Source organism: Rattus norvegicus, chromosome 6, assembly GCF_036323735.1.
Source record: "Rattus norvegicus strain BN/NHsdMcwi chromosome 6, GRCr8, whole genome shotgun sequence".
Lineage (NCBI taxonomy): Eukaryota > Metazoa > Chordata > Mammalia > Rodentia > Muridae > Rattus > Rattus norvegicus.
In genome coordinates, this window is record NC_086024.1 from 11,500,817 (window position 1) to 11,749,938 (window position 249,122).

General features: G+C 44.6%; 3 protein-coding genes, 2 long non-coding RNA genes and 2 pseudogenes across 21 annotated transcripts; 4 read left to right on the forward strand and 3 right to left on the reverse strand.

Annotated features, from left to right (window-relative positions):
• Positions 1-5,545: 5,545 nt before the first annotated feature.
• Positions 5,546-90,806, reverse strand: Gtf2a1l (general transcription factor 2A subunit 1 like). Of its 10 annotated transcripts, XM_039112432.2 has the most exons (15): positions 87,337-89,158; positions 84,589-84,706; positions 72,429-72,483; positions 72,089-72,195; positions 64,860-65,046; positions 62,667-62,813; positions 61,221-61,353; positions 58,704-58,805; positions 58,394-58,514; positions 26,674-26,729; positions 24,297-24,378; positions 21,767-22,332; positions 9,196-9,456; positions 8,487-8,576; positions 5,546-5,808 (listed from the first exon to the last, which is right to left on the reverse strand). In XM_039112432.2, exons 6-15 carry the CDS (start codon positions 62,699-62,701, stop codon positions 5,701-5,703), a joined length of 1,554 nt encoding a protein of 517 aa, XP_038968360.1. In that variant the 5' UTR covers positions 62,702-62,813; positions 64,860-65,046; positions 72,089-72,195; positions 72,429-72,483; positions 84,589-84,706; positions 87,337-89,158; the 3' UTR covers positions 5,546-5,700. The 10 variants fall into 10 exon arrangements, 9 of the variants coding, with proteins under 9 accessions (XP_038968360.1, XP_063118103.1, XP_063118101.1 ...); XM_063262033.1 differs by lacking the exons at positions 84,589-84,706; positions 87,337-89,158 and adding an exon at positions 90,738-90,806; XM_063262031.1 differs by lacking the exons at positions 84,589-84,706; positions 87,337-89,158 and adding an exon at positions 90,677-90,788.
• On the forward strand, positions 26,921-38,907 carry LOC134479303 (pyruvate kinase PKM-like; annotated as a pseudogene).
• On the forward strand, positions 61,295-122,515 carry LOC120103455 (uncharacterized). Its single transcript, XR_005505627.2, has 3 exons — positions 61,295-61,379; positions 63,365-63,565; positions 122,362-122,515. It is a non-coding gene; the product is annotated as an uncharacterized LOC120103455 (long non-coding RNA).
• Ston1 (stonin 1) lies at positions 95,910-145,282 on the reverse strand. 6 transcript variants are annotated; one of them, XM_006239743.4, is made up of 4 exons: positions 145,143-145,282; positions 103,064-105,028; positions 99,383-99,585; positions 95,910-98,563 (listed from the first exon to the last, which is right to left on the reverse strand). In XM_006239743.4, exons 2-4 carry the CDS (start codon positions 104,979-104,981, stop codon positions 98,489-98,491), a joined length of 2,196 nt encoding a protein of 731 aa, XP_006239805.1. In that variant the 5' UTR covers positions 104,982-105,028; positions 145,143-145,282; the 3' UTR covers positions 95,910-98,488. The 6 variants fall into 6 exon arrangements, with proteins under 6 accessions (XP_006239805.1, XP_038968364.1, XP_063118106.1 ...); XM_039112436.1 differs by lacking the exon at positions 145,143-145,282 and adding an exon at positions 114,537-114,853 and having other exon boundaries at positions 103,064-104,924; XM_063262036.1 differs by lacking the exon at positions 145,143-145,282 and adding an exon at positions 114,527-114,853.
• Positions 135,710-137,009, forward strand: Ube2s-ps2 (ubiquitin-conjugating enzyme E2S, pseudogene 2; annotated as a pseudogene).
• On the forward strand, positions 137,462-151,009 carry LOC134479304 (uncharacterized). Of its 2 annotated transcripts, XR_010052439.1 has the most exons (3): positions 137,462-137,560; positions 145,844-145,974; positions 150,789-151,009. It is a non-coding gene; the product is annotated as an uncharacterized LOC134479304 (long non-coding RNA). The 2 variants fall into 2 exon arrangements; XR_010052438.1 differs by lacking the exon at positions 137,462-137,560 and having other exon boundaries at positions 145,287-145,974.
• Positions 151,010-154,242: 3,233 nt separating this feature from the next.
• Positions 154,243-223,403, reverse strand: Ppp1r21 (protein phosphatase 1, regulatory subunit 21). 2 transcript variants are annotated; one of them, NM_001271305.1, is made up of 22 exons: positions 223,224-223,403; positions 210,406-210,474; positions 207,680-207,826; positions 205,466-205,567; positions 203,288-203,452; positions 203,104-203,162; positions 202,232-202,326; positions 197,720-197,772; positions 196,887-197,036; positions 193,839-193,940; positions 193,660-193,748; positions 189,823-189,959; positions 186,668-186,760; positions 183,469-183,596; positions 180,309-180,461; positions 178,054-178,146; positions 169,998-170,240; positions 165,160-165,192; positions 162,725-162,841; positions 160,678-160,776; positions 159,253-159,381; positions 154,243-154,922 (listed from the first exon to the last, which is right to left on the reverse strand). In NM_001271305.1, exons 1-22 carry the CDS (start codon positions 223,278-223,280, stop codon positions 154,893-154,895), a joined length of 2,343 nt encoding a protein of 780 aa, NP_001258234.1. In that variant the 5' UTR covers positions 223,281-223,403; the 3' UTR covers positions 154,243-154,892. The 2 variants fall into 2 exon arrangements, with proteins under 2 accessions (NP_001258234.1, XP_008762704.1); XM_008764482.4 differs by having other exon boundaries at positions 207,680-207,919; positions 223,224-223,275.
• Between the last annotated feature and the right edge of the window lie 25,719 nt (positions 223,404-249,122).

The window sequence follows — 249,122 nt, forward strand, 5'->3', positions numbered from 1 at the left end:
GGCTCCTAGGAGCCAATAGGATGACTTTAGCAGAAATATTCAACAAAGGGAAGATACAACCCATAGAGACCACCTCCAGTAGATAGCCACCGCCCCCCAGTTGTGGGATGGGGGTCATCCACATGTCTCAAAATCTTTAACTCAAAAATGTCCCTGTCCAAAGTAAAGACAGGGACAAAAAATGGAACAGAGACTGAAGGAAAGACCGTCTAGAGACTGTCCCACCTAGGGATCCATCCCATCTGTAGATACCAAATGCCCACTAATGCTAAGAAGTGCTTGCTGACAGGAGCCTGGTATGGCTGTTCCCTTGTTCCCTGAGAGGTTCTACCAGCACCTGACCCATACAGATACAGATATAGCCAACCATTGGACTGAGCCCCGAGGCCCCAGTGGAAGAGGCAGAGGAAGGACTGAAGGAGCTGAAGGGGATTGCAGCCCCATAGGAAGAATCTATCAACTCACTGGACAACTCAGAACTCCCAGGGACTAAACCACCAACCAAAGAGAATACACGGAGGGCGCCAGGACTCCAGACACATATAGTAGAAGACGATGGCCTTATCTGACATCAATGGGAGGGGACAGAGGCTTGATGTCCCAGCATAGGGAGATGCTGGAGGGTTGAGGCATGTGTGGGTGAATGGGTGGAGCACCCTCATAGAGGCAAAGGGGAGGAGAAACGGGGGATGGGATGAGAGATTTGTGGAGGGGTAACTGGAAAGGGGATATCATTTGATATATAAACGAATAAAATGAATAATTAAAAATATACAGCCAGTGGACTCTTACCCATTTACCATTATAAGACTACAAAAGGACGTACATGTTGTATTATTTTTTCTGGAACGTTTTCAGAATACCATCCTAGAGAACTTGTCTCACTTATGTCATGGTTCTCCAATTTATTTACCATAAAATACAGTATTATTTAAAAAGTTAGCATCAATAAACAGAATCTAGATTCTTAACTCAATACCGTATCTCTAACCTCAAACTTCTCCCTAAGCACTTGGTTTTACCAATTTTAAGTTTAACACTTACCATTCAGCTGCCTGGGGCTTTTATTTTGTACTTTGTGTTGTTGTTAGCCCAGCCTAGCTGTTCAGATAGCTCAGGGCTCCTGGGCTCCAGCCGATGCAGGGCCTGGCCAGGATTTCCACCCTCTCACTTCTGTGCCGCTTCAGGCTGAGCCCTCTGTAGCTCCCTAAACTGTGCTGAGCTTGGGAGACGTCGCAGCTCCTATGCCCTCAGCCCTTGGTGTCCTCAGGCGCCTCAATCTTCCTGCACAAATCTCTCACCTAGCTTTCTCCCGAAGTCTGCCTCCCAGATGCCCCACCACCATTTCCTGGCTAGGCCATAGGCCATCAGATTTATTTTTGGCAGGTACCACATCCATGCAGATATCAGATACAGGTGACAGATCTAGGAAAGAACCTCCTTTACTATTTTGCTAAGTGGACATAGTATTAAGTCAACTTATTATGCTCATAGAATAACCCTTCTCTGAACCCTCATCTGAGCAGCTTTTGTCTTACGGGAGGTGGTAGTTAACACAGAGACCCACGTGAGTCAAAGTTCAGAGAATAAGAGACGACAGAATGTTCAACCCCGAATGGGACACATACAAGACACCCGTCCTCCCAAGGCTTAGGGATCATTGTGGATGAGGGTGCAGGCAGACTGTAAGAACCAGGGGTAATGGAAACGGTCTGTCCCTGGCACAGCAGAGCAGTTGCGAGTGTGAACTCATGGCAGATGTCACAGCATGCACGAGGCCCATGCAAGCCAGACAAATCCCCACCGCAGTCAGGGGACCACTGGCAACTGACAGCTTCTGAGATAGAAGAGTTGGTTTTCTTAGAGTTTGACCCCTAGTTAGGTCCAGTGTGTATACACATCCAAGAATATCCAAGACGCACCGATTGGATCAGTGGTCCTAAAAGAAAAGGAGGCTACGGAGCTGAGTAGGTAGGGGAGGGAGGTAGAGTTGGAAGGAAAAGGGGAAGCTGCATGAATAAGATCCAAACTCACTCAAAGGATTAAAAATAGGAAGTAAACAGCAAGCAGTGAGATCGCACAGCCAAATCTGCTCAGCTCCTTCAGCTTACAGGGCTCTATTGACAGCGGTCTCTAAAACTGGATGAAGAGTTGACCCATATCTTAAACACAGACATTAAGAACATCTCCCATACAGAGAAAAGTTTTATAAACAGTTGAGTTTCACTTTGTGATGATTTTGTATGCAACTCCCTTGCAATAAAACTTTCTAACTTTATTTTTAGAATTTCATGCTGTATATTTTTATCATTTTCTTTCCCGTCTACCAACACTTTCCAGAACCTCCTCTTGCCCTACTCACCTTTCTCTCTTAAAAAACAAAAACAAAAGAAAAAAATAACCACAAAAAGCCATGAGCATCCCTTTGTTTTACTCAACTACTCCTGAGCACGGAGCCTGCCCTGCAATGTAGTTGATATACTTAGTGTCTTCCGTTGAAGAAAACTGGTTTCCCTTTCCCAGCAGGGATCAATTGCAAACGGCTTCTTGGTAAGGGTGGGACTTTGTATCCCCTTCCCGGGTTCAGTGCTGAGATTTGTGTCTAGAGTGAGCCTGGGTAAATCTTGTGTGTGTGTGTGTGTGTGTGTGTGTGTGTGTGTGTGTGTGAGAGAGAGAGAGAGAGAGAGAGAGAGAGAGAGAGAGAGAGAGAGAGAGAGAGAGTTTTCTTGGAGTCCTGTATCTCTTTTATACCTGTTTGTGTTTGGTTTTGGAGACAGGGTTTCTCTGTGAAACAGCTCTGCTGGCAATTCTGGAATTCACTTTGAAAACCAAGCTGGTGTCAAACTCACAAAGATGCTCCTCACACACACACATACACACACACACACACACACACACACACACACACACACACACACCCTGCACCCCCCTGCCTCCACCTCCCAAGTGCTGGGATTAAAGTCATGTACAGCCACACCTAGCTTCCACTTCTTACAATCTTTTCTCCCTCCCTATGGTATTCGGATTCCTGAACCTGGAGTAGAAGGGTGTGATAAAGACATCCCATTCAGACGCGAGCCTCTGTGCATTTTCAGTTGTGGGGCAGTGTTAATTCCCATCTGCGGCAAGAAGCAGCATCTCTGGTGAGAGCTGAGGGACGGATATACCGACCCATGAGTATGGTGGTGGTCATCACCAGGGTTTGTATTGTTGGATTTGTTTCCCCTTGGCCCATGGCCTATCTAGGCTGAGATTCTTGGCCTCGTTAATAATACCAGGTATGCATTCCATCTCATGGACTGGGCCTGAAATCCAATTTAAAAACTGGTTTGTTACTCTCATCGCATCTATGCCACTACAGCGGCTGTGACCCTACAGACAGGTCATTGCTACAGCAGCAGTGGGCACACCCTACAGACAGGTCATTGCTACAGCAGCAGTGGGCACACCCTACAGACAGGTCATTGCTACAGCAGCAGTGGGCACACCCTACAGACAGGTCATTGCTACAGCAGCCATGTACACACCCTACAGACAGGTCATTGCTACAGCAGCAGTAGACACACACCCTACAGACAGGTCATTGTTACACAGCAGTATACATATCCTACAGACAGGTCATTGCTACAGCTATAGGTTTTGTGGCTAGGGAGATTGATGAGAACTCTTCTCCCACAGGATACAGCTATCCCACCCTGTGGGGTGTACCCAAAAGACTCTACATCTTATAACAAAAGACACTTGCTCACCTGTGTTCATTGTTGCTCTATTTATAATAGCTAGAAACTGGAAATGATGATGTTCATCAACTGATGAATGAATAATGAAAATGTACTTTTACTTGATGGAATATTATTGAGCTTTCAAGAAATATGAAATTATATGTGTAAAACCCTTTTTAATTTAATATCCACATATAGGATAAAACATGCAGTGCTTGTCTTTCTTGATCTGGATTACCTCATTCATGATAATTATTTCTAGTTCTACTCATTTAGCTGCAAATTTCATAATTTTGTCCTTACAGTAAAGTTTTAATAATTTATGAAAAAGAAAGTTGATTTGAATATAGATTGGTGTTAACTGAAGGTGGGTAGAGTAGAGTGGAGTGGTAAAAGGAAGGCTGCATTTGATTGATGCATGCTGTAAATGTGAAGGAAAATATCCTACCAAACCATGGTAGCATTATTAATGAATGGAATGTTAATCAAAAATAATAAAGAAAAGAAAAAATATGAATACACTTGCTGAGAAATGGATCCTATAAATAAAATATCAAGCCCACATTAAATTAAACAATAAAGCTATGGACATTAGCATGACAGCTGGTTTTATGTCAGCTTGATACATGGTAAGAGTCATCTGAGGGGAAGCAACCTCGATTGAGAAACTGCTCCACAAGATCCGGCTGCTGGCAGGAAAGTCTATAGGACAGTTTTCAATTAATGATTGATAGGGGAGGGCCCAGCCCACTGTGGGTAAAGTCAGCAGGCTGAGCAAACCATAAGGAACCAGCCAATAGGCAGCACTTGTCCATAGCCTCTGCATCAGACCCTGCCTCCAGTCTCCTGTCCTGACTGTCTTCAGTGAGAGCTGTAATACGAAAATATAAGCAAAGTAAACCCTTTCGTCTCCAAGCTGTTCTTGATTGTGGTGTTTTAACAGAGCAGTAAAAACCCTAAGACATTCAGCATGTTTTAAAAAAAGAATAGACCTTAACCCATTAACCCAAACTGGAGAAAGATAGCCGAGCAGTTAAATACACTGCCTGCTCTTCTTGCGGGCCCAGAATCAATTCCCAGCACCCCCATGACAGCTAAATGCTGTACATACCTCCAGATAAAGGGGATAAAGTGGTGTCTTCTGGGCTTTGTGGGCACCGCAGAAATTTACGCACATACATTCAAAATATCTATATGCATAAAATTTAAAAATAAATCTTATCTTTAAAAAAGTGTAAACTATCACACAGTGAAATAAACTTTGTGACCCAAAATTATATAACTTTTAATTAGACAGCACAGTCTAATAGAGAATGCAGAAGGCCACCATGCTGACGGTAAGTGATTTCTGACGTACTCTGCAAAACTTGTGTTATGTGTGTTCATATACATTCAAATAGAGACTTCATTTCCAAAGTATGTTCTGTAGTGTGGATCCTGGCCAAAAAACCTTGAAAACCACCAACTCCAGTAATATCCCAAGAGCTGGGGTTCTTAGGCCCATCTGGGACAGGTGCGAGAGCACCAAATTCAAGATAATTTAGTGAGCACTTACTTCTGTCTGTAGTCACCGCCATCCTACCAACAGATCGGGACACGCGGAGAAAAGTATTGCACTTCACTTTGCTTAAATTTACATAGATTTCGTTTGCACTTTTTAAAAATGAGGGGTGTGAGGGTGTGTGGGTGGGGCTGTGGTGACAAGTGGGACACAGCTGAGTGCCGTCACACCCAGTGCAATTATGCTTTGCAAAAACAGGATAATGGTGGTGGTGCCAGCTAAAATGGAAAGCAAAATAAACATAACATTGTAAATGTGTGTCTGCATTTGAACTATACTTTATTTAATTCCATATAGTGAACAAAAAAGTAAAATCGATTCTTCGATGGACCACATATAAAATAAGAATGTGGGTCACACATACAATATAGTAGTCCCACGTGGGTTCACAGAGCTGATGGACCGAGCCTCTGGTGCTCACCACTCGGCTTCACCAATGGCCTTTGCAAACACATAGTCTCTCCCTCCAAAGCACATGACTCCATCTTTCAAGTAGAATTTCCATCTGTTCTTACTCCGGTGAATCTGGAAAGAGAAAGATGCTCTGAGTCCATAAGCTAAATGATCGCTTATATCCTTTGAAGCAGCAAACTGGACTATGCTGGCCTTGTATGTAAGACCTTCGCAAGATAGCCCATCATCCTTCAGCAAACATTTGTGTGGGACGGTGTCTCTATGCGGGTGAGGGCAGGCACAAGATAAGGCAAGGCCTGTGATTGGACAGGGAATACGTAAGGCGGGCACAGAGTTTGGGAGAAGAAGGAGGAAGAAGAGCCAAGATGGAGGCAGAGAAGGACGACCCAGATCTGTGTGGCCTTAAAGGGCCACCGGCAGTTATGAGTATTTTATAAGGGATGGAATTTTATAGGACAATTTGTCTTATGTAGGTGGACAATTTATATCAATATTAATTTATTGTTTATTATGTAGATGTTTTGTGGAATAATAATTACTGATCCAAATCTGATAAGTTACAGGCTACTGAGTTTTGATGTTAATGGGTTACTGGGAGTTGTGACTATAACCACAGGTAGCGTATGCTGGGAACGTGAGCAGAGTCTGCGGCAAGAGAGCCTCGAGATAGGCAGACGCTATATAGAACTAGCGTGACAGCGACCCGCCTTGGGAATTAGATGGATGGTGAGATCAGGGCACAGAGAGTAGCCAGCAGCAACACGGGATGGAAATTGGGAACTCAGCGAGTTGGGTTGAGATGTTTTTTGCTGATTGAGATAAAAGGACGCAGTGAATGCCATGTGGCAATAACATGGGATGGTGACCTCAGTTTTTAATATTTACCACTACACATTTAAGTCCCCATAAGTCAAATACTAACACAAGGACTAGAGAACGGTCAGTCATCCGTACACTCACTGTGAGGACTGTCTCTCCTTGGCAAAGTGTCAGTGATCAGCCCCACTTAGACCCAGGTCTGGGGACTGCTCAAATCCCTTATACACAGGGTTTTGTGTGTTACATAAACCTATTCCATCCTCCTGGAAGATTTATATAATGTCTAGGTTTTCATAACAGCCAATGCAATGCAAATGCTTTGAAGTAATGGTAATACTTAATTGTTGAAAAATAGTGACCCAAACTAAGTCTGCATATGCTCAGCAGACATGTAATTTTTCAAATGTTTTCAATCCACTTGGTAGAATCCACAGAGAAAATTGCAGAGATGACTGTAGACTTTAATGTATTATGAAAGTAAAAACAATTCCTGCTTTGAAGAGCTGATATTTTAATAAAGAAGGAAACCAAAGCCTGATAATTTTTTTTCTATCTATATAACATGTTAGAAAGAATAAGGTGATTTTGTAAAGAAATGGTATATATATATATATATATATATATATATATATATATATATATCAATTAAAAACACTATTTTCTGTTTCCTTCATGTATATCAAATTATGATTAAAAACACCAAAGATATTAATATTCACTTCATGAATGTTAGGCTGCCACGGATCTGAATGTCATGTGACAGGAAGTAGCAGAGATGTGGGCATCCCAGACAATGCTCGTGAGAATGTCCCATGCACAGGCATCATCCCTTTATTTCTCTGCTCAGTGCCAGGCTGCACTCTGAATGCCTGCCTCCTGTCCCTATCCCTGCAGTACAAATCATAAAGCCCCATGTCAAAGGCCAGCATCACCCACGACAGGTCATGAAAAGTCCCAACAGCAAATAACTCCTTGTATTTCCTTGCTGCTGTAGGCCTTTCTGTCTGCCACATAGCTTACAGTTTGATTCCTGTGTTATCAGCATTTGCTTTATCTGTCACACTATTCTCATACCTGGTTAGCCTGCCATCTTACCATGTGTGATTTTTTTTTTTATTCTGTAAGAAATGCTGTGTTTGAATAAGACTGCTACCTTCTTAGGACGAAGATTATCACTTAGGGGCTGATAGGCACAGCCAAATGGGGCTTGGGGTGTGACAAAGCACTTGCCTACATGTGTGACAGTCCCCAGAACCACTGAGAAGGGGATAGGGACAGATGATCACTTTCAAGAGTCACGATCCCATACATGCACAACGGAAGATCCAAAATACACCCTCAAAACTTTACAGAACGGGGCTGTAGATAAAAGCGCTTGCCGTACAAACATGAGGACCTGAGTTTGAGACCCAGATCCACATTAAAAGAAGCTGGGCAGAGTGGTGCACACTTGTAATCCCAGTGCAGGGGAAGGCAAACACAGGCAGGAAGACTGGGAGCTGGTGGCCAGCCAGCCTAGACCACTTGCTTAGCTCCAGGCCAACAAAAACACCCTGTCTGTAAAATTAAAATATACATTTCCGGGGTTGGGGATTTAGCTCAGTGGTAGAGCGCTTGCCTAGGAAGCGCAAGGCCCTGGGTTCGGTCCCCAGCTCCAAAAAAAAGAACCAAAAAAAAAAAAAAAATATATATATATATATATATATATACATTTCCTAAGAAATAACAGCAGAGGTTACCCTCTGACCTCCATGCACATGGACATGCGCACTGATACACACATGTGCACCCACACAAATGTGCACACGATGTACACATACACAAAGAAATCCTTTACAGAATTAAACAGCTGTTTCATGAGTCACTTGACTTTGAACCAGAGAATTCTCCATCATATTTCACACTATTTTATAAACCTCCCAGTATAAGTTCAATTAATAAACTCACAGTCCAAGATGTGAGCACAGTACCTTATCATACTGACAGACAATTACATTATCTGTGTCAAACAGGTCTGGCGCGTCCTGCTCACTGACATCATCTCCAGAATTTAGGGGATCCTAAAGATGAAAGATGATCACATTAAGGGATTTCATGATGCCTCAAATTTTTGTAAAGATAGAAAGACTTAGAAGTAGAGGGACCTGAAGAGACAGAATAGTATTTCTGCTTTAAGGTCAAACAACCTCACTTTGACTTCCAGCTTGACCACTTGATAATTCATGCTGACCTTGGGCAAATTCCCCATGTCTCAGTTTTCTCATCTCTGGTACCAATCTAGTAAAGAGGGTAACTCGGATAGGACATGAGTTACCACAGGCAGATATGTCATGTGCAACCCCAAGTGCACATCAACAGCCCTCACAAATGCAATACCACATTCTACCCAAACATCATCACACTTATTAGATAGAGGACAAAGATTGCCTCTCCCAAGCCTTCTACCAAGACAACTTAAAAAGCAACAAACATAAATCCAATACCTAACCACTTAATACCCATTTGAATTACAGTTTAAAGTTGAAAGGTTACGAGTCCTGCATATGAATCACTCTGATTTTACAAGAGCAAAGACAAGGTTAATCTTAATCAGAAATGTATCCGGCTGTGCGGTACAGGGAAGCACAAATCCTCTCAGTTAATAAGCCAAGACTCAGCTCAGAGGAGCGCCCGCCTCACCTCTTCTAGGGCGTCTATTTGATGGTCCTCGTTGTCACTGCTGTTTGCAGTTGAATCTTCATTTGATACGCTGTCCACTTCTTCCTCAAGTACCTTAAGGTCGCCGGCTTCAATGATCCCTGGAAATTCATTCTCATCTGCATCCCTTATGCTTCCCCCCTCTTCAGCAGAAGAGTTATCGCCGGTTCCATCTATTTGAATTATTTCATTAATATCATCATCGGTTACCTGAATATTCAGATCCCTCTCAGAAGTACAACTCTGCAAACAGAAGAGACATGGTCAAGTTCTTCAAGCTAAATGAGGCATTAAAACACTGAATCTGGATTGTGAATGATTGGCCAAATACCACACAAGGGGCCATTTAAACTTATCTCTTTGCCTTCTGAGATTTGTCCCTTAACATGGGATTCTGGGATATCTTTAGCATTTCTAACAAAAAAAGATTGTTTGGTTTTAAGTAAACATACTACCAGACACCAGCAACAAGCGAGCTCACAGCTCTCACTTTTGCCAGCCTTCACGGATATGCCTTTAGACACATGTCCTGCTGAATCCTAACTACTGTGCTTGATTACAGTGGCAACCAAATGATGTAGAAAGGACAGTGGAGTGCTCAAGAAATGAATGCAGACTTTAAGGGACTATGTGGTCAAAGGGACCAATAGAGAACTGCTTCGTTACTTCACTTAACCTGAGGTGCCTATTTTAGAACTGTTCATAAAGACAAAAGTAAAACAAAGACCGCCAAGGCCTAGGAAGGAGAGAGGGGTGGGAGTGTAGTTCTTAGTTAGGGTTTCTATTGCTCTGAAGAAACAGTCTGGATACAGCAAAAGCTATAAAAGACAACATTTAATTGGGACTGGCTTACAGTTTAGAGGTTCAGTCTGTCATGGTCATGGTGGGAAGCATGGCGGCGTGCACGCAGACATGATACTAGAAAGGTAGCTGAGAGTTCTACATCTGGATCAGCAGGCGGCAAGAAAATCACTGGACCAGCTTGAGCATCTGAGACCTCAAAGCCTACCCCCAATGACACACTTCTTCCAACAAAACCACACCTCTTCCAACAAGGTCACACCTCATAATAGTGTCACTCCCTATGGCCTCTGGGAGCCATTTTCATTCAAACCATAGGTATGATCTAATGTCTCTCCTTCAGAGGATGGAAACATTCTAGAAATGGATAGTGATGACAGATGTACCCTGGCTACACAGGTGACTTTTACTTCTATTATTCTCTTCCAAACGGAGCTAACAAGCATCTGGTAAGTGTTTTATGGGCATTTTCTAATTTAAATCTAATTGCAACACACTGAGATAAGACACTATGGTTTACAGGACCACAAAGGCAGCAAAGAATGAGATGGAATTAAAGCCCAAGTTTGATTACAGAGGCTTCGCCTCGCGTGCAGCATATGTCTTCCCATTCGCCTGTCACAGGTGGGCGAGAGCTCCCCAGAGCTTCAAGTGTCTTAATGAGAAGAGCTATTTTATGTACCCATAAATACCACAGAATTTACAGCACAATTCTCATCCTTTTTGACAAAATCAGGCCCTTAAACTAATCAAAATGTATGCACATAAATAAGGAATCTTCATTACAGACATGGCTTAAAAGGTATTTTAACCTATATGAGGATGGGGGAAATTAGGTTAAATGCATTCGGCCAAGGCCACGAGATGTGTAATATGTTTAAAAGGGCCTCATGCCCAACATGAGCAGAGTTCTGAATGAGAAGTGATTTTTCAAAACTCATTTCTTTAGTGGAGATGATTAACATATACTTCCATTATTTTTTCTCATGATAAAATGATTTTATGTGGATTTAATTTATTTTATGACTAAAAATAAATGAAAATAATCTTAAAACTAATGGAAGTCCATACCTCAAATATTAGCACTCTGGAGGCTGAGGCAGAAGGACCTTGTGAGCTCAAAGCCGATGTCGCAAAAATGAAACCTTGATAATGAACACCAGGTGCTGTAAGGTAGCACATGGACATGCTGGCTCTTTGGGAAGCACACGGACAGCCATTATCTAACAATAGACCACTTCAGCTCTCCGGGTTAGGTGCACAGGTACAAATTAAGGGCTCAGAAAGGATAGCCTTCACCTATCGACCTAAGGAATTTGGGGAATCTTCAAGGTCCCTGAAAAAAGGAAGACTTCTAATAGGGCCTAAGACACTTTATTATGACTTGAACAAATACACTTTCTCTGAGATGTACAGTCAAACACAATTTTACGTCTTAAGGTATCAATTTATGACAGGACTTCAACACAGATCAGTTAAAAGTATCTAAGGAGAGGGCTGGTGAGAAGCTCAGTGGAAAAGGGGGCCTGCCGCCAAGCCTGGCAAACTGAGTTTGATCCTGGGACCACATGGTAGAAGGAAGGAGCCTACTCCTGTGTCCTCTGATCTCTCACATACACTGGGACACTCATATCACACATAACAAAATAACTTAAATATAAAAATATCTTAGTAAGAAGAGACAACCAGTACCATGCAAACACTAATCAAAGTAAAGCTAAAATGACGGCATTTGTGTCAGAACACAGCATGTTACAAAAGATACACAAGATTATCTAAAAACGAAACAGTCAGTCTGAGAAGAGAGCAGCGATCCCAGTCCTGTGCGTCCGCCATCACTATTACTACTGTCTCAAAAATATGTAAATCTAAAGCAGGTCTCGGGTGTGTCTCAGCAGCAGCGCCTATGTTTATAACGCACTAAAGCTCCCTAAATTCACAGCTGCAGCTCTTCCTAGCAAGCAACAGGAACATTTACAGTAATACCAGGAACCATGCAGAGGGCCTGACCAATGCATGCAGTCTATACGGCCTAATTGACATGTATAGAATATTATAGATATACATATATATATCAATAATTATAAAAATCTTAAGTCAGTGGCTCAATAATTCAACTTAAACTAAAGCAAAAAGTCAAATTAAGCCCAAAGCAAAATGAAGGAAACAATAAAAAAGAAACAAACAAAATAGCAACAACAACAAAAAGAAAGAAAGAAAAGAAAATCAAGACCAATAACCATTCATTTAAAGAAAAATGGTAAAATTGAACATAAAAGATACCAGAGTTTTGGACTGCTAAAAGGATTAAAAGGATGTCACTGCAGGTCCTAAAAACATTTAAAAGATAAAAAAAAAAAGTACTGCTAACTTTGTCACAATAAACCTTACAAGTAGATAAAATGAATGAATTCCTATCATAACAACAAATAAAACTATCAAAGTTTACACAAGAAACACCAGATGACCTAAGAGAAACACTAAAGTAAAATAATCTACAGTTAAAATCTGCCCCACAACTTTCCCCTTCGAGAGGGGGGATAGGGGAGGAGGGGCTGTGTGAGGTGGGACTGGGAGGAGGGGCTGTGTGAGGTGGGACTGGGAGGAGGGGCTGTGTGAGGTGGGACTGGGAGGAGGGGCTGTGTGAGGTGGGACTGGGAGGAGGGGCTGTGTGAGGTGGGACTGGGAGGAGGGGCTGTGTGAGGGGGGAATGTATGAGGGGGGACTAAGAGAGGGGAAGCTGCAATAGAGATGTAAAATGAATTAATAAATAAATTAGTGGGAAAATATTACAAACACATACATACATACAATCTGCCTCCACAAAGAAAAAGTCTGGATCTAGGAGGTCACATTCTTTTCTCAGAAAAGAAATGATGTATAGATAAGTTTCAACTTATTTTACAAAACTCCTACTACCTTAAAATCCACTACAAGGAAGGAAAAAAAATGGAGAGATAGCAGTATTCTTCTTGAAAACAAGGCAAAATGTCTCAGTGAAATTTTAGCAAACTGAACCAAGCATTTAAAAGGAAGACCACACAGCGTGGCTCAAGAAGTTTCATCGAGAGGATGCCTTTAAAAGGGAGGGAGCAGTGGAAGGTGAATCAATCACTTCAGCCAGCAGGGGAGAGAGAAGGAAGAAAGGAATGAGGGAGAGAAGGATAAAGGAGGGAGGGAGGAATGAGGGGAGATGTGATTTCAGTGCATGAGGAAAGTTCAACAATTCCAAAGTATCTCCTAAAGTCTCTTGATGACCTTGGCTTTTTGAGGCAGGCTCTCACTCTGCAGCACTGACTATGTAGACAGGGCTGGCCCCAGTCAGACTGCCCTGCCTCTGCCTCCTCCTCACAACCTCTGCGCAAGCACAGACAACTCTCTGCACCCTCTCACTGAAAGAAACTTCGTCCCCCTGTAAGAGGCACCTAACAGAAGCCACAGTCAGCGCAGCACTTGCTAAGAAGACTGAATGGCTTTCCCTGAGGACCAAGAGCAAACTACTGGCTCTCTCTAGTCCATTTCTGTACTAGAAGTCAGGAGCATAATGTAAAATAAAAACAAAAAACAAGACGTTGACAGGAATCAATTAAGCTGTTTCTTTTCACTTTAACTGTATAAAACAAGTTCAAAGACTATACAAAATTACCTGGTTTTAACAGGTGACAGGATATAAGATCATTTAAAAAAAATCAATTGTATGCCTACTCAGTAGCATAAATAATTAGAAACTGGAATTGTTAGCCAGTACCATTTGAAGTGGTAAGAAGAGCATCTTTCTACATTCAATAACACTTTTTCCACTTTTCTAGCAAAATACCAAAAGGCAGAATGCATTGGGATGATGTATTTAAAGTACTTAAAATAGGGAAGGATTTGTCCAATCTCTGTCCCAGTGACAATCAATGATTTATATAGAGGCTGCCACACCTCCCCCTCACCTTGCATTAAGTTCACCTGCCATCCTAGACAAGAGGGAAAGGGAAAACATTCCCAGGTCAAAGGTGAAGGGGTTCTCCCAGAAACCCTTTGGGTTAGCTAGTAAGAGAAACAAGGTTAAGACTGTTTTCCAGGAAAGGGAAGCTGACAGCAGCAGATCAGAAGCCTGCACTACCATAGTGAAAAGCTCTCAGGGAGAACTTTCCCTCGGGATGGAGACCCTCCAACTCTAATGACCAGACCGAGACACCACAGGATGCAATCAGCAAGAGGATTTGGTTTATTGTCGGGATACACAGGCACCTGTGGGCGCTTCAGTCACTCGGGGGACTGGCGCGCCCCACGGAACCAAGGATGGGCTTTTTATAGGATTCTGGGGAGCAGAAGCAAGCATACAGAAGCAGATGCATGGTTACAGGGATATAATTGGTGGATTCTAATGTGGCAAGGGTTCAGCCCGGGGGCAAGTTTCCTAGCTACCTTCCTGGAACATAAGGACTGACTCGGCCCCCCAAGGGTTCAGCCTGGGGGCAAGTTTCTTAGCTACCTTCTTGGAACATAACGGCTGACTCGGCCCCCCACCAGGGTGTGGGACCTCTCCCGGGGCTTTTCTCATTGTCAGGTGCTCAACCGCAGTCGTCCTGTTGCCAGGCCTTCAACCAAACATATCCTGCTTGGCAGCCGCTGTGTACTCAGTGTTCTAACCTTTCCCTGAACCATGGCGTTACTGCTGCTAAGCTGGGGTCTTTCATTAGTTTTAGCTCAATGCGTTTTTTGCCTTCTCTAGGACTTAGGAGGCAAATGCATACATCTGCATTAATGTGTCTGTGCAAATACAACCTCTGACAGAAAGGAAAAGTAGAGAATGGCCAAACTGTGAAGGAGAAGCCTGTTGTGTGGCTGCATCTGTTCCAGTCAGACTCAAAGGGCTTGGTGTTGTGTGAAGATGGTATATTTAATCCCCATAATAACCAGGAGGAAAGCGGCTATAGAATATCACACAGTGGGGATGATAAGGAAATCAAATGCATCAATACAAGAATGCCAATTAAACAGAAAAGGCGGCAGCAAAGACAGAATCAGAGGGAAAAACGTAAGATACACAGAAAGCAAGTAACAAAACGGAGAATTACCATTTAAGTAATTATCCCCATCAATAATTACCTAAAGCACAGATGGATTAAATTATCTCGATCAACCCATTTTGTATTGTTCTAACAAAATGACTAAGCATGAGAAATCTATAAAGAAAAGGTTTATTTAGTTCATGACTCTGGGACTTCAAAAGGAGCTAGCACCCTGCGTGGCTTTGATAAGGATGTCACAGGCGCAGGGAGCCACAATACAGGGACCATGTGGAAAAGAGACAGACCAGAGCCTAGGGCCGAGCCAAGTCATTTTTTTTTTTTCACAACAGAATTTGATGTGGACTCTCAGGACCATCTCTGCTCGGCGCTCAGCAGGAACCTATCCTGAGGTGGACTCTAGAACCTTACTGGTTTCATCTTCCCTTTTCAAAAGCTCCTACGGCCAGCTCTGTCCAAATCATAGCATTTCCCAAACAACGCATACAGAATGCAAAATGATTGCAGAGGGAAAAGGCAGCCGTCTGCTATGGACATGACCCTAACTGAAGATCTAAGGATATAATAGGTTGAAAATCAAAGAGCAGAGATTAATGCCACGTAAATATTAGCCCAAAGAGCTACAGGGCTCTGTCCAAAAACAACAAGAACAAAAAACAAAACACCAGGCATTATAATTATAAATGCTACCAATTGTCAGAACTGCTAAATAACATACAGCAAAAAGAAAGGAAGTCAGAGACAGCACAGGACAGGAAGGGACTGTCACACCTCAGAGACAGGAAGGAACTGTCATCCCTTAGAGACAGCACAGGGCAGAAAGGGACTGTCACCCCTTAGAGACAGCACAGGACAGGAAGGGACTATCCACCTCAAAGACAGCATGGGATAGGAAGGGACTGTCCACCTCAGAGACAGCACAGGACAGGAAGGGACTGTCCACCTCAGAGACAGCACAGGGCAGGAAGGGACTGTCACACCTCAGAGACAGGAAAGAACTGCCACTCCTCAGAGACAGCACAGGACAGGAAGGGACTATCAGTGGTGTGTGACAAAATCAATGACAAATACTGACCTTAACACTATGATTACAGGACATAGAGACATAGAGACTCGTCTTCTAGTTTATTTTGTTAGTGTTATCAACATCAGGACCAAAAGCAGCTTGTGGGAGAGAAAGGTTTATTTGGCTTACACTTCAGGGCAACAGCATAAATAAGAGCAGAGCAGAAATCACGGAGGAATGCTGCTTACTGGTTCTCCTCCCCTGGCTTGCTCAGCTACCTTCTCTATACAGCCCAGGCCTACATGCCTAGGGATGGTACCGCCCACAGTGGGCCAGGCCTACCTATGTCAACTAGGAGTAAGAAACTGCCCCAGATACAACCCTACAGGTCAATGGAGGCAGTTCCTCAGTTGTGGCTCCCTCTTTCAAGACAACTCTAGTTTGTGTCAAGAGGACAGTAACAACATGGAGATACAAAGGAATTCTCCAAACAACAAAAGCACAACACATCTTTCTCAGGTCACAATAACAATCAAGTATTTGAGGATGCAGAACAAATTCAGAAAGAAAAGAATACCACAGTAAGCATCTTTTATGATCATGATACTAGAAATAACAGTGAATAAAGTTACAAAAATAGATAATTTAGAATAAATTATAGAAATCCATAAAGAGAAAATCTAAAACATGTGACAATTAAATATCATATTTTCAAAGCCAGTGAGTTAAAAGTGAAATTATAAGATCTTAAGATTTTTTAAAAAAAGGTCAGCTCGGTATGGAACACGTTCCTGTAAGTCCTGCACTCAGGAAGGAGGCTGAGGCAAGAAGATTATCAGTTCAAGGCCAGCCTGAGCTCTCAACAAACAAACAAAGTCTGAAAAGGAATGAAAGGCATGTAACACACTTCCCAAAATTTACAGGACCTAGAAGGTAAATTTACAGTTGTAAATGCTTACATTTAAAAGACTAATCTCATATTAACAGCCTAATCTAATGCATTATAGCACCAGGGGGAAGGGGGGGAAAATCCAAGGTTATCGGAAAGAAGTAAAAGTGAACAGAGATAAAATAGAAAATAGGGAAATAGTGAAGGAAATCAATAAAACCAAAAGTTGGTTTTTCAGAAAGATGGATAAATAGGAGACTCTTTATCCAGACTGAAGAAGGAAAGAGGAAGACATCTGCCTGCAATCACAAGTAAAACGGGGGACATCACCACTGACTTTAGGGGCACAAGCAGCTGTCACTCAATGCTATCAACACCTATCCACCAACACAGTGCAAAGCCGTGCGGGACTGGAGAGAAGGCTCTGCAGTTAAAAAAGCATGCACTGCTCTTTTCAGTTCCCAGTGCCCACACTGGGCAGCTCAGACACTCAGAACTCCAACTCCAAGGGACCTGACGCCCTCTTCTGGCCTCCACGGGTACCTGCAGTCATGTGCACAGACACACACAAACAGGGAATATTGCAAATAAACCTTTAAAGAGAGTGGGAAAGTAGATGAAGTAGACAAGTCCCTGGACACCCAGACCCTGCCCAGAAAGAATCACGAGGAAACAGTCACTCTAAGCAGATTGTGGTTATCAGTTCTTTACTTGCGTATCACACAATCAACACAGCTCAAAAGAAATCCCAGAAGCTGGGTTTCCATTTTGTTGTTGTTCATTTGTTTTTGGGTTAACAATCTCATTATCACACTTATACGGAAATACAGAGGAATTAGAAGATTCAAAATAGTTTTGAAAAAGAACAGATGTGAAGGACTCCTCTGATATCCAGCTTACCTTCAACTCACTACCATAAAGACAATGAGGTACTGGCGAAAAACAAGCAGACACGGATTAAGTAGGGAAGAGAGTGCCCAGAACACAGGACAATTATCACTGGAAATGAACTGCTCTGGAGAACCAGCTTTAGACAGGGCGTTTTAGATGCGTCCACTCATGACAGAGCAACGTTTATTCAACCTCTACTACTCAGATTCCAAAACCAGGAAGATTCCGAGTGCCCAAGTGGTAATTGAGGCTACACTCACACAGTGGATCTGCTGCTGCACACCACAGCACAGGGTGCTCCCGAGCAGGCTAATAAACCTACGGTGGCGGTTTCTATGTGCTCGGCCCAGGGAGTAGCACTATTAGAAGGAGTAGCCCTGTAGGAGTAGGTGTGTCACCCTGGGTGTGGGCTTTCAGACCCTCATCCTAGCTGCCTGGAAGTGAGTCTCCTAGCAGCCTTCAGATGAAGATGTAGAACTCTCAGCTCCTCCTGCACCATGCCTGCCTGGATGCTGCCATGTTCCCACCTTGATGATAATGGACTGAGCCTCTGAACCTGTAAGCCAGCCCCAACTAAATGTTGTCCTTCATAAGACTTGCCTTGGTCATGAGTTCACTGGTTAGCACATTAACTGAAAAACAGTAAGCTCGCAGTTCAGTGAGCCCTTGTTTCAAGGGACAAGTGATGGAACAGGACTCAGATGTCCTCCCCTTCTGGCCTTCCCATGGGTGTCTGCACCATCCACACCACCCTCCTCCCCCCACTGCCCTTCTCACTCCTCCCTTCCTCTCTCCCTTTCCCTCCCTCTCTGTCCTCTCTCCTGGACAGTTCCAATTAAATTAAAATAAGATTCTGTTTATGTTAAACTAGGGAAGCTCTTTTTACTCTGAGAGAAAAGGAATATTACAAACTCAAATTTATTACTTGTTTTTTTCCATTTCTAACTTCTGTCTTTAGAAACAAACATTGGAAAGTGCAGACAGCCGCTGGCTCTCATGTCCTGGCTAGACAACCAAAGTAGCCAATAGTGTTTGACTGCATTTATAATGGATGCTGGAGGGCAATGCATGGGAAGACTCAAGCATTCACGTAGCCACACACCCACCAATAAACCCTTCGAATGAAATGTTATGAAGGGCTTTCCTTCCCTCCCAAAAAGAGCAAACATCTACCCAGAGATTAAGCATTGGCTTCAGTACTGTTCTTTAGAAAGCTGGAAAAATCCAGAATTTAATACTTTGTCCACATTTTTTGATACATGTGTTAGAGAAAATAACTCAAAACCTTGGTTTGAAAGTCTTTGAGCTTTATGTCAGTGACAGGACTTCTGGAATTACTGCCTTCATCCTAGCAGCAGTGCTGGCCACATGCTGAAACCGGCTCTCCACTCAGAGAAACCCACACTGTGGAGGGAGCACCTCAGAGGCTCCATTGGCACGCAGGGTCTCAAACTCCACCAAGTGCCAGCCCTCCAATGTTACAACGTCAGTTTCTAGCTTGAAAATAAAAAGGCTCACAGCACAGGAATTGTTTAATGATGTCAGTGTGTGAATGGAAATTAAAATCACATGCCAGCTGCCCTCCAAAGCAACTGGTATTTTCATCCTGTTGAACGTTAAAGGAATGTCAGTGTCCGTTCTTCCACAAATCCTGTGTGAATGTGGAAAATGTCAGCAGTTCTGCTGCAGACGATGTAATGAAGCTGCTTCAGCCTTCCTTCTCTAGAGCAAAACAGAGCACAATGGGCAAGATCTTCCACTCCACTGAGGGGTCTAAAGTGTGTGTGTGTGTGTGTGTGTGTGTGTGTGTGTGTGTGTGTGTGTGTGTGTGTGTGTGTGTGTTTAGGGGTGGGGTGTTGTGGCTAGGTAATACAATAAGCAAATAAAACAGGATTCCTTAAAATAAAGCTTTGCCAAATCCAGCTTCCAACCATTACAAAGTAAGAAATCACTGTTATTCCAGTGACTGTTAAAACAGACCTTCAAATTACAGGGTAATAACAGAAAGCACAAGAAACCAAATTATAACTCAATACCCACCCTTCAATCTACAACTAAATCATGTACAATAAATACAGTTGTTCGGTGACAGGATGAAATCTCTCTTTGTCACAATATGGCTGCACTGGCTACATAGTAACAGGCTACGACAGTAACGCCCCCGGCCCAGACGTGCTGCTCCCGTCAGTCACGTGTGCTGCTCCCGTCAGTCACGTGTGCTGCTCAGACTTCCTGTCACAGTGACAACTACCAGGAAGACTTACTTGACCTCATGGTTTCAGAGCTTTGAGTTCACTGGCTTGGGCCTCGGATGAACCAGACCATCATGATAACGGGAGTACGGGAGTACGCTGTGGATGAGGCCGCTCGCCTTGGCTGCCAGGAAGCTGAGAACACAGCTCGTGTCACTGGGCCTCCTCCTTCCCCCTCATTCCATCTGGGACTCTGGACTCTAGGTATTTCTGGCCCCATGCAGGGTACATCTTGTTCCCTGGAGGCATTCTCACAGGAAGATGTTACTGCTCATCTTCCGAGGTCACAGGCAAATGGTGTGGTAAGTGAGGGACAGATCTCTGGAAGCCGGGAGGTGAGGGAGCAAGAGATAACACACTGTGCACTCGCCACGCCCCAGGCAGGAGCTGCTGAGCATTTCCGGTCCTGCTGACTAAACCCGCCGCTGCCACAACTCTACATAGTACAGCGCAAGCACAAAGCATACCAAAACCGCAGGCTTGCTACTGGTCCCAAAGCTGTGTCCTCTCTCCCTGCCTCCTCTGTTCATTCTCTAAGTGTGGACTCCACCAGGGTTACCTGAATTTCAGAGAGAAACGTTCTGTTGCTTGCTCATAAATAGTCAAGCTGGAATTTTAACCTACTATGCTTCAAATTGACCCCTGAACTGTCCTTGATTAACATCCCATAACTAAACTACTTCCTCCTCTCAGAAAAAAAAAATCAATAAAATACATGACGACTAATAGAGAAGACTTCATCCCTGACCACTGAACCTTAAACATACACAGGTTGTTTAAGATCCAGGGGGAAAGGCCTCCATGTTTCCAAAGGAAGAAAACAGAGCTCAGTCACTTATCTCTCAAAACCAAATGTCACGTCGCTTCTTAGTTTTGTTTGTATTTAGTTCCTAAGTTGTATGTATTATGTGGAAAATGTGAGAAAAATACCAAGAACCCAGATTTTAATCTTAATTCTTTATACCAAATCTCAATGCCTGGAACAAGGGTCATGAACATCTGAAATAGTCACAAACGTAACATGCCGTTTCTCAAGGCCATCGGACGCTTAAACTCTCAGCACACACTGCGTCCAGTATTAGCAGACAGAGATGCAGCTCAGAGCCTGCCTAGCATCTACAAGGCCTGGGTGTGACCTAAACAACACGAAAGACAAAGAGAGGAGAGAGAAAGGGGACGGGAAGGAGAAAGGAAGGAGAGGTGGAAAAAAGAGGAAAGAAAGGAAAGGGGATGGGGGAGAAGAGGAGAAGGCAGGAAAGGGGAAGGAAGGGAGAAAAATCTTCATCTCTCTGAAGATGAACACTCAGGTAGTCCTTAGTCGTCCCCTGCTGTAGAATAGGCGCTGTGCTGGAGAACGACAATCTATTAGCTGGCATGGATTTACACGAGACTAAACTGGACAAGTAGAATTAGCCCTGAGTTTATGTTTGCAGAGGTGATAGAAAAAAATTGACTTTTAATATATGATTTTATTAATTCGTTCAGGATTTCATATCATGTGTCTTTATTACACTCACCTCCTACTTCTTCCCCTAACTCAAACTGACATTTGGAATTAGCCAGGACACCACAATAAAGAAACAATTTTCTACAGGAAAAACGTAACATACATAATTCTAACTAATCTTACACCTCAAAAGAGAAACCTAGAAACTCTAACCACAGGCCACCACCTATGAACACGAAGCCCTACCTTCTCTGACACACGGAGGCTGCTGGGCTCCTCTATTTTCCTCAGTTGCTTTACAGAATCACATCCATATATCCTGTCTCTAAGGCTATGAAGCTGTGTGTCAAGCACGTGGTGGCGGAGAGTGCCCGGAGGGCCCTGTGTGAAAGGACCACCATGTAGATTCTGAGTCAGGTTTGCTGAGGCACCGAGCACTGGCTCCAGGCTAGACTCTGTTAGAGCGACCTGAGGAGGAAACCCCACACCTGGAAGGCTGATGTACTGAGTGCTTTCCTGCGGCCGAAGCTCATTCCCAGGGAGAACACGCCTCTCGCTGGTAGCATTTTCTGTGTGTTTCCTGTCCACTGGAGTGGAATGCAGAACGGTAGGCTGTTGCAGCGCAGTCTCCATTCTGTGTGATTTCTCAGTTTCGGCTTGAAGAGAGCATGGGTGCAATGTTGGAACCGTGGTCTGTATTATTGAAGGCTGCCCAAGCTGCTGAAGGACTTGCTGAAACGGATGCTGGAGAATCTCTGCTCTCCCTGAAGTCTGTGTCACCACGACTGGTACATTGACTTTGTAAAGGTGACCTTAAAAAGGGGAAAATGAGACAGTAAGTACAATTCTCTTTCAATATGTGTATGTATGGGTATAGTATAACTGTGAGTGTATGCATGTGAGCAAGTATGTGTGTTTGTGTGTATACACGTATGTATATGTGTGAATGTGTGTACATGTATGTATACATGTGAGTGTATGTGTATGTGAGCATGTGTGTTTATATGTGGTGTATTGAGTGTGTGTGTGCATGTACATGAATGTGTGAGCATATGTGTATGTGTTGTGTGTGTGTTTATGCATCTGTGTGTATGAGTGTGTAAGTGTGTGTGGTGTGAGATGTGTGCATGTCTCTGTGTGGTGTGAGTATATGTGTGCGCGATGTGTGTAAGTGTGTGTAGTGTCACAGGTATGCTCACAGACACAAGAGAAGGACATCAGTGTCCAGTGCTACTGCTCTTAGCGTTATTTCCTTGAGGCAGGAGCTAGGCTGGTGGCTAGACACTCACAATAAGCCTCTGTCTCTGCCCCGCACAGCACTAGCTTTCTTCATGAGCGACAGAGATTTAAACTTGGGTCCTCAGGTCCTGTGCAATCGCTCTTACCCACTGCCATCTCCCTAGCCCAGTACAAGAGAATTCACATTTCCTTGGGAAGAAACAAAGAGCAAAATAAAATCTAACCGACAGTAGATGCCTGTAAGTTAATAGTGGTTGTCACTAGGAATTATTCAATTATCTTAAGATTTGTATTTTCTGCAATGAATATCCATTACTTTAAAAAATATATTTGCTTTTACTTTAACTCTAGCCTTTCCTCCCTATTTTTTAACTGACATATTTTGGTCATACAGGCCAGCATGAGCCTCAGGGAGCTCCATGAGCTTCCTCTATTTGAAAAATGATGTTACTGGCATACAATGGAGTTTTAACAAGCAGTCATGGGAAATGTATTCCAGTTACTTCAGATTTGGATCACACAAAGCTATCCAAAAGGAAGAGTTTGATCTTTTAAGCCTCTTTTCCTTTTCCTTTAAAACAACTCAAAAGGAACCTGGTTTTATCATTGTATTAGATACTTAAACTTCTGGCAACCCAAGTAAGACCAGCACATGTTTCAAACCAAGAGAAGGTTCCACAAGTCATTCCTATCCACTAGGCCATGAACTCCAGAGTAAGAAAGGAGGCAGGGGTTGGTCAGAGATGCACTCTTTCACTGTGTGTTGCTTAAGTTGAGGCGAATGGGGCAGCAAACTGTCTCAGGTTGGTCCCCAGGACTCACACAGTGAAGGGAAAGAACCAACTGACACAAATTGTCTCCCGACATCCGTATGTGCTGGGTCACATGCATATCCCAACCCCCACAGACACGTGAATACATACACAATTTTAATGCTGTGTTAATATTTTAAGATTGATTTTATGTGTGTGAGTGCGTGCATCGATGGAATGTGCACCACATGCATGCACTACTAATAGAGGTCAGAAGAGGGCGTCAGATCCCCTGGAGTAAGGGTGGCTGTGAGCTAGCAGGTAGAGGCTGGGAATTAGACCCAGGCCGTTTAGAAGAACAGGTGCTCTTCCACTGAGCTATCTCTCCAGCCCCTAATTTAAGTTTTTAAATTAAAAACAATACAATTAAACTAGCTAATTTGAATTGTAGACAATATATACTAGGTCTCCAATGAGTAGGAGAGAGAATGAGAAGGGACCCAGGCCAGGCTCAGTGTCTTCTATGGTGCACTGCTTCCCTAACAAGGGCAGCTGCTGTTTTTATTTTTACTTTAAAAGTGTTATTAGAGGTTCCTATCACCTCTAGTGAAACATTCATTACAAATCATGAAACTTTTCAAAAAGTGGGGGGTGGTGAGGGGTTGATGCAATCAATATACATTAAATATGTATATGACATTCTCAAAGAACAAAAATTCTTTTTTAAAAAAATCACATAACTTAATGTCCATGCTAAAACCAAAGACCCCTAGGAAAACTCTCACCGGACGCCGTCTGGAGGGCCATGCCTGCTGGGACGTGAATCGGATAGCCAGGAAAGGCGAAGTTTGCTGCACAGCTGGCATTCTAGGCGTAAGGAGTGGATATTACAATTTATAAAGGGCCAGGATTCTGTCTTTCCCCGCACAATCACAGGGAGTCAAAGCCATGATCCTCAAGAGGACCACGATTTGACTACACTTAAGTGAAGGCTAAGCTCTCTGACTAAACAGCGCATTAACAATTGGTTCAGATCATTCTGTCCAGGGAAACTGCACTGCAGCAGTCGGCTGAGGCCGGTGGTGGCTATGAGGCCAGTGGTGGCTATGAGGCCGGTGGGCCGTAATGACCAGGGTGGGCACAGTCCTATGACAGGGACTCAATGCGCAGCCACACCTGCACCAATGTAAGAGCCAAGGCTGTTTACAAAAATCTTCCAGACTATGAATTTATCTTTAGCTGTTTTTAAGTAGATAGCATATTAGAGTAGATAGAATAATGCGTCTACAATGGACAATTTTACATAATTAAACCTAGAGTTTTAAAAACCAACTATATCAAGATAAAGAAACATTTCTGTCTATTAGATCTCAAAAGTTCCTGAAAAGGCCAGATAGCTGTCAAGGATTCTGTAAAATGAAGGGCTAGTTAGAATCTCATCGTTGTGGAGAGCTGGAATGTTGCAGATTGAGAGCCAAAATTCTCTTGCACTTTTCTTATTCCACATAATAGCCCTATATCACCCACCCACTTGCCTATGACCATACCACCTATGGTTCTAACATTTCCTGACTGACAGGTGGAACTTTTGAAACCTGTAATGAGGCAACTAGCTTCCCCCTAACCAAGAAACTAAGAGTGTCTTCAAATAGCACCCCCAAATCTACAACAGTCTCCCTCTCCCTCTCCCCCCCCTCTCTCTCCCTAACCTGCCGGCCTGATGTACTTGTCATGTATTTACAAAATACATTGATTTGTATCTTTTGTTCTGTGACTATCAAAGGTCACATAAACATTACTATGGTAAACGTCTCACTCGTGGCAGGCTGAACCCATGTTCTTAGCCTATGGTCAAACATTTGGCTCAAAATAAATTCTCTCCCATTTGAAACAAGAGCCATACTCTACTCTGCCACCAACCACATGCAGTGCTGTTGAGGCTGTGATAGAAATTGCTTTTCTGGGACAATTTGTACAAGAGTGCATGTCAACGGGGACGACTCTTTGGGAGTACAATTTTGCAAACGCCACAATTTAAAATATGCATGACCACTGTGTCTCAGAAATTCGACCTCTAGGAACTGACTTGATTTTCTCACAAACAAGTGAGACATGTGAAATTAAAACTAGCAATAATTCTACAAGAGAAAATGGAAATAATGTAAATATTCCATCAACAAAATAATGCTTAACTAAATTGTGGCAATCTACTCTGGCAGATCTTCCTTTACTAGCAGAGAGAGTTCTTCATTATTAGTTAAGGAGGCAGACAGACCATGGAAAGAAGGAAGGAAACAGGGAGAAGGAAGTGAAGGAGGAGGGAGGAGAATGATGGCAGAAACAGTATCAAAAGCAATTCTACTGTGTACCCTGAAAGGTAATACAGCATTCAAGAAATAAGTGAATACATTTCAAAGAATTACAATGGTTATCTTTGAAGAGTAGGTTCTTTCACAGTTTGCTTCTGAATTTGTTTTTATTTTTTATAACATAGTATTTCTGTAATCAAGGAAAGTGATGTCTCCATAAATCCCAGACATAGATGTCCCATTGATCTCTTGTCAAAGCAGCGCTATTGTCAAGCAGACCCTCACAGGAGTGCCATCTTAATAGAGGCCATCAGCCGACCCGCCAAAATTCACATCCCAGAAAGGCAGTCCATGGGCTAAAACACAGTGTGAAATAGATCAAGGATTATGACCATCAATGCCACAGTATGGGAAGGAAATGTGAAAAGGAATTGTTCCTCTCTATCTGAAAACTACTCAATTTCTATAAACACATAAAATTTTATTATCTGCCTCCAAGTCATAGAGAGAGAAAAATAATTTTCCTTCACCAAAGTAAAAACAAAAATTGAGCAAATATTCCACTTAATGAAAAACCATCATTCTACTCTTGAAGAAAAGAAAATTAGGAGGAAAAATACATCAAAACTATCTAGCTAAGGGGCACGAAGTATGTCCTACTGTGTGGCACATGAATCCCCGCACACTCTCATTTCAGGACGGTCCTAACTTGGATGCTTGGCTTCACAGACGCTAACAACCAGAAGACTCTGAAGACTCTGGTTCCCCACATCTCCTCCCACTCCAGCCGAGGGCCATACACTACATCTGTGCTCAACCTCCTGCACCCCTCAATAAAGGGACAGCTACATACCAGGTCTTCTGGCGTAAAACTCTGGAGGGTTCTACCAGCCGGGATCAGCAACGATGCTGCACAGAGAATAAGGTGGGACACAGCCGTTAGAACTTGCCTCTTTACATTGCCATACATAGGTAATTTTATTTTTAAAGATTTATTTATTTATTTTACATATGTGAGTACACTGTAGCTGTCTTCAGACACACCAGAAGAGGGCATCAGACCTTATTACAGATGTTTGTGAGCCACCATGTGGTTGCTGGGATTTGAACTCAGGACCTCTGGAAGAGCAGTCAGTTCTCTTAACCATTGAGTGCCCAGTAATTTTATTTTTAAATGTATTTTATTGAAATTAATTTTTATATAATATATTCTGATCATAGTCAATTATATTTTTTAATATATTCTCAATAGGTCATGTTAGACCAAGTTGAATTCTAAACCTACTGGTGCCATCTGAAGAGAAAAGTATTGAAGTTTCCTGGCAACTTTAAAGACTTCACAACTAAATGACTTTCAATGCCAACTCTCTCATTAAAGTCAAGCAGACTATACTTCAGAAATCCATAATGAAACATGTAAACTGTCTCTGATCAGTCAAGGAAGTTCTAACAACTTTTCACCTGGGAAAGAACATTTTCAGAACATATTAGAGATGGTACTATTGATAAAAAGCACATAAGCCCAGACACACCAGCCATGAGGGGGGGAAACACAGTAAGTGGGTAGAGACACGGTAAGAGGACTACTACCCTTTCATAAGACCTGACTTCTTATGCCTATGTCAAGTAGCTTGCCTATAACTCTGACTCCAGGGGGAGTTGGTATCTCTGGCCTCTGCAGGTATCTGCACTCATATAAATATGCATAGCCACATACAGACATAGAAACATAATTAAAAATAAAATTTTAAAAAGAAAATGTGGTGCATGTACACAATGGAACTTTAGAAAGAAAAATGGAATTCTGACATTTGCAAGGAAACACTTAGAACTCAAAAGTCCTTACATGACATACAAAGACACTCACACTAACAGATGATTCATGATTTCTCTCAGGGGATACCAGGATTTAAAATCTGTGTGTGCACACACGCATGTCTGTGACATGTATGTGTGTGGTGACACCGGAAGGGGACCATGAGTGAGGAGGAAGATCTTCATAGGGAAGAGTATTGACTATTGACAGGACAACAGAAGGCAGGACTGCAGTGAGGGACTCAAATGGAGACAGCAGAGGGGAGGGCTGAATTTCAGCAAAGGACAATGACATACATGAATGAAAATGCCATAATAAATTAAAAGTAATTTTTAAAAGCAATGTCATTTTGCCTTTAATAAAGGCAGGATATTTTTAGCATACTTATGCAGCCGTGTATGTATTGAGTGTGATGTTAATTATGGCTCTATTTTCACATACTACACCAAGGAAAACTGTCCCAAGGTCTGTTTTTGATGCTAGAATGGCTCCACCACATACAACAAATAGCTCAAAGATAACCCTCCTCCCCACGTGAATGAAGTGAGGCTATGGCCTATGGTTAACAAAGCTCACAATTATTTTTATCCTCTCTCATCTATGGCTTGGCTCATTAGCAGGCATTCTGTTAGAAAAGCCAAGTGACAAACAACTGGAGTGGCAGGAACTCAGAGGTACTAATGTCATAATTAGCTGGAGTGAGCAAAGCTGGCACTGCTCCAGCTTAAGCCTGTGAGGATACAGACTGTTCCTTGGCATTTGAATCCTTAGGAAAACCAGCAACAAACCTTCTCTCCTAAGTCCCTTGTAAAAACTCCTAAAGTACAATTCTCTGTGTTTAAGGGATTCAAACAAAGCTATAAGAGAACACACTTCTTTATAGACTTCAGAATAAAAGCCAGAACTGACAGAACTGTAAAGCTCTATGCAGGCCCCACTTAATTTTAATATGAGGTTCACAAGCTCTATGTCATTAAACTTGCCTGAAAATTTAAAATATTCAATTTTGTTTCATAACCAAGTAACTTTTCATTAAATATGTATTTTGACTCAAATGAAGTATTACGATTTTAGATTCCATAGATGTATTCTAGGAACATTAAATTCAAAACAATAAATTTTATAATTACAGCAAGAATTCAATTCTACAAGCATAATGTAAAAATATTCAACATAATAATCTGGTTCAACTATATTAAAATCTGTAAGTACAAAATCTGTAAGTACCTTTTTCTATTCCACAACCAAAGTCCTGATCTCATTTTGAGTTTATACAAATCTTACTACATGAACCACATGTTGGAGAGTTACTAGTGATGTGGAAACACCATAACCAAGGCAATTTTTGGAGGAAATGGTTTATTTGACTTTACATTTCCACATCAAAGTCCATCACTGAAGGAAGTCAGGACAGGAACTCAAGCAGTGCAGGAAACTAGAGGCAGGAACTGATGCAGGGGCCATGGAGGGGTACAGCTACAGGATTGCTCCCCATGGCTTGTTCAGCCTGCTTTCTTATAGAACCCAGGAACACCAACCCAGGGATGGCACTACCTACAGTGTGCTGGGTCCTCCTCCACCAATCACTAAGAGAATTTTCTATATAGGCTTGCCTGGTCTTACAGAGGCATTTTCTCAATTAAGGTTCCCTGTGACCCTACCCCCAAATTAATTCTGATTGGTGAATAAAGATGCTGATAGCTAATATCTGGGAAGAATAGACATAGGTAGAGTTGAGGTTTCATGGGCTTGGGGGGCAGAAGGACCATGAGGAAGAAGAATGAAGAGAGGAAGGAGGAGCAGCGGCCATAGGTTAAGAGTCAAGAGAGTATGGTTTGGTGGGCTTGAGAAAGAAGGTGCAGGAGGGAAGAGAAGCTACCATGAGTTAGTTGAGCCATTAAAAAAAAAATGTGGCCCTGTGGGCTGGCCAACTGCAGTTAAGAGCAGCCCAGATGAATCATAGTAAGTAGTAAGTAGTAATTCAGGGTTATCAATAGGAAAGTAGATTCTAATAGCAAGGAGCTAGGCATATGCCCAGCTCTTGTGCTGATGAAGGTTTACTGTAAATATAAAGGCTGTGAGTGTGTCTTTCATCCAGGAACTCAATAGAACAAAGGCTGGGTAGGAACTTCAGGCTGGGATTCAAGTAATTCATACAACACAACTTGACCTGCTAGGCCATCTGGTCGACCCTTTCTTGACTAAAGTAAACAGTAGAAGTTAGCCAGATTTCTCAGCAGGAACAGTACTTGCCACATAACCCTGACTATATGAGCTTGATCTACAGAACCCATCCACATAAAAAGCCAGATGTGTTAGCATGAATCTGCAATTCTATCCTTCTTGAAGTTAGCCTGAATATATAGCATGTCAGAAATAACAAAGTCCCTAACTCAACAGGGTGGAAGAAGAAAACCAACCTGAAACTTGTCCTCTGGCCTACACACATGGATACATTAATAAGTGAATTTTTAAAATGCAACAGTTTACAAATAAAGGATATTCTCTTAAGACAATAAAGACAACGGGGGCTTGAGAAATGGTTCAACACTAAGAGTACAGTCCTTGAGCTCAGTTCTGTTACTCAGCTCCCTCTTCTGGCCTCTGCAGGAACCTGCACACACATGCATAGACCCACACAAAGACATACATATATACACAATAAAAAATAAACAAAAAATTGTTTAAGGACTGTGAAAACTTATAGCTGACATCATAAGAGGGGGATCTACAAGCTTTTCCTCCATGATCTTCTATAGGGTAAGGGCCCATCTCTCACCATGCCTGTTCAATATCAAACCAGGCCTTCTAGCAAAATCATCTAAGAAAAAGAAACAAAAACATACAAACCAGAAATGAGAAAGCAAAGTTATCTCTCTCTGCAAATGATATGAACTGACAAACAGAAAACAGCAGAGGCCACAAAAAATGAGTAAGTGAGTTCTATAAAGTTTTAGATTCAAATCAATTTTTTAAAGTTAATTGTGATCCAGGTGGTGGTATCGCATGCCTTTGTTCCCGGCCTCAGGAGAGAGAGGCAAGAGGACCTCTGAGTTAGAGACCAGCTAATCTACTAAGAAAGTTACAGGACAGCCAAGGTACACAGAGAAACTCTGTCTTGAAAAACCAAAAACCAAAATCAACAACAACACAGAAGTCAGTTGTGTTTCTGAATAAAAACAACCTACCTGAAAAAAATCAAAATATGACAACATTTTAACAAGCAAATACTTGGGGCTGGAGGGCTAGCTCTGTGGTTAAGACTACCTGTTGCTCTTGCTGAAGACCCCAGTTCAATTCCCAGCAACCACATACCAGCTCACAGCAATCCATAACTCCAATTCCAGGGGTCTAGTGCCCTTTTCTGACCTCCTTGGGCACCATCACACATGCGGCATACAGCCATACACATATAAAACAGACATACAAATAAAAAAATTTTTTTAAAGTATGCAAAACTTCAGTCAAGGAGATTAAAAAATCTGTACCTCAAATCAAAAGGGGGTTTTAAGTGAAATTGAAAAAGGCATGTGATGCAGAAGCAGCGCGCCCTGACCCAACAGACACCTGCTTTAGGTATCTCAACGGGACCTGAAGTATGCCCGAGGACATCAGGAACCATGCCCAAGCCACACAGCAAATCATTCAGACCCAGCAGCTCCATGCAGCCATGGCTGACATCTTCCTGGAACACATGTGCCGCCTGGACGTGGACTCCCCGCCTATCACGGCCTGCAACACTGGCATTATTTGTACCATTGGCCCTGCTTCCCAATATGGAGATGCTGAAGGAGATGATTAAGTCTGGGATGAATGTGGCTCGGCTGAATTTCTCTCATGGAACCCATGAATACCATGCAGAGACCATCAAGAATGTCCGTGCAGCCACAGAAAGCTTTGCATTCTCTACCGTCCGGTTGCGGTGGCTCTGGACACAAAGGGACCTGAGATCCGAACTGAACTCATCAAGGGCAGTGGCACTGCAGAGGTGGAGCTGAAGAAGGGAGCCACGCTGAAGATCACCCTGGGCAATGCCTACATGGAGAAGTGCGGCTAGAACACCCTGTGGCTGGACTGTAAGAACATCTGCAAGGTCTACGTGGACGATGGGCTCATCTCTCTGCAGGTGAAGGAGAAAGGTGCCGACTACCTGGTGACAGAGGTGGAGAATGGTGACTCCTTGGGCAGCAAGAAAGGCGTGAACCTGCCCGGTGCTGCTGTGAACTTCCCCGGCGTGTCAGAAAAGGACATCCAGAACCTGAAGTTTGGGGTGGAGCAGGATGTGGACATTCTGTTTGCTTCTTTCATCCACAAGGCAGAGTAAGTACATGAAGTTAGGAAGGTCCTGGGAGAGAAGGGCAAGAACATCAAGATCAGCAAAATCGAGAACCATGAAGGTGTCCGCAGGTTTCATGAGATTTTGGAGGCCAGTGATGGGATCATGGTGGCTCGTGGTGACCTGGGCATTGAGATTCCTGCAGAGAAGGTCTTCCTGGCTCAGAAGATGATTGGACGATGCAACCATGCTGGAAAGCCTGTCATCTGTGCCACACAGCTGCTGGAGAGCATGATCAAGAAGCCCCGCCCCCCCCGAGCTGAAGGCAGTGATGATGCAGACTCTATCATGCTGTCCAGAGAAACAGCCAAAGGGGACTATCCTCTGGAGGTTGTTCGCCTACAGCACCTGATTGCCCGAGAGGCAGACGCTGCTATCAATCACTTGCAGTTATTCGAGGAACTCCGCAGCCGCCTGGTGCCCATTACCAATGATCCCACAGAAGCTGCCACCGTGGGTGCATGGAGGCCTCCTTCAAGTGCTGCAGTGGGGCTATTATCGCGCTCACCAAGTCTCGCAGGAGTGCTCACCAAGTGGCCCAGTACCACCTGAGGGCTCCTATCATTGCTGAGACGCGCAATCCCCAGACGGCTCGCCAGGCCCATCTGGACCGTGCCATCTTTCCTGTGCTATGTAAGGATGGCGTACAGGATGCCTGAGCTGAGGATGTTGGCCTTCGTGTAAACTTGGCCATGAATGTTGGCAAGGCCCGAGGCTTCTTCAAGAAGGGAGATGTGGTCATTGTGCTGACCGGATGGCGCCCTGGCTCTGGCTTCACCAATACCATGTGTGTAGTACCTGTACCTTGATGACCCTCTAGAGCCCTGTCCCTTCCTTCCCCTATTCTATCCATGAGGCCAGCAACGCTTGCAGTGCTCACTCTGGGCCAAAGTATGGCGCTGGTGGGCTGGGATACCATGGAAAATTAATGCCTCTGAAACATGCAATAGAGCCCAGCTACTTTTCATGGCCCTGTTTGAGCCAGGGGTGAAGGAGGAATACAGGATTGGAAACCCTCTGACTTTATCACAGAAGGGTAGCATCATCTCTGTGTTCTTTACTCCTATAGAAAGTTGTCCAGAGAATTCCCGGCCCTGGCCAGGAATCAGGAGACAAGAGCAGGAGCTGAGGGCGTGGGGGCCCAGGGTTCCAGTGTAGATAATTTTTGGCGCTGGCCCTGACTTGCTTTCCCAACAGCTTTGGCTTCCCGCCTCCTCCTTGTGCACTCCATTGCTGTCACCGCTCCATTCTCCACCTTGTATTCTGCAGCATCTCCAGGCCTATTGCTACAGTGCCCACCTGAATGCCAATAAACAGCAGCTGAGGCAAAAAGAAAAAAGAGAAAAAGAAAAAAAAAAAAGAAAGGGGTATGATGAGAATGGCACATACCTAAGATTCTCCTGCATACTGAGGTAGGAGAACCACAAGTTTGAGGCCAATCCAGGACACAGTGTGTGGTTTGAAAGAGTATGGCCCCAGACGTTCATACATTTGAATACTTGGTCCTTGAGGTTTCAAAAACACTCATGCCATCCCCAGTGTGCCTCTTTCTCTGCCTGGTGGTTGTGGATCAAGATGCAAGGTCTCAGTTGTTTCTTCCTTTCACCATCATGGACTCCAACCCTCTGAAACTGTAAGCCAACCTACATGCTTCTTGGTCGTAATGCTTTATCACGGCAATAGAAAGTAACTAAAACCCGCAGTGAGAGTCTGTCAAGGGAAGAAGGAAGAAGAGAAGGAAGGTAGAAGAGAAGGAGATGGAGGGAGAGGACTGATTGATTTAAGCCAATGGCTCTCAATCTTCCTTTAACACAGTACTTCATGTTGTAGTGACCCCCAACCATAAAATTATTTTCATTGATACTTCAAAATTACAATTTTGCTACTGTCATGAATCATAATATAAATATCTGATATGCAACACCTATGAAAGAGCTGTTTAACCCCATAGGGGTCACAACCCACAGGTTGAGAATCACTGATTTTAACAGACACAAACAAAAGATACTTCTACTCATAAACTTTTTGAAGTAATTGATATTGCTAAAATTGACACACTACCCAAAATAACATACAAATGCTATGCAATCTCCACCAAAATTCTAATGGTACCCTAACAGAAATAGGGGTACCTAAAATCCTCAACCAGACCATAAGTAAATTTCAATAACCAAGGCAATCCAGAGAAAACTAAATCAAGACTGGGTTGGTGGTTCAGCAGGTAAAATGTCTGCTGTATAAGCATGAGGACTTGGACTTGGCCTTAGCACTCACCTGAAAGACAATGCAAATATTCACAAGAAATCCTAGAGTCCACATGGTGAAACAGCAGGCAGAGGCACGAGGTTAACCCCCTTAAAGTCATGGGCCGGCTAGCCAGGCATACACAGTGGCAAGAATTCCTCTACCAAACTAGGTTAAAGGCAAACACCAGCACCTGAGCTTCCTCTGACCTTCATACCTGCATGATGATCTGTTCATGAAGGTATGTGCACCCACACACACACACACACATACACGGACTAAAAGAAAAGGAAAGTCAAGGGTACCACATTTCCAATTATAAGACTATACCACAAAGCCAGGCACAGTATACCTAGGAACCCATATTTGGGAGATCGAGATGCAAAATTGTTTAAAAGCAGGAACTTTTTAAAAATGGAGTTCAAGAACAGCCTTAGTTCCGGTTTAGAAATATTTTTTAAATATATATTACAACCCTACTAGAACTGAAACATATGCTACTGACATAAAAACATATAGACCAAGGACTCCAAGCCCGGTGCTCCAGGCTTTTAATGTCAGCACTGATAGTACTGAGAAGGGGGATCTCTGGGGTTTGTTGGCTAGTTACCACAGACCAGTTAGGTATGCTCTAGAACAGGGAGAGTCCCCACCTCAAAATAGTAGAGGTTATCCTCTGGTCTCTTCATGTACATATATGCACACCCACATAAACACACACACACACAGGGTGGGGGGGGATATCATAAACTCTTATATGTATGATCAGTTAATTCCCAACAAGACACTAAAAGGGACAATGGAAAAGAATTATCTTCTCAAAAATGGTGTTGGAATTTTCAAAATCTTGATTTACTAACCTGCATTTTAAAAAAATATATTTCTTTTTCATTCATCTACACTTGGAGCAGCATACTATCCCACCCTCTACCCTACAGCCCTGCCTGAGTCCCAGGAAACCTGCTCTAACCAGGACTCTTGCCCTGTCGAAGCTCCATCTTCGTTCTGATCTGCACCATGTTCACTCTAACCCAGGACACACAGCTTCACCTGCCTCCTGGGAGGCCTGCTCCAAACCGGGACACACGTAGGCCAGTCAACACCAGAGACAACCAGACGGTAAAAGACAAGCACAAAAACATAACATAAAAACAGAAGCCAATCAAACATGGTACCTTCAGAACACAGCTCTCCTTCTACAGCAAGTCCTGGATATCCTGACTCATCTGAAGAGTAAGATGACTTTAAATCTCATGAATATAATAGAGGCACTTAAAGAGGATATAAACAATTCCCTTAAACAAATACAGGAAAATTCATGCAAACAGGTAGGAGCCCTTAAAGAGGAAGGAAATAAACCCCTCAAAGAAATATAGGACAATATAATCAAACAGGAGAAGAAAATTAATGGATCAACCCAAGACCTAAAAATAAAAAAATGCAATTAAAAACACAAATGGAGGCAACCCTGAAGGTAGAAAACATAGGAACAAGAACAGGAACTACAGACGCAAGCATCACTGACAGATTACAAGAGGTGGTAGAGAAACTCTCAAGCATAGAAGATACCATAGAAGAAATTGATACAACAGTCAAAGAAAACGCCAAATTTATAAACTTCCTAACTCAAAACATCCAGGAAATTTGGGACACAATTAAAAACCATATCTAAGAATAATAACAATTACCAGTTAAAAAAGCCAGAGAACATCTTCAACAAAATCAGAGAAAACTTTTCCAACCTAAAGAAAGAAAGGCTGTAAAAGTAAAAGATGACTAAAAACCATCAATTAAGTTAGACCAGAAAAGAAAATCCTCCCATCATATAATAATCAAAACATTAAATGTACAGAGCAAAGGAAGAATATTAAAAGCTGCAAGAGAAAAAAAAGGCCAAGAAACATAAAGGCAGACCTATCAAAATTACATCTGACTTCTCAACAGAGACTCTGGGATCCAGAAGACCCTGGATAGTTGTCTTGCAGACCCTAAGAGACCACAAATAACTCTCAATCATCATAGATGGATAAACCAAGATGTTCTATGATAAAACAAAGTTTAAACAATATCTTTCTACTAATCCATCCCTTCAAAGGATACTAGAAGGAAAACTCAAACACAAGGAGAGCAACAATCAAGAAAACACAAGAAATTAATCATCCCATGGGAAACCCAAAAGAAGAGAATCATATACACACAGTACCACCCCCAACAACAAAATAAAAGGAACTAACAACCACTGGTCATTAATATCTTTCAACATCAATGGGCTTGATTCACCAATAAAAAAAAAACAGGCTAATAGACTGCATATGTAAACATCCTTGCATTCTACTGCACACAAAAAACACACCTCAGCAACAAAAACAGATACTACCTCAGAGTCAAGAACTGGAAAAGGGGTTTTCCATACAAATGGATACAAGAAAAAACCTAGAGTAGTCATTCAAACATCTAATAAAATATACTTTTGACCAAAAGAAATCAAAAGAGAAAAATTCACCAAGATGAAGTCTCAATTCTGAACATCTGTGCCTCAAATTCAAGGGCACCCATATTCATAAAAGAATCTTTACTATAGCTCAAAATACACACTGAACCCCACATAATAATAGTGGGAAACTTTAACACCCTACTTTCACCAACGGGCAGGTCATCAAAAAAGAAACTAAACAGAGACACAGTGAAACTAATAGAAGTTATGAACCAAATGAATATAACAGATATATACAGAACCGTCCACCCCAAAACAAAATAATATACCTTCTCAGCACTGTATAAACCTTCTCCAAAATTGATCATATAATCAAACACAAAGCAGGCCTCAACAGATACACGAAGATTGAAATAACCCTTTGCTTTCAATCAGAGCACCATGGATTAAGGCTGGACTTTGACAACAACAGAAAGCCCACATGCTCATGGAAACTGAACCCCTCTTTACTCAATGACCACTTAGTCAGAGAAGACTGAAGAAGGAATTAAAGACTTTTTAGAATTCAATGAAAATGAAGGCACAACATACCCAAACTTGTGGGACACAATGAAAGCAGTACTAAGGGAAAATTTATAGCACTAAGTACCTTCATAAAGAAATTGGAGGCAGCAGCTCTCTGCTCCCAGACCCGGTGAGAGAGAGACCCAACCGCCTGGTCAGGTGGGCACTCCTGAGGCTGCAGAGCGGAAGAGACCACCAACACTGCTCACCCCTGCCCACATCCCTGGCCCAAGAGGAAACTGTATAAGGCCTCTGGGCTCCCGTGGGGGAGGGCCCAGGAGCGGCAGGACCCCTGCCACAGACACCGCCGGACCCTGAAGGAAACAGACCGGATAAACAGTTCTCTGCACCCAAATCCCGTGGGAGGGAAAGCTAAACCTTCAGAGAGGCAGACAGGCCTGGGAAACCAGAAGAGACTGCTCCCTGCACACACATCTCGGACGCCAGAGGAAAAAGCCAAAGACCATCTGGAACCCTGGTGCACTGAAGCTCCCGGAAGGGGCGGCACAGGTCTTCCTGGTTGCTGCCGCTGCAGAGAGCCCCTGGGCAGCACCCCACGAGCGAACTTGAGCCTCGGGACCACAGGTAAGACCAAATTTTCTGCTGCAAGAAAGCTGCCTGGTGAGCTTGGGACACACGGAAGCAGAATTTCTCTAGAACCGGGCACGTTCTGTGTTTACCGGAAGTCCCACACCCGCGGATCCCGGCCCGCAGCAGCTCTCTGCTCCCAGACCCGGTGAGAGAGAGACCCAACCGCCTGGTCAGGTGGGCACTCCTGAGGCTGCAGAGCGGAAGAGACCACCAACACTGCTCACCCCTGCCCACATCCCTGGCCCAAGAGGAAACTGTATAAGGCCTCTGGGCTCCCGTGGGGGAGGGCCCAGGAGCGGCAGGACCCCTGCCACAGACACCGCCGGACCCTGAAGGAAACAGACCGGATAAACAGTTCTCTGCACCCAAATCCCGTGGGAGGGAAAGCTAAACCTTCAGAGAGGCAGACAGGCCTGGGAAACCAGAAGAGACTGCTCCCTGCACACACATCTCGGACGCCAGAGGAAAAAGCCAAAGACCATCTGGAACCCTGGTGCACTGAAGCTCCCGGAAGGGGCGGCACAGGTCTTCCTGGTTGCTGCCGCTGCAGAGAGCCCCTGGGCAGCACCCCACGAGCGAACTTGAGCCTCGGGACCACAGGTAAGACCAAATTTTCTGCTGCAAGAAAGCTGCCTGGTGAACTCAAGACACAGGCCCACAGGAACAGCTGAAGACCTGTAGAGAGGAAAAACTACACGCCCGAAAGCAGAACACTCTGTACCCATAACTGACTGAAAGAGAGGAAAACAGGTCTACAGCACTCCTGACACACAGGCTTATAGGACAGTCTAGCCACTGTCAGAAATAGCAGAACAAAGTAACACTAGAGATAATCTGATGGCGAGAGGCAAGCACAGGAACCCAAGCAACAGAAACCAAGACTACATGCCATCATCGGAGCCCAATTCTCCCACCAAAACAAACATGGAATATCCAAACACACCAGAAAAGCAAGATCTAGTTTCAAAATCATATTTGATCATGATGCTGGAGGACTTCAGGAAAGACCTGAACACACTTAGGGAAGCACAGGAAAACATTAATAAACAAGTAGAAGCCTACAGAGAGGAATCGCAAAAATCCCTGAAAGAATTCCAGGAAAACACAATCAAACAGTTGAAGGAATTAAAAATGGAAATAGAAGCAATCAAGAAAGAACACATGGAAACAACCCTGGATATAGAAAACCAAAAGAAGAGACAAGGAGCTGTAGATACAAGCTTCACCAACAGAATACAAGAGATGGAAGAGAGAATCTCAGGAGCAGAAGATTCCATAGAAATCATTGACTCAACTGTCAAAGATAATGTAAAGGGGAAAAAGCTACTGGTGCAAAACATACAGGAAATCCAGGACTCAATGAGAAGATCAAACCTAAGGATAATAGGTATAGAAGAGAGTGAAGACTCCCAGCTCAAAGGACCAGTAAATATCTTCAACAAAATCATAGAAGAAAACTTCCCTAACCTAAAAAAAGAGATACCCATAGACATACAGGAAGCCTACAGAACTCCAAATAGATTGGACCAGAAAAGAAACACCTCCCGTCACATAACTGTCAAAACACCAAACGCACAAAATAAAGAAAGAATATTAAAAGCAGTAAGGGAAAAAGGTCAAGTAACATATAAAGGGAAACCTATCAGAATCACACCAGACTTCTCGCCAGAAACTATGAAGGCCAGAAGATCCTGGACTGATGTTATACAGACCCTAAGAGAACACAAATGCCAGCCCAGATTACTGTATCCAGCAAAACTCTCAATTAACATTGATGGAGAAACCAAGATTTTCCATGACAAAACCAAATTTACACAATATCTTTCTACAAATCCAGCACTACAAAGGATAATAAATGGTAAAGCCCAACATAAGGAGGCAAGCTATACCCTAGAAGAAGCAAGAAACTAATCGTCTTGGCAACAAAACAAAGAGAATGAAAGCACACAAACATAACCTCACATCAAATATGAATATAACGGGAAGCAATAATCACTATTCCTTAATATCTCTCAATATCAATGGCCTCAACTCCCCAATAAAAAGACATAGATTAACAAACTGGATACGCAACGAGGACCCTGCATTCTGCTGCCTACAGGAAACACACCTCAGAGACAAAGACAGACACTACCTCAGAGTGAAAGGCTGGAAAACAACTTTCCAAGCAAATGGTCAGAAGAAGCAAGCTGGAGTAGCCATTCTAATATCAAATAAAATCAATTTCCAACTAAAAGTCATCAAAAAAGATAAGGAAGGACACTTCATATTCATCAAAGGAAAAATCAACCAAGATGAACTCTCAATCCTAAATATCTATGCCCCAAATACAAGGGCACCTACATATGTAAAAGAAACCTTACTAAAGCTCAAAACACACATTGCACCTCACACAATAATAGTGGGAGATTTCAACACCCCACTCTCATCAATGGACAGATCATGGAAACAGAAATTAAACAGTGATGTAGACAGACTAAGAGAAGTCATGAGCCAAATGGACTTAACGGATATTTATAGAACATTCTATCCTAAAGCAAAAGGATATACCTTCTTCTCAGCTCCTCATGGTACTTTCTCCAAAATTGACCATATAATTGGTCAAAAAACGGGCCTCAACAGGTACAGAAAGATAGAAATAATCCCATGCGTGCTATCGGACCACCACGGCCTAAAACTGGTCTTCAATAACAATAAGGGAAGAATGCCCACATATACGTGGAAATTGAACAATGCTCTACTCAATGATAACCTGGTCAAGGAAGAAATAAAGAAAGAAATTAAAAACTTTTTAGAATTTAATGAAAATGAAGATACAACATACTCAAACTTATGGGACACAATGAAAGCTGTGCTAAGAGGAAAACTCATAGCGCTGAGTGCCTGCAGAAAGAAACAGGAAAGAGCATATGTCAGCAGCTTGACAGCACACCTAAAAGCTCTAGAACAAAAAGAAGCAAATACACCCAGGAGGAGTAGAAGGCAGGAAATAATCAAACTCAGAGCTGAAATCAACCAAGTAGAAACAAAAAGGACCATAGAAAGAATCAACAGAACCAAAAGTTGGTTCTTTGAGAAAATCAACAAGATAGATAAACCCTTAGCCAGACTAACGAGAGGACACAGAGAGTGTGTCCAAATTAACAAAATCAGAAATGAAAAGGGAGACATAACTACAGATTCGGAGGAAATTCAGAAAATCATCAGATCTTACTATAAAAACCTATATTCAACAAAATTTGAAAATCTTCAGGAAATGGACAATTTCCTAGACAGATACCAGGTATCGAAGTTAAATCAGGAACAGATAAACCAGTTAAACAACCCCATATCTCCTAAGGAAATAGAAGCAGTCATTAAAGGTCTCCCAACCAAAAAGAGCCCAGGTCCAGACGGGTTTAGTGCAGAATTCTATCAAACCTTCATAGAAGACCTCATACCAATATTATCCAAACTATTCCACAAAATTGAAACAGATGGAGCCCTACCGAATTCCTTCTATGAAGCCACAATTACTCTTATACCTAAACCACACAAAGACACAACAAAGAAAGAGAACTTCAGACCAATTTCCCTTATGAATATCAACGCAAAAATACTCAATAAAATTCTGGCAAACCGAATTCAAGAGCACATCAAAACAATCATCCACCATGATCAAGTAGGCTTCATCCCAGGCATGCAGGGATGGTTTAATATACGGAAAACCATCAACGTGATCCATTATATAAACAAACTGAAAGAACAGAACCACATGATCATTTCATTAGATGCTGAGAAAGCATTTGACAAAATTCAACACCCCTTCATGATAAAAGTCCTGGAAAGAATAGGAATTCAAGGCCCATACCTAAACATAGTAAAAGCCATATACAGCAAACCAGTTGCTAACATTAAACTAAATGGAGAGAAACTTGAAGCAATCCCACTAAAATCAGGGACTAGACAAGGCTGCCCACTCTCTCCCTACTTATTCAATATAGTTCTTGAAGTTCTAGCCAGAGCAATCAGACAACAAAAGGAGATCAAAGGGATACAGATCGGAAAAGAAGAGGTCAAAATATCACTATTTGCAGATGACATGATAGTATATTTAAGTGATCCCAAAAGTTCCACCAGAGAACTACTAAAGCTGATAAACAACTTCAGCAAAGTGGCTGGGTATAAAATTAACTCAAATAAATCAGTTGCCTTCCTCTATACAAAAGAGAAACAAGCCGAGAAAGAAATTAGGGAAACGACACCCTTCATAATAGACCCAAATAATATAAAGTACCTCGGTGTGACTTTAACCAAGCAAGTAAAAGATCTGTACAATAAGAACTTCAAGACACTGAGGAAAGAAATTGAAGAAGACCTCAGAAGATGGAAAGATCTCCCATGCTCATGGATTGGCAGGATTAATATGGTAAAAATGGCCATTTTACCAAAAGCAATCTACAGATTCAATGCAATCCCCATCAAAATACCAATCCAATTCTTCAAAGAGTTAGACAGAACAATTTGCAAATTCATCTGGAATAACAAAAAACCCAGGATAGCTAAAGCTATCCTCAACAATAAAAGGACTTCAGGGGGAATCACTATCCCTGAACTCAAGCAGTATTACAGAGCAATAGTGATAAAAACTGCATGGTATTGGTACAGAGACAGACAGATAGACCAATGGAATAGAATTGAAGACCCAGAAATGAACCCACACACCTATGGTCACTTGATTTTTGACAAAGGAGCCAAAACCATCCAATGGAAAAAAAATAGTATTTTCAGCAAATGGTGCTGGTTCAACTGGAGGGCAACATGTAGAAGAATGCAGATCGATCCATCCTTATCACCCTGTACAAAGCTTAAGTCCAAGTGGATCAAGGACCTCCACATCAAACCAGACACACTCAAACTAATAGAAGAAAAACTAGGGAAGCATCTGGAACACATGGGCACTGGAAAAAATTTCCTGAACAAAACACCAATGGCTTATGCTCTAAGATCAAGAATCGACAAATGGGATCTCATAAAACTGCAAAGCTTCTGTAAGGCAAAGGACACTGTGGTTAGGACAAAACGGCAACCAACAGATTGGGAAAAGATCTTTACCAATCCTACAACAGATAGAGGCCTTATTTCCAAAATATACAAAGAACTCAAGAAGTTAGACCGCAGGGAAACAAATAACCCTATTAAAAAATGGGGTTCAGAGCTAAACAAAGAATTCACAGCTGAGGAATGCCGAATGGCTGAGAAACACCTAAAGAAATGTTCAACATCTTTAGTCATAAGGGAAATGCAAATCAAAACAACCCTGAGATTTCACCTCACACCAGTGGGATTGGCTAAGATCAAAAACTCAGGTGACAGCAGATGCTGGCGAGGATGTGGAGAAAGAGGAACACTCCTCCATTGTTGGTGGGATTGCAGACTGGTAAAACCATTCTGGAAATCAGTCTGGAGGTTCCTCAGAAAATTGGACATTGAACTGCCTGATGATCCAGCTATACCTCTCTTGGGCATATACCCAAAAGATGCCTCAACATATAAAAGAGACACGTGCTCCACTATGTTCATCGCAGCCTTATTTATAATAGCCAGAAGCTGGAAAGAACCCAGATGCCCTTCAACAGAGGAATGGATACAGAAAATGTGGTACATCTACACAATGGAATATTACTCAGCTATCAAAAACAACGAGTTTATGAAATTCGTAGGCAAATGGTTGGAACTGGAAAATATCATCCTGAGTGAGCTAACCCAATCACAGAAAGACATACATGGTATGCACTCATTGATAAGTGACTATTAGCCCAAATGCTTGAATTACCCTAGATGCCTAGAACAAATGAAACTCAAGACGGATGATCAAAATGTGAATGCTTCACTCCTTCTTTAAATGAGGAAAAAGAATACCCTTGGCAGGGAAGGGAGAGGCAAAGATTAAAACAGAGACTGAAGGAACACCCATTCAGAGCCTGCCCCACATGTGGCCCATACATATACAGCCACCCAATTAGACAAGATGGATGAAGCAAAGAAGTGCAGACCGACAGGAGCCGGATGTAGATCGCTCCTGAGAGACACAGCCAGAATACAGCAAACATAGAGGCGAATGCCAGCAGCAAACCACTGAACTGAGAATAGGTCCCCTATTGAAGGAATCAGAGAAAGAACTGGAAGAGCTTGAAGGGGCTCGAGACCCCAAAAGTACAACAATGCCAAGCAACCAGAGCTTCCAGGGACTAAGCCACTACCTAAAGACTATACATGGACTGACCCTGGACTCTGACCCCATAGGTAGCAATGAATATCCTAGTAAGAGCACCAGTGGAAGGGGAAGCCCTGGGTCCTGCTAAGACTGAACCCACAGTGAACTAGTCTATGGGGGGAGGGCGGCAATGGGGGGAGGGTTGGGAGGGGAACACCCATAAGGAAGGGGAGGGGGGAGTGGGATGTTAAAAAAAAAAGAAAAAAATAAAAAGAATAAATAAAAAAAAAAAAAAAGAAATTGGAGACACAACCAGAATACAGCAAATGCATAGGCTAATGCCAGCAGCAAACCACTGAACTGAGAACAGGACCCCCGTTGAAGGAATCAGAGAAAGGACTGGAAGAGCTTGAAGGGGCTCGAGACCCCATATGAACGGCAATGCCAACCAACCAGAGCTTCCAGGGACTAAGCCACTACCCAAAGACTATACATGGACTGACCCTGGACTCTGACCTCATAGGTAGCAATGAATAGCCTAGTAAGAGCACCAGTGGAAGGGGAAGCCCTGGGTCCTGCTAAGACTGAACCCCCAGTGAATGTGATTATTGGGGGAAGGGTGGGGGGAACATGAATGGGGGGAGGATGGGGAGGGGAAGCACATATAGAAGGGGAAGGAGAGGGGTTGGGGGATGTTGGCCTGGAAACCGGGAAGGGGAATAACAATTGAAATGTAAATAAGAAATATTCAAGTTAATAAAGATGGAAAAAAAAAAGAAATTGGAGAGATCCTAGCAAATCAACAGCAACCTGAATGCTCTAGAAGAAAAAGAAGCAAGCACACCCAAGAGGAGGAGACAGAGGGAAAGAGTCAAACTCAGGGCCCAAACCAACCAATGAAAACAAAGAGAACAATACAAAGAATCAGAAAAACCAACAGTTGGTTCTTTGAAAAAGTCAACGAGATAGACAAACCCTTAGCCAAACTTACTAAAAGATACAGAGACAGTATCCAAATTAATAAAATCAGAAATGAACAGGGAAACATAACAGAAACTGAGGAAATTCAAAAAATCATTAGGCCTTACTTCTAAAACCTATACTCAACAAAACTGAAAAATCTAAATGAAATCGGTAATTTTCTAGACAGATGCCATGTGCCAAAGTTAAGCTAAAATCAGGTAAATCATTTAAACAGACCCCAAGCCCCTAAGGAAATATAAGCTGTCATTAAAAATCTCCCACCTCACATCCCAAAAAAGCCCAAGGCCAGATGATTTTAGTGCAAAATTCTACCAGATTTTCAAAGAAGAGCTTAGACCACTACTCCTCTAACTATTCCACAAAGTAGAAACAGAAGGAACACTACCTAATTCATTCTATGAAGCCACAATTACCTTGATACCTAAACGTCACAAAGACCCAACAAAGAATTTCAGACCAACATCCCTTATGAATATCGACACAAAAATACTCAATAAAACTCTTACAAACTGAATCTAAGAACACGTCAAAAGCACCATTTACCACAGTCAAGTAGGTTTTAGCCCAGGATGCAGGGATGGCCAATTATACAAAAATCCATCAATACAATCCACAATATAAACAAATGGTAAAGGTCACATGACCATCTCATTAGATGCTGAAAAGGGCTTTGACAAAATCCAAAATCCTTTCATGTTAAAAGTCTTGGGAGATCTCTGCTCCCAGACCCAGTGAGAGAGAGACCCAACCGCCTGGTCAGGTGGGCACTCCTGAGGCTGCAGAGCGGAAGAGACCACCAACACTGCTCACCCCTGCCCACATCCCTGGCCCAAGAGGAAACTGTATAAGGCCTCTGGGCTCCCGTGGGGGAGGGCCCAGGAGCGGCAGGACCCCTGCCAGAGACACCCCGGACCCTGAAGGAAACAGACCGGATAAACAGTTCTCTGCACCCAAATCCCGTGGGAGGGAGAGCTAAACCTTCAGAGAGGCAGACAGGCCTGGGAAACCAGAAGAGACTGCTCCCTGCACACACATCTCGGACGCCAGAGGAAAAAGCCAAAGACCATCTGGAACCCTGGTGCACTGAAGCTCCCGGAAGGGGCGGCACAGGTCTTCCTGGTTGCTGCCGCTGCAGAGAGCCCCTGGGCAGCACCCCACCAGCGAACCTGAGCCTCGGGACCACAGGTAAGACCAAATTTTCTGCTGCAAGAAAGCTGCCTGGTGAACTCAAGACACAGGCCCACAGGAACAGCTGAAGACCTGTAGAGAGGAAAAACTACACGCCCGAAAGCAGAACACTCTGTACCCATAACTGACTTAAAGAGAGGAAAACAGGTCTACAGCACTCCTGACACACAGGCTTATAGGACAGTCTAGCCACTGTCAGAAATAGCAGAACAAAGAAACACTAGAGATAATCTGATGGCGAGAGGCAAGCGCAGGAACCCAAGCAACAGAAACCAAGACTACATGCCATCATCGGAGCCCAATTCTCCCACCAAAACAAACATGGAATATCCAAACACACCAGAAAAGCAAGATCTAGTTTCAAAATCATATTTGATCATGATGCTGGAGGACTTCAAGAAAGACATGAACACACTTAGGGAAACACAGGAAAACATTAATAAACAAGTAGAAGCCTACAGAGAGGAATCGCAAAAATCCCTGAAAGAATTCCAGGAAAACACAATCAAACAGTTGAAGGAATTAAAAATGGAAATAGAAGCAATCAAGAAAGAACACATGGAAACAACCCTGGATATAGAAAACCAAAAGAAGAGACAAGGAGCTGTAGATACAAGCTTCACCAACAGAATACAAGAGATGGAAGAGAGAATCTCAGGAGCAGAAGATTCCATAGAAATCATTGACTCAACTGTCAAAGATAATGTAAAGCGGAAAAAGCTACTGGTCCAAAACATACAGGAAATCCAGGACTCAATGAGAAGATCAAACCTAAGGATAATAGGTATAGAAGAGAGTGAAGACTCCCAGCTCAAAGGACCAGTAAATATCTTCAACAAAATCATAGAAGAAAACTTCCCTAACCTAAAAAAAGAGATACCCATAGACATACAGGAAGCCTACAGAACTCCAAATAGATTGGACCAGAAAGAAACACCTCCCGTCACATAATTGTCAAAACACCAAACGCACAAAATAAAGAAAGAATATTAAAAGCAGTAAGGGAAAAAGGTCAAGTAACATATAAAGGGAGACCTATCAGAATCACACCAGACTTCTCGCCAGAAACTATGAAGGCCAGAAGATCCTGGACTGATGTTATACAGACCCTAAGAGAACACAAATGCCAGCCCAGATTACTGTATCCAGCAAAACTCTCAATTAACATTGATGGAGAAACCAAGATATTCCATGACAAAACCAAATTTACACAATATCTTTCTACAAATCCAGCACTACAAAGGATAATAAATGGTAAAGCCCAACATAAGGAGGCAAGCTATACCCTAGAAGAAGCAAGAAACTAATCGTCTTGGCAACAAAACAAAGAGAATGAAAGCACACAAACATAACCTCACATCCAAATATGAATATAACGGGAAGCAATAATCACTATTCCTGAATATCTCTCAATATCAATGGCCTCAACTCCCCAATAAAAAGACATAGATTAACAAACTGGATACGCAACGAGGACCCTGCATTCTGCTGCCTACAGGAAACACACCTCAGAGACAAAGACAGACACTACCTCAGAGTGAAAGGCTGGAAAACAACTTTCCAAGCAAATGGTCAGAAGAAGCAAGCTGGAGTAGCCATTCTAATATCAAATAAAATCAATTTTCAATTAAAAGTCATCAAAAAAGATAAGGAAGGACACTTCATATTCATCAAAGGAAAAATCAACCAAGATGAACTCTCAATCCTAAATATCTATGCCCCAAATACAAGGGCACCTACATACGTAAAAGAAACCTTACTAAAGCTCAAAACACACATTGCACCTCACACAATAATAGTAGGAGATTTCAACACCCCACTCTCATCAATGGACAGATCATGGAAACAGAAATTAAACAGTGATGTCGACAGACTAAGAGAAGTCATGAGCCAAATGGACTTAACGGATATTTATAGAACATTCTATCCTAAAGCAAAAGGATATACCTTCTTCTCAGCTCCTCATGGTACTTTCTCCAAAATTGACCATATAATTGGTCAAAAAACGGGCCTCAACAGGTACAGAAAGATAGAAATAATTCCATGCGTGCTATCGGACCACCACGGCCTAAAACTGGTCTTCAATAACAATAAAGGAAGAATGCCCACATATACGTGGAAATTGAACAATGCTCTACTCAATGATAACCTGGTCAAGGAAGAAATAAAGAAATTAAAAACTTTTTAGAATTTAATGAAAATGAAGATACAACATACTCAAACTTATGGGACACAATGAAAGCTGTGCTAAGAGGAAAACTCATAGCGCTGAGTGCCTGCAGAAAGAAACAGGAAAGAGCATATGTCAGCAGCTTGACAGCACACCTAAAAGCTCTAGAACAAAAAGAAGCAAATACACCCAGGAGGAGTAGAAGGCAGGAAATAATCAAACTCAGAGCTGAAATCAACCAAGTAGAAACAAAAAGGACCATAGAAAGAATCAACAGAACCAAAAGTTGGTTCTTTGAGAAAATCAACAAGATAGATAAACCCTTAGCCAGACTAACGAGAGGACACAGAGAGTGCGTCCAAATTAACAAAATCAGAAATGAAAAGGGAGACATAACTACAGATTCGGAGGAAATTCAAAAAATCATCAGATCTTACTATAAAAACCTATATTCAACAAAATTTGAAAATCTTCAGGAAATGGACAATTTCCTAGACAGATACCAGGTATCGAAGTTAAATCAGGAACAGATAAACCAGTTAAACAACCCCATAACTCCTAAGGAAATAGAAGCAGTCATTAAAGGTCTCCCAACCAAAAAGAGCCCAGGTCCAGACGGGTTTAGTGCAGAATTCTATCAAACCTTCATAGAAGACCTCATACCAATATTATCCAAACTATTCCACAAAATTGAAACAGATGGAGCCCTACCGAATTCCTTCTATGAAGCCACAATTACTCTTATACCTAAACCACACAAAGACACAACAAAGAAAGAGAACTTCAGACCAATTTCCCTTATGAATATCAACGCAAAAATACTCAATAAAATTCTGGCAAACCGAATTCAAGAGCACATCAAAACAATCATCCACCATGATCAAGTAGGCTTCATCCCAGGCATGCAGGGATGGTTTAATATACGGAAAACCATCAACGTGATCCATTATATAAACAAACTGAAAGAACAGAACCACATGATCATTTCATTAGATGCTGAGAAAGCATTTGACAAAATTCAACACCCCTTCATGATAAAAGTCCTGGAAAGAATAGGAATTCAAGGCCCATACCTAAACATAGTAAAAGCCATATACAGCAAACCAGTTGCTAACATTAAACTAAATGGAGAGAAACTTGAAGCAATCCCACTAAAATCAGGGACTAGACAAGGCTGCCCACTCTCTCCCTACTTATTCAATATAGTTCTTGAAGTTCTAGCCAGAGCAATCAGACAACAAAAGGAGATCAAAGGGATACAGATCGGAAAAGAAGAGGTCAAAATATCACTATTTGCAGATGACATGATAGTATATTTAAGTGATCCCAAAAGTTCCACCAGAGAACTACTAAAGCTGATAAACAACTTCAGCAAAGTGGCTGGGTATAAAATTAACTCAAATAAATCAGTTGCCTTCCTCTATACAAAAGAGAAACAAGCCGAGAAAGAAATTAGGGAAACGACACCCTTCATAATAGACCCAAATAATATAAAGTACCTCGGTGTGACTTTAACCAAGCAAGTAAAAGATCTGTACAATAAGAACTTCAAGACACTGAGGAAAGAAATTGAAGAAGACCTCAGAAGATGGAAAGATCTCCCATGCTCATGGATTGGCAGGATTAATATAGTAAAAATGGCCATTTTACCAAAAGCAATCTACAGATTCAATGCAATCCCCATCAAAATACCAATCCAATTCTTCAAAGAGTTAGACAGAACAATTTGCAAATTCATCTGGAATAACAAAAAACCCAGGATAGCTAAAGCTATCCTCAACAATAAAAGGACTTCAGGGGGAATCACTATCCCTGAACTCAAGCAGTATTACAGAGCAATAGTGATAAAAACTGCATGGTATTGGTACAGAGACAGACAGATAGACCAATGGAATAGAATTGAAGACCCAGAAATGAACCCACACACCTATGGTCACTTGATTTTTGACAAAGGAGCCAAAACCATCCAATGGAAAAAAGATAGCATTTTCAGCAAATGGTGCTGGTTCAACTGGAGGGCAACATGTAGAAGAATGCAGATCGATCCATGCTTATCACCCTGTACAAAGCTTAAGTCCAAGTGGATCAAGGACCTCCACATCAAACCAGACACACTCAAACTAATAGAAGAAAAACTAGGGAAGCATCTGGAACACATGGGCACTGGAAAAAATTTCCTGAACAAAACACCAATGGCTTATGCTCTAAGATCAAGAATCGACAAATGGGATCTCATAAAACTGCAAAGCTTCTGTAAGGCAAAGGACACTGTGGTTAGGACAAAACGGCAACCAACAGATTGGGAAAAGATCTTTACCAATCCTACAACAGATAGAGGCCTTATATCCAAAATATACAAAGAACTCAAGAAGTTAGACCGCAGGGAGACAAATAACCCTATTAAAAAATGGGGTTCAGAGCTAAACAAAGAATTCACAGCTGAGGAATGCCGAATGGCTGAGAAACACCTAAAGAAATGTTCAACATCTTTAGTCATAAGGGAAATGCAAATCAAAACAACCCTGAGATTTCACCTCACACCAGTGCGATTGGCTAAGATCAAAAACTCAGGTGACAGCAGATGCTGGCGAGGATGTGGAGAAAGAGGAACACTCCTCCATTGTTGGTGGGGTTGCAGACTGGTAAAACCATTCTGGAAATCAGTCTGGAGGTTCCTCAGAAAATTGGACATTGAACTGCCTGAGGATCCAGCTATACCTCTCTTGGGCATATACCCAAAAGATGCCTCAACATATAAAAGAGACACGTGCTCCACTATGTTCATCGCAGCCTTATTTATAATAGCCAGAAACTGGAAAGAACCCAGATGCCCTTCAACAGAGGAATGGATACAGAAAATGTGGTACATCTACACAATGGAATATTACTCAGCTATCAAAAACAACGAGTTTATGAAATTCGTAGGCAAATGGTTGGAACTGGAAAATATCATCCTGAGTGAGCTAACCCAATCCCAGAAAGACATACATGGTATGCACTCATTGATAAGTGGCTATTAGCCCAAATGCTTGAATTACCCTAGATCCCTAGAACAAACGAAACTCAAGACGGATGATCAAAATGTGAATGCTTCACTCCTTCTTTAAATGAGGAAAAAGAATACCCTTGGCAGGGAAGGGAGAGGCAAAGATTAAAACAGAGACTGAAGGAACACCCATTCAGAGCCTGCCCCACATGTGGCCCATACATATACAGCCACCCAATTAGACAAGATGGATGAAGCAAAGAAGTGCAGACCAACAGGAGCCGGATGTAGATCGCTCCTGAGAGACACAGCCAGAATACAGCAAATACAGAGGCGAATGCCAGCAGCAAACCACTGAACTGAGAATAGGTCCCCTATTGAAGGAATCAGAGAAAGAACTGGAAAAGCTTGAAGGGGCTCGAGACCCCAAAAGTACAACAATGCCAAGCAACCAGAGCTTCCAGAGACTAAGCCACTACCTAAAGACTATACATGGACTGACCCTGGACTCTGACCCCATAGGTAGCAATGAATATCCTAGTAAGAGCACCAGTGGAAGGAGAAGCCCTGGGTCCTCCTAAGACTGAACCCCCAGTGAACTAGTCTATGGGGGGAGGGCGGCAATGGGGGGAGGGTTGGGAGGGGAACACCCATAAGGAAGGGGAGGGGGGAGGGGGATGTTTGCCCGGAAACCGGGAAAGGGAATAACACTCGAAATGTATATAAGAAATACTCAAGTTAATAAAAAAAAAAAAAAAGTCTTGGGAGACTATTTATGGCATATACCTAAACATAATAAAAATAATATACAGCAAACCAATAGCTGACATCAAATTAAATGGAGAGAAACTTGAAGCAATTCCACTAAAATCAGGGACAAGACTGCCCCCTATCTCCCTGTCTATTCAATATAGTACTTAAAGTTCTAGGTAAAACAGTAAGACAACAAAAGTATATCAAGGAGATACAAATTGGAAAGGAAGAAGTCAAGGTATCACTATTCACAGATGATATGATAGTATACATAAATAACCCCCAAAAAATCTACTAGAGAACTCCTACAGCTGATAAACAACTTCGGCAAAGTGGTCGAATATAAAATTGACTCAAAGAAATCAGTAGCCTTCCTTTATAAAAATGATAAACGGGCTGAGAAAGAAATTAGAGAAACAATGCCCTTCACAATAATAGCCACAGATAATATAAAATATCTTGGTGTGATTCTAGCTAAGCAAATGGAAGATCTATATGACAAGAACTCCAAGTCCCTGAAGAAAGAAATTGAAAAGGATATCAGAAGATACAAAGATCTCCCATGCTCATGGATCAGTAGGATTAACATAGTGAAAATGGCCATCTTACCAAAAGCAATCTACAGTTTTAATGCAATCCCCACCAGAATTACCACACAATTTTTTACAGATATTTAAAGAACAATTCTCAACTTCATATGGAAAAACAAAACAACAAAATAAATAAAGACAAGGATAGCCAAAACAATCCTGAACAATAAAAGAACCTCTGGATGAATCACCATCCTGGACCTGAAGCTGAACTACGGAGCAATAGTGCCAGTCTAAGTAAATGTCTGCATGTAGAAGAATACAAATAGATTCATATTTATCTTCCTGCACAAAGTTCAAATCCAAGTGGATCAAGGATGTCAGCATAAAACCAGATACACTGACTCTAATAGAAGAGAAAAATGGGAAATATCCTTGAACACATTAGCACAAGAGAAAATTCCTGGACAGAACACCAAAGGCTCAGGCTCTAAGATCAACAATTGAAAAAATGGGACCTCATGAAACTAAAAAGCTTCTGTAAGACAAAGGACACTGTTAAATAGGACAAACTGACAGCCTACAGGTTGGGAAAATATTTTCACCAACCCTATATCCAACAAAGAGCTAATATACAAAATATACAAAGAACTCAAGCTAGACATCAAAACACCAAATAACACAACTAAAAAATGGGATACAGAGCTAAACAAAGAATTCTCAATAAAGAAATATTGAATGGCTGAGAAGCACTTAAAGAAATGCTCAACATCTTTCATCATCAAGGAAATGTAAATCAAAACAACCTTGAGATTCTACCTTACACCAATCAGAATGGCAGAGATCAAAAACTCAAAGGACAGGACATGCTGCCCAATGTGTTGAGAAATGGAACATTCCTCCACTGCTGGTGGGACTGCAAACTCTGGAAATCAATCTGGAGGTTTCCCCAAAAATGGAAATAGTTCTACCTAAAGATTGAGCTATACCACTCCTGGCCATATACCCAAAAGATGTCCCACCATACCACAAGGACACATGCTCAACTATGTTCATAGCAGCCTTATTTGTAATAGCCAGAAACTGGACACAACCCAGATGTCCATCAACTGAGAAATGGATACAAAAAATGTGGTTCATTTACACAATGAAATAATATTCAGCTATTAAAAACAAGGACATCATGAATGTCGCAGGCAAATGGATAGAACTAGAAAATATCACCCTGAGTGAGGTAACCCAGACCCAAAAGGTAACCCGTGGCCTATTCCCACTGAGAAGGGGGTATTAGTCAAACAGTACAGAATACTATACCCCACAGACCCAAAGGAGGTAAATAAAAAGGAAGAGCCAAGTGAGGATTGCTTCAATACCACTTAGAAGGGGGAGTAAAATAGTCATGGGAGGCAGAAGGAAGGACGGACGTGAGTGGAAGAATGGAGGGGCACATGGGGGAACAGGATGAGGTGTGGGGAGAGACAGGAGAAAGGCCCCTAGGGCCAGGAGAATGAATGGAAATATGCAGCTGTCAGGGGTGGGTAGGGGAATCTCTAAGAATTCCTGGGAATCAATGCAGCTGACCTTAGCCAAAATGCCCAAAGATGGGGATATGGAACCGCAGAGACCACCTCTAGTAGCCAGTCGGAGCTCCAGTGGAAGGAGGGGAACACCAACCCATCCTACAAAACTCTCAACCCAAAGTTGGCCCTGGGAGAGGGGGGAACTGGGAAAGGGGATAATATTTGAAATATAAATACATAAAATATCCAATTTAAAAAAAGAAAAAAATGTATGGGGGCTAGAGAGGTGGCCTAGCAGACAATAGTGCTTATTGTGCAGGTCTGGCAACCAGAACCCATATGAGGGCAGATAAGAATAGACTGCACAGGTTGGGGATTTAGCTCAGTGGTAGAGCGCTTGCCTAGCAAGAGCAAGGCCCTGGGTTCGGTCCTCAGCTCCAGAAAAAAAAAAAAAGAATAAACTGCACAAAGTTGTCCTCAAACCTCCATGCATGAGCAAGTGTACCCATGCACACACACACATGCACACACACACACATGCACACACACATGCACACACACACACACACACACACACACACACGCACACACACACACACAGCAAGGAAATAATAAATCTGTAAGTAGCTGTCACCCCTGCCAGGTTCTATGTGAATTCTGGGGGTCTGCACACCAGTCCTCACCTGTGCAGCGGGCACTCATCGCACTGAGCCACCGCCCAGCCCCAAATCCAGATTTAAAAAATAAAAAACAAGTGTTGAAAACTGGTAGCACAAGAAGTGAATAATATGGCCAAAAACTATAACAAAGCAAACAAGCTTTAAAAACAGAACTGATGGGTGTAAATGACTTATTCAATTGTAGATTTGGTTTCAGCTCGGTATCAGACGAAATAAAAAGATTGTAGCAGTTTAAGTTATTTTAATCAGGCTTTTTAAAGCATACCATGAGAAGACACAATTAAGAAGTACTTCAATTTTATGAGGCTATTTATTTTGAGCCGCGTATTGAAGGGTACCCAGGATGAAGACAGATAAGAACAGGGTCTGTAATGCACTTCTCTCCCTGAGTCTCTTCACTGTAAACCTCAAGGCAGAGAATAAGAAAAACTGTCTTATTTTAAATGTTAATTATTTCTATTATTCTAACTTCCAAGACAGAATCAAAAATAGGGTGCTGAGTGAAATCTAGCTCAATCTGGCCTTTCTTTGCCAGGTTGTTTTGTGATTTAAACCACTGGTAACATTACCATCTTCCGGGCAAAATGGAGTAGTACAATTTTGAATGACAAGAAAAATGAGATTTTAACTGTGTTTTTGATTAAAAGACATTCAAATGCATTCCTCCTCCTCATGCCTCACACCTTCCCACCAACCCCAACTACAGAACCAGAGGCTAAGAACGGTAGCCATGCACTGCAGCTCACTCCTGCAACGCCAGCTCTCAGAAGCCGAGGTAGAGGGTAACCGAGTTCCAGGCCAGCCTGGATGATGATAGTGAGTTCTAGGGTAAGTTCCTGCCTCAAAGGAAGGAAAATTACTGAGATGTACAAAGTGCTAAACAGGGTGGTGGTGAAGGGGATCTCCTGACAAAACTGAAGGATGAGAAATAAAAACACAAAGAGATAATCACTGATTAAAAAATGGTCAGCCTGTCAGCTTCACAATAAAACTCCCATGACTCTGTGTGTGTGTGTGTGTGTGTGATGCTCATGTTCATGTAACAAGTATGCAGTAACAAGTATGCAGTATGCACACATGTGTGTATAGTATATGTATGTGTATAAGGTATATACATATGTATGACAGAAAAAGGTGTATGTGTGTGCACATATGATGCACATCTGTGGTATGTGCATGTGTGGTTGGTGTTTGTTTGTGGTATATGCACATATATGTATGTAGTATTGTGCTGTATATGTGTGTACACAGGCTACAGGAGAACATCCTGTGTCCTACTCTATCACTCTCTGCCTTTTGCCTTTGGAGACAGTCTCTCACTGAACCTGTAGCTAGGCTGGAGGTTAGCAAGCCCCAACAATCCTTCTCTCCCCATCCCTCACAGTCACTGGAGAGAGATTGCCCAGAGCTTAAAGGTTCAGAGAGCCCAGGTTCCATTCCCAGCACCCACACGGTAGCTCACAACCACCTGTAACTCCACTTCCAGGAGACCTGTTGCTCTCTTCTGACTCCTACTGGTATCACGCATGTAATACACATGGCACACAGACATGTATGCAGGCAAAACACCCATGCACATGAAATAAAATAATAATTTTGTAAAATTCTAGAAAAATGAACACTTCCTGTGAAGGTCGCCAACCCAGGCATAATAGTTTTTACAGCAACGTATTTTTGTTAAAATACCAACAGCCCAGGGTTACAGCCTTAATATGTGTGACCTCAGGTAGACCTTGCTCCTTTTCCCAGACCTTTCTGGAAACCTCAAACCAGACCATTGGCTCTGTTTACAAAGAGACCTCCGACCTTCCGCATCCCTGTCTGAAGGGTCACCATAATCCTGCTGGGGACCCTTAGGAACCACCTGTGACCTCATCTAGGTACTTAGCAATGCTTTGAAGATAAAAAGCCTCAAACCCACCAAAACTTTGTATATGCCTGCTACAGAGAAGCCCACCCACACCTTCTCTCAGCCCTTATCTTAACATCTATTAAGAATATTATGGCACTGGACCAGGGTCTGCAGAACGGGCTTCACGCACCACACAAGGCCAAGACAGTAGTAACCAGAAGCCCCTGAAACAGCCCAAGAAGTAGGCCAAGGTGGAGGAAGGAGGAGGAAAAGAAAGAAAGGAACACCTTCAGGAGGAGGAAAAGAAAGAAAGAAAGGAAAGAAAAGAGGAACGGAACGGAAGGAAGGGAAAGCAGCAGCAAAGGCAGCAGGAAAGGCTCTCCCGGAAGATGCATTCAGAAGGCTGGTGAAGCTTCAGCCACACCTGGAATGACAAAGGTGACCTCCCCCACTCCCTGCCTGGGATAAGGAAGGTGACCTCTTCCACTCCCTGTGCCCAGCTAGCACATCTCTTGCTACCTATCAGTCTTGGAGCCTACTGAACATTGTAATACATTTTGGTGAAATAAATGAATGAATAAATTATAAATAAATATCACAAAATAAATCCAGTCTCAGATCCTGACAGAACCTACTGTTTCATCTTTGTTCTGAATTGGGTCACCTTGAATTAAACTCGTTTAAAAGGATATGTATACACACACGTGTGTGTGTGCGTACACTGTGTTTTAATAAACCCAAGCTCTGCCTTCCTCGGAGACTCTTTTCTGCACTGAAGCCCAGGATCCCATTTCACCTGAGCTGAGGCCTCTAACAGGTCCTCAGTGGGTAATCATGCAGAGCTGTGTCTGTGACTGTCCCACTGACAGACACATCCTTTTCACTGTGGCTGACATGATTTTCATAAAAGTCTTCCCAAACATACAAAGAATAATCTAATTACTGACAATGTAATCCAAACACTACCCTCCCTTGTTACAAACACTATTCTCACACACTTCAACAAAACCAATAGAATCTATTCGTGTGTGCATGCCCAGACGTGCACTCAGGAATCAGAAACAAACAGATAAGAAAGGCCAGATAGATTAGTATTTCTTTGATCTTTTATTAGTCTTTACCAGTCTAAATTGGCACACTTAAATCTGGGCAATTTTTTTCCTTAAAAGTGAAGCTCTAGATTTAGTAAATCCAATAATAAAATAAAACGCATATAGTTAATCCCCTGCTATTACTTTATACAGCCCAAACTACAAGGGGGCCTCAATTATTTCCATATTCCTTTTCCTGTTTTACTTCCAATACAATAATGGGTTTGTAATATGCACAGAGAGCAAGTACAAAGGGAAAGGAGGGGAGGGGAGGGAAGAGGAGGAGAGGGGAGGGGAGGAACACAAACATTCCAGCACCTACCTTTCCCACTGGAAGACTCCCTCTAAACAGCCAGTCAACTTCATAGAAATAAGAGCAGACACTCTAAACTTACAAACTATATCCCCTTTGTTTCTCTAGAGTAACGGCCGTTGGTTTTACCAAATTAATTTTTAAACACTAGTTTTAACAACCTGATCTTGCTTTTTTTTAATCAACACATACACTGCATTCCTCTAATTGGATCATAGAAAGGTGAGGCACTCTCTACCTTAAGAACATTAATTATCCTGACTAAAAAACAGTGTCACAAATGAATTTGTTCTGAATGCATAGTCTTTGACTAACTCTCTCCAACCTGTTGATTGCAGTGCTGGCGGTAAGCCATGTGGCAGCTGGAGGGTGAAAAGGGGCGCCTGCACACTATTTCTGAAGAAGTCCTCTGTCGCTTTAGATTGTAAAACTTTGGTTTCCCAGAGCTGCAAGGGAGAAAAAAAAAAAACATTTTTGTTTGTTTAAAAAGAATCACTAAGATTACAGGTTTTTTTTTCCTTAAGTGTTTATACTTTCAGTGGATAGCACAAGGCACACATCCTAACACAGTTGAAGGCAGAAGTGTAACTTCTCAGGCTGCAAAGAGGAAATGGGACTGTCCCGTGAGCACAAACCTTCTTCAGGTCTTTCAACACCTGCTCCTCGATGCCTTCCTCAGCAAAGAGGTCCCGCACACCCTCGATTACGTCTTCAATTACAGATCGGTAGAGTTTGGGCTACACGAAAGCAATTGTTAGAGGTTTTAATTCTCAAGTCGAATGCTTTTGCCTTAAAAGATATGCAGATGAGACTCTAATCCTCAGTTTAAAGAAAACCTGCCACAGGGTTATTAAGCATATCCTGCTCCCAGTGCAGTGTGCCTCCTTATAAATTGCATTAGCTGCCTGTAATCCCTTTGAGGTCCCTATACACAAGGCTGAACACAGGACTACAAGGAACCTGGGGGTGATCGTGAGATGCATGGGTGTGCTGTGCTCATAGATCTTGGCTTTTGTGTACTTAACCTTCCTGCTTCTCTTTGAACGGGGAATTGAAAGCAGCTGGAAATAAGGTCCTGTTTTCACTCTACCACTTTCTCAAAGTAGCCACTATTAGTGAACTATCACAGATATAAATAAGCCTCAGACCTTAAAAGTGGGACAGTCAAAGCCTGCCCTGCTTCCAAAGTACGATTGGAGAGAAGGCAGTTGAGATCGAGGCCAAGCAAAAGCACCACCACATCCCTGCGTCCAGATGAGTTTGCATGAACAAAGCCAAGGTGTTCAAACCAAGCCATGACACAAAACTGGCCAAAATCTACCCAGAGTCACTTACTATACCAACAGCACAAGAAGAATATGAAACATACTCAGCCTTTCGTGGGGGGGTGCACACATGTGTGTGTGTCTGTGTGTGTGTGAGAGAGAGAGAGCAAAAGAGAGAGAGGGAGAGCAAGAGAGAGAGAGAGAGAGCGTGCAAGAGAGAGATACAGATAACATTCAGTAAAACAGGATTCCAGTTGCTTTTACAATTGCTTAATCCAGCCCAAATGAAAACTGAGGCTTTCTTGGACTGCTTTTTTCATGCTTCCCACAAAAATACTCTCTCTCTCCAGGAACAGCACATTTTAAACTAATCCTTCTAAACATCGGGGTAAGTCTATGAATAGACCAATCAGTGACATTTAAATGTTGTTCACAAACATACCCATTAAGACTAAGTACCCCCAGATGAGCTGCTTCTTCTCAAACAGTCTACCCTGATCAAGGCTTCCAAACTGAGGCTTCTGTTTTAATTCCAGCTAAGATCACACTTAAGAGCTGCAGGGGAAAAGCCCTAGGGCTAAAAACATCTTTTAAGATCTGCCCTTGGAGTCTAACAGCAGGCCAAAAGAAGCCAATAAAATACAATTTTTCAAAGGCAAAAGAAGTATTAAATATAGTCTCGCTTGTAGGACTGCCATTAAACTTTATATTGCTTTCTCTGCGTTATCTTTATTAAAACTATATATAGTCATTCTGAACCTCCATCTTGCCTATATCTCAAAAAAAAACAAAAAAAAAAACAAAACAAAACATTTGCTCATTGGCAGTAACAATCAGGCAAACTGGCATTTGTGTAAAGGTTATATTCGGACATCCATACTTTACACTTATAAAAACATAAACAAACATACATGAGTATCTCTCTAAAAATGGAACCTTTCACACTGGGCAGATACACATGGGACTTTTACAGACACAAACCTATCTGGGCTGCCCATTGTCTTTCTGAAGATGTGCATCTGTTGATACTGGTTTTGCCTTCAACACGGGATTTTTAATTGGATGGAGAATCTAACAAGTGCCGTTTTGCCTGTAAATTCTCACTGTGAGGTTTAACTGCCCTTACGGCAGTGTATTTTAGCACTAAGGCAGTGTTTGTGGGTTTCCTATTTTAGCATTAAAATGTTAAAGGACAAGGAAAGGCAAGATCATGAGGCAACAATCCAAATCACATCACCTTCATTCCCTGTCAGGAAGTAATAGAGCATGAACCAGCTATGCCCCAATGAAGAACGAGTATTAGGGCTGGAGGCTGCTGTAGGACGATCCTGAGTCCGAAACCAGACCTAGGGTTACTTTTACAGGACCTTGTCAAAAAAGAAAGAAAAAGAAAGAAAGAAAGAAAGAAAGAAAGAAAGAAAGAAAGAAAGAAAGAGAGAGAGAGAGAGAGAGAGAGAGAGAGAGAGAGAGAGGAAGGAAGGAAGGAAGGAAGGAAGGAAGGAAAAGAAAAGAAAAAGAAAGAAAGAAAGGAAAAAAAGAAGACAGGAAGGAGGGAGGGAGGGAAGGAGGAGGAGGAAGAGGAGGAAGAGAAGGGGAGAGAGAGAGAGAGAGAGAGAGAGAGAGAGAGAGAGAGAGAGAGAGAGAACGAACGAACCTGGGAATTTCCTAAACACGGAGGAAATCATCCTGATTGAGGGTACCCTGCCTCTACATGATTTCTAGGCGCCCTAACCTAGGTGACCTCATTTGGAGTGGGGCGCACACTTTTTCAAATGGGATCAGAGCCCCAGATGGGCTCTGTTTCCTGTAACCCATGGTGGAAAGGGGGTGCCTATTAAAGTCTGCAACTCCATGGAGGGTGTCGGCAAAGCCTTCCCGCCTCCTTACCACCAGGTTGACGAAGGCCATGCTGGCCGCTCTGCGCCCAACCGTTTGCGCCTGCGTGGCAGAGAGCCGCCAGGCTCGCTTTTGAACCGCGGGTGCTCGTTGCTGCGCAACCGCGAGGCCGCTGGGGGCGGAGCTGAGTAGGGCGGGACAAGAAAGGAGGTTAGTGGTTGGAGGGATGAAGTTTGGGCGTGGCAGCACGGATGTAGTAAGGCTTGTAACCAGCTTTAGCAGACTAATTGGGGTTGTGCGGTGTCAGGTGGATGAGGCAACTTCATCCTTGAAGGATGCAGGGAAAAGAAAGAGAGCAGATGAGTTATTCCCGCTTTTACCACGCCTCGCTAAACACTACTCACAGCTGCACTCCATGCTGCAGTATAAGAATGTGACAAGAGCCAAATTCTTCTGTAACTAGTGGTTGAAGTGTGAGCAAAAGCAGCAGCAACTTCACTTGGGAAAGTGTTAAAAATACAAATGAAAGCTGTAAAGACTCTTGCCGCCAAGTCTGACCCATGTGCTAGAAAGGGCGCTGGAAGCTTGTCCTCTGATCTTCATAGGTACACCTGTGCGAGTGGGTACACAGACAATCTATGCATCATTAATGCGTGTAAAAGATTAATACAAACAACTAAGGATTCATAAACGTAAACATCTCTACCGAGTCAGGGACTAACAACAAGGGGCACAGCATCCGGTGACTTCAAAACGGTCTCCAGATAGTTTTGCTGGGCATTAAAATGAGATCCACTTGGCCTAAGACACATTAGCCGGGCCATATTAAAATTACTTGAAGCGTTTTTCCTTTTAAAGGTTTGGTGCCTGAGTCTCCCCCAGAGCATATGATTAAAAATGCAGGCTGGAGAGAGAGAACTACCGCTTAAACCAGGCACCCTGGCTCCTTTGGTCCTCAGGCAGAAGGTGCCATCTTTCATCTTTGTCTTATATTGTATCTCTCTCTCTCCCTCTCCCCCTCTCCCTCCCTGTCGTCCCCCTCTCTCTCCTCTCTTGGGCTTGGAGGGACTTAACTAGCTAAAACTGAGCCTGATTTAAGCACACACGGCCCCACTAGTTAGTTCAAAGGGGGAAAAGCCATCTACTTCCACCACTCCGCCTTCACACGGCCTTTCTAATCTGAAGATAGATCTCGGCCTAACAGATGGCTGTGTGATGATTTAAAATCCCATTAGGGTTTAGAGTTGACTGCTTGCTTATTTGTGTGTGTAAGAGCAATAAAGCTGTGTGTGATTGCCCACTCTGAATGGGCCTGCCTGGGCCAGGTGTAAGCTTCTAGCCGCTGATTCATTTGGTGTCATTTAGAAGACTTTTCCTAAATTGAAAACTACTGGGAATTTCTTTAACAAAAAGCCATTAAGTATGTGTGGTGATTTTTTTAATGGTTACGTCTCTCTACGTGACAATTTACTACCTCGAATATTCAAAGTGACTTACCTTTCACCCAAAATAGAAAAGCTAAAAGCAAGCATTGATTCCTTCTGATATTATAAAATCCAATTAAATTCTTCAAGCTGGAAATAAGAGGGCTGAGAGGGCTCTTGTTTTCAATCTTCCTCCTTGCAAGGTTTTAAAATTGGAATCCTAAATGCACAGAATGGGTAACAATCTAACAATCGTGACAGCATACCGTTCGTTGTATTTCATTATACATTATACATTTTATTATACATTATGCCTTCCTCAAAGCTATAGAGTAGACCATGTGTGTTTTTAAATTTAAATTTGGACCTTGGTACCCATAAAAAGTGTGACTAACAATTGAATTGTTACTGCCTAGAGCACACGATACACTTTTTATATAAAAGCTATACAACACTGGTTGAGCAATCTCAGTGACTTCTGGTTGCCCTCCTGTGTATCTGAATGGCCACTGGTAGATGCTGCTTTGGTTTCTTCCCAATAATCAACAGTGGCCTTTAAAGGAAGCAGGCTTGAATCCAAGGTCTAGGCTGTTCTACCTTAGATAGGAAGTGTCTCAAGGGGACAGGTGTTAAGGCTTGATACCCAGTGCAGCAGTGCGCACAGGTATGGCTTCCAGAGGCTGATTGGATCACTAGGCTTTTTCATCATCATTCAGACCAAAATATGTAACAGAAACAACTAATGTTGAAGAAGACTTATTTTATTTGCAGGTTCAAACATTTGGTTCACCCGAGGAAAGTGGTTCAGTTTGTTTCTGGAGTTGTTGGATTTGTTGGGATCAAAGCCCCTCTGGCATCCCCAACAAGCCAGGCTCTGCCGCCAGCTCTCAGTCAGCTTGTTAAACAGAGAAAATGGTGACAGGTACAGAAAGGAGACATGTTCAACGTAATCACAGGGAAGCACGGAAGCAGGTAAGACTTTCATGTCCACCTTATCTGCCTGATGTACGTTGATTTCAAACAGAACAAGAGCCATCTGTAGTTAAGCAGTCTTGGCCAACCCCAGTCCCACTCATGACTGACCAGCTTTGTCTCGGCTCCAATCTCCCCTACAAAGTGATCTGACAAACTGTTACCACCATGTAAAATCTCTTTTCCAGAGATAAGTTCCCTTCCGGCACCAAAGTCCCAACCTTTCCCTTCCCAGATGTGAGCCTCCAGGGGAAGATCTAACTGGAATCCGTTGTCTCAACAATCTGGTAGCTGAAGAGAGGAGCATCTGTCTCTCCTCAGATGATGTTAGCAGACCAGACAGCAGAGAAACGGGGTATCCCCTTCTTATAGCTTCCCCTTTATCCTCTTCTGTTCTGGTCAACTCCCAGGCATAGCATGGTCTCACCCATGTTCAGAATGGCTCTTCTGCCTCAGTGAATCCTCTCTAAACATCCTCAGGAAGACACATCGTGGGTATATTTCATATATCTTCTAGATTGAGTGGAAAAGCTAAAATTAAAGAGGAAGGACATGACTTCCCCTAAGTATCGTGGAGGAGAAGGTTTATTGTAGATATAAGGAAGATCATAGCCAGAGGCAGGGACATCTGGAAGAGTCCATAGTGGACAGTACCTGGAGGAAAGGGGAGAGGCGGGGACAGTCAAGAGAGTAAACAGTAGGCAAAAAAGGCCAGGTAACCAGAATAGCCAGATTATACAGGGAAGGACAGCCCAGTCTCTGGGCTAGAGAACTTTGGGGGGGAGTGAGGGGTATGCCCATTAGAAGAAGCCTGTAACAGTTAGGAACTGAGGGATGCTGGGAGAACCTGACAGTCAATGTTTGCTCTGATGTATTAAACAGGCACCTCCATTAGCCATTTGTCCCAGGTTTGAGACCTAACATGGGTAATTCTGAATGCAGTCAGGTTGACTGGCCATTAGCCAGCATGTAGGGCTCTAACTGGCCACTGGATTGTTCTGTTGGTTAATGAGAAGCATACTGGACTATGGTCCCTAGCTGGAAGGTGTAACCCATGAAGGAAACATGTGGATCCGGACCCTTTCCCCTTTGGTGTTCTTTCTTTGTTTTCAGCTTTGCCCTGTCATACCCTGTTCATCATAGTGTCCTCCCTTGCCACAGGCCCACGATAGTGGGACCAAAAGCCCTGGGCTAAAACCCATGAAACATGAACCACAACAAGCCATCAGTCCCCAGATGTCCTGCCCCGAGTCTCATACTCCCAACCCCCCAACCCTGCCTCCCGGCTACTCACAAGCTGGTGCTGTCCTTCCCACACTGCATCGAAGAATCTCTATGTTACATGTGAACAAAGCAGATGCAGTGGTTTCTCACTTCCAAGACTGTTAGAAATGGTGGCGAGACGTCTCAGCTGACAGTCATTTGGAGGAAGTCAGCTGTTTCACGAGAACCAACCATCAAAGGCAGAAGGTGTGGAGAAACTGGAGAAAGAAGCAAACACATACAGAATTCCACAGACGCAATGATGAAGGGTGGCTGGACAGAATCAAGGTCTAGGTGGCTGTCGTGTTTTATAAAACTAAAGAGAGAAGGAATATGTTTGGTGGAGGCTCAGTAAGGTGTGGGGGTAGGAGGTGTCTCCGTGGGCCCATGCTGAGGTATCCCTCCCCCCTGAGGACCAGCCACAGATGGTATACTATAGAATAGAGTTTATTCAGGGCATGGGGAGGGGAGTTGAGAGGGTAGTAGAGACAGAGGGAGGTAAAAAGAGAGAGAGACTAGCTGGGGCCTGAACCTCGATGATCCCAGCCCACAGCTCCCTGCTCCCAAACCCCATGGGAGAGAGAGCTCAGCGTCCAGACAGGTGGGCACTCCTGAGACTGCAGGGCAGGAGAGACCTCCAGTACTGCCCACCCCAGCCCACATCCCTGACCCAAGAGGAAACTGTATAGGGCCTCTGGGAACCAGAAGATAGAGGTATTCAACTCTGCAGTCCAGACACCACCAGATCTGAAGGGACTCAGTCAAAGAGCTCCCTGCACCCAAATCCAGTGGGACAGAGAGCTAGACCTTCAGTGGGGCAGACATGCCTGGAAAGTCAGAGTAGACTACTCTCTGCCCACATTTCTGACCATAGAGGAAAACGCCTAGCACCACCTTTCGGAACCCTGTGCACAGGGTCCCAAGCAAAGGCAGGGCAGGCCCTTGTAGTTGCTGTCTCATGGAGAGCTGAAACCTGGCTCTGAGGAGCGACTCCAGGCCCGAGACCAGAAGTAAGACCAACTGTTCTGTTCCAAGTGACCTTGGACTCAGGACACATGCCCACAGGAACACCTGAAGACCAATAGACAGGAACAACTAAACACCTGAAAGCAGAACACTCTGTTCCCATAACTGGCTGAAAGAGAACAGGAAAACAGGTCTACAGCACTCCTGACACACAGGCTTATAGGAGGGTCTAGCCACTGTCAGAAATAGCAGAACAAGGTAATGCCAGAGACAATGTGATGGCAAGAAGCAAGCTCAGGAACCCAAGCAACAGAAACCAAGAATACATGGCATCATCAGAGCCCAATTCTCCCACCAAAGCAAACACTGAATATCCAAACACACCAAAAAAGCAAGATCTAGATTTAAAATCACATTTGATCATGATGATGGAGGACTTCAAGAAAGACATAAAGAACTCCCTTAGAGAAATTCAGGAAAACACAGATAAACAAGCAGAAGCCTATAGAGAGGAAATGCAAAAAATCCCTGAAAGAACTACAGGAAAACACAAACAGGTAAAGGAATTAAAAATGGAAATAGAAGCAATAAAGAAAGCACAAAGGGAGACAACCCTGGAGATAGAAAACCAAAGGAAGAGACAAGGAACCATAGATACAAGCATCACAAACAGAATACAAGAGATAGAAGAGAGAATCTCAGGAGCAGAAGATTCCATAGAAATCATCAACACAATTGTCAAAGATAATGTAAATCAGAAAAAGCTACTGGTCCAAAACATACAGGAAATCCAGGACACAATGAGATCAAACCTAAGGATAATAGGTATAGAAGAGAGTGAAAACTCCCAACTCAAAGGACAAGTAAATATCTTCAACAAAGTCATAGAAGAAAACTTCCCTAACCTAAAGAAAGAGATGCCCATAAACATACAAGAAGCCTACAGAACTCCAAATATATTGGACCAGAAAAGAAACTCCTCCCATCACATAGTAGTCAAAACACCAAATGCACAAAACAAAGAAAGAATATTAAAAGCAGTAAGGGAAAAAGGTCAAGTAGCATATAAAGGCAGACCTATCAGAATTACACCAGACTTCTCACTGGACACTATGAAAGCCAGAAGATCCTAGACAGACGTCATACAGACCCTAAGAGAACACAAATGCCATCCCAGGTTACTATATCCAGTAAAACTCTCAATTAACATAGATGGAGAAACCAAGATATTCCATGACAAAACCAAATTTACACAATATCTTTTTACAAATCCAGCCCTTCAAAGGATAATAAATGGTAAAGTCCAACATAAGGCGGCAAGCTACACCCTAAAAAAAGCAAGAAACTAATTGTCTTGCAACAAAACAAAGAGAAGACAAGCACAAAAACATAATCTCACATCCAAATACGAACATAACAGGAAGCAACAATCACTGTTCCTTAATATCTCTCAACATCAATGGACTCAATTCCCCAATAAAAAGACACAGATTAACAAACTGGATAAGCAATGAGGACCCTGCATTCTGCTGCCTACAGGAAACACACCTCAGAGACAAAGACAGACACTACCTCAGAGTGAAAGGCTGGAAAATAAGTTTCCAAGCAAATGGTCTGAAGAAGCAAGCTGGAGTAGCCATTCTAATATCTAATAAAATCAATTTTCAACCAAAAGTCATCAAAAAAGATAAGGAAGGACACTTCATATTCATCAAAGCAAAAATCCACAAGATGAACTCTCAATCCTAAATACAAGGGCACCTACATACATAAAAGAAACCTTACTAAAGCTCAAAACACATATTGCACCTCACACAATAATAGTAGGAGATTTCAACACACCACTCTCATCAATGGACAGATCATGGAAACAGAAAATAAGCAGAGACATAGACAGACTAAGAGAAGTCATGAACCAAATGGACTTAACAGATATTTATAGAACATTCTGTCCTAAAACAAAAGGATATACCTTCTCCTCACCACCTCATGATACTTTCTCCAAAATTGACCATATAATCAGTAATACAACAGGCCTCAACAGATAGAGAAAGATAGAAATAATCCCATGCGCCTATCAGACCACCACGGGCTAAAGCTCTTCTTCAATAACAATAAGGGAAGAACGCCCACATATACATGGAAGTTGAACAATGCTCTACTCAATGATAACCTGGTCAAGGAAGAAAGAAAGGAAGAAATTAAAGACTTCTTAGAATTTAACGAAAATGAAGGTACAACATACCCAAACTCATGGGACACAATGAAAGCTGTGCTAAGAGGAAAACTCATAGCTCTGAGTGCCTGCAGAAAGAAACAGGAGAGAGCATATGTCAGCAGCTTGACAGAACACCTAAAATCTCTAGAACAAAAAGAAGCAAATACACCCAGGAGGAGTAGAAGGCAGGAAATAATCAAACTCAGACCTGAAATCAAACAAGTAGAAATAAAAAGGACCATAGAAAGAATCAACAGAACCAAAAGTTGGTTCTTTGAGAAAATCAACAAGATAGATAAACCCTTAGCCAGACTAACGAGAGGACACAGAGAGTGTGTACAAATTAACAAAATCAGAAATGAAAAGGGAGACATAACTACAGAATCAGAGGAAATTCAAAAAATCATCAGATCCTACTACAAAAGCCTATATTCAACAAAACTTGAAAATCTGCAGGAAATGGACAACTTCCTAGACAGGTCCCAGGTACTGAAGTTAAATCAGGAACAGATTTAAATCAGGAACCATTTAAACAACGCCATAACTCCTAATGAAATAGAAGCAGTCATTAAAGGTCTCCCAACCAAAAAGAGCCCAGGTCCAGACGGGTTTAGTGCAGAATTCTATCAGACCTTCATAGAAGACCTCATACCAATACTATCCAAACTATTCCACAAAATTGAAACAGATGGAGCTCTACCAAATTCATTCTATGAAGCCAAAATTACTCTTATACCTAAACCACACAAAGACCCAACAAAGAAAGAGAACTTCAGATCAATTTCCCTTATGAATATCGACGCAAAAATACTCAATAAAATTCTGGCAAACCAAATCCTAGAGCACATCAAAACAATCATCCACCATGATCAATTAGGCTTCATCCCAGGCATGCGGGATGGTTTAATATATGGAAAACCATCAACGTGATCCATTATATAAACAAACTGAAAGAACAAAACCACATGATCATTTCATTAGATGCTGAGAAAGCATTTGACAAAATTCAACACCCCTTCATGATAAAAGTCCTGGAAAGAATAGGAATTCAAGGCCCATACCTAAACATAGTAAAAGCCATATACAGCAAACCAGCTGCTAACATTAAACTAAATGGAGAGAAACTTGAAGCAATCCCACTAAAATCAGGGACTAGACAAGGCTGCCCACTCTCTCCCTACTTATTCAATATAGTTCTTGAAGTTCTAGCCAGAGCAATCAGACAACAAAAGGAGGTCAAGGGGATACAGATCGGAAAAGAAGAAGTCAAAATATCACTATTTGCAGATGATATGATAGTTTAAGTGATCCCAAAAGTTCCACCAGAGAACTACTAAAGCTGATAAACAACTGCAGCAAAGTGGCTGGGTATAAAATTAACTCAAATAAATCAGCAGCCTTCCTCTACACAAAAGAGAAAGAAGCCGAGAAAGAAATTAGGGAAACGACACTCTTCATAATAGACCCAAATAATATAAAGTACCTCGGTGTGACTTTAACCAAGCAAGTAAAAGATCTGTACAATAAGAACTTCAAGACTCTGAAGAAAGAAATTGAAGAAGACCTCAGAAGATGGAAAGATCTCTCATGCTCATGGATTGGCAGGATTAATATAGTAAAAATGGCCATTCTACCAAAAGCGATCTACAGATTCAATGCAATCCCCATCAAAATACCAATCCAATTCTTCAAAGAGTTAGACAGAACAATTTGAAAATTCATCTGGAATAACAAAAAACTCAGGATAGCTAAAACTATCCTCAACAATAAAAGGACTTCAGGGGGAATCACTATCCCAGAACTCAAGCAGTATTACAGAGCAATAGTGATAAAAAAAACTGCATGGTATTGGTACAGAGACAGACAGATAGACCAATGGAACAGAATTGAAGACCCAGAAATGAACCCACACACCTATGGGCACTTGATTTTTGACAAAGGAGCCAAAACCATTCAATGGAAAAAAGATAGCATTTTCAGCAAATGGTGCTGGTTCAACTAGTGGTCAACATGTAGAAGAATGCAGATCGATCCATGCTTATCACCCTGTACAAAGCTTAAGTCCAAGTGGATCAAGGACCTCCACATCAAACCTGATACACTCAAACTAATAGAAGAAAAACGGGGGAAGCATCTCGAACACATGGACACTGGAAAAAATTTCCTGAACAAAACCCCAATGGCTTATGCTCTGAGATCAAGAATTGACAAATGGGATCTCATAAAACTGCAAAGCTTCTGTAAGGCAAAGGACACTGTGGTTAGGACAAAACGGCAACCAACAGATTGGGAAAAGATCTTTACCTACCCTACAACAGATAGAGGCCTTATATCCAAAATATACAAAGAACTCAAGAAGTTAGACCGCAGGGAAACAAATAACCCTATTTAAAAATGGGGTTCAGAGCTAAACAAAGAATTCACAGCTGAGGAATGCCAAATGGCTGAGAAACACCTAAAGAAATGTTCAACATCTTTAGTCATAAGGGAAATGCAAATCAAAACAACCCTGAGATTTCACCTCACACCAGTGAGAATGGCTAAGATCAAAAACTCAGGTGAAGGCAGATGCTGGCGAGGATGCGGAGAAAGAGGAACACTCCTCCATTGTTGGTGGGATTGCAGACTGGTACAACCATTCTGGAAATCAGTCTGGAGGTTCCTCAGAAAATTGGACATTGAACTGCCTGAGGATCCAGCTATACCTCTCTTGGGCATATACCCAAAAGATGCCCCAACATATAAAAAAGACATGTGCTCCACTATGTTCATTGCAGCCTTATTTATAATAGCCAGAAGCTGGAAAGAACCCAGATGCCCTTCAACAGAGGAATGGATACAGAAAATGTGGTACATCTACACAATGGAATATTACTCAGCTATCAAAAACAACGACTTTATGAAATTCGTAGGCAAATGGTTGGAACTGGAAAATATCATCCTGAGTGAGCTAACCCAATCACAGAAAGACATACATGGTATGCACTCATTGATAAGTGGCTATTAGCCCAAATGCTTGAATTACCCTAGATGCCTAGAACAAATGAAACTCAAAACGGATGATCAAAATGTGAATGCTTCACTCCTTCTTTAAAAGGGGAACAAGAATACCCTTGGCAGGGAAGAGAGAGGCAAAGATTAAAACAGAGACTGAAGGAACACCCATTCAGAGCCTGCCCCACATGTGGCCCATACATATACAGCCACCCAATTAGACAAGATGGATGAAGCAAAGAAGTTCAGGCCGACAGGAGCCGGATGTAGATCTCTCCTGAGAGACATAGCCAGAATATGGAAAATACAGAGGCGAATGCCAGCAGCAAACCACTGAACTGAGAACGGGACCCCGGTTGAAGGAATCAGAGAAAGGACTGAAAGAGCTTGAAGGGGCTCGAGACCCCATATGAACAACAATGCCAAGCAACCAGAGCTTCCAGGGACTAAGCCACTACCTAAAGACTATACATGGACTGACCCTGGACTCTGACCCCATAGGTAGCAATGAATATCCTAGTAAGAGCACCAGTGGAAGGGGAAGCCCTGGGTCCTGCCAAGACTGAACCCCCAGTGAACGTGATTGTTGGGGGGAGGGCGGTAATGGGGGGAGGATGGGGAACGGAACACCCATATAGAAGGGGAAGGGGAGGGCTTAGGGGGATGTTGGCCTGGAAACCCGGAAAAGGAATAACAATTTAAATGTAAATAAGAAATACTCACGTTAATAAAGATGGAGGGGGGAAAAAAGAGAGAGAGAGAGAGAGAGAGAGAGAGAGAGAGAGAGAGAGAGAGAGAGAGAGAGAGAGGAGTAGAGGCTGGCCATGAGCACATGGAGAGGGGGGAGGGGAATGGGGTAAGACAACAGAGTGAGAGCTAGAAAGCAAGAGAGAGAGGAGGGGCCAAGCATTCCCTTTTATAGTGAGTCAGGCATACCTGGCTGTTGCCAGGTAACTGTGGGATGGAGCTTAGACGAAATGCTAACATTCCGCCATTTGGGTTTAATTTTTAAAAAATTTTAGAAAGAGGGGGTGGTGGAGCAGGAATAGGGTCGTTGTGATCTTTAGCTATCTCCTTCTGACCTTGGGACCACGTGTCTCTAGGCAACCTAGGAAAATGCTGATGGGGATGTTGGTTCAGTCTTAGGAGAGCTGGCTGATTCCTTGATGTCCAGGGTCTGTGGAACCATCTGTGAATAGATCAGAAGGAACAAATCCAGTGTGTATACACACACACACACACACACACACACACACACACACACACATTATGGTAAAGAATGAGGTTAAGTATGTTTGGGAGAAAAATTTTTTTCAAACGTGTACATTTGAAACCCTTAGGTCTTGGTGGTTGGGGATGAGTCCCAATTTCAGGGCACAGGAGAGGAATCCCACCCGCTGTTAAGTTGTCATGACTACTTACCTGGGTGGAGTCTATTTGGCCCATGAGAGGTAGATCTGAGTGGGTTTCCCATAGCCTATAAGTTTACAAAAGAGATAAATTTGTTAACAACACAAACAGTAAGATGAGCTTAGGGAAGACAAAAGCCTTTCCCAGGGAGTCAGGCACACCTGGCTGTTGCCAGGTAACTCTGGGGCGGAGCCTAGACAAAATGCTGACAGTGGCATCCAGTCAGAAGGATCCTCACAGCAAAAGGCACCAATGACACAGAGGCTGAGGCGACTGCAGGAGCCCTCACCCACCGTCCCAGCAATAAAATCAGCAGAACAGTAGGGCTAGGCCTATGGCAACAAGAGCAAAGCTGCTAACATTCACTTGACAAAGGAAGAAGACTCTAGCCGTCACTCTCCTGAACCAACCAGCTGCGTATTTCGGGCATTGCTAAAGTGGGCAGCGGGGAAGGGATTGGCCGGAGTTTGGTCCTCTTCAGTGGTGCTGTGTTTTGTTAAGTTGTCATGCTATGCCTAGGGTGAAACTATTTCCTTTTCTTCCCCTCTCTTTCTTTCAGGCCCTAAATGTGCTTTTTCTAGTGCTTTGGGCTTCCTTACTCTTTCTCTAAAGATGAGCCTTGACACCACCATGTGGTTGACCTCCATGCTAGCCCAACTCCAAAGACTTCCTTCCCCTTATCTTCTTCATTCTCCTCCTCTGGGGAAGCTCCTGGGATTTTCGGTCACCTCACATGATGTTTTTCTTTTCTTTATTTATCTCTGTGTATCAGCATTTTGATACATATATTTTACATGTATGTGTAAACTACCTGCATGCGTGTCTGTGCGCCAAGTGCACGAGTGGCACCTGCAGACATCAGAGAAGGATTACTAGAGTTGCAGACGACATGAACCTCCCAGTGCATGCTGGGAATGACACCCTGGTCCTTCGAAGAGCAGTCGGTGCTCTCAATTGCTGAGCCAGCTCTCTAGCCCTGGGTTTTTCTTTTAAATGCTAATAAAATAAAAGTCCCTAGAGTCTTAAGTCATTTTCTTAATGAGACTAAGAGCCACAAGAGGGGACCCTAATTTCCCCAGTACCAGTTGTTGGCTCAAATGAGACTCACCCAAATCTCCATTAAGAAAACCAGTTAAAAGCAGCCTGACATAGACCATGGTCTTAATGATCACCAGGATCACCTGGCAGCCAAAGACAGTTACAAACAGAGATGTGTACAGTCAGGTCAAGCTGAATCTCACAACATGCCACGAGGACACTCACGTCACCTATGGAGAGGTCCATGTGGTGAGGCGCTCAGGCCCTGAGTATCCACAACTGGCAGTAGACAAGTAGACTTGGATTTGGATCCTCCCCAGACGACCTGCCATGTGATCCTGGCCCTAAGGACAGCATGAATGCCTCCTCATGAAGAGGCAGCAGAAACCCTCTAAGGACCTCCTGGGTCTCTAATCCTCAGAACCTGGAAATGGCTTTTGTCATGTTAAGTATTTTAAGAGCCAAAGTCCTGGAACAAGAGTGATGCAGAGCCCTTTGTCAAATTGTACTGTGCCTATGGGAAGCGCCTTCCCCTCACTGTAACCTCTGCGTTCAAAACTTCATCAGTCACAAGAGCACTTCCAAAGAATGTAATACAAAATAATCTGTAGAGACCAATGCTTGATGGTGTTAGCCCAGGATTATCGTGAAACAAGCAGACGGCTGTAGTCACATGGTAGCCACATTTATCTAAACGTGGCACGGCAGAGTGCTGTGTACACCAAGCACTTGGGATAGACAGACTGGAATCTCGAGATCCCCAAGCCTTAGCCAAGCAATCTTACTGGGACGATGGTTGTGTTAGTAAATGGAGAACACCAAGGGAATGCTGATCCCTGATCCTTCTTTGGGTTCTTAGTTCTTTGAAATTAAACCTGTCCAAACAGGAAGTTCTCCCCAGCCCCCATCACAGACAGAGAGTCTGGCTTTCATTTCCTCCTGCTCCATTTAGAAACCATAATTCATATTTCTATATCATTGGCAATCAACACCAGCACCTGCACCTCTTAAGAAACTCTCAATAATCAGATTACTTTCTTTGTCGTCTGTGTTTTCTGATTAGTTTTGCCTGGAGGGTCTACGATACTGTTTCAGACAGTAAAGAAAGCATTTCAATGTGTTTATCGTGTAAAAAGGATGTATCATTGAGGTTCCCTCCTTAAATAAGAATGTTAAAAATGTAGATATTTTAGAGACAGCCCATTTCTTTTATATATTATACTTTACAGTCAAATGTGGTTTTCTTTTTTAGTAATGGTACAGGTTCTAATAACATATTTATCGGCAATGAAAAGTGTGACTTATTTAGTCTTTGGGCATATGGCTTCAGGCAGCAAATGCTCAAAATTAGCTTCCAAACACTTTGCCACAAAGGCATTAAACCCAGCAATACTATTTGCCTGCCCCTGTTTCAACCTTCACATTTTATAGGAAATGAAAATCCAGGTAATCTGTTCTCCTGTCCTATAACTCTGAAATGCTTCCAGGGTTGGCAGTGCTGATTTATTCTGACTCTGCACTTCTGTTCCGTTTTCCATTTTCTAATACAACTTCAAAATCAAGTTACATTATTTGAACATCAGATACTGTTCCACAGTAATGAATCCCTTCCCACACCCCAACATGAATTCAGTTAAAGCGACCATAGGGCAGGGCATGAAGGCCAGCTGAAGTCCCCCTTATCACACAGCAGAAGGCAAGTAGTCAGCTCTTTAATATTCGAGAGAGATGGCCTAGTACACATTTGTAAGTTTCCTGATAACTCAGAGAGCATTCAGGACAGCCTCAGACTCAATTTTCCCTGTCACTACTTACCCAATGCTCTCACTGCCGTCTTGATTGGAATGTTGTAACTTCCTAGTTAACAAATGTCCTATTTCCATTTCTTTGTCATAATGTGTATAATTATACATGAACATGAAATATTAGCTAGGAGAATGTTCACAGTCTCCATTAATTCTCCAATGTAAGTCTGCATTTAAAGAAGGGCACGGACAATGATCTCAGTGAAAGATCTGTCCGAGAGCCATCCAGCTTCGTCCTCACAGCAAGTGTAATCTCCCTCTTGACTAATGTGTCTCATTTTATGAAATGTAAAAACAGCCTAAATATTCTGTTAACTTAGTTGCTTCAAATATCAGTTGAGGCAGAGACACCACATAATGGACATATTTTTTCCTGTTCCAGTAACAACAGATAAGTATTCTGCATATTAAATATAAAACATAGGAAGGAAGCACTAAAAAAAAAAAAAAAAAAAAAAAACATTGTGAGGGACCTTACAACCCCAGGCACAAGTACAAGTTCCCTGGTCTTCTCTTTGCCACAAACAACCTGGGCCAGGAGATGTGGGGGGGAGGTGACAACCTGGAAATTATGCTACAAACAAGAAGAAAAGTGCCTTGGGCCGGAGGACTAAGAAAGAGGCACTGAGATGGGAAAGAGAACACGGTGCAGCTGGGCACACCTGCAGTCCCAGCTATGGATTCTGGGACAAGAAGAGCATCAGGAGTATCCTGTCAGTCAGGGTTACAAGACTGACTTCCAGGACAGCGAGAGCTACAGAGCATTGCCTCAAAATAAACCCAGAACATCAATTTTAAACAAAAGGGGGGGGATTGGAGGGAGGGGGACGTGTGTGGTTGGTTGCTCGTGCATTTAACTCCAGCACTCGGAATGCAGAAAGGCAGGTGGCTCTGTGAGTTTGAGGCCAGCCTGGTATACATAGAAAGTTTCAGGACAGCCTGAACTAGTAGAGATAGCTGGCTCAGAAACAAAACAACAGGGGAAAGCAAGAAAGAATGAAGAGCTTCCGATGATAACCACGCCCCTCTCCGCAGAGCCATACCGTCCCTCCTCACTGCTGCAGGGTCCTCTCCTCATCCCTGCCTCCTGCTTCCCTCCCCACCCCTCCTGGCTTCCCTCCCCACCCCTGCTGGCTGAGGCCTTCTTTTGACTTTCTAGACTTCATTTGTTCCCATTGGCCGAGCAACATTAAGAGATTTCTAACGACCTGTCTGCTTGTGTGCATTTACTCAGGCTGAAGTACAAATCCTTCCCCAGATGTTTTTCATTTGAGGTTATGGTTTTTTTTTTCTTTAAGTGAAGGAAATTAAGTGACTAGTAATGTTTCGAGACCAAGAAATGCTGACATGCTAAGTGCCCATAGCTGCATTGTACTTCCCAGGCCTTCTCCAAAGGAAACCAATACAAGTGACTGTTCAGTGTCCTATACTAAATAAGATGGCATAGCCCATAGTACGCAGCATGTACTTCCTCTCAACCTTTAGCAGTCTTCAAAAACAAGGTTAAATCAAATTTCAGACGAGCATTTTAATCTTTTCCTTACTCTATGTGCATATCTAATTCTGAGATCATGTGGTGACTATAACTGTGATGGATTTTAAATCCTTTCAGGATTGAGGCTGTGCATCACGGAACCTCACGCACCCCCTGAATTCCTGTCACAGGACCTCACGTGTGGAAATTATTCACTGAGTACTAGTGGACTGAATTTATTTAAACAGTTACAATATGGAACCACTAGCCTAAAAGTCCAGAACATTAGATCTAGACAGCAGATATTCCTCTAGAGAAAAGATGAGCATCTAAATCCATCCTGTTGTTCACGTGACATTTTTATAGGTCGTGGGTCCAGCCAAGAGGTGTGCCTGACCCTGCTGTCTCAGTTCTTCCCACCCGTCACTGCCCCTGTGTAGTTGTGGGCTGTCTACGGGGACGACTGCTCAGACACGAGTGGAAACCAACACAACGCTTTCACTAGCCAGACAGCAACTATCCTGGCTAGTTGCCCCAGGCCTTTCCTGGGTGAGCTTCTAAGCACAAAAACCATAGCCTGGCTTAACATGCTTCAGTCAACAAGAACAGTTGACCAGATGCAGAACCACTGAAGCCAGAAAGCAAGGCTTTCCCAGAACTGTGGACTCGGATGGATTAGACCTTGGTTTTCACTTTGGCAGGTGGTGCTGTCTGTGGGCTGCGTTTTACAGTTATGCTAAGGTCTGGGTCGTACTAAGGTCTGAGGGCCTGTTACAGTGAGCATTCTCACAAAAATAGAAAATCATGGTGGGTTGAACTTCTCCAATCAAATTCCAGGCAGAATGAGGTAAGAAAAAATAAGCAAATAATTATAACATTATGTGGTATGACGGATTGTACATGCTTGACCCAGGGAGTGGCACTATTAGAAGGTATGGCCCTATTAGAGTAGGTGTGGCCTTGTTGGAATGGGTGTGTCACTGTGGGTGTGAACTTAAGACCCTCATCCTAGCTACCTGGATGTCAGTATTCTGCTAGCAGCCTTCAGATAAAGATGTAGAACTCTCAGCTCCTCCTGCACCATACCTGCCTGGATGCTGCCATGTTCCTGCCTTGATGACACTGGACTGAACCTCTGAACCTGTAAGCCAGCCCCAATTAAATGCTGTCCTTATAAGAGTTGTCTTGGTAATGTTTAGGCAGTAAAACCTTGACTAAGACATGTGGCTAGTGTTAAAACTCTCTTATGAGGACCACCTAACCTGAATAGGAAATTCCAGCATTGTTTCCTAGGGCAGGACCCTGTCCTGGCTGGTTTTGTGCATCAACTTGGCACAAGCTGCAGTTATCACAGAGAAAGGAGCCCCTTTTGAGGAAATGCCTCCATGAGATTCAGCTGTAAGTCATTTTCTCAATTAGTGATCAAGGATAGGAGAGCCCATTGTGGGTGGTGACATCCCTGGGCTGGGGTCCTGTGTTCTGTAAAAAGCAGGCTGAGCAAGCCAGGAGAAGCAAGCCAGTAAGCAGCACCCCTCCATGGCCTCTGTATCAGCTCTTGACTTCCTTTGGTGATGAGCAGCGGTGTGGGAGTGTAAGCTGAATAAACCCTTTCCTCCACAACTTGCTTCTTTTTTTTTTTTTTTTTTTTTTTTTTTTTTAGTTCTTTTTTTCGGAGCTGGGGACCGAACCCAGGGCCTTGTGCTTCCTAGGCAAGCGCTCTACCGCTGAGCTAAATCCCCAACCCCCACAACTTGCTTCTTGGTCATGTTTTGTGCAGGAATACAAATCCTGACTAGGACAAATTGGTACCAGGAATGGGGTATTGCTGTATAGGCATGATCATGGTTTTGTTTGGAAGAATGTGAATTTGGTTCTTTAGATTTGGAAAGTAGTGGAATGCTTTAAATGGGGCTTAATGGGCTATTCTAGTACAAATATGGGAGACATTGTGATTTGAATTGTGGGGACCTGGTCCAAAAAGTTTTATTGGAAAATTTCAGTAAGTGGCCCTGTTGGAGTAGGTGTGTCACTGCGGGTGTGGGCTTTAAGACCCTCATCCCAGCTGCCTGGAAGCAAATATTTTACTGGCAGCCCTCAAATGAAGGCATGGAACTCTTAGCTCTGCCTGCACCATGCCTGCCTAGATGCTGCCATGCTCCCACCTGGTGATAATGGACTGAACCTCTAAACCTGAAATCTAGACAAAACTAAATGTTGTCTTTTATAAGAGTTACTTTGGTCGTGGTGTCTGCTCACAGCAGTAAAACCCTAACTAAGACAGAAATCGGTACCAGAAGTTGGGTATTCCTGTGACAACCTGACCATGTTTTGGGGAGGACTGTGGAAGGACTTTGGAACTTTGAGCTAGAAGAGCCATTGGATGTTAAGAACTCTGTGGGATGTTCTGTAGGAGCTTAGAAGATAATGTTGAGAACAGTGCAGAAGATGGTGGCCTACCAAGATTAAAGACTCTTCTTAGAGCCATTGCTGTTTTGATTGTGAAGATTCTGTGGTTTTGGTTAGTTGGGGCTGAAGAATCAGCTGTGATTAACAAGATACCAGAAGTACTAAAACAAAACCTTTGCATTACTGGGTCTATTGATTCTGGTTAGCTGGAACCAACTAAGAAATGAGTGGTGATTAAGAAGAGACCAGCATCACTGAGATGAAATCTTCTGGGAAGTGTTTTCTGAGAGCACAAAGAGGCTGTGTTCCAGAGATAGCCAAGGTTGTGCCTCGTGCTGTGGCTATACTTGGTAATATGTAAAAGCCAGCCAGGTTTTGAAGACATGAAGGGGTCATGAAGAGCAGCTGAGGCTGGGCACTGTGAGAGGCCATGGAAGGACATTGGTGAAGGTGCAGCCTCAGCTGAAGTTGACAGCCCAGGACTGGAGGAGTCATGCAAAGAAGTTGAGGTTAAGCACCATGAAGAGAGCCCATGGCGTGAAGCCTAGTTGTAGCAGAAGACAGCAGTGATTTGGAAATGCCAGAACCATGAGATGACCACCAAGAACAGCAGCAGAAATGGAGTACAGGCAGCTGGAACCTAGAAGACAAGCTGTGTGCTACAAAGGGCAGAGCTGGAAAAATGACCCAAGCCCTTGGAGGGGCCCAGAAGATCGTGTGTGGATCCCAGACATTAGACATTGGAGTTTGATTTTGATTGTGACTGTGCCCTGATATTTTTCCCTCTTCAAGGAAGGAAGTATTTTAGTGGATCCCACAGTTAAGAGATTTTGAATTGTAAAGAGATTTTGAATTTTAGAAGAGACTGGATATTTGAAAGGGATTGAAATTTTAATATGTAAGAATTTGTAAAGGCTGTGGGACTTTTCAATTTTTTTAGATCTTGGGGATGAATAGGAAAGTAAGTTAAGGCTTAAGAGTGAAGTGTTTGTGTGTCAAGTTGACAAGGGATGAATTGGCCTGGCTGGTTTTGTGCGCCAACTTCACACAAGCTGATGTCATCACAGAGAAGGGAGCCTCGCTTAAGGAAATAACTGCATGAGATCCAGCTGTAAGGCACTTTCTCAATTAGTGATCAAGGTGGGAGAACCCATTGTAGGTGGTGCCATCCCTGGTAGTCCTGGGTTCTATAAGAGAGCAAACTGAGTTCTATAAAAGCCAGGGGAAGCAAGCCAGGAAGTAACATCCCTCCATGGCCTCTGTATCAGCTCCTGCTTCCTGCCCTGTGTGAGTTCCAGTCCTGACTTCCTTTGGTGATGAACAGCAATGTGGAAGTGTAAGCTGAATAAACCCTTTCCTCCCCAGCTTGCCTCTTGGTCATGGTGTTTGTGCAGGAATAGAAACCCTGACTAGGACAGATCCCAGGACTGGAATGTAATGTAAGAGACAAAGGAAGGTTCAAGGAAGAATGGTCCTGCAGCACTCTATCAGCCAAAGTCTGAGGATTGGGGTTGGAGAGCAGTTTGTAGAGGACAGACAAGAACAGGGCAATCTGCTGCTGCAGCTGAGGCTTGCCTGTGCTCTCCACCCACTACATCAGATAGCATGGGGTGCAGGATACCCCTCCCACTACAGCAGACAGCATGGGGTGCAGGGTAACCTTCCCACTACAGCAGACAGCATGGGGTGCAGGGTACCCCTCCCACTACAGCAGACAGCACAGAGTACAGGGTACCCTTCCCACTACAGCAGGAACCACAGGGTGCAGGGTACCCCACCCCTACAACAGACAGCATGGGGTGCAGGGTACCCTTCCCACTACAGCAGACAGCATGGGGTGCAGGGTACCCCTCCCACTATAACAGACAGCATGGGGTGCAGGGTACCCCTCCCACTATAACAGACAGCATGGAGATGCAGGGTACCCCTCCCGCTATAACAGACAGCATGGAGATGCAGGGTATCCCTCCCGCTACAGCAGACAGCACGGGGTGGGGTGCAGAGTGTATTCCAGGACAACTGTAGCATAGAGCAAAGGGTGGGGTACAGTTGTACCTCCACCACTGCTGCATAGATCTCAGGGTGGGGTGCAGGGTGTGCTCCCACCTACTACAGGCTAGAACACAGGTTGACAACACTGGAATCTGGAACACTACTTGAGGGCTGTTGACTGTGGAAACATGAGCAACTCCATTTGAAAAGCCACAGAAGCAGCATCTAAGGGATGAGATCTGAGTGGCTGGTGTCAGTCACCTGAAGTAGAAAGGAAAAGAAGACCCCGAGAGCCTCAAGGATATGCACCATGACAGGACTGGCTACTCACCAAAGGAAGGAGAGATTAAAAAGGCAGCTACAAGCATCATCTAGTTAGCAACTCCAGCACAGCTGTCTCTGCTCCCAGCGCAAGTTTAATACAGAGTGTGTCCTTTTCCACAATGAGTACTTAGCAAAGCCTTTGAAAAGTGTTCAGAATATCTCAGTGGAGCGGCCGGCTCTTGGCATTTAACCACGCCACTCGTGGGGATGCTCTTCCCTTGTCTCTTTCTCGGCACTTCAGACCTCTCAGTGGAACTCACCCAGAACAGTGTCAAAATATCAAAATAAAGCACTGACAATTACCACAGCTGGGTGCCACCTTCCACTCCTCCCAAGCCTGCAGCATCATCTCCCACAAAGGACAGACTGAAACCTAGAACATTCACCAATCAGACAGCTTGCCCATTATTTATCCTCCCTAGAGGGAATGGTTAATTTCAGACCTAAGGTCAGAAGAATGCTCCCGTCTCGGCCAGCGTAGTTGGTAAGTCAACTTTTCTCACTGATACTTGTCAGAAGCAACTGAAGAGAGAATTACACGACTTAAGCTTTGAGGAGCCTAGCCTGTCACAGCATAGCTGTCTTCTGAGCAAGGTGAGCATGTGGCAACTGGGGCTCACGTCGGAGAGCAGAGTCAGTCAAAAGCAGGGTGGCCTAATCCTCATGGTACAGCCCATAATGACCCACTTCCTCCAGCTGGGGCCTTTCCTTCTGAAGGTTCCACAACGTCCCCAGGCAGCACCATCAGCTGTGTGCCAATTATTCAAACACAGGAGTCTGTGGGGGACATTCACACTAACTATAAGAGTGTTCAAACTTCGATGCCACAAAAGAACTCATATTGGAAGAGATGACCAACATCTCCAAGAGAGTAAAGCTGGGGCCAGACGGTTAGAAGGGCTGCTTATAAGCCTTATTCATAATAGCCAGGAACTGGAAGCAACCCAGATGGCCATCAACCAAAGAACGGACACACAAAATGTGGTTCGGTTACACAATGGTGTAATCAGCTATTAGAAAACAAGGATTCATGAATTTTGCAGGCAGATGGATGGAACTAGAAAGTATCAAGTGGGACAGTAAAACCATGTGGGGGCGGGGGTACATCTTCTCAGAGGAGTAGGGGGGGGATAGGGGAAAGAACTCTTGGAGGGGGGACCAGGAGGGAGCAACATTTGGGGTGTAATCAATAAAATAATTAATGATAATAAAAAAGAAAGGCTGCTTATGGAACTCACATCGCCGTCCATGAACTCAGATCCACTACTGAAAAAGGAACTAAGACATAGCACCCTATGCACCCTATGCACCCGGCTGGCACTCGTTCCTCTGTACTGACGGAAGAGCCATTGTAAACACGATATGGTGGGACTTAGGGTTTATCCGTTCTGCCATTCTCTGTGGCTTCGTGGAGTGCTTATTTGAAGTTTTTAAATTTAGAAGTAAAATAGATTGCGAACTGCAAGATATATTTTTGTTTGTTAAGTTTTGTTTGGTCATTTTATACATTATTATAGTGATAATATTTTTGCATGTGTGTGTGATGTAGTGTGTATGTGTGTGTGTGACATGTGTGTGACATGTGTGTGCATTCCACATATTCCACACCGAGGATGAAGATTGGTGTCATGTATGTTCTGAGGCTCTGGGGAGCCTTTGTTTGCCTCCTGTGTGCTGAGATTGCTGGTGTGTGATAGGACTGAGGCGTATGTTGGCATTTCAGGTGTACGCTGGGATTGCAGGTGTATGCTGAGATTATAGATGTGTGCTGGGACTACAGGTATGTGCTTTGTGGTCTAGGGTTGCAGGTATGTGCTGGGATTTCAGCTATGTGCTTTGTGGTCTAGGGTTGCAGGTATGTGCTGGGATTTCAAGTGGACAACCATCTGTCATTGTGAGCTGGAATTGCAGTTGTATAGTTAGATTGCAGGTGGGCTACTGCCCTGCTTTGTGCATGAGTTCTAGGGATCCAAATTCTAGGCTTCACACATACAGAACAAGGCCAAACAAGGGGAGTTTAACCACTGGGCCAACTCCTCAGCCCCAATTATAATATTTTTAAATTACCTTTTGTTTTATTTCAATAGCAACTTGTTTTGCTATGTAGCTTTGAGATTATTCTAAATACGTAAATGAGAGATACTATGCTATGCTAAGAGCCTGCAAGTGTGAGGTCACACGTCATCAGCCCCTACGTGTTAGCTGCTGACCTCAACCACTGGATTACAGTTATATATGTACCTAAGAGCTGAGGCCCAGCAGACTTCTCTGCAGATGGGCATTGGAGAGTCACGCACGCAACAGAACCACACATGGCTCATATCTAAGCTCAGTAGACTCTGCAGCCAACCGTGCGTCTGCGGCAGAGGTGTCATCACAGATATGGCCACCACTCTGGATGCCCTCTCTCCTAGCTTGTTTTCTATTAGTGATAAGCATCATGACCAACTTGGAGAGGAATGGCTTTACTTCATGTATGCTTTCGTTACTGAGACAAGTCAGGGCAGTGTCTGAAGACCGGAACCTGGAAGCAGGGGACTAAAGCAGACGTCATGGAGGAGTGCCGCTCACGGGCTTGCTCTCCAAGGTTTACTCAGTCCGCTTTCTTTTTTAAAAAAAATTAAGATTTATTTATTTATTATATACAAGTACACTGTAGTTCTCTTCAGACACACTAGAAGAGGGCATCAGACCTCATTACAGATGGTTGTGAGTCACCATGTGGTTGCTGGGATATGAACTCAGGACCTCTGGAAGAGCAGTCAGTGCTCTTAACCTCAGCCATCTCTCCAGCCCTCAGTCTGCTTTCTTGTGCCACACTAGAGAACCTTGCCCAGGGGTAGCCCACCCCCTAATAGCCTCGGACCTCCCACATCAAATAATAATAATAAGAAGAAGAAGAATGATAATAATGATAATAATTTAATAGCCCAAAGGCTACTGGCTGGTCTGAGGGGGTTTTTTTCTCAATTGAGGTTCTCTCTTCCAAAATAACATAGACATATCAAGTTGTGTCTGACCTGATGTCCTGATGTCTAGCTTTCATAATACTGGTTCATGATGCAAGTTACTAGAGAAGAAAAATTAGCAATGGTATTCCTCAGCAATGACTCTTGCATGCAATAATACTCACCTGGCAGGCAAGTGATGCTCAAGGGCATGGTGATGGCATAACCATCGTGGGGATAACCAACTGCTTTTGGATGTGAGGACTTAGCCACAGGAGGAAATCCATGTCCAGTACAGTAAATCTGCTCAAAAGACAGGGCGGTCATAGACCCTAGGGAGCATGTACTGCTGTTGTCTTACTAAATGAAAATGATGTCAAACTCAGACTGCCTTCTAAATATTTGTGTTTATACAATACATTGTGCTGCCCTCTGTAGATTGTTTTTGTATGCTGGTGAGGTCATGTGAAATATAAGACTAGAGTCTGTGATTTGGGTAATGAGTAGGAGGGCGGGGCTAAGAATTTTCAAAGAGAGAGGAAGGAGACTGCCAGAGAAAGATGAAGAGGACAAACAGATCCACGTGGCTTGAAATAGCCACAGGTAGCTATGGATCTCATAGAAGAGCAATAGAGTAATGTAGGGCAATTTGTCCAATCTAGGTGGGCAGCTTGTATCAATATCAATTGAGTTTTGAGTTCTTTGTGGGGGCGTTTTATGGGTGGAGAATTTAGTTATAAATCTGACTGATAATTTACAAGCCTCTAGAGTTTTGATTTTACTGAGTTACAGGGATTTGTGACAGTTAGTTACAGGGGGAGCATGGCTGGGAAGATATGAGCTCTTCAGAGGCAAGTGAACCTTGAGAAGTTGGGCGGACTGCTGCAAGGGGATAAACCATGGAAGCCGGGAGACCGATGCGATCAAAGAGTAGCCGGCATTAGGGTGGATTGTTTTTTAATTATTACATGCAACAGCCCTCAACTTTGGCCAGAGAAACTTGTACAGTATCCAGCAGTTAATGCAGAGTCTCACATCTGGTCCGTGTGTGAAGGGTAAGTGGCTATTGAGTGCTCAGCCCTAATCTGGATCTGTGTCTCCACCTTCTTTCCAAAGTCTGAGGGAACACTTCGAAAACGGTGGAGAAGTAGGAAGGGTTTAAGAGCAAGAGGGGAAAGAGTGTTTTAAGATAAATGCTGTGAACTCATGAACTCCCTGCAGCTGGGGTGACCTGCACAAGGTCAAACCAAACACATTAGTCAACAATCCAACAGGTAGCAAGCACTAACTGTATTCAGTGGGTTAAAAAGAGGCAGGGGTGGTGAAGGGGGTAAGAAGATACGTAGGAGGCAATTGGGAGACGTGGGAAGGGATAGACAAGTGCAGCTATAATCAGGGCATATTGTTTGTATGTATGAAATTTATATGTGTGAAAGAAAATTAGTCTATTAAAAAAGGAAAAGTAGGAGCTGGAGAGATGACTCAGCAGTTAAGAGGACTGACTGTTCTTCCAAAGGTCCTGCATTCAATTCCCAGCAATCACATGGTGGCTCACAACCATCTGTAATGGGATCCAATGTGTGTGTGTCCAATGGGATCTGGTGTGTCTGAAGACAGCGATGGCATATTCACACATATATTAAATAAATAAATAAATAAATAAATAAATATTTTTTAAAAAAGAAAAGACTGTGAATTAAGTGTACTTTTTATATTTATCAAGAAATTGTATGTATTCTGCAGGCTGAAATCTCCCAACTACTTCATCATTACTTGAATTTAATAACAAAATTTAAAGCTTCTTATAACACAACATGATGTGGACTCAGCCACGATCAATCAAGAAAAAAAAAATAAAAACAAAAAGGGAAGTGATTGAAGCAATGACTAAACTGACACTGAAATTGTAATGACTGTAACATCATCATGAGCAGTCAATCATGATGCTGAAATTGTAATGACATCATCATGAACAGCCAATCAAGTTCTGAAGAAATGGGAGCTGGCACAGCCACAGAACCTAAATTGCAAGCAGTGCATGGTGTGGGTGACGTGGGCTGAAAGATGACCCAAAACTTCTCCTACTTAGACTGGAAACAAATGAGAAAAGAACGTTTTAGCACACGTTATGGCAGTAGATAAAATACAATAATAATTAGGGTCAGTAGACGAAAGTACTTGCTATGTGAGCCTGGTTACATAAGTTTACATCCTCAGAACCCAGGTTAAAAAAAAAAATAAAGGTAGCAATGCAAACACATGCAAGCCTAGTGCAACCATTTACAGGAGAAGCTATGGTCGAGTGATTCTCAACCTGTGAGTCCTGACCCCTTTGATATTGAACAAGCCTTTCAAAGGGCCACATATCAGATATCTTGCATATCAGATATTTACATTATGATTCATAACAGCAAAATTACAGTGATGCTATAGTAATGAAAATAATTCATGGTTGGGGTTCACTACAACCTGAGGGACTACATCAAAGGGTCATGGCATTAGGAAGGTTGGGAACCACTGGTCTAGATGAAGGCCAGCTAGGTTGGTGTATGCTGTGGTAAACAAGGCACTCTGCCGAAAACGGCAGATAACTGAAGACCACCATGGGAAAGTTGTCCTCTGAGCTTTACATTATATTCTAACATACACATGCTGACACCTGTGGGCACACACTAGGCATCAGTTAGTTAAGAGTAAGGAAGTCGCTGCACCCAAATCCCATGGGGGAGAGAGCTGGATGCTCAGAAGTGCTGAAACTCCTGAGACCTCAGGGGAGACTGCCAATTCTGCTCACATTCCTGACCCAAGAGGAACCTGCCTCTTCGTCTCTGTGTCCTCTGGGCACAAGGACCTAGGAGCAGTCAGGGGCAGGACCCTTCAGGTTTCTGCCTGTGCTGAGAGCAGAAAGCCAGTGGCCAGGAGAACCTACACACCTGAGAGCAGAGGTAAAACCAACTCTTCTGTGCCAAGCAACCACCTGGAGGCTTCAGGTCACGCAAAGCCAGGAGCAGCTCTTTGCTCCCAGATTCAGCTGAAAGAAAACAGGTCTACAGGAGTGCTCACACACAGGCCTACAGGAGGGTCAAGCCACTGTCAGACACAGCTAACACTAGAGACAACCTGATGGCAAGAGGCAAGCACAGGAACCTAAGCAACAGAAACCAAGACTACTTGGCACCATCAGAGCCCAGTTCTCCCACCAAAGCAAATACTGTATGTCCAAACACATAAGAAAAGCCAGATTTGGATTTAAAATCACATCTCATGATAATGATACAGGACTTTAAGAAGGACATAAATAACTCCCTTAAAGAAATACAGGACAACACAGATAAAAAAGTAGACGCCCTTAAAGAGAAAACACAAAAATCCCTTAAAGAATTACAGGAAAACACAACCAAGCAGGTAAAAGAATTGAACAAAACCATCCAGGATTTAAAAATGGAAATAGAAACAATAAAGAAAGCACAAAGGGAGACAACACTGGAAATAGAAAACCTAGAGAAGAGATCAGGAGTCATAGATGCAAGTATCATCAACAGAATACAAGAGATGGAAGAGAGACTCTCAGGGGCAGAAGATACCATAGCAAACATTGACACAACCGGCAAAGATAATGTAAAACACAAAAAGGTCCTAACTGAAAACATCCAGGAAATCCAGGACACAATGAGAAGATCAATCCTAAGGATAATAGGTATAGAAGGGAGTGAAGATTCCCAACTTAAAGGGCCAGTAAATATCTTCAACAAAACTATAGAAGAAAATGTCCCTAACCTAAAGAAAAAGATGCCCATAAACACACAAGAAGCCAACAAAGCTCCAAATAGATTGGACCAGAAAAGAAATTTCTCCCATCACATATTAGTAAAAACACCAACCAAAGAAAGAATATTAAAAGCAATAAGGGAAAAAGGTGAAGTAACATATGAAGGCAGACCTATGGGAATTAGACCACACTTCTCACCAGAGACTGTGAAAGCCAGAAGACCTTGGGCAAATATCATGCAGACCCTAAGAGAATACAAATGCCAGGCTACTGTATCCAGCAAAACTATCAATTAACACAGATGGAGAAACCAAGACATTCCATGACCAAAACAAATTTACACAATATCTTCCTACAAATCCAGCCCTACAAAGATAATAGATGGAAAACTCCAACACAAGGAAGGAAACTACACCCTAGAAAAAGCAAAAAGGTAATCCCCTTGCAACAAAACCAAAAGAAGAGAGACATACAAACATAATTCGACCTCCAACAACAAAAATAACAAGAAACAACAGTCACTATTCCTTGATATCTCTTAACATCAACGGACTCAATTCCCAATAAAAAGTCATAGACTAACAGACTGGATACATAAAGAGGACCCAGCATTTCGCTGCATACAGGAAATACACCTCAGAGACAAAGACAGATACTACCTCAGAGTGAAACGCTGGAGTTTTTCCAAGCAAATGGTCTGAAGAAACAAGCTGGAGCACCCATTCTAATACCAAATAAAATCAACTTTCAACCAAAAATCATCAAAAAAGATAAGGAAGGACACTTCATATTCATCAAAGGAAAAATCCTGCTAATCCATGAGCAAGGTTGGACCCCCCAGTGCAGGGGAATGTCGTGGGAGGGGAGTGTTAAGGGAGGTATGGGGGGAACATCCTTATTGGGGAGAGGGAGGGGATAAGGGGCTTATGGACAGGAAACTGGGAAAGGGAATAACATTTGAAATGTAAATAAAGAAAAATATCCAATTAAAAAAATAAGCAATAAGAAAAAAAGTTTTCAAAATCTGTTAGATTTTAAAATATTGCTTTAAAATAAATTGTCTCTAAGTATATGTCTGGAAAGAAAGAAAGAAAGAAAGAAAGAAAGAAAGAAAGAAAGAAAGAAAGAAAGAAAGAAAGAAAGAAAGAAAGAAAGAAAGAGAGAAAGAAAGAGAGAAAGAAAGGAAGAGAGAGGGGGGAAGGAAGGAAGGAAGGAAGGAAGGAAGGAAGGAAGGAAGGAAGGGAGGAAAGAAGGAAGGAAGGAAGGAAGAAAGAAAGAAAGAAAGAAAGAAAGTCAGTCCATTAGGTTCTTCACTGTGGGTTTTTAAGAGGCTTGTTATGGCCAGCGCTTTCCTTCCTGTGATGTTAAGTTCCTCCTTGTGGGTGTCATCTTTGTCACATCCCTCTACTGTGCAGTTCCCAGGATCAAAATGTCCTTGCAAGTTTTCCTCCATGCTTGTCAGGATGCTCTTTGGTGGGCATGTGTGGTCTTCAAGACACAGTGTCTTAATTTCTGATGTGGTGGGGAGAACCAGTCTCAAGGATGTGGAGTCATAAAGGGTGGATCTTAACAGCCAGGAACCATAGCTCTCACGACACAGCTGTGCTACCTAGGTTACATCCCATCTAATTCCCAGCCCTCTGAGCCAGGACACCCCGAACCACAAACACATGGATCTACTTGGCAGCAGTTTCTCCCCTTTCCCCACTGTCTACTTGGATACCTACTCTAGCAAACCTTTTCTCCCAAAAGACACCACCACTTTTCACCATAAAAGACAGCTCCACTCTTTAGTTTTTCACGCCAAAAGAAATGTAGAAATCATCTTTGTTTCTCTTCAATCCTTCCTATCCCACATCCAACACATCAACAAACACTGTTCTTTCTATAGTTCAGATATGTTCTGCATCTAAGCATCTTCTGTCTCTGGTCACCACTCCTAATCATATCACTCCAGTCCTCAAACTTTGAGTCAAACGTTCCCATTGTCCTGAAATTCATACACTGATATCCATCTTTAAAGCTAGTGGGATTAAAAAGGCAGGAATATCCACAGGTCCTGAGACCACAGGCCTCTGTCTCTAGGAATAGGATTAGTGTCCCTGGTGTCTCTTTAAAGACACTTGATGGGGGAGGGGGGGCTTTTTCCCCTCCACCATGTAATTGCATAGTAGGGAAGCACTGTAGGCGTGGAAAGGACCTTACCAGACTCACAATGCTGGCACCTTGACCTTAAACGTCTCAACCTCCTGAACAATGAGAAATGAACTTCTCTTCTTTATCAATTACTCAGTCTGAGATGTATTGTTGTAGCCACTTGAGCAAAATAAAGAGTCTGGGTTATTTCAATATCCTCTAAACTGTTTTCTCTGTAAGATCTCTACACAGCAGCCTTTGCACAGGTCCTCCTAACACAAAGATCATCAAACAGCACCTGAAGTTCTGTCGACTCCCCAGAAAGCCTTAGTATATCTGCATCACAACCCACTCGCGACCTCTCTGACCTGCTCCTCAACCCTTCAGCAGCTGGGGTATCCTAGTCACCCTAGAATCTGCACCACTTGCCGTGACGGGCACCCGTTCTGGTATCTGCGCTCCCCCAGCGCCCTCTGCTGGACTCCCTCTACCCTGCAGAATCTGGAGAGCTCCATTCCTCTCGTCTCTTCTGGATGTCATGGCAACCTCTCTGTTACCTTAGCCTGTTTTGTTTTCTGCGTAACAATAGTCACAGATTGCTATCTGTTGGCTGTCCGCCTCCTCCAGGGTTATATACCCTTTATATGAGTTCACCGTTTTTTCATTGGTTTATTCCCAATACTGAGAAACTGCAGACACAAGATGGTAAGCCGGACAAGACGTTCAATGACCAGCAAGATGTCTAATTGCAATGACATACTGTGAGGCCACTCAAAGTGGCAAAGTGTCCCCGTTGGCCTCACGGTGTGGAGGACATCTAGGAATGGCTGGACTACACTTACAGGCTTATTTAGGATGTGAAGAGTTTTAGAAAGAAAACATTCAAATGTACTTCGTGGAGGAATGGTTAAATCCACCCAGAAAGGTTCCTGTGCGTGAGAGAAAGCTTTCTAAGGACTAAGAACAAAGGCTCGCCCCTGGGTCACGGTAGCATGGAGTATTTGGCAAGCATACATTTGCTTGCTCCGACCCCAAGACACAAGAAAAAGAATTGATGGATTATTTTACAAATATTTTTTAAGTAAAAGGATTAAGTAAATGATTGTAAGGCATTTGTTTGAAAATGAAGAAAGGGGACACATTTTCCTGTCCCTTTAACAGTTAGAAAGGCGTAGAGATAAGCGTTGTATTTAAATCTTTTGGATGTGTAAAATTGTATTCAACAGCATTTTTAGACATGGCATTAGAAATACTTTAAAGAGACTGTCTACTGCATTAATTTTAATTATGCTCCACTGGACTCACAATGCTTTGAAATGCTTATAAAGTATCCTCAAGATCTTTTATTAATCAAAATCAAGCACCAACACGCTGCTTCCGACTCTGTGTAGCAGTGGCTTGCCTGAGAGCGCCATCTGCTGTTCAAGTCTATTCTACAGATCCATTTTCTGGTTTCCTAGCTATTGTGTCTAGAACAAAGACGGGTTTTTAGGACCTGTCAACACACATCGTGGTACTTAAAAAGCGGCATTTCCTCTTGAGGTCTGCAAGGCCACGCTGGTGCCGATACCTGAAGGGTAAATTGCAAACCTCAAAGTGAAAGGGGGCATTTCATTTCATTCAATTCAGCTTTAATCCTGCAAATTATGGGCAACAATGATTTTAAAGGCACACTATAACTAGCAGATTTTATTCTGGAACTAGACTTTTAAATTAATTGTGGGTTATGAATGAGGAATTTGAGACGGAGTGCTACAAAGTGTGTGTAAAGTCCTGGGTTCAACCCCAGTATTCTAAAAACTAATTATAGATAAATTCATATTTCAATACCAGTTAAAGCAGGGATTTACTAATTTATTTATAACAAGAAAAAAAGTCATTTCATGTAGCCGAGGGAAATATTCAGGTAATCAGGTTGAATTCATGGCATGCTCACCATCAGTCACACACTGATAAATGCCAACACCTCAGCAAATACACGTGACCCCACACAAGAGCCCTGGGTTAAGGCTAATTGGAAGGGGCCTTGGGAAGGAGTGGCCACGTCCAGGGAAAGGGGAGGGTGTAGAATCGACAGAGTGGGGGAGGGGCGTGGAAGGATTGATTGACAGAGTGGGGAAGGGGCGTGGAAGGATTGATTGACAGAATAAATGAGGACAGTTCAGCCCCTCCCACTCCGTCCTTTGCTCCTCAACAACCCCAGGGAAGCTCTGTGATTGTGAGGGTCTAAGACAATGCTCACAGCCTGGCGCCCATAAAGGGCTGTGCAATTCTGTTTCGTTTGGGATTTTTCACATTTATTTGTTTACTCACTGAACCATCTCACCATCCTTCATATGCTGCTTTGAGAGATCAGCCTTAACAGCAAAATAAAAACTGAATTCATCAAATACCCACCTTCTTCTAAGATGAGGGGTGGAGAGGACATTTTTACTACACATTGGTTATTTATTACAACAGTGCAAGATTCCATCCTGTGGCCAAAGTTTGTCCTATTGTCAAGAAAAACTGTAGGGCTGGAGAGATGGCCAAACAGGTAATAGCACCTGCCCTCATGACTGGCAACCTGAGTTTAATCCCTGGGACACACACATAGACAGACAGACAGACAGAGACAGAGAGACACAAAGACACAGACAAAGAAACAGGGACAGAGCGATAGAGAGACAGAAACAGGGACACAGAGACAGAGACAGAGACAGACAGAAACAGGGACAGCGAGATAGGGAGACAGAGACTGACAGAGATAAGGACAGAGAGACGGAGACAGGAAAAATACATAAATAAAATGTAATTTTTAATTCTGGGAAAAAGTAACATGACGAAAGGACTTTGGAGCTCATGCACTGAAGCTGTCAACACTTTTCCTCAGGTCTTAGTTTGGTGTCCTATTGCTGTGACAAAGACCAAAGTCAACTTGAGAAGAAAGGGATGTATTTGCTTTATTTGTCCCAATCACAGTCAATCATCCAAGGAAGTCGAGGCAGGAGCCAATACAGAGCCGTGGAGGGGTGAGCGATGCCGTGGAGGGGTGAGCGATGCCTACTGGTTTGCTCTCTGTGGCTTGTTCAGCTTCACTGCTTTATACAATCCAAGGTCACTTCCCCAGGAGTGGCACCACCCGCAGTGGTCTATGCTTTCCCATGTCAGTCATTAATCAAGACTTGCCTGCAGCCCAATCCTCTGGAGGCAATTCTCGAGATTTTCTCTTCTCAGATGGCTTATGTTAAGGTGGAAAAACAAAGGACTTAGCAGCACACTTTATCTTAGAATTGTTTATTGTTCTGTAAGTTGAGGAAAACTGATAGGAAAGGCAAATTAATTGTATTAGAATAGGAGGAATTATTGACCATTGTAAACAGAGGCTCAGAGCATCTAGCACAGCTTTCCTAAGGCTGCAACCCTTCATAATGGCTCCTCATGTTGTGGTCATCCCCAACTATAAAATTATTTTGTTGCTACTTCATAATTGTAATTTGCTACTGTTATGAATTGTAATGTAAATATCTTATATGCAACCCCTGTGAAAGGATCATTTGGCTCCCAAAGAGGTCATGACCTCAGGTTAAGAACCGCTGATCTAGGATCTGCTTGTGACTTTATTTCAGAAGCTCTTACTTCCTATGTCTATGCTCTTACTTCCTCTGCCCTCTGATGCTTCTTGAACCCATTTATAACACATTTTACCAGTCCCCTCGGTAGTTAATGAGTTAAATGGAATTCATATTTTATTCATATTCATATGCTCATTTCATAATCCTGTGTCATAATTATATCATCACTATTTTTGTTTTCTTTTTGAGCGAATAATATAATTAGAACATTTCTCCCTTCTCTTTGCTCCCTCCAAGCCCTCCCATATATTCCTTCTTGAGCTCTTTCCAATTCATGGCTTCTTTTTTCATTAATTGTTATTCCATATATATGCATATAAATCCATATCACTAAATATAACCTCCATCAGCATAATGTTGCTACATGTGCGGTTATAGAGCTGATCAGCCGGTATTCAATAGCCAATAGTACGTGTGCTCCTAATCCAGCTTTATTCTGCCTGCAGTTCTGTGTGTAGGGCTGAGCCCTGGTGGGCTTTGCTCTGCCCACTTTGCCATGTCTATGGCTGTCATCTTTCTTCAGCTCGTGTTTGGGTAGCCATGTTGGTAAGACTTTATGGGTGTAGTTTCAGTGTTACTGGGAAACATAATTTTACAGCAAACTCCCTGCTTTCTTCACTCTTACAATCTTTCTGGCCCCTCCTTCTGCAATGTTCCCTGGGCCTTGGTTGCAGGCATGTTTTGTAGTTGTTCCCTTTGGGACTGAACTCAATAACTCTGCATTCTGATTGGCTGCGGTTTTCTACAGTGGTCTCTCTCCATCTGTTATGGAGAGAAGCTTTCTTGATAAGGGGTTTAGACTACAATTATCTGTGGATATAAAGACTGTGGTGGTTTGAATACAAATGGCCTCCACATGCTCATAGATATGAATACTTACAGAGTGGCACTATTTGAAAGGATTAAGGGGTGTGGTCTTGTTGGAGTGGATGAGGCCTTGTTGGGAAAAATGTGTCACTGGTGATGTACTTTGAGGTCTCAGAAGCCTAAGCCAGGTTCAGAGGCTCTATCCTTCCTGCTGCCTTGGGATACTGATGTAGATCTCTCAGCTGCCTCTTCAGTACCATGTCTGTCTGTGTGCCAGTGATAATGGACTAAAACTCTGAAACCATAAGAGTCGCTATGGTCATGGCATCTTTTCACAGCAATAGACCACTGACTAAGACAAATGCTTGTAAACTATTTACTGAATTACGATGATTTGGTAACACAGTGGTTATAGATTCTTCTTCGATATCCATGACTTCAACAGCACAGAGGATTTAGCTCAGTTTCCAATACTGGGCATGGTTTCCCTCTTGTTGAGCAGGTTTTAAGTCGAATTAAAGAGCTTTTGGTTACAGGTAAGGCAGCATATCACTACTGAACCCATCGGGTTCATGTGTCACGGTGGTCCTTGATGTGGTCTTAGGCATCGCAGGTAGAACTGTTGACTCCCCGCCCCTTTGGAAGATTACAGAGTAACTTCTAGTACTATGAAGCCTAGTCTTTAGGAAGGAGGCATTCAGATTAATTCCATATCCTTATGTGTCATGATTATATCTCCTTTAACAATATCATTCTTAGAATTAGAGGAATGACCAAAAGTGAAGAATTCACACTGTTCTTTCAGAGTTCCTGGGTTCAGTTCCCAAGTACCCACACCCAGCAGCTCATACCTGTCTGAAACCTTAGCTCCAGGGAATCCAACACACCTTCTGGCCTCTACAGGCACTGCACTCATGTGGACACACACACATAAATAAATAAATAATAAAATAAATCTTTTCTTCTTAATTATCTGTTGCATTACAATCAAGTAGAGTCCGTTGGTATTCGTTTTCTAGGCTATGCTGAGAGGCCATGTCCGGAGACTCCTTAATAGTGAAGTCATGTCCATACACCTGACTGAGTCAATCCTTTCAGGTTATTGAAATTGATTTCACACCTGAAAAAAAAAAGGCTCCAGGCCTTGCAGAAGAAGATGTAAGTCCACAGCACAGCAAGAACCATTTGAAATACATCTTTAATTTTGTACAAATCAATATGTAATCTACAAAATACTTTGTTACATGATTATCAAGGTCAGTCTGTTCTGTGTTTGTAACAATAGGTCAGGAAGTCATAGTCTGAGTAAAACATTGTAACAGCCATTGTTAAGGAAACATGGTAATAGTCATTGTTAAGGAAAACTGTCTAACTGAAGTTGTAGGAAATAGGCTAGATCATAAATATAGTTCCTGCATGAAAGGCAACTGCAGTTCCCTGATACACAGACCAGACCGAAAGGGGAACTGGAGAGTGTGATTTTCGTATCATTTGTAATTGATAAATAGCCACTCCCACAGATATGGAAAGTGTTCTGATGCTCAGTCCTACATAACTGATCATGTAACTTTCTCTTATTAGCACAGTTAATGTGGTCCTGTGCTGCCCAGACAACGTGACCAGGGCAGTGAAGGCAGAAAGACAGGTTAAAAACTGGTAGTATCCAAAGTGGTCACACGAGTAAATTAAAATGTTTAAAAGTAGTGTTTCTTCTTGAATTCCCTCTCCAGCTCATTTAAAAGAGGGGATTTTGAAGATCACTGCTGGCTTCTGGGGAGAGATTTTACTTCTTACACTGTTCCAGTAAGTTTTCATGCAGGGGCTTAGAAGCCACATTTGACTTCCTGCGGTTTCTAAGGTCAGAAGGACAGTATTTAAAAGCCTCTCATCCCTAATGTTGACTTGACACTAAGTAATGCATATTAGAGGTCCTGATAGATGTGCAAATTAACAAGTGTGCAGTTTTACCACGCTGTTAATGCCATCAACGTTGCTCCAGAAACTCAGTTTGGGCTTGTGCCAGTCTGCTGTTCCCCCAACCTTAATACTGAAGCTTGAGAGAGTCCTGAAGTCTGATTGATTGTAACTTATTAAAGACCCCAGCACTGTGACCCACACATATTAGCCAACCTTTAGAGCAGGAAGAATAATGCCTTGTACCAGACCCTCTGCTGGATTTCTCTTGCAATATGAATATTCATTAAGTTCATCTGCATCCACCATGAAGTTCTTTATAGGCAGAAGGCCATAAAACATCTAAGAGAAGGTGTTATTAACCCAGGTAACTTCCCTGGGACTTCCTAGCATAGCTTCTTGACAGAGCTTCAAGCAAATATTATGAGTAACATCTCACACAATTAAAATAGAGCAATGTAACCCATTTTATCATTGCCTTTTGTTTTCCGTGCCTTTACAGTAGAAGAATGAGAGCAATAAAGTCTGATTGGTACAAACCATCATGGATGTTTGTTTTAATCTATTTGAATAGACGAAAATGTGGGTAACAAAATATAAACTCATGGAATAAATTCTTTAGGCCAACAAGCAAATGTGGTTTGGAACAGCTGCGTATAACTTTTTGACTCAGAACAGACCTAGTACATGGGGAAGAAGGCCTGGTGTCACAGCCTAGGCTCAGCGTGAATTGAATACACAGTGACAACATGAAGGACTCTTTATCAAACCAAAAAAAAAAAAAAAAACCGTCAAGATATCAAGTTCATAAAGTGTAGGATTCTGACTTTCCTGGTAATGCCAGGTGGAGTTACAGCTGCTCCTGTGTCAGGTGCCTCACCAGACACTGGACTGGCAAGCCATTTCTCCGACTCTGCAGTTTAACTAGAATTACACATTTCCTTTCACTTTGCACGTCTTCTAAAAAAAGTGCTCTCAGCTCACGGTCCTAGGAAGGGACGCTATTGCTGTGATGAAACACCATGACACAAACAAGCTGGGAAGGAAAGGGTTACACTGCCACATCACAGTCTGTCATCGAAGGATGTCAGGACAGGGCAGGAACCTAGAGGCAGGAGCTGAGGCAGAGGAGTGCTGCTTGCTGGCTTTCAGAGGGTTAGTACATTATCATCATGGTAGGGGTAGGGGGAGGGCTTCACAGCATTCATGATGCTGGAGCAGTAGCTGAGAGCAGAGAAGAAGAAGAAAGGAGGAGGAAGAGGAGGAGGAAGAAGAAGGCGGCAGCAGAGAGACAGAGAGAGACAGACACACACACAGGGAAAGAGAGAGACAGACAGACAGAGAAACAGAAAGACAGAGAGACAGAGACAAAGAGACAGAAAGACAGAGAGACAGACAGAAACAGAGACAGAGACAGAGACACTGGGCCTCGCTTGGGCTTTTACAACCTCAAAGCCTAGCCCCAGTGACACTCCCTCCAACAAGGTCATACCTAACTCTTCTCCTCTTCTCGAACTGTTCCACACAGAGAGCAAGTAGAGACAGGGAATCCTCTAACTCAGGTTATGAAAACAAAGTCACTGAGTCATCCAAACCCAAGTACCCTTCAGCCAAACTGGCCAGCAGGTCTCATGTCAGACAGCAGCGCCTCCAGGTTTCAACATGATGTATCTGGTACGAGTCCCAGACACAATCCAGGGCATCAGAAGGGTCACATGCACATGGCCTGCTTTGGAACTCACCACTGGATCTCTGGCCTAAAGCTGCTACTCAGTCCTACCATACAGCAACAGAACTTCCTGCCCTGTGTGTCGGTTCTGCATTTGACCCAAGGGGCGCCATTGTTTACTGAGTCACACAGCCACCAGCTTTATCTGGGTCCTCTCCATCTATTTGAATCCACTTCTTTTCTATTTCAACCTGGTAAAAGAAAACAAGGCATTGGCGATATTAGCAGGCATGGCACAGACAGCTCTCCGTACCGTGTATCCTGAGGAGAGACCCTGACCAGCTCACCCTGTGGACACAGACACGGCCAATCCACTGCTCCACACCCACTCCATAGTGAGGTACCCCGCTTTGTTTTGTGGGAACCAAACCCCAGATCCTTCCTTCTAATATCAGATCTGAAGCTCTCCAAAATTACGGCTCTCATCACATGTCTGTTTTAAATCTGCCATGCTCTGAGAAGCTGACATGGGAACAGTTCTACAGATTGAGCTCCGAGGGACATTCAGTGGTCCTTAAGGGCTGACCCGAGAGTAGACAGGACATGGGCAAGACCAATCTCTTCTAAAGTACAGTTCCCTGCTTGGGGAGGTGTGGCCTGCAGGGCAGACAGGAGGGCACAGTGTAGCAGCTGCCCTCACTAACTTTACCAGTAAGGAAAGAACTAAGTGGGTTCCCACATACAGATTTCTTAACAGAAGTCAACTGTGACCTGTAAGTTCCCCTGGCTGAGCTTGGAGCTTTTCCCTTGTCACGTATCATCAGAGAGAGAAGAGAAAGGGAGAAGAGACAGACAGACAGACTGACAGGCTGACTGACAGAGTGACAGACAGACTGACTGACAGACTGACAGAGTGACTGACAGACTGACAGAGTGACAGACTGACTGACTGACTGACTGACTGACTGACTGACTGACTGATTCTTAAAGGGCAAACCAAGTATTTATAGCTAGGCCAAGCCTCACCCCAGACCTAGAAACCCTGACTTGAACCAAGGCACTTGGGGTACCTGGATGTTGTAGCAAGCTCGCTGACACACATGCTTCTGAGGCTGGGCGTCACTCTCCACTCCCAGAGACCTCACTTCTGTCCTGGAGGCACAGGCTTCAGACATGGAAAACTGGACGGTAGCAAATGGATCCCAATCTGAAGGAACCTCCTGGTCTGACCCAAGTTCTAGTTTGTATGACAGACAATGGGGCTGATCGGGACCTAGAAGAAGCCAAACCAGAGAGTCAGAATGCTTCACAGGCCAAGGCATAGTCTACAACATGCTTCCCACTCTAGGAAGAATCCCGTTAGCAAACATCAACACGGCTGGGAGGAATCCAGCCACGCTGAAAACAGTAAGTAGCTCTCAAAAAGCTATTATCCCTGTGTGCTCACACAGAGCAGCTCATACAAATGGCTCTAGTCAGAAATACTACAGAGGTTCTCTGGCCAAAGATAAGAACAGTATTTATATGAAACAGATTTGGTCACAGTGTACTTTACCCCCAGAAAACTTTTCCTGAATGAACCCCATAATCCCCCAGTCGTTGATTAAACCAGTGTTTTTGTTTAGATAATGCAAAAATAAAGTTCACATTAGGCCATGGGGTTCCAAAAGCCTGTCTTGTAAGCTAGGCTCTTTTTTTTATGATGGAATCTAATACTTCTTGGTTTTGGTGGGATGTACTTTTTTCACTACTGAAATTCCCTCTCATGCTCCTGAAATGCGTCAACTGGAACAGACTACAGTGCAGAGGAGACAGGCATACTGGCCTTCAGTATTTCAGTCTAACACTTCATAGTCACTGTGTGGATGGTGTGGACGGTGGTCCACCCTCTGCTCAGCCAGGCTCTGTGCAAAACCCAGGGGTATTGGGTAGACTCAGAAAGTTTATGTGGAAATTACAGTGTGTGTGTGTGTGTGTGTGTGTGTGTGTGTGTGTAAGAGAGAGAGACAGACAGACAGACACAGAGACAGAGACGGAGATGGAGACAGAGACAGAGAGTTTTAATGGATCAATATTTTGTATTTGGATCAATATCAGTATTCCCAGCAAATTAAGGGGTAGGGAAAGGAGGATTGGGGATGTAAGGTCCTCCTAGGTGACACTGTGAGTTTGAGGCCAGCCTGAGCCCTTATCGTGAAACAAACAACCAAAACAGTAAAGTATGTGCCCCTCTAGTAACTTCACAAGTGTCCCATGGTCCTCTGACATTGTTCATAACGTCTACTCATATATAGTTTAAATAAATATAACTTTAAAAGTCATTTCAAAAGTCAGGTTAAATCCCTGTGCTATTGAATCGGCTTAAGAAAGAACATTTTCATCAGAGCAGAGCTTTAGGCACAGAAACATGATTTTAAAAGACTTTGCCTAAGTTTATTTTGAAGGATAAATTGCCTTTCATTCTTGTAACCTGTTACTTGTAGAAACACTGATCGAATTCTAACGCTGTAAAAGGCCTGGAGAGATTGTCCATCAGTAACCAGCGGATGCTCCACACCACTAACACAGACCATAGGACAACAATGGGCTCTGGTCAGCCATAAACTGTCCACATCAGGGCAGGCGAGACTGCAGGAATGTACGCACACGCAGCCCCGCCCCGCCTCGCCCCGGCACACAGAGAGACCAGAGAAGCAGAGATGAGTGCGATTCCCAGAGTCCCTCATCCTGTCTAGACTTCTGGCAGCAGCCAGGAGACAGTAGTTCACTTACACTCAGCCAGTGGCCTCTCCCTTCCATTACTGAAGAGAGATTTAGAGCACAAACTCCAGACCTGACTGCTACTTAAGAGCTGTGTGATACCCAACTCTCTGGGCCTCAGTTTCTCCAATGAGAGTCTTGCCTGGGTGTTGTGAGGATAACTAAGGAGCAGAGGCAGTGGTATGGACAGGATGAACTTACTACCTTGCTAAGTGATTTTAAAGCTTGTATATTCAATTTGCTATACTTTGCCCAGCAGGGAACTGTGCATTCTACAGACTGAGACTTGAAAATGACACTGAAGATTATTTGATTTGATGTATACATTGTACAGAAAAAAATGTCTTGAGGAAGTTCCCCAAAGAAGTGGGATGGGGAATGCGTCTGAGTAGAACTCCTGGTACTTTTTAAATGATAGACAGGACGCTTCTACTTTACTAAAAAGCTGGTGGTAAAAGTACTTTTCTCTCAAGGTTACCAGTGTCTTTCTCCAGGCTTCTGGCCATCTACGGTGTTTGCACACTCTTATTCAGGATTTGAGATGAAGAGAACAGGTACTATGCCTAAAACATTCTTGTCAAACTTAGACGTGATAGAGAAAAGCCTGCTATCTCTGTACCAACCACGAGAGGGCAGTGTCAGGCCTTAATAATTATTCTTTCAGAGTAACTTCTCAGCTCAAGACTGGGAACCACAGTCTTCCAGGTCGGGTTGATAGCCATTCTCTCCTAACCCAAGATAGTCCTCATCTGAAACTCAGCTACTAAGAGCTGAAGAAAATGGATGTTGGAGGAGGACCAAATCGCAGGGGAAAGACCCAAGAAGCTGGTAACAAAGAGTGAAACAGGAATGAACAGAACGGGGGGGGGGGGGGGGGAGGCAGGGGGAGGGGCGCGGTGTTGGAGAGATGGCTGAGTGGTTAAGAGAACTAACTGCTCTCTTCCAGAGGTCCTGAGTTCAAATCCCAGCAACCACATGGTGGCTCACAACTGTCTGTAATGGGATCTGATGCCCTCTTCTGGTGTGTCTGAGGACAGCTACAGAGTGCATAAATATAGTAAATAAATCTTAAAAAAAAAAAAAAGGAATGAGCCTGGGGGAGTGAAAGCTGCCGGTGGGGGCTTGTGTCCCTCGCCTGCAATCACCTTTCCAAATCCCCGCTCCCTCCCTGTGGCCATCCACTGCCTCCACTGTCTTTGTGCCAGGGAAGACAGTTTGGAAGTCTTAGTACCATGTTCTCATAGATCAGTTTTGAAATCTACTTGTTCCTTTTTAATCTCCCATGGTAGACAGGAATCAGAATCCTGGCTCTCATTTTCCCAATTAAAAAGTAAATAAAAATTTAAAAAGGAAGGAAGGAAGGAAGGAAGGGAAAAGAGAAACGGGAAATGGGAAAGGAAAGAAAAGGAAGCAGCTGGCTATACATATTGGAACCTCGTGGACCCAGAGACCGCCTAAGCAGGCTGAGTGACAAATAACCTGACCGACTTTTCCATCGGTGCTGAGACAGTCGCTGGGACCAAAGGGTCAGCCACGGTGTCTGTGTAGAGTAGAAGTATAATGACTGTACATTTCCTGTGAAATCGAGCCAGTCTACAGCATGGGGTTGTCCAAGAATTTATGATGTGAACTGATCAGATTGGCAAGAATGTCACGAGACTAGACACTCCTTTATTCCACTAATCTGCATTACCACCAGAAAACTCCCTCCCTCCCTCCCTCCCCCTCTTTAAATTCCTATAAACATTGCCTTGGTGCCACCACAGACAATCTTTAAACTAGGATGGCATTTCTTTCAGAATGAAAGAAGCAAGAGACCTTGAACTCATTTGATAGAAATAAAAGCTAGAGAAAATGAATAAACCAGCTATTTGGCCGTTCTCCCTCCAGCCTGGCTGTGGGAGGCACTCGTCTGTTTCTGCTTGCTTAGGATGTAGGTAAAAAGACTGAGCAGTTTGCTATGAAAGTTACCCCAGAGGCTGGATATTTACTTGTGTTTTTGTCCGGGAGTCGATCTATCTTCCACACCACAGCCCGGTAGGCACTCTCATATTTTGCTGACCCCACAGTGACCTGAATGACAGGTTCCAATTCAGGCCCCTGTAAACTCCCCAGGCATGCCCGACGGTTCATTTTGGCTTTCAGGGACTTCTGCCTCTGAAGGTTCCTGGTCCAGAGGGCCTTGATCCACTGGGCTGGGACGGGAAAATGAATCATGATATTGTTACAGCTCCTCAGGGAACCTGCATGGGGTGACCTCTGAACTGCTGGGGTCATGTTGACAAAGGCCTGCAGCTCCACATAGGCTCCCTGGACAGTCACTATGGACTTCACCGAGAAGGGAAGCTCATCCCCTTCACTCGAGGTTCTGAAACGCATCAGCTCGAACCGGCAAGCATCTGGAGGTACGAACTTAATGATTCTGGACCGTTCAAATTCTTCAGCATTCACGCACGTATGAAAATGGTAGTTAAGAATATCAATCCCCCTTTTTTCTGGTTCTTTCTCAAAATAGCGTTCATCTCGTTTCTGGAGCTCGAGGTCATTTAAGGCTAAGAAACATTCCGCTGGCCCGTTTAGAAAGCAGAGGCAGCAGACCTGAGTTAGCACAGCGCTCTCGACCAGCTTGCCCTCTTCCTTGGTCACTTTGCCCCAGAAGCTGTCCAGAATGTCCAGGTGAATCTCTTGCTCCTCATAGATTTTGTTCTTCGGTTTTGCCGTAGCCGGCAGCTTTACTAGCTCCTCTTCCACAGTAGTCAGAAATTCAAGGAAGTCACGGTGTTCCGTGGACCCTAGCTTCAGCATCTGCTCCACCTCGGGCTCGTGAACCACCTCCACCTTGGAATGGTATTTCCTTTTCTCGGAGTAAGACACGTGCTCTACCTTCACAGTGTGGATCTTCCCTGCCATGCTGAAGTTCTCCAGTTTGGGTTCCGAGAGTCTGCAATGCGGATTGAGCTGGAACTCTTTGAATGGTTTTTCCAGCCCCTTCTCATAGTACATCTGCAGGATCCCGCCGGGAAGAACCTTTAGGAAAATGGGTCCCCACTGCCGGGAAGACATCATGTTCTTCTTCTCAGGAATCCTCAACATGAAGGACCATCCAGCTTTGGGCTGACTCCGGAAGAGGGTGTGTGGGACAAAAGAGAATGTGCCTCCAGCGTACGAGCTCTGCATAGACAAGTTTCCAAGAGGGTCTTGGGTCTCCGCTGACTGCAAGTGTTCGAGCTTCTCACAGATGTAGTTCAATGAGCACTGGTTTAGGCTTTTTTGATCGTCAGGTACCTCCTTGTCCCTTGGTGAGAACAGCTTTCTGCTTGCCAGGGAGTCAAAGGGAAACTGAGAGTTGCCACCTTCATCTTTCCAAAATGGGTTGGAAAAAGCACAGTCATCCTGAAAATACTCGAACTGTCGAGCCTCGCTTTGGACCCCCCGAGGGCTGGCGTCTTCTGTAAGACCCGCTGTGGGAGTCAGCTGGGTGTGCGAGTGGCCACTGGGTAACGATACATGGGGTGAGCAGGTTGGCTTAGTAAGTGATAACGGGGGACCTGCTCCTCCCGCTGTTGTGGGGGGACCGCTTGAAGAACACTCTGGAATAGGATAAAGCACATGTGTCCCCGCTTTAGGGATGCCAGGGAACCCCGGGAAGTCTTTGGTGGGTGTAGAAAGAGGCGAGTTGCTTGGAGGCCCTGGACTGAAGTAAAAGTCCACCATGGGAGAGGACAAAGGGGTGCTGCCGGTGGAGGAGGGGGTATTGGGAAGGTCCCTGAGGCCAGGAAGGTCCAGCTTCAGTCCATTTGGTCTGCAAACACCTTGAGTCTCCAGAGATAAATCCTTTTTCTTCGGAGAAGACTGAAAAAGAGAGTCATCGTCAAAGGTGACCCAGCTGCCTGGGTTTGTAGAACACATCTTCAAGATGGGCTTGTGGTCTGGTCAAAGAGTCAGGGACATTGTCTCTATAAAGGAGAAAGACAAAGTCAAATGTAATAAATGCTGAAAATGAAGATAACAAGAGCTCCTTCATTTGGAGAAAAACCTGGGTGTGGAAAGTGCACACTTTTACTTTGTGCAAGTGGCCATACTTGGCGTAGATGAACAAAAACAATAAGACCCTATGTGTCCCCCCAACAGGTTTGCTTTAGATAGGGACACATCAGCTGAAAATGAAGGATAAAAGACAGACCCAGAGCAGAGTGGGGAGGACAGAGGTCAGAGCGTGCTCTGAGCTGTCCCCGGGACACATGCACTGGGACACTGTCCTCAGTCCCTGACACAGCTACGACTTAAGGAGGGAGAACCGAGTGGAAGACAGTTGAGTCGATGGAGGTGTATCCCTGAAAGGAGACTGTGGGGGTCACACCTTCCTCTCCTTTTCTTTGACACCACGGGGAAGATGGTTCCTTCTTCCCACACTCCCCTTACGATGTACCCAAAGGCCAAAAACTAAAACCTTTAAATTGTGAACCAACACAGGCCCTTCCTTTATTTTTAAGTTCATTGTCTCTGGCATTTTATTACTGTGACAGCCAACTCACACAGGAGCCATACTCCACCAGATAAAATAAACTTCAAGTCAAAAAATTACAAAGCCAGGCATGGGGGTTCACGCCTGTAATCCCACATGTGGGAAGCCAAGGTGAGAGGAACCTAATTTGCCAAGGACCAGCCTCGGTTGTTTTGGGTTCTCAAGAGTGGGAGGATTGGATCTGCATGAAATCAGAGTCTCAGGCAAGGAAGCAGGTGCAAACTGACAGGTGACTCATTGACAGGTGACTCCAAATGCAAAAGCTGCATTTGGAGACAGCTCGAAGCCCCTCTACCTCCCCCCCACACACACACACACACAGCTTACCGAAGACTTTTATTGGTTACACACTTCCCTGTTATACAATAATACATAATCAAAAGCCTTTTCATTATTTTCCTCAAACCCATAATTTTTCTTGATAATCCCACGTCACTATGCCACCAGAAAGCCACAATGCCACAGTTCAGTGTCACAGGTCATCCGGGCATAAACTTGCAGTTACAGCATTAGCATAAAAACAGAAGGGTGTTAGACAGGTCATGGTAATGTTAATATTTATAACTTGTCTAGATTTGCACAATCTCTTTATTAAGCTCGTCCAAATATCTATTTCTATAGTACTTTTCAAACTCTTACCCTTATACTGTTAAACCCTTTTGCAGCTTCCCCAGGGCTCCCTCACAAACCCAAATTCTATCTCTTAGAACTTGTACCCTAGTTTCCTTAGACAGGCAACGATGCCAGGGGGTCAAATCAGGAAGTTCCCATCTTTCCAGGAAGCTCAGTTCACTAACCCAACAGCCCCCTTACAGGGTCCAGAGTCTTTTATACGTCCTTTTATTACACATGTATCTTCCAATTTCCCCAGTAATATTCCTGGATCAAGCTTCTACTACTAGAGATCTCCCCTCGTGGGGGCCCTCACCATTGCTCACTAATGCAGTAGGCCTAGCTGTCTCTCCCTCCGTCTTGTCCCTTGTATCTTCCATGGACATCCCTGTCCTTAGTGATACAGGCTCAATGTTCCTTTTCCTTAGGGTCTTCCATGCTTCTGACTAGGAAAGCTTCAGGTTTCTCAAAAATCATTTCCTGGTTCAGATATTTCCTGGAGAACGTAATCATCACAAGTTGACTAAAATTTCCCAGAGAATGATTAAGGCAGCCAGCCTCCACATCCAGAGCCCCTTGTCCTGATGCTCCTGGGTCGGCTGCGTGAATAGCCAAGGCCAGAGCAGTTTGTTCCATAGACATCAGGTCCATTTCCTTCTCTAGTGTTGCCCTCAGTCCCTTACTTGGAAAGTTTTACCAAATATATTTGAGGACAAATGTGGTATAGACAGGGGCGAAGCAGACACACATACAAGAAAGAGCGACGCCATCTGTACGGGGAAGCCAGAGATGCATCGTTCAGGTTGACGGTGCTCCCGTGGCCAAAACTGTGTCGTGCGGTCGAGGTCACGGCCATGTCACACCTGACTTAATTAATTCAAGGCCAGCCTGGGCTACACAGTGAGTTCAGGCTGGCCCGAGCTCCAGGGAAGAGACTGTCTCAAAAAACAAAAACAAAAAGGGGCCGTAGACCTGGGTTTGGTTCCCAGCACCCATTTGGTGGCTCTGAAGCATCTGTAACTCCACTTCTGTGGTACCCAACCACTGCACTTTCCTGTCTTCCACGGACGCCAGGATGCACTGTGTGCACAGGCGTGCAAGTGGGCTCAACACTCACACTCAGGATGCACTGTGTGCACAGGCGTGCAAGTGGGCTCAACACACTCAGGATGCACTGTGTGCACGTGCATGCATGTAGGCACAGCATTCATACGCATTCACAGAAAGTAAAAATAAACAAAATCTTTTTTAAAAAACAAACAATAAACAAGTCACAAAATACAAAAGGCGCACTGCATCACGATGAAGGGGTCAATGCACAAGGAAGATACAGTAATTGTAAGTGGGTGGAACCCAGCATTAGAGCCCCAAGACCAAGGGAGCAAAGGTTGACAGACACTGGGAGATTCAGTGTCCCAGATTTCATAATCGAGGTAGTTCCCAGGTAGACTGTTTATTTTTACAAAGAAGTCTTGAACAATCTCTTCCACCAAATGGAGCGGCCAGACACACACAGCGTTCCAGCACAGACCAGAGTGGGCGCACCTTCTCAAGTACACATGAAAGGCTTGACAGAGCACATCACGTTAGACCACATTTCAAGCCTTGCCACTATGGGGAAGAAGGGTACCTAGAAATCAATAGCAAAAGGGAAACTCTGCTTTTGTTTTCCACCAATGGGAACTGACAGACAAGCAACCAAATCCCAGGAGAAGACACCGTTTCACAAAGAGCAGGAGGGTGGGTTAGACAAGACTTTGAGACAAAAACACAGCCAGGGGCGGGGGTGCCAGCCTTTAATCCCAGCACTCTGGGAGTCAGAGGCAGGCAGAAGTTCCAGGGCAGCCTGGTCTGTAAAGCAAGTCCAGGAGAGCCAGGGCTACAGAGAGAAACCCTGTCTCAGAAATCCAAACAAACAAAAACAACAACAACAAAAAGAACAAAAAACAAAACAAAAAAATCTCACAGATTTCTAAAATTCACAATGAAAATCTACAGCCAAAATGCCGACATTAAAACATAAGGGTAAGCTCCCAAGAAATTACACAGCTCTACGATTCTTGAAGCTAGTCGACAGGCGAGCTAAAGGAAGGTTAGTGGGGCTGGAGAGATGACTCAGTGGTTAAGAGCACTGACTGCTACTCTTCCAGAGGTCCTGAGTTCCATTCCCAGCACCCACGTGGTGGCTCGTGACTATCTGAGACATGATTCAACGCCCTCCTCTGGTGTCTGCAGAGGGCTACAGTGTACTCCCCTAAAAATAAACCTTAAGAGGGGTGGGGACTCAGATGCAGAAAGACGACAATAGGGAGACTAGTGAGTCTGGGTCAGTGCTGTTGGAAACTCATGAAAATTGAAAAAAAAAAAAAACGGAGGATGCAGTGGAAGTCGTCATAAGGATTGTAAGAGACTGTGAGACCAGCCAAGGGGGTAGGGAAAGGAAATGGCTAGACTCCTAGGAATATCAACCCGCCACACAATCGAGCTATTAAAACAGGAGGGAATCTGGGCTGGAGGGTTGGCTCAGCAGGAACTGCTACTGCACGGGACTGAGCTCAGTTCCCAGTTCCCAGGATGGTGGCTTACAACCATCCTCACTCCAATCCCAGGGATCCAACAACCTCTCTGACCTCCATAGGTAAAACACGCAAACACACAAACAAATAAATCTAAAAGAAAGAAACTGTAACTAGGAAGGCAGATGGGTTTCATCATGAAAAACTTCCAACAAGGAGAAGTCCAGGACTGCTGGGGCACACTGTGTGAGGCGTGTCTCTGTCCTCCCTCTGACTGGCTTTAATAAAAGTATGGTAGCCAATAGCTGGGTGAAGGCAGGACATCCTGGAAGAGAGAAAGGGACGATGGAGAAAGGAGAGAGGTGTGGGAGATTCACAGCCAGATGAGGAGGAAGAAACAGTTACAGGGACTTAGTGACAGGTAACTAACCAGCCATGTGGCAGAACTTAGATTAAAATAAATGGGTTAATTAAGACATATGAGCTAGTTGGGAATGAGCTCAAGCTATAAGTTCAGAGCTATAATAAAAACAATTGTCTCTGTGTCATTATTCAGATGCTGGCAGGAGACAATATGGCAGCAACACAAAATGGCTTCCCTGTCACAGACCAAAGAAGTAATGTAAATCCTTTACAAAGTCTTTCAGAAATTGGAGAATAGGGATTGCTTCTAAACTTGATTTATGAGGCCGCTTCCACTCCAATCACAAAGTTAGACAAGGACCCTTAAAAACTGAATTAATTATTTAAAAGAGGAAAACACTACAGGCCTCTGAGACTGAAGAAAATGCGGTCTATGTATACAAGGGAATATTTCACCCCAGCCACAGCACAGCTAGACCTTGATTACGAATATAAGGTGACATAAGCCAGCCGGAGACATCTACGCCATGGCCTCCCTTACACGAGGTATTCGAAGTCAGCTTCGGAGAGCAGAAAGTGAAGGAGTAGGTGTCAGGCCCCTGAGAAAGGGACCAGTGGGGAGCCATTGTTCAGAGGGTAGAGCATTTCAGTTGTGAAGGTTGAAAGCATTGGGGAGATCTGGGGCTCAGGCAGTGCACACAGTTCTATTGAAAACGTAGAAGTCCTTACAGCTAATTTAATGAACAATGGGAAAAAGAAAATTAGAAACAAAAGGCGTTGCCACGGAGTCATAAAAATATTGAGAGGATTGTACAGGACGGTGGGCAGACCGAGCAATGGCATAGCTGTTCTGCTCTATTCAGTTAAAACTGTATTACAAAGGATAGAATTCATGTGCCTTCCCACAGCGACCACCACACACACACACACACACACACACACACACACACACACACACACGCATACACACACTTCTGTATGAGAAGAATAGACAGGAAGGCTGGGAGTATTTGACTCAAAGCTTTGTCTGTTTGTTTGTTTTTGTTTCAAGACAGGGCTTCTCTGTGTAGCCCTGGCTGTCCTGGAACTCACTCTGTAGACCAGGCAGGCTTCAAACTCAGAGATCCTCCTGCCTCTGCCTCCTGAGTACTGGGATTAAAGGTGTGCACCACCGCACCACCTGGCAGTTCAAAGCTTTTTAATCAAATCACCAAGTCCCCATTGGAATGATTACTGGGAAGCGTCTTTGTTAGTGGAGTGGAAGGGGAAAGCTAAAAATCCAGTAAGTTTATAACACATCTGCACCCCACCCCGTCCCCCAAAATATGTGAAGTTTATCATTCAGAAGGGTCTTGGCTCATGGCTTATCAAACAACCTGTGTTGTGCATACCGACATTCCTGTATGCAGCCTGAAATCACCCATCGGCAAGGGGACACAATCAGAACTGACTGACACACCCTTCATGTACCAGGGGCCACTTTCAAAGAGACCAACTGTGCATTCAAGTACTGTTTTGAATAGTAACAAACTTGTGTGCCCTTCGCCACCAATTCCAAAACATTCCTCCTGCCCCTAAAACAAACTCTAGACCAACTGCAGGCACTCTCCCCCTCCCCTTCTCCTGAGCTCCGGAATTCACTAACCTACCCTCTATCTTTGTGAACTTGTCCTCTCCATGATCATTTCTATTGAGCAAATGCTGTCTCCTTTGGTATAACATAAATTATTGAAATCCGTCTAATGACACCAAAGGCAATGAGCTTTAAGGCACATTCCTGAGAGTAGCGGGGCCACCTGAACCCAGTCTCTTCAAACACCAAGGGTTGGTCACACTGAAACACTCTTTGCGGTTCTTCCCAGCTCTAAAATAATTCTACAGCCATTGATATCCAGTCAAATGTGTATTTTCAAAAGCAAAAATGTTGTTCCCAACTCAGTTCCAGGGCCTCAGTGCCAAGACAACCCAGTGCTGGGAATCGAACTCAGGACTTTGGGTGTAGTTGGCAAGGGTTCTACCACTGAGATACATCCATTATTTTGAACCTTCCTTCTGAGCGGACAACAAACAGAGCTCCAGGAGCCCCACTGGACAGGAAACTCTAAACCTGATGGCGCTGGTAAGGTCTCCTTCCTCGTGCTTCTTTGATTCACTCAAACTCGGAAAAGAGCAAACACAAAGAAATAGCAGAGGGAGCCTGGGGCTGGGCTAAAGACAATGGCCGAGGTCATTCTGCCTCTGCACATTCCTGGGGTCTCTAAACCCACACGGAGGGGAGCAGGGTGAAGGGGAGGGGGAGCGGCGAGGGTGGGGGTGGGGGACCTCACTGTCGGTCTCTGCTCAAAAGAAGCAATGACCAAAGACCCCCGGCCCCTGGGACCTTGCAGAGCCGCCCAGAGGCTCAAGGGTCCAGACCGGTCCTCACCCCACCCTCAGAAGGAATCGAGTCCAAACAGCCCTTTGGAGGACGAGACGTCCTGCAAATATTTACTCCAGCCGAGTTTACTTTGTTAAAAGAAAGATGAGAGAGACTTCAGCGCAGTCTTGCTGGGATCCACGCCCAGCCTTTGCTCCTTTGGGTTTCCCTGGGTAGTTTGGAGAAATTTTTCATTTTGTGCCTCTAGTGAGACAAAGAAACTAATTTCCATACACACAAAGAAATTGGCCCATTGCTTGGTAAATGGACCTCCCTCTGCCCACCCCCACCCCCATTTTTTTAGCACACCTCAAAAAATGCCTGCAATCTTGAACCCAAAATCCATACAAAGATCTCTTAATCCTGGCTCCCCAGCCAGTGGTCAGTCTCTGCTTCCGAAGACTCCGATTAGTCCTCTACAGATGGGAGCGCAGTGGGTGCCTGGCCTATTTCCCTCTGTGCCCTGCCCCATCACCCCTCCCGCCACCGCACACCTCTCTTACCTCTGCCGCTCCTCGCTCGATACGACCTCATCTTTCTGTCCCACAGCCCCCTCCAGTCAGTGAGCCCAAAGTTGACAACCAGAGCTAGCTCCATCCAAATGCTTTCCTTCCTCTAACCCCACCCCGACCCCAGAGCTTGGCTCAGAAGGCCCTGGGCAGGGGAGGTTAGCACCAGCGGACTTGGCAGCAATCTTCCTTCGGTGACTCCTGCCCCCAGCTACTTCAGAGATTAAGGCTGCAGTCTCCCTTTACTTTCTTTGGGCTGACCGCCCCGCCCCACACCTGCCAAGCGCTTGCTACCGCTCGTCCCTCCCCACTCCCACCCCACGTTGGCAGCCACACTGGATCAGGTCAAGCTCCTGCCCCTCCTGACGCCCCTTCCTCCAGTTGCCGTCACTGCATAAGCAACATCTCATTTAAACTTCCCAACAACAGCATTTAGGCATCTTCCTAGGTCCAGAATCTAGTTAGTTCAGGGCCCAGGAACGCCTGTCTCCTTCCTGCCTTTGCTGTTTTCTTCAGATGCTAAGATTCCTCTGTCTGACGGGCTCCTTCCTTGCCAGGGAGGCCATGCCTTCCTGTGGCTTCAGCGCTCCAGAAGTCTGTGTGCAGTCCAACTGGATCATGAGCAAACTTCCAGAACACAGCTCCTATCAGGCCTAGAAATAGGGCAGGACACCAAGATTCTGTCTAGATAAAAAATTTATTAAGGCGGAGATTTCTAGAAACCTATTTTTGATATTTAAGATTCCTAAGGGAGATGTTTGCTCCTCTGAAAAACAACATTCTCTTCACAGTAGCCAGTTTCAAAGCAGCTTTGGGATGACTCAACTTGAGAACAAGTTAAACGTAGCTGCATTTGGCCATTCACACAAGGAAAAACAGGGCTACAGAAAACCATGGTTTGAGTTTGATAAGGTGCATTTAGAATCTGCTAAGAGTTTAACACCCTCCAAACTAGGGGATCTCCACAACAATTATCCCTACCCTGTTCTAAAGGGTGTGTGAGCAACAATAGGTCACAGCAAACCTAAAAAAAAAAAATACATTACTCTTTCTGACAGTCGAAAAATCAAACTCTTGTCTAACTGGGGAGATAACCATGAATTGCTTTAAGTAAATAAAAAATAGTGATACCCAGGCTGAGGAGATAGCTCAGTGGGTAAAGTACTCACCATGTAAGCATGAGGTCCTGAGTTTGAATCCCCAGAACACACATAAAGCCAGGCACAGCATGAGTGCATGCATGTGTGTATACACTCGAGTGTTTTCCCAGCATGCCTATGGCCTGGTAGGATCATTGCTGGAAGCTCGATAATCAGCTAACATGGTCTGGCATATACATAAGCAAACAAGAGACCCTACCTCAGGAAGTCAAGAACCACCCAGGTTCCACACTTGAAACATGGCACCGGCACCAGCACTCACATAGATTAACATGTGGGCATGCACACATACACCATACATACAACCCACACACAAGATAAAAGCAACAATACCCTGCCTTCCATAATAACATCACTGTGCACGTAAGAAGCTGTGCTATAAAATATCATCTCAGAGAGTATCCCAGGGTAGAAACTTGCAAGTCATGGGAAAACACCATCTATTCTTTCAGTCGGAAGCTTTTTCAAGCAGGGATCGTGTCTACTTTACCTACAAAAATTTGGCAGAAATACAGAATTCCACACATTGTTGATAAAGTAACCTCAAGTGGACTTTTCTTCTTTTTCTAAAGTAAGGCTCTCCTTTTTCTAAAGTAAGGCTCTGTGTAGTGTCTCCCCTCCTGCTCCCTGAATTTTAGTGTTAGTAAGAAAGTGCGAGTATTCTGTTTGACTAACAAAACATTTACCAACAATGCTGGTCTAACAGCAGCACAAGTGTCTCATTTAACACCCAGAGCTTCAGAGGATCAGAGAGGTTAAGCTACTTGCCAGAAGTCACCCAGCTTGCAAGAGGCAGAACCTGGCTGAGACCAGGTCTGTTTGATGCCAAAGTCCAATACTCCCAAGATCCCCTTGACCTCCTGGCAGGGTGTGCAGTCACTACCACACCCTTCCTCAGGGAAACAGCTCCCAGCGGCAGAGATCCTTCCCTAGAGCCAGGAACTAAAAGAAGATGAGCCTAGAAGGAGTTGTTTCTTGCTTACCACATATGCTCTTAGACCAATAGACTTTAGAAAAGAAACTCCCGGGGAGACCCCTGACCCCGCTTCTGACCCTGACCCCGCTTCTGACCCCGACCCCGACCCGACCACGACCCCTAGAGTGAGCAAGAACAAAGGCCAGCCACATCAGGCTAGGCTCCCTTCTGTCACGAGCTCTATTAACTCAGGCTGACCTGCTTGCCTTTGGAGCAGTCTTGGTGCACCAATTGCCCAAACTCTGTCTTGCTCCCCTTCCTTCCCCTCCCCACTGCCCTGGGCTCCCTCGATTCAGCTGTTCTTTGCTCTCAGGCCTTCTGGCCTACCTTCCTTTTCCTTGACTTTTCTTCAGAAACCTTTCCATAAAGGAACATACAGAGTCCTACCATCTCCTGCAGATTGTTGAAATCCGACTGGTGGCCTTTAGCTGGCAAAGTAACATTCCAGACCACTTGTGGCTAAGGCTTTGTCTCCACATCATTGCCGGTCTGTGGAGAGGAACGGCCTCATTTCACATGGACCCTAATATCTTGCTCCTCTGAATGTGCCAGAAGTTGAGGGACTGATGCTGAAGCTGTCCCTGGAAGCTGTCAGCTGGACCCCATAGTCACGGTCAGGCAGACTCCCGCTCCAGCCTCTGGGCTTTTACCGAGGCTGAACATCTCTGGCTCTGGCTTTTTGCTCTGCAACAGTGCTGAATAATCTAGAGAAAGAATGTCTTGAGGTCAATATCTCTGTGGTTTCATTGGCTGCTCTCCCAAATAAGGAATTCTCGGATTCCTGCATGCCAAACTCCTCCAAAGCAACTTTGTAACCAGATGGACGCTGGCTGCCTTTGTGAAGTCTCTGGGTGTGTTCTCTGGAAGGCCTGGGACCCTCACTAGCTGCTGTTACAGGGTTGGTACTAGGGAAGCCAAGCCCACCTTGAGGGCATCACGAAGAATTCCCCCCCAAAACATTTGCTGTGATAGTGTGGTGATCAGTCCCACGAAAGTTTTCCCTTGAAGAGTTTGAGACAAAAACAAAAAGGAGCATGCCTCACCCCCATCTAGGTCACTCGGAGGCCAAGTCTGCACGAACCGTAGTATTAGCACATATGCTGTGCACTCCATACTATTTGATCACAAACATGCGTATTTTACTCATGTGACAGGAAATACCATTTGCACAATATTAAACCACAGCACAGTCTCCCAGCACCTTCGAAAATTACCAGCTCCATTCCCAACCCACCCCTCCCTTGTGGCAATTAACCTTCACTTTTCCTACCGGCTGAAGCGTGTTTCCTTATCTGTCCCCTTCCTTGGTTCTGAGAGTAGTGACAGATGCTCTCTGACCAGACTCTTACCGAGTCCAAAGCCTGCTTCTAAAAGAGTCCCATCAATTGTGCCCATGGAAACCTGAGCAATTGGGAACAGTGTTTAAATTTTCGTCCTCGTTTTAGGATGACAACCCCCTACCCTCCCCACCCCTACCCTACCACCCCTCACCCTCAGCCACCACCCCCACCCTGGCTCAGAATGTCTGCCTGAGAAAACTCAGGGCTACCTAAAGACTGTGTATCCACCAGCTCTGGAGACCTGGCCCTGGGCTCCAAGGGAGAGCAGGAGCTGACTCTGAGAAAGCCCGTATGTAACCATTTCACGCTCCTGTGGACCACCCACTCCCACTTTGTGGAGTCCAGCCTGGGCTGCACAAGTCAACACTGGGCTGAGGGCAGTTGAGTTGATACTCTTTCCCTTGCTTCTGGTTACAATCCCTACTTCCCCTCACATGTGAGCAGATAGCAAACCAAACCACCCCCGGAAGGGTCTTCACAGGAACTCAACTTTGGAGCTGGGTAGGGCACTATGATTTTAAATTGTATTGTTTGGGGCGGGGGAGGGGGGAGCTGTCTGTTTGCTGTTGTATTGGTATCTTGATGTGTCCCGATGCTGGGGGTAGAAATCACAACCCTACCTGTGCTAGGCATGAGCTCCACCAGAGTTGTACCCTCAACTGTGCATTTTTATGTCTTGTGTCCTGACATTTGAACAGGTATTCACCACTATCATACACACTACAGAAACTTGAAAAGTGGAAGCCCAGAGCCTCAGTTTCTCATCTGCCCAATGGTGACATGTACATTTACTTCCCAAGCCCAGCATGGAGGCTCAGACCCTAGGAGCCTGAGGCAGGAGTGTCCTAAGCCCAAGGCCACCCTGCACTACACAGTGAGCTCACTGGGTTAACCTGTATAGCCTGAGATGAACGAGCAAACAAGTGAGTTTGACCTCACCTCATTGCCTCATAGTAAGAAGCTTTGTTACTATCTGTTACTATTTGTTACTATCTGTTGCTATTTGTTACTATTTGTTACTATCTGTTACTATTTGTTACTATCTGTTGCTATTTGTTACTATTTGTTACTATCTGTTACTATTTGTTACTCTCTCCCTGTTTCCCCTCAGCCCTTAGTCTGTAGAACACACCCGTTCTTCTAGTGAGGAGGAAGGTAAGGAGCTCTGGAGGAGGCTGGAGAAGTATTAGCCGGATTGATAGAAGTCCTATCTATAACAGTCTCTGCTCGGCCTCACTCAGGACCGTGTCCTACCTCTGGTTATGAAGGTGCAGTTTCCATGTTGGAGCTTGAATTCCCCTCAGGGCTGTTTCTTTGTTGTTGGCCTAATGTTTGCGTACCCACAAAATCCATAGATCAGTATCCATTGAAACTCTAATTTCAACGTGATAGTGTTTGGAGATAGGGCCTCTGGGGGCGAATAGGTAATGCAGTACACTTAGGAGTGGATTATGTAAAAGAAGAGACAGAGAGGAGGAGGGATGGGAGAGCAAAAGTCCAGCTTGCTGTCTTCATTATCAACTTAACTGGGCTTATAATCTTCATGGAAGCACACACACCTCTTGATGTGCTACAAGAGTATTTCTAGGAAGTTTTCACTGAAGAAGAAAGACCCACCATAAATGTGGGTGCTGGGTGGAGGCCATGCAAAGAGAGCTGCACTGGGCAGGCAGGTTCCCTGGAGAAGGCCCACTGTCCTGTTCAGCTGTGATGGGTGTGCTCCGGAGAGGCACGGTCCCAGACACTTAGTCCCAAGATTGCTTCTCGCTACTGGTGTACTTTCTCATGTTTGTTATTACCACATTCCTGCTTTCCTGGGAAACCCTTACTGCCTGGTGTGATTACTTCCAGGGTGATAGCCCACCCTATTGGGCACATTTCCTGCAGATCAACATGAAGACAAACTTTCATGAACTAATGCTATTTAGATGAGTTAATGACTTTATAGAATTCCTGATTCGATTCAAATAATTTTAGAAAGTTTAAGAAGATGATTTTAGTTGTTTTACCAGAAAGATGTAATAAAGTTAGAATCAAGAATAGAATGTGCGGGGCTGGGGATTTAGCTCAGTGGTAGAGCGCTTGCCTAGCAAGCGCAAGGCCCTCGGTTCGATCCCCAGCTCCAAAAAAAAAAAAAAGAAAAAAGAAAAAAGAAAAAAGAAAAGAAAAAAAAGAATAGAATGTGCTTCCTCTTCCTAGTAAATAGTTAAAAACTGCATAATTAGGAATGTAATGAGCTTTTATAAACTGCACAAAGAGGAAAAATAGGCTTAGGACAGATTCGTGATCAAAGAAAAACATTCATTCTAGGCCAGGTCCAAGGATTTAGCCACAGGTGTGCACCATGATAAAGCAAGGTCATGTGAAACTGTAGCTTTGAACTTATACTGAGCTTATAGAGTAAAGCACTGCTTTGAACTTACTATCAAATCCTTCTGTAACTCCTTTTTTATGTAACATTTTATCTATGAGATAATTTTTCTTATATAGAAGAATTTTGTCTAAAAACATTATTAAAAGCAAAAGTAAAGGTTTGGTGCAGCTCTTTTCTGCTTCACCCAATGTGCATCTCTCTCTCTCTCTCTCTCTCTCTCTCTCTCTCTCTCTCTCTGTGTGTGTGTGTGTGTGTGTGTGTGTGTCTGTGTGTGTGTGTCTCTCTCTCTCTGTGTATGTGTCTGTGTGTGTGTGTGTCTCTCTCTCTCTCTCTCTGTGTCTCTCTCTGTGTGTGTGTGTGTGTGTGTGTGTGTGTGTGTGTGTGTGATTTTCTTTTCTTTACTTTTCTTTTATCTCTGGCTTACAAAGAGTTAATGAACTCCAGGCCTCTGGCCTGGTCAGTGAGAGTTGAAGAGAAAAGAGCCCAAACTCTATCAGCCAGAGTTAATAGTCAGACACTGTCAGCTTTTGGGCCCAGAATAGCAAGTGAAAATTAAATTGGCAAAAGTCATCAGCTTTTGGCTCCAGTCACCTACACCACACCTCACTGCTTTCCTTGGGTACCTGGATGCCTAGTGGGCCTCTGTTGGTGCTGCCATCATTGGGCTGGGGTACCACACTAAGCAAAAGGAAAAACAAGAGCTGACCACCAACCGGCATTTACCCCTTTCCTTCCTGACAGTGGATGCAATGTGACCAGTCACCTCATGTTCCTGCCACCATGATGGACTTCACCCTCAAACTGTAAGACAAAACAAGCCCTGCCTTGAGTTATTTTGTCAGGTATTTTATCACAGCAGTGAAACAGAAGCTAATACGGTCTGTCTCCCATGAGACTACAGTGAGTGATGACAATCTGCAGCCCTCACCAGAAGCCAACTGTGTTAGCATCCTGAGCCCTGAGCCCAGGCTTCCAGACCTGAGCTGAAGAAATTCTGAAGGCACCGTCTTCCAAAGTAAGAAGTCAGTAAGGGATGGAGGGAGAGAGAGAGAGAGAGATCCAATGTGCTTACAAAATCCTGATATAAATAAAGGATCGACAAATCTCTTCATGGCAACCTCTTCCAACATTTGTATTCTAATAAACGACTGAAGCCCACTCTTGTTCCCACGCACTTGCACAGGAAGAAAGAAATGCTACACGGCAGAACACGGAACAGGAGTGCACACGGCTGACTTTAACTCTGATCGTCTCAGCCTTCTCTATCGCTAACTTCTCTATTCCAGCCTTGAGGTTTGGCTCTGGACCCACAGTCATGTTCAGAACTAGTAGGTTCTTGGCATAGCTGTAAGGACAAGCAGCAGCCACATGTCCCTTCCTCATTACAACAGTGGCTCACATAACGAGATATCCTCACCTTTGCTCTCACAGACAAGGGACAAAAGCTTCCACGTAGAACACTTGTGCCTTTGACTGGAACAAGCATGCAAGGGTATCCTCTAGGCATTGACGGCAGCATCTAGCAGCTCCTAACACTGGTCATCTGGTCGCCACACTGAAGCTTCCTGCCTGCAGGCCCTGGCCTTTCCTGGCCAAGGAACAGAACCCATAGGGTTAAAAGAGGCTCAGCCAGAACATGAGGTGGGGCTCTAGAAGGCTACACAATACTCAGTGCTCTGCCTGGGCCTTGGGATCACAGCTACCTCCTCCAAACTGCACCAAGTCCCAGAGCTAATCATCTCTCCTTACCACCCACTGGTCAGGTCTGAGGTCTGTCTCAGGAGGCTGGGCATGCAGTGAGGGTGTTCGCTGATCTAGGACAGGGTTTACCGCAGCAGTAGAGAACGGGGCAAGCTGCAGGGCACCCACAGTCGAAGCTGAGCCACTTTCCAGGGGTGAGAAGGGAAAGGGAGAGAGACACACCCAGGAAGGCCTAGGTCAAAGCTAGGCTGAGACCAGGGACAACACAGACATGGGGTCATGATTAGGTCATTAGATCTGGGGAAATCAATGCGGGACCAGTAAGACCAAGCCACCCTTCTAGGGCAAAGACCTCTGTATCCTGCATGGCAGCTGGGTCCATGGGCAGGTTTCCACCTACAGCTTCCAGAACCCATTTTGTTCCCTGGGTGCACAATTTCCTGACAATCCTGTAATGGCCTTTTCTATGATCTACCTACCTCCTGCTCATAGAAGATGCATTTAAAAAGGACCCCAGGTCTGCCCACTCTCCAGAGAGTTCTACCCACCCTGGCCATCAGAAGGAGACAGACAAGCATTCTTCATTGGGGTAACGCCTAACACAAGGCCTGCTTTCAGGGCAGCCTTCTGGTATTTGGCTTCTGTGGGCTCTTCAGTGGAAAAGAGAAACACAGCCAGAGAGAAGTAAGAAAGGGCACCATCCCCCAGGGGCCCTTAGTTACCAGACAACCTCTGCTCCTGGGCTTTGTTGTGAATTCTTCTGGGAAACCTCAAAAATGTTGCTCAGTAAAACTAGCTGTGGGGTGCAGGAGGCGGGAGGTGTCTGGTTATGGTCTCAGACATGCAAATCTTCCATGCAGCCCGTCACCCTCCTGAGAATGAGCAAAAATCTTAGAAGTCTAAAAATCTACGACTAAAAATTCAAATCGTTTTTTACTTTATTCATGTGTGTGTGTTTGTGTGTGTGTGTGTGGTGTGTGTTTGTGTGTGTGTGTTTGTATGTGTGTGTGTTTGTGTGTGTGTGGGGTGTGTGTGTGTTTGTGTTTGTGTGTGTGTGTTTGTATGTGTGTGTGTGTTTGTGTGTGTGTGGTGTGTGTGTGTGTTTGTGTGTGTGTGTGCGTTTGTGTGTGTGTGTTTGTATGTGTGTGTGTGTTTGTGTATGTGTGTGTTTGTATGTGTGTACACCCCCGTGTACCCCAACAAGAGTGTGTAGGACATGAGACAGCCAAGAAGAAAGCTTTAGGGTTTTGTGATAGGTGGTTAGATCTAGGAGAAACAAGGCCAAGCTGCCTTCTGGAAGGGAAGGGAACTCACAGCCTTTTGACCCGGCATGAGTTCTGGGCCCTCGGGCAGGTCTCCTCCGCTACAAGGCAGTGCTATTCCTGGGCAGATGCCTGAAAGTCTGACAGTCTTAGGGACCAAACTCAGGTCATCCAACTTGGCAGCAAGTGCCTTTCCCCACTGAGCCATCTCACTGGCCTCGGACTTACAATCTTAGTAGAGGGCTAACAAAAATCAACTCCTTTGCTATAAAAAATTGATATAAATAGTAAAAAAAATTGCAAAGGAGTTGATTAATTAACTTGTAATTATTTTAGTGTTTTGAGAAAAGACGAAGAGTTAAATGGCCCAGAGAGGACATTTAATACTCTAAAATGGAATTCTTCCCCTGACAGACGGCAAGCTTTCGCTAGCCTGTGAGCAGCCTGTAAGATTTAAGGAACGGCAGCTGTCAGGGAAGTCATCTAGGAGAGCAATCCCTGGAGGCAGGCTCTGGAGCACATAGGCACTGTCTTGGTACACACTCATGTACCACATACACCACAGCTTCTCCCTGGGTGAAGATCGCAGCATCACTCCTAAGTGCTGACTTCTGCGTTATACACCTCAAAGACCACACACATGTCCAGTAGTGCCTGGCAGGTGACAGGCAAGACTGGAGAGTTCCGTGTTTGAGTACTGGGGTGCAGCTGCAAGTTACCTCAACTCCCTGAGAAATGAGCGTTACCGTTGGATTTGAATGCTTGCCTCCCACCATGGGGACACCTCTACGATGAAACTTAATCTCCACCATGATATACTCAGGGGGGGGCTGTGAAGGGGTGAGTGTGTCCTCAGGGCTCCTCTTTATTAGTGGGACTGGTACCCTTACAAAAAAGCTCTGTAGCGCTTGTTAAATTCTCACGTAAAAGCACAGAACAGTGCAAGCTCTGACTGTACATCAAACTTATGGTCACTTTGATCTTGGACTTCACAGCCCCAGGGCTGCAAGCAGTAACTCTCTGCTGAGTGTGCACTCTCCAGGTTATGTATGAAGTTTTGTTATATAGCGCACTGGATAGCTGGGACAGTTAGCGTCTGTGAAAAGGCTATGAGGAAGACAGCAAAGATGGCCACTGCTACAGGACCCTGCCCCTAAGGAGCTCCTAACCTGGTAGGAAAGCCAAAACAAACAACAAATGGAGGATAAATGTGCTCATCCTCTCCTAACATCCATGGAAGGCTGAGAGTGCCCAGTAGTCCTGGCCCGTTGACTCCCATGGACGCTTCAAGGGGAGCAGTGACTGATCAGGTAGAGAGGCGATAGCTAACCGAACGGTAGTGATTCAGGCTCTGCTCATGTTTCCGTTGGAACATTGTCATGTGCACATTAATACCAGTGTAAAGACATTTCCCCCACATGGGCCTAGTCTCCCTGGGAGCAAAATTACTTCTCTTCCTCATCATTGCAAAGGTGAGACCTGGGTAATCATAGCTGCATGTGTGCCCCACAGCAAATGAATCTGTTTTTTTCCAGGGTCAGAGCCGGCTGTAACTGACCAGAAACACCCACATCTACACATCGTCTCCACCTACCAAACGAGAGAACAAAATTGTGCTTTCATCCTCGCCACCCCCGTGGGAGTCCACAAATACATGTGTGTGTGTGAGTATGCTCAACCCTTACAAAATTAGAGACTTTATTAAAGCGTTGATTTAGAGCTCAGTTATAAACCAGGTATCAAAGATCAGCCTTCACTGGTGTCTTCATCCCAAATATAGATATTAATAATATTCATATTCCTAGGTTTGGGGGACATTTGCAAAACACAGTGAATTCTATCATATGTCAGACGGTAGCTATCTATGTAGGAAGGTATTCTATGTCAGAAGGTATCTATCATATGTCAGGCTTTGAGGTTATTTTGCATGGAAAAACAGATTGGCTGTGCGTCTAAATCTGCCAGGACAGAGGCTCTCCCGTTAGCCTCCATTTAACCTCATGGAGTTTATATTCTGACTTGCAGGCCCTGTCTCTGAACTCTGGGTGACTCCTGAAAGTTTGAAGGCCATCCCTGGTGCCTTTGCTGGGCAAGACACATAAGTTGGAACAGATCCGGCCCTGGGTGGCGAGGGCTCAGCCAGCTCTCAGTACTGGCCGCTGGCCAACCCTAGCCCCAGCTCAGTGACCCTCACGGCCATCTCCCCACCATGAGTGCATTCCTCTCTTGCTCATGGCACAGGGCCCCCCGTATAAGTTCCCCCATGCTGTCAGACTGGGACTTGATCAGCTAGTAGGGGTAATGGTATTCTATGGCTCTGCATCTTTCTCCAGCTCCACATTTAAACTAGTCCTTGATCTCAAGGAATTGCCAACATTCCGTCAAACGCCCACACACCATGAGGGTTCGCTCTCCCAAGAAGGAATCTACTGAGAACTGGGTGCCTCTCTGCTGACTCTCAAGGTCTCAAGGACGCCTGCCAGCACACTGCAAGCTGGTGGCTTCCCCAAGATGAAGGGACACAAGAACATCTCCCCTCCCACTCTCCCCAAGCCCCACGTCTCCCCTCCTCCATCAGGAAAGGTTGTCCCCTATCACCCTCATTCTGGGTGGCTCCTGGCTGCTCTCTCAGGTGCAGTATGGCAGAAGAGACAGTTCAAAGTATAGGCAGAATGTCACGGTGCTGCTGGTGGGACCCTGGGATGAAGGCATGAAGGCAGAGGTTGGGTGTCCTGACTGACATCTTCAGGAATGGTATTCCCCATAGCTGCAGCCATAGGGGAATCTCTAAGTAGGGACACCCATCTGAACCCATGGGCATCCACAGACCCAGGAGACAGCATAGAACTCTACTTTTGTTGTTTATGCCTGTGTGGTAAAATATATATAAATGTTACTATTTGACCATTGTTTAGCACATATTTTCCTGTCGTTAAGAACATCTGTGGGCTGGGGAGATATATCTATGGGTAAAAAGCTTATTATGCAAGCTATATGACCCGACTTTAGATCCTGAGAATCCAGACACAGCACTTGCCTTTAATCCCAGCATGGGGAAATGGGAGATTGGGACAGAAGAAGTCCAAAGGCTAGCAAGCCTGGCCCATGCAGTGAAGAGACCATGTCTCAAACAAGGTGGAAAGCAAGGACCAACTCCCTCAGGTCTTATCCCCAAACACATGGTACCCCATGTGCTGCATGAGCATATAGACACACACACACACACACACACACACACACACACACACACACATATACATATGAGCATGCGTGCACACACTCACTCACACACAGATACCACACACACAAGCACACACTCACACACACAGACACACGCACATACACACATACACATGCACATACGTGCACACACTTGCTCACACACAGACATACACACTCACACAAACACATGCATAGACACACTCACACATACACATGCACATGCGTGCATACACTCACACACACACATATTTAGCATCCTCTCCCCAGAGCTCAGGAACAATAGAGCCTCATCCTCCTATTAGAGGGTCAAGGGCAGGGTTTGACCCCTGGAACGGTACAGGGCATGGAGGGAATGAGAGACTTGGCCCACACTGAGTACACACTGAGTCTTTTTTAAGTCTTCCCTCACTACCAACAGATCACATCAGTTCTACTCTGCCTTTCAACCTTCAGATATCACGTCAGCTGCCAATTGCCATACCTAGAACCCCAGGTCTGCCTCCAAGGTCCCCGCCACCTTCACACTAGACAGAAACAGCTCCATCTTTTTCATGGTTTTCCTGAAGTGTGGCTACCAGGACACCCACCATAGAAGCCTGAAACTCTGCTCAGGCCTCCTTCACGTACCTCAGGTATTGACTGTAAAATGACAGGCTCTCAACCTTTAAGGAAGAGGTGTGGGGACACACAGAATGATAAGTTTGTCCTTGGAAGTCTGAGGCATTGGGGACTGCTGCTCCTGCTGCTACTGCTGCTGCTACTGCTGCTGCTGCTGCTGCTGCTGCTGCTGCTATCAGGCTTGGGTGCAGGCTCAAACTCTGAGTCTCTAAGGGTCTGGGACTAATTCCCAAGCAAATTCTTCTGGTACAAAAACCACACACAGAACAGCTTCGCTGCAGTGTGAATACAGTGCTGTTAGCAAACAGAGCATACTGTCCAGGCGCGGGGCTGAACCAGGAAGTCGGGGAACTAACTGTCCTGGCCCAGTTGGTCTGCCAGTAAAGTAAGCCACTTAGCCACTCACAGAGCTTCTGTCTTCGTGTGCATAATGAAGCCTGCAAGCCACCCACACCCCCAAACGGTGAAGGCAGTGAACTTGAAGAAAGTAAAAAAAAAAAAAAAAACAAAACAAAACAAAAAAAAAAACCAAGACTGATATGTAGAAACGTGGTAATATTTAGCATGGAGAGGAGAGAAAGGGAGAAGACAAAGAAAAAGAAAGAGAAAAAGGAAGGGAGAAAGGAAGGAAGGAAAGGAAAGAGGGAAAAAGGGAGGGAGGGAGAAGGAAAGGGAGAGAGGGAGGGAGGCAGGGAGGGAGGAGGATTGCAGGAATTTTGGGGGTGAGGTGTGTAGCTTTGAGAAAGCCAAGAAAGGGGCTGGAGAGATGGCTCAGCGGTTAAGAGCACCCGACTACTCTTCCAGAGGTCCTGAGTTCGATTCCCAGCAACCACATGGTGGCTCACAACCATCTGTAATGGGATCCGATGCCCTCTTCTGGTGTGTCTGAAGACAGCTACAGTGTACTTATATATAATAAATGAATAAATCTTTAAAGAGAGAGAGAGAGAGAGAGAGAGAGAGAGAGAGAGAGAGAGAGAGAGAAGAAAGAAACTGGGGCAGGGTGGCTCCTGTCTCTCCAAGCCTGAGAGCCAGGGTCTGTCTAGGTTAGACATTTCTCCAGCAGAGAAAAGCAGAAGGGAGGGAAACAGGCCGTCCATCAGAAGAACAAGCACAAGTACAACTCAGCTCAGAGCAGGAAGCCTACTCATTGAAGTTCGAAGTGTTGGGATGGACCCGAGGACCCCCAAGCAGAACTCCCGAGCAGGACCCCTGAGCAGGACCCCCAAGCAGAACCCCCCGAGCAGAACCCCCTGAGCAGGACCCCTGAGCAGGACCCCTGAACAGGACCCCTGAGCAGGACCCCTGAGCAGGACTCCTGAACAGGACCCCTGAGCAGGACCCCCGAGCAGGACCCCCGGGCAGGACCCCCGAGCAGAACCCCAGAGCAGGATCCCTCAGCAGGACCCCCAAGCAGGTCCCCTGAGCAGGACCCCCGAGCAGGACCCCTGAGCAGAACCCCAGAGCAGGACCCCAGAGCAGAACCCCAGAGCAGGACCCCTCTGCAGGACCCCTCAGCAGAACCCCAAGCTGAACACCTGAGCAGGACCTCTGAGCAGCCCACGCGGCAACACACAAAGTACAATTAGGAAGCTCTGCTTTGAGGAGACAAAGACTAGAGTCCACAAAGATCACAGTCACAGGACAGCAAGTTGCAACCATATCACGCCACAAATGGCTGGTGCATCCCGATCTTCTCTCTCACTACAGGAAGAGGTAAGAGAGCTGAGCATTTAGGGGGAGGATCTCCTAGAATCAATTTTTTAGAAAAGCCTCAACTTAGTCCAATTTCATAATTCAGGAGTCCCTCCCTCTTCTCTCTGTGTATGTGTGTGTGTGTGTGTGCATGTGTACACGCGTGCGCGCAGCACATGTGGAAGTCAAAAGGCATCTTGTGTACACGTGTGTATGAAGGTCAGAGGTGAATTTTAGAATTACTACTCCTCGGATGCTGTCCACTTCTGGAGATCTGAGCGAGAAACAACCCTCATTTGAACACTTGGTCCTCAGTTGGTGGCTTGGTCTGGGGATGTGGTGAAGCCTAGCTAGAAGAAGCAGGTCTGTAAGGTGGCTTTGAGAGGTCACGTCTTACTTCACTTCCAAGTTCCCTCTTTTCTACTTCAAGCCAGTGATTGATATTGTAATCACTTAGCTTTTGCCTCCAGCTAACACTCTTTCCTGCTGCCACGCCTCTCCTCGTGCCACGCCTCCCTCCTCATGCCACCCCTGCCGTTAGGGACTCTCACCCCTTTAAAACCAGAGTAACCTCAAGTAAACTCTGTCTTCTTTACATTGCCTTCGGTTGTAGTGTTTGGTTTGGTTGTGAAGCCCTGTTTCTTAAAGTAGAAAATCACCAATTAGGCAAGTCTGATCCCAACAGGTTCCTGTCTGCCTTCTTGATGCGGGGATTAAAGGCAGGAGCCACCTTGCCTGGCTAGGAATACTGATACTGGGGAATTAGCCAGAAACTGCACAGAATCTTCCAGTGATAGAGACCTCATTATTTTGTGAGTTCATTTCATTCTCATTTAGACAGGATTAAACTCTTCTCCCTCATATTAACCTTAATGTATGTAGTCTCCAGGGCCCGTTTGTGGTGTGTTTAACAGCCTTCCCTCGCCCACCTTTCAGCTAACCAAGGAAGCTGCTGACACCCTGCACTGGGTCTCCCCACACTTCGCCAGAGCAGGAGTCTGCATCCTTCCAGCTAACCTTAAACACACACTGCCACCGTCCCTAACGTCACACTGCCACAAGGCACTGGCTGCTGCTTCTGCTTTGCCACCTCATACCTGTGAGCTCTGTGCTCCCTTCGCAGCCATTGGCCTCTTGCCCCAATTCAGTCAAAGGCTGAGGGATTGCCATGAATCGCACAGGACCAGGCCGACACTGGGCAGCCCCAAGTTCACTCCGCGTGAACAGAAGACAAGTTGTTTCTTATGACTAGAGTGTTCAACAGGCATCACATACTGGGTTTTCTCAGATTTCATTTGACAAGCGGAGAGAGAGAGATAGATAAATAAAGATAAAGTGTTGATCTCAGGATAACAGAGATGAACCTGAGCTCTAACTATGTAATATGCTTTCCATTCTCTTTCTCTCGCAGTGAAGAGGAAACAAAGCTGAATTGTATCCATTTTCTGAGTATGACTGAGATAAATTTTCCTCTACTTTGCAAGTTTATGCTTTCCGTCCATATTTGTTTAAACGGTAACCCACTGAGACATGGGTATGTGTTTAGAAATAGTTTAAGGTTTGAAGAAATCTTCCTCTAAGGATCTATGTCTTGGGGAATGCGATTGTGAACATGCAGTGTGTGTGTGTGTGTATACGTGTGTGTACGCACATGCATGTGCATGAGAGCATGTGTGAGCATACACACACATGCATGCTAATTACCTTGTGCATGAACACATTCCACAATGGTTATGCAGCACTTATAAAACAACACTTAAGAAAAAGCAGTCATCGTCTACTAGCTATGTGAGTCCTCTGTCTGGTAAGGGCAACCTTCGAACGCTGTCTAACGTGGTAAAGTCAAATGCAGGGCTCCTTGGAAACTCAAACCCTAATCAATAATGGCAGAAATGAGAGTAATAAATACCCATAATTCGAGTGGGCAGGGGGCTCAGTGGGAAAGGTGCCTGCCCCCAACCTGAAAACTTAAATTCAATCCCAGGAACCTGTTGACCTCTGACCTTTCATTTGTGCCTGAGCACATAGTGTACACACACAAAATAGATGTATTTTTTTTCTTTTCTTCTTTTTTTTTTTCTTTTTTTTTTTCTCGGAGCTGGGGACCAAACCCAGGGCCTTGCGCTTGCTAGGCAAGTGCTCTACCACTGAGCTAAATCCCCAACTCCTAGATGTATTATTTTTAATGTCTATAACTGAGGGGAGGGGCTGAAGCTTCTGGCCCTTGGGAGTTGAAAAGAGTTTCAGGAGGAATAGGGCATCTGTGGTGGTTTGAATAAAAATAAACATAAGCTATTTATTTCAAGACAGCGTAGGCTCATGATTATTGTATGATTAATTACCAGGGAGTGGAATTGTTTGGGAAGGATTAGAGTGTGTGTCCTTGTTGGAGGAGATGTGCCACTGGAAATAGGCCAGGCCCAGTCTCTCTCCCTCTTCCTTCCCCTACCCTGACCCCACACGTGTTGCCCGCAGATCAGGATGTACAGCTCTCAGCTACTGGTCTAATGCCATGCCTGTTTTCCTCCTTGATGACAGTAGGCTAACCCTCTAAAGCTGTAAGCAAGCCAACATTTGAATGCTTTCTCTTACGAGTTGCCTTGGTCATGATGTCTCTGTACACTGTTTATAGAACAGTGACTAAGACGGTGTCTGGGTTGCACCATGGAGGTTGGCATAACTGATAAGACAGAACAGAGCAGGTCTGCAAGGTACCGCCATGAGAGAGCCCAAACCTGCAGCTGGATAGGCACAGCTGTAGTCAGGAGAATGGGAAAAGGCCCACAAGTCAGTGAGGACGCTACAGCAACAACTTCGATTTTATCCTAAATACAATGAGGAGTGGGAGAAAACATTTAAAGAAAGAATAAGTAAACAAGAGACAGGCATGGTGGGGCAGCCTTTACTCTCAGCACTCGGGAGGCAGAGGCAAGTGAATCTCTGTGAGTTCAAGGCCAGCATAGTCAGGAGAGGCTACATAGGGAGAGCCTGGAGAGAGCAGGGTACGGGGAAGTAGGGAAGAGAGAGAAGGGGCGGTGATCAGAGTGAGATTTTGAAAAGCATACTACAACAGAACTGAGGGCAGAAGGGAGAGTAACCAGGTCAGGTAAAATGCAGGAGACGTAGGTGGAGGCTTCAAGAGAGAAGCCAGGATTAGACCTGATGGTTCTTGTCTTAGAAGCTTCTATTTAACATCTGAAATAAAGGAAGGAAGAAGAAATTATTTATCTCGTGCATCTCGCATGGCTTGGGAACGATTTCTCCAAAATTTTGCCAAACTCCTTATTGCTTCCGCAAGACCTCAGTCCTAGAGAGTGCTGCTAACAGAAGCACAGAGCAGGGGTTTAGTAAGGAGTTGCAGAATGATTAAGCCATAGACGTCTAACGGTGCTGAAGCAGTCCTAAGCCAAGCAAGGTCAGGGTCCAGGAAGCATTGAGAAGTTCCAGCAACACGGCATAAGAAGAGACAAATGGGAAAGGTCCACAAGAGAGGGGTTTACAGAATGTGGGGAGCCGCAGGAGGGAGAATGAAGCGCGCAGGACATCTAGTGTCAGGAAACGCTAAGGCTAGCAGGTGATTCTCAGGAGATGCTTCACTGTGGAACTGTGATGAGTGTGCCCTTAGAGGCAAGGCCTGAAGGACAAGCCTCAGGATTGATTCCTGCTCTTGATATGCCTTTCCTGTCATCATTAATCTAACACTCCCTGGGTCTTAGCCCACTCTACTGGGCAGATTTTCTGCAGATCCACAAAGATGTAACTGTCTTGTAGTGATGCTATACAGACAAATAACTGATTTCTTAATTCCTGATGATGATTCTAGAAGAATTCCTAAGATTGCACTAGTAACCGTTAAGCCTTTTATAATAAGGACCGCAATTAGAGCTCTCTGTAACATGACAGCAAGCTGCAACTGGGACTCTGCAATTCTTCTCATGTCCCTGGATAACTGTGCCGGATGGAAAGCGGGCAAGCAGATTTACTATGCAGGAATGCATTCTTCTAGGCCATAAAGCAATCAACAAAGGCTGTAAAAGGAATGAACGATTTACCGTAGGTGCAAAGAAAGAAGATAAAATATTGACTGGGTTTACCTATATAAAACTTCATGGTTAATTTAGACATGAGAATTATAATAGTAGACCCTTAGTGCACAAGAATTATAGTGTTAGACTCTCAGTGAACCTGTGGCGTTAGTGACAGATAATGAATGTCTAGCTAGATAACTCATCTTAATAGAAACACGTGCAAATACATCCGTTGTAAACCTATTTATGATTTGAATTTATTTTTAAACTTGTGGTAAACTTTTGAGAATTGGAGTACCATGTGATCATGTGTCCTTGGAAAATACAAAACTAGGAACGATGACTTTAAGTATGCAGAACACAGAATGCAGCAAAGAATTGAAATTGAGGCAGAAGGTAGCGGGCAGGAGAACGGAGAGAAAGGGCAGGAGCGAAACAGGATCTTCACAGAGATGAGGAGCTGAGCTGAGGAAAGAAGAGACAGCGATGAAGCTGCAGGGGTTGGAGAAGGCAGCAGGCTGCTCTTCTGACAATGGGACAGAAAAAGTAGAAGCTTTTCCTTTCTCTACGCAATAAAGGTCAAACCTTACTTTTCATCCAGAACGAATGCGTTCTTTGTACACTGGTCCTTATGTATGGATGTGTGTGTTTAAGTGAGTTGATGCAGCACATTGCTGGGTCCAAGAAATAAGTGCATGATAATGAAAGTGCGTGGATGTGTGTGAACGTACATGAGTTTATGCACATTTGCATGCGTAAACATTTTCCTTTCACAAACATGACTCTTTTCTCTTGGTTTAATAAGTTTATTGCTCCAAACCTCCCTCTTGCCTGGCAAGGGAGATGGGGGGCTTCTGGGCAATTAATCCTTACTTAATCTCCACGCTGTTAAGCAACAGGTGTTAATTCACCCAGAGGTCTGTTGTTCTGTCTTAGAGTAACTTAGAGTTAAGACAGGTAAACCTTAGAAAGCAACCTTAACCTCTCACAAGACCACGTCTTGCCCCTGCCAATACTCTACCCCGAGTCGGCTGCTTCAGGGAGCTAAACTCCCTGCAGTTTAGGAAACTGTCTTCTGTAAGGAGAGGCTATGTATGCACAGAGCCTCTCCAGTTCCCCTGTGGGAGTTGGGGAAAGACTCCCCTCTAGTCAGACAGACAAGCTGGCAGGGAGGCTGGTGACAGGGCGAGCACACGTGAACAGTTAAGTAAAAACATCTGGCAGAAGGGGAACTGTACCACAGGAGGAGGCCGATTCCGACAAGCAGGGGCAGTGGAAGTTGGCCCGTCCCCAGCTAGCACTACATACAGCTCACACTCAAAGATGGATGATGTCAGTGTGCAAACAATCCCTTCTCACTGGAAGGAGATGATAATCTCCAAGTCTGTGCCTTCTTGGAGGACCAGACTCTGTCATCTGATTTTTCCAAGTTACTTACTGTTAGGAGCACCTCTTTTCTGAAGGGAAACAGAGGATCAGTGGATCTGGGGGTGGGGGGAGGTGGTGAGGACTGGGAGGAAGGAAGGGAGGGGAGGTTGTGGTCAGGATGTATTGTATGAGAGAGGAATAAATAATAATTAAAAGAAAAAAAAACAACTAGGAGCATCTGACCAAATGGACGCCTGCCCACGCCTGGATAACATCATGACTAGCAAAAGACTGCTTCAAGCCAAATGAACAACAGACCTGAAGCTAGCTGCACATTGCAGGGGCATGGAGTGGGTCTGGGTGTGAAGATTTGCAGATTCAAGCACTGTGTAAATGCTAAAATGAGGTCAACATAAACAAGGTTTGAGCTGGGCACAGGTAGTACATTTCTGTAATCCCAGCTCTGAGAAGGCAGAGGGAAGGATCAACCTTGATGGGTAGCAAGACCCCGTCTCAGAAAAGGGAGGAAAAGGAGAGAAAAAGAAAGAGAAAAAGAAAACAAGATCTGTAACTTCGTTTTTCATTTTTCTAACCTTCCAAATTGACTTTGAATATGGGTTGTGGTGAACTAGGGGGAAAAAAAGCATTCAAAGGGAAGAGCTGTGGCCAGTGTGCAGCCCTGTGTTCCTGGGTTGTGGCTGTGTTAAATTAGATTCTCACTGCTGTTTGCACAAGGCGCTTGGCTTAGTTCCACAGTGAAAGGCTATTTTTATGCATGAGCCACAGATATTGAAATGGAAATGTATCTGTAATTCCAATCACACTTTCTTTTCATAATGTTTTTTTCTTCCTCTTAAGAACACACATAGCTATTATCTTCTCTATATCTTCTTTTAAAATATTATGTATGCGTTTGTGTGCTAAGGATGGGGCAGTACATCAGTGGTCAGAAGACAACTTATAAAACTCAGTTCTCCGTTTCCACCACATGGGTCCCAAGGATTGAATTCAGTCCAATGTCAGCACGATGGTTAGTAAGACTCTTGCAAAACTCAACATTCTCTAAGCCAAATACAGATGCTAGAGAACCCAATAGGTGATGATTTTAATATAGGCATATTTTCGGTTTTGAGAATTTCTCAAGGATTAGTCAGCTGAGTTCCTCCTCCTCCTCCGGCCATGTCTTCCTTGATGCATGTTCTAACCCTCCTCCTCTCCCATGCTCAGCCCCTTCATGGCCCCACCATGAAAATAGCAGCTAGGGGACTCGTAAATTTAAAACATTAATATGTATAACAAATAAAGTTAAGGGTTTGTTTCCTTAAAAGACAAACACACTGGAAATAAAGCAAAGAAGTGATTCTGATTATAGAGGGACAGGATTCTTTGGTGGCCAAAATCACCCTGCAGAAAAGCCTAGTAGTTGAACGTTGTTGTAAAATTATAAAAAATAAAATGCTGTCTTTTACCTCGCTAGGTTTCCAGCACCGCAGTGTCCCATCCCATATCACACTGCCAAAGGCCTCTCTCTGAGCCTGGCAGCAATCTCTCTACCTATCTAGTTCCCAAGGCAGGTTTCCATGCCAGAAACACATCCCAACTCCATGGCCGCCCAGACTAGCCGCTGCACATACTCTTAAATCTGCACATGAAAGAACACACAGCACAATGACCTTTGACCCAATTGATAATATAATTGCCCACCTAAACATACAAAGCCCTGTACACATCCATCCCTTAAGAACGTTCATAACAACCTGTAAAGGTACAGTGTGGAATCATTGTCACCTGCCATATTGTCCCCACAGCTTCTCCCTCTGTCCCTCCTGTCTCTCCCCTTTCCGTTCCAGTCTCCTCCTCCTCCTTCAAACTTTTCTCCTGCCCATCCTTCCTTCTCATCCAATGACAGGCCTCCTTCTATCCTGTACCTGCCCTCACCTGCACTTTAAAAATTAAATGGGGAGAAGGTTCTGGTGAAGTCACCTGAGTCCTTGGGGTGGTGGAATTAGCATCAAAATACAGATAACTCCAGGCCAAACCACAACAGTTGAGGGTGACAAACAGCCAAATCAAAATCTAAAGGAAAAGACATAAAGAATTCCCTTAGAGAAATGCAGGAAAACACAATTAAACAAGTAGAAGCCCTTAAAGAGGAAACACAAAAATTCCTGAAAGGATTTCAGGAAAACACAATCAAACAGGTGAAGGAATTAAAAATGGAAATAGAAACAATAAAAAAAGCACAAACGGAGACAACCCTGGATATAGAAAACCAAAGGAAGAGACAAGGAGCTGTAGATACAAGCATCACCAACAGAATACAAGAGATAGAAGAGAGAATCTCAGAAGCATCAGATTCCATAGAAATCATTGACACAACTGAACTGAGAATGGGACCCTCATTGAAGGTATCTAGGAAAGGACTGAAAGAGCTTGAAGGGGCTTGAGACCCCATATGAACAACAATGCCAACCAACCAGAGCTTCCAGGGACTAAGCCACTACCCAAAGACTATACATGGACTGACCCTGGGCTCCAACCTCATAGGTAGCCTATAAGGTGAATAGCTTCATAGGTGAATAGCCTAGTAAGAGCACCAGTGGAAGGGGAAGCCCTTGGTCCTGCCAAGGCTGAACCCCCAGTGAATGTGATTCTTGTGGGGAGGGCGGTAATGGGGGGAGGATGGGGAAGGGAACACCCATATAGAAGGGTAGGGGTGGGGTTAGGGGGATGTTGGCCTGGAAACCGGGAAAGGGAATAACATTTGAAATGTTAATAAGAAATACCCAATTTAATAAAGATGGATTAAAAAAAATCCAAAGGAAACTCATCTAAGAGCATGCTAAGTTGATTACTGAGAAATCAGGAGCCATTTGGAGGAATAGCCACTGCCTCTCTGATTAGACCTCAGGAAACACTGTCCTTGTTTGTGAGAATCTCAGCAGGGGGTAGGTAATGGAAGGTGACTGCTGTTCCTGGATTTTAACATAAGCCCAGTATTTATTATTTCCTGTCATGCCATTTGGATTCAGATACACTTATTGAGGTAGACTTTCTTATTACTGTTTTTTATAGAGGAAGCAATGTAGCTATAAAGACTGCTAAATGGCTGGCCCAAAGGTGCACATCTACTTGGTGGCAGAGCTTGCTTTGTGATCAAGTTCTGTTAACTCCAAAGTCTATTTGTCTTCCCTTGTGACTTAGGGCTGAAGTAGAAAAGGCAGGGGACTGCTGCAAATCTGATTTCCTTAAGACTAGAAAGGAGAGGGGCTGGTTTGGCAGTTAAGAGCATGTACTGTTCTCCCAAAGGACTCACATTTGTTGCCTAGCTCCCAACTATGGCTCATGACTATCCGTAACTCTAACTCCGTGAGATCTGAAGCCTTTTCCTTACCCCTAAGGGTGCCCGAATATGTGTGTCATACATTCACAAAAATATGCACAGACATACGTAAATAATAAACACGGAAATCTAGAAGTAAATACTATTATGGAAAAACACCCAGAACACAGTATAGGCAGGAAATTTCTCAACAGAGACCCATTATCACACAGGAACCCTAATAGCACAGGAACAGCCCTAAGCACTAACAAATGAGATTATATGAAAATAAAATGGTTCTGTCAACAAAATACACTTTTATCAGCAGAGTGAGTTGACACCCTGCAGAATGAGAGAAAAGCTTTGCTACCTGTGGTTCAGGCAAAAGCTTACTACACAGAATGCATGAAGACTAATACACAGAATACACAAAGAACTACAAAAACGGAACACCAAAATTTTTTAAAAAAACAAAAAAAGAAAAACTACCAATCAATAAGTGGGTCAATGAGCTAAACAGTTCTCATCGCAAAAGAAGAGATACAAAAGGCCAGTAAATACTTTTAAAGTGTTCATAGGCTAATCAGAAAAAGACACCTTTCCCTTCTATGTCTCCAGCCCGCCAAAGTGATGAACTGCAACATAAGGAATCTGTCTTCTCACATCATCTACCTAGTGTACAATGAGGGGACAGCACTAACAGAGGACTCACCTGATGGCAATGAGTCTCCCCATTGAGGAGGAGCTCGACAATATGCAGGTCACCATGGAGTCCCCATGGGGATGCCCTATGCCTGGGGTCCGTTCCATACAAAGCTCCTACTGGGGAAGGTAACCAAGAGCTACCTCCTGACTAAGATCTACGAAGTGTGGGTGCCAGTGTGCTCTCGAGGGACCAAACAGCTGAGCTGGGCATGCAGCACAAGGGCCCGCTGATCTCCCCTAACCCAGAGTCGGCACTCAACCAGGAAGCATGCCGCCTGCTTTTGGAGAACTACGAAAGAGTACGCTGCTAGCCCAGCCTGCTCACAGAGATCCATGGGTACGTACAGGTGGAACCAGAAGTGGAGAGCTAAGACTACCTGGCCATGAGGCTGCAGCCTCCTCCATAGATGCTAAGACTGTAGGGGTCCTAGAAGGAACTGAGGATCTCACAGCCAAGAAACATGCAGGGTACTGAGATAAGAAGCTGGCAGCCAAGAAAAAGCTGGACAAGAGGCAGGTACTGGGGCACTGTAGTGGGCTCTTCTCCCTCCTTCTCGCCCCTGTTCTGTCCCCTCCAACTCTGCCTCTACGTTATTTAAATTATCGCTGGGGTGGAGTGGGTGGGAGTGCCAAACCTGGATTTGTTGGAAAAGCACAACAAAAAAACAAAGCCAACTAACCAACAAAACCTGAAAACCTGAGTCCAGTCCCCAGAACCCACATTCTTGAAGCAAAGAACCAACTACATCAAGTGTGTGTGTGTACACACACACATACACATCAATCAATCAATCAATTAATCAACAAATAAATAAACATATCTTTTTAATTCCACTAAGAAAGTATTCAATTCCCAGAACTTTCGGAGAAATACAAATTAAAACTACTCTGAGTTTCCATCTCTTTCACAGTCATATTAGCTATGATCAAGAAACCAGTAACAAATGCTGGTGAGACAAGGGAGGGGAACCCTTACCTACTTGGGGAGACCATGTGCTATAGTTCTCCACAGTAAGCTACTATGGAAGTCAGGGCAGAGATGGCTCAAAAACTAAAAATATAACTATCATATAAGCCAGCTCTACCAACTCCCGGGTATATTTCCAAAGGTGCTTTATATCCTACTACAGATACATTGTACTTTCACATTTGTTCACTGTAGCTCTGTTCCTAACAGGTAGGAGCTGGAATCAGTCCACATGGCCATCGACAGACGAATGAGTAATGAATATGTAGGACATATATGCAACAGAATTTTATTCAGTCGTTTTTAAAAAAGGAAAAATAAAGAACGAAAGAAATGAAATTTGTAGGAAAATGGGTAGAACTAGAAAATGTAAAGTGAGGTAATTCAGGCGCAAAAAGATGAATGGTGTCAGTCCCTCTCGTCTGTTGATACACACATTGTTACATGCATGCGATAGGTGAAGAAATGTGTGTAGATGTGAGATGGGAAGGAATCTTTATGGTGAGACAGAGAGAATAGAAGGGTATGATGCAACAATGACATAATAGAAGGGTATGGTATGACAGTGATAGAATAGAAGGGTATGATACAACAGTGATAGAATAGAAGGGTATGATGTGACAGTGATGGAGTAGAAGGGTATGATGTGACAGTGATAGAATAGAAGGGTATGGTGTGACAGTGATAGAATAGATGGATATGATACGGCAGTGATAGAATAGAAGGGTATGGTAGGACAATGAAAGAATAGAAGGTTACAATATGACAGTGGATGGGAAGACATAGAAGCAAAAGATACAGCAGAGAAGGTGAGCCGGAGAGGTAAGGGAGGAGGCAATGGGGAAAGCAACCAACATGATATGTGAAATGTCATAAAGAAACATCTTATTCTGTGAACTAGGGTTTAAAAAATTAAGTGGAGCATGATGTCACCAAACCATAATCCCAGCATTCAAGAGTCTGAGGCAGGAGGAATGCCATAAGTTTGAACCCATTGAGGGCTATAGCAAATATCATATCAGTCAAGATGTGTGTGTGTGTGTGTGTGTGTGTGTATGTGTGTGTGTACATATATACATATATATACACATAAGAATATGGACATAGATAATATAGATTTGAAAGGGTTAAATAAACTCTATGTTAATTGAAATGAAAGAGTTGGCACAAATTAACAATATTAAGCACGTAAAGAAGCACATCAAGCTACAGTTAATATCTATAAGGCCATAAAAGAAAACTGTGATTAACTTTATGGTAATAAATCTAAGAACACAGAACGCAGAGTTCCCAGATTTACTCACTACAGTCTACTATGCCAGTATCAGTGGACCCAACGTCCTCTTCTGGTCTCCGACGTCTCTTGCTTTGCATGCAGGCGAAACGTGCGTACTCACAAAATAAAGATTAATTGATTAAAACATAGAGTAAATCTGAAAACACCTAAGCAGATTTTAACAATAATCAAAACTGAATCAAGAGAAAATGGAAAATCAAATTAATCAATGTCCATTCCTAATACTCGTCAGATCAGGACCTGGTAACACCCATAATTCCCTGGGAGGCACAGAAAGGAGGATCAGGAGCTCAAGGACAAACTTAGTTACATAGTGGGTTCAAGTCCACTATAGAGCACATGAGACCTTGTATCAGAGAGAGAGAGGGGGAGAGAGAGAGAGAGAGAGAGAGAGAGAGAGAGAGAGAGAGAACATGAAGGTGTCAAACACTTTGAAAGACCCTCACTCGAGTCTCGGGATAGTGCGCCCCAGGAAACACGAGAGTCTCTAATTAACAGAAAGGGCTGTGACGTAACTCGGCTGTAGCCTGCGTGACACCTGAGTCCAGCTCCCAGAGACGCAGGAAAGTCATCATATAAATTAAATGTAATTTTACTAGAAATCTCAGTAGAAATTTCTATGTCTATGTGCATGCAAGCAGACAAAAATTGATTTATATAAGCTAACAGAACCCAAAGTAGACAGTAAATCCTTTAAAACCACGGAGTAGTAGTGGTAGCAGTTATTTTGTACTTTGGTGCGTCAGGGCTCTTCTCTTTTCACTGTGTGTTTTGTCTCCTCAATAACACTTTGGGTGGAGCTGTTATTTATATTTTAAGGATGGGAGGCAGATTTAAAAAAACCAAGGTTACTCACCTATGAAAACAGACATATTAGTAGGTTAGCTGGAAAACCTTATGAAGCCACACCTAGACATACGTATGCATAAGTGAGGAAAAACCCGGGAGCTGTGAGAGAGAAGACAGGCCACTGGAAATGATGGTCGGTCCGTCAGTCAGTCCGTCAGTGGGTCGGTTGGTCAGTCTGTCATGTGCCATTGATTCCTAAGCAGCAGTGAGAGGTTTGCGGAGAAGACAACATCACCCCTCCCCCATGCTAAGGTAATTTTTGCATGGAGTTCTTCGTTTGTAAATGATAGCAAACTGAAGATACTTTCAGGAACATAAGTATTTTAAAATTTACCAAGGAGCCTGTTTAAGAGAACTTCAAGTTCCCAGAACAAAGAATGAAAGCAGGGAATGAGTTTAAGGCCAGCTTGGGGTACGTGGGAAGACCCTGGAGGGAGGGAAGCAAGGAGTACAAAAAAAGACAAACACAGAGATTGTAAATTTACACAAATGGGGAAAAGTAGACTCAGCTGGGAGATGGCAGTGCCCATCTTTAGTCCCAACACTGGAGAAGCAGAGGCAGGCTGTGAGTTCAAGGCCAGCCTAGTCTACGGAGTGAGTTCCTGGACAGCCAGAGGTACACAGAGAAACTCTTGTCTCAAAAAAAAAAAAAAAAAACCAAACAAACAAACTCAAAAGAAAGGTGTGGAGAAAAGGATGCTGAGGACTGCTCTTGTCAGGAAGCCTGAGTTCAGCTCCTACCACCCATACCTCAGCCACACACATACACATAATTTACACACACACACACACATGCACACACACACACTCTCGCACGCACGCACGCACATAAACACATACACGCGCGCACACACACACACATATATTAGCAGCCTCATAAATCCACTGAATGGATACAGTAAAATACTGTGATGTAAGTGTGAAACAGGAAGCATAAGGAGAAGCAGACAGGGAATGGAGTGTCATTAGTTGTCAAATAGAAAGACCCAGAAAGCCCTACAACTGCCGTTGGCTTCGAGCTTCCTCCAGCAGAATGATAAAAGATAATCACCAATAATTGTGGGGCACAACCCCCATTAGAGAGCACAGGCAAACTGCTCAGAGGGACATACTCCCACCACTGAGACCAGAAAGAAACCTCTTATTTGTTAACTATAATGAAGAACTCAAATAACAGTGTAATTGGAGTGAATCAGGAGGGGGTCCTTGACACTCATATTGATTTTTCTTTTGATGTGTCTATTGTTTTATATTGTATGTGTGTGGATACAGGCATGTGAGCACAGGTGCCCACGGAGGCCTGAGGAGGGTGTCAGATCCCTTGGACCTGAGTTACAAGTGGTTTGTGAGCCAAAACTCAGGTCCTCTGCAAGCACAGTATGCAGTCTTAGTCAGGGTCTCCCTACATAGTCCAGGCTGTCCTAGAACTCACTTTGTAGACCAGGCTGTCCTGGAACTCACAGAGATGTGCCTGCCTCTGCCTCCTGAGTGCTGGGATTCAAGGTGTGTGCCACAACACTTGACCAAAATGTATGTTCAGTGAGGTCACCGTTACTAGAATCATTACGCTTCCAGCAATCGCTCCCAGAAGAATGGGGAAAAGACTTTTTCTGAGACTTAACAAGGCTTGTCGGTGGGTAGGGGCAGTGACAACACAGTGTATATTTCTGAGGACAGGGGAAGGAGAGAGTGACCTCCAGGGCCTGGCTCCCTGTTAGAGTGGGCGGAGCTTAGCCTGGTTCCCTGTGGGAGTGGGCAGGCTGAGCCTGGTTCCCTGTGGGAGTGGGCAGAGCTAAGCTTTAGATTCCTGCCAAACTCCCCACCCCCATTAAATTACCCAACCTTGCCAATGCCTGAGATCGCCCACAGAGCCAGGCTTCCAAATACGAGTTCACTTCTAAATGAACTGAGCATCGAGACACAAGGAGCTTCTCCACACACCCCATCGACACTGCCGTGAAGGGCAGCAGATGCCCAAGCTGATAGCTGTGTAGACAGAATCTGTCTGGTCTACTTCAAAACGCCCAGCCTCACACTCCAGCTGCTCCCAGTCCCATGGGTCCCTGGAACTCCAGTCTGGCTGGGAAGCTTCCAGAGACTTCTGGTTACATCTATGGGGAAGACTAGTTTCGCAATTACGTTGTAAGTCAGGAACAGTCCTCGACAACTTCCAAGGAAAGGGGTCAGTGGGAGCATTTTATAAGCAGTATTTAACTCTATTAAAGCAAGAAATGTATTCCTTCCCTTTTCTACTTGTCTATAACACTACGGACAATCTGCGTGCAGGGACAGTAGAGACTGAGGTGTGTAGGATTTCGCCACTGACCTAAGTTTGAGATTCGCTTCCCACACTTAGCACCTGTGCAGCCTTGGGCAAGTTCCCCTCTAATCCTGGTTTCTGAATCTCCACAATGAAAATAATAATAGTTCTTACCTCAGAGAATTTTAAGACTAAATACTTCCCATGAGTGTTTAACACTCGGGAAACGTTAGCTATCATGACTGTCAAAAGCTGAGGAACCTTGGCCAACATGAGGAAAAGCAGGAGCAACTGTAATCCTGAGTCCGCTTCAAAGCACAGCGTTTCTCAAGCACAGCGTTTCAGACGTCACAGGTATATTTTCGGAGTGAAAGGATAGTGCTTTCTAATCCATAACTAGCTATTTGAATTCACCCCTGCTCTCTTAGCATCTGCTATGTAATTCAGTATTCTGTACAGCATAGCATTTAAAACATTCCTCCGGGTGAGTTTACTTCTGACAACCCCTACCCTCATGCCTTTGGACAGAAGTCTCACACCTTCTGTATTTCTAACCCACTGGACACAGACAGACAGGTGGTGGCTGGCTTTCCCCTGGCTGTGCGGAGATGCAACTCCCCCTCACTATTCACGCTGAGGTCAGGGCCCCTTCTGTGGTCTCTCCTGTGTAGCCCATGCCTAGCCAGTCTTTGCTGCTGGGTTTGCGGCAGACTACTCTGTGTAATTAGATTCATCCCGTGATGGGTACAAATGGAGCATGGGCAGATAGGCCGTTGTTTTCCCAGACAGTATAAAGTGGTTTCCAGGGCATTAACCTCACCATTAGAAATTCTCAGGAACAGGAAAAGACTGAAGATTCATATCAGGGTACATTGTTTGTCTAGGGAACAAGAGCATACAAGTTCAACACTTGAGGACTTGCATTTAAATGAAGGATATCCCAACACCCTATGATGTTACAAGACCACTGACAAAGCCTTACTGACTGATATAAACATGAGACTGTCACACTGGGCAGAAGTGACACATCCTGTTTAAAACAAGTCACCCCTCCCCCTATTTTCAGGAATTCAGTTTTTAAAATCCTTTGTTGTATTAAGTTTTTCACAATGCCTACATACATAAAACGTGATTTAATCATCCCCTCCTTGTCCTCTTACCCCTTCTCCTCTCTGCTCTTCATCCTAAGTGCCCCCTCGTGTATGTGTGTGTGTGAGTGTGTGTGTGTGAGTGTGTGTGTGTGTGAGTGTGTATGTGTATGTGCTGTGAGTGAGTGTGGGTGTATGTGTGTGTGTCTGTCTGTGTGTATGTGTGTATGTGTGTATGTGTGAGTGTGTATGTGTGTATGTGTGTGTGCTGTGAGTGTGGGTGTATGTGTGTGTGTCTGTCTGTGTGTGTGTGTGTGTGTGGTGTGTATGTGTATGTGAGTGCGGGTGTGTGTATGTATATGTGTATGTGTGACTGTGTATGTGTGTATGTGTGTATGGTGTAAGTGAGTGTGGGTGTATGTATGTGTGTATGAATGTGTGTGAATGTGTGTGTGTGTGTTCCATTGCACTTTATCACAATCGCTTATTTTAGCATGGGTAGGGGGTGCCCTTACTCAACTTACCAGTAACTGCACCACTGAGGACTATCTCCTGGAGATCACTGATTATCTGAAGCTCAACAGGGAGCGCCTTAGGAGTCCCTCCCTGATCCTCGATGGACGTTGGTGGGCCCAGTTTTGTGCAGTAGCCTTACTGCAGCTGAGCTCATGTAAGTGTTTTAGCATCCGTCAGTTCTTCATTTCTATCCACCCTGTCTTCTGCCGAGTCCCAGAGCCTTGCAGGGAATGATGCAGACGTCTCATGGGCAGTCCCTTATCTTCAGTGTGCTAAAAGCAGTTGTAAGTCTCTGCAGGTTCTTTTAACTCTATATGAATACCCTCGCCTGCCATATACTGTTCTCTGCGTCATGTGCTATGACCCCAGTGTTGTTTATACAGAGAACAGCTCATGTTCCTCAGATCATGTCTTCCTCAGGGGCTAGACCTGGATATGAATCTCTGCACCCACGTAAAACATACACTTGGCAAGAACCAGGCATGCCCGGGCAGAGGCGGGATGCTTGCTGGGGTTTGCCAGTCTGTTGGGCAAGCAGTGGGCTTCAGGTTAGAGAGAGACCCTGTCTCAAGGGAATAGAGCAGAGGGGATTGAGCAGGGCATGCACCATCCTCCTCTACCACCCATAGTTGTGTACACACCACACACACACACACACACACACACACACACACACCCCACATGCACAAACACCCTCAAGAAGTGAACTTAAGGCAAGCATGTATTCCTCACACACAGTGAGGTGTTGTGGCCCCTGTAGTTCCCCTCACACAGAGCAGCTCTGCTGAGGCCCGGCTGCCTGAAGCAGCTCTGACTCCTAGTGAGTGATGAACAGACAGCCAGCCTCACTCAATCCCTAAAACACAGGCGGAATGACAAAAACTACTCCTGACCCATCTGTGTAGACACAAACTACTCCTGACCCATCTGCGTAGCTTTATGGGAAAATCAGCAGGCTGTCTGAAAGAGCCCAGAGAACCAAGCCTGTCATGGAAACATTGATTCAGCCATAAGACCCGACATAAAAAGCACACAAATGAACTAAGCAGTCCTTCCGCCCAATCAGAACTCAGTGGAAGCCGCAGCCGCAGGGCTAAAATAAGTGCGCTACCCGCTGCCCATTTTGTCTATGGCCCTCACTCCAGTTTCTGCGCGCTCTCTCTCCCTCTCTCTCTCTCTCTCTCTCTCTCTCTCTCTCTCTCTCTCTCTCTCTCTCTCTCTCTCTCTCTCTCTCGTCTGCACCTCCTGCTTAGGGCAGAGAAAGTGTGAAAGGGAACAGAGAGCGCTGCAGAATGGCAGGCTGGAGTGACACCAGTCTTCCTGCCCAAGCAAGTGCGGGAAATTAAAGCCTCCAGCCTGGAGGGGGCTGATAGCCCCGTTAGAGGAGTCAAAAAACAAAACAAAACAAAACAAACTAACACAGTTGAGTGGAGACTGAAATCTCTAATTTCCCAAGCCCAACTTCTGCACGCAGTTTTATTTTGTTAGTTGCTTTTGTTCCGTTTTGTGTTTGTTCGGTTTAAGTGTCAGCAGTGGGGCAGGGATAGAGTGCCACGGGTGGAATGTGAGTGGGTTTTCTCCCTGCACCATTTAGATCCCCAGCAATTGAACTCGAGTCCTCAAGGCTTGGCAGCAATCACCTTTACCCACTAAGCCATCTCACCGACCCAAAAGAAAAAACAAACATTTTTGACTAGAATTCTATTTTCCTTCATGAGCTTTGCCATCTAATTAGATTAACTGTCATTGATGGGACCATACAGTTGGAAAGAAAATAGACAGACCATAGACAACTAGATATCTAGATAGAGTCAAGTCCTGTAAAGGAATGTAGTCTCAACCCCTTCAGCATCCTCAAAGTCCCCATGCCAAATCCTCACACATGTCATTCCTGCAGCAAACTTTAGTGCTGACACTCCTGCGTGACCCCTTGGCCTGACTGCAGCCTGGCTGGTCATCTCTGAGGGCAAGAGGGGATGGAAGTGAACCCAGAGGTTCACAGGACCACCGAGGACAGGAGCCAGGAAGACTGCAGGAGAGGGGTGGGAGTCATAGGTGTGGGGATCCGGAGTTCTGAGGGAGCTCTGCCCTGATCCGACAAGTCTGGGTGGCGGTGGCCACGCGTCGGCTCCTACAGTCCCGCCCCGTCCTGCCCACGAACTTGACTGTCCCGTGCTGTAGTACTTTTCTTTCTTTGCAGTCAGGCCCAGGGCAGAGAGAAGCTGGCGGGGCCCATCCCCTCGCCGGCTGTGGGCGCCTGTCGCGAGTTAGGGAGATGTCTTCTGCCCCCGCCCTCAAATTCCAGAGAATCAGAGCGATCCCACCCTGGAGAGGGTCTCCCCCAAGCCGCCTTGGGCCTGTCCCTGGGGCTGATCACTCACGCAGTGCTGCTGGGGCTCCGACTCTGGGCACCGCCATCCACACAGGGAAGAAGAGAGGGGAGGAAAGGGAGGGAAGAGGGGAGGGAGGGAGAAGGGGGAGGAGGGCCCGGGCGGCTGGGGGCGGGGTGGGGGGGGACGCTCAGTCCCCGCCCCTCTTCCCCTGCGAGATCCTCCCTTGCTGGTTTCTCCAACCTAGATCCCCCAAAGTTGTTTTTTTTTTCTGGTGTGAGATTGGACATTCGCTTTCCCTCTGTCCTGGGCGAGTCTGTAGTCCCTAGAAAGGGAGCTGGAAAGCAGTCACCAAATTATTCTGGAAGCCTCCTTTTTTCCTTTCAAAGTGGAACCAGCCGGGCCCACAGTGATGGATGGTTGGTCATGCTAAAAACCCTCCTTCCTTGATGAAATCCACACCCATCTGGCGCACAGATGACCAGGTGAAAGAGTGAAGGGCCAGGCTGTGTGCGAAGACAGGAATACCACAATGCTCTGGCGTGCATCTTGGAGAGTACGAGAGGGATGTAGAAGAGGAGGCCTCTTCCCCAGATGGTTTCCAGTGTATTCTCCCCACAACCCACACCACACACACACACACACACACACACACACACACACACACACACACACAAAGACACACAAAGAAGGTTTTAAGCAAAGAGCCTTGATTCCAGTGGATTCCCACTCACTTTTGTATTCCCCAGCAGGGCGCACCGTGAATCCCCGTGGACTGAGAATGGCCAGAAGAAATTCTTGTTTAGTGCTCTGCAAGATAAACTGCCTAGGAAGAGAACATGTGTGGGAGGGAGAACAGCTCAAGCAGAGGCTGGGCTGGCAGGTGAGAGGATGCTGGAAGTCTGGTGGAGCATCTCCCTGAACTCACACAACATTTTCCCCAGTGTAGTTTTTGTGGTCTCAGAAAACCTAGTGAAATGGAAAAGATATTCCAGAAGTCTGTCCAACCACCAAGACTCAGGGAGAAAATGGGGCTCCAGAGAGGAGACAGGTGTGCCTGGCATCACACAGTTGGGCACACTTGGGATAACGTTATTTTCTGGTAAGATTTCTAATTGTGTTTATACTCAGAGCATAACACTAAGAGAGCTAAACAAACAGAAGAAGGAGGGCCCCTTGCCTTGAAAGGCAGGTCTGGGTAGGGACGGCTGGGTCTTGCCTACCACACAAAGCCTGGTGTTTGGTCACCAGCACCCTGTTTTGGGTACATGTGTGTCCATGGGAGGGTTTGTGGGTGTAGGTGTGTTCAAAGAGGCCAGAAAATGGCATCAGATCCCCTGGAGACAGAGTTACAAGCACCTGTGAGTTCCTCAACATGGGTGCTAGGAACCAAACTCTAGTCCTGTCAGAGCAACACAGTGCTGTAACCACAGAGCCACCTCTCTAGCCCAGAGCACCAGATTTAAATAAAAACAAACAAACAAGCAAACCAAAAAACAATGGAGACTGAGATTCACTGTTCCTGTGTCCCTTGTGTCTACCATCAGCTTCTGGAGGTTTGGAGGGGACAGTCCCTCTCAGGAAGGCCATAGCTAACTGGAGAGGCACGCAGAAAAGAATAGCACTTGGAAAAGTCACTACCACTTACAACAGCTTTCTGAGAGCAGATTATAAATCATGTCATCTTTGAAACAAGCAGTATGGCCTTAATTAGTAGCTTAGGGTAGCTAAGCTGGTGAAAGAAATCTCAGGGAAATTTTGACACTTTCTGGGGAGCAAACAGACATGAAACTCTCAGAAGACTTCTCCAGTTAACTGAAAACTGCTTCCTCTTTTACCTTATGTTCCTACCCTCCTGTGACCCTACGTCACTCTGGAGATTGCCACCTTTCAGATCTTTTCTTCTTTCTGGCCTGTTTGAATGTACAACGCTCATCTCTATAGGATTCTGTCTGGCAAAGTCTTTTTATATTAAAATCCAGTGGTAAACTGCTTAGCCTATCCTCACGTAAGCCACTGCAGCCATGCACCAGCTGGGACCCCATTTCATTCCAGCTGCATTCGCCTGCTGTGCACTACATGGACCCTCGGAGGACGCCTTCCTCCTTTTTACTCAGAGCTTCCCTTTTCGTGGAAACCACTGAGAACTTTCATGGAGGTCCCTGAACTCACACAGCAGTGGGGTTCTGTTTTAAACACCTTCTCTGCTATTGTCTTTGTGACCTTGGAAAACCTATTAGATGGAAAAGATATAGAAGTGGCCTGTCCAATCACCAGGAGTCAAAGCATTCAGGATTCAGTATTACGAGGAGATCTCCAAAGTTTCTGTTGGTAGACACAACAAAATTAGTCAGCTAAAGCTACTAGGATCAACATACCTTCATGAGGAGGGCAAGGTTTGGCCTCAAATGTTTAATGAGGCCATTATTTCTCTCTCAAACTTTACAGCAATAGTCTCTAAATGACAAGAACCATTCAAGACAATGGGATGGCTTTGGGGGAAACTATTTAAAAAAAAAAAACAAACAAACCCGAGCACAGACATTTCACATGCATGATACATTCTGACACGAGCTAAGTAGCTTTTCTAAGTCCTTTTCTGAGGGAATTCAAGTACACTCTGTAGATTGATGTCATTATGCAGGTGAAGGCAGGTACAGGATAGAAGAGGCTTGTCATTGGACAAGAAGGATGGGAGGGAGTAAAGTTTTAGAGAGGAGGAGACCAGTGAGAGGAGAGGGAGCAGCTGAGAGAGCAAGGAGGCAGATGTTAAGATTCCTCTCTGCACATTTACAGGTTGTTATGACTATTCTTAAGGGATGGATGTGTACAGGATTTTGTGTGTCTAGACGAACAAATTATATCTTATCTAGGTGGGTGGTTTATATCCTTATCAATTGGTTGTAAGTTAATCGAGTGGATGTATTGTACGTTGAGCATTTAACATACAAATCTGGTTGTTGGGTCCCCGTTTGTTGAGTGACAACTTAACTGGGTTGTTGGGAGTGTGAGCAGAGTCTGTGACAGGAAGTCATACCAGGCTATAGAATGCTTGGGGCTAGCATGGCGTGGGGCTACGCTAGCAGGATCCTCGGAACTCGATGGTAACAGGCGTGGTAACAACTCGCCAAGGCGACAGCGTGCGAAAGCAGCTGGCAGAGAAACAGCTAGAGCATGCAGATTCGTGCGGAGTGGGAACTCTCGGGAACCAGGTCATGTACCTATTTAATTACACTGCAACAACCCTTGAGAGGGGAATTCCTGAGCTGAAAAGCCCACATCTTCACATCTTCACCACATCAATGCCAGCCAGCCATCGACTGGTAGTCTTTTATCATGAGGATGACACTCCTTGCCTGTCTTGAGCCAAGCTGGCTGCTGGCTACAGCTGGTCCATGGCCCTCGCCTGTGAAGTACCTGATGAGCGTTTACTGACTGCCTTCGGTGTACAAGATACACACTGCTCAACGGCAACAATCTGAGCCTAGCGCTGGTCCCCGCCTCCAGCTCTGGCCGCTGTTGGGGCCGATGACACACATTAAAACACAAAGGGAAAATAGTCCAAGTAGCCCAACTGAAGGGATGACTAAAGAACTTAAGAAAGGTTAGAATGATGCATGCCTATAGCACGCAGGAGGAGACGCCAAGGAAGGAAGCCCATGAATCAGGGCCCAGCAAGGAGGAGGAGAGCGTGGGGGAGCGGGAGGGAGAGAGGCAGGCAGGCCAAGGGGGACTACTCTTTAGTATTTGAGCAGGGTGTGACTGCCTTGTGTTGTGGACTAGATTATGCTGTGTCTACTCTTGGGCCTCAGAGATCTCCCTCCTGGGCCATTCCACTACACTCCTGGTGTTTCAGAGAGGACTGGGGAGTTCAGGGATTATTAAAGCCCCCAGCAAAATAAACAGCGAGGTTCCAATTGGGGAGTTGCCTTTCGAGGCCCCTCCATTGACGGGCTCCCCCACGCTTCTGCTGAGTTTCCCTGCCTTTTCATGGAAAAGTTGTCCAAAAGTTCTCTTGCCTTTTCTTCCAAAGACTTAGAAGAACAGAGCTATAATTGCCAGCTAGCCTCCTAACTTGGAGCTAATTACCAAACTGCTCAGAAATGTAAGGCAGAGGGCGCTGTTTGCTGACAGCCTCCCCCCTCAGATCACCTCTGAGGACAGGACTCCCGGCCGAGGACAGAAACTTCCTCTGTGTACACAGACTGGACGACTCTCTGGCCTGACCCTCGGATAACTTCTCAGCATCATCTCCATCTATGGTTTCTCTCCGGGTTGGAGTTACGGAGTGGCTTGAGGCCTTTAAGAGCGGGGACGGCTGGAGAGATGCCTGAGCAGTTGGAGCACTTGTTACCCTTAGAGGACAGAGGTTCAGTTCCCAGCACCGACCTGGTGGCTTACAAGCATCCACAGCTCCGGGTCCAGGGAGTGAGCTCTCTTCTGATCTCCAGGGCACCAAGCAAGCTCACACGCACAAATTCAGGCTAACCCTCATGTGCGTAAAATCACGTAAATAAATCTAAAAGATACTGTTTTTAAAGACCAGAGCCAACCACAGGGGATAACACTTAGTCCACCTGAGGATTTTCACAGTAGAGAAGGTTTCTGACCAACTGAGGAAAGCTTTTGGTTGCTCTCACTGGGTGGCTTCAAGCTGGTTGTTTCCAGTTTTACTGGCTTGCAGAGGCTGTGCTATGGCTCAGTTGCTTCGGTTTGTAAGTTGTTTGTTTGTTTGTTTTTAATGCAAACGCTAGTTACTTCTGTCTTGCAGTAACTAAATACTTGGCAGGAAAAACTCAAGGGAGGAAAGGTTTATTTTGGCTAACGGGTTTGGAGAGACGTCAGTCCGTCCCGGAAGGGAAGCACAGCAGCAGAGCATGTGCCAGGGCCGTCCACTTCTCTGTGGTCCAGGAAGCAGAAAGAGCAGGCTAGACGGTGGGCTTATAACCCAGTGGCCTTCTACCACCTACAGTCTTCAAAATGGCCCACAAGATGGGCCCTGCATCCAAAGCACGGCCCTGTGAGAGGCGTTTCAGGTACTAACCATGACAACGGAGTAGGAATCAGAAGCAGTCATGTTACAAGTCACATCGGTTTACCCAACAGTGTCTTAACCACCTCACAAAAAGCAGCGGCTCTGTGTGGAGAACTGAACATTCTCGGTATACAGAACAAGCTATCCCTTGGTGGGGTGGCTCTCACATGCTTGCCCGGCTGTTATCTGCCAACGAAGTTACCATCGTCCTGTTAAAGCCCATTTTATAGATTTTATCAGCTCTGAGAGCCAGCAGCACTGCATCTGACAACTTAATGCAGGTGATACTGACGAATGACAATTCAGCAAACAGCAAGACATATTCATCCGTCTCTCAAGCTGTGTCTGAAGGCTCTCCACACTGCCAGCCTCTTGAGTGCGCACAGCCTGCCAGGCATCAGGAGCCAGCTAATGAGGTGATAGACCTCCCTTACGGTCGGACAGTCTTTGTTTCCCCCACTGGAATTTCTTAACCACATTTTTTTTCTTTTTTTTTTTTTTCGGAGCTGGGGACCGAACTCAGGGCCTTGCGCTTGCTAGGCAAGCACTCTACCACTGAGCTAAATCCCCAACCCCTTAACCACGTATTTTTATTAAAACATGTTTATTTAAATAAGAGTGGGAATAAGTACATTTCTAAATTATTTATCTTCCTGTTTCAGGGTATATGCCGTCTCTATGTGTGGGTGTGTATACATGAGCACGATGCCCACAGAGACCAGAACATGGTGTCAGGTCCCCTGAGGCTGACGTTACAAGGTGCTGAGCTTCCTGATGTGGGTGCTAGGAATTGAATTTCAGTTTTCTGCAAAAACAGAAGGTACCCTTAGTTACCGAGCCATCTCCCCAGCCTTGCGAATAAAGTAAAATGTTAGAAATGAAATCTCTATTAAGAGATGTGTGTTCTTGATCTGCTTCCTGGTTTCCCGAAGTTTTCAATAACATGAGTATAGTACATAATCAAGAAAAAATGGGAAATTTCATTTTAATGTTTTCCAGAAAGCAAAGCACGTCAGTTTTGTTGTTGTTGTTATTGTTATTTATGCTATGTGTGTGCGTTTGTGTGTGTGTGTGTGTGTGTGTGTGTGTGTGTGCGTGTGAGCACTTCAGTCACTATCTGCTAAAGGTGAGAATCTTCTCTCCTTCTGTCCACATCTCGAGCGGAGGAGAGAACAGTTTTGAGAGGGGGCTGAAGTGGTAGGCAGAGGGCGGCCATGAGAGGGTTTCTCAAACTGAGGGGGAGTAAAGACAGTGACACTCACAACGTGAAGTAGAGAACAGGGAGCCACCAAGACAGACCCCAGTGAGTCAGGGAGCTCCATGCTATAGAGTCTCAAATGTTGCCTAGTCTGACCTCACAGTCCTGGACACAAATGCTGCTCTGTGTTGGCACCGCAGTGGCTAGGACTCAGGGCACACCATCACGCCCAGCCTGAGATTTCTTGAAGATGAGTTGCTGATGCCCAACCGAATTTGACTTCACAGAAAGGAGAATTACTACCTGGAGAAAAGCTTAGGAACAGGTTCGTGCACCACAGGCAAACAAACTTGTTTGTGTGCTTGCTTGTTTTTAGTCCTTTTTTTTTTTTTAATTTTATTTATTTTATGTACAGCATTCTGCCTGCATATGTGACTGCAGGCCAGAAGAGGGCACCAGATCTCATTACAGATGGTTGTGAGCCACCATGTGGTTGCTGGGAATTGAACTCAGGACCTCTGGAAGAGCAGTCAGTGCTCTTAACCACTGAGCCATCTCTCCAGCCCCGCTTGCTTGTTTTTAAAGGTCCTTATTGGCTCCAGATTTATGTAGGAATGGAGAAGTCATATATTATGTGACTTGGATAATCATGTGCATCTGAACAGTCATAAGGAAGTTTATATCGAATATCAACATGATCAGATGTTGAAGTAACGATTTAAGGAGACAGTGTTGTGTGAGCGGTGGGCAGGGAGGCACATAAAACATCTCCCAGGGGCAGGGCCAGGGCCCATCAGGAAAATCACAGTTAAGTACATGCTATTAGGGAATTTAAAGACCAGACCGGTGAGCGGAAGTGGTTTTCTCTTACAGAGCAGGAGGTAGGCAGAGGATTGAGGGACTGTTTTTGCTTGTTTTTCCTCAGTAACATATTTTAGAATAGCCTCACTCAAGCTGAAGTTCGTAGCAGGATTAAAGTATAGACAACTTGGGAGCTAGAGCGATGGATGGCTCAGCAGTTAAGAACTCTGAGCCGAGTTCAGTCTCCATACCCACTTATAGCTCAGCTCATAACCACCTGAGACTCCTTGTCCAGACGCTTCTGGCCTCCTGCATTCATGCACACAGGGAGACACACACATAGTTAAAAGTAATAAAAAATCGTCAAAAATGAAACAGTAACATGAAGAAAACTAGCCTCTATGTATTCTGCTTGGTTTCTTGATCTGAGACAATCCCAGGACAGAATGAAAGCAAAAGACAGTGGTGATTCTGTCCCCGATTCTGTCCCTTCCCGGCTCTCCAGGCAGCCGACAGAACTCTTTGCCCCCACCACACCCCACACATGCACATGCTTCTCAGCACCTGAGTGATTGTGTGAAGAAGATGGGACCAGAATCAGTGCTTACACCACCCACAAGTGCGCAGAACTAAAGCGTTCAGATGAACTAACCCAGCCTTAGAAGAGCCCGAGAACAGAAGTGCGTACACAGAGGAAAAAAAACAAGATTAGTAAAGTATCTCTAAAGCTCGGTGGGCATGAGGCTATTCTTTTCACATCTGCTGTGATGGTTTCTATATGCTGGCCCCGGGAGTGGCACTATTAGAAGGTGTGGCCTTGTTGGAGTATGTGTATCACTGTGGGTGTAGGCTTAAGACCCTCACCCTAGCTGCCTGGAAGCCAGTCTTCTCCTAGCAGCCTTCAGATGAAGATGTAGAACTCTCAGCTCCTCCTGCATCATGCCTGCCTGGATGCTGCCATGTTCCTGCCTTGATGACACTGGACTGAACCTCTGAACCTGTAAGCCATCCGTAATTAAACGTTGTCCTTTTAAGAGTTGCCTTGGTCATGGTGTCTGTTCACAGCAGTAAAACCCTAAGACATGTATTATTTCAAGATTCTCATAATAATGACAACCAAATTAATGGCATAAATGCACTCAACTTGCTTTGTTAGTTGGCAAGGTTTGTATAGGAGAGAATATGTATTAAAAAAAAATCCAGGGACTGGAGAGGTGGCTCAGTGGTTAGGACCAGTTGCTGCTCTTGCAGAGGACCTGGCCTCAGTTCACAACACCCACATGACAGCTTCTAACAGGGTGCAATTCTGGTTCTAGTGACCCAATGCCCCCTTTTGGCCTCTCCAGGCACCGGGCACAGGTGTGGTACATACATACCTGTAGGCAAAGAAGTAAAACGCAGAAAAAATAAAAATGAATTTCTTTTGAAGTCAGAGAAGAAAAAGTCTTGCCAAGGGCTGGAGATGGTGGCAGTTAAGAGTGGTCACTGCTCTGGCAGAGCCCGATTCCCAGAACAGCTCTCTCATAACCACCTAAGGCTCTCAGCGCAGGGGAGCCTACACTCCTGGCTCCTACAGGCCCCTGCTCTCATATGTACATACACACATACATCACTTTTTAAAAAAGAAAATGTATGCCAAAGGGAAATATTGTATCCGGCCTTGAAATGATCTAAGAAGCTAGCAGCTTACAGGCTTCTGAATGAGGTGTGGAAGGCAGGCAGGATGAAGTCCTGGAGTGACTGAGAGACCGTTTACCTCCAGATATGAGGCACCTGCAGTGTGATGCCCGTCCAAAGGCCTCTTGGTGAGCAGGCGCAGGCATGTGTTCCTAACTGTGGCCGGGCTGCCTCAGCCCTCTAAGCCTTACTTTTCTCTCTGCAGGACAGTGGTGAACGGCTGAGCAGGAAGCCTGTGTTTGTGGCCTGGGGAGCAGGGTGTAGGGAGAGGCACTTGGGGTTTGCACTGAAGCAGCTTGTCTACCACAGGCCAGGGAGAGCTGAGGGCTTAGGGTCCACAGCAAAAGCCGAGGGCCTCCTACAGGCTCAGCTGTGGACAGCCCGATTAGGAAGGTCACCTCTACATCAGTGTCTTTCATCACAGCGTCACAGACTGAAGGTTCATGTGCGTATGAATTTATTGACAGGATTTCCTTTAGCAGTTATTTGAACACAGTTATTTGTACAGCTGCAGACATGACAGCAAAGCCACAGGCTCTAAAGGGCTGTAAGGCTTGTCACCCCCAGGGGACAGAGGAAAGGGAAGGCAAAGGACGGAGAGAGGGCAAGGAGAGAGTCTTTTAAAAGGAATCTGAGATGTCTTTCAATTTTTCAATTATAAGAAGAAATGACAATACAGGAAGTGGTGACATCTGACAATTTAAGCATTTTATCCAGAAACATATATCTATTCCACAGATACCAAATCCATTACCATATAATTGAGTTTGAAAATATACAAAATATTTGTTGTTCTTACATACTGAAATTAAATCCTAATTTTAAAAAGTGCACAGTAAAAACAGCGTAAGGAAACCTACAATCCATGGGTATGTCTATTGTTCTCCATTTGACTGTCAACATGAAATTCTGCATTCGCCTCGCTGTTTACAAATGTCTCAGGGTCACAGACGACACTGGCTAGTCTAAGTCCAACAGCACATGGCTTCCCAGCAGCCACCAGCACTGGTTGTGGAGTCTGGCTCGAGTCTCCAGGCAGCAGCTGCAGCCGATCTGGAGGGAACAGTCACTGGCCAGCCGAGGTCATCAACTACCGACTCCTGTTCTTCTTAGCATTTCCCTGTGCAAAGAAAAGCACTCACCATAAGAACCCAGGTTTCAGAAGTGTTCTCACAGCTGTGGCTTCCCACGAGGAGAGCAGCTGGCGGGTAACCTGCACGGGGGACGCAGTAGCCACAGAACTGTCTAGACTCTTGCCACTCCCAATGTCCACATCCAATCTCCCCCAGGGCCAAGGGCAGATAAGACAGGAAAGCAAGCCATTACCTGGTTTACCAAAATCCCTTTCTTATGGAATTTCATGAAACAAAATAGTTTTAGCACAAATATGGATTTTGTTGTTTAAATAAACGGGTTTTAGAGCAGCGGTTCTCAACCTTCCTCATGATGCAACCTTTAATATGTGGTGATCCCAACCATAAAGTTATTTGTGTTGCAGCTTCATAGCTGTTATGATTCTGTAATGTAAGTATGTGTCTTCCAATGGTCTGAGGTGACCCCTGTGAAAGGGTCATTCAACCCCCACCCTCACCCAAAGGAGTCAAAACCCACAGGATGAAAACTACTGTTTCAGAGCTTGGAGCGGTGGTGCAGAACTCGCTCTCACAGGGTGGTTTCACAACGTTCTCTTCTCTGTGGAGACATTCACTTCTTAGGGCTACATTCCAATTAAGTCCCTAAATGACGAAGTCCATACATAAATGGGAACACTTGCAGCGCACAGGCACTAAGAGCAAGATCATGACACACACGGCAGAGACCGCACTCAGCATCCAGTGGATAAATGGTCACTCGGCACAAGAGGACACTACAGCAATGAAGGTGACCAGTGAGTAGAGGCATGTGCTGGACAGTTTATGCCAAGCTGATACAGCTACAGTCATCTGAGAGGAGGGAACATCAGTTAAGAAAATGCCTCCATAACTGGGCTGCAGGCAAGCCCATAGGCTATTTTCTAAATCAGTGATTGATGGGGGAGAGCCCAGTCTACTGTGGGTGGTACCATCCCGGGTTCTATAAGAAATCAGGCTGAGCAAGCCATGAGGAGCAAGCCGGTAAGCAGCACCCTCCATGGCCTCTGCATCAGCTCCTGCCTCCAGGTTCCTACTATTTGAGTTTCTGTCCTGACTTCCTTCAGTGATGAGCGGCAATGTGAAAGTGTGAGCTGAATAAACCCTTTCCTCCCCCAAGCTGCCTTTAATCATGGTGTTTTGTTGTAGCAGTAGAAACCCTGACTAAGACTAGCATGAAGCAAAACCCAGGGCTGCCAGAGTGGCCCGAGAATGATTAAGATCACCACTCTGACCTAGAGAGGTTTCTTACTTGGATTAGTTTCTTTTGAGACAATGTTATAATGTCCACTTTGCTTGTGTTCGCCTCACACTATGTATGTGTACCTCAGGGGGATGAAGCACTCCTCTGGGAACAAGGTCACTGCTTTTTAAATATTACACCTAGCTTCTCAAAGTTTGCTACAATAAATTAAATTACAGAGAAACTAAATATGACCATGATTAGAAATATAACCAAGTCATGAGAATAAGGGGAGGCATTCACAGAAAGGAGCCTGCCCATATTGTATGTACCTCCTGCCTCCAAGGTGGCTGGTAACCAGCACAGAGGTGGCCCAGTTGAGCAGGAGTAAGACCTCCCTGCAGGGAGAAGCCAATGAACATCCTGAACTGATGATGACAAGTGTTATGCAGTGCACACTTCTCCAGCAGAGAACACAGGACATTCTCCAAGGAGACCTCGCTGAGCAGACACCTGGTCTACCCGCCAGGACAAAGCCGCAGCTGCACCTCTCTACTGCCTCATCAATTCACAGATGGGTGGGAAAGTATGTCTGACCTACAGATATGCAGTGACCACCTGAGATGACACACAGAACTGAATGCCTGCACCCTAAAGGTTACATTCATAGAAAAGAAGCTGTATAGTACCATTCACTAACACAGACAGGGTACATGGAAATGCACCCCAACCAAAGCACATTACCCAGTTATCTACCGACGGGCTCAGACTGAGGACCTTTCAGAAACAAAACCACCAGGAATCCTGGAGGTAAAATGGTTAGCATTCCTAGGTTATGTGGACAGTTCAGAGAATAAATAAAGGGTTTTATTCCACTCCTGGGCGTTTATACAAAGACGGCCTGTGATGGTTTGTATGTGCTGGCCCAGGGAGTGGCACTATTAGGAGGTATGGCCCTGCTGGAGTAGGTGTGTCACTGTGGGCGTGAGCTTAAAAGCCTCATCCTAGCTGCCTGGAAGCCAGTATTCTGCTAGCAGCCTTCAGATGAAGATGTAGAACTCTTAGCTCCTCCTGCACCATGCCTGCCTGGACGCCACCATGTTCCTGCCTTGATGATAATGGACTGAACCTCTGAACCTGTAAGCCAGCCTCAATTAAATGTTGTCCTTGTAAGAGTTGCCTTGGTGTCTGCTCACAGCAGTGAAATCCTAGTTCAGACACAGCCATGTCCTACCCCAGAGATGCCCACACATACACGTTCATTGCTGCTGTATTCACAATAGCAAGGGGAGGAACCAGCCTGGATGCTTAGCAACAGATGAAGAGATCATGAAAATGTGAGAGATATAAAATTTGCAATATTACTCAGCTGTTAAAGAAATGAGATCTGCAGGAAAATGTATGGGTTTGGGAGGCATAATTATAGCTAATATTCTAATACTATAATTATTTAATTATAATAATAATAAAGGTAGCCTAAACGGAAAAGAAACTGTTCCCCCTCATATATGGATCCTAGTCATTCATGTAAACACGGACGCATAGAACAGGTCTGAGGTTGGCCATGGTCTAACAGGTCTGAGTGTGGCCATGGTCTAACAGGTCTGAAGGTGGCCATGGTCTAACAGGTCTGAGGGTGGCCATGGTCTAACAGGTCTGAAGGTGGCCATGGTCTAACAGGTCTGAAGGTGGCCATGGTCTAACAGGTCTGAGGGTGGCCATGGTCTAACAGGTCTGAAGGTGGCCATGGTCTAACAGGTCTGAGGGTGGCCATGGTCTAACAGGTCTGAAGGTGGCCATGGTCTAACAGGTCTGAAGGTGGCCATGGTCTAACAGGTCTGAAGGTGGCCATGGTCTAACAGGTCTGAAGGTGGCCATGGTCTAACAGGTCTGAAGGTGGCCATGGTCTAACAGGTCTGAAGGTAGCCATGGTCTAACAGGTCTGAAGGTAGCCATGGTCTAACAGGTCTGAGGGTGGCCATGGTCTAACAGGTCTGAAAGTGGCCATGGTCTAACAGGTCTGAAGGTGGCCATGGTCTAACAGGTCTGAGGGTGGCCATGGTCTCACAGGTCTGAAGGTGGCCATGGTCTAACAGGTCTGAAGGTGGCCATGGTCTAACAGGTCTGAGGGTGGCCATGGTCTAACAGGTCTGAGGGTGGCCATGGTCTAACAGGTCTGAAGGTGGCCATGGTCTAACAGGTCTGAGGGTGGCCATGGTCTAACAGGTCTGAGGGTGGCCATGGTCTAACAGGTCTGAGTGTGGCCATGGTCTAACAGGTCTGAAGGTGGCCATGGTCTAACAGGTCTGAGTGTGGATGTGGTATAACACTCAGAGAAGAAGTCAAGAGGCTGACACTGAATGAGGAGGAGGACAGTGCAGGAGATATGGGATCCATGGAAGAAGATCTTAAGTTAATTTTACTTTATTTTTTGCTAGTTTCAACTCTGCCCATTTCTGCTTCTTCTTGTGGTGGATAACTGAATAAAGCTGTAATGGAAGCCAGGCAGTGATGCACACCTTTCATCCCTGCACTCAGGAGGCAGAGGCAGGCGGATCGCTGCGTTCCAGGCCAGCCTGGTATATATCGTAAGTTCCAGGACAGCCAGGGCTACACAGAGAACCCTGCCTCAGCAAAAACAAAAAACAAATAAAAAAAACATAAAAAAGTATAACACACAAAACAAAAAATAAAAAGGAAGTGCAGTGAAAGGTGTAACCTAGTCAGTGAGGCCTGTGGTCTCAGAACGCAGACGTCACCGAGAGTCGAGAGTTTGGGATGGGGTGTTTGAGTGGCTTCCTTAAGCTTGTGTGGTTTTTATCTGTGAATTAACGAGATACAGATTTTCCTAAAGAAAACCCTTTGCTAAGGGTTACCCAAACATCACTGAGGTCTTATGCAGACAGCCCCTCCTGAGGCTGTCTGCCAGCCCCTCACTCTGACTCAATGACAAAAGGCAACAAGTCAGTCAGACCTGACCATAGCTTCAACTCAGCCAAGGAAACTTAATTTTCTTTTGGGACAGGAAGTGAAGCAAAGGAAGAGGGTTCCCAAGAGCTTTCCTCTTACACACAGCACGTGCGGCATTTTCTAGCGCTGCCCTGAGCCGGCCTGTGGGCAGGCTGCCTCCCACACACCTTACTGGACATCTTGAGCGTGTCGATCTCGTCCCTCTGCTTGGACAGCGTCTCGTTCATGCTGCACAGGTGGTCGCTCATCATGCTCAGCTGATCCTCGTAGCTCCTCTTGGTGGTGGTCAGCTCATCCTGAACAGCAGGGAAGGAAGAAAGGCCGTCAAGACCCCCCACCACCCACCAGCTTCCTTGAGTACAAACATCCGTGAGGGCAGCCTGTCACAACGTTGATCAGTTAACACAGTGTTAAGGTGCAGGCCGAATGGAAGGCCGGAGTTAAAGGAACTGGGAGAAAATGTGTCAGCCACCCAGGAGTGCACTCATTACTTATTGGCAAAATTGAAGGGCCGGCGGCTGTATCAGCAAAATGTTTGCCTGGGAGTAGGAGGGCCCAAGTTCCTTCCCCAGAACACACATTAAAGGAGGTGAACCTGGGGGTGCACACTAGGATCCCAGCCCCGGGAGAGGGAGGTCCCTGAGACTCACTGACAAGCTGGCCAGCCTACGGGGCAGAGACCCAGTCTCAAAAAAAAAAAAAAAAAAGGCGGCCAGCTCCTGAGGAACAACACCCAAGGTTGTCCTCTGGTCTCCACATACATGCTCACATACATGTACCTGCACTTACAAAATCCAAGCACTCTCTTCTTGGCTGGCTACAGAACTGCCAAAGCCTGAGGGTGAAATGATGCTTCCAAACATGCACAGGCCTCTGCACCTTCCCAGAGGCAGCCTTCCCTCCTCCCACCCCCTGCTCTCCTCAGCTTCTGGAACAGACTGCAGGATTCCTGATTATCTGAGAACAGGTGCTGTGTTGCAGGGTTCCCCGTGCCTACCTCTTGTTGATATCAAGGTCAGCAGGTTATGGTCACCAAAGCCAAAGGGCACTCACTCACTCACTCACTCACTCATTCATTCCAAAACTCTCTGCTGAATACACATGGTAGAGAACGCAGAAAATGTGGCCCACCCTCTTGTTTTAACAAGATGAGAGGCCAGCAGTCCAGCTTAACAGGGGCTTCCTGAAAGCCAAGGTGTGAAACTGAAATTTGACTTATCCACTTATGTACTTATTTAATTATGCATTAAAATGTATGTCTGGCAGCCCCACTCAGGGTTACTGAGGTCAGGTTCTGAAACAAGACTGAGTACTATGTACAGCACAATCCTCCAGTCACTCGTGAGTGTTCTCAAGAAAGGGGAAAGAAAACTGTGGGTAAGTGTAAATAACAAATGGAAGAACAAAATTCTATGGGAGAATTTAAAGTTAGCTTCAAGCCAGACACAAACAGGACGGCCAGCCTCTCTGCCTGTATGAATGATCTTCCCTATGGTACTCATAGACTGCTGCTTCCCGGGGAAGGCTGGCTTCGCACCCCGCGCAGTGGCCAGTGAAGGGCACGGTGTGCGGAGGTCACGTCAGGAGCTCACCTGCAGCCTGCTGACGTTCTGACTGGCCAGCCTCATCTCCTCTGTCAGCGTCTCCTTCGACTTCTCCGCCAGGGCTAGTCTCTTAGAGAGCGCTCGGCACTGTACGGTCAAAACACCAAATCTTATCCTCGGAAGGTTAGCAGGTTACAGTCACCAAAGCCGAAAGTCATTCATTCATTCACTCACTCACTCACCCATTCATTCACTCACTCACTCACTCATTCACTCACTCATTCACTCACTCACTCACTCATTCACTCATTCATTCATGCATTCACTCACTCACTGACTCACTCACTTATTCACTCACTCATTCACTCACTCACTCACTCCAAACTCTCATCCTGCTACCGTCCAGTGACCAATGATTACAAGCAATAAGAACATTCTCCATTTTCACAGGACCCATTTATATCGGTGACAGATAACGGACAGTGGTTATCTCAAAAGGGACCGAAGGCTGCCAGCCATAGCAGCTTTGGCTTTGAGTTCTTCACTAGGGTCTCACTATGACAACCAAACACCCCGGTAACCCACCAAGACTCACAGTCAGTCCCCTGGGGGAGCAGGCGGTCTCTCTAGGAGTGTTGTTAACCCAGAGGATGCAAGGCAGAGCAGTGAGAGGAAGAGGAGGGAACTTTATTTATCTCACACTATTGTTTCCCAGGGAGGATCTGAAGACGTGTGTGAATGCTGTCTGTCCCAGCACAGTGGTGCAGGGGGCAGTACTTCCTGTTTACAGATGAGCGCAAACTACGGCAATCTAAACCTCCTTGTACCATAGCCGGCAATCTAAACCTCCTTGTACCATAGCCGGCAATCTAAACCTCCTTGTACCATAGCCGGCAATCTAAACCTCCTTGTACCATAGCCGGCAATCTAAACCTCCTTGTACCATAGCCGGCAATCTAAACCTCCTTGTACCATAGCCGTGCTGAAGCACTTACTGGAATAGGCAGATCTCACGAAAACCAGACGGCCTGAAATCCCCAGTTAGTATTTGTTCTCAAGAGAATCTCAGGACAGTTTGTACAGCCAACCCAACCGCTTCCCTCTGTGCTCAGCAATGAACTCCCAAGAGGGAGACAACACAAGACACAGGCCCCAGGAAGATGACAGTCACAGCTGGGACAGCAACCCAGAGAGCAGAAAGGGAGCCAGAAATGACGGCGTCAGCTGCAGGCATGGCTCAAGACAGCTCTCCAGCGTCTGCCAGCCCACACTGCACTGTGACAAGCACGTGACCAACCTATCCAGGGCGGGTACAGCAGCTTCCTAAACAGTGGACTAGACTCGGTCCTATTTAACAGGAAAACCAAAGTCCTTCTCCACCCCTAGCAAACTGGCTGGCTGCTAACCTCTTCATTTCTGCAGTGTTGGAGACAATCCTAGGTAAAGCTAGATCCCAATACAGTGTGCCATTCCTTCCTTTTCAGTTTGACAACATAAGTGGTGTAATTCTCTGCCTACCATCTGTAATTAATTCTTGCTATAAAGTGTCAAATCAAAGGCTTAAAGATCTTGCATGATTAAGTATTTAATAATACTTATCATTCACTTTCTAACACACACACACACACACTCATAAATACACATATACACACATACATAGATGGATGACAGTTTGGTGCAAGCTGTTTTCTCCCATCAACCTGTGCTGTGACGCTCACACACATACAGAACAAATAAATGTAAAGATAAAACGCATGAGGTGCACCAGACCTTTCACCTTTCTATGCCTGCCCTCTACCTCTAAGATAAGTTATCTCTACTAATCCTGCAAAGCCCACAGCACGGACCATGGAGAGGCTGCTGAACTCCGTCCTCTCTCTTGCAGTAACTTGGAAACGACACAGGAAGTCGTACACTTGCTGAAATGAACATTCTGGAGTGGTACAGGCTAATCATCGTGAGCCACAACCAATCCAGACACACGTGGACAAAAAGTGCAGGTGATGGTGGCTTTCTTCCAGCAGACAGAGAACAGCACAGTGACCTGACTCTAGCAGGGTCAGGGAGAAGTGGAGGTCCCAGTGGGTCCACTCACCTCGGCGTAGAAGTGTACTGACTTACTGTCAGCCAGCTGCAGCTGAGACGTGAGCTCTGCTATCCTGGCCATGTAGTGACTCTTAATTAGGTCTTCACGGGACTCAATGTCGGGAGCCTAGCAGAACATGAACAGAGATGCCAGTGAGAAGGGCAATTCTAGTGAAGGAGACAAGGACCACCTCTCAGCCCTGGAACCTTACAGGAACCACACAGTTCTCAAACGTCAGTCATGGCAGAGAGAGACCAGACTTGCTCAGTCAGCATCTGGGGTCTGTGTCTTAGGGCTCCCCAGAAGACAACAGCACTGTGGTGATGTACGGAAGCCCCATGGGTCACACCTTTCCAGGAACCACGTTTTTCATTCATCTGTTGATTCATTCATTCTTGGTCTTTGAAGTATTTGCTTGTTGTTAGGTTAGAGTGTTGCTAAGCATCCAGGGCTAAACACAAATTCATAATCTTCCTTCATCAACCTCCCAAGTGCTTGGGTTACAGGCATGAGGCACCACAGCTCTGACCAGCTTTTAGCAGCTACAAACCTAACTTTCAAAATCCCCACGTTTCTGACTGGTATGTCCTCTTTAACTAGAAGAGGGCACAGAAGGGGGGTATTCATTGGAACCACTGTTTTTACTAGCATATAGTTATTATATATACAGCACTGGGTTTCAGCTCATATAAGTATACATACATTTGCCTGTGCCCCAGATTTCCCATCTTCTCTTGTCTCTCCCTCCTCCCATTAGTCCCCACTATTCTTCTAGATAATCCCATGTGGAGAGCCTTTTCGGGCCACTTGCTTCTAGACACTTGGCGGGATCTGACATTATCAGGACAAAAAAGAAGCACAGGGCAGGAATCTGGCTTTGGGCCTGGACTCAGGACACAGGCCCAGATGAAGAACATTTACATTTGAGTTAATGCAAAGCTCAGAGCAGGCTCTGCTGAGGCCTGTGTGGCATCCTTTGTCTCGGTCATCCTGACCAGCCCCCAGAAAGGTGTTTACAGGAGCCTTGCTTGTTCCTTGACCCAGAATTGATCTTAGTATTCTGCAGGTAATTAAATTAAAGGTATAAAAGCTGATTGGAAAATAAAACATCTGCTTCGGCCTCCGAACTGGCTGGGGTCATGTTAAATGTTGTCGAATTGCCATTTTCTTTTCAATCCTCACTCCTGCCCTGGAGAACCTGCTGACTGATGGAGCTGGCTTGGTCAATCCCACATATGCTTTCCTGTATCTTTATGTAGTCTAGGACCCGAGAAGGGAGAAAACACAGCGTTGGTCTTTCTGAGCCTGACCTGATCTACTCTGTATGACAGTCTCTAGTTAGATCCATTTTCTGGCAGACGACAATCACTGCTTATGGCTTCATGGAGCTCCACTGTGATACACAGCACATCTTCTTTGCCATTGCTCTGCTGATGGACAGCTAGGCTGACTGCATGGCCTGGCCACTCTGAACACTGCTGCATAAACAGCTAAGGGGAAAGAGTGCTGTGCTGTGCTCAACCTTTGGAACTTCTAAATTTACAACCATATTTTTAGACCTTAAATTTTCTTCAGGAAAATATAAAGCTCTTAAAAATACTAATAAATTAAACCAAACTTCACGGTTTTGTTTGTGGCCTTGGCTCCAGACTGGTATTTTTCCTGGTTGCCCTTCCTTTAAGTTTGGATACATAAGTGATCCAAACTTAAAAATACACAAATCTCGGACTGGAGAGATGGCTCAGCGGTTAAGAGCACTGACTGCTCTTCCAGAGGTCATGAGTTCAAATCCCAGCAACCACAGGGTGGCTCAGAACCATCTGTAACGAGATCTGATGCCCTCTTCTGGTGTGTCTGAAGACAGCTAAAGTGTACTCATATATAAAATGAATAAATAAAATCTTTAAAAAAAAAAGTACACAAATCTCAATACTACCTTTGAGTAAATAAGGAAACCCGGGCCTCCTGGCCTCCTGACCATGTATTATGGCCACACTGCGTGATAAAGAAATCACAGAGTCAGCCTCCTAAACCACTGCATCGGTGCTAAGCGACCTCAGCTACTTCAGCTTTCATCTTCTGGTCACTTGCAAAACCATGATCTTCAACTACATCAAAATTCAGATGTGCAGGCCCACATGGAGGCCTGAGAGCCACACCTTCTCAGCGGCCCTGGCTCACACACCTGGCCTAGAACCCAGAGCAGTGGCCATAGCCAGGCAGGGATGCATCAGCCAAACTGTGAAAGCTGTGAAAGCTGTGAAAGCTGTGAAAGCTGTGAAAGCTGTGAAAGCTGTGAAAGCTGGCTCTAAACTGAGGACGGCATGCACGGAGTGAGAAAGCAGCGTGGAAGAATCATTGAGAGGAAAAGACTCCTACGGGACTGTCCACAAACACGCGCCACACACATGCTAACAAACATCATGACCCCGAGTGCACGTTACCTCACTTTCTGGAGTCCTGGTTAAAATCCCGATCTAGAACATAAAGAAAAATACCGTTAGAACAGGAGATTTACATCTGAGACACAGAAGGTAGCAGCCGACAGCACATTCTCTTCTCAGTCTGTGCTGGTGCAGGCAACACTGATCACACAGCTGTGGATGGTCATCACGGATTCTGCCTTGAAATATCATCTCCAGAGCAGTGGTCAGAGATAGCTCTTTGGAGACCACAAACCTGTAAATGTGCTGAATGAAAAATACAAATAAACACTGTATAGAAACTCAAAAGGAAAAGGCATACTTCAACATGATGCTATCAAGACATTAATAAATATTCGAGACTTAAAACAAATATATATAATTTTAGATAAATTATAGTACAACTCCATTTTTTCTGAAGTTTGCTTTTATAGATTAAGACTTCAAAGACAGAACTAGGGGTGTCTCAGTGGTAGACAGCTTGCCTCATATTCACAGGTCTTAGGTTCAATCTTGAGCACTACCCCCACTCCTTAAAAAAGAGAAAAGATATCAAACACAGGTATAACTGCAAGATTCAAGCTACCGTCCAGGGTGGTGGGTTGGGCCAATGGTAGAAGTACTTAAGGGAACAACTACTGGGAATCATTCTAAAAGGGTCCACCTCACTCTCAGTAGTCAGACTCTCGGGAGGTCACCAGGGAGGATATGCTCTCAACCAGCCTCTGTAAAAACATGTGTGCTGGTTTGAAAATGCTGATGCAAGGAAGGGCACCATTAGGAGGTGTGGCCTTGTTGGAGTGGGTGTGTCACTGTGGGCATGGGCTTTAAGACCCTCCTCCTAGCTGCCTGGAAGCCAGTCTTCTCCTGCCCAGCTTTGGGTGAAGATGTAGAACTCTCAGCTCTACTTGCACCATGCCTGTCCGGAGGCTGCCATGTTCCCACCTTGATGATAATGAACTGAACCTCTGAACCTGTAAGCCAGCCCCTATTAACTGTTGTCCTTATAAGACTTGCCTTGGTCATGGTGTCTGTTCCCAGTAGGAAAACCCTAACTAAGACAGACAGGCAGTTTCCCTGTATAACCATGGCAGGCGGCCCTGGACTCGTGGCAATCCTCCTGGCCTAGGCAGCAGAGTGACTGATCCCAAGTGCACCCCAATGCCCAGCTTTCAGGCGTATTACTGTGAGGACTGAGTGCTACGAACTAATGGGGTTCCTCCCATCTAGCTACAAGAATCTTCCCTAAGGATTTTTGGCCATAGAAGAGCCACAATTTCCTCCTCAGTGAAGCAAGAGTAGCAATTTCTCTGTTTCTCTTTAAGCTTAAAACTACTTATATTTATCATTTGATTTTGTATAATCAAATATAACTATATTTGGTGAAATAAAATGCAAAGCTATGTCTATGTCCCTATCCTTCTCCCATTCCCACACTCGCAGGTCTGAAAATGTGGTACCATGGAGAGACCTTCAAAGGAATGGTCTACAAATAGAAAAAACGTTATGAGATTTACTCTTTCAATGTTTCTCATTCTACTAACAGGAGTACAAACCAATAGAGTCTTGTTAGAACACATGTGGCAATGAAGATCAAGGAACTTAGAATATTCATGTCTTCTAGTTCTGTAGTTCTGTCTTAAGGCTTATTCTTATTATTTTAACTATGTGTGTCTGTGTGTGTCTGTATGTGGGGTACACGCACCATGAGTTCAGTGCCCCCAACATTTCTACGAGGGCATCAGATCCCTTCTGGAGCTACAGGAGGCTCTGAGATGTCTGACCTGGGCGCAGGGAGCCGGACTCAGGTCCCCGACAAGAGCAGAGCCTGCTCAGAGCCACAGAGCCATGTTTTCAGTGTAATTCAGTAAACCTAAGCCTGATCAAAGAGGAAATCATGTAATGAGCAGAGAGAGTCTAACATGAACATGAGACGGCATTAGATAGGACAAATGCTGGAACCGCAGGTCTCCACAGTTTCTGCTAACTCGATGCGCATTAACCTTACACAGGGCCCAAACTGTTTGTTTGCTTTGTTTTTAACGCTGGCAGTCCGGGAACTCGCTTTGACACCAGACTATCCTTGAACTCAGAAACATCCACCTGCCTGTCCCTCCTCAGTGCCCAGATTAAAGGCCTGCCCCTGCCCAGCAGGCCCAATACTTTCATCAGTCAGCTCTGACGCTTGGTAGAGTATGTATTTAGGATAGTGCCATCGGTTTTCCTCTTGGTTGACTTTGATATTATTTTTAGTTGGCTCTAATGTACATGGATAATTTTTACATCTAACATATAGTTGAAAAGTCCACTAATTTAAACAATGTTTGTAATGAAAACAAAATGTGAACATTTGTGTTCTCTGTGCTTTTTCCTTCTTGAGATTATGATCTTTTAAAGATAATGACCCTGAGGTACTCTATACAGCGGTGTATGAAAATCCTGCCTTTCTCTAACCTGAACCGTCAAAGACAGCATCTGAAATAGCAGTTCGTGAGAAATGCATCGCCAAGAACTGTTGGTGAGAGGAGGTGAGCAAACGGGCATTCGGGCAAAGGCGCAGAGGGAATGGAGAGAGCACCTCAGAGAGCACCTCAGAGAGTACCTCAGAGGAAGGGCTAGAGCTCGGTGCAGCTAGAAAGACAGGTACCCAAGACCCTGAGTGCCAGATGAACATCCACAGCCTACAGATAGCAGGAAGCCACATAAGCACAGGAGCTAGAGGACAGCAATTACTAACTAGACTGCAGGAAAAGCAGGGACGGCGTGTGTGATGGGGAGGGGAGGGACCTTTAAGAGGTATGGTCAGGAGCAGAAGACAAGGTTGACGTACACATGCTACCTCACATTCTACTTAGAGGAAGAGCAGTCCATATAGCCAGCCCTGTAAAGTCGCCACTTGGACCCAGAGCTGTTCATGTCCGGGAATTCTCATCTACACGTGGGAAAACGGTGTTTGCCATTACTAGAGGTCAAGGAAAGAATCAGCCTTGGCTTTCAGCAGCTGAAGTCACCTCCAAGTGTACTGGTTTCCAATGCCGTCTCTGCAGAGAGCTGAGCAGCTCACTAGAGCGAGACCAGCTGTGGCCACAGGAGAGCTCTTCTCCTTCCCTCACCTTCAACTGTAACATGGACAGTGGCTACAACTCACACTCCTACAATGCTACTCAGGACGCACTGAGATAATACACTGCCACAGTTTTAGACCCAGTCTGGCAAATAATTAGGGAAATCCCTGCTAAAATTATTAGCATTACCTCTGGCCTAGTCTGTGCCATGTACATGTCATGACTACCACCAATGCCAAAGTAAGTGAAGGAAGGTATAAGAGTTTGTGTGTGTGGGGGGAGGGGGGTGAGAGAGACAGAGACACAGACAGACAATGGAAAACAGTCTGACCCACTGACGAGACTGACTCTGAAGTGGTTCCTGCAGAATGCAATGGTGACTACTGCTGCCATGCTGTCAAACGATTCTTGGGCAGCCTTTAAATTCTGGTGTTTTTTGGATGTCTTATCCATGCATCTGCTATCTAGATTGAACAGAAGCATTCTACCTTTGCTTTACCCTTCGTATGTACATACTCTTCTCAACATCTAGGAGAGCTCCTAGGTAGCAACGTGGCTCGTGGATAAAGCACCGAGCACCTCCTTCTATCCTACACACGCACACGCACACACACACACACACGCACGCACACATGCACACACGCACGCGCACACATGCACACACGCACACACGCATGCACGCGCGCACACACGCACGCGCACACACGCACGCACGCGCACACGCACACACACACACGCACGCGCACACGCACACGCACACGCACACACATGTGCAGCACTGGACACGGGCAGGCCTAGACACACCAAGAACAGTGGTGGCCAGCACTGCAGAGGCACACAGCTCCATCAGCTGCTCAGCTGGCAGACTAACTACATTTGCCCTTTCTGGTTTCTCTTTCTTGACTTCCCTTTTTTTTAAAATTAACAAGCAGTGGTGTAACTAGAAAACTTTATAAAAATAATTGAATTCTTCAGTGTCAAGAGAGATGTTTCTTTTTAGACAGCACTTACAGAGAAGGCGGGGAATGTGAGGCTGAGACTGACTGCTCAGGTGATCCCTGACAGGAAAGACTGAGCCCGAGGGTTCTACGCTGCACGTGCACTCTGAGCTCGGCACTTTCTGGGATTTACCAGGAAATTCTTTTAAAGTGGCGTTAGTGGTCATTCTAGAAAAGTTAAGCATTTATGGGACGTGGAATTCAGTGCAGTAATACAGTACTACCTAGCAAGAACGAGGCCCTGGGCTCAGTCCTCAGTACAGAGAGAATGGAGTAGGTGTAGAGAAAAGACCAAAACCGAGGAAACTAAAAGTCACACAGCTCCGTCTTGGAAGTGTTTTCAAAGAGAAGTAGAATCCCCTCGGATTTGACTTCCTGTATCGTCTAGAAACACAGCTGTCCACATGGACATCAGGTAAAATCTCCTGTAACATCGTGGAGCTGCCTTCTGAAGGAGACAAGCTGCCTCTGCTTAAAGCAAGAGAAACTGGCTTGTGTCTCTCTGAGTTCATATGTGATGGAGTAGGAGAGGCCCGTGGGAGACGGCCTCCTGCACATTTACAAAACAGGCCCTGGCTGCTCGTTATGTTCACTATGTATGTAGGGTGACCCGGAAGTATATCCTGGACAACCCGTAAGTGCACCTTGGACAGACTCCTACCTGCTCTTTGGACTTCCCAGCCTCCTGCTGTTCAGAAGCCACGCAGTTTCTGCTGTTCTGTTTTACGAATGGGCCGGGTCTTTATCAATTACCGCTAAAATGAATGGCAGCGAGGGGAAGCGGGAAGACACTCACCAGACTGGTGCTCTGCACAGGCTCTGTCAGGGCCTTGGCTGCAGCCTCCTCCTGGCCTGAAGCAATGGACACAGTGGCATTCTCCTGGGCCAGCCCAAGCAGCTGGGCACTGCTCGTGCTCCTCAGCCTGTCCGCAATCCGCTGGTTTTCTTTCTCCAGCTTGATTTTGGCTAACTGTGCTTCTAACATCCAATGTTCTTTTTCCTGCTCCAGTTTAGAAATCTTTTCCAAACTCTGCTGAACCTTAAAAAGTAGCCGAGTTTAGAGAATGAGAGACAGAATGTAGTCGGGGCAAAGACTGTACCGAAGGGGAGCTCTAAAAACAACACTGGCAGAGGGACACCAAGGAATGACCCTAAATGCAAAGACTGAACCAGCTAACCATCAAAGGACACCATGGGAAGACAGCTCAGGCAGGGAGTGTGGGTCTGAGTCTGTTGCCCAGAATTCATACTAACAAACTGAAAGGCACACTGATAATCCCAGCTCTGGGCAGTGAAGAGAGGTGGGCCCACACAGCGAGTTACAAGAAGGTGGGCATTGCCTGAGGAACAACAGTGGCTCAAGCCTCCTCTGGCCTCCATGGGCCTCCACACAGACAGGGAAAGCGAGCTCATCCAGCACAGACATGTTCCTTAGAACACAAAGAATCCTTCGTGGGCAGACATGTGTTTTGGTGACACTCAAATCTTATGTATACTTTCTAACATTCAAGAAAAAGACACCAAAACCTCGTGGGAGAGAGACCTCACCGCCTGGTCAGGTGGGCACTCCTAAGGCTGCAGAGCGGAGGAGACCACCAACACTGCCCATCCCTGCCCACATCCCTGGCCCAAGAGGAAACTGTATACGGCCTCTGGGTTCCCGTAGGGGAGGGCCCAGGAGCGGCAGGACCCCTGCGCCTGAGACACCGCCGGAACCTGAAGGAAACAGACCGGATAAACAGTTCTCTGCACCCAAATCCCGTGGGAGGGAGAGCTAAAACTACAGAGAGGCAGACACGCCTGGGAAACCAGAAGAGACTGCACTCTGCGCACATCCAGACGCCAGAGGAAAACACCAAACGCCATCTGGAACCCTGGTGCACGGAGGCTCCCGGAAAGAGCGGCGCAGATCTTCTCGGTTGTTGCCGCCGCGGAGAGGACTTAGGCATTACCCCACGAGCACACTTGAGCCTCGGAACCTCAGGTAGGACCAACTTTTCCCCTGCAAGTGACCTGCCTGGTGAACTCAAGACACAGGCCCACAGGAACAGCTGAAGACCTGTAGAGAGGAAAAACTACACGCCCGAAAGCAGAACACTCTGTCCCCATAACTGGCTGAAAGAAAACAGGAAAACAGGTCTACAGCACTCCTGACACACAGGCTTATAGGACAGTCTAGCCACTGTCAGAAATAGCAGAACAAAGTAACACTAGAGATAATCTGATGGCTGGAGGCAAGCGCAGGAACCCAAGCAACAGAAACCAAGACTACATGGCATCATCGGAGCCCAATTCTCCCACCAAAATAAACATGGAATATCCAAACACACCCGAAAAGCAAGATCTAGTTTCAAAATCATATTTGATCATGATGCTGGAGGACTTCAAGAAAGACGTGAAGAACTCCCTTAGAGAACAAGTAGAAGCCTACAGAGAGGAATCGCAAAAATGCCTGAAAGAATTCCAAGAAAACACAATCAAACAGTTGAAGGAATTAAAAATGGAAATAGAAGCAATCAAGAAAGAACACATGGAAACAACCCTGGATATGAAAATCAAAAGAAGAGACAAAGAGCTGTAGATAGAAGCCTCACCAACAGAATACAAGAGATGGAAGAAAGAATCTCGGGAGCAGAAGATTCCCTAGAAATCATTGACTCAACTGTCAAAGATAATGTAAAGCGGAAAAAGCTACTGGTCCAAAACATACAGGAAATCCAGGACTCAATGAGAAGATCAAACCTAAGGATAATAGGTATAGAAGAGAGTGAAGACTCCCAGCTCAAAGGACCAGTAAATATCTTCAACAAAATCATAGAAGAAAACTTCCCTAACCTAAAAAAAGAGATACGCATAGGCATACAAGAAGCCTACAGAACTCCAAATAGATTGGACCAGAAAAGAAACACCTCCCGTCACATAATAGTCAAAACACCAACCGCACAAAATAAAGAAAGAATATTAAAAGCAGTAAGGGAAAAAGGTCAAGTAACATATAAAGGCAGACCTATCAGAATCACACCAGACTTTTCGCCAGAAACTATGAAGGCCAGAAGATCCTGGACAGATGTCATACAGACCCTAAGAGAACACAAGTGCCAGCCCAGGTTACTGTATCCTGCAAAACTCTCAATTAACATAGATGGAGAAACCAAGATATTCCATGACAAAACCAAATTTACACAATATCTTTCTACAAATCCAGCACTACAAAGGATAATAAAGGGTAAAGCCCAACATAAGGAGGCAAGCTATACCCTAGAAGAAGCAAGAAACTAATCGTCTTGGCAACAAAACAAAGAGAATGAAAGCACACAAACATAACCTCACATCCAAATATGAATATAACAGGAAGCAATAATCACTATTCCTTAATATCTCTCAACATCAATGGCCTCAACTCCCCAATAAAAAGACATAGATTAACAAACTGGATACGCAACGAGGACCCTGCATTCTTCTGCCTACAGGAAACACACCTCAGAGACAAAGACAGACACTACCTCAGAGTGAAAGGCTGGAAAACAACTTTCCAAGCAAATGGTCAGAAGAAGCAAGCTGGAGTAGCCATTCTAATATCAAATAAAATCAATTTTCAATTAAAAGTCATCAAAAAAGATAAGGAAGGACACTTCATATTCATCAAAGGAAAAATCCACCAAGATGAACTCTCAATCCTAAATATCTATGCCCCAAATACAAGGGCACCTACATACATAAAAGAAACCTTACTAAAGCTCAAAACACACATTGCACCTCACACAATAATAGTGGGAGATTTCAACACCCCACTCTCATCAATGGACAGATCATGGAAACAGAAATTACACAGAGACGTAGACAGACTAAGAGAAGTCATAAGCCAACTGGACTTAACAGATATTTATAGAACATTCTATCCTAAAGCAAAAGGATATACCTTCTTCTCAGCTCCTCATGGTACTTTCTCCAAAATTGACCATATAGTTGGTCAAAAAACGGGCCTCAACAGGTACAGAAAGATAGAAATAATCCCATGCGTGCTATCAGACCACCACGGCCTAAAACTGGTCTTCAATAACAATAAGGGAAGAATGCCCACATATACGTGGAAATTGAACAATGCTCTACTCAATGATAACCTAGTCAAGGAAGAAATAAAGAAAGAAATTAAAAACTTTTTAGAATTTAATGAAAATGAAGGTACAACATACCCAAACTTATGGGACACAATGAAAGCTGTGCTAAGAGGAAAACTCATAGCGCTGTGTGCCTGCAGAAAGAAACAGGAAAGAGCATATGTCAGCAGCTTGACAGCACACCTAAAAGCTCTAGAGCAAAAAGAAGCAAATACACCCAGGAGGAGTAGAAGGCAGGAAATAATCAAACTCAGAGCTGAAATCAACCAAGTAGAAACAAAAAGGACCATAGAAAGAATCAACAGAACCAAAAGTTGGTTCTTTGAGAAAATCAACAAGATAGATAAACCCTTAGCCAGACTAAGGAGAGGACCCAGAGAGTGTGTCCAAATTAACAAAATCAGAAATGAAAAAGAGACATAACTACAGATTCAGAGGAAATTCAAAAAATCATCAGATCTTACTATAAAAGCCTATATTCAACAAAACTTGAAAATCTACAGGAAATGGACAATTTCCTAGACAAATATCAGGTACCGAAGTTAAATCAGGAACAGATAAACCAGTTAAACAACCCCATAACTCCTAAGGAAATAGAAGCAGTCATTAAAGGTCTCCCAACCAAAAAGAGCCCAGGTCCAGATGGGTTTAGTGCAGAATTCTATCAAACCTTCATAGAAGACCTCATACCAATATTATCCAAACTATTCCACAAAATTGAAACAGATGGAGCACTCCCGAATTCCTTCTATGAAGCCACAATTACTCTTATACCTAAACCACACAAAGACCCAACAAAGAAAGAGAACTTCAGACCAATTTCCCTTATGAATATCGACGCAAAAATACTCAATAAAATTCTGGCAAACCGAATCCAAGAGCACATCAAAACAATCATCCACCATGATCAAGTAGGCTTCATCCCAGGCATGCAGGGATGGTTTAATATACGGAAAACCATCAACGTGATCCATTATATAAACAAACTGAAAGAACAAAACCACATGATCATTTCATTAGATGCTGAGAAAGCATTTGACAAAATTCAACACCCCTTCATGATAAAAGTCCTGGAAAGAATAGGAATTCAAGGCCCATACCTAAACATAGTAAAAGCCATCTACAGCAAACCAGTTGCTAACATTAAACTAAATGGAGAGAAACTTGAAGCAATCCCACTAAAATCAGGGACTAGACAAGGCTGCCCACTCTCTCCCTACTTATTCAATATAGTTCTTGAAGTTCTAGCCAGAGCAATCAGACAACAAAAGGAGGTCAAGGGGATACAGATTGGAAAAGAAGAAGTCAAAATATCACTATTTGCAGATGATATGATAGTTTATTTAAGTGATCCCAAAAGTTCCGCCAGAGAACTACTAAAGCTGATAGACAACTTCAGCAAAGTGGCTGGGTATAAAATTAACTCAAATAAATCAGTAGCCTTCCTCTACACAAAAGAGAAACAAGCCGAGAAAGAAATTAGGGAAATGACACCCTTCATAATAGACCCAAATAATATAAAGTACCTCGGTGTGACTTTAACCAAGCAAGTAAAAGATCTGTACAATAAGAACTTCAAGACACTGAAGAAAGAAACTGAGAAGACCTCAGAAGATGGAAAGATCTCCCATGCTCATGGATTGGCAGGATTAATATAGTAAAAATGGCCATTTTACCAAAAGCGATCTACAGATTCAATGCAATCCCCATCAAAATACCAATCCAATTCTTCAAAGTGTTAGACAGAACAATTTGCAAATTCATCTGGAATAACAAAAAACACAGGATAGCTAAAACTATCCTCAACAATAAAAGGACTTCAGGGGGAATCACTATCCCTGAACTCAAGCAGTATTACAGAGCAATAGTGATAAAAACTGCATGGTATTGGTACAGAGACAGACAGATAGACCAATGGAATAGAATTGAAGACCCAGAAATGAACCCACACACCTATGGTCACTTGATTTTTGACAAAGGAGCCAAAACCATCCAATGGAAAAAAGATAGCATTTTCAGCAAATGGTGCTGGTTCAACTGGAGGTCAACATGTAGAAGAATGCAGATCGATCCATGCTTATCACCCTGTAAAAAGCTTAAGTCCAAGTGGATCAAGGACCTCCACATCAAACCTGATACACTCAAACTAATAGAAGAAAAACTAGGGAAGCATCTGGAACACATGGGCACTGGAAAAAATTTCCTGAACAAAACACCAATGGCTTATGCTCTAAGATCAAGAATCGACAAATGGGATCTCATAAAACTGCAAAGCTTCTGTAAGGCAAAGGACACTGTGGTTAGGACAAAACGGCAACCAACAGATTGGGAAAAGATATTTACCAATCCTACAACAGATAGAGGCCTTATATCCAAAATATACAAAGAACTCAAGAAGTTAGACCGCAGGGAAACAAATAACCCTATTAAAAAATGGGGTTCAGAGCTAAACAAAGAATTCACAGCTGAGGAATGCCGAATGGCTGAGAAACACCTAAAGAAATGTTCAACATCTTTAGTCATAAGGGAAATGCAAATCAAAACAACCCTGAGATTTCACCTCACACCAGTGAGAATGGCTAAGATCAAAAACTCAGGTGACAGCAGATGCTGGCGAGGATGCGGAGAAAGAGGAACACTCCTCCATTGTTGGTGGGATTGCAGACTGGTACAACCATTCTGGAAATCAGTCTGGAGGTTCCTCAGAAAATTGGACATTGAACTGCCTGAGGATCCAGCTATACCTCTCTTGGGCATATACCCAAAAGATGCCCCAACATATAAAAAAGACACGTGCTCCACTATGTTCATCGCAGCCTTATTTATAATAGCCAGAAGCTGGAAAGAACCCAGATGCCCTTCAACAGAGGAATGGATACAGAAAATGTGGTACATGTACACAGTGGAATATTACTCAGCTATCAAAAACAACGGCTTTATGAAATTCGTAGGCAAATGGTTGGAACTGGAAAATATCATCCTGAGTGAGCTAACCCAAACACAGAAAGACATACATGGTATGCTCTCACTGATAAGTGGCTATTAGCGCAAATGCTTGAATTACCCTAGATGCCTAGAACAAATGAAACTCAAGATGGATGATCAAAATGTGAATGCTTCACTCCTTCTCTAAAAGGGGAACAAGAATACCCTTGGCAGGGAAGACAGAGGCAAAGATTAAAACAGAGACTGAAGGAACTCCCATTCAGAGCCTGCCCCACATGTGGCCCATACATATACAGCCACCCAATTAGACAAGATGGATGAAGCAAAGAAGTGCAGACCGACAGGAGCCGGATGTAGATCTCTCCTGAGAGACACAGTCAGAATACAGCAAATACAGAGGCGAATGCCAGCAGCAAACCACTGAACTGAGAATAGGACCCCCGTTGAAGGAATCTTAGAAAGGACTGGAAGAGCTTGAAGGGGCTCGAGACCCCATATGTACAACAATGCCAAGCAACCAGAGCTTCCAGGGACTAAGCCAGTACCTAAAGACTATACATGGACTGACCCTGGACTCTGACCTCATAGGTAGCAATGAATATCCTAGTAAGAGCACCAGTGGAAGGGGAAGCCCTGGGTCCTGCTAAGACTGAACCCCCAGTGAACTAGACTGTTGGGGGGAGGGCGGCAATGGGGGGAGGGTTGGGAGGGGAACACCCATAAGGAAGGGGAGGGGGGAGGGGGATGTTTGCCCGGAAACCAAAGAATTATTATTAAGTATTAAATAAATTAAAAAAAAAAAAGAAAAATGCCATGAAAAAAAAAAAAAGAAAAAAGAAAAAGACACCAAAGCAGGAAAAAAAAAATCGAAAACAGAAACAGAGTCAGAGCTCTGGAATACGCCACAGACACACAGAACCTGCTTGTTACCTTGGAATTGTTCCTGAGACACACCTCACGCAGTGAAGCACTACCCCCCCACACCACCACCCCCCACACACTCTAGACCATTCCATCCTGGTTATAGCAGTGAAAACTTGTAACAACCGTGCCATGCATTAGTGATCTGATACATCTCTGCATGTTATACTTTTAATCTTTTTAAAAGTCATTTGGGGGGTTGGAGACATGGCTCAGCAGTTAATAGCACTAGCAGCTCTTGCACTGAATTTGTTTCCCAGCACCCGCATCAGATGCCCACAGAGGTGAGAAGAGGCATCTGATCCCCCCTGCCACAATGGAGCTAGGGATTGGAATAGTGTCCTCTGGAAAGCAGCAGTGTGAACCAGGGTAGTACTTTGGGAAAGCATTTCCTAGTCCTGTAAGGAGAATTTTCCCAAATTACAAATAAGTCAGACATTAAAGTAATTTAAATGAATATCTGACAAAAATCTAAGCTGATATTAGTTTATACCAATCTCTGAAAGAAACAGTGCCTTCCATGGCAACTACTGCCCCAATTCAACTGATCAGCAAAGGACAAGTTCTATTAGTACAAAAGGAAATAGCCTGAGGCTCCCCTCCCCCTTTCCCTGCCTCAGTGTTCTGATGTCCGTCTGTTGCTACCACTGAGCACCAACTATGACACCAGCCAAGGCAAGATGCCCTGGATGTCAGTGGATAGCGCCTCGGGTCCTCACGCTCTATCAAACATCAGTCTTACATGGCACAGATGGAGAACTGACTACCAGAGCCGTCTGCGCTCCTTCTCGCTCCACCTACTCTAAACCTCCCACAGGACTGACCATCTCTGCTTGTAATCAGACCATGATGTCCCTGGAGCCATACCTGCTGTGCGAGGCCTTCCCGACTCTCCGTAGAGCTGAGAAGAACCCGGCGGTTGGCCAATGCTTCCTCATAAGGTACAGACTCTGCCAGGGGCTGGAAACAAAGCACTGTAGTCATTAAAGGTCCTACACACGAAACAAGAAGGCCGAGTGGAGTGTGATCCTAAACCAAGATGGTTGTCAATGCACATGATCTCCGTTATTACGCGTCAAAGGAAAACAAAGACACTTGTCACGGCAATTGTACAGCTCTCCAGCACCTGTACCAAACACGGGTGGTGGCAGAGCAGACAAGGCCCACAGGCCTCTGCTCGGTGACAAAGGCTCCCTCCAGCTCAGAGAGGAAAGGAAGGCTTGACACACAAAGAGTAAGGCCCTCTCTCTCCTGTTAGTCATGACAGATCGGAGACAAACACTTGAAGGTGAGGAAAACTATTTGAAGAAAACACAGCTCATGCTTCTACAGCCTTGGGAAAGGGGCCTTGACTACGAATGACCACCACGGAAGAAAAAGAGAGAAAAAAAATGAAAAACAGGAAAAGGCCTACTGAGTGATAAATAGCATAAGGATCAGAACTTGTAGAGTGTGACTGGCTCGGTGGGTGAGGGCTTGCTGTCAGGCCTGACAACCTGAGCTCCAGCCCAGGGAGCCCTGTGGTGAAGAGAGGGAACCTTCAAGCTGTCCTCAAAGTTCCGCATACAAACGTGGTGCCTGCATACTGACCACTCAAAATAAATACAATTCAAATTTCTACTCTAAAAGCAGTACTATACCAAGAGTAGAAATGGTTTTCTACATAAGCAATTAAAATTATTAATATAGGATATCCAGGAGGTGTTGAATGGATATGACCTAGACATACCACGTCTGTATAAGAAACTGTGAACAAATAAATTTAAATATTTTTTAAATTCTTAATATGTAGGGAACTCTTTGAATTCTAGCTAGGGACACTTACTTTAAAAAGACTTAGAAGTAAGCATGAAAAGCTACCCTGCCTCACCGTGCGTCAGCACAGACACGACATTCAAACACTGAGAAACTCTGAGCCAGGTGAGCAGGAAGCCTATGTATGAGTAGCTGACAGTCATGAAGTGTAGTCGGGAACACTAAAAGTTGCAGAAGCAGAAAAAAAACGAAACATCTGTAATTTTGTTCTAAGTATAGTAAGAATATGTAATGATGACGTAAGCAATGCAGGGTTCATTGTCCTACTTTCAGTCTTACCCCTCATGGGACTCTCCCCTGTGTGAAGACTGTCTACATGCAAAAAACTGACTGTACATGTGTGCTCATGTGCACAGAGACTATATGACCAAGATGCATATGTCCTGCTTGAATATACTTTTAGAGGTTTACCCTCCTGATGCATTGTGTATTATATATATTCCATATAATACATATGCAGGATGTACACTGTTATAGTGACTGGAGGAATGTGTACCATCCCCACTCTTTTACTGTCTCTCTAGTTCACTCTGTGAATCTGTAGGCCTTAACCACTCCACTGCTGGTGGGTGGGGCTGTTGCCTGGCTCTCACCCTTGTATGCAGTGCTAATAGTAAGTATAGTTTGTGTTTTAGGGTTTTATCTATAAAACACATACAAACATTCTTAGAGTAGAACATTCCAGATGAATTAGCCCTAATTTCAGCTTCAATTCAGAGGCAATCAGTTATCAGCCTGGTACATATGTCTGGGCCCTGGGCACCTCTATGAACCTGCTCATGCTGTGCAGAATGCCTCGTTGTTGTTTTCTAAACCGAAGTTTCTCTGTACCATTCGCTCTTTGCATTCACAATGTTTTAGAGCTCACTGTTGCTCTGCACATGGTGTCCACTCTATCCCTGTTTGCACACTGTGTGGTTTTACAGTGTGGATGCTCCATGGTTCATTTACGTGTCCTCTTGACTTATGAGCACTGAGGAGCACAGCCTTGCAAACATCTTCTAGGCACAGTTTAGAGCACTGACAAGCTGAGTGTTTAGGCTGCCTAGTTTGCATGCTTTATAGTTAAGCATGCCACTTCTCTGAAGGGCATCCCTGGCCATATATAAGGCTACCCAGTACCCTAGAGTTGTTTAATTGACGTCTTTGTGACTGATGCTCCCAAAAGGAAATGCTGATTGAAAGTCTGTGAGTGCAATATTCCAAAAGAAAAACAGAAAAGACACAATGCTGTGGTCCCCACCCCAACACAAGACCAATAAGGGTAACGTGAGTAAAGAAACGACGGGTTAGCAGCAGCCACAAACCTTTCTCAAAGACTTCATATAGGCAGCAGCTTTCTTCTTGTACTGTAGCATGCATTCAGCTGAGAGGGGACTAATGAATCCACTGGCTGTCTTGGGTCCATAGCTCAGTGAAGCAATGAAGTAGTCCATGTTGTTGCTGAAGAAAGATGCAATCTAAACACAGCATGAAAAGAAAACATGGCTTTCCAACAGTTCTGCACGACAAGAAAACATGGCTTTCCAACAGTTCTGCACGACAAGAAAACATGGCTTTCCAACAGTTCTGCACGACAAGAAAACATGGCTTTCCAACAGTTCTGCACGACAAGAAAACATGGCTTTCCAACAGTTCTGCAGTGGTCTGAATAAGAATGGGCCCCAGAGGCTCACATGTTTGAATGTTTGACTCTCGTTAATGGAACTATTTGGGAAGGATTAGGAGGTGTGGCCCTGTTAGAGAGAGAAGGTGTGGACTTGTTGGAAAGAGTGTCACCAGGGGTGGGTTTGAGGTTTCAAAAGCCCATGCTAGGCCCAGCCGCTGCCTGCCTACGACTTTCAGATGTGCATTCTTAGCTATTGCTCCAGCACCACACCTGCTTGCCTGCCACCAAGTTCTCTCATGGACTCACCCTCTGAAACTGTACGCAGGCCCCCATTTAAATGCTGCCCTTTTTAAGTTTCCACAGTGTTTTGTCACAGCAGTTGAACCACAAGCTCTCAGAGCAGTTTGAATGAAATGAAATTTCCACACCTGCCCCGAAGCCTGCACTTATCTGAGACGACCTTCACAACGTGTGATAGGAAGCCCATGTAAACACAAGAAGACTTCAGATGTGCCCTGCTCATTACTCAAAGCCCAGGCTGATGCAGAATTAGTCTGTAGGTGATTAACTGAGCTCAATATATAGCTCTGGCTGGCTTAGAACTCACCATGTAGACCAGGCTAGCTTTGAACTCACAGAGGACCACCTGCCTAGGATTAAAAGCATGTGGCATGCTCAGCTATGGGTGTTTCTCATCAGCTATAACTTCTATATTGTTCTTAAAGTATCTATGTTTGGGGTTTTTAATGTTAACTTTCAATATCTCATATTCCAACAGAATAGATATGACATAAGCCTCTTATTCATAATTGCTACCTGAACCTAGTTCTGTACAACCTTAACTGGTTAATTATAAATAGAACATGAACAAGACTAAAAAATGTGTGGACTCCTGCCAGACTGAGCATGTATTCAATCTATATAACAGCTACAAGCCCCACAGTGATATTTGTGCCGAGCTATGGTTCTGAATCTACAGTGCTATCTGGAATGGAGAAATAAAGACAATGATTGGCTAAACGTCCTAGCTACAGAAAGAAGTTCTGCGTACACTGGCAGGTGTCCTAGTTTGTCAGTATGAGACAGTATTTGTGAGAATTCAACCCTGGTAAATATTGCTCAAAACTAAGCAACCACACTCCAATCGTCTACACGTTTCACTTTTTATCAGTCTTTTACAGCATCAGGTAAAACCCAGTGGTCGGTACTATATGGCTCATGTGAGTGAACACTTTGTGGCAGTTGGTAGTATTTTAGGAGGTTGTGGGGTCTTGCGGAGGAAGCAGGACACTGGGGGATGGGCCTTATGGTAACAGCCTTCTAGTTCTTATAGGCCTCCTTGCTTCCTGACTGCAAATGTAATGTCACCAGCTCTACACGTTTCACGGCCACCGATCCACCATGCTGCAGATGTATTACCTCAAACAGTAAGCCAAGTCCAACAACAGACATTCCAAAGTGGAGAGACCAGGAGGCCCTGGGCCTGCACAAAGAACCACAGGCAACTAAGGGACACTGAGAGTTCCCAGGGAGGAGCGAGCGCACCAGTCAGTTACCCAAGACCAAACGGTCAGCCCTGAACACATACACACAAGAGACACAGACTCAGTGTTGTGGGGATCTTTCTGGAAGAAACACTCTGACACCAATGAAAATGGAAGAGACAAGGTGCCACCAGTGGACTGAAGTCAGGAAAGCTCCCAAAAGGCTTCAATCCCAGCTTCCACTCTCATTTTGTGCTCTAACACCACAAAGTAGGGCAGTTTTCACTGGTGTGTATGTGGCCATCAGCAGGTTGTTAAGGGCAACAACCCAGTGTTTCAGCTATTCCTCAAGGTCATTCTGTTCCAGACAGCAGTGCAGGCGATTTAGTAAGTCACTAAATAAATCACTCCATCAGGATCTAATAATTGTCTTTCTTCCTTACTATACTTCATCAGGGCGTAACACTTAGGAGTGCGTCTGTGTATCTGTGTGTCCATGTGAGCGCGCATACGTGCAGTGAATTCATGGTCTCATTAATGTATAATCTCCAGAGTAAACCAATAACTACAATTCTCCTTTAATTGTTTCTTGCAAGGCATTTGGTCACAGGTAAGGAAACTAGTACAGGCTCTGTCCAACAAGATCAGCACTTGAGGGCCGGGGAGACGGGGACTGTCTTTGCTGCCAGTTGCCAAGCTGAGGCCCATCTCCAGGGTCCACGGGTAAAAGGGAAGACTAACTCCCACAAGCTGTCCTCTCAGCTCTTTGGCTGGGGCCATGGCAGATAAAAATAATGGTAAAGATGCTGTATTATAAATGAGTAATAATATATCACTCAAAAGAGTTATGGCTGCAGATGTGTGCTCGCATGTTGATCCGGGTGTGGCGTGCGAGCAAGAAGAGCTGTTTGGGAGGAAAGAGATGAGCGGGAAGGAAAGGGAAAGGGGTACGAGGGCCATGGGGCTGGACACAACAAAACACAGTGTCAGATACGTAAGCAATATCATAATGAAACCCATTGTTTTGTATATGAAATAAAAAAAATTGAAAACTGCTTTGGTTTTAAAAACCAGTGGATGAGCCACTCATTCACCAGCGTGCTCAACGGTCACTGCCACGGTGTTTTAGATATTCAACAGATGGGTCACTGAAGAGAAGGCTGGGGGGCACGGCACAGTGGCAGAGGGTCTGCCTGCCATGCACAAAGTTCTGGGTCAACCAGGGACTGCTCCTCCTCTTCCTCCCTCACGCACGTGCATGCACACGCACGCACACGCACACACGCGCACACACAGGCCTTATTTCCTGACGTTTTTTAAGGAGCACGTGTGGAGAGCTGACTTTAAGTTTGGGATAGGTTGGAGCACACTCACCTTCCCCGCTCCGTTTGTTAACGCCACTGCTGAGGACAAAATGCAGTCGTTAGTCGTTACCAGCTTCTGCGTTGCTGTTGGAAGTTCATGCTCTATGGAAGCCTTTTGACTATAGTGCTTGGAAATATCTATAAAAAATGATGAGATGAAAACATGAGTATTCACATACAAGCTGCATGCAGCTAGCCAGTCGGATTGATTCTCACAGCTAGTCTTCCAGGTTTATTAAGTGCATTTGAAAACAATGACCTCAAGAATCAAGACTGTGCTACATCAGCTGGTTACAAAGTGAATAGGAGGTGGTGTGTGTGCATGTGTGTGTGTGATGTGTGTGCATGTGTGTGTGATGTGTCTGTGTGTGCATGTGTGTGTGATGTGTGTGTGTATGTGTGTGTGTACATGTGTGTGTGTGTGCGCACATGTGTATGTATGTGTGTGTGTGTGTGTGTGTGTGTGTGTGTACAGGAATGTACACGTCTGTGTGAATATATGCACATATGTGTGCACAGGTGGCCAAGAAGGCCAGAAGAGGGTATTAGAGTCCTTGAAGTTGGAGTTATAAGCACTTATGAGCCACGTGATAAGGGTTCTTGGATTGCAACCTGGTCCTCGTGATTAAGCATCAAGCACTCTTAACCACTGAACCATCTCCAGCCCCTGTATGCAACTTCTAGTCCACTGTTCTGTTCAGAGACAAGTTAGACTTTTCCTCTATTCCTCAGCCACTTTTCCTTCTTACATGAGTTATTTTTGTTTTGTTTTCTTTTTCTTTCAGTAGCAAGGACCAACCCCAGGGCCCCGCATGTTTCTGGCAAGTGCTCTAACCTCTGAGCTAGAGTGTCCATCTTCACACTGTGGTCTTACTATGTCACACTGCCACTACAAAGACCCAACGAGCTGGCACAGGGCTATTATGTCCCAGAGTGTTTTACATAAACGGCCTCCGCACACCACAGCATGTGAGAGAACCAGGTGACAGCCTACAGTAGTTCTTTCTCAGCTCCTCCTCCACCGCATGGCTTCTAGGAATCAAACGCCACGGTCAGTCCTGGTGAGGGACAGTATCTACTGAGCTATCCTGCTGCCTCGGTTTGGATTCAATCTCCACATAGAGCACACATTTGACACTCCCATGCTTTCCTTCTATGCTAACCACCTCCTACTCACCCTGCCTGGACATCCTTCCCATGTCCAAACTAGAGGGAGCAAGTCTTATCACTCAGGCAGAGCAGAAGGGAAGAGGGCTACAACCAAAGTTGTCTTTAAAGCCAAGATCCTGCCAGGCATCGTGGTGCAGGCCTGTAATCCCGTACTCAGGAGACTGAGGCAGGAGCACGAATTTGAAGCCAGCCTAGGTGACAGGGTAAGACCCTGACCAAACCAAACAAACAAACACCTAAACAGCAATGAAGAGATGCTTCTGCTAACACCGGCTACTACACTCCAACTCTTCATCGCACCAGTCTTTCCAGGCAGGCAAAGAGGCTGAGACCATCACCCTAGCAACAGGGCCCACAATCACCTCCCCATCCTTCCTGTTTCCCACCTTTCTCTTCTTTTGTTATGTTCATTTTCAAGAGTAAAAGCAAGCTTGAAAATGTCATGATGAAACCCATCATTCCCTCACTAAACTGGAAAAGAGAAGAAACAGCAGCAGCACAGGGGCTGAGGAAGCCAGCTGTCGTCCACAGCCTCCAAGCAAGAGAAGTAACACGCTGTGTCCTGGACACCTCAGCTGCATCCTGACTTCAGAAAATGTCACAAACACAAACTAAAGTGTGTTAATGTCTTTAAAGCATTTTAGGCTCCTTAGGATGTAACTGATGATTAAAATATCAATAAAAATAAAGATACTGTGACATGCCAGTCTTGAGGAGGACACTAATTCTCTCCCTCCTTCACATTGTACAAAACACTTTTGCACTGAGAAACAAATCATTTCCTGTAAGATAATCACTAACTGCCAACAGTGCGGAGAACCTGGGAACTTAAGCTAGTTACACGGCCCCTCAAACAGCTCCTGCATCTTTCCCCTTCCTTCCTGCCCTTTCCAGTTTCAGAAGGGAGGGGCGAGGGGACAGGGCATCTAGAAGCAACACAGAGCTATGAATTGATTATTACTCAGAAGACATCCCTCAACTCCTTGGCCAACAACATTGTTTGGAGGGCTTGAGGTGGGAAGACAGGGTTTCTCTGCATAGTTCTGGCTGTCCTGGAACTCATTCTGTAGACCAGGCCGATGCTGAACTCACAGAGATCCACCTGCCTCTGTCTCCTGAATGCAGGAATTAAAGCCATGTGCCACCACTGCCCAGTGGCCAACTGTTTTTTAAAAGTACAGAACCAAATGAACACTAGACAGGTCCTTAACCAACATTTATTTATTTACTTATCTACTTACTTACTTATTTATTGACACAGGGTCTATCTATGTAGGCCAGGCTGGCTAGAACTCAGAGATCCTCCTGTCGTTACCTCTCAATACTGGAACTAAAGGTGTGTGCCGCTACACCTGAGATTTTTATTTCTTAAACGTTATGCCCAACAAGACCAGACTTAAGACAGGCATTTCAGATGGCAAAGCATGAGCGTGGAATACAGCTCGGTGTGGAACATTATGTACCGTGTTCAAGGTCCCGGGTTCAATCCCCAGCACAGAGCAACAACAATACCAAGGATGCTGGTGAGATGCTGGGCCTGGGTGTGTGTCTGCACCACAGCATGCCAGAGCAGAGGCAGGGAGATCACCAGCCTAAACCATAGAGAGTTCTAGGTGGTCAAGACTGCACAGTGAGGCTGTCTCACAAAGACAAATAAATATTCTCAGGATAAGGGACACTAGGATACCATTTTCTAGAGACATTGGGCTTGGTTTCTTTATGCCTGCATGCTTGAGTTCTAACATGATAGCAAATTTTGCTGAGTGCCACTAAATATCATGTCTGGTGTAGTCCAATCACAGTGCCACGCTGAGTCACTACAGTGAACCCCTGTGCCAAGGTCTCCTCTTCTGCACTGCGCTTCTCTTCAGAAATAAAGCAGCTGGAAGAGAAGGCTGCAGCTATGTACCTCCCCATAAGCTGGAGGCTACTGAGCCTCTTTCTGGGCTGTAGCCCTCAGCAATATGTGTTTAAGTGAAATGCAGGCAGATCGGAAGAATGAAGGTTTTCATGGACTCAGGTCCTGGTTCAAGGCTCACCTTTCATGACGTCATGAAATCCATGCAGAGCAGCACCAACATTTGTTAAGACAGAAGTGTAGTTTGTCCGAAGGAGTCCATCTGGCTCTGTACCTAGGAAAAAACCCAGTCACAAGCCCATGAGCATTTCCCTAAGAGCTGATAGGGTGTGTGCAAGCATGCGCTCATTGACACCCACAGACAGCACTGAACTCACACACACAGTAAATGAAGAAGAGAAAATCAGTAACAACTCAGAAGGACAGCACGAGTCTGTCCTAAGTGAGCCGAGTCTCTCCTCCAGCAGCGTAGGACAACAGAAATCCCACTCCTAACAGGCACAGCCCAGCCCACAGGCCTCCTTCTCCTCTGTCCCCGAGCTAAGGCCGGATTTCCCCTTCTTCTCCCAGCCAAGGCTGCTAAGGCTCCGTTCTGATCAGTATGGCCAAGACATGGGGAGGAGCCCACTCTTCACCTGCTCTCACACCTCTGAGACGGAGGCTCTTCCTTGACCAAGTGCTGCATGGCCCTTGTCACCCCTGGCAAGCCAAAGAGACCTGAAGCTCCTGAGATACAACTGTCCCCAACACTTCAACTGTGGCTCTGAGATTGAGCTCTAGAAAGAAGCAGCAAGGAAATGATCTCACCTGGGACACATGAAAAAGTTTTCAAGCCTATGGCTCTCACGCAATAAAGTGGTGTGAAAGCACAGAAGAAACTGGCCAAGTCACTGAACCAGACGATAGGTAAATTACCACAGTGAAACGACACCGTCCTCTGGTGGTCACAAATCATAAACATGAACCTCAAAAATTCTACCAGTTAGTTATATGTTAACTCTAAAGAAGCCTGTATTTAATGCAATCATCCTGTAAGTGACACATGCCCCAAAGCCTTCAGAAAAGTCCAGAGCGATGATCCAGCAATCACAGAGCTTAGTCCAGGGTCTAACTAGGGAAGGAGAAAGTGAAGTCTCTCAAACCACTGTCATCGTGAGCGTGCATGGCCAAGGCTGAGGCCCTGAGCAGCAGCACTGAGCAGCCTCAGGCCCCCAAAACTACAGTGCGTAAAGAACTGTGATGTTCACTGATCAGAAGACCTAAGAAGTCTATCTCCTGGGGCTAGTATAACAAAGTGCCGCAAACGGGAAACTTGCATTACGGAAACCCGAGAGCTGGTGTTAGAACTCATAAAAAGGGTCCTGAGCAACCAAAATGCCCTTGGAAAATTAGAAAGTAGGGAGTTCACATTTCCTCATCTCAACACTCACTACAAAGCATCAGTCATCAAAATGGTGTGTGACGTCACAGGAGACAGGCAGATCCAGAAACGACACTGGGAGTCCAGAAGGAAACTCTGCACGTGTGGTCAACTGCCTTTCAGTGAGGGTGCAGGACCACAGAGAACTGTCCTCTCAGCAAATGGACCTGACATGCTGGGTGGCCACATGAAAAGGAGCCAGAGCCTCACCTTGTACCACACACTCAAACTAAGTCAAAATGGACCAAACACCTAAGTGTAACAAAACTGCAAAGCTCTTAGAAGAAAACATGTCCTCATAACTTTGGACTTGATAAAGGGTTTTTACATATGAAAAGGTGGGACCCCCTCCTCAACAGAAGGAAAATAATAGTTAGACAGATAACTGAGATTTGTCACACTTAAAGATGTCTGGGCTTCAAAGCAAGCTGAAGGCAAAGTAAAAGTAGGAGAAAATCCAGTGGATCGTGCATCCAACAAGGGACTTGGCTGAGGAATACACAAAGAACTGTTATAACTCAGTGATAAGAAGGCAAACAACTGAACCCAATTTAAAATGAAGAAGAGATCCAAACAGATGTTTCACCAAAGAAATAACCATACATGTGGCACAGCTGGACAGTAGGAGAGGACAAGCCGAACCGCAGTGCAGTCACTTCAGAACCACCAGGACAGCTAAGACCGAAGTCTGGTAATAAGAACAGCTGGGGTGTTGGAGAGTTAGCTAGTGGTAGAGCGCTTGCCTAGCAAGCTGGGGGACGGGGGACCGACAGTTAGGGAAGACATGGAAAAAATTAGCTCTCACATATTGCTGGCAGGAAAGCAAAATGCTGTTTTGGAAAACTGTCTTGGTAACTCCTCAGATAGCTCGACACAGTCACCATCTGATCTAGCCGGTCTGCTCCTAGGTACAGAAATGTGTCGCCAGACCCAGAGCATGAAAAGGTCAGCCCACATAAAAGAGTGTGTGTCTTAATGTCTGAGACATCACTGTCAAACAATTCCAGGTTCTTAATGAGTGGACCTGTAGTGTTTGGTACAGAGGCACGGAGTGTGGACACAGGCTCACGCTAAGCCTCACCACATGAACTAGTGAGCACAGCAAACTGCATGCAGTGGTCCCACTGTTAATGCACAGACAGGAGATAGAGAAGTGGATGCTTAGGGCTAGACAGGAGGAATGGCAGCCTGGAAAGCAAGAGCTAAAGAACAAAGGGTTCTTCAGATGGCAAATGGTGTACAATGGTCTGCACTGCAGGGACCCGTCAGGAGTACACTGCAAGCTACAGAGCTGGACTTAGGTGGGTAAACTGAGCAGCAGGTAACTGAGAGCCGAGAGACAATACCAGGTGCTTTTCTTACGCTGCCATTCACGCTGTAAGAGTCCTCCCTTGTCCCCCTCTCCCTCCTCCCTCCTTTAAAGGCCAGGATGCAAAGGAAGGCAGGAAACTTAGGATACTCCTGCCTCAGCTTGCTGGGCCTACCTAAGACCACAGATGTGCCACCAGGCCCAGCTAAAACCACAGCATTCTCAGTGATTTCCTCAGTATTTCCTGTAATTAGGCCAAAGGGAGATACTCCTCGGCTCTGAAAGCTCCGTGTGCTGTGCTGCTATCAAACGGCCATGATGCCCCTGGGGCTTCCTTAGTGAAGTGGTTACACGTTCACGCTATAGGCAGCCATAGTACGCCCTTCTCTACTTAAGAAAAAAAGAGAGAGGGAATTCATATTTAACCCATGGTTAATGACAAACAGTTTATCTTAACTTCGTTACACAACACTCAAATCCATTTACCTTTAATTCCCTAACTCTAGCTCACTGAGCTCAGGGTTTTCTGCTCCTGACCTTCTGCTCCTCCCACTCTCCACGCTCTTTAGTCTTTCCAGCCGAGCTGCGAGCCGGGGGTCTCACTTACTTGGCAAGGCGAGGAGAGTGATGTACGTCTGCAGCTTTTCAAACACGGCTGTCATCCTCTTCATGTCCTGGGACAGCTCCAGGTTCCTGGCTCTCAATGCAGGTGTGCAAAGGGAAGATTCACATTCTTCTTCTAAACTAGGAACAGCAGTTTCAAAGGTAAGCATCCTCGATGACTTTCTTTTCTTGTTTTTATGATACAGGGTTTCTCTGTGTAGCCCTGGATGTCCTGAAACTTGCCCTGTAGACCAGGCTAGAAATAACCATCTCCCTCACACAGAGCAGAGATCTACCAGCCTCTGCCTCCAGATTACAGGTGTGTGCTACTATGCCTGGCTTCCTTTGGTCTAAATGGATGGATAGATAGACAGACAGTCAGACACACACACACACACACACACACACACACACACACACACACTTTTTTATTTGTCTAAATGCTTTGCCTGCGTGTATGTCTCTATGTGTCAGGTTCATGAGGAGGCCAGAGGGGTTTAATGTGCTCTGGAACTGGAGGTCTGGGTAGTTGCTGGAAATCAAACTCAGGTGCTCTGGAAAAACAAAATGTGCTCTTAAGCACCGAGCCACATCTCCAGCATGAACGTGTATATATATTGTTAAGTATGAAAATCATGTTTTCAAGACGTTATTTGTGTGAATGCACATGCCACGGCATCAATATGGCAGTAAGAAGGCCATCTGCAGGAGTGGGTTCTCTCCCCCCACCACGTGATCCCAACAGCCGGGCAGCAGAAGTCTTTAGCTACTGAGCCACCCTCTGGACTCTATAAAATAGGAATGTGTCACTGGGTTTCTCACCGTGACCTCTCACAGGACTTTAAGAGTCAAATAGTTCCAAGAAACAAAAGCAAAATTGTCTCGTTTCCCTAAGGATTGGACGAAAACTGGTAACAAAACAGTACAGGACAAAGCAAGAGGAGACATGGAGGAGAACCAGGCTGCCTCTGTGAGCTGACACCAGGGTCACAACCGCTCTGCTGAGCCTCGGTTTGTCATCGTCACAGCAGACAGAGCTGGGCATTCCCACGTCTGCAGAGTGGGCATGGGAACACGGGGAGCCGCCTTGCTTTTCTTCTGCTCTAGGTGAGTTTGTTAGTTCCATAATAAACACACGGAGGCCATGCCAGGGGAAACCTTAAATCATTTATAGAAGACATTCATTTAACTGAATTCCTAAAGAGAATTAATGAAACAAAAACTGGTATTGCTGCTACTATAGGCTCACACTTAAATGTCCTTAATATTATCAAAAACATACTTGACCATTTTCAACTTTAAGTAGGTACTTTAACTATAAAGTTCTTTAAGTGTGGATTCTTAATAATGTTGCACATTGTTAATGTGCAATAATCAAGTAAAAAAGCTCGTGCGAAACTAGAAAACCCTGCCATCGGGGGCAGGAAGGTGAACTTCAGGTGAGTCTGGGCCATGCAGCCAAACTCTGTCTCCCACCCTCAAACAAAACAACAAAACCTAGAAAAGTTAACGTGGAGACAAGATTTCATCTCCTCCCTCCCTTCATCTGCTCCCGACGTGGTTATTTAAAAAGAGTTGGGCCAGCAAGATAGCAGAGCAGGCAAGGGCATTAGAGAGGAGTTAAGCAAGTGCTTTAAGATAAGTTCATAAAGAGTCAGATGGGCACACCCTTAATCTCGGCAGAGGCAGAGGCAGAGGCAGGCAGGTCTCTGGGGGGTCGAGGTCTGTGCTATACAGTTGAGATCAGGCTGGCCAAGCCTACATAGTGAGACTGCCTTAGATAGGTAAGTAGGTAGACAGACAGACAGGCAGACAGATATTATAAAAATGTACAGTCATAGACAGACAGACAGGTAGATATTATAAAATGCACAGCCATAGAAAAATAGATGGATGAGTGGGTGGATGGGTGGGTGGATGGGTGGATGGATGGATGGATAGACAGACAGACATATAGACAGACTGATGTCATGAAAATGTATAGCAATGTAAAATAACAAATCCTTTCAGTGATTTAGTTTGGGCCTCATTGTTTTTGTTTTGTTTTCTGAGATAGGGTCTTCACTGTGCTGCACACTGACCTAGAATTTATAATCCCCCTGCCCATTTCCCATGGGGTGGGACTCGGAGTGTATACTGCCAGGCTGGTTTTGCAATGCTTCTGAAATGCAATCTTCTCAAACAAGCCACACCAGTACTGTCTATTCTGTTTTAAAGTCTTTTTTAAAGATTAATTTATTCACACACACACACACACACACACACACACACACACACACACACATATATATATATATATATATGAGTGCTCTGTTTTTATACAGACCTAAAAGAGGGAATCAAATCTATTACTGCAACCAGAGCTTCCAGGGACTAAGCCACTACCTAAACACTATCCATGGACTGACCCTGGACTCTGACCTCATAGGTAGCAATGAATATCCTAGTAAGAGCACCAGTGGAAGGGGAAGCCCTGGGTCCTGCTAAGACTGAACCCCCAGTGAACTAGACTGTTGGGGGGAGGGCGGCAATGGGGGGAGGATGGGGAGGGGAACACCCATAGAGAAGAGGAGGGGGAGGGGCTAGGGGGATGTTGGCCGTAAACCAGGAAAGGGAATAACACTCGAAATGTAAATAAGATATACCCAAGTTAATAAAGATGGAGGGGAAAAAAATCTATTACTGATGGTTGTGAGCCATCATGTGGTGGCTGGGAATTGAACTCAGGACCTCTGGAAGAGAAGCCAAGTGCTCTTAATCACTGAGCCATCTCTCTAGCCCCTGTCTTAAAGTGTTTAAATCTTCTCTTATGCACAAACCTTAGAATTTGTTTACCCAAATACCTGGAGTGGTTAGAATTCAGAAATAAGATATCACATAAAATGTATTAATTCCTAAAAACAAAACTTTTAAAAATCAACAATTAATTTATGTAGCTTCTAATTTTGTAATATTTTATATTTCAAGAAATTTTTTGTTCCATTGTATTAAAATCCTTAATTTAAAAAAATATTTAGGTGCAACAGAAATCTTTGTGGTTTTAGATCAAATATCAAAGTATTAAAACTTGTCCGTGGGTTGGGGATTTAGCTCAGTGGTAGAGTGCTTGCCTAGCAAGCTCAAGGCCCTGGGTTCGGTCCTCAGCTCCAGGAAAAAAAAAAAAAAAAAAAAGAAAAAAACTTGTCCGGTGGGCCTAGTGTATGCCTTAATCCCACCAAAAGCTGAGGCAGGTAGACCTCTATAAATCAAGGTCGGGCCAGTCTACATTGCAAGCTCTAGCCAGTCAAGACTACATCATGAGATCTTGTCTCAAAACAAACAAACAAACAATATTAAAGGTTACAAGCAACTTTATCAAATTTCTTGTACATTTGTATGCCTTTATAGAAATTTAATGTGAATATTAAAGGTTATTGAATACTTAGGGTAGAATATTCAAGGACCTGGGCCCAGAGCAGATAAAAGACTTGACTTTATAATTTAAACAAGCCCACAATAGTGATAAAAAGGTATCACTTCAAAAATACCTAAGGACTAGATTCAAATGCAGATGTTAAATATTCTAACTCCCATCTATACATTAACAACAAAGGAATAATAAAAACTGAAAGCCAAAATTTTTCTTACAAAAAATGTGCCATTCCCAATTATTGGAACCACTGACTATGACGTCATGCGATGTTATTCAGTCAGCAGAGCAGAAGGCAGCTGACTGACCACTCAGACTGGCAGCGAAAGACCCAGGCAGATACAAAATGCCTGTTACTATTCTATTAACTGCAGGGCAAGTCGGTCCCACCGGCAGCTCCCCAGGCTCCCTGGCCTCTCAGAGAATGAGTACCTTTTTAACTGATAAGGAAGGATCTTCCTCAGGAAGCGTACATAGGAAGTTAGGTGGTCTGAGAACACTTTCAATTTCACAGTTGTCTCCTGCATAAAAAGTAATTTCACAGTTACAAGCGTACTCGGTAGCCCAGTAAGAGCTCCTATTTTCTGTTGTTAAACAAGGAGGAAAATTACCAGGACAGTCACAGTATCTTCTGTAATGCTCTCAAATAAATGCAGCATTCCTTCCTCCAGGGGGCGGACATACGCTGCGTTTTCATGAAGGTGTTGGGAGAACTGAAAGAGAAGAGTGTGAATGAATTCTCTGGAAGATGTGCATCAGCATGTGGGAAGTGAGCTGGAGCGTGTGAACTCACTTCTCGAAAGCCCTCTAAAGCCCCAGATAAGAGGCCGTGATCCTCACCCCAGTCCAAACCAAGGAAGCTGGAGAGTGATGACAGGATTTATAGTCAGGCATTTGAAGAAACAGGAGAGTCACAACACTGCACAGCCAGTGAGGGCACAGAGGGCTGCTCATCAGGGACCCAGGGAGAGACACACAGGAGATGGAGGACCTGTTGCGCTCCGAGGTGTTCAGAGCAAGCCCGCCTGGCAGCTTTCTGTATACTCAATACACCACTCAAGGTTAACAAATGCCAGGACTGAAATCAGGGTGAGTTAGAATGTTTATTACATCACTGATATCAGTGTGCGAACACAGCCTGGTAGCATACAGTGTACACTTAGCATTTGTGAGGTTCTGGGTTAAATCCTGACATGGGGAGGGGGGACCCCCACTATATTTTAGACAATTTAGAAACAACGGGGTTTCACTTACTAAATGTCTCAGCCATCTAGATATGTCTGAACTCCTGCATATAGACATGTACAACTGTCTTGTCTTCTATACCGCTCGGGTACTCCGATAGCCACTGCCTTATAACTCTAGAAATGAGCTTACACATTTTTTGCCATCTTTTAGCAAAAGGTTTCCAAACCTTCAATATTATAAACTTCCAAACAACAGAATATGAAATACTGAGACATACGTGAACTCTTCAAAATAATGAAGTGTCTGGACAAATTCAAATTACATTAGTTATTTGTATGAGCTTCGGTGGACTTGTGGAATGAGAACTGGTGAAAGCCAAGCAGTGATGAGGCACAGGATGGAACCACTGACGTCTACCTAGTGTTCACTGCATGCCAGCCACTCAGCACTTCATTTGCTTCGTGGGGATCTGTGGAACGGACATGCCCCTCCCATTTTAAAGAGGAGGAAACAAACACAGAGGGATTTAAGGCAAGTTTACAAGTTGACACAACATGACAGAGCTAGACTGGGAACCAAGAAGTCCAAGTTCAGAGTCCAGGTCTCTGCTAAATGAGTAGGCATTTGGGGTGTCTGGAGACAAGAGTACAACCATCCCTAAAAGTACTACACTGCACTCTCGTGCACAAACACACGCACACACAATCTAGGAAGAGTCCCACAGGGTGAAAAAGCATGGCTGACCATGGATCATATTATCAAGCCCACAGAGGACACCTTTGCATCAAGTCCTTCACTTCCCCCGTGTGTGAGCTGGCCTCAGTGACATCCATGTTTTCTTGCCTTTGAATGCTACCCACTCAGACTGTTTCAGGGTTAGTCAGTGTGATGGTTTGTATGTGCTGGCCCAGGGAGTGGCACTATTAGAAGGTGTGACCTTGTTGGAGTAGGTGTGTCACTGTAGGCGTGGGCTTAAGACCCTCATCCTAGCTGCCTGGAAGCCTGTATTCTGGAAGCCAGTATTCTGCTAGCAGCCTTCAGATAAAGATGTAGAACTCTCAGCTCCTCCTGCACCATGCCTGCCTGGATGCTGCCATGTTCCCGCCTTGATGATAATGGACTGAACCTCTGAACCTGTAAGCCAGCCCCAATTAAATGTTGTCCTTTATAACACTTGCCTTCATCATGTCTGTTCACAGCAATAAAACCGTTACTAAGACAGTCAGTGTGACCAAAATCACAACAGGAATGCCAATGGGGCTAGACAAGGGTTTCAAAGGACTGACTTCCATGACTTTTGAAGCAAACTCCCTAAGGGATGAGGACATCAAACGCCCTCCAGAGAGGAGCTCATGAGGAATAAGCTGCAAGCCTCCATCTAGCACTAACTTACCAGGCCTAAGCCACCTGAGAGAAATCCCCGAGCCGGTGACAGGCAAGTCAGGAGCCACAAACCCCCTAGTCAGCTGACCAGGAAACCAGGGGATAGCCAATGTCTGCTGCTTGACACTAAGTCCAGGGTACCTTACTGTCCAGCCATACAAAACGGATCTACTCATTAACATTTTAGCTTTGTTGATTAAATAAAATCTTGCAGACGTCCATAAATCCTTTTTAGAATTACCTGGGTAGGCGGGAACAATCTTTTGGTCAAAAAGAAAGTGCAGGGACTGAGGAAAGTAGCAAGTAAACCTCTTCAACCCTCAGTTCTGCCGCACCGACCCTGAAGAGTACTCACCTGGGAATGCCCTGTCCCACTAGACGCCTCAGCAGAAGGAAGAGAGCAGGCAGAGTGCATGGCTGCCTGGCCCAGCGACAGACTCACAGCAACCACACTCAAGACAGAAACATGCCAGGGAGTCAGCCCTCCCAGCAATAAAATGGAAACATCCACTATGCCAACAGTCAAAGGGTCGCACAGGCAGCAGCAAGGGAAGGTCTGCCCTAGCCCAGCTCCAGGCCTCCGCTTTGTTGTCCTGGCCTTCATCCCATTCCTCCCCTCCAGGGATTGCACATTCCAGCCAGAAGTTCACTCAGCATCCCCTCCAGAGCCCAAGCTCAGCCCCTCCCACCATGCTTTCCTGCCCCACAGCTCCAGCCACATAGCTCCTTCTGGGAGTTGAAATAAACAAACAGAAACGACAGTCACTACCCTCTTCCCCCTCAAACCCTGCTCAGTCTTCCAGGTTCTCAGATGAGAGTAGCACGGAGTTCCCTGGCCCACTGGTTCCCACTTGCTGGCCACACTGGATGCTGGCCACTGGCTCCCTCGCTCATCCCGTGTGTCCCTTGATGTGTCAGTCTGCGGTCTCCTGATAATTCCCTAACACTCTGCATTTGCCATACTCATTTTCACGAAGACCGTGACTTGAAATTTCTTCCTGTCTCCCGCAATCCTTGGCTACGTAGTCTGAAAAGAATTCCTTATTGGTTGTCCCCATTGTGCAGGCAACAAAAGGCACTGTATTTACCTTCTGATTCAATGGTGATATAGTGTCTATGGCCGAATCAACAGGGAAGATCTGAATCCTCTGCTCGGTATAGGTGTGAAAGTTCAGAAGAGCCGGCACAAGATCCTGAACAAAGGCCAGGGCCTGCCCAGCTAAATCCCGCATCTTCAGCTTTAAAATGCAAAGTAACATGGTCACCTATCAAACGGTTGTTTTAGAGGACTCCAACCCCAGTGAAACCGCAAAGGTCCACATCCCTTTCTCCCTCTTGGATCTCAGTGCCCTCCTGTCCAAGTTAGCGTAGGAAGCCTACGACCCTAAACAAAAGCCTGGCCAAAAAGTAAGGTGTCCCATAATTCAATTCTAATGTGATAAAATGAAAAAAGATATTTAAAAAAAAATCAGTAGTACTACAATGTTGCCACATGCCTTTAATCCCAGGACCTGGGAAGCAGAGGCAGGGGGATCTCTTTGAGTTTGAGGCCATCCTGGTTTATAAACTAAGCTCCAAGTCAGCCAGAGATATGCAGGGAGATGCTATTTCGATCAAATAAAATCATCAGTAGTGGTACTGGGTAAAGGTGCTTGCCGCCAACGCTGCCAATCCTGCTGAGCAGAGGCCAGGATGTAGAGGAGAAAATAACACTCCAACAAGCTGTCCTCAGCCCCCACATGAGCTCTCCCCGAGTAACATAAAAAATAAACTAGTAGTTTCAGAAAGCAGTAGCACCCGAACTCAATAAAGTCAATCCTCACAGTGTAAAGAAACGAGTAGGCAGCATGTGAGCGGGCGCGTGCGACACAGAGCAAGCGTTAACCCTCTGACTGGGACGCTCACACCAGCCCAGCCTTACCTGGTGCCGCCTATTGTGCAAGGGAACGTTGAGAGCGTTGTACTGATTACACTCTACGAAACAAAAGGGAGGCCATTAGAGCGCATCTCAGCCTTCAGAGGAGGAGCAACTGCAGAGTCAGCCTCCTCAGAGACCAAGATGCCAGACCCCACAATCACAGCACAGGGGGGCGCTATGTACAGCGAATGTAGTAACTGCTTTCCTCTTTAGTTCCTGCAGCTCTTGGGGCCTCAGGATTCCTTTAGAGGCCTGTGATGTCCCTGCTGTCATCAGCCATTCTTCTACAAGAACCCTGGCCAGACTGCCACACTGACCTCCAAACATATAGTTTCCCTAACAGAGCCACGTTTTCAAATCCACCATAGCCTGCTGCTGCTGGTCCCAGCACCTCAGTGCTCTTTCCTATCCAGTCTCCTCCAGCCTCCTCATGCGCAGGCGGCTGCCACCTGCCTTGGCTGCTGCCCACGACAGGCAGCAGGCTGCTGCTTGTAGCTGTTTCTACCCCTTTCACCTCCTTTCAGCACGGCTCACTCACAGCCACAAGCCATTCTGAGTCCTGGGCCTTCTCACCTGTGCTCTCTAAGCGAGCTCTGCTGTCACTCAGCCATGCGGGCCCACCTTGCTTGCTCTGTCCCTCGGCACCTCTGCCTTCTTTCAGTTCCACTGAAGCCTTGCTTCTTGCCCCACTGATGCTGGTCATCCTTTAAAAATGCCCTGATAATAATACCAGAGGCAGGTCTGCCACATTAGTCAACGTAACTTCAGCGGGGCCTCCAACTCTGCCAGGAAATCAATGTCCTCCCTGCTGTCTACTAGGACCAGGCCAAAGTGGAAGTAATTTTTAAAAAGAAAATGTGTGTGTGTGTGTGTGTGTGTGTGTGTGTGTGTGTGTGTGAGAGAGAGAGAGAGAGAGAGAGAGAGAGAGAGAGAGAGAGATTATGTATCTCATACATGTACAGGTGTCCAACAAGGCCAGATTAGGGATTCAGACTCTCCGAGCTGCTGTGTGCCTGATGTGGGTGCTGGGAGTCAAACTCAGGTCCTCTACAGGAGAAGCACATGCTCTTGACTGCTAAGCCGTATCTCCAGTCCAACAGTGCTCGTAAACTCCCTGACTCTGCCTCAGAGGCTGAAGGCCACAGCTCAGCTAATCCTCTTCTTGGGCTCTGTAGCAACAGTTCCTCCTGACTGACTGAGAGACCTAGCACATTTCTTCTTCTTCATTCTAAGCATCTCCCCTCTCCCCCTCCCCGCCCTCCCTTCTCCCCTCCATCTCCCACCCCCAACCCAGCTCTAAGACAGGGCCTTTCTATGTATCCCAGGCTAGTTTCACACCTGCACTCTCAGGGCCTCAGGCTCCCCAATGCTGGTAAAACAGGAGGGACACAGCACATATCCAGCCCTCCATCCTTTACCTATCCTGTAACGGACTTCTTTCTGCCCTCACCCATTTCTTTATTCCCACTGGCTAGCTAAACATCACTTTATCAGTCCCCTAATAACCATCTATCTCTGAGTCCTTGTGCTAGCAACTGGGTGGGCACAGAAGCCCTTCCCTCAAAAACAACTAGTTCTCCCAAAGTCACAAGATGCAGCCAGCAGGCTCAGCTGCCTTTCCAGTCACTGTCTCTGACCTCCTCACAGCCAGGCGCAGCAATGACCAACACCACCCGACGGAAGCACTCCCTCCATGAAAATCCTCACTGTTTCCCCGCCTTCTCTCTGTCTCAGCCCTTCACTGCCCACCACTGAGATGGGCTCACAGGGCCCTGCACAGGTGCCTCACACTGTGTGTCCGTGTTCCCTGGGCTCACACTGGGGCCAGCAGGGCCAGCATGCTTCTTTCCTGAGCTGTGTGAAATAGTAACCAACAACAAAGTTAAACTTTTCCATCAACCCAAGCCAAGGTACACCTCACTATTCACACCCTGCTATCCATCCTCAGTAATAGCTTAGACCATAGACCTCTCCAGAAGCCCAGGCATCAAAGACGTGGTTGGCATTTTATAGTGCTATTGTGAGGGTAAGGAACAGTCCAGTGAGATCCCATTGCAAGGAATTACATCACTGAAAAAGTGCTCTTCAGAGGGATATGGGGACCCCAGCCCTTCCTGTCTCTGCTTCCCTGTTGCCTTTTTATGTGCCACCACCATGACGCTCAGTCTTACCGCAGGCCCAAGATCAGCACGTCTGAACCATAAACCAACACCCAAGGCCATGAGCCCAAAGAAACCGTGTCCCTCCTTTTGACTGTCCCTCCTTTTTAGATTCTTTTTTTTTTTAAAGATTTATTTATTTTACGTGAGTACACGTTAACTGTCAGACACACAAGAGAAGGGCATCAGATCCCATTACAGATGGTTGTGAGCCACCATGTGGTTTCTGGGATTTGAACTCAGGACCTCAGGAAGAGCAGTCGGTGCTCTTAACCACTGAGCCATCTCTCCAGCCCCTTTTTAGATTCTTTAGATAAGTAGTTTTGTTGTGACAGAAAGCTACCCATCTGCCTTTTACTTCCGTCTACTGTAGCTTCGTCCTCCCCTTGCCTCCCCACACCCACCAGTCTGTTCTTTCCTCTTCCACAAGATCCTCCACAGCTCCCTGCTCACCCAGCCCATGTCGGCACATGGGCTCTCGGACCAGAAGCTCTCCCCTCTCCCACTCTGTGCTCCAGATTAACCGTGTGGATACATAAATCCAGGAAATGCCTCATCCACACAACTCTCCTTCAACCTGAAAGCCGTGGAAATTTGTCCTAAGTCCTGACCCTAGAATTTCCTGGCCATTGCTCCTCTCGCCCCTGACCTGAGCCTCCTGCCACTGACCGTTAAATACTGTTCCTGAGACAGCATGGCGGTTCTCATCCCGTGGATTACACTCTCTGACATTCCCTGCTGCTTTCCCTCTGTTCTTCCCTGCCTCCTCAAAACAAAACAAAAACAAAACAACAACAAAAATACAGAAGACCCAAAAAGCTGGTTCTTGCATGCAGGTCTGGATATTTCCTGAGGAGGCGCCCCACTCCGAGTGTGAGTGCCCTTCCCTCCAACCCAAGGGTTCTCTATGGCAGAGTCCAGTTTAAACAGCTAAAGACAACCCACGATGATGTGGCAAGAATCTAAAACCGGGTGACAAGTAGTCCTGGAAAGAAAGGAGAAATGCTTACGATCCCCTCTCATTAACTGATACAAAGAGTAAGGGGGAAAGGACTCCAGGACGGCATGGCCCAGCCAAGGTGCGCTGACACCATTGAGTTAATGTACAAGCTAGAAGCAGGCTCTGTTTTCCAGGGAAATGTAAGCTGCTGACCCAGAAACGGCCTATGCTGATTTTAATTACTTTATGTGTTTGTCTCACCTGCATAAACAATCAGTCACAGAAACAATTACAGTGCATGTCTGTGCACCCCGTGCATGCCCACAGCATCAGACCCCTAGAAGTGGAACTGTAAACCGTGGGGAGCTGCTGTAATCTTGCTGGACGTGGAGCTCAGGCCGGGGAAGAGTACTCCGTACTCTCACCAGTTGAGCCCTCTCCGGCCCCTCAGTGTTGATGTCAGCGTGACATCAAAGCACTGCTTCCTCTAAGCTTCCCTCTTTTCCCTCTAGACTTTTCTAAGAAAAATTTAAGGGAACTAAAAAATGAATTTCAAACATAGCTGTAGAAAAAGGAAGCATGTATTAACTTGATTATAGGCTTCAAATTCCAAAGATACTTTCTTTTAAATTTTATTTACTTTTTTAATTTTTAAAAACTATTTATTTACTGAAGCAGGTAAGAGGAAACCCTGAATGCCACAGACATGGAGGTCAAAGGACAACTTCCCAGATTGGTTCTCTCTTTCTGCCGAGTGTCGGATTTGGCAGCAATCACCTCCACCACTGAGCCATCCCTCTGGCTTCCCAAATAAATATTTCCTTTGCTTTCAAGGATTTCACTTCATTCTTACCTAAAGGCTAAATATCTAAACAGTATATGAATGCTGTTTTAGAGTATTGTTTAAGTCCCTTTTTGTCACTTCAGGATGTGTAAGCTACGAGGCCATCCCCAGTAGGAAACAGAAGCTAGACTTTGCAACAGCTTCCTGTCACTGGGGAGTCCCCAGGAGCTAAGAGGCCAACAAGACACATCCCACATGGACACACATGCATACCCCCAAAACCCAGGGAGCCATCTCCCTTATGCAAACATCCCACCACTTCACATGCAGGTGGGTCTCACCTTAGGATAAGAGAAATGCGGCTAAGAGAACACCCTGGACATCTTCCAAGAAGACTGACTTTGGAACCCTTAGGAGCTAACTTAGGAAACATCAGAGCCACACGATCAGGAGAGCCAGACAGAGCCCTCCACTGGGACAATCTGGGTGGGGTGTTGGTTGGTTGGTTGGTTGGTTGGTTGGTTGGTTGGCTTGTTTGTTTGAGTAAGAAGAAATTATCTTACTTTTTATTGGCTACTACAGAGAGACTCAAAGATACAAATAACAGAAACTTACATTTATGTAATACCTACTTGTATCGTTAAAAGGGACTTTTTCATTGATGATTGATAAGGATTCTTCTAATCTACCTGACAAATCTTCATGAAGATTCTTTAGCTGTAATTGACTGAAAGAAAAAAGAACCCACAAAACCACATTATTACTAATCAGTGAATCGACAATTCTCGTTACCCCAACAGCTGGCAACGAGCTTTCAGAGAGCTGTGCCAACATCTGAAACACTCCGCTGAGGGTTGTTCAAAGATGACGTTAGGAGGCACCAGCCCCACGGCAAAGCCCCAGAGACGTCTGGGATCCACCATAGCACTAGTCTCTTACACAACCCCAGGCATAAACTTCCTCTTTACTATCCATGTTTATTCAACTATTACTACACAGCTTCTAAGTATTATACCAAATTATTTTCTGCTTGAGTTCAAAAGCTGATAATTTCTGTTTCGTTTAAATTATTAGCACAGATAAATATCAAAAAAAAAAGTTAAGACTATGAATGTCTTTAGACGTTCAAGACTGTGCAATGCTCTGAGGTTTAGAAATCTCTCAGTTAGATCCTATAACTTCAATTTTACTCAAAATGTACAGTAAAAAGTTGGCATGGTTTAGCCCAGTTTTGTGCTGAGCAATTAGGCAGTCCCTGTCCCAGGAGAGGCAGAGACATAGAGACCCAGTTCAGGAGGCGCAGAGTAGGGTCTCCCAGACTTTCTGCTGAGGCCAAGCAGAGACCACTTTGTCAAGAGGCTGTGGCCCCTGAGAAGGAAAAGGACCCTGAGGTGACCTACTTCAGTCTTCTCAACTCAGAGAAAAGACGGGAAAAGGAAAAGCTCAGTGGAGCCTTGGGCTGATTCTGAGTCCAGGGCCGCTCAGAATTCATGCTCCCACTCACCACTCCTCTGTTCGAAGTCGGCATTCCTTGGCCTCCTTTTCTAGAGTCTGAGATTTTACCTAAATTTGGGGAGAAAAATGAAAGTTGACAGTTCAGCCTATGGCTGAGCCCCCACACAACACCCAAACCATCAGAGGAGCATGAGCTAGATCGTAGGCCACGTCGCCCTGGGCAGTGGGCTTACTTCTAGCTTTGCCTTGTCATTCTGGAGTTTCTCAATGGTCTCCATGTACTTCCGGGTCAGGCCGTCAATCACAGCCTGGTGCTGAGCAGCTTCTGTTTCCAGAGTGGCCAGCCGACTCCGCAGCTCCGCTTCCACAAGCTTGTGGTGCTCATCAGCTTCGAAAAACTGTAAGGGAAGACCGTGCTCTTCTGAAGACCCCCATATAGACAGCAGGGACAGCAGCGGGCATTCACCCCGTGGCTGCCATGTAGCTAGCAGGAGGCAAGCTTACTTACAGAGGGAACCAGGGTCTGCATTCTTACCCCTGCTTTACAGAAGGGAGACAGCCTGAACACAGTGCAGCTCTGGTCTCCGTCTCAGAGTTAAACACTGCAGACAGGACAGTAAAACACAGCAGCCCGCCCCAAGCCTGCACCTCCCTTCTCTTAGGCTCACGAACCTTCACTCGGAACAACTACTCAGAGACAATTCACCTGAAGCACTGCTCCCAAAACACACAAAGCCTGAGTCTGATAGTTGTAGGATGATGTTTATGGTCCCAGGGAACCAAATGAATCCCAGTTGTCAGTCTTGGCAGCAAGCACCTTTCTGCATTGAGCCATCTCAGGGACCCTAAGATCTTTCAAAGTTGGGCACGGTGATTCATATCTGTAATCCCAGCACTTGGGAGAGGGAGCAGGCGAACTAAGAATCCAAAAACATCCTTAGCTACACAGGGAGCTCAGGGACAGGGCTGAGCTACAACAAAAGCCACCTCAAAAATAAAACAAAAAAACCCCAAAAACCTATGGCAGCCATCTTTCAGTAACTCACCAAAATGATGAACACAAAGGGAAAGAGGAGAGGCACCAGGTATGTTCTCTAGGCCTTTTAGGAAACGTGGAGTTAGTTGGGGATTTGGCTCAGTGGTAGAGCGCTTGCCTAGCAACCGCAAGGCCCTGGGTTCGGTCCCCAGCTCCGGAAGAAAAAAAAAGAAAAGGAAACGTGGAGTCGTTCCTTTGGCCACATACATGTGAATTTACAAGAAGGATGATGTTATAGACATCAAGGGAATGGGCACTGTTCAAAAAGGAATGACCATAAGTGTTACCACGGCAAAACCGGAAGAGTCTACAGTGTCACCCAGCATGCCGTGGGCATCATTGTAAACAAGCAAGTTAAGGGCAAGATTCTGGCCAAGAGGATCAATGTGCAGATTAAGCACATCAAGCACTCAAAGAGCAGAGACGGCTTCCTGAAGCGGGTGAAGAACAATCAGAAGAAAGAGGAAGCCAAAGAGAACGGCAGCTGGGTTCAGTTGAAGCGCCAGCCTGCGCCACCCAGAGAAGCCCACTTTGTGAGGACTAATGGGAAGGAGCCTGAGCTGTGGAGCCCATCCCATACGGATTCATGGCCTAATGTACACAAAGGAAATAAAAGACCCCGACTGGGAAAAAACCCAAAATCTAATAATCCATAAACAAAGAAACAACTCTACTCCATAAATCGTGAAATAAGCCTTACTTATTGATAAGCCACATGATCCATCTTATCAACTCCTAGGTTAAGACACTAGTGCCTATATATTTCTACTCCGAAGACTCTGAATAAATGTATATATTCACATCAAGCTGTAAGTGAGATTTAAGAAAGAAACAAATCACAGTCACAGTACATATTTAAGGACATAGAAGATATTAAAAACCCATGCAGACAACAAGATAGAAGACTATTTGCATTAATTTCTCTACTTCTTGAAATATAAAACCCACTTTTAGAGTTATGCATTTGATGTATATGAAACTTTTGTCTGCATGTTTGTACTGTACCGCATGCAAACAGTGCTCTCAGGGGCCAGAAAGGGATCCCCTGGAGCTGGAGTTACAAGCATTTTTGAGCCATAACGTGGGTGGTAGGAACTGAACCTGGGTCATCTAGACCGCAGTAAGCACTCTTCACCACAAAGCTATCTGCCCGATATACTTCCTTAAACATTCACTTATTTATTGTGTGTTGGGGGGGCACACATAGTACACATGTGGAAGTCAGAGAACAACTTGTAGGAGTTGGTTCTCTCCTTCCATGATATGGGACCCAGGGATGGAAGTCAGGCCATCAGACTTGACAATCAGTGCCTACCCACTGAGCCATCTTGCCAGCCCCCAAGACCCATTCTTTTGTAATTCAGTTCTAAGTCACCTGTATGTGCAGCCGTTCGTTCTCCTCGATTTTCTTTTGCAAATCTTCATCAAAGACACTCTTTTGCTCTTGGCTCAACTGAGAAGAAGATTCGCCACTTTTCTAACGAAAAGAACAGGTTATGTCCACACAACTTTGATCCTTTAGGAAAACATGCTAAGGCACACGACAGCTCTGTGACCCTAGTGGTTTGTCTCCTCTATGCGTTACAGTTTTCAAGCATCCCCACAGCATTTAACTCTGCCTACGGGACTCAAACTCAAACAGCAAAGACTGCAAAGGCAAGGAAGCTTAAAAAGACAGAGGAAAACATAAATGAGTTCGTCATTTTTTGCATACAGACTCAGGAGTTGCTGTAAGACAGAATAGCAGGCAGCCTTGACTCACCTGACCTTTCAGTTTGGGAGAGATTACATTAGCGTCTGAGCAATTATTACATTCCTTTAAGAAGTTCCATTAATTTATTTATTTATGTACTTATTTATATATTTGCATTCACAAACTAGTTCACATAAACTTCTATTTAGATTAAAAAATAACCGTGTTGGGGTTGGGGATTTAGCTCAGTGGTAGAGCGCTTGCCTAGCAAGCGCAAGGCCCTGGGTTCGGTCCCCAGCTCCGAAAAAAAAAAAAAAAAAAAAAGGAAAAAAAATAACCGTGTTAAAATAAAGCTGCTATACACACAAGAAAAAACTAAGCTTATGAAAAAAATTCCCTTCTTTTCAATATTGACTTTCCCACTAGGAAGAATGGCAGTATTTAAGAAATCCAAGAATGAACAGTTGTTTCAGGGTGGGTGACACACAGAACAGAGACTGCAAGGGGCTATCTAACAAAGACACTGTGTTTACACAACAGTCCCCACTCTCTGCCTTTTCTGCATCTTGTTCATCACTTCAAATAAAGTCACCTGCTAATCCAACACAAACTGGTGATGAAAGGGTCCTCTGAATACAGCTATGTATTCATAAGACCCTAAATATCCATCACATATAGACACATAAGACACATTGTGGAATGATGTGTTTGTACTCTTCATGCTCCTAAACTCGGAAGCTTTAACAAGACTGACTCACAAGACTTAGTCACTTCTGCTAAATAATTAATCTGGTAGGTTAGCAAGGCATGGTGGCTCACACCTATAATCTTAGTACTTAGGAAGCGGAGGCAGGAGAATTTCTACACATCTGAAGCCAGCCTGGCCCACATATTTAATAACAGGGCAGCCTGGCCTGCAGAGTAAGACCCCAGCTCAAAAAACTAAAACAAAGATACCTAAGAGTCAAGTCTGAAGTCTGGAGGACTATGTCCTCCCAGTGACTCTAGCATGCATGTGGTGAGCCCTCTTTGTCCCCTCTTTACCTGAACACTTTAGAGCATCCTAAACAGATCAGTGCATTTGGAAAGGAATGAACATGTCGTGTGATAATGCAGTTTTAGGCACTTTGTAAGATCCCATTTAATCCCATAAACCCAAATCTCTCAGACCCACTTAACTGAGAAGAAAGTGAAGCTAAAAGATCACCAACTTTTCCAAAGTCATAGGTTCGTAAACAGCAGGCAGAGGATCCAAGCTGAGCTTAACTCTAGAGGACCTGGTCTTGTACAGGAACTGTTCTTCCCCCCACACATCCTTCTCAGGGTCTCTGTGCTTCTTCCTGTCAGCACAGCTCGTTAACACCTGTAGGACGGAGGTCTAAATATGCTCACCTAAGAGATTCCCTTAAATCACAGAAGTAACACACAGAGAACACCTGATCCCAGAGGCCCCGGCTGCAGCCAGGGTTCATCACACCATCGGATTGTGTTTGCAGGAATTAAGGTAACAAAGACATCAGTTCTGAGCACTAGGAGAGATTCCGTTGATTTCTCAGGTACCCCCTCAATTATGTACCTGTTTGTGCTAATACAGTGTTTAAAAACTGGCTTTCCTGTGCAAATGCCCTGAACTGGTCATGTGGCTCTGGTCCGGCAGTCATTCTAGCACTAGGGAGGCAGGCTGATGAGAGAATTGAGGATCTGATGCCAGCCTGAGCTACATGAAAAGATCTTGTCTCAAAAACAGAAAAGAGGAAAGGAAACTGCCTCTACGTGGTAGGCTTCCGTAGCAAACTTCCCCTGTGGACTCAAGAGCGGGCTGGAGGACCAAGGGGCGCTCTGGTGAGCCAGTCACCTGCCTTTCCTCAGGTGACACAGGGATGCGTCTGAGCTTACCTTGTTTTTCTTGCCTCTCGGCTCACTCAGCGCCAGCTCGTCTTGAAGGAGTTCCACCCTCTTGGCAAGCTGCAGATTTCGAAATGTCAAACTGTCCATTTCCTGTTGTAGTTTCCTCAAGGACTGGTCCTTCATTTTCAGTTGCTCCTACATCAGAGCCAAACAGGTCCTCACACACACAGTTTTGCTTCTTCGAGTCTGTGTTCCACCAACGTAAATCAAACACGTGCTCCGGGGAGTCTAAGTTTTATGTTTCTCATTTCAGTGATGGTTTTGGCTATTTTGCATACACAATATGCAAAATTATATTGCATATAAAATATCTCCTAGCCAAACCAGAATATTTACAAATAAAATAAGAAAAGCTATACACAGGAACAGCAGACCGTCAGCAGCTCACAGCAAAGGCCCGCCAGTGTGCGTCGTGAGTGTGTGACAGATAAGTCGTGGTCTCACATTTACAGAGGTGATGTCTTACAGGAGCCCCATGTTTTACAGACTTCACACCAATACCTCTCCGTGACCAAGGAGTGTGCTTCCCACCGAGCGCCATCCCCAGCCCACGGCCTTCTCAGCACTCATTTCACCAAAGTCTCTGGCCGGTCAGATTTTAAGGCCAATACTAACCCAGCACAAGTGCACGTCAGGCGGGTCCTCCACAGCTCACTGTCAAGCTCATGGAAACAAACACAAAACTCTAAACATCCGAAAAGCCACGGGCATCCTATCTGCTCACTGACCTCTGCTGTGCATAAAGGGTGAAAAGGAAGTTGCTGAGCAGTGGTGGGCACGCCTTTAACCCCAGCACTCAGGAGGCTGAGCAGGCAGAGCTCTGAGTTCAAGGCCAGCCTGGTCTACAGAGCGATTTCCAAAATAGCCAGGTCTACAGAGCCACCCTGTCCTGACTGTGTCCCTCCAAAAGAGAGAAAGAAGAAAAACAGTAGGCTAAATAGACATATTCAGTTTTACCTTATTTAAAGAATTCACTATTTCAACTATATTCTACTTACAACTTTGTGTTCACTGATAACCAGACCTAAGTGGTCAGTCTTCTATTTAAATAATTACTTTAATTAACTTCACTCTAACAGTTATAAGACTGAGAAGTGAAATAACAAATAGTTATTCAAACTACACAGGAGCGGCAGCCGAAACAGCCGAGGCTGCTGTGTGTGCTGTGTGTGCTTTGTGTGTGCTGTGTGTGCTGTGTGTATGCTGTGTGTGTGTGCTGTGTGCTGTGTGTGTGTGTGCTGTGTGTGCTGTGTGTGTGCTGTGTGTGCTGTGTGTATTGTGTATGTGCTGTGTGTGCTGTGTGTGTGCTGTGTGTGCTGTGTGTGTGCTGTGTGTGCTGTGTGTGCTGTGTGTGTGCTGTGTGTGCTGTGTGTGTGCTGTGTGTGTGCTGTGTGTGCTGTGTGTGTGCTGTGTGTGCTGTGTGTGTGCTGTGTGTGCTGTGTGTGTGCTGTGTGACAAGGGCATTAGACAGTCCCTGCCACAGGCCCTGGTGAGTAGAAAAACTGTTTCTTTCCCACTGGTTATCAAGTAAACCCTTAATTTTTACTTGAAGGACAAAGCCACACATAGGCTTGGCTCAAGTATAAATTATCGTAAAACCTCAAATGAAAGTAAGTCCAGTCAATGCTATTCACCCCCAGCAACTCGCTCAGGCGCAAGTCCAACAAAATCAATCAGAGGACACCCCAACACTTGTGGCTAGCCGGCTGGCAAACGGCCAGTAGCAACTACTATGACCTCAGAAGGAGCACAGTGAGAAGTCATTTCGTTACATTGTTGCTACCGCGTCCCGCTAGTGGAATGAAGCTCCAAATGTGCTAACCACTCAGGAGCTTCAGAAGCTGTCTGTCTAAGGCCCAGTTTCTGCTGCAGGGATGACAGCACTACAGAGTTGCTGGAAACAAGAAGATAACAGTGTAGTAATGTGCTCCGTACGATGCCTAGAAGTGGTGATGCTCAGAGAGAGAAGTAAATATCCCAGGATCACGACCATAACCACCCACAAAGTCCCACCAACACAGCGGTACCACAAGACCAGCATCAGGAGCAGCCACACAAAGCAGGCCACTTGAGACACTTCGCCAGTAGTAGGTTTAAACATTAGGAACGTCAGTGATCATTTCATCAAAGGCTTCAGGAAAGATCCATGCCCTACAATTATTACTCTCTCCATTCAAAACTATCACAGGTCGGCATTCATCATATGCCAGACAGATTGTACAGAGGGAAGTCCTTCCCAACCCCACTATGCCTCAGTTAAGACAGGTGCTGATAGTGAACGAGCCGCTCAGGCAGTGTGTGCATGTCAGGCCGGTCACCACTGCCAAACTGAAGGCCACAGTAGAGGAGCCAGAGTCACACATTGCACTTTCATTAGGGCAGACCACCGGGCACCGGGGATGCAAACACAGACATGGCCGCTCAGAGGGCTGCCTGGAGACAGCAGACAGAAAGCTGCCCTCATCCACATGGATTTGACTCCGCAAAGACCTTGAGCTACACAAGAAATGCACTAAATAAAGCCAGTATTGTCGTACAATTGTTTTGCTGAGGAGACAGAATATGCATGTGTCAGCGTGAAGGGAGCTAGACACAGGGAACACTCCTGTCATTCCTACCCTAGTCAATCAGTGTCAAGACCAGGACTTTACCCCTAAACCACCTGCTTTCCAGTCGTGGAGCAACCTCAGCTACTCCAGCTTCCCGCTGCTTACCTTTAGAGCAGCAGAGCTGGCCTGCTCATCCACAACACCTTTCTTCAGGACCTGATTCTGAGCTCGAAGCTGAAAACAGAAAGCAGTAATTACTTTTAAAATACAGCAAACACTTACAGAAAGAACATGCAGTTACTTCATAATGAAAACTTTACATTGAATAACTAAATATCCTCTCACATTCTATATACATTCTTCTGTACACACACACACACACACACACACACACACACACACACACACTCGTGTGGAAACAAGCACTATTTGCCCCAAAGGGGCAAACATTTAATAACTTGTCACCTGGAACAGAGAAGGTGAGCCCTCCGGTGACATAAACCCCTAGAAATGTGCAGAAGCCCAGTGGCAGGCAGAGTGCTTGCCTGAGGTAAGTCTGGGGGTTTATTTAAAAGATAGATAAGTAAATAATAAAACCCAGGTCTCCTGGCTTTGAGTATGTCATTCTTTATATGTTTTCATATTCTCTATAAGCCATGGTCCTGAATTTAAAAGGATACAATAGAAGAGAAAGTGTGGGGCTGTATAGATGGCACAGTGGTTAGAACACTGACTGCTCTTCCAGAGGACCTGAGTTCAATTCCCAGCATCCAGGTTCTGGATCCCAGTTTCAGCACATCCAACATCCTCTTCCGGCCTCTATGGTTCCTGTATACCTGAGTCTTCATGCCACAGACACATACATGCAGGCAAACACTCATACATATAAAATAAATCCACATAAAATAAAAGCTCAAAATAAAAAGAGAAAATGCCATTTTATTGAACATTTGGAACAGCTTCATTAGACACAAGGCAGCAAATGACAGAACAAGATGTGAGCAGAGTGTAGAGCAAGAAGACTCATCGGACCTGGTGCCCGATGGTGGACAGACCACCACCGTCATCACCTGATGACCTGCCTCAGGAATGGTAGGCCTTTATCAGCCGTCAGCTGACGCACGCTCAGTTTTAAAAGTAACAGTAGCTCCAAACCCCTACACACACACACACACACACACACACACACACACACACACACACACACGCGCGCGCGCGCGCACACACACAGTAGCTCTCCAAACCCCCTCTACACACACACGTGCACACACACACACACACACACAGAGTCAATAAAGTACTTGCCTTGCAAAAACAAGGACATGAATTCATATTTTTATTATTGTTGCTCTTTGGGTTTTCTCGTTTTGTTTTGTTGTTTGTTTTTTAAGGCAGGCATGGTGACTATGAGAGTTGAAACAGGTACATCTCTGGGGCTTGCTGACCAGTCTGAGAAGTAAAACTGAGTTTGTTCTTTGGCCCTTATGCACACACACACACACACACACACACAGACACACACACACAGACACACACACAGACACACACACACAGACACACACACAGACACACACACGCACACACACACGCGCACACACACGCGCGCGCACACACAGACACACACACACAGACACACACACAGACACACACACGCACACACACGCACACGCCCCTCTACTCGCACTGCATCCCAGTGCCTTCCATGTGTGACACTGCTCACAGTCCTCACCTCCACTTTAGAGGCATCGAGGCACAGAACAGCAAGGGTTCTGGTGCTGAGATCAGGCCCGGCCGGCAGTTCTGACTGTTCTAATGCCAGCTAGACAATGCCAGCTACTGTTTTAATGAGCTTTTGAGATAAAAATGGGCTGTAAAATGGACCTTCTGCTTGTAAAATGAGATAGAATTTGAGCCTCTTCCCCAAAGCTATTTTTTAAAATATATGTATAACTGTACTACGTGTTTGTGTGTGTGTGTGTGTGTGTGTGTGTGTGTGTGTGTACCAGCAAACAACTTGCAGGAGTCTTTCTCCCTCCCCCAACTTCCTCCTCCTCCTCCCCTCCTCTCCCCTTCCCTTCCCTCCCCTCTTGTTCCATGGTAAGAAGTAAATCTTCCCAGTGAGAAAGACTGCACACAGGTAAGTGTGAACATATGACTTAAATATGGCTGAAGCAAGGGACTGACAGGCTAATACCCTGGAGCTCAACCCAGACACTGAATGACTATGCTCTCCTCTGAGAAACTGAAATAGGATAACTTTATCTATGAGCTTAAAAAAATCTATTTCACCAGGTATTCCCATTCATGGATCCCATAACCTGAATGGCTGAGGATCTAGGGAAACTTGGGCTACACAGAAAGTTTGAGGCCGGACTAGTCTACAGGAAGACCTTACCTCAAATTAATGAATTAGTTAAAATTCTGCATAGCTCAGATCTGTCTCCTTAGGAGAATAGAAGTGACAGTGACAATTTTCTGTGCCAAGAAAGTGGGAATATTGAATGCTGAATCTTCATGGGATATTTAAAATAAAACAGAAAGTTTACCATTAGAATGAAGAGACAGGCATCTTTGGCTTCTCCAGTTAGGAAGTGAAGAATCACAGTTCAGAGCTACAACAGGAAGCAGATCTAAATAGTGCCCCTCCCCATTTAGTAGGCAATAGAAACGGGGTCTTCACTTAGACTTCTGAGCTCCAGCAACATGGGTGAACACATCTTCCCTATCCCCTTCCTTCTAAGGACACCAAGAGAACCATATAAGAAGCCGGCATCAGAACACAGAGCAACAGTGTTCACAGATGGGAGGAGAGACCTTAGCATCAGCATGGATTTAAACAGCCTGCTCTTTAAGGTGTGTTTATTAGTTTGCACATGCATGGCATTGTTCTAATGCTGCAACCTTTTAAGTTATTTTCATTGCTACTTCATAACTGTAATTTTGCTAGTGTTACGAATTGCAATATAAATATCTGTGTTTTCGATGGTCTAGGTGACCCCTGTGGAAGAGCCAAGACAAGGTTAAGAACCATGTTCTGAAGAATATGAGAAAGAGAACAGGAAACATCTGGCTATTATTTAAAAACAATTCAAAATTTGCCAGAGGCGGTGACTCACACTGGGAATCCCAACACTACAAGGCTGAGGCAGGAAAACTGCCTTGAATTTGGGGCCAGTCTTTTACCTTTCATATAATAGTGAGTTCAAGGCCAGCCTAAGTGAGCTACAGTGTGAGACTTTGTCTCAAAAACAGAATTTTAGGACTGGAAAGATGCCATGCAATCAGGAATGAGTCCAGACCCCAATGTGCACACAAAAAGCCAGGCACTGTGCACATAACAAGCCAGGTACTGTGCACATAACAAGCCAGGTACTGTGCACATAACAAGCCAGGTACTGTGCACATAACAAGCCAGGCACTGTGCACACGACGAACCGGGCACTGTGCACACGACAAGCCAGGCACTGTGCACACAACAAGCCAGGCACTGTGCACACAACAAGCCAGACACTGTGCACACAACAGGCCAGGCACTGTGCACACAACAGGCCAGGCACTGTGCACACGACAAGCCGGGCACTGTGCACACAACAAGCCGGGCACTGTGCACACAACAGGCCGGGCACTGTGCACACAACAGGCCGGGCACTGTGCACACAACAGGCCGGGCACTGTGCACACAACAGGCCGGGCACTGTGCACACGACAGGCCGGGCACTGTGCACACGACAGGCCGGGCACTGTGCACACGACAGGCCAGGCACTGTGCACACGACAGGCCAGGCACTGTGCACACGACAGGCTGGCACTGTGCACACGACAAGCCGGGCACTGTGCACACAACAAGCCGGGCACTGTGCACACAACAAGCCGGGCACTGTGCACACAACAGGCCAGGCACTGTGAACACAACAAGCCAGGCACTGTGCACACAACAGGCCAGGCACTGTGCACATGACAAGCCAGGCACCCATGCACACTGTAACCCCAATCTAAGGGAGGGTCACAGAAGAATGACCGTGGCTTCCTGGTTCCATTCAGCTGAGGAAATGTAAGCCTTAAGTTCAGGGGGAGACACTGTCTCCAAGGGATAAGTGGAGAGAAGCCTAGGACAACTGATGTCCTCTTTTGCTCCCCGAGCTAGCATCTGCTCACACATGTACACATACATATACAGATATACAGACATAGATGTCCTAAAATATAAATAATTGAAAAGGAAAGATGAAGTACTTTAAGATAATTTAGGAATGGTGTACTTTTTTGCTTTTTTTTTTAGTGTAGGCACATTTTTGTTAAGAGGCTGGAGAGATGACTCAGCAGTGGCTGCTCCTCCAGAGGATCCCAGCCTGATTCCCAGGACCCATGTCATGTGACAGTCATAACTACCTAAACTCCAGTTCCCAGAGGAGGTGACACCCGCTGGCCTCCAAGGGTACCCAGACGTAATGACATTCACTCACATAGACAAATACATAAGATATTTAGAAATAAAATTATTAAAAATTGAATTTTTAAAGGACTTAGCAAACAAAAGGATGAGATCCAAACAACTGCTACCTAATTTGAGGTTGTTTTGGAATGCAACCATACTTCCGTATTTGTGTACCACACGAAGAGATGGGCAATTGCAAGAGAATCTTACAGCATCTTAGAACTAAATTATTTACTAGATAGCTCCTTACAGAAAAACCTGGTGGCCTCTGCGCTAACAGAAGAGCACTATCTCAATATTGACTTTCATTGTGTAGATTCAGTACGTCACCCCCGAGGACAATGCTATTCATCTGGTAGAATGAAACCTTACCAATTGGGCATCATGGAGTCCAGGCTGGCCAGGAACTTGTCTGTAACTGAACATGGCCTTGAACTCCTGATCCTGCAGCCTCTGCCTCCCAGCACTGGGATTAGCGCACCCACTTCAGTCTTTAGGCATCACTCTGACCGCTGTTCTGACTGCAGTATAGCACACTCTGTGTGGTGTTTATAAGCTCCTAGTGACTGCTTTAAAGTCTATCGGCCTTCACCTCTACTGAACTCACCACTTCCTGGTCCATCAGAATGGCAGAAAAAAATTAAAATATAGTCCAATCTTACCACTCATTTCTAAGGTATAGTGAAGAGTATTTAGAACAAACTGAATAGCCCAATTTGTTAAAGGGGGGACCTTTCAAGCAACTCTGTGGATTCTTATCTCACCAATTACGACAACAACAAAAGCAAACAAAAAAACCTGGCTTTTCCTTTTGGAAACACTGCTTGCTAAACTGGCAACTCAAGTAGTGAAACTCATCACCGAACTCCCCATTAGGGATGTGTATGTAGAAGGCCACTGAGAACAGCTGGTGCTGAACTTCTCTAACTGAAGCTGCCCTGCACACCAGCAGCTGCCAGGGGCTGCTTGTTGAGCCAGCACCCTGATACCTATGCTCAGTCTGGCCTTCAGAATCCAGCTTCCTCCTCTCCCATAGTCAACACTGAGAGGAGGTGACTGCAGCTGTTTCTGTTTTCGATAGTTTTGTGACTGCCATCCAGACTGTGACACTTCCAGGGACAGGTATGGGGACTGATTCACAGTGATGCGACTGAGAAGCAACTGCTCTGGTGTCTCCAGTGCACAGAAAGTGACCCTGAAAGATCACTGGTTCTAAGCAGCAACAGCTCTTCTGTGCCACAGGGTGGAGGGTCAGGACCATTCCTGCCCCTCCACAGTCCTTTGGACCTCTCCTCACTGCCCACCCAGTGCCTAGCTCTTCGTCCCTGGGGCAAGCCAACCCCATCAGTTCCGGGAGGCTGCTCTTGACTTCTGGCCATACTTCTGCCATAATCTTTTCCCAACCACAACCCGAGGCCCACAGTGAGCTTGCTCCTTGGTTCCTTTGGTACTTAGGAGTAACAAGATGAGTTTGTTTGTGTTTTGTCTTAATTTTACTTTTCTAAAGTTGGAAAGTCTACAGTTACTAATGCATGTATATTTCTGTCCCATATCCAACATGTCAATTTAAACTTCTTCATGAGAGAAACTATGTAATTCCTGCTCATGACAAAAAAATCAGTGCCATGGATAGAGAAAGAGCTCAATAAATGATTAGCTAATTATTCAAATAAAAATAACACACAAAGGGTGTCTAATGCAATGGCAGGAGAGACTGACATCACGTACACAGGCCTTCCCAAGATACTTCTCCATGTCCTGTTGAGGAAAGAGCCCTCGAACGCCTGGGGCCTAACTACCAATCAGCTTCAGCCCTTGGTCAGGCCTAAGACACAGGTGCTCCTCTTGGGCAGTAAACCAGCTCTGTTCCCCTCATGTCACTCCAGCAATCTCTGTTTGGATCACAGGCCCAAGACCAGGGGTGTGTGACTTTACAACCACGATGTCTACAAGACATTGACGGAAGGAGAAACAAATTATGCACACCCTTTTCCCATCTAAACCTAACCACCATCTGCATTAGAACCATTCTTACATGGCTATTTCATGCAGTATATGTGCTGACATTTACAAATGGTTTACAACCCTATAAAATGAACTTTAAATATACAGTTTTCTTCAACCCAAACAATGTGTATAAGGGCCAACCCTGAACCTCACCATAACCTCAATTCAGTTTCTGAATATGAAAGCTGTCTGCAGGTTCTAGCTACAGTGTCTAGCCAGGACTGTCCATCCCTAAAACTCCATCCAGTTCTGAAACATTCTAACCTGGTACCAATATCTGCTGGTCTTTCTCTCAGACAGTTCTACCACAGGAAGTGGGGACAGGGGCAGACCGCAAACTGTGGATCACTGAGTAGCAGGGGTTATTTTGCCATTGATAAAGGAAAAGCCTCCTCTCAGGTATGCCTTCAAATAGAATCCTTTCTTCTGGCCCTGCCTTCATGAAAGAAAATTAGCTAAGACCAAAGTCCTCCCCCAAAGCTTGCAGGTTAGCAAGCAACTAGAGGGAGAGTCAGCTCAGCCAGAGGAAAACAATCTGCCAGACCTTGTCTTTCGAGAACAACAGTTCTCAACCTGTGGGTCTCAACCCCTTTGGGGGGGGTCACATAATCCTGCATATCAGACATTTATATTATGATTCATAATGGTAGCAAAATTAGTTATGAAGTAGTAATGGAATAATTTTATGGTTGGGGGGTCACCACAACATGAGGAGCTCTATTAAAGTGTAACAGCACTAGGAAGGCTGAACATAACTCTTGGTCTTCATACAGCTAGGACGGCAACTTGGAAGGAAACCCCAGGCCTCACCCGGACCTAGTAGGCCAGACCTGCAGGTTAGAGAGGTCTGCCGACTGATACACAAGGCGCTGAACCAGGGTCTCAATGAGCAACGTCCAACAGGGTAGCCACGAGCCATGTGCAGCCTTGTTAATTACTCCAGATTAAATACAATGCAAAGTTCAATGTAAATGTAAATACAATGTAAATACAATGTAAAGCTCAGCCTTGCTAGCCTCATTCTTTAGTCCGAATCCTCTGTACATGGGGCCAGTGAGATGGCTCAGTTAGTAAGGTCACTGGTTACTAAAACTGAAAACCCAAACTCCATCAGAGAAATCCACACGGTAGAGGGAGAGAACCGAAACCCACAAGTTGTCCTCTGACCTCCGCACATCCATGGTGGCACACGCATGTGTATCTGTGCACATACATGTGCATGTGCGTGCACTCACACACTGACACATACACATAAGTTAATTTCCACACGTGGATGCCCTACTAAAGAGCAAAGAAAAAGAAGGCCGCCCTTCTAATGCAAAGTTCTACCCACAGCATTGAACACAGACCTGCCCCACTTTGGCTGTTGAAATCCACACATCAGGAATAAAGAAAACTGGTACTCAATTTCCACGCAATCTGGACCAAGCCTATTTCTCTTGGAGCTGGTGAGTCATCAGGCTCCGCCAGGCCCCATCACCTGCAAAGCAAACTGGATCAAACTGGCCCTTCCCCAAGTAGCTCTGAAAAGTTCCCAAAGGCCATCTGTCTTCATAAATAGATCCTTTAATTGCAAAATAAACTGCTAGGGAATAAAACAGGCTCCCACCGGTTTGTAAGACAACAAAGAGAGGCCTGAAAAGACTGTCTTTACCTGAACAAAGGCTACTTTACAGATAGCGTCCTTTCAAAGATGATTGTCAAAGTTTATCCTCAAAGTTTATCACATGCTCAGGCTTAGGTATTAAGTGACCCCTAAAGGTTCACACATAAAGGCTGGGGTCTAGTGTAGCCCCGGTTTGGCTTTTGTTGCTATTGTTGTTGGATTTGGTTTTGTTTGTTTGCTTGCTTGTTTTGTTCTTTGGGGAGGTATGGGGCAAAGATAATTAAGTGTGAGGTTCCCAGGCTACTAGGGCCGTCAGATTCTTCCTTCAGCCATGCTCCTAGAGTGACGCCTGCATCTGCACTCATTTGCTAGGAGGAGTCAAGAGGTGCTCACTCTGAGCCTGCACCACTCTACTCTCTGGATGCTGACCCTCCAAGAGAGTGAGCTAAATAAACCTTTGTACGAGTCACTTGCTCCCTCAGGAACTCTGCTGTGGCAACACAAGTGTACAAGTAGTGTATTCCAATCACAGAGGTTTACCACAGCACAGAGGGCTGGGCCATTTCAGATCCCATGGGTTCAGGGAGAACTCTGGGGTCTGCATTTCTAACCCTTCCCTAGATGGTGTCGCTGATGGGAACTAGGGCTCAGACTCTGCAGGAGAGCATTAACACCACCAGGATCCTGAAACTGGCTCACGCACATAATCCATGGTGCCGGGCAAAGGTGGTCTCTCAAGGAGAGCAAGCTGAGGTAAAATGAGACATACCAGAGAGCTGGGAAGGCAACCAGAAACGCTGAGAACTGTGTGGTCTTTTATTTTTCATGTATACTGTGGCAACTGGAGCCTTCACTAGGTTTCCTCCACGTCTCGAAGAAGCAGCTTGCAATTTTACCTGCTCACTTCAAAATCCCTCTGGAAACCAACCTAGATCTTTTCCTTCCCAAAAACAACTGAAGCTGAAATCTTAAAAGTCTCCAGTGACCTCCACTGCCCAAACCATTTGCACTGACCTCCTAACCTTTGTTTTAACAACCCGTTTACCTTTCAGCTTTCAGATTCTCTGCCAATTCAGTTAGCTCTTATCTAACTACATTCTCATCTCTTTTTACAGTTATTTTGTTGTGTTCAAAGCTCACAGGGGAGGAACTCAAACCCCAGCCGCAACAGAGGAACTACCAGCAACTGATAAGTGTCGGGGAGGGAGAGTTGATTTCCTCTGGGGGAGTGGATCCTGGGAGGCTGCTGGGGCTCCAGTAGATGGCCCCAAACCATGTGCATGCAGGCAGCTCTAATGTGAGGACTCAAAAGAAGACATGAACTACAAGGGGGATATGTTGTGGGATCAGGGGGAAAAGATCAAGGAAGTGAGGTAGATATGGTCTACACACACTGCACACACATATGAAATCATCAATGAGTAAAAAATATCCTAAAGTCTGGTGTGGCGGCACATGCCTTTAATCACAGCACTTAGGAGGCAGAAGCAGGAGCATCTCTGAGTTCTAGGCCAGCCTGGTCTACAGAGTGAGTTCCAGGACAGGCAGGACTACACAGGGGAAAAAAAGTTGTCTTGAAAAACCAATAATAATTAATTAATTAAAGTTTAAAAAATACTGTAATCTTCAGCATTTTCGTCATTGAGAACTTTACCATTCCCCAATCTCTCTGAATACTCCCATAGTTTACTACTGTCTGTGTTCATCTTGATTCTTTCCAAAATTAATGCCATTCTTGGGGGGAAAAACAAAACTTCTCAGAAAAATATCTGCCCGTGTTATTGAATAAGGAAGGCCTTCCCCAAACACAGGCTGAGGTCTGCTCTGAAGGGATTAAGAGGAATGCAAACGTTCCTGGTTCAGGAATCAATCGTGCCTGCTTCTCTCCTTTAATATATCAATAGTAAAGCTTCTCCCTTAGCACAGAACAGTACAGGTGCACTTCAGTATCTGCCCATGGTCTGTGCACCAAGGAAGGGAAGTAAAAGGTAAAATATCTCTTCCATGGCACAAGGCTATCAAAGGTAAAGATCTAATCTAGAAACTGTTTTACACTACAGCTGACAGGAAATAAAACAACAGGAAGTCCTTGACCAGTGTCTGTTGTCTGTCTGTTTTTGTATGTGTGAACATGCAAGTAAGCAGACACACATGTATGTGAGTGTGTGTGTAAGAGTGTGTGTGTGTGTGTGTGTGTGTGTGTGTGTGTGTGTGTGTGTGTTGTGTTTGAGACTTGGTCTTACATTATTATAGCACAGGCTGGCCTGGAATTCTCTATGTAGCTAAAGCTGGTCCACATAAAGATCTCACAGCAATGCCCCTGCCTCAGGTTTGAGTCACCTCACCCAGTCTTTGTTTCTATGTTCAGAAATGTCTGTGACAGTGGAGACAAAAGAATGAGAACGAATCTGGTCCAAGGGGAGATGAGCCCAAGTCCAGCAGACGTCTTAGCTTCTTCTCCCTGACACATCACTCCTACAGGTGTTCTCCACACCCACACCCTCACACTCTCCAAGTTCATCTTTATGGAACATTTTAATGAACTAATCTTTGCCACCATTTTAAGCAAGTTTAATGCCAGTAAGTGTCCAGCAATTATTCTCAGTATCAACTCAAGCTAACATATAAACCAGGCAACTTTAGCATGATCTGCGTCCCTAAATTCCAAGTCTATATCTTTAAGACGCCCATTTGCTCCACATGGCCTTCCTTGGTTAGTGGCAATCACAATCCTTCACCTCAAAACTGTCAAACTCTGAGTCTTCCCTTATTCACCGAGTCCCGAAGTAAGACCAGAGGACAAACAGTTCATACACTGTTCATATCTTTCCTGAGCCCAGTGCTATGAACAAAGCAGGCCTTCAAAGCAGGTAAGCTAAAAAACATATTGTTACATCAAAACTCCTGAATGCAGCTTCTCCATTCCAGTTCTGAACTTTACTTAGGCCTACATTTTCTTCCCACTGTGGTCCAACAACCTAATCTCTACTCCAACCTATCTATCATATGCCTACTAATTTCCTTCCAAAGAGTGATATTACTCCCTTAGTAAGAGAGACCTTTGGAAGCTGGCAAGATGGTTGGTTCAACCATTAATGGCACTTGTTACCAATCCTGATCTCAGTTCAGTCCCTGGAACCTACATGGTAGAGAAAAAAAAAAAAAAATCAACTCCCAAAAGCTGTCCCCTCCTCCTCACCATCACCACCATTACCCTCCCCCAAACACACACACACATACACACACAGTAATAGATGAATGGATGGATGGATGGATGGATGGATGGATGGATGGACAAATGGACAGGTTGATAGAAGGGTTTCTTCGACTTTCCCGTTGCACACATCTTATCTGAAGGGGTTTTCACAACAGCAAACACAGGCTAATCTCTTTACATGGAAAGCTTTCTCCATCTCCCTTCCTACTTTACCCTCACTCAATGACCCTCCTCTGGGCTGCACTGACCATCACTTGTTACACCATATCATAATTTCAGGCCACACTTTAACAGTCTATTAAAGGCGATTGTGTGGCCTGAACTCTGGCTCTCACCTGAGCCTGGCACACCGCGTGTGGGGTACACATAATAGCATGAGTTTGTTGAACACATTTACATACCTAAAAGAATAAAACCTTTCGATGTCTTTTAGTACTTCAGGAGGTGATATCATTATTTCCGCACAGCGGCCACTGCTCTGAGCACTTCTGGAACTACTCACTGGCCATTTGGAACCGCCTTTCAAAACTGTTTACCCTCCAGAGATGGAAATCAGTCCCCTTGCTTTATATGCATGAAACATTTTCAACCAAAAATAGTAGAGGCAAATTTTGGCACTGCCATCCTCCACCCACTCTCTTTCATCATATGGAACTGTTCCAAACTTCTGGCTTCAAACAAGGGAATCCTCCCCAAAAGACAATGCACTATCTCAGACACTGAGCCACAGAAGCCTAAGAGGATTTCAAATGGAAATAGAAAGTCGACAATGGCAGGGTGAATGGGCTAAGCAGAGCCTCATAAAGGCTCCCATCTAATGCTGAAGACTGAAGAGTTTCATTTCTTTACACATTTCACTTTTCCTTCCCAAACACATGCCTAATAAAATCATAAAGGGGAGTGCACACTGCCTTTTCTAAATTAGAAGAGGTGCTAAATCTTTTCATTGGTTCTGTGAACGCCAAGGTAAGTGAAAATTAAACAGGACTACTGATTTCCAACGGCGTGAGGTTCTGCTTTAATAACTTCATTAGACTATTCTTAAGGCAGAAAACCCTACCCAGGAACTGCACCACCCTTGTCCAAGAGAAAGGTTTCACCATTTGAAAGACTGACACTTCAGAAGGCTGTTTTGAATGATTCTGTATGTAAGGAGAACCTGCTGTGTGCACTGCCCCGTTCCAGGTAAGGATAGAACAAGTGAAAAGGAAACCAGCCTCACCACCCAAGCTGTCAAAATCAGTGGAGACAACATCCTATTCTAAAACACCAGTCCCGATGAGGCAGTTTACCCTCCCAAACTGGTGTGGAGGTAGATAAGTCCCTTTATCCTTAAAGCATCCCCAAAGGAAGGGTAATCTCCCCCACCATTGGGCTGGGCAAACTGAGGAAGCAGAGAGCAAAGGGTGGTCCCACATTCCTCTCTTCCCCTCAGGCTAGCACCAAGGGCTGAGTCCTGGATTTCTGTCATTCCATTTCTAAGCCTGCTGGTCCAGCGAGAAGGAAGACTCAAACTCCAGCTCCCTTCTGCAGAGACGCACACGGACCCAGACACCGCCCGGCCCTATCTCCATGGAGCTGCAGGTGGAGGCATCGTAATGGTGGAAGCAAGAGGTGGAGAGGAGATCCCTCAGCATCCCCCACCGTCCCAAATCGCTGCCATGGCTAACCGAGGCCGCAGGGCCAGGGACCCCTGTCTCCCCACCCACGATGGGTACCTTCGAGTACTCCTGAGCCAGCTTCTGGTACTTCCCCTGCAACTCTGCGGAGGCCATGGCCTCCCCCGCCCCGTCCAGGCCTGGCCGCCCGGGCTGCTGAGCCCCGCCCCCCGCCCCCAACCCCACACTTGCTCCTGGGCAGGGCTCAGCCAGCTTCTGCAGCTCCGCCGCCGCGCCTCCTCCTCCACTTCCGGGTTTCCAGGCGGGAGGAAGGCGGAGCGGTCCCAGGGGCGGGGCGACCACCGTGGGCGGGGCAACGTCTTGACATCACCGCCCCACCCTCTGGTGCTTCAGTTCACGCATGTGCGGCCTCGCCGATATGCTTGTGCGGTTCCTTTGCTCGGCCTGTGGCCCGGGACGCCATCTTGGAAGAGGCATCAAGATGGCGACCAGCTTCTGGGCCAGCCAGAATCAAGCGGGAGGAGAATGAGTGCATACGGAATGGATAGAACACCGAGGAGAGAGACAGGGGGTGCAAGGAGAACCGGAAGGAGAAACATTCTAAGAGCATCAAGAATTCTGGCTACCTGGTTCCCATAGCAACCGCCTGGAGTCAGTTGGTTGCATCTTTCAAGAGGAGCCTGGAAGCTTGTTTTCTGCTGTCTCGTTCATTATCTGCCTTCTACATATTTATAACGTTTGCCCTTCTCCCCTTCTCCCCTTCTCAGATCAGAAAACCTTTGTTGTCGTACTCAAATGCCATATGCCCACTCCTGACCCTTATTCATACATCAGAACATTTTCAGTGATAAAAAGCCACTAGGAAATTTTTGAGAATTTCTACCACACATTCATGTGTAAAGAACATTAATTTTTTTTTATTTTCAAAGGCTAAACTAGATAGCTTGAGATATCTTATGATGAAAATCTGTCTCACCTTTTTCATTTAAAATATTTTTGACAGTTCTGTTAGGGATTAATGTAGGTGTAGCATTGAAGTATTTCTTGATAGAATAATATGAATGAATAAAAATATGTTGAGTTATGACAGCTGAAACTAATGAACTACATTTGTACACACACACATATACATGTTAAACGTAGTAACTAAATTGCACTGGATGCAGCTGTGTAATCCTTTAATCTTAGTACTTAGTTTTTATTTTGTTTTTTTTTGGGGGGGCTGCAGCAAACTTTATTGATGGTATTCAAGAGAGTAGGGAGGGCTCCAGAGGCCCCTCCTGTTATTATGGGGGTCTGGGATGGAAATTTTGAGGGAGATGTTCAGTGTTGCGTGCTGACTTGGGATGGAGACTCTTCAGCAACTGAGGGCCTCTCTCTTGCTCTCAGTGTCCTTCCTGGGGTAGGTGGTCCAGTGTTTCTTACTCCTTGGAGGCCATGTAGGCCACGAGGTCCAACACCCTGTTGCTGTAGCCGTGTGTTCACTGTCATACCAGGAAATGAGCTTTACAAAGTTGTCATTGAGAACAATGCCAGCCCCAATATCAAAGGTAGAAGAGTGGGAATTAATGTTGAAGTCACAGGAGACAACCTGGTCTTCAGTGTAGCCCAGGATGCCCTTTAGTGGGCCCTCAGATGCCTGCTTCATCACCTTCTTGATGTCATCGTACTTGGCCTGTTTCTCCAGGCATCATGTCAGATCCACAACAGATACATTAGGGGTAGAAACACAGAAGGCCGTGCCAGTGAGTTTCCCATTCAGCTCTAGAATGACCTTGCCCACAGCCATGGCAGCTCCCATAGATGCCAGGATGATATTCTGGGCAGCCCCGTGGCCATCACGCCACAGCTTTCCAGAGCGGCCATCCACAGTCTTCTGAGTGGCAGTGATGGCATGAACCATGGTCAAGAGCCCTTCCACAACGTCAAAGCTGTCATGGATGACCCTGGCCAGTTGGTGGTGCAGGATGCATTGCTGACAATCTTGAGGGAGGGAGTTGTCATATTTCTCATGGTTCACAGCCATCACAAACATGGGGGCATCAGCAGAAGGGACAGAGATGATGACCGTTTTGGCCCCACCCTTCAAGTGAGCCCCAGCCTTCTCCATGGTGGTGAAGACACCAGTAGACTCCATGACATACTCAGCACCAGTGTCACCCCATTTGATGTTAGCGGGATCTCGCTCCTGGAAGATGGTGATGGCTTCCCGTTGATGACAAACTTCCCTTTCTCAGCCTTGACTGTGCTGTTGAATTTGCCATGGGGAGAGTCATACTGGAACATGTAGACCATGTAGTTGAGATCAACGAAGGTATCGTTGATGGCAACAATCTCCACTTTGCCAGATGCAGAGCAGAAGGCAGCCCTGGTAATAAGGCACCCACACTGCATGAGAGGATGCGGCTGTCTCTGGAACAGGGAGGAACAGAGACCCAACCTCAGTACTTAGAAGGCAGTCAGGCAAATGGATCTCTACTGGTCTTCATATTAAGTTCCAGGCAAGCCAGTGAAACTCTGTCTTTAAAAATGTGAATTATAATATACTATAAATATATCTTAAAAATATTAAGTGGAAGTAGCCAGACATGTTTAGTCATACCAGCAGTACAAGCGTGTGGGAGGCAGGAGGAAATCAAGTTTGAGAGCACTACACACACACACACACACACACACACACACACACACACACACACACACATCCATCCATCCTATGTGAAGTAACATTATTTTTAAACACCTGAACAACTAGAACTCTGGTTGGTGGGTGCCTCTAGTGAGAAAAGAAGGAAATGAAATGGTCAGGACAGAGGAGCATCCACTTATTTTTTTAGGTTTTTTTTTTTTTTTTTTTTTGAGGGTGCAGCGAACTTTATTGACTGTATTCAAGAGAGAAGGGAGGGCTCCCTAGGCCCCTCCTGTTATTATGGGGTCTGGGATGGAATTGTGAGGGAGATGTTCAGTGTTGGGGGCTGAGTTGGGATGGGTTCTTTAGGGTTTTTAAAGTAAATATTATTACATTATTATGGAAGAAACCATCCAGGAATGCTGGGTCAGCACTGTAGATTATTTAGAGCCATAATTAAAATGAAAGCAGTGCTAGCCTAGCTTCTCTTTTGTCTGGGAGCAATTCAGGAATTGTTCAGCAAAGAGCTCAGCCTGTATCACTTCCTGACCGAACTCAAAGTGTGCACTTTTGGCTTGCTAATAAACAAGTACTGCCATCCAAACTTCCAGAATAATAGTTCCTAACAGAAGTGTTAGTTTTCTGTAGCACCACCAAGTGGCAGAATTAAATAATGCAATACTTTTCCATGGCTTGGATGGGAATGGAAATTTTTTACTGTTTCAAAAATGTCATTCCAGAAATAATTTTCCAAAGAAAGAATGTCCAGCTTTAGCCAGGGAGCCTTATGAATTCATATTACTGGGTTTAGAAATTTACTTTGACTGACTGGCCATCACATTGGCTAGACACATTGTTTTAAAAACTCTAGTTGGTAAATATGAGTAAATTAAAATTAAGACTTTCATTCTCAACTAGTATTAAAAAGGCATGCCACAAGGGGGAAGAAGTTAACAACAGCATATGTACCCAACAGTAGGCTCTTGTCCAAATCTGTAAGGAGATCCTACAACTTAATTTTTTTAAAAAGCCATATCTAGGTATTTTGCTATTTCAAAGGATAGCTGAGGCATGGGAAAAATTAACTGGCAAGTGGACTTTAAGGACCCATGGTTTGGGGGGAAACTAGATGAAGAAGAAGAAGAAGAAGAAGAAGAAGAAGAAGAAGAAGAAGAAGAAGAAGAAGAAGAAGAAGAAGAAGAAGAAGAAGAAGAAGAAGAAGAAGAAGAAGAAGATTGAATTTAAAATGTTATGGCTGGCAAGGTGGCTCAGAGACTACCTGCCACACAGACTGATTTCCTTTTTTTTTTTTTTAAGGTTTATTTATTATGTATTTAGTGTTCTGACTGAATATATGCCTTACACCAGAAGAGGGCGCCAAGATCACATTACAGATGGTTGTGAGCCACGATGTGGTTGCTGGGAATTGAACTCTGGACCTTTGGAAGGGCAGTTCTTAACCACTGAGCCACCCCTCAGCCCCCAGACTGATTTCAATCCCAGGACATACATGGTAGGAGAGAGCTGATTTACTTGGACTTCTGTTCTCAAGGTATGGCATACATACACACACACACACACACACACACACACACACACACACACACACAAATACACACACACACAGGTAATAATTTAAATATATTAAGTGCAATACCATTCTGTCAATTGTTGATTATCAAACCTAATAAGGAAGGCACTGCACATTAATCATAGATCTCTTAAAAATTCATAGAGATGCAACAAAAGTTGGTTGCTGCTGACTCTGACATGCTGTGCCCACAGTCAGTACTCATCCACAAAATGAATCTTCAGATTTGCATAAAATGTGTGTGTAACTCAAATACATCACTCACTGGGGTGTCTGCAGGCACGCACAAAGTAGCGAAGATCCGATATCCCGCGAGATAGTACTAGGTGAGTGCTTTACAGTACTTTGCTGAAAAGTTTGCTATTTCAAATGGCCCCAAGCACAACAATGAAGCCCCTTCCAGCCCTGGACAATGTTTCTTTTTTTTTTTCCAGAGCTGGGGACTGAACCCAGGGCCTTCTGCTTGCTAGGCAATCGCTCTACCACTGAGCTAAATCCCCAACCCCCTGGACAATGTTTCTTAATGCAGAAATGCTAGTTTTAGCTTTATGAAGATCAAACATGTATGACAAACATTAAGTCCAGAATGCTAGTTGAATATGGTGATGCATGCCTTTAATCTCAGAACTTTGGAGTCTGAGGCAGGAGGATCTCTGTGAGTTTGAGGCCCACCTAGTTTACTTATTCAGTTCCAGGATGGTCACAACTACATAGAGAGACCCTGCCTCAAAAAGAAAAGAAAGAAAAAGAAGGAAGGAAGGAGGGGAGGAAGGAAGGAAGAAAGGAAAGAAGGAAGGAAAGAAGGAAAAAAGAGGAAGGAAGGAAGGAGGGAAGAAAGCAGAGTGCTGCTGACCGTTGATTTGAAATTAATGAAGGAAAAATATCTATCTAATAACATGCCTTTAACCCAAGTACACTTAAAATGTGATTCTGTATGGAACCATTAAGGAAAATGTGACCAGATGTGCTTAGGAACCTCTGAATTTTCCCCAGGAGTGATGCTATTTGTACATTGATGTTTGTAGCAATTTGTAAGACATAGCTACTATATGTACTAAGATTCAACTGCGTGTAGATTGAGAACACTGTAGAACATCTCTTGATTACATGGGCAAGTAATTATGCCACTGGTTTACAGAAAGTATGAGAAACACTCTGAGACTTTGGGCGAATGTTATTTCATAGTAGAGTAGAAGCCACCTGTGTAGTCTTAGCTATGGTAAGGTATCCATGTTTGCCCATGTCTGAAAAGCAACATCTTCATTCAGACTTCAAAGCACTTCTTGAGTCGTCCAAAGCAAGCAATCAGAAAACAGCAAGGAAAGAGTAAGAGAGACAGTTAGCTGGCGGGCCGTTTAGTATACAGCATACTCTCCTTACCAGTTTGCTTGTTTCTGAGACAGTGTCTCACTTTTAGCCCAGGCTATCCTTAAACCCAGAATACTCAGGCCTCAGCTTCTCAATTCCCTATGGTCAAACCCTAGTACTGCAAAATAAAATAATCCATTTCTGACCATCTGATTTGTTTCCACTTAGGGAGGTTGTGAATGGTGCATCTGCTTGAATCCCTATTTCCAAGCTGCTGAACAAAGACCCCGAAAGTCATGTGGTGACGTTACTTTTTAGCTTTTAGAACCTTCCTATTTTCCACAGCATTTTTCTGTGGACTGTACAACTTGTTAATTCTCTGCATCCTCAAAGCATTTGTCATTGTCTATATTCCTTGTCCAATTTGCTCTAATTATTAAGAAGCAGTGTCTCATTCTGGTCTTAATTTGCATTTCTCTAATGGTTTTTATTAAGCATGGTTTCCTGTACTTACTGCTGCCTTTGGTTTATTCATTTCCTAAACTGCCTATGAACAGCACTTCTAGCTCTCTGTCTATGCAACAGGACCTGGGTCTCTGTCTCTCTGCACTCTCCAAAGTCAGTCCTTGATCCACAGCTCCACCATGAGAATCAATCTTGAGGTTTCATCGGAGGCTGCTGGGCTGCTGGGCTGCTGGGCTACTGCAAAACAGGCCTATCTGTCTCCTCATCTGACCACCCTCACTCTAGGCTCCTCCTCCTCCCCCTCCTCCTCCTCCTCCTCCTCCTCCTCTTCCTCCCCCTCTCCCTTCCCCTTCCCTTCTTCCTCCCCTTCCCCCTTCTCCTTCCCTCCTCTTCTCTTCCTCCCCCTAGCTTCATAGAGTAAAATTGGATTTCTATTCCCATAAGAAAAACCCCCTACTTCCTAGGCTCCTCTGGGCCCTGCTGCACTGAGCCTTAGTAGGTCTGGGTTCAGTTGGCTCCCTAGCACCTGTGTCCCTGTGCCCTTGCTGGCAATGACTTCCCTGGTCCCCACCACCTCCACATCGCCTCCCCACCTTTCTCCCAGTGTCCTTTGGTAGATTTTTTTTTTAACCACTGTAGAATTGTGAAGTTACTAGCTTGTGTTTCTTGCCCTGTGTTCCCTATCATGCTGGGTTCCCTCCTGTGCCCCCAACAAAGCAACAAAATCCTTAACTATGGAAAACTCATTTTGACTCTTTAGCACCTGGAGAGGGATGCAGGACTGCACATCATCAAAAAGAATGCAATTGCATCACACTCCTGCAAACACAGAGGGTTTCTTTCCCTTCACCTTTCTACCCATGTGAAGGTCATCGCAGATGGCCTTTTGCTGTACCCTCTTCCACTCATGTCCCTCTTCCATGGTGCCCTTGACGTTGATTTCTTTCTGGAAAATCCTGACTATTGAGCCAATGGTGTTTGCATGAGTTCAATAGAGATTTTTGCCCAGAAAATTCTTCAGAGTAACATGGTAATTTATTTATTTATTCATTTCTTTTTCTTAACTTTATTATCATTGTAAGGACACTGTCATCAGGACAATGGCAACCTAAAGATTGGGAAAAGTTCTTTACCAATCCTACATCTGATAGAGTGCTAATCTCTTAGTCAGGGTTTCTATTCCTGCACAAACATCATGACCAAGAAGCAAATTGGAGAGGAAAGGGTTTATTCCGCTTACAAATTCACATTGCTGTTCATCACCAAAGGAAGTCAGAACTGGCACTCACATAGGACAGAAAGCAGGAGCTGATGTAGAAGCTATGGAGAGATGCTACTTACTTGCAGGGAGGAGGGGGGCTTGCTTCCCCTGGTTTGCTCAGCTTGCTCTCTTATAGCACCCAAGACCACCAGCCCAGGGATGGCACCACCCACAATGGGCTGGGCCCTCCCTGCTTGATCACTAGTTGAGAAAATGCCTTACAGTTGGATCTCATTATGTCATTTTCTCAACTGAGGCTCCTTTCTCTGTGATAATTCCAGCTTGTGTCAAGTTGACACATAAAACTAGCCAGTACAGCTAATATTTAATATATACAAAGAACTAAAAAAGTTAGACTCCAGAGAACCAAATAACTCTATTAAAAGATGTGGTACAAAGTTAAACAAAGAATTCTCAACTGAGGAATATTGAATGGCCAAGAAGCACCTAATGAAATGTTCAACATCCTTAGCCATCAGGGAAATGCAAATCAAAACAACCCTGAGATTCCAACTCACACCAGTCAGAATGGCTAAGATCAAAAACTCAAGTAACAGCAGATGCTGTTGAGGATGTGGAGAAAGAGGACCATTGCTAGTGGGATTGCAAGCTGGTATAACCACAATTTTTTACTCAAAAAATTGGAAATAGTACTACCTAAGGACCCAGTTATACCACCCCTAGTCATAGACCCAAAAGATGCTCCAACATACAACAAGGACACGTGCTCCTCTATGTTCATAGCCGCCCTATCTATAATAACCAGATGCTGGAAACAACCTAGATGTCCCTCAACAGAGGAATGGATACAGAAAATGTGGTACATTTACACAATGGAGCACTACTCAGCTATTAAAAACAATGACTTCATGAAATTCTTAAGTGAATGAATGGAACAGAAAAATATCATCCTGAGTGAGGTAACCCAGTCACAAAAGAACACACAGAGTATATACTCACTGATAAGTGGATATTAATAGGCAAAAAGCTCAGAATAATCACGATACAACTCATGGACCATATGAAGCTCAAGAAGAAGGAAAATAAAAGTGTGACTGGAATAGTCTTACTTGGAAGGGGAAACAAATAATCATGGGAGGTAGAGGATAGGAGGGACGTGGGAGGAAAAGAGGAGAGGGAGGGGAAAAGGCAGGTAGGATCAGGTATGGGAGGATATAGAGGTCAGGAAATTGAACAGAGGTATGTAGCAATGGGGGATGGGGATCTGGAGGCAACGATCAGAAAGTCCCAGATGCCAGGAAAGCAAGAGGTTCCCAGTACCCAATGGGGATGACATTAACTGAAATATCCAACAAAGGGGAGAGAGATCCTGTAAAAACCATATCCAGAGATTAGGCACAACTCCTGATTGAGGGATGGGGCCACCCACTCATCTCCAAAATTTTAACCCAGAATTGTTCTTGTCTAAAGGAAATACAGGGACAAAGTATGGAGCAGAGACTGAAGGAAAGGCTGTCCAGAGACTGCCCCACCTGGGGATCCATCCCATCTGCAGACACCAAACCCAGACACTATTGCCGATGCCAAGAGGTGCTTGCTGACAGGTATGGATGTCTCCTGAGAAGTCAATTCTGACAGATCCTGACCAATACAGATGTGGATACTCACAGCCAACCATCTGACTGAACATGGGGACTTCAATGGAGGAGTTAGGGGAAGAAATGAAGGAGCTGAAGGGGCTTGCAACCCCATAGGAAGAACAACAATATCAACCAACCAGATTCCCCCATCCCCCAGAGATCCCAGGGCATCAATAGGAAGGGAGGCCCTTGGTCCTGTGGAAGCTCAATACCCCAGTGTAGGAGAGTGCTAGGGAGGTGAGGCTAGTGGGTGGGTGGGTGGGGAAGCACCCTCATAAAAGCAGAGAGAGGGGAAATGGGATAGAGGGTTTGCTGATGGTAAACCAGGAAAGGGGATACCATTAAATAAAGTAACCAATTGAAGAAGAAGAATCATCTCTGTTGAAAAGGAAAGCTGGGTCTTCTATCAGAGCCTCGGGGCATAGTAGCTGTGGCTTCTCCCACGCATAGCAACACAGTTCCAGAGGAAAGTTGGAAAGTGAACTAGACAGAGCTAGGCAGCCTGTGCTAAAACCACAACCCAGTTCAGGTCTATGTAGGAAAAGCCTGAACTCTCCAGAGTTGGGAGGAAAGAAAAGGCCGAGGCCCAGAGCCAGCAGCCTGCCTGATGGGCAGCCTGCCTGATGGGCAGCCTGCATGATGGGCCACCCCAATGGCAGAAAGAGCCTACACCTGCAGAAGTGGGGAGAGGGCAGAGAGACTTGGTGGACACCAGCTACAGACATGTGCAAATGGTGGGAAAAGCTGAAAAAAAATCTAGAGACTTGGAAAACACTTGGGAAGTCCTCAAGGAGAGAGTTAGAGGTTAAAGAGAATATTTTCTGTGTCAAAAATGGAGAAAAATGTAATGACAGAGGGCATCTGGATCCTGTATAATTTCGTTTTGCTTATCAGCATACAAATAATTATATTTTCAATCAGTATTACAATTTTATATATCCATTTTAAGAGAGATCAGAAGAAAGACAGATAAGGAAAGGACTGAAAACAATTCTTCTAAATTATAAACAAAAGAATAAAATTTAGACAATTCTTTGAATCATGAAATGTCTGATGAATCCAATCCAAAGTCTACAGCACTACTATTGTGGTTTGCCCTGAAGTTATCTGTATTTTGATGCTAATTCCACCGCCCTAAGGATGGCTGTCTAGTCACATACTCAGGACTCAGGTGACTTCACCAGAATCTTCTCCCCATTTAAATTGTAAAATACAGGTGAGGGATAGAAGGAGGCCTGTAATTGGACAAGAAGGACAGATGAGTAGAAGAAAAGTTTGAAGGAGGAGGAGACAGGAAGGGAAAGAGGAGAGACAGGAGGGACAGAGGGAGCTGTGGGGACAATATGGCAGGTGACGTTGATTCCACACTGTACCTTTACAGGTTGTTATGAATGTTCTTAAGGGATGGATGTGCACAGGCCTTTGTATGTTTAGGTGAGCAATTATATCTTATCAATTGGGTCAAAGGTTGGGGTTGGGGATTTAGCTCAGTGGTAGAGCGCTTGCCTAGCACGCGCAAGGCCCTGGGTTCGGTCCCCAGCTCCGAAAAAAAGAAAAGAAAAACAAACAAACAAAAAAAAAACAAAAAAAAATTGGGTCAAAGGTTATTGTGTCATGTGTTCTTTCATGTGCAGATTTAAGTGTAAGGGAGTGTGGGGCAGCTAGCCTGGGCCACCACAGAATTGGAATGTGTGCTTCTGACAAGATATCCAGCAGATATCTTGGGGCACCACAATGCTGGACCTAGTGGGAGATATTCAGGTGGTAACCTGTAAAGGCACAAGACTTAAAGAGATTTAAGGAAGCAATAACTGTAGGTTGATGTCATTATGCAGGTGAAGGCAGGTTCAGGATAGAACGAGGCCTGTCATTGGACGAGAAGGACGGATGGGCGGGAGGAAAGTTTTAGAGGAGGAGGTGACTGGAGTGAGAGAAGAGAACAGTCAAGAGAACATGGAGGAGGATGTTAAGACTTCTCTCTGCAAATTTACAGGTTGTTATGAATATTCTTAGGGGATGGATGTGAATCTAGGATTTTGTGTATCTAGATGAGCAAACTGTACCTTATCTAGGTGGGCAGTATATATCCTTATCAATTGGTTGTAAGTTGATTGTGCGGATGTATTGTACACATACGTTACATATGCATTTAACACATAAATCTGTTTGTTGGGTTCCAGTTTGCTGAGTAATGATTTCACTGGGTTGTTGGGAGTGTGAACAAAGTCTGTAATAGGAACCTGTGCTAGGCTATAGAATGCTAGGGGCTAGCATGGTCTGCACGGCCCTCAGAACATGATGTGAGTCTCAGGTGTGGTAATAACCGCCAAGGGGACAGTGTGTAAAAGTGGCTGACAGAGAAACAGCTAGAGTACACAGATCCATGTGGAGTGGGAAATTGCAGGAACAAGATCAGGCACCCTTTTTTAATTTCACCTCAACAATAACAACCTATGGTTTACAGTCACTGTGATGGTTTGCATATACTTGGCCCGGGAAGTGGTACTATTACAAGGTATGGCCTTGTTAGAGGAAGTGTGTCACTGTGGAAGTTGGTTTGCAGACCCTTCCCATAGCTTCCTAAGGGTGCTGAGTCTGTTCCTGGCTTCCTTTGGGTGAAGATGTAGAACTCAGCTCCTCCTACACCATGCCTGCCTGGATGCTGCGATGCTCCTGCCTTGATGGTGATGGACTGAACCTCTGAACCTGTAAGCCAGCCCCAATTAAACGTTGTCCTTTGTAAAACTTACATTGGTCATGGTGTCTGTTCACAGAAATAAAACCCTAACTAAGACAGAAGTTGGTACCAGGAACTGGTGTACTGCTGTGATAGGCCTCACCAAGCTTTTGTTTAGAAAAGTGTGGATTTTGGGACTTTGGATTTAGAAAGCAGTGGAATGCTTTAAATGGGACTTAATGGGCTATCTTAGTAGGAATGTAGAAGTCTTTGTTACTGAAAGTGATTTGAATTGTACAGGCCTGGCCCAAGAGGTTTCAGAGGAGAAGAATTTTCGTATGTGCTGGAAAGACTGCTTTTGTGGTATTTTAGTGAAGAATGTAGCTGCTTTTTTCCCTTGTCTGAAGAAGAGTCTGCCTGAGGCTAAGGTGAAAAGACTCAGATTAATTGCATTGACAAAGGAAGTCTCAGAAACGCCTATCATAGACTTTTTTCTCTTGTTAAGTCTCATGAAGAGCATTTTAATGAAAAAAGGGAGGTTGAGAAAGGAAAAAAATACAAAATATATGGTTAAAGTATTAAAGGGACACCAGGAAGTGAAATGGAGCTGAATCCTGTGTTCACTAATATTAAATTGAATTAAGGGAGTAATGACCTTGGGACAAGATCTCACCAAGCTAAATTAGCTCCAGGCAATTTAGTATAAACTTTTTATCTCAGAGGCAAAGACAAGCAGATCTTTGAGTTCAAGACCAGCCTAGAATGAAGCAAGTCCTAGATGAAGAAAAACTTAAATCCAGGTGTGGTGGTACACACCTTTAATCCCAGGAGACAAGCATATGGATCTAAATTCAAGGTCAATCTACAGAGCAAGAACCAGGACAGCCAAGCTTAGGCAGTGAAGGAGTTAGAAAAGAGGAAGTTAGTGATAATGTAATAGAACAAGGGGGCCATATTCTAGCTCCTGCAAGCAGCAGAATTCAGCAGCTTCAGCCATGTGTCTCTGGCTTTATATTCAAGAGGAGAAGGAGGCTACTGGGACAATTGATGCTGGTTAGCTGGAGCTAAGAAAGAGATCAGCATCACTAAGGTGAAATCTTCTGGGAAGTGTTTTCTGAGAGCACAAGGAAGCTGTGTTCCAGAGATAGCCAAGGTTGTGCCTCATGCTGTAGCTGTACTTGGTAATGTATAAGAGTCACCCAGGTGGTACTGGTTTTGAAGGCATCGTGAAGAACAGCTAAGGCTGGGCATTGTAAGAGGCCATGAAAGGACATTGGTGAAGGTGCACCCTCAGTTGCAATTGATGGCCCAAGCCTGAAGGGGTCATGCAAAGGAGTTGAGGCTTGGCACCATGAATAGAGCCTGTGAGAGGCTACTGGTGAAGCCTAGTTGGCAATGGAAGACCCCAGTGTATTGGAGATGCCAGTACCTTGGGATGGTCACCAAGACCAGCTGAGGCAGTGGACTGAATCAATCTGAATACTACAGAGGGCAGAGCTGGAGAAGTGAAGCCAGCCTTTTGGAGGCTCATATGTGGATCCTAGTCATTGAAACAAGCTATAACATTGAAGCTACCTTGGAAACCCAAAGATGTTAAAGATGCCAGAGCCATGGGCTATCTGCTGAGGAAAGCTGCTAACAGGGAGTGGAGTCAGCTCAGGAGAAAGAAGTTTGTTGTAGTCAACAAACATGAAATAGGAGTTGAAGATCTGAAGACCACTTTGACATCAGACATGGAGATGGCAGAGTTTTAAGTTTGCCCTGAAAGGTAAAAGTTTTAAAGTTGCCCCCCCCAGAAAGTGTAGAGCAGAAGAAACAAGTTGCCCCCCTAGACACAAAGTTTAGAGCAGAAGAAACAGGTTAGGCCTCAGAATTGTATGTTCCAGGAAGCCTCTCCTAGGGCTATAGAATAGGTAATTACATCTGCTGGTTCAAGCAGCTTCTATTAGGAACTAGTGGACCATAAAGTTAAACAATCTTGAGAAGCAGGAAACAGCTTCTCCTAGGAAACAATCTTGAGAAACAGAGAGTTTCTCCTTGTGATTTTTCACTGGTATTATTCACACTTTCCAATGACGCCATCCCTGCCCCCTCGGGTTGTGGTTTCTCCCTTTAAATACCCTTTCTCCCAGCCTCTCAGGGTCGAACTCCACTGCCCCTGCATGGGATACGAGTCTCGACACCAGTGCACTGGTTCCTATCAATAAACCTCATGTGATTACAGCAAGGACGGTCTTGTGTGAGTTCTTGGGGGGGTCGCGTCATCCCAAGACTCGAGTGAGGGTCTCCCCACTCCGGGGGCTTTTCAGCCCAGATGGTTGCCTGTCTTAATTTGGTGATTATAGTTAATTAATTAGATGGATCTCAGAAGAGACTTTGAACTTTGGACTTTTAACATTGTTGATACTGTTGGAACTTGGACTAAATGTACTTTTTTATTATGCTATGTTTAGGTATGGCCTCCATAGACTCATGTGTTTGAACAAGTCTATGGAGGCCAGGGAGTGGAATGTGAAGGTTTTCATGTGCTTGGCCCAGGGAATGGCACTATTACAAGGTGTGGTCTTGTTGGAGGAAGTGTGTCACTGTGGGGGTGGGCTTGCAGACTCTTCTCATAGCTTCCTATGGGTGTTGAGTCTATTCCTGATGCAGAACTCAGGTCCTCCTGTACCATGCCTGCTGGATGCTCCCACCTTGATCATGAGGGACTGAACCTCTGAGCCTGTAAGCCAGCCCCAATTAAATGCTGTCCTGTGTAAAACTTACATTGGTCATGGTGCCTGTTCACAGCAATAATATCCTAACTAAGACAGTGAAAGATCCCCGAAGAGAGACCCTTACTCAAGTCTTGAGTGGACCCCAGACACAGAGAGACCATTTTGGATGTAATAACCAAAGGCGAGGTTTATTACGGAGATCTATTACGGGGATCTCCGGCCCGACACGTATCCCATGCAGGAGACAGAGGTGTCGACCCCGAAGCTCAAAAGTCAGGGGTTTATATAGGGAAGGCTAGGGGGTTTCGGCACGGTTACACACAATTGGCTCATTCAAACATAGCAGTGAGAACACAGCAGAAGAGTACGTGCTGACTGGGGCGTTCAGGATTTTAGAAGCCAGGGGCGTATCAGGGTTTGAAGGACATCTGGTTAAAGTGTGACTCTGAGTAAGCTGGGGGAGATGCCCTCCTGCCAAATGGTTTATGAGAGTCTTGATAGCTTGGGCTGGTTCCTGCATTCCTTTTCTTTATCTTTATGGTCTGTTAGTCTGGGCGGGGCTGCCTGGACTTGCTTTTTACAGTGTTTAGCCCTGAGTCTGTGAATTTTGAAACTTACTCTTTTAATTTTATATTTTTAAACCTTAAATCTGTATAATTTTCCTTTCAACAGTCACCATATGTAAAACAGATATTTAATAACTGGGCCACGCAAAGTTGTATAATACTGAAAGACTGAAGTGATTTTATGACAGCCATCTTAGAGGCCCTCAATGAGCTACAATGGCTAACATTGGTAGAAAGATGAGGTTTCAGTTATGGAGCAATAAAATCTGACTAGAGGCATTGATGTTGTCAGGATCAGTTACTAGGTGAGAGTCAATATTATGAAGAGTACAGATTACTCTTGATGTTGCTGTCCTAGAATAATATCAGAACAATAGCTTTAAATGTTTGGGACAAGGTTGAACAACAGGGATGATCTGAATCATTTACAAAGGTAACCCAGGGTGCAGATGAATCTTTCACTCACTTTTTACAAAGACCAACTACAGCTCTAAATAAAACAATATTAGATGTAGCAACTAGAGAATTTTCAATAGAATCTTTAGCTTTTGAAAATGCCAATGCTGAATGCAAAAAGGCTATTAGATATTTAAGAGTAGATCCACACCACTTTATGAATGGATTAAAACTGCTGTGGATATAAAATCTAATACTCGCAATTCAGTTGTGGTTGGACAAACAATTAAAGAAGATATAAAAACTCAAAATGCCTATTGCTCTGTCTATGAAAGATGCAATCATTCCCTAAAGGACCTTAGACAAACAGTTCCTAAGGAGAATTCCGCTATATTAATAACTCAGGGGGAAAGTTTCCTGTGAAATGTAGATGATGTGGAGGGAACAGACTTAAAGCTCATGAAAGTAGATTATCCAAAGATGCTTGAGGTGATTCCTTAATATTAGAAAACTGACTAAGGGGCCTCACTCAAGGCCCACCAAAAAATACCAAGGAAAGACTGTTCTGAGAAAGAACTAAAACAAACAAACAAAACAAAAACAAAGCCTGATAGCACAAGCAGAGCTGCTCAAAACTTAAATAAATCATTTAACAGGGATAGAGCAACTCCTGTGGATAAAACAAGAAATTCCAAAGATACCAAGAAATAGACACTTGGGCAAAGCGCTATAAATGATAAAAGGCAAAAGTTAAACTGACAGTTAGATGGGATTGAGATAGAAGGCTTAGTGGACACAGTGGCAGAAGGCTCAGTGGCTACAGGGGCAGAAAGCTCAGTGAATAACAACTTCACAAGAATCTTGGAATCCAGCTTGGCCACTCTGAAGGGTATATACACAGCTCCTAGGAACTGGGACATTATCTCAAGTAAAACAAAATCTAAAATTATTAACTGCATAGGATCAGAAGGTCAAATAGAATAATTAAAGCCATATGTGACAAATATAGCCTTCTTCTATAAGGAAGAGATCATTGAAAATATAGGAAACACAGATTAGCATTCCTCCAACTTCAGAGACAGTCTATAAAAGAGGAGATGTTCCTAATAAAGAAAACTTAAAATGTCATCAAAGACAGTTACATACTGTCTGAGCTGCCCATACGCAGAGTACAGCAGAGCCTGACTGTTTAACTTTTTGTCAGGAAGCCACTGATTCTACAATCAACACCAACTGCCCTACCACTGAAATGGCATACTGATAAACATGTTTTGGATAGAACAATGTCCTATGACTAAAAAAAAATGTTCCAACCACTCAGACAGCTAGTCTAAGAGCAGCTGGAGGCTAAATATATAGAAGAACTCAACAGACCTTAGAATTCTCCTATATTTGTCATTATAAAGAAAATGGAAAATGGAGGATGTTAACAGATCTGAGAGCAGTCATTAAAATCAGCCAACCCATGGGTTCTTTACAGCCTGGAATCCCATTGCCTTCATTGTTACCTAAGGCATGGCTTGTTATAATGAAAAGGTTCCTTTTTCACAATCCTTTTGCATGAGCATGATAGAGAAAGGTTTGCTTTCTCAATGCCTACTCATTAAAATGTTTGATGAAGTAAAGAGAATTTTGCCTCCTGGGAGTTACAATTTTCTTCTGAAAAAAATACAAAGAGAAGATTATACTAATTATGTAGGGTATAAGATAGGTATACAAAGTCTTCAACCACAGAAAGTACAAATCAGAAGAGACCAATTAAGAACTATTAATGATATCCAAAAATTACTGGGAGATATTAATTGACTAAGATTCATAATTGGATTAACTACTCAAGAGCTAAGTAATTTATTTCAAATCTTATTACCTTACAAGTTAATAAGGACCTAAATAGTCCAAGAAAATTATCAGCTGAAGCTGTGAGAGAATTGGTTCTGGTAGAAAAGAAATTACAGAATGCACAAGTGGGCCATTTAGATCTAAAGCTGGCTTATATTTTTGTTATTTTGCCTTCTCATCATTTGTCCACAGGAATTCTTACACAGAAAGAAGATAATATCTTAGAATGGATATTTTTAGCATATAAACAATAAAAAAATTAAAGACCTATGTAGAAAAGTTTTCTTAATTGATTCTAAAAAGAAAAATGAGACTCATCAATTAGTAGAAGTAGACCCAACAGAAACTGTAGTACTTTTTACTAATGCTGAAATTGCCTCATTATGGGTAGAAAATTAATATTGGCAGAGAGCTTGCAGCATTGTGGGGAGGGGGAAGATTAACAACAAACACCCCAAAAGCAGTGAATTCAGTTTATAAAGGAACTAATTGGAATCTCCTTCATATAGTAAACGGGACAGCAATTTCTGGAGCCCCTACTTTCTATAATGATGCAAGTATGTCAGGAGGGACATGTTATAAACCAGTAAAATATAAGCAAAGTAGCTCGGAGCCCTTTTTATTCAGTACAAAAATCAAAGTTATATGCTATTCTTTTTTTTAAAGATTTATTTATTATTTACTATATATAATTATACTGTCACTGTCTTCATGCATGCCATAAGAGGGCATCAGATCCCATTACAGATGGTTGTGAACCACCATGTGGTCACTGGGAATTGAATTCAGGACCTCTGGAAGAGCAGGCAGTGCTCTTAACCACTGAGCCATCTCTCTAGCCCATATGCTATTCTTATGGTATTACTAGATTCTTCTGAATCTCTCCTTTTTTTATTAGATATTCTCTTTATTTACATTTCAAATGTTATCCTCTTTCCCCATTTCCCCTCCAGAAACCCCTATCACACCCCACTTTATTTTAAAGGCTTATTTATTTTATATATATGAGTAAACCCACCATGTGGTTGCTGGGAATTGAACTCAGGACCTCTGGAAGAACAGTCAGTTCACTTAACTGCTGAGCCATCTCTCCAGCCCCCTGAATCTCTTAATATAGTCACTGACTCTCACTATGCAGAAAAAAATTGTTTTGCATATAGAGATTGCTGAACTCATTCAAGATGGTTCAGAATTAAATTCATTGTTAATTCAACTACAAGTAATCAGAAATAGAAATCATCCATTGTATCTAACACATATCAGACACTGTATGAATCTGCCAGGCCCTCTAGCACAAGGTAATGATGAAATTGGTCAGTGATTAATAGGAAATGTGCTAGAAGCTTCAGAATTTCATTTAAAAATATAATGTTAATAACAAAGATCTGAAGAAAGAGTTTTCTATCACTTGGTAACAAGCCAAGGAAACTATAAAAAAAATGCCCTTCCTACCTGTTCTTTTTATAACCAAATTCTATTACCTGTAGGGAGTAACCTAAAAGGTACCCAAAGAAATGAAATTTGGCAAATGGATGTGTTTCATTTTGTAGAGTTTTTGGAAATTAAAGTATGTGCACCATGCCATCGAGACATATTCAGGATTTCAGTGGGCAACTGTTTTAAGTCCTGAAAGGGCTGATTCTGTAATTACACATTTATTAGACGCTATGACTATTATGGGCTTACCTGTACAAAGTAAGACTGACAGTGCCACAATATATGTCTCTAGTCAAATAAAATAATTTATTATATTGCAGTATAAAGCACTTTACAGGTATACCACATAATCCTATAGGACAAACAGTTGTAAAGAGATCTAATAGTACTTTAAAGGAGATACTTCACAAGCAGAAGGGAGTAACAAAGATCATCCAGAGATAAATTACATAACGATTTATTAACTTTAAAATTTGTAATGCTAGGGCTGGAGAGATGACTCTGTGGTCAAGAGCATTGTCTGCTTTCCCAGAGGTCCTGAGTTCAATTCCCAGCAACCGCATGGTGGCTCACAACCATCTGTCATGGGATCTGATGCCCTTTCCTGCTATCTAGGCATACATGCAGATAGAGCACTCATATAAATAAATAAACCTTTCAAAAATGTTTAATGCTAATGAATAGAATTTAACAGCTGCTGAGAGACATTGGATTATGGGGGGAAGAAACTGCTGGATTAGAATAGTGCATCTATTTTAACTATGTCTTAACTTCAGAAAGGAAGGAAGGAAATGTGTTGCATTGGGGGAGAGGCTTTGTCTTTGTTTCAACAGGAGAAAAAAAAAAGCTATGGATTCCATCAAATTAATCAAGATTAGATTTGACCAGGGGAAACTTACTAAAAGGCTTGGCAGCAGTTACATGAAGGAAGAAACCAAGAACAACAGAAAAGCAGGTGTATCCTGCTCGGTCCCGCTACATGAGAACAGCTCTAGAAGCTGGCTGAGACATGAACGCCTCCAGACAGGACCTCAGCTGTGCAGAGCCAATAAATCTTGTTGGCTACAGAGTCCTCAGGACCCTTTCACATGGAATGGATGGAAATTCATACTACAGTTTGGCATACCATCCAAATGGACTTCTAAAGTTTGATGCCTTTTTCCTGCTCAAATATAGAGCAAAGAATCATCTTCAGCTGAATTGTACACCTTGCATACTCCATGCACGTGTCGGTAAAGAAATGTTTGTTACTTGTGAGAGTTTATATGTTTACAGAACAAAAGGCCCAAGCACCAAAGAAGACAAGACAAGTAGTTCAAGTGACTCAATCTCAAATTGCCTCAATTGCTGTTTCCACAGAAGTCTACATCCAGGACTTCTATACAGCTAACTGCGACTATCTAGGCTTATGGGCTTTTTCAGCCAGGACTTCAGTTAAGCCCTACACTTTCCCATCACACAGAGGCTGGGTAGCAAATGTTATGGCTTTCCTAGGACTTGGTCACTATCACAGTCTTCCTCTGGGCCCTGAAAGATGCTATTGCCCCAGAGAGCAGGAATGACACCCCATTCCCTCAAAATGGGGTGGGTGGTTTTCAGCTATTTGGTGGCAGATAGGTGTTTGTCATTGTTTAAGGGGATTGGTCACAAGTTGTTGATGGTCTTGGTCAGCAAGGAAATAACATAATGGTGGTTAGACTCAGGGATCTCTTTTTCTCTGTTTCTCTTTCCTCTATCCTCCTTTCTCTCCTATCTAGCATTATGGGTAAAGAAGGGGAGGGATGAAAAGAAAAAAAGGGGGATATAGGAATGATAGGATAAAAGGGCAGATTATTGAATCTACTTTTAAACTAAAGAACATCAACAAGTCAAACATTTTTACATCAGTATAGAATTTCATATATTTGATACAAATTTAGGGCTTTTACAATATACTGTATATTTATGTTTCAACTTTTGTTCATATACAAATCATCTAAAAATATAACATAATATTCCAGTTTTTGAAAACTGCTAATTAGAAACTGTTTAGGATAAATAAGAAGTGCAGTAGTGGCTTCCTCTTCTAAGATTAATAAAGTTGGTCACAGTAAGGAAAAAAAAAAGAAGTGCAGTAGTTAGTCAGTCAAACTTATGGTCATGTTAAATACTAGTTTAGTTAACTACATAAATATGATTCCTAGGTTGAACAGATAGGAACAGTTAGAGACAAGCAATGTTTGCCTATTCAGATATACTACAGACAGATGGATGGTCTTCAAAAGCCTCAGAGATATATAGAATATGGAATTTCTAGTCTTATTAATAGAAGACTTTTTGTGACAATGAGACATCTGCTCCTGGCAGCACCACATACTATTTCATAGAAGTCGAGAAGCATTAAAGAATCTCCTTATGGAGTTTGCTCCAAATGTGGCAAGCTAGCCACTGGGCAAGAAACTTCCCTTTCCTCAACTACAGATAGAATCCTGGTCAAACTAGACAGATAGGACCTGAAAGAAGTCAATTCACAAGCTTTGCAAGAACAAGGTAGGTGAGTTTCTTCATAGCTCTATGAAAAGTCTGTCATCCTGAGTCAGAAAGGCCAAAGAAAGGCTCCAACAACAAAGAAATTTGGGTGACTGTCCAGGTATCGAGCTGTCTCTGTCATTTCTTAGTTTTGGAGGCTGCTTGCTCCATGCTTCCTGTTTACTCAGGTAATGTTTATCCTTCTCAGGTCTCTGATGGGGTTGAAGACTAGACAGTTATAGTCTCACAGTAAGCTTAAGTTGTTTAGGATTTAAGAAAATGTTATAAAGTCTAAAAAGGTATTTTAGGTACTTAGGTTGGTGATGCAAGTTATGATAGAAAATTATTTAGGTATAGAACTTTGGCTCACCAAGATAGGATAGATAATAGAATATTTTCTCCAAGTTTGCCAAACACAAATGGACTGGACATTGTGAATGTGATTCTTACCTGAGAGTTTCCATAATTGTTCTTACCGTATGCAGTTTATTGATGTTAAAGAAAGGACCTTTCATTGGACTAAGAGGGGAAGATGTAGGAATTTTGTCTTGTGTACTTGTAAAAGCATCATCTGTCAACAAAAATCTGATGGCAATAAGCTGAGGCAGGATTACAAGGTGGGGACATCTGGCAGAGAGAGAGGAACTCTGGGAAACCATCAAGCGGGAGATATGCCACCAAGCTGCCAAGGATGTCGAACATATGAAACTGAGGAGAGGTAACCAGCCATGTGGCAGACATAAAATAGTATAAACTGGTTAGTATAAGTTAAGGGCTAGCCAGGGAACACGTCTAGTTTAAGGCTTAGGGATTAATTCACAGAAAAAGCCTGAATAATTCACCAGGATGTATGTTTATGTATTTCTATGGCCCCGAATTTCATGGAAGACCCAGTTCCATTCATAAACAGGACCCACAGCTATATGCCCACACCTAGATTGTTCTATCTCCCCTCCCAATCTCTTCTTAGACTTCTGAAAGGCTTCCACATCGATCTGCCTCTGATCCCAGCGTTTGCCCAACTACAACCCTTTCTCACACAGCACCAGAAAGACGTTTATAAACTGATTTCTTTTATGTTATTTATGCATGTATGGTGGGGGTTATGTGTGTAAGTATGTGTAGGTATGTTTTGTGTACATGTGTTTTATGTATGTGCGTGCATGTATCTGTGATGTGTGTGTGTGTGTGTGTGTGTGTGTGTGTGTAAGTGCTTGTTGTATACAAAGATCAGGAGATAACTTTTCTTTTTCTTTTTTCTTTTTTTTTGGAGCTGGGGACCGAACCCAGGGCCTTACACTTGCTAGGCAAGCGCTCTACCACTGAGCTAAATCCCCAACCCCTAGGAGATATCTTTTCAGAGTCAGTTTTTGCCGTCTACTATGTGGATCTCAGGGATTAAACTCAGGCCATCAGCCTTGGTACCCTTTTCCACTGAACCATCTGACTACCACAGAATTTTTTTTTAAATAAATGTATTTGTTTATTCACTTTAAAAATAATATCATCCCTTCCTCTACTCCCAGTAGCCCTCACACATAAGTTCTCCCCCATTCCCCTTAGAAGGGAAAGACCCCTCTGGGTATCAAACTCCCCACATGCCCATACTCCACACCCTATACCCCACTCCCCCACATCCTACCCTCCAGTCTACACATCAAGTTGCCACGGAACTAGGCACATCTTCTCCCACCAGGCCAGACAAGGCTGTCCATTTAGGGATATGGGATCCACTGACAGACAGGTAGGCAACAGGCTCCAGGACGCACTCTCACTGTTTGGGGACCCTCATGAAGACCAAGCTGCTCATCTGCTACACACATGCAGGGGGCCTAGGTCCAGCCTGTGCTCACTCTTGGGCTGGTGATTCAGTCTCCGGGAGCCACCAAGGATCCAGGTTAGTCGACTCTGTTGGTCTTCCTGTGGAGTTCCTGTCTTCTTTGGGTCCCTCAATCCAACTCTTCAGTAAGACTCCCCAAGCTCCATCTACTGTTGGATGTAAGTATCTGCATCTCTTTCCATTGGCTGTTGGGTTGGGGGAGACAACTTCCAGAACAGAACAGCAATGGCTCAGGCACCAAGGTCAAGAATCAATAATAAGACCTCATGAAACTGAAAAGCTTCTCTAAGTCAAAGGAGACCATCATCAGCCTACAGATTGGGAAAAGATCTTCACTAACCCTACACCTGACAGAGGGCTAATGTCCAAAATATATAAAGAATATACAAAGATGTTAGTCACCAACAATCCAAATAACCCAGCTAAAAAACGGAGTTACACAGAGAATTCTCACCAGAGGAATCTCGAATGGCCAAGAAACACATAAAGAACTGTTCACCAGAGAAACACTAATCAAAACAACTCTGCGATTCCAACTTACACCCATGAGAATGACAAAGATTAAAAACTCGAAGGACAGCCCATCTTGTTGAGGTTGTGGAGCAAGGGGAACAGTCCTCCACAGAATGATCTTGCAAAGTGTCAGGTACAGCAAAAAAAAAAAAAAAAGAAAAAAGAAAAGAAAAGAAAAGAAGAAAAAAAAAAAAGCAAAGTGTCAGTACTCCCAAAAGCTTAGTGAGTCCCCAGGGCACTCAGAGTAAAACACAGTTCTATCTTGTGGAGACATCATCTCAGCCGTGGCTCCCTCCTTTCTGTTGACTCTAGCTTCTGTCAAGTTGGCAAAAAACCAGCCAGTGCAAGCTCCTTCTACCTGATGGTTACATGAGGCAGCTCAGCTATGTTCTCAGCATCCTCACTGAATCTTACTCCCAGCTCTGAGCGTCTCCAATATGTACAGGTGAGGAAAATAGTCCAACACTCATCCATACTCTACCACTGCTATTTTTGATTAATTTGGTATCAATGCCAAAGAACACTGCTCTTACATGACAGGGAATAGAGATGGTTTATTCTAGAGGCGAATTTGAGTAACCATGGGAATGAAGATTTAGGTTACCCCAAATTCCATTTCTAGTATAGAGGCAGTTTCATCAAGTTTTTATAATAACAGAACAAAGTCATAAGTCATTTTTAAAATACATTGATGGGTACAACTAAAGTTACAGCAGGATGGGAGAATCTCTCCCATAGGCCTCTGATATTATCTGATGCCGTTCTCGGCTTTAAGGTTGGTGCAATCTAGTAGTATGCTAAGTTAGTTGATTATAAAAGGCTTTGAATCTAGTCATGGGATGTTTGTCCAACGTGGAAGTGAGCAAACGAGAGCCATTCAGGGGGCTAAAACTAGCCCAGGACAAGGTTCTGGAGCCTGCAGTTCCAAGTGGTCAGTCAGTCTCTGCTAATTCTACAGATTCTTTCCAAGAATTCCCACCGACAACGGCTGCAAATGGAATCACAGTAGCTAATTACCTTTCAAACAAAAGAGACGACAGCAGGAAAAATACTTAGCCCAACACAGCACTCTATAGACAGAGGAAGGAGGTCACAAGCCAAGGAACGGGAGTGACCTCTAGAAGCTGGTAGAAATGAGGAAGCTTTCCCTATTGCTTGTGGAAGGAAAGCAGCTGCTGACATATTCCTTTTAGTCTGGGTGAGAGCTCTTCCTAACTTCTGATCCACAGAACCACAAGACAATAAGTTTTCATGGTTTTAAACTAGTAATTTGAGAGGTAGTTTGTTACACCAGTAAAAACAAACTATCTCCCAAGATTGAGGTGAGGGAATGACTCACATTGCTACATCCAGCTCTTCCCCTATGTCCTAGGGCCATCCACCACTCAGAGGCTCATCCCAGTCTCATGCCCCCCACCACCAACGTCAGCAGCTGAATCCCGAGAGTGGTTCAAACTGCAGTGCACTGATGCGAACTCGTCTGGGCTAACGTGCAGTAACTCCTACATTTTCAAGAATTGCACAAGCCATTTGCTAAGCCCAGCCACTGTCAAAAGCTAGAATGAACAGTATAGGGTAATAGGGCAATGGGAAGTCACCCTGCCCCTGGCCTGTCCCTAAACTCAGGACTTGGACGTCCCTGCCACAGTCATAGGCAGTGTCTATACTGCCTATATAGTCAAAGGCAAGACTCCTATACTTTTCCAGTACCCCACTGAGCATGCCCCAAAGACCACTCTGCCCAGTCCACGGCTATCTTTCTTCCCATTCAGAGGCAGCCACCCTTCCGTTGTCTACAATAAATCTCTGTAAGCTTAGATTTTTCAAAACCTATTTTATTTAGGGTTTTGAATGCTTCAACCTCCCCTCTAGCCCACTGACCAGAGGCAGGGGAAAAGGAGGTTTATAGAAAAGGGGTTTCATTTTCCTAGAAAGGTTGTGAACCAGTTTAGAAGTAGTTCTTTAGGATGATTCCACTCTTTAGTGTTAAGATACCAGAAGTCCAGACCAGAAGCAAATACCAAGCACGAATCAGCAGCAGTGGCACAATCTGGCAGAAACTACAAGGCTCCAGTGAGTCGGCACTGGTCAGTGGAAGCAGCCAGAATAGGCCATGTGACTTTGTAGTGTTTCTTGGCTCCCAATTGTCAAGCTACCCTTGCCTCAGAGAAATTGTTACACCCATATTTACAATGAACTAGAATTTCCTACAAAGATATTGTGTAGCAATTTCTTCCCAGATAAACCTCTTAGGGAAGCTTGTTAACACAGGTTGTTCTAAAGTAGCATTTCTCAACCTATGGGTTATGAACCTTTTGTGTTTAAATGAAGCTTTTACAGGGGTCACCTAAAACCACTGGAAAACAAATATTTACATTATGATTCAAAACAGTAGCAAAATTACAGTTGTAGAATAACAATGAAAATTATTTTATGGTTATGGGTTACCACAACGTGAGAAACTGTATAAAGGATTACAGCATAAGGAAGGTTGAAAAACCACTGTTTTAAAGGGAGATGAAACATTGCATCCTTTGAGGAAGCCCAGTTTAGCTTAGGAAGTAAACAATTCAAAGACTTCAGGAAGTCCCTGAAATTGACCAGATACAATAGGTTCCTCCCTCCTCAAGTATATAAAAGCAGTAGTGAGTGG

Coding starts and splice junctions, on each gene's coding strand:
- Gtf2a1l (XM_063262033.1), bottom strand. CDS start 62,701: ATGCTTGCTTTTAGCTTTTCTATTTTGGGTGAAAG. Junction 22,333..24,296: donor GGCCCTCCAGACGGCGTCCG/GTGAGAGTTTTC, acceptor CCCCTTTTTAAG/GTCACCTTTACAAAGTCAAT. Junction 8,577..9,195: donor AAATAGACGCCCTAGAAGAG/GTGAGGCGGGCG, acceptor TTTCATCTTTAG/GATCCCCTAAATTCTGGAGA.
- Ston1 (XM_006239743.4), bottom strand. CDS start 104,981: ATGTGTTCTACAAACCCAGGCAGCTGGGTCACCTTTGACGATGACTCT. Junction 99,586..103,063: donor ACTCCCGGACAAAAACACAA/GTAAATATCCAG, acceptor GGCTTCTTCTAG/GTCCCGATCAGCCCCATTGT. Junction 98,564..99,382: donor GAGCTTGCTACAACATCCAG/GTACCCCAAGTG, acceptor TTCTTTTACCAG/GTTGAAATAGAAAAGAAGTG.
- Ppp1r21 (NM_001271305.1), bottom strand. CDS start 223,280: ATGGCCTCCGCAGAGTTGCAGGGGAAGTACCAGAAGCTGGCTCAGGAG. Junction 197,773..202,231: donor AGTCCCTTTTAACGATACAA/GTAGGTATTACA, acceptor TTTGTTTCGTAG/AGTGTAATCAGTACAACGCT. Junction 160,777..162,724: donor CAGTACACTTCTACGCCGAG/GTGAGTGGACCC, acceptor TTGACCGTACAG/TGCCGAGCGCTCTCTAAGAG.